Genomic DNA, 278873 nt, shown 5'->3' on the forward strand with positions numbered 1-278873 from the left:
CCCACCTCCCCCCCACACCCTCCTGTGCCCACCTCCCCCCCACACCCTCCTGTGCCCACCTTACCTCTATCCTAACACCCTCCTCTGCCCACCCCACACCCTCCTGTGCCCACCTTACCTCTATCCTAACACCCTCCTCTGCCCACCTCGCCCCACACACCCTCCTGTGCCCACCTCACCTTTATCCTAACACCCCACACACCCTCCTGTGCCCACCTCCCCCTCTAGTACCCACCTCACCCCTATCCTCACCCCCTCCTCTGCCCCCCCCCCCACACCCTCCTCTGCCCACCTCCCCCACGCACACCCTTCTGTGCCCAACTCACCTCCTTACACACACACACCCTCCTGTGCCCACCTCACCCCCCCCTCACACACACCCTCCTGTGCCCACCTTACCCTCTAGTACCCTCCTCACCCCCTCCTCTGCCCACCTCCCCCCACACACCCTCCTCTGCCCACCTCACACCCCTCACACACACCCTCCTGTGCCCACCTCACACTCTTCTGTGCCCACCTTACCCTCTAGTACCCACCTTACCTCTATCCTAACCCCTCCTGTGCCCACCTCCCCACCACACACCCTTCTGTGGCCACCTCACCCCCTTCTCTGCCCGCCCTTACTTACTGTGCCCCCCTCCTGTGTTCACCTCTATTCCCTGTGTCCACCTCACCCCCCATATGCCCTCTAATGCCCACCTTACCCCTATCCTCACCCCCTCCTCTGCCCGCCCCCTTCATATACCCTACTGTACCCACCTCACACCCTCCTGTGCCCTCTCATACACACCATCCTGTGCCCACCTCACCCCCTTCTTACACCCTCCTGTGCCCACCTTACCCCCTCACACACACACACACTCCTGTGCCCTCCTCACCCCCTCCTGTCACTGGGGGGCTCCTGTATTCCTGGCTGCTGCCCCGGTTATGGGCTGGAGGGGGCTAAAGAGGTGAGAACTCATGAACTCTGCTACATCACTGCAACACAGTAACACATGTAACACCGTCAGCACTAACAGGTAACACCGCCAGCAACAGGTAACACCGCCAGCAACAGGTAACACCGCCAGCAACAGGTAACATCACCAGCAACAGGTAATAACGCCAGCAACTGGTAACATCACCAGCAACAGGTAACACCACCAGCAGCAGGTAACAGCACCGACACCAACACATAACACAGCCAGCACTAAAAGGTAACACCGCCAGCAACACGTAACACCACCAGCACTGACACCAACACATAACACCACCAGCAACAGGAAACACCCCCAGCAGCAGGTAACACCACCAGCACCGACACTAACACAACACACCGCCAGCAACAGGAAACACCACCAGCACCAACACATAACACCACCAGCAGCAGGTACCAACACATAACACCACCGGCAGCAGGTAACACCACCAGCACCGACACTAACACAACACCGCCAGCACCAACACAACACACCGCCAGCAACAAGAAACACCACCAGCAGCAGGTAACACCACCAGCACCGACACTAACACATAACACCGCCAACACCAACACATAACACCGCCAGCAACAGGAAATACCACCAGCAGCAGGTAACACCACCCGCACCGACACTAACACGTAACACCGCTAGCAACAGGTAATACCACCAGCAGCAGGTAACACCACCCGCACCGACACTAACACGTAACACCGCTAGCAACAGGTAATACCACCAGCAGCAGGTAACACCACCCGCACCGACACTAACACGTAACACCGCTAGCAACAGGTAACACCACCAGCAGCAGGTAACACCACCCGCACCGACACTAACACGTAACACCGCTAGCAACAGGTAACACCACCAGCAGCAGGTAACACCACCAACACATAACACCACCAGCAGCAGGTAACACCACCAGCACCAACACATAACACCACCAGCAGCAGGTAACACCACCAGCACCAACACATAACACCACCAGCAGCAGGTAACACCACCAGCACCGACACCAACACATAACACCGCCAGCACTAACAGGTAACACCGCCAGCAACACGTAACACCGCCAGCACTAACAGGTAACACCACCAGCAACACGTAACACCACCAGCACTGACACCAAATCATAACACCGCCAGCACCGACACTAACACAACACACCGCCAGCAACAGGAAACACCACCAGCACCAACACCAACACATAACACCACCAGCAGCAGGTAACACCACCAGCAACAGGTAACAGCACCGACACCAACACATAACACCACCAGCAGCAGGTAACACCACCAGCAACAGGTAACAGCACTGACACCAACACATTACACCACCAGCAGCAGGTAACACCACCAGCACTGACACCAACACAACACACCGCCAGCAACAGGAAACACCACCAGCAGCAGGTAACACCACTCGCACCGATACTAACACGTAACACCGCCAGCAACAGGTAACACAACCAGCAGCAGGTAAACACCGCTAGCAACAGGTAACACCACCAGCAGCGACACTAACACGTAACACCGCCAGCAACGGGTAACACCACCAGCAGCAGGTAACACCACCCGCACCGACAATAACACGTAACACCGCCAGCAACAGGTAACACCACCAGCAGTAGGTAACACCGCCAGCAACAGGTAACACCACCTGCACCGACACCAACACATACCACCAGCAGCATGTAACACCACCAGCGCCGACACTAACACATAACACCGCCAGCACCAACACATTACACCGCCAGCAACAGGAAACACCACCAGCAGCAAGTAACACCACCAGCACGATACTAACATGTAACACCGCCAGCAACAGGTAACACCGCCAGCACCCACACTAACACGAAACACCGCCAGCAACAGGTAACACAACCAGCAACAGGTAACACCACCAGCACCGACACTAACACATAACACCGCCAGCAACATGTAACACCGCCAGCAACAGGAAACACCACCAGCAGCAGGTAACACCACCAGCACCGACACTAACACATAACACCGCCAGCAACATGTAACACCACCAGCACGATACTAACATGTAACACCGCCAGCAACATGTAACACCGCCAGCAGCAAGTAACACCACCAGCACGATACTAACATGTAACACCGACAGCAACAGATAACACCACTAGCACCGATACCAACACGTAACACCGCCAGCAACAGGTAACACCACCAGCAGCAGGTAACACCACCAGCACCAACACTAACACGTAACACTGCCAGCAACAGGTAACACCACCCGCACCGACACTAACACATAACACCGCCAACACATAACACCGCCAGCAACAGGAAACACCACCAGCAGCAGCAAACACCACCAGCACCGACACTAACACGTAACACCGCCAGCAGCAGGTAACACCACCAGCAGCAGGTAACACCACCAGCACCAACACTAACACGTAACACCGCCAGCAGCAGGTAACACCACCAGCAGCAAGTAACACCACCAGCACCGCCACTAACACGTAACACCGCCAGCAACAGGTAACACCACCATAACAGGTAACACCACCAGCACCGATACTAACACGTAACACCGCCAGCAACAGGTAACACCGCCAGCACCGACACTTACACGTAACACAGCCAGCAACAGGTAACACCGCCAGCAACAGGTAACACCACTAGCACTGATACTAACACGTACTACCGCCAGCAACAGGTAACACCACCAGCAACAGGTAACACCGCCAGCACCAACACCAACACTAACACGTAACACCGCCAGCAACAGGTAACACAACCAGCAACAGGTAACACCACCAGCACCGATACTAACACGTACCACCGCCAGCAACAGGTAACCCCACCATAACAGGTAACACCACCAGCAACAGGTAACACCACCAGCAACAGGTAACACCGCCAGCACCAACACTAACACGTAACACCGCCAGCAACAGGTAACACAACCAGCAACAGGTAACACCACCAGCACCGATACTAACACGTACCACCGCCAGCAACAGGTAACACCACCAGCAACAGGTATCACCAGCAACAGGTAACACCACCCGCACCGACACTAACACGTACCACCGCCAGCAACAGATAACACCGCCAGCAACAGGTAACACCACCAGCACCGACACTAACACGTAACACCGCCAGCAAAAGGTAACACCACCATAACAGGTAACACCACCAGCAGCAGGTAACACCACCAGCACCGATACTAACACGTAACACCGCCAGCAACAGGTAACACCACCCGCACCGACACTAACACGTAACACCGCCAGCAACAGGTAACACCACCATAACAGGTAACACCACCAGCACCGATACTAACACGTAACACCACCAGCAACAGGTAACACCACCCGCACCGACACTAACACGTAACACCGCCAGCAACAGGTAACACCACCATAACAGGTAACACCGCCAGCAACAGGTAACACCACCAGCACCGATACTAACACGTAACACCGCCAGCAACAGGTAACACCGCCAGCACCAACACTAACACGTAACAGCCAGCAACAGGTAACACCGCCAGCCACAGGTAACACTGCCAGCACTGACACTAACATGTAACACCGCCAGCAAAAGGTAACACCGCCAGCAACAGGTAACACCACCAGCAGCAGGTAACACCACCAGCACCAACACTAACACCGCCAGCACCGACACAAACATATAACACCGCCAGCAACAGGTAACAGCACCAACACTAACACGTAACACTGCCAGCACCGACACTAACACATAACACCACCAGCAACAGGTAAAACCACCAGCAGCAGGTAACACCACCAGCACTGACACTAACACCTCCAGCACCAACACTAACACATAACACCGCCAACAACATGTAACATCGCCAGCAACAGGTAACACCACCAACACTAACACGTAACACCACCAACACCGACACTAACACATAACACCACCAGCAACAGGTAACACCACCAGCAACAGGTAACAGCACCAACACTAACACGTAACACCGCCAGCAACAACAGCACCAACACTAACACGTAACACCGCCAGCAACAGGTAACACAACCAGCAACAGGTAACACCACCAGCACCGACACTAACATGTAACACCGCCAGCAACAGGTAACACCACCATAACAGGTAACACCACCAGCAGCAGGTAACACCACCAGCATCGGTACTAACACGTAACACCGCCAGCAACAGGTAACACCGCCAGCACCGACCCTAACACGTAACACCGCCAGCAACAGGTAACACCGCCAGCACCGACACTAACAAGTAACACAGCCAGCAACAGGTAACACCGCCAGCAACAGGTAACACCACTAGCACCGATACTAACACGTACCACTGCCAGCAACAGGTAACACCACCAGCAACAGGTAACACAGCCAGCACCAACACTAACACGTAACACCGCCAGCAACAGGTAACACAACCAGCAACAGGTAACACAACCAGCAACAGGTAACACCACCACCAGCAACAGGTAACACCACCCGCACCGACACTAACACGTAACACCGCCAGCAACAGGTAACACCACCATAACAGGTAACACCGCCAGCAACAGGTAACACCACCAGCACCGATACTAACACGTAACACCGCCAGCAACAGGTAACACCGCCAGCACCGACACTAACACGTAACAGCCAGCAACAGGTAACACCGCCAGCCACAGGTAACACTGCCAGCACTGACACTAACATGTAACACCGCCAGCAAAAGGTAACACCGCCAGCAACAGGTAACACCACCAGCACCAACACTAACACCGCCAGCACCGACACAAACATATAACACCGCCAGCAACAGGTAACAGCATCAACACTAACACGTAACACTGCCAGCACCGACACTAACACATAACACCACCAGCAACAGGTAACACCACCAGCACCGATACTAACACGTACCACCGCCAGCAACAGGTAACACCACCAGCAACAGGTATCACCAGCAACAGGTAACACCACCCGCACCGACACTAACACGTACCACCGCCAGCAACAGATAACACCGCCAGCAACAGGTAACACCACCAGCACCGACACTAACACGTAACACCGCCAGCAAAAGGTAACACCACCAGCAGCAGGTAACACCACCAGCAGCAGGTAACACCACCAGCACCGATACTAACACGTAACACCGCCAGCAACAGGTAACACCACCCGCACCGACACTAACACGTAACACCGCCAGCAACAGGTAACACCACCATAACAGGTAACACCACCAGCAGCAGGTAACACCACCAGCACCGATACTAACACGTAACACCGCCAGCAACAGGTAACACCACCCGCACCGACACTAACACGTAACACCGCCAGCAACAGGTAACACCACCATAACAGGTAACACCACCAGCACCGATACTAACACATAACACCACCAGCAACAGATAACACCACCCGCACCGACACTAACACGTAACACCGCCAGCAACAGGTAACACCACCATAACAGGTAACACCGCCAGCAACAGGTAACACCACCAGCACCGATACTAACACGTAACACCGCCAGCAACAGGTAACACCGCCAGCACCAACACTAACACGTAACAGCCAGCAACAGGTAACACCGCCAGCCACAGGTAACACTGCCAGCACTGACACTAACATGTAACACCGCCAGCAAAAGGTAACACCGCCAGCAACAGGTAACACCACCACCAGCAGGTAACACCACCAGCACCAACACTAACACCGCCAGCACTGACACAAACATATAACACCGCCAGCAACAGGTAACAGCACCAACACTAACACGTAACACTGCCAGCACCGACACTAACACATAACACCACCAGCAACAGGTAAAACCACCAGCAGCAGGTAACACCACCAGCACTGACACTAACACCTCCAGCACCAACACTAACACATAACACCGCCAACAACATGTAACATCGCCAGCAACAGGTAACACCACCAACACTAACACGTAACACCACCAACACCGACACTAACACATAACACCACCAGCAACAGGTAACACCACCAGCAACAGGTAACAGCACCAACACTAACACGTAACACCGCCAGCAACAACAGCACCAACACTAACACGTAACACCGCCAGCAACAGGTAACACAACCAGCAACAGGTAACACCACCAGCACCGACACTAACATGTAACACCGCCAGCAACAGGTAACACCACCATAACAGGTAACACCACCAGCAGCAGGTAACACCACCAGCATCGGTACTAACACGTAACACCGCCAGCAACAGGTAACACCGCCAGCACCGACCCTAACACGTAACACCGCCAGCAACAGGTAACACCGCCAGCACCGACACTAACAAGTAACACAGCCAGCAACAGGTAACACCGCCAGCAACAGGTAACACCACTAGCACCGATACTAACACGTACCACTGCCAGCAACAGGTAACACCACCAGCAACAGGTAACACAGCCAGCACCAACACTAACACGTAACACCGCCAGCAACAGGTAACACAACCAGCAACAGGTAACACAACCAGCAACAGGTAACACCACCACCAGCAACAGGTAACACCACCCGCACCGACACTAACACGTAACACCGCCAGCAACAGGTAACACCACCATAACAGGTAACACCGCCAGCAACAGGTAACACCACCAGCACCGATACTAACACGTAACACCGCCAGCAACAGGTAACACCGCCAGCACCGACACTAACACGTAACAGCCAGCAACAGGTAACACCGCCAGCCACAGGTAACACTGCCAGCACTGACACTAACATGTAACACCGCCAGCAAAAGGTAACACCGCCAGCAACAGGTAACACCACCAGCACCAACACTAACACCGCCAGCACCGACACAAACATATAACACCGCCAGCAACAGGTAACAGCATCAACACTAACACGTAACACTGCCAGCACCGACACTAACACAACCACCAGCAGCAGGTAACACCACCAGCACTGACACTAACACCTCCAGCACCGACACTAACACATAACACCGCCAACAACATGTAACATCGCCAGCAACAGGTAACACCACCAACACTAACACGTAACACCACCAGCACCGACACTAACACATAACACCACCAGCAACAGGTAACACCACCAGCAACAGGTAAGAGCACCAACACTAACACGTAACACCGCTAGCAACAGGTAACACAACCAGCAACAGGTAACACCACCAGCACCGACACTAACATGTAACACCGCCAGCAACAGGTAACACCACCATAACAGGTAACACCACCAGCAGCAGGTAACACCACCAGCATCGATACTAACACGTAACACCGCCAGCAACAGGTAACACCGCCAGCACCGACACTAACACGTAACACAGCCAGCAACAGGTAACACCGCCAGCAACAGGTAACACCACTAGCACCGATACTAACACGTACCACTGCCAGCAACAGGTAACACCACCAGCAACAGGTAACACCACCCGCACCGACACTAACACGTAACACCGCCAGCAACAGGTAACACCGCCAGCAGCAGGTAACACCACCAGCACCGATACTAACACGTAACACCGCCAGCAACAGGTAACACCACCATAACAGGTAACACCACCAGCAGCAGGTAACACCACCAACACTAACACGTAACACCACCAGCACCGACACTAACACATAACACCGCCAGCAACAGGTAACACCACCAGCAGCAGTTAACACCACCAGCAACAGGTAACACCACGAGCAATAGGTAACACCACCATAACAGGTAACACCACCAGCAGCAGGTAACACCACCAACACTAACACGTAACACCACCAGCACCGACACTAACACATAACACCGCCAGCAACAGGTAACACCACCAGCAGCAGTTAACACCACCATAACAGGTAACACCACCAGCAGCAGGTAACACCACCAGCACCGATACTAACACGTAACACCGCCAGCAACAGGTAACACCGCCAGCACCGACACTTACACGTAACACAGCCAGCAACAGGTAACACCACTAGCACCGAAACTAACACGTACCACCGCCAGCAACAGGTAACTGCACCAGCAACAGGTAACACCGCCAGCACCAACACTAACACGTAACACCGCCAGCAACAGGTAACACAACCAGCAACAGGTAACACCACCAGCACCGATACTAACACGTACCACCGCCAGCAACAGGTAACACCACCAGCAACAGGTATCACCAGCAACAGGTAACACTGCCAGCAACAGGTAACACCACCCGCACCGGGATTAAGTCCTTTGGGGCCTCTCCACCAGCAGGTACACCTACAGGGGTTACGGGGACTGTCTCCAGCATGTACACCTACAGGGGTTACGGGGACTGTCTCCAGCAGGTACACCTACAGGGGTTACGGGGACTGTCTCCAGCAGGTACACCTACAGGGGTTACGGGGACTGTCTCCAGCAGGTACACCTACAGGGGTTACGGGGAGGGTCTCCAGCATGTACACCTACAGGGGTTACGGGGAGGGTCTCCAGCAGGTACACCTACAGGGGTTACGGGGACTGTCTCCAGCATGTACACCTACAGGGGTTACGGGGACTGTCTCCAGCAGGTACACCTACAGGGGTTACGGGGAGGGTCTCCAGCAGGTACACCTACAGGGATTACGGGGACTGTCTCCAGCATGTACACCTACAGGGGTAATGGGGACTGTCTCCAGCAGGTACACCTACAGGGGTTACGGGGACTGTCTCCAGCAGGTACACCTACAGGGGTTACGGGGACTGTCTCCAGCAGGTACACCTACAGGGGTTACGGGGACTGTCTCCAGCATGTACACCTACAGGGGTAATGGGGACTGTCTCCAGCAGGTACACCTACAGGGGTTACGGGGACTGTCTCCAGCAGGTACACCTACAGGGGTTACGGGGACTGTCTCCAGCAGGTACACCTACAGGGGTTATGGGGACTGTCTCCAGCAGGTACACCTACAGGGGTTACGGGGACTGTCTCCAGCAGGTACACCTACAGGGGTAATGGGGACTGTCTCCAGCAGGTACACCTACAGGGGTAATGGGGACTGTCTCCAGCAGGTACACCTACAGGGGTAATGGGGACTGTCTCCAGCATGTACACCTACAGGGGTTACGGGGACTGTCTCCAGCATGTACACCTACAGGGGTTACGGGGACTGTCTCCAGCAGGTACACCTACAGGGGTTATGGGGACTGTCTCCAGCATGTACACCTACAGGGGTAATGGGGACTGTCTCCAGCAGGTACACCTACAGGGGTTACGGTGACTGTCTCCAGCAGGTACACCTACAGGGGTTATGGGGACTGTCTCCAGCAGGTACACCTAAATGGGTTACGGGGACTGTCTCCAGCAGGTACACCTACAGGAGTAATGGGGACTGTCTCCAGCAGGTACACCTACAGGGGTTATGGGGACTGTCTCCAGCAGGTACACCTACAGGGGTTACGGGGACTGTCTCCAGCAGGTACACCTACAGGGGTAATGGGGACTGTCTCCAGCATGTACACCTACAGGGGTTATGGGGACTGTCTCCAGCAGCTTTGCACGTTCTGCAGAATAGCTGGTGGTCAGTCACACTGGATGGAAATGTCTGTAAGCAGCAATTCTCAAGTCTTGTTACAGATTCTTAATGGGATTCAGATGAAGTTCATGACAGTCTCTGAGACCACCACCCAGGGGCCATTACAATAAAACTCCTTCTTAGGGTCCTGTGGGCCCAGTATATGAGGTCACAGACAATACGCCGTGTTTCGCAGGTGTTGCTGTCCTCTATGCACTGCGCACATTGTGGAAACACACAGAGATTATTAGCACACTGCGCCATCTAGTGGCCACTAGTCTTGTCTAGTCTACTTTTCCCTATGTCAACTATAGAGAACGTTCCCTTCATTAGAGATCACGTAACCATAGACCCGTGACCTTGGAACGCAGCATAAAAAAAACAATGATCAGTTTTATGAGGTTCTGTCTTTTGTGAATCCACATTAGATGGGAAAATCCAGATAAGTGAAATACTTGGGGCAAGACCAGATCATGATGGCTAGACTGTGGGGAAACACAGCCGGTCAGATGGATCCAGATCTCTGTGGAGAAACACGGCCGGTCAGATAGATCCAGATCTCTGTGGAGAAACACGGCCGGTCAGATGGATCCAGATCTCTATAGAGAAACATGGCCGGTCAGATGGATCCAGATCTCTGTGGGGAAACACGGCCGGTCAGATGGATCCAGATCTCTGTGGAGAAACACGGCCGGTCAGATAGATCCAGATCTCTGTGGAGAAACACGGCCGGTCAGATGGATCCAGATCTCTATAGAGAAACATGGCCGGTCAGATGGATCCAGATCTCTCTGGAGAAACATGGCCGGTCAGATGGATCCAGATCTCTATAGAGAAACATGGCCAGTCAGATGGATCCATATCTCTATAGAGAAACATGGCCAGTCAGATAGATCCAGATCTCTGTAGCAAAACATGGCCGGTCAGATGGATCCACATTGTCTCCTGCTCCTTCTGCTATCCCACCCCTAGGAGACAAATATTCCATGCCTCTGTCTCACATTGTGTGTGTTTGCTGAGCACAGGCTGATGATGCAGACAGGGGGCAGGGCTTGATGTCACAGGAGGCGGGGCTGGATCCCCAAATCCCCTGAGTGATTCACCATCTCTGACCGTCCAGAAGCAGCTGCTGCACTGATTTCTCTAATTGTGCAGAAGTGTGCAGTGAAATTAGGGCTGTGTTCACACATGTTGGAGTGTCATTGCAGTACTGCAGCGTATTCACAAAAATGATGCAGTAACATAAGTAAATGATGCTAAACGGCAGAGAGGATCAGAGCCTTATTGTTGGGCTCAACTTCAAAGATAAAAGATGCTTCTTCATAATATGTGCATGGAAATGAAAAGAAAAAAAAAATTCAAAGAGTTCTTTACTTTATTCCAATATCAGTGTTACAGGTAGAGAATACAGCGTGCTGTGTGGTGTTACAGGTAGAGAATACAGCGTGCTGTGTGGTGTTACAGGTAGAGAATACAGTGCTGTGTGGTGTTACAGGTAGAGAATACAGCGTTCTGTGTGGTGTTACAGGTAGAGAATACAGCGTGCTGTGTGGTGTTACAGGTAGAGAATACAGCGTGCCGTGTGGTGTTACAGGTAGAGAATACAGCGTGCCGTGTGGTGTTACAGGTAGAGAATACAGCGTGCCGTGTGGTGTTACAGGTAGAGAATACAGCGTGCTGTGTGGTGTTACAGGTAGAGAATACAGCGTGCTGTGTGGTGTTACAGGTAGAGAATACAGTGCTGTGTGGTGTTACAGGTAGAGAATACAGTGTGCCGTGTGGTGTTACAGGTAGAGAATACAGTGTGCTGTGTGGTGTTACAGGTAGAGAATACAGTGTGCTGTGTGGTGTTACAGGTAGAGAATACAGTGTGCCGTGTGGGTGGAACAACAATGAAATTATAAATTACTGCAAATAATTCAGTAACACAATGAAACTGCAATGTGTGAACACAGCCTAGATGATCTGCAACAACTTTGGGCGGGGAATAGGCAGGGAATGGGCAGACTGTGATGAACAGCTGAGGGAAAGCATTGCATTCTGGAATGTGTAGTACTGTGTACAACTGATAAACCAGGAAATGCAGAAACACAAAACAGAACAAAACCCCCCAAAACAAATGGATTTTTGGTAGTTTCAAAAATGGAATAGATAGGTAAGTAATGCTTTATGCTTCTGCAGACGTTTCATCTTTTTAACCTCTACCTGGAGTTCCCCTTTAAAGTATGCACACTTCTTCCCACCAGAGTATGCATATACCTCTCTTCCACCCCTGGACACACAAACACCTTTCTCTCCTCCCACAGCACATATACAGCTTTGGCTCCTCCAAGCATGCCTACACCTTTCCCTCCTCCCCCACCAAGCATGCTTACACCTTTCCCTCCTCCCCCACCAAACATGCCTACACCTTTTCCTCCTCCCCCACCAAGCATGCCTACACCTTTCCCTCCTCCCCCACCAAGCATGCCTACACCTTTCCCTCCTCCCCCACCAAGCATGCACACACCTTTCCCTCCTCCCCCAAGCATGCCTACACCTTTCCCTCCTCCCCCTGAGCATGCACACACCACTCTCTCCTCCCCCTGAGCATGCACACACCACTCTCTCCTCCCCGAGCATGCATATACCGCTCTCCTCCCCCTAAGCATGCACACACCACTCTCTCCTCCCCCTGAGCATGCACACACCACTCTCTCCTCACTGAGCATGTATACACCGCTCTCTCCTCCCCCTAAGCATGCACACACCACTCTCTCCCCCCCAGAGCATGTATACACCGCTCTCTCCTCCGACAGCACATATACACCTTTGTCTCCCCCCCCCAAGCAAGCCTACACCTTTCTATTCTCCCTCAGAGCATGCCTACTGTTCTTTCCGCCCACCGAGCATGCAGACACCTCTTTCTCCTCCCCTCAGCATGCACACAGTTCTCTCCTCCCTCTGAGCATGCACACACTGCTCTCTCCTCCCAGAGCATGCACACTGTTCTCTCCGGGGAGGAGAGTGTGCATACACCGCTCTCTTCTCCCCTGAGCATGCACATTGCTCTCTCCTCCGAGCATGCACTGTTCTCTCCTCCCCGAGCATGTATACACCACTCTCTTCTCCCACTGAACATGCATACACCGCTCTCTCCTCCCCCTGAACATGCATACACTGCGCTCTCCTCCCCCTTAGCATGCATACACCGCTCTCTCCTCCCCCTGAACATGCATACACTGCGCTCTCCTCCCCCTTAGCATGCATACACCGCTCTACCCGCCCTCCCAGCATGCACACACCGCTCTCCTCCCCCGAGCATGCATACACCATTCTCTCTTCCCCGAGCATGCATACACCACTCTATCCTCCCTCCGAGCATGCATACATTGTTTTCTCCTCCCTCTGAGCATGCATACACCGCTCTATCCTCCCTACGAGCATGCATACATTGTTTTCTCCTCACTCTGAGCATGCATACAACGTTCTCTCCTCCCCCTGAGCATGCATACAATGTTCTCTCCTCCCCCCGAAGCATGCATACACCGCTCTATCCTCCCTCCGAGCATGCATACATTGTTTTCTCCTCCCTCTGAGCATGCATACACCGCTCTATCCTCCCTACGAGCATGCATACATTGTTTTCTCCTCACTCTGAGCATGCATACAACGTTCTCTCCTCCCCCTGAGCATGCATACAATGTTCTCTCCTCCCCCCGAAGCATGCATACACCGCTCTATCCTCCCTCCGAGCATGCATACATTGTTTTCTCCTCCCTCTGAGCATGCATACACCTCTCTATCCTCCCTCCGAGCATACATACAACGTTCTCTCCTGCCCCTGAGCATGCATACACCGCTCTATCCTCCCTCAGAGCATACACCATTTTCTCTACACTCCAGAGATAACTTAATTTTAAACCGTGCCCATATAGAAAATAAACTGCAGCAGAAGACGACAATTGTGTAAATGTATTTATTTTTTTGTAACCTGATCTGTGCAAAATGCCTCGCGGGTCGGGCAAGATACGGTGAGCGGCCGGACCGCCGCCACTTTATTGCATGTTGGAGAAACATGAAGCAGCATAAATAACTCATCTCCGACAAAATACATTATAAAGTAAATCTCAGCGGTGATCTGGGCGGACGAGGAGCGACTAAGAGGGCGATCCGAAGGAGAGAACGCCCCCCGTCTTCATGTGCCCTCCTCGCCGGGGGAGGGGAAGGCTACAGGCTGCGGTTAGGAGAACATGATGAGTTAAATAAATAAAACAAGGCAAAGGAATAATAAAAAAACATGATCCGTGCGTTTATGGCGCAATATATAAAGACTCTGTGAACGTTCCGCTAATCACAAGGTAATACTGACGAGGGGAACACGCCGGGCGAGCACAAGAAAAAAGGTAAAAATATAGAATAATTCTGGTTCTTTCCTGTAACAGCAAATAAGGGGCAAGGAGGCGCCGACAAAGCAAAAATCTCCGTAATGTAACAGACAATGGCGGCGACTCTTCAGGCGGCCAATGGCTCGGAAGGCGGCTCCACGGCCAGTAAATCGGACAGCTTGACAATAAGCCGTGCGGTATTCACCTCTCTCATATGAAAGGCTGTGACCAGTCACATAGCATGTACATAAATAGAGATACTCTGTAATAGACCTCCTCCGTGCACAGTACTGATAGATCTCTGGGGTTTGGCTACGTCGTCATTGGGGAGGGGTCAGATGTTGATCCCTTTGATCAGGGAGCTCTCCAGGGTGATGTTGAACTCTTGCAGGGTCTGCAGGACTCGGATTAGCGAGTTGACCAAGGTGTGGTCCTTGATGAGCGCCGTGTCCTCATACATCTGTGCTATGACGGGGCAGTCGGCCAGGAGGGCGATCCAGTGGTGCAAGTGATGATCCCTGCGGAAAACGTCAGAAAAGCATCAGAAAACAGGGCAGAAAAGCTGCAGCCAAATTCCCACTGATCCATTATTATTTCACCACATTACGATCAGCACTAAATAGTATTTAAAGGGGTTCTCCGGTGCTCCTTTAAGGAGACTGTCAGTAGGTTTATGCTGCTCTATCTAAGGGCGATAGAGAAGCTGAACAGAATGATATATCACTTACATTGTTCTGTGCAGCTGATCCAGAGATCTCCTCCTGAATAACATGGACAATAAGTAGTCCTCTCCATTATGTGCATCAGCTCAGTAGTCCTGGATATTCATGAGAAGCAGAAAACTCCACCCACCAGCTGCTGACTGGCAGTTATCTATCCATGCTGTGTATAGGCAGTCACCTGTCAATCAGCAGCTGGAGGGCGGGGGGAGGGGTGTGGCAAGAATCCTATTCTCCTGCATATTAGGAGAACGGCTGAGCAGAATGATTTAAGTAATACACCGATGTTTTCAGCATTTCTGTCACTAGTTTCTGCTGCTCTCTTCTGATATAACCAGGGGTTCCGATCCGGAGTCTGATTTAACCAGGGGGTCCGATCCGGAGTCTGATTTAACCAGGGGGTCCGATCCGGAGTCTGATATAACCAGGGGTTCCGATCCGGAGTCTGATATAACCAGGGGTTCCGATCCGGAGTCTGATATAACCAGGGGGTCCGATCCGGAGTCTGATATAACCAGGGGGTCCGATCCGGAGTCTGATATAACCAGGGGGTCCGATCCGGAGTCTGATATAACCAGGGGGTCCGATCCGGAGTCTGATTTAACCAGGGGGTCCGATCCGGAGTCTGATATAACCAGGGGGTCCGATCCGGAGTCTGATATAACCAGGAGGTCTGATCTGGAGTCTCATGTAACCAGGAGGTCTGATCTGGAGTCTCATATAACCAGGAGGTCTGATCTGGAGTCTCATATAACCAGGAGGTCTGATCTGCAGTCTGATATAACCAGGGGGTCCGATAAGGAGTCTCATATAACCAGGGTGTCTGATCCGGAGTCTCATATAACCAGGGGGTCCGATAGGGAGTCTCATATAACCAGGGGTCCGATAGGGACTCTCATATAACCAGAGGGTCCGATCCGGAGTCTGATATAACCAGGGCGTCTGATTCAGAATCTGATATAACCTGGGGGTCTTATCCGGAGTCTGATATAACCAGGTCGTCTGATCTGGAGTCTCATATAACCAAGGGGTGTGATCTGGAGTCTCGTATAACCAGGGGGTATTATCTGGAGTCTCATAATCAGGGGGTCCGATCCGGAGTCTGATATAACCAGGAGGTCTGATTTGGGGTCTCATATAACCAGGAGGTCTGATCTGGAGTCTGATATAACCTGGGGGTCTGATCTGGAGTCTCATATAACCAGGAGGTCTGATTCGGGGACTCATATAACCAGGGGGTCTCATCTGGAGTCTCATATAACCAGGAGGTCTGATCTGGAGTCTCATATAACCAAGTTGTTTGATCTTGAGTCTGATATAACCAGGAGGTCTGATTCGGGTCTCATATAACCAGGAGGTCTGATCTGCAGTCTATTATAACCAGGGGGTCCGATCTGGAGTCTCATATAACCAGGGGGTATTATCTGGAGTCTCATGTACCCGGGGGTCCGATCTGGATTTCCCCTTTAAGAAGAACCTGTGGTGCTGTATACTGACCGTGCTCCAAGACACACGAACATCTGGAACTTTCCATCTTTGCCAATGTTTCTGGGGGTGCCATTGATGGCGGTGACGAAGCGGCTGAAGGTGCGGACTCTCTTCTGCCAGTCCTCACCCAGCGCCGTGTCGCTCAGGTCCAGCGCGTCATAGTGAGCTTGTGCTTTTTCTACACATGATAAGTGTAAGGTCAAGGGTCAGGGGGAAACATTCAATGAAAATCCCATCAAACCTGTAGGTGTCCTACCAATACAGGAGGGTGGACGGTGAGCGCTCCTTACCTAGAAAGTCCCAGATGAAGACACTTTTGAAGAGTCGCGGGGACCTAAAACCGTGCTGGAAAACCTGCTCGAGAGCCGCGACCAGTCCGCTCTCCCCGCACAGCAGCAGCGTCAGGCTGCCCCTCTGCAACAGAGAAGGTGGCAATGTGGTTACATTGCCGAGGAGGGGATCATGGCACCCCAACAAGTCTCCAATAATCAACCGTGGTGGCACCCAGCCGAGTCACCAAGAATCCACAGTGATGGGACCCTGCCGAGTCACCAGTAATCCAACGTGATGGTATCCCGCCGAGTCACCAATAATCCACCGTGATGGCACCCCGCCGAGTCACCAATACTCCACCGTGATGGCACCCCGCCGAGTCACCAATACTCCACAGTGATGGCACCCCGCCGAGTCACCAATACTCCACAGTGATGGGACCCCGCCGAGTCACCAACAATCCACAGTGATGGGACCCCGCCGAGTCACCAGTAATCCAACGTGATGGTATCCCGCCGAGTCACCAATAATCCACCGTGATGGCACCCCGCCGAGTCACCAATACTCCACAGTGATGGCACCCCGCCGAGTCACCAACAATCCACCTTACCTCTTTCTCCGGCTTGTGGAAATGCTTGACGATACCGTTCACAGCTTCACCGATGGCCTCCTGGATCTGCCCTGTGTTCAGCTCTGGGGAGGGAGGAGAGAGAACCATGACATCATCTATGTGATGAGCAGATATCCATCACCAGCGGGAGGCGCTATAACAATAAGGGGACACTAGGGCCGGGCGGACACTTACTGGGTATACCCATCACCAGCAAGAGGCGCTATAACAATAAGGGGGCACTAGGGCTGGATGGACACTTACTGGGTATACCCATCACCAGCGGGAGGCGCTATAACAATAAGGGGGCACTAGGGCCGGATGGACACTTACTGAGTATACCCATCACCAGCAGGAGGCGCTATAACATTAATGGGCCATCACTTACTGGGTATACCCATCACCAGCAGGAGGCGCTATAACATTAATGGGCCATCACTTACTGGGTATACCCATCACCAGCAGGAGGCGCTATAATAAGGGTGCACTAGGGCAGGAGGCGCCATAATAAGGGGGCACTAGGGCCGGGCGGACACTTACTGGCTCTGCTGTTGGGGGATATGGCCACCAGTCTCCGGATCATGCCCGGGGAGTGCTGCAGCGGAGGCGTCCGGCAGGGTCTCTCCTCGCTGTCTGGTGTGGGGGTCAGGAGGTCGCCAACCAACACCCGCTCCAAACTCCCATCATCCATCCCTTTCCCCAACCAGCGGCCACAAGGGAACCTGGGAGGGAGAAAACGGTAACTACTACGATAAACCGAACCCAGGGTGCCAGGAAAACCTGCCTATGGATAACATACACTGATGTATAGCATTGGGGGAGATGCAGTGTGCACACTGAGCAGGAACCATGCAGGAAGACATATATATACACTACCATTCAAAAGTTTGGGGTCACATTGAAATGTACTTATTTTTGAAGGAGAAGCACTGTACTTTTCAATGAAGATAACTTTAAACTAGTCCTAACTTTAAAGAAATCCACTCTATACATTGCTAATGTGGTAAATGACTATTCTAGCTGCAAATGTCGGGTTTTTGGTGCAATATCTACATAGGTGTATAGAGACCCATTTCCAGCAACTATCACTCCAGTGTTCTAATTGTACAATGTGTTTGCTCATTGGCTCAGAAGGATAATTGATGATTAGAAAACCCTTGTGCAATCATGATCACACATCTGAAAACAGTCTAGCTCGTTACAGAAGCTACAAAACTGACCTTCCTTTGAGCAGATTGTTTCTGGAGCATCACATTTGTGGGGTCAATTAAACGCTCAAAATGGCCAGAAAAAGAGAACTTTCATCTGAAACTCGACAGTCTATTCTTCTTCTTAGAAATGAAGGTGAGAAATGCTAAGAAATTGAAGATTTCCTACAACGGTGTGTACTACTCCCTCCAGAGGACAGCACAAACAGGCTCTAACCAGAGTAGAAAAAGAAGTGGGAGGCTGCGTTGCACAACTAACAAGAAGATAAGCACATTAGAGTCTCTAGTTTGAGAAACAGACGCCTCACAGGTCCCCACCTGGCATCTTCATTACATAGCACCCGCAAAACACCAGTGTCAGCATCTACAGGGAAGAGGCGACTGCGGGATTTTGGGCTTCAGGGCAGAGTGGCAAAGAAAAAGCCATATCTGAGACTGGCCAATAAAAGAAAAAGATTAAGATGGGCAAAAGAACACAGACATTGGACAGAGGAAGACGGGAAAAAAGTGTTGTGGACGATGGATGAATCCAAGTTTGAGGTGTTTGGATGACAAAGAAGAAGGTTTGTGAGACGCAGAAGAAATGAGAAGATGCTGGAAGAATGCCTGACGCCATCTGTTATACATGGTGGAGGTCATGTGATGGTCTGGGGTTGGTGCTGGTAAGGTGGGAGATTTGTACAGGGTAAAAGGGATTGTGAATAAGGAAGGCCATCACTCTGCACCGCCATGCCATACCCAGTGGGCAGCGCTTGGTTGGAGCCAATTTCATCCTACAACAGGACAATGACCCTAAACACCTCCAAATTGTGCAAGATCTATTTCCAGCAGAAGCAGCAGCTGGTATTCTATCATAGGTAATGGAGGGGCCAGCGCAGTCACCAGATCACCACCCCATTGTGGGAGCAGCTGGACCGTATGGTACGCCAGAAGTGCCCATCCAACCAATCCAACTTGTGGGAGCTGCTTCTAGAAGCGTGGGGGGCAATTTCTCCAGCTTACCCCAACAGACTAATAGCTAGAATGCCAAAGGTGGGCAATGCTGGAATTGGTGCACAAGGAGGATTCTGGGACGGAAGCAAAGTGTGATGGAAGAACAATGTTATTTCACATACAAATCATTATTTCTAACCTTGTCAATGTCTTGTCTCTATTTTCTATTCATTTCACAACGTGCGGTGGTGAAGAAGTGTGACTTTTCATGGAAAACACAAAATTGTTTGGGGGACCCCAAACTCTTGAACGGTAGTGTATATATTTACACATCTATATCACATAATACAGTGCACGGAAGTATACTGCAATATAGATTCCCAGCTAACCCCACAGTGACTACAGCTCATGAAGACATGATGTAACAGCAGAATAGTGAGTGCAGCTCTGAAGGATGAGACATGATGTAACAGCAGAATAGTGAGTGCAGCTCTGGAGGATGAGACATGATGTAACAGCAGAATAGTGAGTGCAGCTCTGGAGGATGAGACATGATGTAACAGCAGAATAGTGAGTGCAGCTCTGGAGGATGAGACATGATGTAACAGCAGAATAGTGAGTGCAGCTCTGGAGGATGAGACATGATGTAAGAGCAGAATACTGAGTGCAGCTCTGGAGGATGAGACATGATGTAAGAGCAGAATACTGAGTGCAGCTCTGGAGGATGAGACATGATGTAAGAGCAGAATACTGAGTGCAGCTCTGGAGGATGAGACATGATGTAAGAGCAGAATACTGAGTGCAGCTCTGGAGGATGAGACATGATGTAAGAGCAGAATACTGAGTGCAGCTCTGGAGGATGAGACATGATGTAACACAATAGTGAGCGCAGCTCTGGAGGATGAGACATGATGTAACACAATAGTGAGCGCAGCTCTGGGGGATGAGACATGATGTAAAACAATAGTGAGTGCAGCCAGTAAGGGTTTCTAGCTACATGACAGGCTGCCATGCTGGGGGGGGGGACACATGGGCAGCATGGACACCCCTCTATACTGTGCAGGAGCAGCTGCTGCAGAACACAAGGCGTCAGGTTCTCACTTGTACGTGTGGCCGGTGATCTCGTTCCGCACCATGACGTATTCCACCAGCCACTTGGCGTACAGCCCAGAGTTGTCATGTCCAATCTGCACGGTTGTCAGCTTGCCAAGATTCTGGCACTGAGAGGAAGAGAGAAGGGAGATGAAGTGTGACGTCATACACATCTGTAATATGGCGGGGGAGGGGACGTCATACACATCTGCAATATGGGGGGGGGAGGGGACGTCATACACATCTGCAATATGGGGAGGAGGGGACGTCATACACATCTGTAATATGGGAGAGGTGACGTCATACACATCTGTAATATGGGGGGAGGGGACGTCATGCACATCTGTAATATGGGGGGAGGGGACGTCATGCACATCTGTAATATGGGGGGAGGGGACGTCATGCACATCTGTAATATGGGGGGGGAGGGGACGTCATGCACATCTGTAATATGGGGGGGGAGGGGACGTCATGCACATCTGTAATATGGGGGGGGAGGGGACGTCATGCACATCTGTAATATGGGGGGGGAGGGGACGTCATACACATCTGTAATATGGGGGGGAGGGGACGTCATGCACATCTGTAATATGGGAGGAGGGGACGTCAAGCACATCTGTAATATGGGAGGAGGGGACGTCATGCACATCTGTAATATGGGGGAGAGGAGGGACGTCATGCACATCTGTAATATGGGAGGAGGGGACGTCATGCACATCTGTAATATGGGGGAGAGGAGGGACGTCATACACATCTGTAATATGGGGGGAGGGGACGTCATACACATCTGTAATATGGGGGGAGGGGACGTCATACACATCTGTAATATGGGGGGAGGAGACGTCATACACATCTGTAATATGGGGGGGAGGGGACGTCATACACATCTGTAATATGGGGGGAGGAGGGGACGTCATACACATCTATAATATGGGGGGGAGGTGACGTCATACACATCTATAATATGGGGGGGAGGTGACGTCATACACATTTGTAATATGGTGGAAGGGGACGTCATACACATCTGTGATATGGGGGGGAGGGGACACATTTGTAATATTGGGGGGAGGGGACGTCATACACATCTGTAATATGGGGGGGAGGGGACGTCATACACATCTGTAATATGGGGGGGGGAGGGGACACATCTGTAATATTGGGGGGAGGGGGAGTCATACACATCTGTAATATGGGGGGGAGGGGACGTCATACACATCTGTAATATAGATGTGTAATAACCAGATACCCGGGGGGTCATTCTCTTCGGCATCAAAACCAACGCACCTCATACGTCATCTCTAAGATGTTCCTGGGGACCTGCAGCACGCCTGTCTCACCCATCTCACCCGCAATACAGATCCAGGGATTAGATGTGAACATGGAGCCCCCCAGCTTCTTGCTGGGAACGATGAGAATGTGATATGGGATCACTGAGGAGATACAAGAAGCGGTCATACAGTTACCTTATATCATCTACAGGAAAATCCTGTATTATACTCCAGAGCTACGCTCACTATTCTGCTGGTGGGGTCACTGTGTACATTACTGATCCTGAGTTACATCCTGTATTATATCCCAGAGCTGCACTCACTAGTCTGCTGGTGGGGTCACTGTGTACATTACTGATCCTGAGTTACATCCTGTATTATACCCCAGAACTGCACTCACTAGTCTGCTGGTGGGGTCACTGTGTACATACATTACTGATCCTGAGTTACATCCAGTATTATACCCCAGAGCTGCACTCACTATTCTGCTGGTGGGGTCACTGTGTACATACATTACTGATCCTGAGTTACATCCAGTATTATACCCCAGAACTGCACTCACTATTCTGCTGGTGGGGTCACTGTGTACATACATTACATTACTGATCCTGAGTTACATCCTGTATTATACCCCAGAGCTGCACTCACTGTTCTGTAACCATGATAGGACTTGGATACTCACTTATTGTTGTAAAGGCGTTGGTGAAACAGAAATAATCGACAGCGTTGAAGGAGAGGAGATGGTAGAGGAACTGCTCCTTCTCATCATCAGATCGCAGGAAGGCGTAGCGCTTGTACAATTTTCTAATAAAAAGTTTATTTGTTAAATATCATAAAAAGGGCTGGGATACCTGTGAGCGGTACTCTGTGATACAATACAGAGGAGGTGTTACCTGAGGCATACTAGGCTACGGTATGATGGAGGTATATGATGGAGGCATACTAGGCTACGGTATGATGGAGGTATATGATGGAGGCATACTAGGCTACGGTATGATGGAGGTATATGATGGAGGCATACTAGGCTACGGTATGATGGAGGTATATGATGGAGGCATACTAGGCTACAGTATGATGGTGGCATATTAGGCTACGGTATGATGGAGGTATACTAGGCTACGGTATGATGGAGGCATACTAGGCTACAGTATGATGGAGGTATATTAGGCTAAGGTATGATGGAGGATATGCAGGACTTACTTGGTTAATTCATGATCCAGTAAAAGTTGTTTCAAGTGTCTGGATAAAAGTTTCTTCTCCATGGACAGCCTGACCCAGGCCCGAGCCTTCCCCACATCAGTCTTTATTTCCCCAATATTCTGAATGTGCCTGGGAGCAGAAATCACAGAGCAACACCATGACACAGCAGTCATCCTCCACCACATACATTGCAGCATACCCAAATACTACTGACATATAATTATATATATATATACCCCCAATACTACTGACCCCATGTGTGTGTATACACCCCAATACTGCTGACTTTACATTATATATATAGATATCCCAATACTACTGACCCCATATATATGTACACCCCAATACTACTGACCCCATACACACACACATATAATGTGTATAAAGTGTTGGGGCATAAATATATATGGGGTCAGTAGTATTGGGGTATAGACAAGTAGGGTTTTATATATATATATATATATATATATATATATATATATATATATATATATATATATATATATACACCCCTATCTGTCTACACCCCAATACTACTGACCCCATATTATATATATATATATGTATATGGAGGGTGTATATAGATAGATAGGGTCAGTAGTATTGGGCTATATATTATATATGGGGTCAGTAGTATTGGGGTGTATATAAAATATATATACATACACACACACACACACACATATATATTCAATATATACACCCCAATACTACTGACCCCATATATACACACCCCAATACTACTGACCTGCCTACTTGCTCCCCTGGCCCGTCCGCTCTGCTCTCTGTCCACCCCCCGCTGCCGCAAGCCTGCCAGAAGGTGTGCCGCTCTGCTCCCGAGTCAGTCTCCGGTCCCGTCCGCCCCGCGACATGCCTCCTGCTCCCCCGGCCTGTTCGCTCTGCTCCCCCGTCCTACCAAACGCCGTATGCCTGCCGGGAGGTGTGCCGCTCTACTCCTCTGTCTACCTCCGTATGCCTGCCGGGAGGTGTGCCGCTCTGCTCCCCTGTCCACCTCCCCTGCCGTATGCCTGCCAGGAGGTGTTTTGCTCTGCTCCCCTGTCCGCCTCTGTATGCCTGCCGGGGAGGTGTGCCCCTCTGCTCCTCCTTCCGCATGCCTGCTGGGAGTTCCCGTCCGCTCTTGCATGCCTGCCAGGGAGGTGCGCCGCTCTGATCCCCTGTCCGGCCTGAAGGTGGCGTCACACACAGAATTACAGTGGTAACCCCCTCCAGGCTAATACAACTGCTGCAATGTCGATAGGTAGATAGATAGATGCATGCTCCTGATGAGGTGGCTGTATGACCTCCCTACAAGACCCGGGCATGCTCCTGATGAGGTGGCTGTATGACCTCCCTACAAGACCCGGGCATGCTCCTGATGAGGTGGCTGTATGACCTCCCTACAAGACCCGGGCATGCTCCTGATGAGGGGGCTGTATGACCTCCCTACAAGACCCGGGCATGCTCCTGATGAGGTGTCTGTATGACCTCTCTACAAGGCCCGGGCATGCTCCTGATGAGGGGGCTGTATGACCTCCCTACAAGACCCGGGCATGCTCCTGATGAGGTGCCTGTATGACCTCCCTACAAGGCCCGGGCATGCTCCTGATGAGGGGGCTGTATGACCTCCCTACAAGGCCCGGGCATGCTCCTGATGAGGTGCCTGTATGACCTCCCTACAAGGCCCGGGCATGCTCCCGATGAGGTGTCTGTATGACCTCCCTACAAGGCCCAGGCATGCTCCTGATGAGGGGGCTGTATGACCTCCCTACAAGGCCCGGGCATGCTCCCGATGAGGTGTCTGTATAACCTCCCTACAAGGCCCGGGCATGCTCCTGATGAGGTGTCTGTATGACCTCCCTACAAGGCCCGGGCATGCTCCTGATGAGGTGTATGACCTCCCTACAAGGCCCGGGCATGCCCCTGATGAGGTGTCTGTATGACCTCCCTACAAGGCCCGGGCATGCTCCTGATGAGGTGTCTGTATGACCTCCCTACAAGGCCCGGGCATGCCCCTGATGAGGTGTCTGTATGACCTCCCTACAAGGCCCGGGCATGCTCCTGATGAGGGGGCTGTATGATTCCCTACAAGGCCCGGGCATGCTCCTGATGAGGGGGCTGTATGACCTCCCTACAAGGCCCGGGCATGCTCCCGATGAGGTGTCTGTATAACCTCCCTACAAGGCCCGGGCATGCTCCTGATGAGGCGTCTGTATGACCTCCCTACAAGACACAGGCATGCTCCTGATGAGGTGCCTATATGACCTCCCTACAAGGCCCGGGCATGCTCCCGATGAGGTGTCTGTATAACCTCCCTACAAGGCCCGGGCATGCTCCTGATGAGGTGTCTGTATGACCTCCCTACAAGGCCCGGGCATGCTCGTGATGTGGTGTCTGTATGACCTCCCTGCAAGGCCCGGGCATGCTCCTGATGTGGTGTCTGTATGACCTCACTACAAGGCCCGGGCATGCCCCTGATGAAGTGTATGACCTCCCTACAAGGCCCGGGCATGCTCCTGATGAGGTGTCTGTATGACCCCCCCCCAAAGAGATGCCCCCCCCCATTACTGACCCCCTTCCAGACCGCTCATGCTGAAGGACGTTGCAGGCAGCAGATCGCTCTCCCCAGCGTCTCCAGACTCTGTCCCGTCTGTCACATGTGCTCAGTGTGAACCTGCTCTCATCTGTGAGGAGCACAGGGGGCGCCATTGGTCAATCTGCCAATCCTGGTGTTCTCTGGTCCTGTGTCCTGCACAGTGTTGGATTGTGAGCACAACCTCCATCTGTGGACGTGGGGCCCTCATACCGTCCTCATGGAGTCTGTACAGACACATGCAGATTTGTGGCTGCTGGAGGACATTGTGCAGGGCTCTGGCAGTGCTCCTCCTGGTCCTCCCTGCACAGAGGCGGAGGTAGCGGTCCTGCTGCTGGGTTGTTGCCCTCCTACGGGCTCCTCCACATCTCCTGGTGTACTGGCCTGTCTCCTGGTAGCATCTCCAGTCTCTGGACACTACGGCCTCCTCCACGTCTCCTGTTGTACTGGCCTGTCTCCTGGTAGCCTCCAGCCTCTGGACACTACGGCCTCCTCCATGTCTCCTGGTGTACTGGCCTGTCTCCTGGTAGTGCCTCCAGCCTCTGGACACTACGGCCTCCTCCATGTCTCCTGGTGTACTGGCCTGTCTCCTGGTAGCCTCCAGCCTCTGGATACTACGGCCTCCTCCACGTCTCCTGGTAGCCTCCAGCCTCTGGACACTACGGCCTCCTCCACGTCTCCTGTTGTACTGGCCTGTCTCCGTAGCCTCCAGCCTCTGGACACTACGGCCTCCTCCATGTCTCCTGGTGTACTGGCCTGTCTCCTGGTAGCCTCCAGCCTCTGGACACTATGGCTTCCTCCATGTCTCCTGGTGTACTGGCCTGTCTCCTGGTAGCCTCCAGCCTCTGGACACTACGGCCTCCTCCATGTCTCCTGGTGTACTGGCCTGTCTCCTGGTAGTGCCTCCAGCCTCTGGACACTACGGCCTCCTCCATGTCTCCTGGTGTACTGGCCTGTCTCCTGGTAGCCTCCAGCCTCTGGACACTACGGCCTCCTCCATGTCTCCTGGTGTACTGGCCTGTCTCCTGGTAGCCTCCAGCCTCTGGACACTACGGCTTCCTCCATGTCTCCTGGTGTACTGGCCTGTCTCCTGGTAGCCTCCAGCCACTGGACACTACGGCTTCCTCCATGTCTCCTGGTGTACTGGCCTGTCTCCTGGTAGCCTCCAGCCTCTGGACACTACGGCTTCCTCCATGTCTCCTGGTGTACTGGCCTGTCTCCTGGTAGCCTCCAGCCTCTGGACACTACGGCCTCCTCCATGTCTCCTGGTGTACTGGCCTGTCTCCTGGTAGCCTCCAGCCTCTGGACACTACGGCTTCCTCCATGTCTCCTGGTGTACTGGCCTGTCTCCTGGTAGCCTCCAGCCTCTGGACACTACGGCCTCCTCCATGTCTCCTGGTGTACTGGCCTGTCGCCTGGTAGCCTCCAGCCTCTGGACACTACGGCCTCCTCCATGTCTCCTGGTGTACTGGCCTGTCTCCTGGAAGCGCCTCCACCCTCTGGACACTACGGCCTCCTCCATGTCTCCTGGTGTACTGGCCTGTCTCCTGGTAGCCTCCAGCCTCTGGACACTACAGCCTCCCCCATGTCTCCTGGTGTACTGGCCTGTCTCCTGGTAGCCTCCAGCCTCTGGACACTACGGCCTCCTCCATGTCTCCTGGTGTACTGGCCTGTCTCCTGGTAGTGCCTCCAGCCTATGGACACTACGGCCTCCTCCATGTCTCCTGGTGTACTGGCCTGTCTCCTGGTAGTGCCTCCAGCCTCTGGACACTACGGCCTCCTCCATGTCTCCTGGTGTACTGGCCTGTCTCCTGGTAGCCTCCAGCCTCTGGACACTACGGCCTCCTCCATGTCTCCCCTGGTGTACTGGCCTGTCTCCTGGTAGCCTCCAGCCTCTGGACACTACGCTGACAGATACAGCAAACCTTCTTGCCACAGCTCGCATTGATGTGCCATCCTGGATGAGCTGCACTACCTGAGCCACCTGTGTGGGTTGTAGAGTCCGTCTCATGGTACCACGAGTGTGACAGCACCAGCAACATTCAAAAGTGACCAAAACACCAGCCAGAAAGCCTAGGTAGTGAGAAGTGGTGTGTGCTCCCCACCTGCTGGACCCTCCGTTACTGAGGGGGTCTCGCTGACTGCAGTGACGGTGATTGCCTGTCAGTGCTGCTTCCTGAGTGGTCAGTTTGATGTCACAGAAGGTTCATTTACTTAGAGTTATATTGTATTGTTTATGTGTTCCCTTTATCTTATTAAGCAGTGTATATACCCCTCCCAGCATACACCAATACTAACGCCCTATATATACCCCTCCTGAGATAGCCCAGCTATGACCCCCACACATACACCCCTCACATCGCTGACGGCACCTCAAACCTCATCTGTAAAACTCACAACATGTCTTGGACCAGCGAGATCTTCATTGGAGCCATCACTGGATTAGGATCAGATTTCCTCCTTTCAGTATCTAAGAACAATTCTAGAAGAGAACAGGAGAAAGTTCCATCACCATCCTCATATACCACTATATACCATAGATGACATCCTCCTCATATACCACTATATACCATAGATGACATCCTCCTCATATACCACTATATACCATAGATGACATCCTCCTCATATACCACTATATACCATAGATGACATCCTCCTCCTCATATACCACTATATACCATAGATGACATCCTCCTCATATACCACTATATACCATAGATGACATCCTCCTCATATACCACTATATACCATAGATGACATCCTCCTCCTCATATACCACTATATACCATAGATGACATCCTCCTCATATACCACTATATACCATAGATGACATCCTCCTCATATACCACTATATACCATAGATGACATCCTCCTCATATACCACTATATACCATAGATGACATCCTCCTCCTCATATACCACTATATACCATAGATGACATCCTCCTCCTCATATACCACTATATACCATAGATGACATCCTCCTCATATACTACTATATACCATAGATGACATCCTCCTCATATACCACTATATACCATAGATGACATCCTCCTCCTCATATACTACTATATACCATAGATGACATCCTCCTCATATACCACTATATACCATAGATGACATCCTCCTCCTCATATACCACTATATACCATAGATGACATCCTCCTCATATACCACTATATACCATAGATGACATCCTCCTCATATACTACTATATACCATAGATGACATCCTCCTCATATACTACTATATACCATAGATGACATCCTCCTCATATACCACTATATACCATAGATGACATCCTCCTCCTCATATACTACTATATACCATAGATGACATCCTCCTTATATACTACTATATACCATAGATGACATCCTCCTCCTCATATACCACTATATACCATAGATGACATCCTCCTCATATACTACTATATACCATAGATGACATCCTCCTCATATACCACTATATACCATAGATGACATCCTCCTCATATACCACTATATACCATAGATGACATCCTCCTCATATACCACTATATACCATAGATGGCATCCTCCTCCTCATATACCACTATATACCATAGATGACATCCTCCTCATATACCACTATATACCATAGACGACATCCTCCTCATATACCACTATATACCATAGATGACATCCTCCTCATATACCACTATATACCATAGATAACATCCTCCTCATATACCACTATATACCATAGATGACATCCTCCTCCTCATATACTACTATATACCATAGATGACATCCTCCTTATATACTACTATATACCATAGATGACATCCTCCTCCTCATATACCACTATATACCATAGATGACATCCTCCTCATATACTACTATATACCATAGATGACATCCTCCTCATATACCACTATATACCATAGATGACATCCTCCTCATATACCACTATATACCATAGATGACATCCTCCTCATATACCACTATATACCATAGATGGCATCCTCCTCCTCATATACCACTATATACCATAGATGACATCCTCCTCATATACCACTATATACCATAGACGACATCCTCCTCATATACCACTATATACCATAGATGACATCCTCCTCATATACCACTATATACCATAGATAACATCCTCCTCATATACCACTATATACCATAGATGACATCCTCCTCCTCATATACCACTATATACCATAGATGACATCCTCCTCCTCATATACCACTATATACCATAGATGACATCCTCCTCCTCATATACCACTATATACCATAGATGACATCCTCCTCCTCATATACCACTATATACCATAGATGACATCCTCCTCCTCATATACCACTATATACCATAGATGACATCCTCCTCATATACTACTATATACCATAGATGACATCCTCCTCATATACCACTATATACCATAGATGACATCCTCCTCATATACCACTATATACCATAGATGACATCCTCCTCATATACCACTATATACCATAGACGACATCCTCCTCATATACCACTATATACCATAGATGACATCCTCCTCATATACTACTATATACCATAGATGACATCCTCCTCCTCATATACCACTATATACCATAGATGACATCCTCCTCCTCATATACCACTATATACCATAGATGACATCCTCCTCATATACTACTATATACCATAGATGACATCCTCCTCATATACCACTATATACCATAGATGACATCCTCCTCATATACCACTATATACCATAGATGACATCCTCCTCATATACCACTATATACCATAGACAACATCCTCCTCATATACCACTATATACCATAGATGACATCCTCCTCATATACTACTATATACCATAGATGACATCCTCCTCCTCATATACCACTATATACCATAGATGACATCCTCCTCCTCATATACCACTATATACCATAGATGACATCCTCCTCATATACCACTATATACCATAGATGACATCCTCCTCATATACCACTATATACCATAGATGACATCCTCCTCATATACCACTATATACCATAGACAACATCATCTATTAGTCGGACAGTGTGTGACATGGATGAGTGCAGGAGATGATGAAGAGGGACTGCAGGGGGGACTTGTGGGCAATGAGACCGCTAATAACCTGTGTGGTTGAGGCTCCCTGTGTTCATCCTCCTCCTGTTGTCCTGATAATGCAGCAGATGGGACCACAAGGCCGACTTTCCCTGCAGCAGAAAGTAGATGGGATGAGGCCACCGCCAGACGGAGTGTCACATATCCTGCTCTGAGCGGGACACTACCTGTTTGACTTGGAGGCCGTGGCTCCAGATCCGCTCCAGAAGATCACAGAGGCTGGCGATCAGCGCGTTCTCCTCCACTCCTGTTATACTGACCTCGCCGTGGCCCAGCTCCACCGCCTCCCGGCCCATCTTCTCCACCAGCATCCTCTTAGTCTAGGAGAGAAGGAGATGGGTGGTCATAAACACTATGGGAAGTCCCACAGCCTCCCCCTTACTATTATGGGCCCCCGCACACACTTATAATATACTGGGGGGCACCTTATTACGACACTCCTTCAGCAATCCTTCCACAAACTTGCAGTTGGCCTGAGCGATGACGGAGGGCGACAGGTTGGACAGCTTGGGCTGCCGGATGCCGCTGCCCATATTTCTCGCCTCCTGGATGTATTTCTGCAGGAAAAGAGAAATAGCACAGGGAATGTTACCTGTATTGGGGTCAGAGCTCCACTGTCCTCATACAGAGCTCCAAATCCCCTGCTGTGCTATATACAGCCATATGATCGAGATGAAACGGGCAGTATGGAAGTGTACGCCCCTTAGGGGAGTCAGCATGGGTCTGAGTCCCAGGGTGGGAAGCCCCTTTAAGCTGGATGTCTGTGGGGTCCTCACCTCTCTCTGGTCATTGTCCAGCTGGAGGTGCTCCGTGTGCTGCTTCTGACGGTCTTTCCGTCTCCATTGTGCAGGCGCGTTTCTCTTTGTCCACCTAGAAAAGAGGAAATGAAGATTGTGGAGGAGAATGATGGATCAAGCTTCTCCGGCTCTACCTACTAATTCATCCATCACCATCCACCATGCCCTTCCTCCATCATCCACCACCAATCCTTAATGTTCCTTCTCCACCATCCACTATCTTCTATGCTCTTCCTCCACCAGCCTCCAACAATCCTCCATACTCCTCCTCTACCTACTTATCCATCCATCAACAATCCTCCATACTCCTCCTCCACCATCGACCAACCATGCTCCTCCTCCACATCCACCATGCTCCTCCTCCACACCCACCATGCTCCTCCTCCATCATTCACTACCAATTCTCCATGCTCCTCCTCCAAAATCCACCCACAATTCTCCAAACTCCTCCACCATCCACCATGCTCCTCCTCCATCATCCACCAACAATCCTCCATGCTCCTCCACCATCCACCACCATGCTCCTCCTCCACCACCATCCTCCTCCTCCACCACCACCCTCCTCCTCCACCATCAATCCTCCACTATCGACTAACAATCCTCCAAGCTCCTCCTCTACCTACTTCCACCAAGAATCCTCCATGCTGCACCATCCACCAACAATCCTCCATACTCCTCCTCCACTATCCACCAAGAATCCTCCATGCTTCTCCTCCACCTACTTATCCATCCACCAACAATCCTCCATACTCCTTCTCCACCATCGACCAACCATCCTCCATGCTCCTCCTCCACATCCACCATGCTCCTCCTCCACCATTCACCACCAATTCTCCATGCTCCTCCTCCACCATCCACCAACAATTCTCCAAACTCCTCCACCACCCACCATGCTCCTCTTCTATCATCCACCAACAATCCTCCATGCTCCTCCTCCACCATCCTTCCATGCCCCCCTCCACCATCCAATATCCTCCATGCTCCTCCTCCACCATCCTTCCATGCCCCCCTCCACCATCCAATATCCTCCATGCTCCTCCTCCACCATCCTTCCATGCTCTTCTTCCACCATAAACTATGCTCCGTGCTCCTTCCTCTTCAACCATCCACTATGCTCCGTGCTCCTTCCTCTTCCACCATCCTCTATACTCAGTGCTCCTTCCTCTTCCACTATCCACTATGCTCCGTGCTCCTTCCTCTTCCACCATCCACTATGCTCAGTGCTCCTTCCTCTTCCACTATCCACTATGCTCCGTGCTCCTTCCTCTTCCACCATCCTCTATACTCCGTGCTCCTTCCTCTTCCACCATCCACTATGCTCCGTGCTCCTTCCTCTTCCACCATCCACTATGCTCCGTGCTCCTTCCTCTTCCACCATCCACTATGCTCCGTGCTCCTTCCTCTTCCACCATCCACTATGCTCCGTGCTCCTTCCTCTTCCACCATCCTCTATGCTACGTGCTCCTTCCTCTTCCACCATCCTCTATACTCAGTGCTCCTTCCTCTTCCACTATCCACTATGCTCCGTGCTCCTTCCTCTTCCACCATCCTCTATATTCCGTGCTCCTTCCTCTTCCACCATCCACTATGCTCCGTGCTCCTTCCTCTTCCACCATCCACTATGCTACGTGCTCCTTCCTCTTCCACCATCCACTATACTCAGTGCTCCTTCCTCTTCCACTATCCACTATGCTCCGTGCTCCTTCCTCTTCCACCATCCACTATGCTCAGTGCTCCTTCCTCTTCCACTATCCACTATGCTCCGTGCTCCTTCCTCTTCCACCATCCACTATGCTCCGTGCTCCTTCCTCTTCCACCATCCACTATGCTCAGTGCTCCTTCCTCTTCCACTATCCACTATGCTACGTGCTCCTTCCTCTTCCACCATCCACTATGCTCCGTGCTCCTTCCTCTTCCACCATCCACTATGCTCCGTGCTCCTTCCTCTTCCACCATCCACTATGCTCCGTGCTCCTTCCTCTTCCACCATCCACTATGCTCTGTGCTCCTTCCTCTTCCACCATCCTCTATGCTACGTGCTCCTTCCTCTTCCACCATACTCCGTGCTCCTTCCTCTTCCACCATCCTCTGTGCTCCTTCCTTTTTAACCATCCACGATCCTCCATGTTTCTCCTCCCCCATACACTATCCATCATTTTCCTCCTCCATCTCCATCCTCCTCCTCCATCTCCATCCTCCTCCTTCACATCTTCATCTTTATCCTCCTCCACACCATTTGCTGCCATATCTCCTCACTTGTTGGTGGCCGGTCCTGTGGACAGCACATCAGACTGCAGCTTAGGGAAGAACCCCGGCTCATATTTCCCTTGTCCGATCTTCATATCCAGGAGATGCGGATGGATGGCCGTGTGATCGATCTTAGAGAGTCGCAGCTCTATGGACTTCACTACAAAACAGAAGAGCGGTGAGCGCCCCCTATATGTATTATATGAACATCACTATATGTCACTATCATCACCATCACTATATGTATTATACGATTATCACTAACAACATGGCTGCCACCACACAGCAGCTACACTGTGCATCACACATCATAATGGACACTATAGAGGCATTACATGTCATGATGAAGGCTATAGAGGTATCACACGTCATGATGGACACTATAGAGACATCACACATAATGATGGAGTCCATATAGACATCACACATCATAATGGACACTATATAGACATCACACATCATAATGGACACTATATAGGCATCACACATCATAATGGACACTATATAGGCATCACACATCATAATGGACACTATATAGGCATCACACATCATAGTGGACACCACAGAGGTATCACACATTATAGGGGACACTACAGCGGTATCACACATCATGATGGACACTACAGCGGTATCACACATCATGATGGACACTACAGCGGTATCACACATCATGATGGACACTATAGAGTCATCACACATTCGGTACCCCCTCACCTGTGTCATAGAAGGCGGTGCACTTCTGATACATGGAGGTGCGCAGGGTGGGGGTCCGGACGTTTAACAGTCGCGTCTTGTCAACTCTGGCATCAAACACCCGCAGGACGGGGTCCTTGTCATCATCGTCGTGGCACATGATCTTATTGTCAATGAATGAGGCAAACATCTGCGTCTCTAAGAAACGTGAAAGGAACGGCAGGTACGGCTCAGGCTGATCAGAGAGGAAGGACGCCTGGAGGGAGAGAAGGGGTCATGGGGTCAGCGCTGCTCCGGGGACATACTACACATATAACCTTCCGATAGACTATGGAGATCTCTGCCTGCTGTTAGTGTATGGACAGTTCTGCTCACAGAGCGGAGGGTCAGTCCAGGCAATGCTCTGTGAGCCTGGACTCCGGACTGACAGCAGGCAGAGGTCTCCATAACTGGGAGGGATCCCGACCTTGTCGTAGTTTTGCATCTGCTCGCGGTTGGTGAACCAGGACTCCTTGTCTTGGCTCGGCTGGATGACAAACACCTCGTAGTCGGCGAACATCTGGGTGAAGCGATTGGCGAACACCTCCCGGATGTGGATGTTGAGCCGATGGACACGAAGCTCCTCCTCATCGCACTGGAACTTGGCGTCTTTCGGACTGGTATCCTCCTTAACTTCCACCTGCAGTAAAGAGAGGAGACGGAATAAGACCCCAACTAAATCTACGACCCCCACCGTCCAGCCGTGTCCGCGGCGCCGCCGTCCCCCGGGGTGACTTCACCTTCAGACTGACTCCCGTCCTCTTCACCAGCGCCTGGATCCGGGCCAGGGTGGGGTTATCCATCGGGAGCTCTAAGTAGAGGGGCGGCCCGGCCAGATTGCCGTTGTTCTTGTCGGACACCATGTTGGCAGTCTCAAGGTTCTTCAGCTTGGAGATGCTCTTACTGCAGTGCAGATTCCCCTCGGGGGGGATCCCGAAGGACATTAGGACCTCCGACACCTCCTGGATGAACTCCAGCTTATTGGGGAACTGAGGGAGATCTTCTGGTAACTCAATAAAATGGTTATCAATGTCCACAAAGCAGAGGTTAGCCTGGAGGAAGAGGAGGACACAGAGGAGTCAGGACATCATACAGCACAACATGGCTGCCCCTACAGGATTACCATTATATCCAGCGTCATGTATATGATAAGCAGCAACAGGGAACATTCACTTACTGTACATTTACAAACCACATCAGAGCTTCTATTACTGTTTCAGATAGGAAGAAGCCACTGAGAATACAGCCTATCCATCACTAGAGATCAGTGACATCACTGAGAATACAGCCTATCCATCACTAGAGATCAGCAGTGACATCACTGAGAATACAGCCTATCCATCACTAGAGATCAGCAGTGACATCACTGAGAATACAGCTTATCCATCACTAGAGATCAGCGGTGACATCACTGAGAATACAGCCTATCCATCACTAGAGATCAGCAGTGACATCACTGAGAATACAGCCTATCCATCACTAGAGATCAGCAGTGACATCACTGAGAATACAGCCTATCCATCACTAGAGATCAGCGGTGACATCACTGAGAATACAGCCTATTCATCACTAGAAATCAGTGACATCACTGAGAATACAGCCTATCCATCACTAGAGATCAGCGGTGACATCACTGAGAATACAGCCTATTCATCACTAGAAATCAGTGACATCACTGAGAATACAGCCTATCCATCACTAGAGATCAGCGGTGACATCACTGAGAATACAGCCTATCCATCACTAGAGATCAGCGGTGACATCACTGAGAATACAGCCTATCCATCACTAGAGATCAGTGACATCACTGAGAATACAGCCTATTCATCACTAGAGATCAGTGACATCACTGAGAATACAGCCTATCCATTACTAGAGATCAGCAGTGACATCACTGAGAATACAGCCTATCCATCACTAGAGATCAGCAGTGACATCACTGAGAATACAGCCTATCCATCACTAGAGATCAGCAGTGACCACTGAGAATACAGCCTATCCATCACTAGAGATCAGTGACATCACTGAGAATACAGCCTATCCATCACTAGAGATCAGTGACATCACTGAGAATACAGCCTATCCATCACTAGAGATCAGTGACATCACTGAGAATACAGCCTATCCATCACTAGAGATCAGCGGTGACGTCACATGCTGCCGTTGTCAGGGTACCAATCACAGATGTGTCTGATTCATCACTCGCTCTCGGCTCTGATACTTCTTATATAAAGACGTCTCTGTGCCTGCAGCAGACAAGGAGGCATTGAGAGGGTGAGAACAATCAGGGGATTATAGTTTGGGGCTGCTGGCTGCCCGCTCCACCTCATACCCAGCGTCCATTGAACATTCTGGAACATTTATTTAGATAATAGAACATAACAAACCATTACACTGTAAGAGCAAGGTGGTGATATACTGATGCCAGGCATCCATCCCCTTCATCCATCATCCCCGCCATATAATACTTTCTATACCGTCACATACTGCAATTGACTTCTCACACTTCTGTTATCAGACACGGAGATAACACAGGTGATGATGATGGCTGCCTGATGTCTCTGATCTAATGCTCCAGTGATAGAGCTGACACATCTACCCCCCCCCCCCCCCACCACCCATAGAGTCCTACCTCCTGCGGCAACTCCAGCTTCGACCTGTCATCCAAACCATTGGAGTGTAAACCCATCAAGTATGGCACCGGGGCATCGAGAAAGTGCAAGAGGGAGGCGGGAAGGATGGGGACATAGACGTGCTGCCACTGGAAGGGAAACATCAGGCCGGTGATCGTCTCCGCCACCGTCATCAATCTCTGGTAATCTGGAAAAGAGACCGAAAGTTGTAAATTCATTAAACGAAACACGAAAATGGAAAAAGAACAAAGAAAAAGAACAAAGAAAGAAAACTACTGTAATACTGCCCCCTATATACAGGGATATAACTACTATAATACTGCCCCTATATACAGGGATATAACTACTATAATACTGCTCCTATATACAGGAATATAACTACTATAATACTGCTCCTATATACAGGAATATAACTACTATAATACTGCTCCTATATACAGGGATATAACTACTATAATACTGCCCCCTATATACAGGAATATAACTACTATAATACTGCTCCTATATACAGGAATATAACTACTATAATACTGCTCCTATATACAGGGATATAACTACTATAATACTGCTCCTATATACAGGAATATACTACTATAATACTGCTCCTATATACAGGAATATAACTACTATAATACTGTCCCCTATATACAGGGATATAACTACTATAATACTGCCCCCTATATACAGGAATATAACTACTATAATACTGCCCCCTATATACAAGAATATAACTACTATAATACTGCTCCTATATACAGGAATATACTACTATAATACTGCTCCTATATACAGGAATATACTACTATAATACTGCTCCTATATACAGGAATATAACTACTATAATACTGCTCCTATATACAGGGATATAACTACTATAATACTGCTCCTATATACAGGAATATAACTACTATAATACCGCCCCCTATATACAGGAATATACCTACTATAATACTGCTCCTATATACAGGGATATAACTACTATAATACTGCTCCTATATACAGGAATATAACTACTATAATACTGCTATATACAGGAATATAACTACTATAATACTGCTCCTATATACAGGGATATAACTACTATAATACTGCTCCTATATACAGGAATATAACTACTATGATACTGCTCCTATATACAAGAATATAACTACTATAATACTGCACCTATATACAGGAATATACTACTATAATACTGCTCCTATATACAGGAATATAACTACTATAATACTGCCTCCTATATACAAGAATATAACTACTATAATACTGCTCCTATATACAGGAATATAACTACTATAATACTGCTTCTATATACAGAAATATACTACTATAATACTGCTCCTATATACAGCAATATAACTACTATAACACTGATCCTATATACAGGGATATACTACTATAATACTGCTCCTATATACAGGGATATAACTACTATAATACTGCCCCCTATATACAGGGATATAATTACTATAATACTGCCCCCTAGGTGTGGGGTGCTGGTACTTACGCTGGGAGTAGAGGAGGATCTGGAACTCGAGGAGAGCGCAGGTGAATAGCTGGATGACGTTTTCTACCCCCAGTAACTCAAACACTTCATTGACAGGGAAGTCAAACAGGGGCAGCTCGTTTGTGCTCGGCCGCTGACATATTATGGGCCCATAGACCCCGGAGAACTTCAGGGATCTCCCGGCAGGGGGGAGGGGCACCTCGTAGAGGATGTTATAGATGTAGCTCTCCAGTGGCAGTGGCGGGGGCTGGGGAGAGGTGACCGCCTGGTGCAGCTGCTCTAGAACCTTCTTACAGGCGGTCATGAAGGACATGGGGGCGATCAGGCAGATGCACTTGGAGACGTACAGGGTGTCGCGGGTGATGTCATATGAGTTGAACCTCTGTAGACGGCTGACAGACGTGTCGCTGCCGTCCTCCGGGCAGCCGGTGCAGACGCTGCCGTTGGTAGCAGACAGGTGGATGATGTCATACTCGGCGTTGTGCATGTGGTAAAGGGTCTGCATGGCGCTACAGATCTGCTTGCTGGTGACTTCCTCAAAGAACGTGAGTGCAAAACCGAACGTCCTGGACCCGTCCTCCCGGGTGATGATGAAGGAATGGAACTGGGGGTCCCGGCCGTCACACTGAGTCCGGAACGACAAGCCCTTGGGCATACACAGCTGTGAAGACACCATCACAATGATCACTGAATAGTGAGCACAGCTCTGGAGGATGAGACATGATATAACAGCAGAATAGTGAGTGCAGCTCTGGAGGATGAGACAGGATGTAACAGCAGAATAGTGAGTGCAGCTCTGGAGGATGAGACAGGATGTAACAGCAGAATAGTGAGTGCAGCTCTGGAGGATGAGACAGGATGTAACAGCAGAATAGTGAGTGCAGCTCTGGAGGATGAGACAGGATGTAACAGCAGAATAGTGAGTGCAGCTCTGGAGGATGAGACAGGATGTAACAGCAGAATAGTGAGCGCAGCTCTGGAGGATGAGACATGATGTAACAGCAGAATAGTGAGCGCAGCTCTGGAGGATGGGACATGATGTAACAGCAGAATAGTGAGCGCAGCTCTGGAGGATGAGACATGATGTAACAGCAGAATAGTGAGTGCAGCTCTGGAGGATGAGACATGATGTAACAGCAGAATAGTGAGTGCAGCTCTGGAGGATGAGACATGATGTAAGAGCAGAAAAGTAAGTGCAGCTCTGGAGGATGGGACATGATGTAAGAGTAGAAAAGTGAGTGCAGCTCTGGAGGATGAGACATGATGTAAGAGCAGAAAAGTGAGTGCAGCTCTGGAGGATGAGACATGATGTAAGAGCAGAATAGTGAGTGCAGCTCTTGAGGATGGGACATGATGTAACAGCAGAATAGTGAGCGCAGCTCTGGAGGATGAGACATGATGTAACAGCAGAATAGTGAGTGCAGCTCTGGAGGATGAGACATGATGTAACAGCAGAATAGTGAGTGCAGCTCTGGAGGATGAGACATGATGTAAGAGCAGAAAAGTAAGTGCAGCTCTGGAGGATGGGACATGATGTAAGAGTAGAAAAGTGAGTGCAGCTCTGGAGGATGAGACATGATGTAAGAGCAGAAAAGTGAGTGCAGCTCTGGAGGATGAGACATGATGTAAGAGCAGAATAGTGAGTGCAGCTCTTGAGGATGAGACATGATGTAACAGCAGAATAGTGAGTGCAGCTCTGGAGGTGACTTAAGGACAGTAATACAACCTTCTGACAATGAACTCCACAGCACCCTCCACATACCATGCCCACTGCGTCTTGGTCAAAGGCGTTCCACTCCACATTTTCGGGGTACCGCGCCAGGACCTTGGACTTGAAAGTGCGTCGGAGGGGGGTCTGCTCGAAATTCTCTCCTGGAAGGAAACAACCGAACAAGCAGAAAGTTCAGAGAAGACGCAAAGGTGGAAGGAAGGAAATGGCGACACAAAGAAAGGCAGCAGCACTGCGGAGTACAGACTGCCAGAGGAGTGCAGACAACTGTTAGTTACTAGAAAGCATCAGCAGCACTGCGGAGTACAGACCGCCACCTGCTGGCAGGAGAGAGGAGTGCAGACATCTGTTACTGAGAAGCATCAGCAGCACTGCGGAGTACAGACTGCCACCTGCTGGCAGAGGAGAGGAGTGCAGACATGTTAGTTACTAGGAAGCATCAGCAGCACTGCGGAGTACAGACCGCCACCTGCTGGCAGAGGAGAGGAGTGCAGACATGTTAGTTACTAGGAAGCATCAGCAGCACTGCGGAGTACAGACCGCCACCTGCTGGCAGAGGAGAGGAGTGCAGACATGTTAGTTACTAGGAAGCATCAGCAGCACTGCGGACTACAGACCGCCACCTGCTGGCAGAGGAGAGGAGTGCAGACATGTTAGTTACTAGGAAGCATCAGCAGCGCTGCGGAGTACAGACCGCCACCTGCTGGCAGAGGAGAGGAGTGCAGACATGTTAGTTACTAGGAAGCATCAGCAGCGCTGCGGAGTACAGACCGCCACCTGCTGGCAGAGGAGAGGAGTGCAGACATGTTAGTTACTAGGAAGCATCAGCAGCACTGCGGAGTACAGACCGCCACCTGCTGGCAGAGGAGAGGAGTGCAGACATGTTAGTTACTAGGAAGCATCAGCAGCGCTGCGGAGTACAGACCGCCACCTGCTGGCAGGAGAGAGGAGTGCAGACATGTTAGTTACTAGGAAGCATCAGCAGCGCTGCGGAGTACAGACCGCCACCTGCTGGCAGAGGAGAGGAGTGCAGACATGTTAGTTACTAGGAAGCATCAGCAGCACTGCGGAGTACAGACCACCACCTGCTGGCAGAGGAGAGGAGTGCAGACATGTTAGTTACTAGGAAGCATCAGCAGCACTGCGGAGTACAGACCACCACCTGCTGGCAGAGGAGAGGAGTGCAGACATGTTAGTTACTAGGAAGCATCAGCAGGGCTGCGGAGTACAGACCGCCACCTGCTGGCAGGAGAGAGGAGTGCAGACATGTTAGTTACTAGGAAGCATCAGCAGCGCTGCGGAGTACAGACCGCCACCTGCTGGCAGAGGAGAGGAGTGCAGACATGTTAGTTACTAGGAAGCATCAGCAGCGCTATGGCTCAGAGATCACAGATCTAGATCATGGTCTTGGGGAACGATAATAAGTACCCCAGATCATGTTGATCATTTCCAGCAGTGCAGTAAAGTGTGAGCTGCTGTGAGACAGTGAACATTACAGCTAAGAAGCCCAAACTACAACACACAGGAAGTGACAGAAGATGTAAGATACAGCAGCATGTCAGCAAGAGACAGGAGAGCTCAGTGTCAGCAAGAGACAGGAGAGCTCAGTGTCAGCAAGAGACAGGAGAGCTCAGTGTCAGCAAGAGACAGGAGAGCTCAGTGTCAGCAAGAGACAGGAGAGCTCAATGTCAGCAAGAGACAGGAGAGCTCAATGTCAGCAAGAGACAGGACAGATCAATGTCAGCAAGAGACAGGAGAGCTCAGTGTCAGCAAGAGACAGGAGAGCTCAGTGTCAGCAAGAGACAGGAGAGCTCAGTGTCAGCAAGAGACAGGAGAGCTCAGTGTCAGCAAGAGACAGGAGAGCTCAGTGTCAGCAAGAGACAGGAGAGCTCAGTGTCAGCAAGAGACAGGAGAGCTCAGTGTCAGCAAGAGACAGGAGAGCTCAGTGTCAGCAAGAGACAGGAGAGCTCAGTGTCAGCAAGAGACAGGAGAGCTCAGTGTCAGCAAGAGACAGGAGAGCTCAATGTCAGTAAGAGACAGGAGAGCTCAATGTCAGCAAGAGACAGGAGAGCTCAGTGTCAGCAAGAGACAGGAGAGCTCAATGTCAGCAAGAGACAGGAGAGCTCAGTGTCAGCAAGAGACAGGACAGATCAATGTCAGTAAGAGACAGGAGAGCTCTGGTAGCTGGATCTAGTTAGCAGCAGACAAGACAGGAGGTGACCCCATAGATGTAGCCCAGGAGCTGACGTGAGGATACAGAGGGGGATACAACCAACCTCACTGCTCAGAGATTTGAGATGTTAGACGCCATCTTAGATGTGTGATGTCACTGATTATCAATGTGTGTAGAGAATGTGTGCTGCTGCTGACAGGTCGGGCTGAGCTCCCGCCTGCACTGACACATTGTTACAGAGCTGTGTATAGGATGTGTGCTGCTGCTGCTGACAGGTCGGGCTGAGCTCCCGCCTGCACTGACACATTGTTACAGAGCTGTGTATAGGATGTGTGCTGCTGCTGACAGGTCGGGCTGAGCTCCCGCCTGCACTGACACATTGTTACAGACCAGGCTGCCAGGCGCTAAACACCTTCACTGACAGCAAGCAGAGATCCTGATGTGGTGGAAGCTTGAAGCTCAATATATTAGAAGATTTCACTTTTTGAACAGAGGATTGTAACTGGAAATCACAAATCTAAGATGGCGGTGAAGTGATGGCTGTTGTGGTTGGTGAAGTGGTTGATGTGGTTGGTGAATTGGTTGTAGTGGTGATTGTTTTGGTGGTTGTTGTAGTTGTTGTGGTGGCTGTTGTGGTTACTGTAGTGGTTGTTGTAGTGATTTGGGTATTTTTTGTGGTGGTAGTTATGGTGGTTATTGTTGTGGTAGTAGTTGTGGTGGTGGTTATTGTAGCGGTAGCTTGGTAGTTGTGGTGGTGGTCGTTGTGGTAGTGATTATTGTTGTTGTGGTGGTGGTTGTTGTTGTTATGGTGGTTATTGTTATGGTGACTGTTGTGGTAGTAGTTGTGGTGATGGTGGGTGGTGGTTATTGTTTTTGTGGTGGTAGTTGTGGTGGTTGTGTTGGTGGTCTTTGTTGTTGTGGTAGTGATTATTGTTGTTATGCTGGTGATTATTGTTGTTATGCTGGTGGTTATTGTTGTTGTGGTAGTGATTGTGGTGGTTATTGTTGTTGTGGTAGTTGTGTTGGTGGTTATTGTTGTGGTGGTAGTGATTGTTGTGGTAGTGATTATTCTTATGGTGGTTGTTGTGGTGGTTATTGTTGTTGTGGTAGTGATTGTTGTTGTTATGCTGGTGGTTATTGTTGTGGTAGTGATTGTTGTGGTAGTGGTTATTGTTATGGTGGTTATTGTTATGGTGGTTATTGTGGTAGTGGTTATTGTGGTAGTGGTTATTGTGGTAGTGGTTATTGTGGTAGTGGTTATTGTGGTAGTGGTTATTGTTATGGTGGTTATTGTTATGGTGGTTGTTGTGGTAGTGGTTATTGTTATGGTGGTTGTTGTGGTGGTGGTTATTGTTGTGGTAGTCGTGGTGGTTGTTGTGGTGGTAGTCGTGGTGGTTGTGCTGCTCCCCTAACTGTTCCTCTGATAAACGTCTCACACCCTGAGGCTCCATCTCACTGGGCTGCAGCATCCAATGACTGTCCAGCTCCTGAAGAACTACAGGTCCCAGCCTGACTGGGGGACAGTCACCAGTAACCACAGCCTGGGGGGGGTCACAACTTAGGAGCGTTTTTCGTTAGGGCTGCCACTCCTCCGATTACCTTCCGCTGCAAAGGACTGGAACCGTCCAAGACCATCTCTGTCTCTAGAGGCGCGAATGTACTCACAGAGCGCTAAATGATAAAAATACAGCGTTATCAGCATCATCCTCACCCCCAGCATACAGTACAGTCACCCCTGTCCATCCTGAGCTCCCTGGTGCACCAGTACAATCCCCACTGACACCATGCGCTCGGTGACCTCAGAAAAAAACGTCTGACAAAGTTGAGCAACATGGCCAATCACGTGTACCATACCTGTAAGTAGGGCTGGGCGATATGGCCAAAAAATAAAATCTCAATTTTTTTTAGAAATCTGGACGATTCTCAATTTAAATCTCGATTTTTTCATTTTGCTAAATAAACTAAATTTTTCTCACAGTGTCAGATACTATTTTAATGATGTTTGAGACAACAACTGTATTGCTTCCCAGTGTAACAGTGCTCCCCTGTGACTGAGGGGGACTGACAGGGACTGGGGCAGCTGGGGATGACTGACGGGGACTGGGGATGACTGACGGGGACTGGGGCAGCTGGGGATGACTGACGGGGACTGGGGCAGCTGGGGATGACTGACGGGGACTGGGGATGACTGACGGGGACTGGGGCAGCTGGGGATGACTGACGGGGACTGGGGCAGCTGGGGATGACTGACGGGGACTGGGGCAGCTGGGGATGACTGACGGGGACTGGGGCAGCTGGGGATGACTGACGGGGACTGGGGCAGCTGGGGATGACTGACGGGGACTGGGGCAGCTGGGGATGACTGACGGGGACTGGGGCAGCTGGGGATGACTGACGGGGACTGGGGCAGCTGGGGATGACTGACGGGGACTGGGGCAGCTGGGGATGACTGACGGGGACTGGGGCAGCTGGGGATGACTGACGGGGACTGGGGCAGCTGGGGATGACTGACGGGGACTGGGGCAGCTGGGGATGACTGACGGGGACTGGGGCAGCTGGGGATGACTGACGGGGACTGGGGCAGCTGGGGATGACTGACGGGGACTGGGGCAGCTGGGGATGACTGACGGGGACTGGGGCAGCTGGGGATGACTGACGGGGACTGGGGCAGCTGGGGATGACTGACGGGGACTGGGGCAGCTGGGGATGACTGACGGGGACTGGGGCAGCTGGGGATGACTGACGGGGACTGGGGCAGCTGGGGATGACTGACGGGGACTGGGGCAGCTGGGGATGACTGACGGGGACTGGGGCAGCTGGGGATGACTGACGGGGACTGGGGCAGCTGGGGATGACTGACGGGGACTGGGGATGACTGACAGGGACTGGGGCAGCTGCGGGGACTGGAGATGACTGGGGCAGCTGGGGGGAATGGAGATGACTGGGGCAGCTGGGGATGACTGACGGGGACTGGGGCATCTGGGGATGACTGACGAGGACTGGGGAAGCTGGAGATGACTGGGGGGGACTGGTGCAGCTGGGGGGGACTGGGGAAGCTGGAGATGACTGGGGGGGACTGGGGCAGCTGGGGATGACTGACGGGGACTGGGGCATCTGGGGATGACTGACGAGGACTGGGGAAGCTGGAGATGACTGGGGGGGACTGGTGCAGGTGGGGGGACTGGAGATGACTGGGGGGGACTGGTGCAGCTGGGGGGGACTGGGGAAGCTGGAGATGACTGGGGGGGACTGGGGCAGCTGGGGATGACTGAAGGGGACTGGGGCAGCTGGGGATGACTGAAGGGGACTGGGGATGACTGACAGGGACTGGGGCAGCTGGAGATGACTGACGGGGACTGGGGTATCTGGGGATGACTGACGGGGACTGGGGCATCTGGTGATGACTGACGAGGACTGGGGCAGCTGGGGGGACTGGAGATGACTGGGGAAGCTGGGGATGACTGACGGGGTCTGGGGCAGCTGGGGATGACTGATGGGGACTGGGGCAGCTGGGGGGGACTGGGAAAGCTGGAGATGACTGGGGGGGACTGGTGCAGCTGGGGGTGACTGGAAGGGGACCGAGGGGGGGGCTGGGGGTGACTGGAGCAGGTGTGCACATAGCCCTCCTCCTCTCACCCTGGCACACAGCGCCCCGCTCCCCTGTCAGCCACAGTTAGAGCTCCCCGGTCTAACTGACCGCGCTGTACAGCTCCAGGACCCACAGCGACACTATCACCCTGCAGTCCCTGCTGTCTCCTCCAGAGACCGGGGAGCTCTAACTGTGGCTGACAGGGGAGCGGGACGCTGTGCTGGAGGACGCCCGCGCCGCATAACTCGGACTGACCGCCCCTCGCCTCACTCCAGCTGGCTCGATCCGCCCCTCTCGGCCCCGCAACGCCCCTCTCCGGACTGCCGGCCCGCCCTACACCTCATAGCAGCGCTCGCCAGCCCCATACTGCCCCTCTCCGGACTGTCCGCCCGCCCGCAATGATTTTTTGTGAAAATCGAATTTACGATTTTCACAAAAAATCAAACCGATTCAAACACTCTGGGCGAATTAATCGAATTAATTCGATTAATCGCCCAGCCCTACCTGTAAAGTTTATAACTGTGTACCTGGTGTATTGTCCCCAGGGGCCCCCGTAAGGTATCACTGTGTACCTGGTGTATAGTCTCCAGGGGCCCCCATGAGGTATCACTGTGTACCTGGTGTATTGTCCCGAGGGGCCCCCATGAGGTATCACTGTGTACCTGGTGTATTGTCTCCAGGGGCCCCCATGAGGTATCACTGTGTACCTGGTGTATTGTCTCCAGGGGCCCCCATGAGGTATCACTGTGTACCTGGTGTATTGTCTCCAGGGGCCCCCATGAGGTATCACTGTGTACCTGGTGTATTGTCCCGAGGGGCCCCCATGAGGTATCACTATGTACCTGGTGTATTGTCTCCAGGGGCCCCCATGAGGTATCACTGTGTACCTGGTGTATAGTCTCCAGGGGCCCCCATGAGGTATCACTGTGTACCTGGTGTATTGTCCCGAGGGGCCCCCATGAGGTATCACTATGTACCTGGTGTATTGTCTCCAGGGGCCCCCATGAGGTATCACTATGTACCTGGTGTATTGTCTCCAGGGGCCCCCATGAGGTATCACTGTGTACCTGGTGTATTGTCTCCAGAGGCCCCGGCAAGGTATTACTGTGTACCTAATGTAACGTCTCTGGGGGCCCCTGTGAGGTATTACTGTGTACCTGGTGTAACATCTCCAGGGGCCCCTGTGAGGTATCACTGTGTACCTGGTGTAACGTCTCCAGGGGCCCCCATGAGGTATTACTGTGTACCTGGTGTAACGTCTCCAGGGGCCCCTGTGAGGTATCACTGTGTACCTGGTGTATAGTCTCCAGGGGCCCCGGCAAGGTATTACTGTGTACCTAATGTAACGTCTCTGGGGGCCCCTGTGAGGTATCACTGTGTACCTGGATGAACGTCTCTGGGGGCCCCTGTGAGGTATTACTGTGTACCTGGTGTAACGTCTCTGGGGGCCCCTGTGAGGTATTACTGTATACCTGGTGTAACGTCTCTGGGGGCCCCGGCGAGGTATCAGCGTGTACCTGGTGTACCATATAACATGTAGCGCTCCTGTGACCGGCGCTCTTATGTGTCCCAGCAACCCAGGAGGAGAGAAACATACGGAAATGTGATGTCATCAGCAACTGTGACATCACCACCGCCTGAGGATCTGATGAGAAGACCTGTGTGTACATGGAGGAGGGCAGAGATGGCCGCCATTCAGGGATAGCCTCTCACCGCTATGCTTCCTCATATACACAGGCCCCAGGTCTCACTCACCAATCACAGCTCAGCTCTCATTGCCCTTAGTAACCAATCACAGCTCAGCTCTCATTGCCCTTAGTAACCAATCACAGCTAAGCTTTAATTTTACCAGAACCGGTATGCACCGCCCGACCCCAAGGAAACATTGTATGCACCGCCCGACCCCAGGGAAACATTGTATGCACCGCCCGACCCCAAGGAAACATTGTATGCACCGCCCGACCCCAAGGAAACATTGTATACACCGCCCGACCCCAAGGAAACATTGTATACACCGCCCGACCCCAAGGAAACATTGTATACACCGCCCGACCCCAAGGAAACATTGTATGCACCGCCCGACCCCAGGGAAATATTGTATACACCGCCCGACCCCAGGGAAACATTGTATGCACCGCCCGACCCCAGGGAAACATTGTATACACCGCCCGACCCCAAGGAAACATTGTATGCACCGCCCGACCCCAGGGAAACATTGTATACACCGCCCGACCCCAGGGAAACATTGTATACACCGCCCGAACCCAGGGAAACATTGTATGCACCGCCCGACCCCAAGGAAACATTGTATGCACCGCCCGACCCCAAGGAAACATTGTATGCACCGCCCGACCCCAGGGAAACATTGTATGCACCGCCCGACCCCAAGGAAACATTGTATGCACCGCCCGACCCCAAGGAAACATTGTATGCACCGCCCGACCCCAGGGAAACATTGTATACACCGCCCGACCCCAGGGAAACATTGTATACACCGCCCGACCTCAGGGAAACATTGTATACACTGCCCGACCCCAGGGAAACATTGTATGCACCGCCCGACCCCAGGGAAACATTGTATACACCGCCCGACCCCAGGGAAACATTGTATACACCGCCCGACCCCAGGGAAACATTGTATACACCGCCCGACCCCAAGGAAACATTGTATACACCGCCCGACCTCAGGGAAACATTGTATACACCGCCCGACCCCAAGGAAACATTGTATACACCGCCCGACCTCAGGGAAACATTGTATACACTGCCCGACCCCAGGGGGGCCTCAGAGCATACAGCACCTGGTACACTGTGTATATAGGTATAATATACACACACAGTGTACCCGGTGCTAGGGCGGGTTCAGACTGAGGAATTCGAGGAAAATGTCCGCGGAATTCCGTCAACTGTCCACCCGCACGGGCACACGCTTTTCCGCCGGCTCCATAGACACCATTCTATGGGCCGACGTATTCTGCGATCCGCTGAAAAAAGTGACATGACACTTCTATCAGCGTATAGCGGAATACGCCGGCCCATAGAATGGTGTCTATGGAGCCGGCGGAAAGGTGCCCAGATGTGCGGCCGGACAGCTGACGGAATTCCACGGACATTTTCCGCGAGAATTCCTCAGTCTGAACCCACCCCTAGGTTATATATATATATACACACAGTGGTACCTTGGTTTAAGAGCTCACAGTTTTTCAAAATTGTGACTTGGTTTAAGAGCATTGCTTTGGTATAAGAGCTCCCTGTACTGGGTGGGAGGGGGAGTGGGGGAGGGGTATGGTCTGCACAGCAGGGTCTACAGCACTGTACTCTCACCTTCCAAATCATAGCAGATCCACTTCAGACTGGGGCTTACATCAGGGGACAGGACTGTGGGGGTAATCTCTCCATAGCTGTAACCCCTCTCTCCCCGGACAGAGAGTGCTGCATGTATGTGCCCACATCTGTCCTGCTCATTCCTTCATACTCCCTGCAGTCTCTGCCCTTGTGTTTCCCATCCTCTCCATTACTGTACAGTAACTTATATATCACAGATTCTGCTGTTTCTGAATGTTTCATCTGTTCTCCATGTTATTCACAATAATAATCAGTATATTTGGGGGGTGGAACCAATTGTCTGCAGATCAGTGATTTCTTATAGGAAAATTTGCTTTGGTTTAAGAGTGGATTTGGATTACAAGCGCGGTCCTGGAACCAATTATGCTCGTAATCCAAGGCACCACTGTGTGTGTATATATATATATATATATATATATATATATATATATATATATATACACACACAAACACACATACACAGTGGTATCGTGGTTAAAGAATAGATAGAGGATACAGCACCGGGTACACTGTGTATATAGATGGAGGATACAGCACCGGGTACATTGTGTATATAGATGGAGGATACAGCACCGGGTACACTGTGTATATAGGAGGATACAGCACCGGGTACACTGTGTATATAGATGGAGGATACAGCACCGGGTACACTGTGTATATAGATGGAGGATACAGCACCGGGTACACTGTGTATATAGATGGAGGATACAGCACCGGGTACACTGTGTATATAGATGGAGGATACAGCACCGGGTACACTGTATATATAGGAGGATACAGCACCGGGTACACTGTATATATAGGAGGATACAGCACCGGGTACACTGTATATATTGGAGGATACAGCACCGGGTACACTGTGTATATAGGAGGATACAGCACCGGGTACACTGTGTATATAGGAGGATACAGCACCGGGTACACTGTGTATATAGATGGAGGATACAGCACCGGGTACACTGTGTATATAGATGGAGGATACAGCACCGGGTACACTGTGTATATAGATGGAGGATACAGCACCGGGTACACTGTGTATATAGATGGAGGATACAGCACCGGGTACACTGTGTATATAGATGGAGGATACAGCACCGGGTACACTGTGTATATAGGAGGATACAGCACCGGGTACACTGTGTATATAGATGGAGGATACAGCACCGGGTACACTGTGTATATAGATGGAGGATACAGCACCGGGTACACTGTGTATATAGATGGAGGATACAGCACCGGGTACACTGTGTATATAGATGGAGGATACAGCACCGGGTACACTGTGTATATAGATGGAGGATACAGCACCGGGTACACTGTGTATATAGGAGGATACAGCACCGGGTACACTGTGTATATAGGAGGATACAGCACCGGGTACACTGTGTATATAGGAGGATACAGCACCGGGTACACTGTGTATATAGGAGGATACAGCACCGGGTACACTGTGTATATAGGAGGATACAGCACCGGGTACACTGTGTATATAGGAGGATACAGCACCGGGTACACTGTGTATATAGATGGAGGATACAGCACCGGGTACACTGTGTATATAGGAGGATACAGCACCGGGTACACTGTGTATATAGGAGGATACAGCACCGGGTACACTGTGTATATAGGAGGATACAGCACCGGGTACATTGTGTATATAGGAGGATACAGCACCGGGTACACTGTGTATATAGGAGGATACAGCACCGGGTACACTGTGTATATAGGAGGATACAGCACCGGGTACACTGTGTATATAGATGGAGGATACAGCACCGGGTACACTGTGTATATAGATGGAGGATACAGCACCGGGTACACTGTGTATATAGATGGAGGATACAGCACCGGGTACACTGTGTATATAGGAGGATACAGCACCGGGTACACTGTATATATAGGAGGATACAGCACCGGGTACACTGTATATATAGGAGGATACAGCACCGGGTACACTGTGTATATAGGAGGATACAGCACCGGGTACACTGTGTATATAGATGGAGGATACAGCACCGGGTACACTGTGTATATAGGAGGATACAGCACCGGGTACACTGTATATATAGGAGGATACAGCACCGGGTACACTGTATATATAGGAGGATACAGCACCGGGTACACTGTATATATTGGAGGATACAGCACCGGGTACACTGTGTATATAGGAGGATACAGCACCGGGTACACTGTGTATATAGGAGGATACAGCACCGGGTACACTGTGTATATAGATGGAGGATACAGCACCGGGTACACTGTGTATATAGATGGAGGATACAGCACCGGGTACACTGTGTATATAGATGGAGGATACAGCACCGGGTACACTGTGTATATAGATGGAGGATACAGCACCGGGTACACTGTGTATATAGATGGAGGATACAGCACCGGGTACACTGTGTATATAGATGGAGGATACAGCACCGGGTACACTGTGTATATAGGAGGATACAGCACCGGGTACACTGTGTATATAGGAGGATACAGCACCGGGTACACTGTGTATATAGGAGGATACAGCACCGGGTACACTGTGTATATAGGAGGATACAGCACCGGGTACACTGTGTATATAGATGGAGGATACAGCACCGGGTACACTGTGTATATAGATGGAGGATACAGCACCGGGTACACTGTGTATATAGATGGAGGATACAGCACCGGGTACACTGTGTATATAGATGGAGGATACAGCACCGGGTACACTGTGTATATAGATGGAGGATACAGCACCGGGTACACTGTGTATATAGATGGAGGATACAGCACCGGGTACACTGTGTATATAGATGGAGGATACAGCACCGGGTACACTGTGTATATAGGAGGATACAGCACCGGGTACACTGTGTATATAGGAGGATACAGCACCGGGTACACTGTGTATATAGGAGGATACAGCACCGGGTACACTGTGTATATAGGAGGATACAGCACCGGGTACACTGTGTATATAGGAGGATACAGCACCGGGTACACTGTGTATATAGGAGGATACAGCACCGGGTACACTGTGTATATAGATGGAGGATACAGCACCGGGTACACTGTGTATATAGGAGGATACAGCACCGGGTACACTGTGTATATAGGAGGATACAGCACCGGGTACACTGTGTATATAGGAGGATACAGCACCGGGTACATTGTGTATATAGGAGGATACAGCACCGGGTACACTGTGTATATAGGAGGATACAGCACCGGGTACACTGTGTATATAGGAGGATACAGCACCGGGTACACTGTGTATATAGATGGAGGATACAGCACCGGGTACACTGTGTATATAGATGGAGGATACAGCACCGGGTACACTGTGTATATAGATGGAGGATACAGCACCGGGTACACTGTGTATATAGATGGAGGATACAGCACTGGGTACACTGTGTATATAGGAGGATACAGCACCGGGTACACTGTGTATATAGATGGAGGATACAGCACCGGGTACACTGTGTATATAGGAGGATACAGCACCGGGTACACTGTGTATATAGGAGGATACAGCACCGGGTACACTGTGTATATAGGAGGATACAGCACCGGGTACACTGTATATATAGGAGGATACAGCACCGGGTACACTGTGTATATAGGAGGATACAGCACCGGGTACACTGTGTATATAGATGGAGGATACAGCACCGGGTACACTGTGTATATAGGAGGATACAGCACCGGGTACACTGTGTATATAGGAGGATACAGCAGCGGGTACACTGTGTATATAGGAGGATACAGCAGCGGGTACACTGTGTATATAGGAGGATACAGCACCGGGTACACTGTGTATATAGGAGGATACAGCACCGGGTACACTGTGTATATAGGAGGATACAGCACCGGGTACACTGTGTATATAGGAGGATACAGCACCGGGTACACTGTGTATATAGGAGGATACAGCACCGGGTACATTGTGTATATAGATGGAGGCTGCGGGGAGGAGCGGATACCGTTATGTCCCGTCATTCTCCTCCTCCTCTTCCTCCCCGGCCCCCGGTATTGGGTGTCTCTCCCCGTTGTCTCCCGGTCTCTCCCGGGTTCACCCTCCCCTCCTCCGTCTGTCACTCACCGGAGAGCTCGTCCGGTTCCAGCCCGGTGTCGGTGTCCAGACCGCAAATAACGAAATAGTCGGCAAAGCGTCCGGGGGCCGAGCTGTTCCCCCCTCCCCCACTCATATCTCCGGTCACCGGGGCCCCCGCACCCCGCACTGCATCACGGGATGTCCGGACAGCTGTGCACCGAGTGCGGGGCGGGGCCTACAGCACAGGGGGCGGGGTCAGGGCACGCAGGCGCAGTGCTCTGTCGGGATGATGTCATTGTATTTACTTGTCAAACGGTGACCGGGATTACCCCCTGCTGGAGAAGGGGAGCCCCCGACCCCAGGATGACCCCATCCACGGAAAGGAGAGACCCCTAACCCCAATGTGACCACCAACGTGGACCCCCAACCCCAGTGTGACCCCCAATGTCAACTCCCAACCCCAGTGTGTGCACCCAATGTCAACCCCCAACCCCAATGTGACCCCCAATGTCAACCCCAATGTGACCCCCAATATGTACCCCCAACAATGTGTACCCCCAACCCCAATGTGACCCCCAATATGTACCCCCAACAACAATGTGTACCCCTAACCCCAATGTGACCTCCAACGTGGACCCCCAACTCCAGTGTGACCCCCAATGTGACCCCCAACCCCAATGTGTACACCCAATGTCAACCCCCAACCTCAATGTGACCCCCAATGTCAACCCCCAACCGCAATGTGACCCCCAATATGTACCCCAACCCCAATGTGTACCCCCAACCCCAATGTGACCCCCAATATGTACCCCCAACCCCAATGTGGACACCCAACCCCAATGTGACCAATGTCAACCCCCAACCCCAATGTGACCCCCAATATGTACCCCCAACCCCAATGTGTACCCCCAACAACAATATGTACCCCCAACCCCAATGTGTACCCCCAACCCCGATGTGACCCCCAATGTGTACCCCGAACCCCAATGTGTACCCCCAACCCCGATGTGACCCCCAACCCCAATGTGTACCCCTAACCCCAATGTGGACCCCTAACCCCAATGTGGACCCCCAACCTCAGTTTAATCTCCAATGTGGGCTCCAACCTCCATCCATGTGAATGTGACCTGTTCCCAACCTCAGTGTCTGCTCCTACACGTCTACTAGATATAGTGATAAGGATTCTCACTAAATACAGCAGAGCGTCACCGGAGGACCCCAGAATATACCCGGGGGGGCCCCAGAATATACCCAAAGGACCCCAGAATATACCCCGAGGACCCCAGAATATACCCGGGGGGGCCCCAGAATATACCCCGAGGACCCCAGAATATACCCGGGGGGCCCCAGAATATACCCAAAGGACCCCAGAATATACCCAAAGGACCCCAGAATATACCCGGGGGGCCCCAGAATATACCCCGGGGGGGGCCCCAGAATATACCCCGGGGGGGGGCCCCAGAATATACCCGGGGGGGGCCCCAGAATATACCCGGGGAACCCCAGAATATACCCAGAGGACCCCAGAATATACCCGGGGGGGCCCCAGAATATACCCAGGGAGGACCCCAAATAGTCATAGTTGTGTGGACTTATATACAGTCAGTTGGGTACACAGTGTCACACAGGATCATAGAGTTACCCAGCAGGGCGGAGGTGCCAGGATGTACTACATCCCTCAGCAGGAGGAGCGTTACAGTGTGTCAGAGATTGGGGCCACAGCTGGAGGTTTGTGTCTGCAGGATGAGACTGGCAGGTTAGGCACTGGTCACACATCCAGTACATACAGACCTCCGCTCATCCGCCCCCCCCCACTCATACAGACCTCCGCTCATCCGCCCCCCCCCTCATACAGACCTCCGCTCATCTCTCCCCCCCACTCATACAGACCTCTGCTCATCCCCCCCCCCCTCATACAGAGTGTCGCTCATCCCTCCCTCATACGGACCACCGCTCATCCCCCCCTCATACAGACCTCCGCTCATCCGCCCCCCCCCCTCATACAGACCGCCACTCATCCCTCCCTCATACAGACCGACACTCATCCCCCCCCCTTACGCAGACCGCCGCTCATCCCCCCCTTATACAGAACGCCGCTCATCCCTCCCCTCATACATAGCGCCACTCATCCCCCCCCTAATGCAGACCGCCGCTCATTCCCCCATTTATACAGAACGCCGCTCATCCCCCCCTTACACAGACCGCCGCTCATCCCCCCTCATACAGAACGCCGCTCATCCCCCCTCATACAGACAGCCGCTCATCCCCCCCTCAAACAGACAGCCGCTCATCCCCCCCTCAAACAGACCGCCACTCATCCCCCCACCCCCATACAGACCGCCGCTCATCCCCCCCTCATACAGAGCGCCACTCATCCCCCCTCATACAGACCACCGCTCATCCCCCCCTTATACAGAACGCCGCTCATCCCCCCCCTCATACAGACTGCCGCTCATCCCCCCCCTCATACAGACCGCCGCTAATCCCCCCCCTCATACAGAGTGCCGCTCACCCCCCCCCATACAGATCACCGTTCATCCCCCCCATACGGACTACCGCTCATCCCCCCACATACGGACCGCCGCTCATCCCATTTTACAGACCGCCGCTCATCCACCCCTCATACAGACCACCACTCATCCCCCCCCCCTCATACAGATCACCGTTCATCCCCCCCTTATACAGACCGCCACTCATCCCCCCCTCATACAGAGTGCCGCTCATCCCCCCCCATACAGACCGCCGCTCATCCTCCCACATACGGACAGGTGCTGAGCTCCCCCTCATACAGACCACCGCTCATACCCCCTCATACAGACCGCTGCTCACCCTCCCTTCATACAGAGCGCCACTCATCCCCCACCTCATATAGACCACCGCTCACCCTCCCCTCATACAGACCGCCGCTCATCCCCCCCCCTCATACAGACTAATGGTCATCCGCCCCTCATACAGACCGCCGCTCATCCCCCCCTCATACAGAGCGCCGCTCACCCTCCCCTCATACAGACCGCCGCTCATCCCCCCCTCATACAGAGCGCCGCTCACCCTCCCCTCATACAGACCGCCGCTCCTCCCCCCCCATACAGACTAATGCTCACCCCCCCCTCATACAGACCGCTGCTCACCCTCCCCTCATACAGACCGCTGCTCACCCTCCCCTCATACAGAGCGCCACTCATCCCCCCCCTCATACAGAGCGCCGCTCATCCCCCCCCTCATACAGAGCGCCGCTCATCCCCCCCCTCATACAGACCGCCGCTCAACCCCCCCTCATACAGACTAATGCTCAGCCCCATACAGACTAAGGATATCAGAGGAGGCGCGCTAGCCTCCCATAGACTCCCAGTGTGACACAGAGGCTGGTGACAGGGGCGGATTAACTTTACCATAGGCCCCGGGCTGTTCACCAAGCCTGGGCCCCCCACCCCACTGTAACTATGGCAGCACTAGCCTGGCGTTCATAGTACAGGACAGATAATGTCATGATGTCCTGATTTGTGCAAAATTGCTGCAAAAAACAGTGATTTTTTGCAAATCATGGCGGAAGTGTAGCCAGGAGACAATACACCACTGAAAGTATAAGTCTTTTTGGGTGGTCATGGGCCCCCCAGGAGCTCAGGGCCCCGGGCTGCCGCCCAAAACGCCCCTATTATAATCCACTACTGGCTGGTGAGATTCCTTTAATGCTCATCTCTGCCCCCTCTGGGCGACCACTGCATTGTTCTAGCACTAATACCCTTAGTGACTTTTCTCTCGGCTGGAGCGGAGGAGGCCAATGCTGAGAAGTTACCGGCGGCTGATCCAGAGAAAGGGGAAGAAACAGCCGGAGATGTCCGGGGGAAAGATCCAATCTGTATCCAAAAGCAGCAGATTGTAAGGGAGCACAGGTCCCGGCCTAACACTCGGCCGCTCACTTTCAAGAAGAAATCTAAAAAGAGGAAGCACTCCCCCCGCCCCGGAGCCGTTCTGGCCGCCATCATCCTCGATGACCATTCAGCTGTACAGAACTAATGGCGGCTGCACCAGGTGACAAGATTCATGAGGGAATCAGGTGACGCCTGTCAGCCAATCAGGTGTCAGAATCTGCATACAGGGGGGACTGGGGTGCAAAGGCTGAGAGTCATAGAGCAGGGACTCTCTAGCTGCTGCAGAACTACAACTCCCAGCATGCCCAGACAGCCAACAGCTGGAGAGCTACTGCTTGACTGTACAGGGTAATGACCTGCAGGTGGCAGCAGAGAGGTTTCCTGAGTGATGTCACCGGATAACATGGGGGGAGGGCAGCAGCACTGGAAACGAGAAGAACACAGAGGCTTCTGGGTTTAGCCGATTTATCGATCATTTACACAAAGAAACACGTAAAACAAGACAATAAATGAATGTTGGAGACCCGGCCTGAACACTGATGAATCAAATAGAAAACCTGGCTGAGCCCCGGCGGGACCACAGCCTCACATCCACAGGGAGAGGCAGGTGGTCGGGCAGTGACTGCACATCCACAGGGAGAGGCAGGTGGTCGGGCAGTGACTGCACATCCACAGGGAGAGGCAGGTGGTCGGGCAGTGACTGCACATCCACAGGGAGCTGCAGGCGGTCGGGTAGTGACTGCACATCCACAGGGAGAGGCAGGTGGTCGGGCAGTGACTGCACATCCACAGGGAGCTGCAGGTGGTCGGGCAGTGACTGCACATCCACAGGGAGAGGCAGGTGGTCGGGCAGTGACTGCACATCCACAGGGAGAGGCAGGTGGTCGGGCAGTGACTGCACATCCACAGGGAGCTGCAGGCGGTCGGGCAGTGACTGCACAGCCACAGGGAGCTGCAGGCGGTCGGGCAGTGACTGCACATCCACAGGGAGAGGCAGGCGGTCGGGCAGTGACTGCACATCCACAGGGAGAGGCAGGTGGTCGGGCAGTGACTGCACATCCACAGGGAGAGGCAGGTGGTCGGGCAGTGACTGCACAGCCACAGGGAGCTGCAGGCGGTCGGGCAGTGACTGCACATCCACAGGGAGCTGCAGGTGGTCGGGCAGTGACTGCACATCCACAGGGAGAGGCAGGTGGTCGGGCAGTGACTGCACATCCACAGGGAGAGGCAGGTGGTCGGGCAGTGACTGCACATCCACAGGGAGAGGCAGGTGGTCGGGCAGTGACTGCACATCCACAGGGAGCTGCAGGCGGTCGGGCAGTGACTGCACAGCCACAGGGAGCTGCAGGCGGTCGGGCAGTGACTGCACATCCACAGGGAGAGGCAGGTGGTCGGGCAGTGACTGCACATCCACAGGGAGCTGCAGGCGGTCGGGCAGTGACTGCACATCCACAGGGAGCTGCAGGCGGTCGGGCAGTGACTGCACAGCCACAGGGAGAGGCAGGCGGTCGGGCAGTGACTGCACAGCCACAGGGAGAGGCAGGCGGTCGGGCAGTGACTGCACATCCACAGGGAGAGGCAGGTGGTCGGGCAGTGACTGCACATCCACAGGGAGAGGCAGGCGGTCGGGCAGTGACTGCAAATCCACAGGGAGAGGCAGGCGGTCGGGCAGTGACTGCACAGCCACAGGGAGAGGCAGGCGGTCGGGCAGTGACTGCACAGCCACAGGGAGAGGCAGGCGGTCGGGCAGTGACTGCACATCCACAGGGAGAGGCAGGTGGTCGGGCAGTGACTGCACATCCACAGGGAGAGGCAGGCGGTCGGGCAGTGACTGCAAATCCACAGGGAGAGGCAGGTGGTCGGGCAGTGACTGCACATCCACAGGGAGAGGCAGGCGGTCGGGCAGTGACTGCACATCCACAGGGAGCTGCAGGTGGTCGGGCAGTGACGGCTCGTATAGGTACCACAGTCTTCAAGGGAACTGGGCACCAATCTGCTAGGGGGCGCCACTGTGCTGGAAAAAGAGGGAAGGGAAAGGGGTAATGGCGCCATCTAGAACACCGTATAGCAGAACTACAATTCCCATCATGCCCAGCTAGCCATCACAACACTACAACTACCAGCAGACCCACACAGCTAATTCTTAGTGAGTGCAGACAGCTAGTAAATCATGCTGGGAGTTGCAGTCCCACAGACTGGAGACCACTTCCCCATGGGATATTATTGCTTTAGAAATGACATCATACCCTGTACCATTAGAATGTATTTGGCTGAAGAGCTTACACTCTGAGCGTCGCCCCTGTGCTGCCCAGGGTATCAGTATATCCAGGTGTCCGGGGGGTCATGGAGCAGTACTCCTACTCCGCCATTACTGTAGCAGCCTTCATCTTATGGGGGAGGGGCCTGTTAGGGGGGGGAGGCCAACCGGATGGTTGATCAGATATTAACACTTCGCTCTCTGAAGTTCTCTCCGTCCCCTCCGACACCGGGAGAGGAAAAGTCCAGAATAAAATACAAAGGTCCAGAAGTCCTTCAATCATAAAATTAAATAAGGTTTGGTCTCCCGTCCTGAGATGGCGGCCGGGAAACCGCGAGACAAGTCACTCAAACTTCTTCTTCAGTTTGCTTTGGAAAATGGCCGGAAGGATGGAAAGGACGGCGAGAACCATGAGGACGATGACAGAGTTCCAGGACACCGCCTCCCCCGCCGTGGTCAGCTGATACAGCGTTGTCCCCGCTTTAATGGCGACAAATGAGGGAGGAGCCACTCCTGGAAGACAAAGAGGCGGAGCCTGAGATTACAGGAGTCACATGGCATACACATCACTGATTATACCCCAGAGCTGCGCTCCCTATTCTGCTGAGAGGTGCTGTGCAGTCAGTCCTCCTCTCCTCTGGGGGGGCGCTCTGGCAGTTCTCACCTAGAAAGGTTCCCAGGAAGAAGACTTTGAGGGGGACGTTGATGACGGGGGAGGTGATGTTGATGAACCAGTTTGGCAGGAAGGGCGTGATCCGCAGGAAGATGATGTAATTGATGAGATGATCTCGGTGCCTCTCAACCTGGAGAAATAAGACACAGTCAGTGAGAGAACAAACATCCTCCTCATCCTCCGGAGCAGCGATCACGTTACACATCTGTCTGTGGAGGATTACCTGCAGCCGACACTAGGACGATAACGTTACCCGTAATCTCCTCACTGGGATTAGACTGGGAGCGGACGGCACAGGGAGCGGGGGGCCGGGAGACACTATGGGGGGGGGGGCGGGGGTACGCGGCGGTCCATACCATCTGGTACTTGTAGTTCTTCCCACAGCCAGCGCACAGCCACAGGGTGTCCCCACCAGTACACAGAGCTGGGCAGCACAGGGAACTCTGGACCACCAGGACTAAACCAGGGGGAGGGGCACTCACCTGCTGAGACCACTTCACCGCCTTCTCCGTCAGGTACTTGTAGACCACCGGCCGCCCCACCAGGTAGGACAACAAGTAGCAGAATGAGGCCCCCAGACCGGAGCACTGCAAACAGGGAGGGAAGAGGAAGAGTGAGTGACCACCCTGTACATCACACATACAGCTCTGCTGTGCCGGGGAGTACTCCCATCATCCTCTGTACATCACACATACAGCTCTGCTGTGCCGGGGAGTACTCCCATCATCCTCTGTACATCACACATACAGCTCTGCTGTGCCGGGGAGTACTCCCAGCATCCTCTGTACATCACACATACAGCTCTGCTGTGCCGGGAATACTCCCATCATCCTCTGTACATCACACATACAGCTCTACTGTGCCGGGAATACTCCCATCATCCTCTGTACATCACACATACAGCTCTACTGTGCCGGGGAGTACTCCCATCATCCTCTGTACATCACACATACAGCTCTGCTGTGCCGGGGAGTACTCCCATAATCCTCTGTACATCACACATACAGCTCTGCTGTGCCGGGGAGTACTCCCATCATCCTCTGTACATCACACATACAGCTCTGCTGTGCCGGGAGTATTCCCATCATCCTCTGTACATCACACATACAGCTCTGCTGTGCCGGGGAGTACTCCCATCATCCTCTGTACATCAGACATACAGCTCTGCTGTGCCGGGGAGTACTCCCATCATCCTCTGTACATCACACATACTGCTCTGCTGTGTCGGGGAGTACTCCCATCATCCTCTGTACATCACACATACTGCTGTGCTGTGAGTACTCCCATCATCCTCTGTACATCACACATACAGCTCTGCTGTGCCGGGAGTATTCCCATCATCCTCTGTACATCACACATACTGCTCTGCTGTGCCGGGGAGTACTCCCATCATCCTCTGTACATCACACATACTGCTCTGCTGTGCCGGGGAGTACTCCCATCATCCTCTGTACATCACACATACAGCTCTACTGTGCCGGGAATACTCCCATCATCCTCTGTACATCACACATACAGTTCTGCTGTGCCGGGGAGTACTCCCATCATCCTCTGTACATCACACATACTGCTCTGCTGTGCTGGGAGTACTCCTGTCACCCTCACAGAGGAGAACTGCCCTCTCAGCCCCCTTATACTCACCAGACACACAAGGAAGAGCGCCAAGGGGAAGGGGTAGAGGAACCCGGAGAGGATGCTGAGGAAGATGGAGCCAGGGATGGCGAACGTCTGCAGACTGCCAATCATCATTAAGGAGACAAGTCATGTGACCATATGATGAGCGGGGGGGGGGGGATACTAGGGGTCTCAGTGTGTGCTACACCTCATCATACACTATTCACCCATAATTTCCCAGGAAATCCCTGCAGCCTCCTCCAACAGGACACAGCGCCACATGTGACATAGTGGCAGTACCTGGTATTGCAGCTCTTCTTCACTTCAAAGGGACAAGCTGTAATACCAGGTATGGCCACTCCTGGATGTCTGGCGCTTTGTCTGGCTGCGATCATCTGATGCACGGACCCTCAGCCATGAACATAAAGCTGGTGGGTGGGAGGCGATGTGTGAAGGATACAAGACGTAGGTGGTGAAGTACGCCACCAGCACTTCCACATAGAAGGTGTCCTTGTACTTGGAGAGCACCTGCCCCAGCGCCTTGGCGTCATCCATGTCCCGCGGGATCTTTATCTTCTCTCGCTCATCTCTGCGCAGAGGAAGAAGAAGATTACTGAGAATTCACTGACAAAGGGGGCGGCGGGCGCACCTAGAGTAATGTGCAGGGTATTGTGGGGCATTGGGGGCACTTACTGAGCTGTGGGAGGACGGTGGGGGGCACTTACTGAGCTGTGGGAGGGCGGGGTGGGTGGCACTTACTCACTGAGCTGTAGGAGGGGGGTGGGGGCACTTACTCACTGAGCTGTAGGTGGGGGCACTTACTGAGCTGTAGGGGGGGTTGGGGGCACTTACTCACTGAGCTGTGGGAGGGGGATGGGGGGCACTTACTCGCTGAGCTGTGGGAGGGGGATGGGGGGCACTTACTCGCTGAGCTGTGGGAGGGGGATGGGGGGCACTTACTCGCTGAGCTGTGGGAGGGGGATGGGGGGCACTTACTCGCTGCGCTGGGGGACACTTACTCGCTGAGCTGTGGGAGGGGGATGGGGGGCACTTACTCGCTGCGCTGGGGGACACTTACTCGCTGAGCTGTGGGAGGGGGATGGGGGGCACTTACTCGCTGAGCTGAGGGAAATTCTTGTATACCAGGAACATGATGAAGGCAGCGGAGAAGAATATGGAGACGAGGATGAGGAGCGAGGTCCGGGCTGAGCCGCCCTCTGAGCGCGCCTTCCCTGCAACACAGAAGACAGCGATCAGCTGATCATGCGGAGGACGACTACATAGTCCTGCAGGAAGTGGTGTATTCTCTCCAGTCTTCCAGTGCTTATCAGCTGCTGTATGTCCTGCAGGAAGTGGTGTATTCTCTCCAGTCTTCCAGTGCTTATCAGCTGCTGTATGTCCTGCAGGAAGTGGTGTATTCTCTCCAGTCTGACACAGTGCTCTCTGCTGCCACCTCTGTCCATGTCAGGAACTGTCCAGAGCAGGAGAAGTTTTCTATGGGGATTTGCTGCTGCTCTGGACAGTTCCTGACATGGACAGAGGTGGCAGCAGAGAGCACTGTGTCAGACTGTAGAGCAGTGCTTCTCAAACTGTGAGGCGCCCCCTAGTTGTTGGTGAGGCCCAGCTGGGGAGCCAGTTGTCACAAAAGTAACTATAATCTGCACAGTCCATTTGCTATTGGAAAAAATCTCCATTTTAGTAACATTATTAATTTATTTTGTACTTGCTTTATTAGTATATAGAGCTCGGGAGATGGATGAAAGGCAGTCCTAGCATTACTTTCAGCCTTTAAACCACAACCACAAATTACACCCCCCCCCCCCCCCGCCCGCACACCCATTACACCCTCTTATCGCCACTGACTGTGATGAAACAACAAGTAATAAGGAGATGGAGAGCGGCTTATGTAATCCTGATCCTCTGTGTAACCAGCAGCTGAACCCCAGGAGGCGCTGTGACCTGTCTGTACAGTATACCGGGCACGTGGCTGATCCCAGAGAGTAATAGCCTGGAGTCACTATGGCTGGGCCCTCCTCTCCTGCCCTTTGAGCCGGTGACTACCTGTGATCAGTGAGGGGGTGGAATCAGCCATGGCCGTTCTCTGGGTAATAATTAATTATACTGTGGTGATTGCAGGAATGTGGCTGCCGAGCCGGATCAGCAGGACCAATGCGGGATACAGTGCGACCGCCACAGGGGACAACAGTGCGGGCGACCGCCACAGGGGACGACAGTGCGGGCGACCGCCACAGGGGACGACAGTGCGGGCGACCGCCACAGGGGACGACAGTGCGGGCGACCGCCACAGGGGACGACAGTGCGGGCGACCGCCACAGGGGACGACAGTGCGGGCGACCGCCACAGGGGACGACAGTGCGGGCGACCGCCACAGGGGACGACAGTGCGGGCGAAGCAGCAGATACAGGGATATGGCTTCAATCCTGAGGTTACATCTCCGCACGCAGCTTCTCCGGGTTTCCTCCGGCTTAGGGGTATGGGGGGGGGGGCGTGGTCAGATGCTCTGCGGCCCTAATCATCTCTATGGTGAAGCCTGAACCCATGGATGCAGGAGCAGGACAGTGCAACTCACCACCAGGGGGCAGGACATCCCCCCCCCCAAATCTCACCACCAGGGGGCAGGACATCCCCCCCCCCCCCAAATCTCACCACCAGGTGGCAGGACATCCCCCCCATCTCACCACCAGGGGGCAGGACATCCCCCCCCCCCCATCTCACCACCAGGGGGCAGGACATCCCCCCCCCCCCCTATCTCACCACCAGGGGGCAGGAAATTCCCACCCCACTATCTCACCACCAGGGGGCAGGACATCCCCCCCCCTATCTCACCACCAGGGGGCAGGACATCCCCCCCCCCCCCCATCTCACCACCAGGGGGCAGGACATCCCCCCCCCCATCTCACCACCAGGGGGCAGGACATCCCCCCCCCCCATCTCACCACCAGGGGGCAGGACATCCCCCCCCCATCTCACCACCAGGGGGCAGGACATCCCCACCCCCCTATCTCACCACCAGGGGGCAGGACATCCCCACCCCCCTATCTCACCACCAGGGGGCAGGAAATTCCCACCCCACTATCTCACCACCAGGGGGCAGGACATCCCCCCCCCCATCTCACCACCAGGGGGCAGGACATCCCCCCCCCCCCCATCTCACCACCAGGGGGCAGGACATCCCCCCCCCCCATCTCACCACCAGGGGGCAGGACATCCCCCCCCCCATCTCACCACCAGGGGGCAGGACATCCCCCCCCCATCTCACCACCAGGGGGCAGGACATCCCCCCCCCCCATCTCACCACCAGGGGGCAGGACATCCCCCCCCCCATCTCACCACCAGGGGGCAGGACATCCCCCCCCCCATCTCACCACCAGGGGGCAGGACATCCCCCCCCCCCCATCTCACCACCAGGGGGCAGAACACCCCCCCCCCACCTCACCACCAGGGGGCAGGACATCCCCCCCCCCCCCATCTCACCACCAGGTGGCAGGACATCCCCCCCCCCCCATCTCACCACCAGGGGGCAGGACATCCCCCCCCCATCTCACCACCAGGGGGCAGGACATCCCCCCCCCATCTCACCACCAGGGGGCAGAACACCCCCCCCCCACCTCACCACCAGGGGGCAGGACATCCCCCCCCCCCCCATCTCACCACCAGGTGGCAGGACATCCCCCCCCCCCCATCTCACCACCAGGGGGCAGGACATCCCCCCCCCCCCCCATCTCACCACCAGGGGGCAGGACATCCCCCCCATCTCACCACCAGGGGGCTCCCTGCTATTACTGACAGAAGATACAGGTAATATACAGAGGTGGGGGGAGGGGCTGACCCATGTTCCTCTGTTACTCCTCTAGCTATGACGTCACTGAGGGGCTGATATCACACCGGTAATATTACTCTGTGTGGGGGGTGATTATTGCCCAGCTCTGACGTCACGGCCATGGATTATACATATATATATTATCTCTCACCCTGGATCAGCTTCTCCCGCTCCTCCTCCCGGCCGCTCTCCGATCTCTGCTCCGCCGTGGTGGCGGCTGCTGCGCTCCGAGGCCTGGCCATGACCGCTCCCGGCACCCGGCGAGGACTCCGCGATGTGACAGCCACCACTTCCGCCTGCACCGGGAGCAGCTACCGCGCATGCGCCACGGTCACCATGGTAACACCAAGAAAGCCGGATGTCCGGGTCACGCTTTGTACACGGCCACGCCTCTCTGTCTCAAAGGGCGGGACTCTGTGGTTCTGTTAGCGTGAGTCGCCTTGTCCCGTGTGAAGCGGCACCACAGCGGAGCAAGGGAGAAGTGCAGCGGGCTGAAGCTGCTAACGGGACCACTGGTTAACGACCAATCACCGCACAGTTTACAGCAGATGAAATACATCATCGGCCAATCACCGCACAGCTTACAGGAGATGAAATACCTCATCGACCAATCACCGCACAGCTTACAGGAGATGAAATACCTCATCGACCAATCACCGCACATCTTACAGGAGATGAAATACATCATCGACCAATCACCGCACAGCCTACAGGAGATGAACTACAATTACCGCCCAGCTTTTAGGGATGAAATAAAAGCTGCGCTGTGATTGGTTGATGCTCACACGCCTGTGGCAAGACTCCCATCATGCCCTTGGGGACGCTGAGCCTTCTCTGGGGCCCGCCCCGCTCTCACAGCTGAGGGTTTGTTACAGTTGTAGCAGCAGCACAAACAAATCTTTACTACAATGTATCAGCGCAGGATTAACCCCTGGACACACATGGCGGGAAACATTTGCTGTTTAGTCCTGGGTGGGAGATAGATTGGAAGCATGCTGGGAGTTGTAGTGCTGCACAGGCCGGAGAGTGATAGATTGGAGGCATGCTGGGAGTTGTAGTGCTGCACAGGTCGGAGAGTGATAGATTGGAGGCGTGCTGGGAGTTGTAGTGCTGCACAGGCCGGAGAGTGATAGATTGGAGGTGTGCTGGGAGTTGTAGTGCTGCACAGGCCGGAGATTGTAGCAACACTGTAGTGTCCAGAAACAGAAGGAGCAGGATGAGCATCAGGTCAAGAGACAAGAATCCTGTGTTTTTGTTTTTTCCCCCGGACCCCATAGCCCTGTGACGTGTCCCTTCATCTCTGCGGGGCCCCAGACATGTCCTGTGTGATCTGCGGGGCCCCAGACATGTCCTGTGTGATCTGCGGGGCCCCAGACATGTCCTGTGTGATCTGCGGGGCCCCATACATGTCCTGTGTGATCTGCGGGGCCCCATACATGTCCTGTGTGATCTGCGGGGCCCCATACATGCCCTGTGTGATCTGCGGGGCCCCATACATGCCCTGTGTGATCTGCGGGGCCCCATACATGTCATGTGTTCTTTTCTATCATAGACAGCAGGAAGCTTTGCAGCAGTTTGCCGTACAGCAGCTCTTCTGTGTGGGCTTCAGCAGAATAGTGAGTGCAGCTCTGGAGTACACAGCTAATAATTGCTGAAAGTCTGCAATGTGTGAGGCCATCATTATCGTCACTATCACTCCCATCAGCTGCAGGACTCCTATTCCTCATCAGGCTGTCGGGTTAGGCTGGGAGTTGTAGTTATCCCTGGACAGCGGGTTTCTGGCATCAGAGCGTTAGTAGTACAGGCGGCGACATCACACTACAATTCCAGCTGCACAGCCATATATATATAGAGAGAGAGAGAGAGAGAGAGAGAGAGAGAGCAGAGACTAAATATATCCCAGAGAGAGAGCAGTGCTGATCACCCTCCGTCCCCTCCTCCTCACCCACATCCCTGCTGCACCCCCCCCCCTCACCCGCATCCCTGCTGCACCCCCCCCTCCTCACCCGCATCCCTGCTGCAGCCCCCCCTCCTCACCCACATCCCTGCTGCACCCCCCCCCCTCCTCACCCACATCCCTGCTGCACCCCCCCCCCCCCTCCTCACCCACATCCCTGCTGCACCCACCCTTCTCACCCAGGATTACATTCATGCAGCAGGAGCTGAGGATGAGCAGCCATACCCGTCCTGTCCACATGGGGGCGCACAGGACATTGCCTTGTATAGTGATGTACAGTCATGGCCAAAAGTTATAGAGAATGACACAAATCTTATATTTTCCCATGATCCCCTGCCCTCTGGTTTTTATGTGTTTGTCAGATATTTTTATCACATACAGAAATATAATTGCACCATATTATCAGTAACAGAAGATTATACTGACAGGTAGATGAGTTACTGCAGCAAGTCTATAATATTTGCAGTGTTTCGCCTACTTCTTCAGGACCTCTGCAATTCTCCCCGGCTGCTCTCATACAACTTCTAGACCAAATCCTGACTGATAGCCGTCCATTCCTGCACAATCCATGCTTGCATTTTGTCAGAATTTGTTGGTTTTTGTTTGTCTACCCGTCTCTTGATGACTGACCACAAGTTCTCAATGGGATTAAGATCTGGGGAGTTTCCAGGCCATGGACCTAAAATCTCTATGTTTTATTCCCTGAACCATTTAGTTATCACCTTTTGCTGTAACCGGATGGGTTCATTTCAGAATATTAAAGTGTCTTATTCATGAGATAGGAAGGAATATAGTGTTTTCATGTCTTATTTGTATCTATCTATCTCCTATCTATCTATCTCCTATCTATCTATCTCCTATCTATCTATCTTAGCTGGCTGTGTAAGTGGGATTGGTTTGTATTTAGCTATGTGCATGGGAATAGGTAGATGTATTGTTATGTCAACTGTTCGGCCATAAACCTCCCCAGTAGTGTCAACATTGGAGGACACAGTTGTTGTTATTGTCCAAATGCATGTAGCTGTAATTGTACAACCACATTTTGCTTGGTAAGCATGTACAAGGCCGGGGAAACTTCCATTCATGGTCATCAGTGGTCTACATAGACATTTCTGGAAGCACATCACCCCCCACCCAAACTTGCTATTAAAGCTGGGGGTATGTAGCTTCTAGTCAGCCTCAGCTGGGACCATGAAGGGAAGGTGCCCAGCACCCTGTCATCGAGCGAGATGGGTGTATATTAGTGCATAATATACAATGGGGCTCCCCATTTCATTGTGGAAGGAACAACCATGCATCTGTAACTACAGCTAAGTATTGTTTTCTGTAATAAATCTCTTCTTTTTTCTATAATTCTGTGAGGTTATAGCCTTCTCAGACTATTATCAAAAGCAACCGATTACATTTGCTTTATGGCAAGGTGCTCCATCATGCTGGAAAAGGCATTGTTGGTGGCCAAACTGCTCTTGGACGGTTGGGAGAAGTTGCTCTTGGAGGACGTTCTGGTCCCATTCTTTATGGCTGTGTTTTTAGGCAAGACTGTGAGAGAGCCGATTCCCTTGGCTGAGAGGCAACCCCACACATGAATGGTTTCAGGAAGCCGGTTACAGTCGGCATGAGACAAGACTGGTGGTAGCGCTCACCTCGTCTTCTCCCAATAAGCTGTTTTCCAGATGTCCCAAACAATCGCAAAGGGGATTCATCAGAGACAATGACTTTCCCCCAGTCCTCAGCAGTCCACTCCCTGGACCTTTCCCCCAGTCCTCAGCAGTCCGCTCCCTGGACCTTTCCCCCAGTCCTCAGCAGTCCGCTCCCTGGACCTTTCCCCCAGTCCTCAGCAGTCCGCTCCCTGGACCTTTCCCCCAGTCCTCAGCAGTCCGCTCCCTGGACCTTTCCCCCAGTCCTCAGCAGTCCTCTCCCTGGACCTTTCCCCCAATCCTCAGCAGTCCTCTCCCTGGACCTTTCCCCGGGCCTCAGCAGTCCACTCCCTGGACCTTTCCCCCAGTCCTCAGCAGTCCACTCCCTGGACCTTTCCCCCAGTCCTCAGCAGTCCACTCCCTGGACCTTTCCCCCAGTCCTCAGCAGTCCACTCCCTGGACCTTTCCCCCAGTCCTCAGCAGTCCGCTCCCTGGACCTTTCCCCCAGTCCTCAGCAGTCCACTCCCTGGACCTTTCCCCCAGTCCTCAGCAGTCCACTCCCTGGACCTTTCCCCCAGTCCTCAGCAGTCCACTCCCTGGACCTTTCCCCCAGTCCTCAGCAGTCCACTCCCTGGACCTTTCCCCCAATCCTCAGCAGTCCTCTCCCTGGACCTTTCCCCCAATCCTCAGCAGTCCTCTCCCTGGACCTTTCCCCCAGTCCTCAGCAGTCCACTCCCTGGACCTTTCCCCCAGTCCTCAGCAGTCCTCTCCCTGGACCTTTCCCCCAGTCCTCAGCAGTCCACTCCCTGGACCTTTCCCCCAGTCCTCAGCAGTCCACTCCCTGGACCTTTCCCCCAGTCCTCAGCAGTCCACTCCCTGGACCTTTCCCCCAGTCCTCAGCAGTCCACTCCCTGGACCTTTCCCCCAGTCCTCAGCAGTCCACTCCCTGGACCTTTCCCCCAGTCCTCAGCAGTCCACTCCCTGGACCTTTCCCCCAGTCCTCAGCAGTCCACTCCCTGGACCTTTCCCCCAGTCCTCAGCAGTCCACTCCCTGGACCTTTCCCCCAGTCCTCAGCTGTCCACTCCCTGGACCTTTCCCCCAGTCTCAAGCAGTCCTCTCCCTGGACCTTTCCCCCAGTCCTCAGCAGTCCACTCCCTGGACCTTTCCCCCAGTCCTCAGCAGTCCACTCCCTGGACCTTTCCCCCAGTCCTCAGCAGTCCGCTCCCTGGACCTTTCCCCCAGTCCTCAGCAGTCCTCTCCCTGTACCTTTCCCCCAGTCCTCAGCAGTCCGCTCCCTGGACCTCTTCCCCAGTCCTCAGCAGTCCGCTCCCTGGACCTCTTCCCCAGTCCTCAGCAGTCCACTCCCTGGACCTTTCCCCCAGTCCTCAGCAGTCCGCTCCCTGGACCTTTTGCAGAATATCAGTCTGTCCCTGATGTTTTTCTGGAGAGAAGTGGCTTCTTTGCTGCCCTCCTTGAGACCAGGCCTTGCTCCAAGAGTCTCCGCAGTCTCACAGTGCACAGTGCAGATGCCCTCACACCTGCCTGCTGCCATTCCTGAGCAAGCTCTGCACTGCTGGTAGTCCTATCCCGCAGCTGAAACACGGTCCTGGCGCCCTGGAGCCTTTTTGGCAACAATGGAACCTCTCTTCTTGAAGTTCTTGATTATGCGATAGATTGTTGACTGAGGTGCAATCTTTCTAGCTGCGATACTCTTCCCTGTTCGGCCATTTTTGTGCAGTGCAATGATGACTGCACGTGTTTCTTTAGAGATAACCATGGTTAACAGAAGAGAAACAATGATGCCAAGCACCAGCCTCCTTTTAAAGTGTCCAGTGGTGTCATTCTTACTTAATCATGACAGATTGTTCTCCAGCCCTGTCCTCATCAACACCCACACCTGTGTTACTGGAGCAATCACTGAAAGTATATGCAAATTGCCATTTTAAAAACGAAAGCAGAAGACTTGTAAAAATTAATATTTGTATCATTCTCAAAACTTTTGGCCATGACTGTAGACTCTCACCTCCCAGCTTCTCAGATGGCCAAAGTGGGAAACAAGGAAATTATTACAGACATTTCTATACTTATTGATAAAGGAAGCATCACACATACAGGATCTGCTGCAGGTTGATGCGTTTAGTTACATTGATATCTGTAAATAAATAATAATAATAATAATTAATAATAATAATAATAATAATGATTGCATCAATCTTCAGCAGATCCTGGATGTGTGATGCATCCATAGTCCCAGTCACACATCAGTAACCCTCTATGTATTTAACATTTAAGGGAAAAGAGGGGCGGGGGGGGGGAGAATAGAGGGACGTGTAAGGGGCGGGGACAGAAGGACGTGTAAGGGGGGGAGGAGAAACGTGTAAGGGGGGGACGGAGAGACGTGTAAGGGGGACAGAAGGACGTGTAATGGGGACAGGGACATGTAATGAGGACGGAGGGACGCGTAAGGGGAGGGACGTGTAATGGGGTCAGAGGGAAGTGTAGGGGGGGACAGAGGGACGTGCAATGGGGACAGAAGGATGTGTAAGGGGGGGGACAGAGGGATGTGTAAGGGGGGGACAGAGAGATGTATAAGGGGGGGGGGCAGAGGGATGTGTAAGGGGGGGGACAGAGGGATGTGTAAGGGGGGGACAGAGAGATGTATAAGGGGGGGGGCAGAGGGATGTGTAAGGGGGGGGACAGAGAGAAGTATAAGGGGGGGGCAGAGGGATGTGTAAGGGGGGGGACAGAGGGATGTGTAAGGGGGGGACAGAGAGATGTATAAGGGGGGGGCAGAGGGATGTGTAAGGGGGGGGACAGAGGGATGTGCAGGGGCGGGCTGGGCCGGGGGGCAGGGGGGCATATGCCCCCTGGGCCGGTCTTCCCCCAGTTGTCAGGGCCGCATGGCTGCTGACAGCTGGCTGGAGTCCTCAGTGCCTCCCCTGCTTACAGCCCCGCCCTCTTCTGTCATATTTACCTGTGGCTGTGGATCCGGACTGTGATGGAAGCGGCCGCTGAAGCCCCGCCCCCTCCATGACGTTAAGCCCCGCCTCCTTTATGGCCATTATGCTTTCTATAAGCCTATGAGGCTTATGGTAAAAAGCAAACTGCTGTAGGCAGTATCTTCCTCCGGCCACCAGAGGCCGCTCTCTCCTCCCAGCTGGTTCTCCTGTGTCTGGGCTAGAAGAGCCTGAAGACCGAGAAGATGGTGTCTGCAGGAAGCCAGGTACCTACACAGGAGGACATAGGGCAGGGGTAGGGAACCAACCAAGGCCCTCCAGATGTTGCAAAACTACAACTCCCATCATACCTGGGCAGCCATAGGCTTACCATAGATGATGGGAGTTGTCGTTTTGCAACAGCTGAAGAGCCAAGGTTCCCTATTCCTGACATAGAGGATACATATATACAGGAGGATACATATATACAGGAGACCTACACAGGAGGATACATATATACAGGAGACCTACACAGGAGGATACATATATACAGGAGGAGACATACAGAGGAGTATATAGAGGATACATATATACAAGAGGAGACATACAGAGGAGTATATAGAGGATACATATATACAGGAGGAGACATACAGAGGAGTATATAGAGGATACATATATACAAGAGGAGACATACACAGCAGTACATAGAGGATACATATATACAGGAGGAGACATACAGAGGAGTATATAGAGGATACATATATACAAGAGGAGACATACACAGCAGTACATAGAGGATACATATATACAGGAGGAGACATACAGAGGAGTATATAGAGGATACATATATACAAGAGGAGACATACACAGGAGTATATAGAGGATACATATATACAGGAGGAGACATATATACAAGGGTACATAGAGGATACATATATACAGGAGGAGACATACAGAGGAGTATATAGAGGATACATATATACAGGAGGAGACATACATACAAGGGTACATAGAGGATACATATATACAGGAGGAGACATACACAGCAGTACATAGAGGATACATATATACAGGAGGAGACATACAGAGGAGTATATAGAGGATACATATATACAAGAGGAGACATACACAGCAGTACATAGAGGATACATACAGAGGAGTATATAGAGGATACATATATACAGGAGGAGACATACACAGCAGTACATAGAGGATACATATATACAGGAGGAGACATACAGAGGAGTATATAGAGGATACATATATACAGGAGGAGACATACACAGCAGTACATAGAGGATACATATATACAGGAGGAGACATACAGAGGAGTATATAGAGGATACATATATACAAGAGGAGACATACACAGCGGGTACATAGAGGATACATATATACAGGAGGAGACATACAGAGGAGTATATAGAGGATACATATATACAGGAGGAGACATACAGAGGAGTACATAGAGGAGACATATATACTGGAGGAGACATATATACAAGGGTACATAGAGGATACATATATACAGGAGGAGACGTACAGAGGAGTATATAGAGGAGACATATATACAGGGGTACATAGAGACATAGAGTATACATATATACAGGAGGAGACATACAGAGGAGTTAGGGCTGGGCGATTAATCAAATAAATTTGCCCAGAAGGTTATAATCGATTTCGATTAAAATCATAAATTAAATTTTCACAAAAAATCTCTGCAGGCAGAGCAGCGTAGAGTGACGGGTTGGCGGCTGGGCTGGAGTTGCAGGTCAAGCAGGCGGCGCGGAGGTGAGGTGCATGGCGGGCGGCGGTGCGTGGAGTGTCGCGCCGGAGGTGAGGTGCAGGGCAGTCGGGCAGTCCGCCTAACAGAGCCGCAACTGACCTGCCCCAGCTATACATATCACGTCCAGTTCCCCTCCCGGCCACACGTGCAGGTCCCTGGTCTCTGGAGGAGGCTGCAGGGACTGTAGTGGTGATAGCGTCGCTTCAGGTCCTGGAGCTGAACAGCGGGATCTGCATCCCCGATCCCGCTGTACAGCTCCAGTAATGGCAGTGACGCTATCACCACTACAGTCCCTGCGGCCAGGGCCGTATTTACCACTAGGCACCCGTGGTCCGATGCCTAGGGCAGCACCTTGCAGGGGGGCAGCACCAGGGAGCAGGGGGACAGAAAAAACTAATTCTTTTGTTTTTATTTTTTTAGTTTACCTCCTCCCTTTCAGACTTGCCAGTAAATCTGGTGTCTTTTCCAGGGGGGTGGGGGGTATGGTGGTATTGGTCAGGTCTGGTATCGCCAATAGGTGCGTGAAGATGGGGCGTCTTCAGGTTTAGTGCCTAGGGCAGCAGAAGCTGTTAATACAGCCCTGCCTGCGGCCTCCTCCAGAGACCGGGGACCTGCACGTGTGGCCGGGAGGGGAACCTGTGTGTCGGGGTGAGAGGAGGAGGGATATGTGCACTCCTGCCCCAATCACGCCCAGCTGCCCCAGTTTCCCCCAGTATGCCCCTGTCACCTCTCATTTATACCTTTATTACTACTACACCCCTCATCTTTACCTGTACTACTACTACTACACCCCTCATCTATACCTGTACTACTACAGCCCACATCTATACCTGTACTACTAATTCCCCTCATCTTTACTACTAATACACCCCTCATCTTTACCTGTACTACTACTAATCCCCCTCATCTGTATTACTAATACACCCCATATCTATACCTGTACTACCTCACCCTTCATCTTTACCTCTACTACTACTACTAATTCCCCTCATCTGTATTACTAATACACCCCATATCTATATCTGTACTACTACACCCCTTATCCACTATACCTCCACTACTACACTCTACCTAGATGGAGGCACCATGTGTCCCGCTATCCCCACCCCCACCCCCTCGCTTATCCCGGAAATGCCCCTGCCTGCATGTGTCCCTGCTACATAGAGGATACATATATACAGCAGTACATAGAGGATACATATATACAGGGGGAGGCATATATACAGTAGTACATAGAGGATACATATATATACAAGAGTACATAGAGGAGACATATTTTTTAGGAGTACATAGAGGAGACATATATACAGAAGTACATCGAGTGATATAAACTATTGTAAAAATACAGTAACCCCAGCTCTCCAGCATCTTATACTCAGTATGATAGAGGTCACCCAGCTTTCCTAGCATCTGTCTATGGGACCGTTTTGTGTCATCACTGAGCCGCCCAATAGACTTATACAGGAAAGTGAGTTCTGACCCTTTCACAGGGCACAGTAGGATATTTGGTCACCAATGACTGGAAGGACCGAAGATGTTATAGGTAAGAGGTTAGAGGCCAGAGTGGTCCTTTAAGGATGGGCTGCCAGCCTGCTACTCATGGGCCAGTGCTGTGTACTTGCCCCCCGGGCTAAAATTTGCCAGCCAGCCCCTGGGGATGTGTAAGGGGGGTCAGAGGGACGTGTAAGGGGGATATATAATGGGGTCAGAGGGACGTGTAAGGGGGATATATAATGGGGTCAGAGGGACGTGTAAGGGGGATGTATAATGGGGTCAGAGGGACGTGTAAGGGGGATGTATAATGGGGTCAGAGGGACGTGTAAGGGGGATATAGAATGGGGTCAGAGGGACGTGTAAGGGGGGACAGAGGGCCGAGCAATGGGGACAGAGGGATGTGTAAGGGGGGGGGCAGAGGGATGTGTAAGGGGGGGGGCAGAGGGATGTGTAAGGGGGGGGACAGAGGGATGTGTAAGGGGGGGGGCAGAGGGAAGTGTAAGGGGGACAGAGGGGTGTGGGGTCCCCAGAAGAGGGACACCGGGGAGGTCTCCAGCTATGATGGGAGTTGTAGTTCTACACTGGCTATACACATCCTTATTAGTCTGCAGTTCCCCCATTATAAGATCCGTGCTGGCTGTCAGTGAATGGAAACGAGAGAATCCATACTGCGCACAGCTGAGGCTCTGCTACACAGCTAGCCGCTCTGCATAGGCACAATATAATGTCATAGAGGCCATGCTGGGAGTTGTAGTGACACTGGACATTATCCTTCCTATAGCGGCCCCATGTAGCCTCGGAGACCACTGAGCCCGGCAGGGACTACATCTCCCAGGAGGCAGCGCGGCGCGGGCCGGAAGTGACGTGGGCGGCGCTGAGGGGGGCGGATCCATCCGGGGCCTTGGCGCTCTCCTTCCTTTCGCGCCGGGCGCTGGGCTGTGTGCGGCTCCATGTGCGCAGCTCGTCTGTAGCCCGGGACTGAGAGACGGCAAGCGGCTCCGGCGCCATGGACCCCAGCAACCTGATCGAGGCCCTGCGGGGCACCATGGACCCGGCCCTGCGGGAGGCGGCCGAGAGACAGCTCAACGAGGTGAGACCGGGGCCCCGCGCCCGAACGCCGCCTGGCCCGCCCAGCTGTCACGTGTCTGCTGCCGGGGCCCCTCACCGACCTGTCACGTGTCTGCTGCCGGGGCCCCTCACCGACCTGTCACGTGTCTGCTGCCGGGGCCCCTCACCGACCTGTCACGTGTCTGCTGCTGGGGCCCCTGGCTGACCTGTCACGTGTGGCCCCTGGCTGACCTGTCACGTGTGGCCCCTGGCTGACCTGTCACGTGTGGCCCCTGGCTGACCTGTCACGTGTGGCCCCTGGCTGACCTGTCACGTGTGGCCCCTGGCTGACCTGTCACGTGTGGCCCCTGGCTGACCTGTCACGTGTGGCCCCTGGCTGACCTGTCACGTGTGGCCCCTGGCTGACCTGTCGCGTGTGGCCCCTGGCTGACCTGTCGCGTGTGGCCCCTGGCTGACCTGTCGCGTGTGGCCCCTGGCTGACCTGTCGCGTGTGGCCCCTGGCTGACCTGTCGCGTGTGGCCCCTGGCGGACCTGTCGCGTGTGGCCCCTGGCGGACCTGTCGCGTGTCTCCCCCCGGGGCCCCTGGCGGACCTGTCGCGTGTCTCCCCCCGGGGCCCCTGGCGGACCTGTCGCGTGTCTCCCCCCGGGGCCCCTGGCGGACCTGTCGCGTGTCTCCCCCCGGGGCCCCTGGCGGACCTGTCGCGTGTCTCCCCCCGGGGCCCCTGGCGGACCTGTCGCGTGTCTCCCCCCGGGGCCCCTGGCGGACCTGTCGCGTGTCTCCCCCCGGGGCCCCTGGCGGACCTGTCGCGTGTCTCCCCCCGGGGCCCCTGGCGGACCTGTCGCGTGTCTCCCCCCGGGGCCCCTGGCGGACCTGTCGCGTGTCTCCCCCCGGGGCCCCTGGCGGACCTGTCGCGTGTCTCCCCCCGGGGCCCCTGGCGGACCTGTCGCGTGTCTCCCCCCGGGGCCCCTGGCGGACCTGTCGCGTGTCTCCCCCCGGGGCCCCCGGCGGACCTGTCGCGTGTCTCCCCCCGGGGCCCCTGGCGGACCTGTCGCGTGTCTCCCCCCGGGGCCCCTGGCGGACCTGTCGCGTGTCTCCCCCCCGGGGCCCCTGGCGGACCTGTCGCGTGTCTCCCCCCGGGGCCCCTGGCGGACCTGTCGCGTGTCTCCCCCCGGGGCCCCTGGCGGACCTGTCGCGTGTCTCCCCCCGGGGCCCCTGGCGGACCTGTCGCGTGTCTCCCCCCGGGGCCCCTGGCGGACCTGTCGCGTGTCTCCCCCCGGGGCCCCTGGCGGACCTGTCGCGTGTCTCCCCCCGGGGCCCCTGGCGGACCTGTCGCGTGTCTCCCCCCGGGGCCCCTGGCGGACCTGTCGCGTGTCTCCCCCCGGGGCCCCTGGCGGACCTGTCGCGTGTCTCCCCCCGGGGCCCCTGGCGGACCTGTCGCGTGTCTCCCCCCGGGGCCCCTGGCGGACCTGTCGCGTGTCCTCCCCCCGGGGCCCCTGGCGGACCTGTCGCGTGTCTCCCCCCGGGGCCCCTGGCGGACCTGTCGCGTGTCTCCCCCCGGGGCCCCTGGCGGACCTGTCGCGTGTCTCCCCCCGGGGCCCCTGGCGGACCTGTCGCGTGTCTCCCCCCGGGGCCCCTGGCGGACCTGTCGCGTGTCTCCCCCCGGGGCCCCTGGCGGACCTGTCGCGTGTCTCCCCCCGGGGCCCCTGGCGGACCTGTCGCGTGTCCTCCCCCCGGGGCCCCTGGCGGACCTGTCGCGTGTCTCCCCCCGGGGCCCCTGGCGGACCTGTCGCGTGTCTCCCCCCGGGGCCCCTGGCGGACCTGTCGCGTGTCTCCCCCCGGGGCCCCTGGCGGACCTGTCGCGTGTCTCCCCCCGGGGCCCCTGGCGGACCTGTCGCGTGTCTCCCCCCGGGGCCCCTGGCGGACCTGTCGCGTGTCTCCCCCCGGGGCCCCTGGCGGCAGTGCAGACATTTTCAGGGGTAAAAATAAATAATAATCTTATAAGAAAAGGGAAATGACCTCATGGTGACATCATCAGTAGCTGCATCATGTGACCTGATTGCCATGGTCATGTGACTTATCATATACAATATGCGGAGGCCGAGGGGGTCGCTCCTGTTGTAGGACGCAGATCCCACCGTGTGACGGCCGCCATGACGGACACTGACTGACCGCCCTCATCCCCTAAAACCGCCGTTGTCCCCCGGCTCCTCCTGTAGGGGTTGGGGGTCCCCCGGCTCCTCCTGTAGGGGTTGGGGGTCCCCCGGCTCCTCCTGTAGGGGTTGGGGGTCCCCCGGCTCCTCCTGTAGGGGTTGGGGGTCCCCCGGCTCCTCCTGTAGGGGTTGGGGGTCCCCCGGCTCCTCCTGTAGGGGTTGGGGGTCCCCCGGCTCCTCCTGTAGGGGTTGGGGGTCCCCCGGCTCCTCCTGTAGGGGTTGGGGGTCCCCCGGCTCCTCCTGTAGGGGTTGGGGGTCCCCCGGCTCCTCCTGTAGGGGTTGGGGGTCCCCCGGCTCCTCCTGTAGGGGTTGGGGGTCCCCCGGCTCCTCCTGTAGGGGTTGGGGGTCCCCCGGCTCCTCCTGTAGGGGTTGGGGGTCCCCCGGCTCCTCCTGTAGGGGTTGGGGGTCCCCCGGCTCCTCCTGTAGGGGTTGGGGGTCCCCCGGCCCCCTACTGTAGGGGTTGGGGGTCCCCCGGCTCCTCCTGTAGGGGTTGGGGGTCCCCCGGCTCCTCCTGTAGGGGTTGGGGGTCCCCCGGCTCCTCCTGTAGGGGTTGGGGGTCCCCCGGCTCCTCCTGTAGGGGTTGGGGGTCCCCCGGCTCCTCCTGTAGGGGTTGGGGGTCCCCCGGCTCCTCCTGTAGGGGTTGGGGGTCCCCCGGCTCCTCCTGTAGGGGTTGGGGGTCCCCCGTCCCCTCCTGTAGGGGCTGGGGGTCCCCCGGCTCCTCCTGTAGGGGCTGGGGGTCCCCCGGCTCCTCCTGTAGGGGCTGGGGGTCCCCCGGCTCCTCCTGCAGGGGCTGGGGGTCCCCCGGCTCCTCCTGCAGGTGTTGGGGGTCCCCCGGCTCCTCCTGCAGGTGTTGGGGGTCCCCCGGCTCCTCCTGCAGGTGTTGGGGGTCCCCCGGCTCCTCCTGCAGGTGTTGGGGGTCCCCCGGCTCCTCCTGCAGGTGTTGGGGGTCCCCCGGCTCCTCCTGCAGGTGTTGGGGGTCCCCCGGCTCCTCCTGCAGGTGTTGGGGGTCCCCCGGCCCCTCCTGCAGGTGTTGGGGGTCCCCCGGCCCCTCCTGTAGGTGTTGGGGGTCCTCCGTCCCCCGACTTCTCTTCCTGTGAGTCATTTCCTGCATGTGGTTGTGCCGATGACTCAGTGATGGCTCAGGCTGGTGACTCCGCCCCCTGTCATCCATGTGGCCGCCCCTCCCCCTCCGGTGCCGGCTGTCAGCTGCTCTTACAGCTCCTTCTGTGGGAAGTTGTGAATAAAGTTTGTTGAACACCCAAAGCTTCTGTCCTCCCCAGTGGGGGCCCCGCACAGGAGACCCTTGTTACCCACTATAGGCTCCTCCCCCACCGGGGTCCCAGGGATCTCACTGGGAGGGAAATGTGACCCTAACCGGCTGCGCTCCTGGTGTGCGGCATGCTGGGAGTTGTAGTTTAGCTGGAGGATGCATGCTGGGAGTTGTAGTTAGGGTCAGGGGAGAGCTGGAGGATGAATGCTGGGAGTTGTAGTTGTGCAGGAGATAAAGAGCCTGAGGATGCATGCTGGGAGTTGTAGTTAGGGTCAGGGGAGAGCTGGAGGATGAATGCTGGGAGTTGTAGTTGTGCAGGAGATAAAAAGCTCGAGGATGCATGCTGGGAGTTATAGTTTGGGGTCAGGGGAGAGCTGGAGGATGCATGCTGGGAGTTGTAGTTGGGGGTCAGGGGAGAGCTGGAGGATGCATGCTGGGAGTTGTAGTTGGGGGTCAGGGGAGAGCTGGAGGATGCATGCTGGGAGTTGTAGTTAAGGGTCAGGGGAGAGCTGGAGGATGCATGCTGGGAGTTGTAGTTGGGGGTCAGGGGAGAGCTGGAGGATGCATGCTGGGAGTTGTAGTTGGGAGTCGGGAGAGCTGGAGGATGCATGCTGGGAGTTGTAGTTAAGGGTCAGGGGAGAGCTGGAGGATGCATGCTGGGAGTTGTAGTTGTCCAGGAGAGAAAAAGCTGGAGGATGCATGCTGGGAGTTGTAGTTAAGGGTCAGGGGAGAGCTGGAGGATGCATGCTGGGAGTTGTAGTTAGGGGTCAGGGGAGAGCTGGAGGATGCATGCTGGGAGTTGTAGTTAAGGGTCAGGGGAGAGCTGGAGGATGCATGCTGGGAGTTGTAGTTAGGGGTCAGGGGAGAGCTGGAGGATGCATGCTGGGACTTGTAGTTGGGGGTCAGGGGGGAGCTGGAGGATGCATGCTGGGACTTGTAGTTGGGGGTCAGGGGGGAGCTGGAGGATGCATGCTGGGACTTGTAGTTGGGGGTCAGGGGGGAGCTGGAGGATGCATGCTGGGAGTTGTAGTTGGGGGTCAGGGGGGAGCTGGAGGATGCATGCTGGGAGTTGTAGTTGGGAGTCAGGGGGGAGCTGGAGGATGCATGCTGGGAGTTGTAGTTAAGGGTCAGGGGAGAGCTGGAGGATGCATGCTGGGAGTTGTAGTTAAGGGTCAGGGGAGAGCTGGAGGATGCATGCTGGGAGTTGTAGTTAAGAGTCAGGGGAGAGCTGGAGGATGCATGCTGGGAGTTGTAGTTGGGAGTCAGGGGGGAGCTGGAGGATGCATGCTGGGAGTTGTAGTTGGGAGTCAGGGGGGAGCTGGAGGATGCATGCTGGGAGTTGTAGTTGGGGGTCAGGGGGGAGCTGGAGGATGCATGCTGGGACTTGTAGTTGGGGGTCAGGGGGGAGCTGGAGGATGCATGCTGGGAGTTGTAGTTGGGGGTCAGGGGGGAGCTGGAGGATGCATGCTGGGAGTTGTAGTTGGGAGTCAGGGGGGAGCTGGGTGGTTTCCGTGCGGCCCTCGCTGGCTGATCTGGGGTGAGATAGCGGCGGCTGTGCGGGGATTACTCTCACGTCCGGATGCTGATATAGCAGAGCTGTGTGAGCGGTGAGCCGGCACATTCCCCCGTGTTCAGCACATTCTATATAATCTATAACCTCAGCTCCATTGTATCTCCGGCCCCCGGGGGCCGCGTCAGCCGTCTCCCCTCCCCCACCCCCAGCATGACGTCTGCACAGAGGAATGAAAGTGAAACTCTGCCTCACCTCCAGGGGGGAATGGCTTAAAGGGGGGCCCCTCCAGGGTTAGGGTGGCTTAAAGGGGGGCCCCTCCAGGGTTAGGGTGGCTTAAAGGGGGGCCCCTCCAGGGTTAGGGTGGCTTAAAGGGGGGCCCCTCCAGGGTTAGGGTGGCTTAAAGGGGGGCCCCTCCAGGGTTAGGGTGGCTTAAAGGGGGGCCCCTCCAGGGTTAGGGTGGCTTAAAGGGGGGCCCCTCCAGGGTTAGGGTGGCTTAAAGGGGGGCCCCTCCAGGGTTAGGGTGGCTTAAAGGGGGGCCCCTCCAGGGTTAGGGTGGCTTAAAGGGGGGCCCCTCCAGGGTTAGGGTGGCTTAAAGGGGGGCCCCTCCAGGGTTAGGGTGGCTTAAAGGGGGGCCCCTCCAGGGTTAGGGTGGCTTAAAGGGGGGCCCCTCCAGGGTTAGGGTGGCTTAAAGGGGGGCCCCTCCAGGGTTAGGGTGGCTTAAAGGGGGGCCCCTCCAGGGTTAGGGTGGCTTAAAGGGGGGCCCCTCCAGGGTTAGGGTGGCTTAAAGGGGGGCCCCTCCAGGGTTAGGGTGGCTTAAAGGGGGGCCCCTCCAGGGTTAGGGTGGCTTAAAGGGGGGCCCCTCCAGGGTTAGGGTGGCTTAAAGGGGGGCCCCTCCAGGGTTAGGGTGGCTTAAAGGGGGGCCCCTCCAGGGTTAGGGTGGCTTAAAGGGGGGCCCCTCCAGGGTTAGGGTGGCTTAAAGGGGGGCCCCTCCAGGGTTAGGGTGGCTTAAAGGGGGGCCCCTCCAGGGTTAGGGTGGCTTAAAGGGGGGCCCCACCAGGGTTAGGGTGGCTTAAAGGGGGGCCCCTCCAGGGTTAGGGTGGCTTAAAGGGGGGCCCCCTCCAGGGTTAGTGGCTTAAAGGGGGGCCCCCTCCAGGGTTAGTGGCTTAAAGGGGGGCCCCCTCCAGGGTGACGATGCCTTGTCGGTGCGGCCTGCGCTCTGTCGCGCGGTGTGTCGGTGCGGGCGGACTGCGCTCTGTCGCGCGGTGTGTCGGTGCGGGCGGCCTGCGCTCTGTCGCGCGGTGTGTCGGTGCGGGCGGCCTGCGCTCTGTCGCGCGGTGTGTCGGTGCGGGCGGCCTGCGCTCTGTCTGCGCTCTGTCGCGCGGTGTGTTGGCCGGGTGTATTCATTGTTCTCCTCTTCCCGGCAGGCACATAAGTTGGTGAACTTCGTGTCCACTCTTCTGCAGATCACCATGTCCGAGCAGCTTGATCTCCCCGTACGACAAGCAGGTGAGTGCCCGCCCCGGGTTTATTAGGAGAACCATTACTGCCCCTATATAGGGGGACACCCAGCTTTCCCAGAAGGGATAGTCATGGGACCTGCCATGTAACCTCTGACCCCCTTCCTCCCCTCAGGTGTCATCTACCTGAAGAATATGATCACTCAGTATTGGCCAGACCGTGAGGTGACCCCCGGAGAACCGCCCACTCACACCATCCCTGAGGAAGACCGCCACTGCATCCGGGAGAACATTGTGGAAGCCATCATCCAGTCCCCGGAGCTGATCAGGTGAGACCCCCAGCCTCCCATCATGGGGCAGCGACCGTGTCTTCCAGAATCCTCCTCACCCATCAGCTGTTTGGGGCTCTTTATGCGTAGTGACGGCTTCTCTGTTGCAGGGTCCAGCTCACCACCTGCATCCATCACATCATCAAACACGACTATCCGAACCGCTGGACCGCCGTGGTGGAGAAGATCGGCTTCTATCTGCAGTCCGACAACAGCGCCTGCTGGCTGGGGATCCTGCTCTGCCTCTACCAGCTGGTGAAGAACTACGAGTAAGTCACCCAGATCATATATCCTGTATTATACTCCAGAGCTGCACTCACTATTCTGCTGCTGGTGGGGTCACTGTGTACATACATTACATTACTGATCCTGAGTTACATCCTGTATTATACCCCAGAGCTGCACTCACTATTCTGCTGGTGGGGTCACTGTGTACATATATTACATTACTCATCCTGAGTTACATCCTGTATTATACTCCAGAGCTGCACTCACTATTCTGCTGGTGGGGTCACTGTGTACATATATTACATTACTGATCCTGAGTTACATCCTGTATTATACCCCAGAGCTGCGCTCACTATTCTGCTGGTGGGGTCACTGTGTACATACATTACTGATCCTGAGTTACATCCTGTATTATACTCCAGAGCTGCACTCACTATTCTGCTGGTGGGGTCACTGTGTACATACATTACTGATCCTGAGCTACATCCTGTATTATACCCCAGAGCTGCACTCACTATTCTGCTGGTGGGGTCACTGTGTACATACATTACATTACTGATCCTGAGTTACATCCTGTATTATACTCCAGAGCTGCGCTCACTATTCTGCTGGTGAGGTCACTGTGTACATACATTACTGATCCTGAGTTACATCCTGTATTATACCCCAGAGCTGCACTCACTGTTCTGCTGGTGGGGTCACTGTGTACATACATTACATTACTGATCCTGAGTTACATCCTGTATTATACCCCAGAGCTGCACTCACTATTCTGCTGGTGGGATCACTGTGTGCATACATTACATTACTGATCCTGAGTTACATCCTGTATTATACCCCAGAGCTGCACTCACTATTCTGCTGGTGGGGTCACTGTTGGTGGGTGGTATCTTGTATCCCCCCGATCTGTAGATTTTGGGTTCTGTCCTCAGGTATAAGAAGCCGGAGGAGCGGAGTCCTCTGATCGCCGCTATGCAGCACTTCCTGCCCATGCTGAAGGAGCGTTTCATCCGTCTGCTTCCTGACCCCTCCGAGCAGTCAGTCCTGATCCAGAAACAGATCTTTAAGATTTTCTATGCCCTGGTCCAGGTGAGGGACGTCTCCTAATGATCACCCCGTATCCCACCCTGACTCCTGTATATATTACAGTACACCCCCTCCTGTATCCCACCCTGACTCCTGTATATATTACAGTACACCCCCTCCTGTATCCCACCCTGACTCCTGTATATATTACAGTACTCCCCCCTCCTGTATCCCACCCTGACTCCTGTATATATTACAGTACACCCCCTCCTGTATCCCACCCTGACTCCTGTATATATTACAGTACTCCCCCCTCCTGTATCCCACCCTGACTCCTGTATATATTACAGTACACACCGTATCCCACCCTGACTCCTGTATATATTACAGTACACCCCCCTCCTGTATCCCACCCTGACTCCTGTATATATTACAGTACACCCCGTATCCCACCCTGACTCCTGTATATATTACAGTACACCCCGTATCCCACCCTGACTCCTGTATATATTACAGTACACCCCCTCCTGTATCCCACCCTGACTCCTGTATATATTACAGTACACCCCCCTCCTGTATCCCACCCTGACTCCTGTATATATTACAGTACACCCCCTCCTGTATCCCACCCTGACTCCTGTATATATTACAGTACACCCCCTCCTGTATCCCACCCTGACTCCTGTATATATTACAGTACACCCCCCTCCTGTATCCCACCCTGACTCCTGTATATATTACAGTACACCCCCCTCCTGTATCCCACCCTGAATCCTGTATATATTACAGTACTCCCCCCTCCTGTATCCCACCCTGAGTCCTGTATATATTACAGTACACCCCGTATCCCACCCTGACTCCTGTATATATTACAGTACACCCCGTATCCCACCCTGACTCCTGTATATATTACAGTACACCCCGTATCCCACCCTGACTCCTGTATATATTACAGTACACCCCCTCCTGTATCCCACCCTGACTCCTGTATATATTACAGTACTCCCCCCTCCTGTATCCCACCCTGACTCCTGTATATATTACAGTACACCCTGTATCCCACCCTGACTCCTGTATATATTACAGTAGACCCCGTATCCCACCCTGACTCCTGTATATATTACAGTAGACCCCGTATCCCACCCTGACTCCTGTATATATTACAGTACACCCCGTATCCCACCCTGACTCCTGTATATATTACAGTACACCCTGTATCCCCCCCTGACTCCTGTATATATTACAGTACACCCCCTCCTGTATCCCACCCTGACTCCTGTATATATTACAGTACACCCCCTCCTGTATCCCACCCTGACTCCTGTATATATTACAGTACACCCCCCTCCTGTATCCCACCCTGACTCCTGTATATATTACAGTACACCCTGTATCCCACCCTGACTCCTGTATATATTACAGTACACCCCGTATCCCACCCTGACTCCTGTATATATTACAGTACACCCCGTATCCCACCCTGACTCCTGTATATATTACAGTACACCCCGTATCCCACCCTGACTCCTGTATATATTACAGTACACCCCCTCCTGTATCCCACCCTGACTCCTGTATATATTACAGTACACCCCGTATCCCACCCTGACTCCTGTATATATTACAGTACACCCCGTATCCCACCCTGACTCCTGTATATATTACAGTACTCCCCCCTCCTGTATCCCACCCTGACTCCTGTATATATTACAGTACTCCCCCCTCCTGTATCCCACCCTGACTCCTGTATATATTACAGTACACCCCGTATCCCACCCTGACTCCTGTATATATTACAGTACACCCCGTATCCCACCCTGACTCCTGTATATATTACAGTACACCCCGTATCCCACCCTGACTCCTGTATATATTACAGTACACCCCGTATCCCACCCTGACTCCTGTATATATTACAGTACACCCCTCCTGTATCCCACCCTGACTCCTGTATATATTGCAGTATCCCACCCTGACTCCTGTATATATTGCAGTATCCCACCCTGACTCCTGTATATATTGCAGTATCCCACCCTGACTCCTGTATATATTGCAGTATCCCACCCTGACTCCTGTATATATTGCAGTACACCCCGTATCCCACCCTGACTCCTGTATATATTGCAGTATACGTTACCCCTGGAGTTGATCAATCAGCCCAGTCTGACAGAATGGATAGAGATCCTGAAGACCGTGGTGGATCGGGATGTTCCTGCAGTGAGTATCCAGTGTACTGAAAGAGGGGTTTCCTGTGTAGTTTTACAGGGGCTTGGTCTGCCTCTTGGGGTCTTGCTCCCCTCAATTATGCCTCTGCCTCTTGGGGTCCCGCTCCTCTCAGTTGGGGCACTATATATTGGGGTCTTGCTCCCCTCAGTTAGGGCTCTGCCTCTTGGGGTCCCGCTTCCCTCGGGGCTCTGCCTCTTGGGGTCCCGCTTCCTTCGGGGCTCTGCCTCTTGGGGTCCCGCTTCCCTTGGGGCTCTGCCTCTTGGGGTCCCGCTTCCCTTGGGGCTCTGCCTCTTGGGGTCCCGCTTCCCTTGGGGCTCTGCCTCTTGGGGTCCCCCTTTCTCCGGGGCACTATATATTGGGGTGTTGCTCCCCTCAGTTGGGACACTATATATTGGGGTGTTGCTCCCCTCAGTTGGGACACTATATATTGGGGTGTTGCTCCCCTCAGTTGGGGCGCTGCCTCTTGGGGTCCCGCTCCTCTCAGTTGGGGCACTATATATTGGGGTTTTGCTCCCCTCAGTTGGGGCTCTGCCTCTTGGGGTCCCGCTTCCCTCGGGGCTCTGCCTCTTGGGGTCCCGCTCCTCTCAGTTGGGGCACTATATATTGGGGTGTTGCTCCCCTCAGTTGGGGCGCTGCATATTGGGGTGTTGCTCCCCTCAGTTGGGGCGCTGCCTCTTTGGGTCCCGCTCCCCCTTATGCCCCTTTCTCTGTTACAGGAGACCCTCCAGGTTGATGAGGATGACCGGCCTGAGCTGCCATGGTGGAAGTGTAAGAAGTGGGCGCTGCACATCCTGGCCCGGCTGTTTGAGAGGTAACGTGTCCCCTCGGGGGATCGGCTGCGCGAGGGGCATTATATCCACCACATGTACAGTGATTCCACGCAGTAAATCTTCTTCTGTTCCTTGTGTTCTAGGTACGGGAGTCCGGGGAACGTTTCCAAGGAGTACAATGAGTTTGCTGAAGTGTTTCTAAAGGCCTTCGCTGTTGGGGTTCAGCAGGTTTGTGCAGCGCCCCCCCTTTTATCTGGTGTTCTCCCACATGACTGTTTGGCCTCTTACGCTTGTATTGTGGACAGAGGGAGACACCTAGAGCAGGAATGGGGGTGACCCCTGGCCCCTCAGCTGGTGCAAAACTACAATTCCCATCATGCCTCGAGAACTAAAGCTTTGGCTTTGCATGCATGATGGGAGTTGTAGTTCTGCATCCGATGCAGGTTCTCCATCCCTGAGCTACAAAATGTCCATCCTGGCATCTGGCACCATCTCCATCTTGTATAGAGCGGCGACCTGGCGGCTGCAGGGAGGGGTGCACAGTGTCAGTCTGTGTCTGGTAAAGCCGTTCGGCTGGCGTCCTGCCTGCTGACTGTCTTACTGCCTAATCCTGCAGCCCGATATAATGATGAGATCATAGTACCGGTCTAGTGACGTCTCCAGACGCTCTACCCCACTGGCCGGCCTCCACACCCTCAGACAATACTGTATGATGTGCCTGTGTGTGCACATGTGGCCGTGCTCAGGTCATGTGATGCTCTGGGTTCTCCCTTAGGTTCTGCTGAAGGTTCTCTACCAGTATAAGGAGAAGCAGTATATGGCCCCACGGGTCCTGCAGCAAACGCTCAACTATCTCAACCAGGGGGTGTCCCATGCTGTTACGTGGAAGAACCTAAAGCCCCACATCCAGGTGAGCCGTCATGCTGTGTCCCCCGGATCATCCGCTGCTGTATCCAGGGGGTCTTGTCTCATGTTCTCTCCTGTCTGTGACCTCAGGGCATCATCCAGGACGTCATCTTCCCTCTGATGTGTTACACCGACTCTGATGAGGAGCTGTGGCAGGAAGACCCCTACGAGTACATCCGCATGAAGTTCGGTAAGAGGATTTATTGGGATTGGGAGTGTAGATCGGTCTGGGGTCTCTGCATCCGAACCCCCACAGAGAAACTTGTCACTGTGTATATACGGCCATGACCGTTCTCTGATGTCACTGTGTGTATATATGGCCGTGACTCTTATCACCTCGCTCTTTCTCCTTGTAGATGTGTTTGAAGACTTCATCTCCCCCACGACCGCAGCCCAGACGCTTCTCTTTACATCGTGCAGTAAGAGGAAAGAGGTATGGCTGCTGCCTCCTGTCTGTATATGTACGCTGTTCCTCTGCCGGCGGCTGCCTCCTGTCTGTATATGTACACGGCTGCCTCCTGTCTGTATATGTACATGGCTGCCTCCTGTCTGTATATGTACATGGCTGCCTCCTGTCTGTATATGTACACGGCTGCCTCCTGTCTGTATATGTACACGGCTGCCTCCTGTCTGTATATGTACATGGCTGCCTCCTGTCTGTATATGTACACTGCTGCTTCCTATCTGGATATGTACACGGAAACTGTCTGTATATATACACGGAACCTCTGCCGGCGGCTGACTCCTGTCTGTATATGTACACGACTACATTCTGTCTGTATATGTACACGGATCCTCTGCCGGCGGCTGACTCCTGTCTGTATATGTACACGGAACCTCTGCTGGCGGCTGACTCCTGTCTGTATATGTACACGGAACCTCGGCCGGTGGCTGACTCCTGTCTGTATATGTACACTGCTGCGTCCTGTCTGTATATGTACACGGAACCTCGGCCGGCGGCTGACTCCTGTCTGTATATGTACACTGCTGCGTCCTGTCTGTATATGTACACGGAACCTCTGCTGGCGGCTGACTCCTGTCTGTATATGTACACGGAACCTCTGCTGGCGGCTGACTCCTGTCTGTATATGTACGCTGTTCCTCTGCTGGCAGCTGACTCCTGGCTGTATATGTACACGACTACATCCTGTCTATATGTGTACACGGCAGCTTCCTGTCTGTATGTGTATGTAGCGGTGTCCTATCTGTATATGTATGCGGCTCCTCGGCCAGCGGCTGCCTCCTGTCTGTATATGTTCGCGGCTCCTCCGCCGGCGGCTGCCTCCTGTCTGTATATGTACACGGCTGCCTCCTGTCTGTATATGTACGTAGCTGCCTCCTGTCTGTATATGTACATGGCTGCCTCCTGTCTGTATATGTACACGGCTGCCTCCTGTCTGTATATGTTCGCGGCTCCTCGGCCGGCGGCTGCCTCCTGTCTGTATATGTTCGCGGCTCCTCTGCCGGCGGCTGCCTCCTGTCTGTATATGTACACGGCTGCCTCCTGTCTGTATATGTACGTAGCTGCGTCCTGTCTGTATATGTACATGGCTGCCTCCTGTCTGTATATGTACACGGCTGCCTCCTGTCTGTATATGTATGTAGCTGTGTTCTATCTCTATATGTACACGGCTGCCTCCTGTCTGTATATGTTCGCGGCTCCTCTGCCGTCGGCTGCCTCCTGTCTGTATATGTACGTAGCTGCGTCCTGTCTGTGTATGTACGTAGCTGCGTCCTGTCTGTATATGTACACGGCTGCCTCCTGTCTGTATATGTTCGCGGCTCCTCGGCCGGCGGCTGCCTCCTGTCTGTATATGTATGTAGCTGTGTTCTATCTCTATATGTACACGGCTGCCTCCTGTCTGTATATGTATGTAGCTGTGTCCTATCTCTATATGTACGCTGTTCCTCCGCCGGCGGCTGCCTCCTGTCTGTATATGTATGTAGCTGCGTCCTGTCTGTGTATGTACGTAGCTGCGTCCTGTCTGTATATGTACACGGCTGCCTCCTGTCTGTATATGTACGTAGCTGCGTCCTGTCTGTGTATGTACGTAGCTGCGTCCTGTCTGTATATGTACACGGCTGCCTCCTGTCTGTATATGTTCGCGGCTCCTCGGCCGGCGGCTGCCTCCTGTCTGTATATGTATGTAGCTGTGTTCTATCTCTATATGTACACGGCTGCCTCCTGTCTGTATATGTATGTAGCTGTGTCCTATCTCTATATGTACGCTGTTCCTCCGCCGGCGGCTGCCTCCTGTCTGTATATGTACACGGCTGCCTCCTGTCTGTATATGTACATGGCTGCCTCCTGTCTGTATATGTACACGGCTGCCTCCTGTCTGTATATGTACACGGCTGCCTCCTGTCTGTATATGTACACGGCTGCCTCCTGTCTGTATATGTACGTAGCTGCGTCCTGTCTGTATATGTACGTAGCTGCGTCCTGTCTGTATATGTACGTAGCTGCGTCCTGTCTGTATATGTACATGGCTGCCTCCTGTCTGTATATGTACGTAGCTGCGTCCTGTCTGTATATGTACACGGCTGCCTCCTGTCTGTATATGTACGTAGCTGCGTCCTGTCTGTATATGTACACGGCTGCCTCCTGTCTGTATATGTTCGCGGCTCCTCGGCCGGCGGCTGCCTCCTGTCTGTATATGTATGTAGCTGTGTCCTATCTCTATATGTACGCTGTTCCTCTGCCGGCGGCTGCCTCCTGTCTGTATATGTACACGGCTGCCTCTTTTCTGTATGTATGTAGCTGTGTCCTATCTCTATATGTACGCGGCTAATCGGCCGGCGGCTGAATCTTGTCTATATATGTACGCGGCTCCTCTGCTGGCTGCTCTCCAGGCTTCGCTCCTCATCATTCATCTGCTCGCTGCGTCTCCTGCTGGGAAGTGTCTGCCTTTGGTTGTAGGATCCTTCATCTTCAGGACGGAGCGGAGTCTTTTGAGGTGATGGGGTCCATGTATAATCTGTACACACGGCCCATGTAATGTGCCCTCCTTCTCCCACACTTTGCTCGCTGTCAGTGAAAGGATCCAGGCTGAGCGAGGTCTTAGCGTGTGTTCACACCGCGCTGACGTCTCTCCTGCCCCCATCGCCCCCTGGTAGAGATCCTGTACATGGTGTATGAGACCCGCAGAGCTCTCGTCATGCTCCCAGTTCCAATTTCCTCATGGGTTTTTATTCCCCAGGTTCTGCAGAAGACGATGGGATTCTGTTATCAGATTCTAACCGAGCCGGCGGCCGATCCCCGCAAGAAGGATGGCGCCCTCCATATGATCGGCTCCTTGGCGGAAATCCTTCTTAAGGTATGGAGGACTGTAATCCTAACTACAGCTCTCATCCTACGTCTCTAGGAGAAGCGGATGGGATGATGGCTGTGGTAGTCACAGGTGCCGCAGTGTTCATGGTCTATAGATGACGGCTCAGTACAGCATCCTCTGTCCCATCGACAGTGAATGGAGCTGTGGGGTGCGCTGGTGGGACCCCCAGGAATCTTACACTTACATCTGGGGGACAGTTGCTTAGCAGGAAACTCTATCACAGCGATGGGGAACCTTCGCCCCCCCCCCCCCCCCAAATGTCGCAAAACAACCCATTCCCATCATGCCCGGACAGCCAGAGCCTTCACTGGTGGCCGGAAGGTTCCCCATTCCTACTCTACCATGTGGAGTGAGCGAGGTCAGGACCTCTGACCTGTTACTAGTCACCCCTGGTGGTGGTGGTGGTGATTGGCGTCTCTTGTTTCCGCTCTCCGTATTATTCGTCCTTAAAGGGGTATTCCCCCCCAAAAGCAAAAAAAAAAACGTAATGCCCCCAAACCTAGCTATTCTTACTCACCAAGTCCCCCCGAGTATTTTGAGCCGTCTCCCATCTTTCTAGCTGCTGCCGTTCCTGAGTTACAAGTTTTTCTAAAACATGGTCTATAATCAAGATAGGAAACTACATTTCCCATCATGAAATGCTTCTGCCTGATGATGAAGCAGCAGAGCTGAGATGGTGATGGCGGCGTAGCAGAGCTGAGATGGTGATGGCGTAGCAGAGCTGAGATGGTGATGGCATAGTAGTGAGACTGTGTAGCAGAGCTGAGATGGTGAGATTCTGCAGCAGAGCTGAGATGGTGAGACGGTGTAGCAGAGCTGAGATGGTGAAATGGCATAGCAGAGCTGGGATGGTGAGACGGTGTAGCAGAGCTGAGATGGTGAGACGGTGCAGCAGAGCTGAGATGGTGAGATGGCATAGCAAAGCTGAGATGGTGAGACTGTAGCAGAGCTGAGATGGTGATGGCATGGCAGAGCTGAGATGGTGATGGCATGGCAGGGCTGAGATGGTGATGGCATAGCAGAGCTGAGATGGTGATGGCATAGCAGAGCTGAGATGGTGATGGCATAGTGATGGTGATGGTGATGGCGCCGGTAAGCGCTGCGGGCGAGCGCCCAGCAGCCGCAAGTGACGGGGGACAGTGAGCCGCGGGGCCGCTGGTAAGCGCCGGGCGTTTACCGGCGGCCCCGCAGCTCTCAGCAATTGACGGACGGCCGGGGGTGCTGACGGGAAGCGCCGTGGGCGAGCGGCTCAGGGCCGGGACCGCCGGCTCTCAGCAATTGAATGAAGGATGGACGGAAGGGGGGGGATGCTGCTGGGAAGCGCCACGAGCAATTGATGTACGGGGGGGGGGACAGTGAGCCGCGGGGCCGCCAGTGAGTGCTTACCGGCGGCCCCGTGGCTCTCAGCAATTAAAGGACTTGGGGGGGGGGGGGGGGTGTAACAGTCAGGGGGTGAGCTCTGGGGCTGGGGGGGGGCACACGTTACCGGTGACCGCTGTTAGAGAAGGAGTAAGTGACAGCTGCACTGATTGATCACTGTCTCCCTCTCTTAACAGCAGCCACCGCAGTCCTCCTTCACTTCAGATTGGCTGGGTTAGAAGCGCTAACCCGGCCCATTGAAGAGATGGAGGACACGTGATGCCGTCTCGGAGGGTGGGGGCCAGGAGCAGGGAGCGGTGTCGGGAGTGGACTGAGATCTGATGATTCTATGCAATCCGTGGGGGTGGGGCACCTAGATAACAGCAAAACTGTGCAGAATCCGTAATAACTTTATATTGGAAAGATGGAAAGCTACGGGTGGGCAACGTATTAATGCAAAAATAATTTGGGGGGGAATACCCCTTTATGGTGCGTTCACACCTACAGGATCTGCAGCAGATTTCATTTAAATAACTGAACACAGCATCAAATCTGCTGCAGATCCTGTAGGTGTAAACGCACCCTTAAGCTCCATTACCTGAGCTTATCCTCTATAATCTCCTTACACTATTATATGCAGAGTAATTGCCTCATGTGCGGGGTCTGCTGGGATCTGCAGTGCTCCGATACAACACCCGTTATTTTCAGCTGTACTTGCCAATATATTATATAGGAAGATCAGCATCCCGATCCTGCCCAGCCCCGGACGTTCTCACCTTATTATTGTCTTACAGAAAAAGATCTACAAGGATCAGATGGAGTTCATGCTGCAGAACCACGTGTTCCCGCTCTTCAGCAGCGAGCTGGGCTACATGAGGGCCCGGGTAAGTCGTTCATTATTATGGGGTCCATATAGCGGCCGCGGGGCTGTGTGCACAGCGTCAGTCTGTGTCTGGTAAAGCTGTCTGCCTGCGTCTTGCCGGTTGACCGCTCTGCTCACACAAATCCCGATGGCCGAGATAAAAGTGAGATCATAGTACTGGTCTAGTGACGTCTCCAGACGCTCCCACCGCTGGCCAGCCTCCATACTCTCACACACATCTGTCATTGACTTTGCTGGGGGTAAGTGGTTCTCTGTCACCAGCACAGACGTAATGATTGGTGTCTCCTGTATCTCTGCAGGCCTGCTGGGTGCTTCATTATTTCTGTGAAGTAAAGTTCAAGATTGACCAAAACCTGCAGACGGCCCTGGAGCTGACCAGACGGTGTCTCATCGATGACCGGGAGATGCCAGTGAAGGTGGAAGCCGCCATTGCCCTCCAGGTTCTAATCAGCAATCAGGAGAAAGGTGCGTCTGCAGTGTGGCTGGAGTGCCCTGCTGTGGAGGGGCTAGTGGGCTTGCTCGGCTGTGGATCGTGTAGTGGGCGTGCTCGGCTGTGGATCGTGTAGTGGGCGTGCTCGGCTGTGGATCGTGTAGTGGGCGTGCTCGGCTGTGGATCGTCTAGTGGACGTGGGGGTTCGGTGCTTGTATTACACGTTATTCATGCATTCATTTGGTCCTGTGAGTCTCTAGTGCGGCTGCAGATACATTGCACATGTTAGAGGCCCTAGCAAAAGGGGAGCCAGTCACCGATGTAAGACTTATACAGCTGCCCCCCCCTTCAGTCATCCATCGCCTCATACAGCTGATCTCGCTCTGATCCTTTGCAGCCAAGGAGTACATCGCCCCGTTCATCAGGCCGGTGATGCAGGCCTTGCTGCACATTATCCGGGAGACGGAGAACGACGATCTGACCAATGTGATCCAGAAGATGATCTGCGAGTACAGTGAGGAGGTGACGCCCATCGCCGTGGAGATGACCCAGCACCTGGTAAGGAGTATACATGATTACAGCGGGGTGTGATGGGGGCTGCAGGGCCGTGTGCACAGTGTCAGTCTGTGACTAGTAAAGCTGCCTGCCGGTGTCCTGCTGGTCGGTCGCTGCACTCTCACAAATCCTGTGGCCCAAGATGAATGGGAGATCATAGTACTGGTCCAGTGACCTCCCCACCGCTGGCCAGCCTCCATACTCTCCAACATGGCCGCATACAGGCCGCACTATAGGAGTTCTTACACTGGTTTTGCTTTTTTTTTTTTTATTTCTTTTTTTTAGGCGATGACTTTCAATCAGGTTATACAGACTGGTCCCGATGAGGAGGGCAGCGACGATAAAGCTGTGACCGCCATGGGGATCCTCAACACTATTGACACCCTGTTAAGTGTGGTGGAGGATCATAAAGAGGTGAGTGCCAAAGGACGGGGACAGGGGAGACAGGTTTCTGATAGTGAACGCGCAGGGTTTGGTATTTTAGGGAGGGAGAGAAGTTGGATGCAGTCTGGGAACGAGGCCTATGGCTGCATCCATGTTTTTCAGGACTCTTCTAGTTTTGCATCAACTGGGAGTCAAATTCATCACGTTGGCTCATTGCCATGGTGGGACTGGTATTGCTTGAGGGTGGATCTTTGCTCCTGCAGAACTGCACATTGCATGATGGAAGTTGTAGTATTGCCGCAGGGTAGAGAACAGCTCTTTAGATCAGGGATGGGGAACCTTCGGCTTGCAACACCTGGCGGTCCGAAGCGCTCCTTCTCCCCATCCCTGGCTTATAGTTCTGGAACTTGTTGTTGACAATCCGCATGTTACACCCCCCCCCCCCCCCCTATCCACATCAGGACCATGAGAATAGATATGAGCAGAGTGATGTTTGCTGTTATGTTGGGGGTCCTCTCCTTGGGGCTTGTGAAGTCTATGGCTGGTGATTGGTGTCTTCTGTTTCATCCTTCAGATCACTCAGCAGCTGGAAGGGATCTGCCTCCAAGTCATTGGCACCGTCCTCCAGCAGCACGTACTAGGTGAGCGGCGGAATACCGGGGGTGAGGGGGGGCGGGTCACAGGGGGATATGGCGGTGACTCTTATCATTGTGTCCATAGAGTTCTATGAAGAGATCTTCTCGCTGGCGCACAGTCTCACCTGTCAGCAGGTGTCGGCTCAGATGTGGCAGCTCTTACCCCTGGTGTTCGAGGTCTTTCAGCAGGACGGATTTGATTACTTCACAGGTAAGGTGTCTGTCCTCCTCGGCTCCCCTCTGGGGGGGGGGGGGGATTCGTCCACATGGTGCTGGTTTAGATGCAGGGGTGACGGGGATGCGTCGGTGTAGTGGTGGGGGAAGGGAGAGTCCTTGTGTGCTTATCCCTTTAAGATTGGTTGGGCATAGAGTATGCGTTACTGATGGTGTTTCCTGACTGACAGATATGATGCCTCTGCTGCATAACTACGTCACCGTGGACACAGACACCCTCCTGTCCGACACCAAGTATCTGGAGATGATCTACAGTATGTGCAAAAAGGTAATGCGGGTCCGAGCAACAGGGTGGTCTTATACACAGACACGAGGGTCCGTGGGGGTGAGCAGGATATATATGGCTCTGTTTAGATTCAGTATTGGGTGGAAAGTGCTGCTTAGTTCTTCCTGTCTGAAAAAGCCTGCAGAACGCTTGTAAGGTTAAGGGGTTCTCCAGGATTAGAAAACAGTGCCACCCCCAGACCCAGAGTGAGGACAGGAGAGGCGCTGTACTTATAATGAGATCCATCAGGTCTTGTAGGTGTCCAGCACTCCAGTCTCTTATAATGGGATCCATCGGTTCTTGTTAACTAATAATGGGATCCATCGGTTCTTGTTGGGGCCCAGCACTCCAGTCTCTTATAATGGGATCAATCAGGTCTTGTTAACTAATAATGGGATCCATCGGTTCTTGTTGGGGCCCAGCACTCCAGTCTCTTATAATGGGATCAATCAGGTCTTGTTCCCTTATAATTGGATCCATCGCATCTTGTTGGACTCAGCACTCCAGTCTCTGTTATAGTGGATCCCATGACGGGGATGTCAGTCGTGCAGTGTTGGTGTAAATCCCTGAGGATATCCATGGTCGGGGACTGGGCTTCTTCCCGTTGTATCTCTAGACTTGTTTCCTGCACATTTTTGCCCGGTGTAACATGGCCGTGTTTCTCCTCCCAGGTTCTGACGGGTGTGGCTGGGGAAGACGCCGAATGTCACGCTGCTAAGCTCCTAGAAGTTGTCATCTTGCAATGTAAGGGCCGGGGGATTGACCAGGTGAGGGCCGGTTCCTATGTTCGTCTGCACCATGTACCTCTCTGTACCCCGCAGTCTTCTGTCCGTCTCCCTGTGCCGGGTTTTCAGCTTTCGTCCTTTGTTGCGCAGTGCATCCCGCTATTTGTTGAAGCCGCTCTGGAAAGGCTAACCCGGGAAGTGAAGACGAGCGAGCTAAGAACCATGTGCCTCCAGGTGGCCATAGCCGCTCTGTACTACAGCCCTCCCCTCCTCCTCAACACCCTGGAGAACCTGCGCTTCCCCAACACCGTGGAGCCAGTCACCAACCACTTTATCAAGCAATGGCTGAACGACGTGGACTGCTTTCTAGGGTGAGTGTTGTCAGCCCCTGGGTTGGGGGTCAGCTGTCTTATTAGTCACATGACTGACATGAGTCATTCTCCCTGTGCAGGTTACACGATCGGAAGATCTGCGTCCTGGGACTTTGCGCTCTTATAGAACTTGAACAAAGGCCCCAAGTATTGGCGGAGGTGTCCACCCAGATCCTGCCAGCGTTCATCCTCCTATTCAACGGTCTGAAGAGAGCTTATGCCTGCCATGCAGAGCAAGAAAACGACAGTGACGATGAAGAGGATGGCGAAGAGGAAGATGAAGCTGGTAAGAGGTGCTGTTATGTCATAGGAGAAAGAGGCATTCACACCTCTGGGCCAGATCAGAAGGCAGCGGCTCCACTCCTGGTGGACTTCCATAGGCGGCCATGGACCTGATAGGTCTCTGTACTTAACCCCTATTAGATTTTTTTTTTTTTTAACATTACTTTATAGTCCCCCCAGGGATCAATGCGGTACATATGGTCAATTACTATGGGTTTCTGAAGCTTCTAGTGATCGCTGTGACCATTGTCATATCATCACTGAGGCCCAGCCTAGTAAGGATAACAGATGTGCATTATGAGAAGCCGCTCTGCCACTAAACCCTCGGGGATGGCTATTTAACAGCATTTAAGTCACTCAGCCGGGAGCAGCCCAGTACAGAGAGGACTCGAGTTATGACTCAGGGACTCCATGACGTATTGGAGTAAATTTTCAGGGTTTCTCAGACTTCTGCAACCTCAATGCAAACGTTTGTTTACTGGGATTTTACATAGAGCGATCAGAGGACATAACAGACTCCATTGTGATTCCAGAACTTGGTAGTGATGAAGATGACATCGATGAGGACGGTCAGGAATACCTGGAGATGTTGGCCAAGCAAGCGGGAGAGGATGGGGATGACGAAGACTGGGAGGAAGATGATGCAGAGGAGACGGCACTTGAGGGTTACACGACTCTAATCGACGATGATGATAACCCCATAGATGAATATCAGATATTTAAAGCTATATTTCAGAGTAAGTGACATTACATGGGCTCAGGCTTCCTATACGTTTATATTGATGCACCTAGCACAGGGATGGGGATAACCTGCGCCCCTTCAGCTATTGCTAAACTAAAATTCCCATCATGCCTGGACAGCTGAAGGCTATAAAGACATGGTGGGAATCGTAGTTTTGCACTGGCTGGGGGAACACAGTTTCCCCATCCCCGATTTAGCATCATGTGACGGATTGAATGTTTGTCCTTAGAGCTGCAGGGTCATGACCCGGCCTGGTATCAGACTCTCACACAAGGACTAAATGAAGAACAAGGAAAACAGTTACAGGACATCGCAACGCTGGCGGATCAGAGGCGGGCGGCTCACGGTAAGAGAGCGTCCATCACATTATGGCGCTGGTGATGACAACGCCGCCGCCTCCTTTCTCAGCTGTTCATCGATTCTTCTCTCTCTCCACAGAATCCAAAATGATCGAGAAGCACGGAGGCTACAAGTTCAACGCTCCAGTCGTGCCAAGTTCCTTCAATTTTGGCGGCCCAGCCCCCGGCATGAATTGAGCTTGTCCGCTTCCTTTTCCTGCTAACGTGTGACTGATTGTAGTGAGAAAAGCTTGTGTTCCTCCCGATAGTGGATCCAGAAGCGGTTCTGAACTCTGACATAGGATTCTGGAGAGTGTGAGAGCGGATCATGCGCCTTGGCCCAGGGACAGCAAACACGGGGGGTTTTCTTTATATAGAATTTTTTTTTTGTATTTTTTCCCATTTCTCCTTCTGAACTGAGACCTGAAGCCTCTGGGGGGGTAGATGTCATCGTGGCAGCTTCCCCCCCAATAGGAAGGGTAGAAAATACCTTGGAGGCGCGGGGACTATCCAGGACTTTCCTGTCATGACTCACGAGGGCCAATTTTACTTCACCAGTTTTAGTGTCTTTAGCCTATAACACATTTGTTGCCTCGATCGATGTTCATTCTTTTTATTGTAAAAAAAAGAGAGAAAAAAAACAACAAAAAAATAATCCGGAGGCAAATGAATTGTAGCCTTAGTTAGGCGCCGTCCCCGATGGGATAGACTGAGCGGTCCTGATCTAGAATGTCGGACACTTGTAGCACTACACGACTATTGATGAAATATGGGAATCTACAGCACTTTTTATACATCACCTTCCCGCCTGGTGTAAAAAAAAAAATATTGGCAACCGAATTTTTGTCTTGATTAGACGGGATGTTGGGGAGAGGGTAGTTTTGCGCAGTAGTTGCGCCCTGGATGTAACTTGAATCTGGTCACGTCATACGGGGGATGGGGTCTCATTGCTGCTACATTCGGCGACGCCCTCTGTCCTTTTTTTTTTTTTTTCCTTCCATTTTTTTCTTATAAACCTCTAAGGTGTACGATTCCATTTGGATACAAAGCAGCGCGGTCCCGTGAGCGCGCGGTGTCGGCAGCGCGGAGACGGCCTTTATCTTCTGACGCATGTTATCATTGGACATGAATCTCTACTCTCAAAGAGTTTGAAGTGTGTGGATGAAACATCTGTATATGCAATCTATTAAAAAAAGATATCGAGATGAATTCGGCTAATCCCGGCCTCCGCCTCCTTCTTCTGGTTTACACCGAATCTATCTGGGCTTATACTGCGCCAACAGACTGCTTGGCTTTTTTAGCATCTGGTGCAGCAGGGTTAGCATGGGTTCACACTAAGTAGTTTTTTTTTGTGTGTAAAATAGGAAGTCATCGGGCAGCCATTGGGTTCTCCAGCAGCTGTATACTGTAGATGTATACATTATCCATATGGATGACATTGGGTTCTCCAGCATAAGCGGCTGTATACACATTATATAAATACACACACACACACACATATATGTATTTATATAATGTGTATACAGCCGCTTATGCTGGAGAACCCAGCATCATCCATACGGATAGTGTATATATCCACAGTATACAGCCGCTTATACTAGAGAACCCAGCGTCATCCATACAGATAAGATAGTGTGTGTGTGTGTGTATGTGTGCATGTGCATATATATATAATTATGCGTATGTATATATGCACACACACACACACACACACACACTCTCTCACTATCTTATCTGTATGGATGACGCTGGGTTCTCTAGTATAAGCGGCTGTATACTGTGGATATATACACTATCCGTATGGATAACATTGGGTCCTCTAGTATAAGCAGCTGTATACTGTGTGTGTGTGTATATATATTATATGTGTATATGTGTGTGTGTGTACACACACACACACACACACTATCCGTATGGATGACATTCGGTGCACATGTGGTCTTGTTCTCGTTCTGCCGGCTTGATGATCTGCTCCCCCGTTCAGCTCTGTGATTGGCTGGCAGAAAATAGAGAGTAGGAGGACGGCGCTCCGCTGATCGGTGGTGCATGAGGTGAAGAGATCCAGTGGTGTGGATAGAAGGAAGCCGGCACTCACCAGAGGCATAGGAGCTTATTCATTCCATGCGTTACATCAAGCCTGTGTTGTGGCCAGACTTGGCCTGCATCAGCTTGGAGAACACATACAGAACTTGATGTGACGTGATGCATATTGCACTTCTAGATAAGCTCCTATTCCTCTGGTGAGTGCCGGCTTCCTTCTATACAGAAGTTGGCAGAATGGGCCTAGATGAGTGTTGGACTCTGCTCTGAATCCCGCCTGCCTCACTGTCTCAATGTTATGTATAGGGCGCCTTCGCTCTCCACATTGACATGTCGTCATTACTTTAGTGGAGAGTGCAGGTGCCCTATACAGAACACTGACGGTGAGGAAAGGGGGGGGGGATTCAGAGCGGAGTCCGTGGTGGGGGATTCGGGGGGGGGGGGGGGGGGATTCAGAGCGGAGTCCGGGGTGGGGGATTCGGAGCAGAGTCCGGGGTGGGGGATTTTGCTGGGGTTTTCCTCAGTGTGAGCAGCTGCCAGACCCCTCTGCTCCTCCTCTGTCCCCTCCGCGCTGGGTCACAGCTGATGGTCCTCTGTATCGGGGTATATACTGTGCTACCTTCTTAAACTATTCACTTCTCATCCACCCAGTCTTAGGTTAAAGGGGTAATTCATAAAAATATATATATTTCAAATAAACTGGTTCCAGAGATCTATAACTTCTATTAACAAATCTCCAGTCTTCCAGTACTTATCAGCTGCTGTATGTCCTGCAGGAAGTGGTGTATTCTCTCCAGTCTGACACAGTGCTCTCTGCTGCCACCTCTGTCCATGTCAGGAACTGTCCAGAGCAGCAGCAAATCCCCATAGAAAATCTCTCCTACTCTGGACAGTTCCTGACATGGACAGAGGTGGCAGCAGAGAGCACTGTGTCAGACTGGAGAGAACACACCACTTCCTGCAGGACATACAGCAGCTGATAAGTACTAGAATATTATTTTTTCTTAATAAAGATGAATTGTAAGGTGTATGGGTTTCTCCCAAATTACCAATTTTAAAATCACTTTCCAACTCCTTTATACTTGGAGAAATAATCTGCATTCAGAGCTCTCTACCACAGCGCCCCCTTATTATATGTTCATTATCAGGCAAAGTCATCATTACATAGGACCAAAGTAAAGATGGGTTCTGCTGTGTCCATTATATCCTATGGAGGGGGGGATAAGTGAGAAGAGAAGCAGCTGTACAGTTTGGAGACTGGGCACATAAAACGCTGGATTCACAGGTCAGAGAAGATTTCAGGATGCTGTACAGGGCTGCCTTATCTCCTCTCTGCTCACTCACTCCCCCCCCAGACCATATTGGACACAGAAATCCTGCTTCTTGTGAAGTGAGGGGGGCAGGTAGGAAAACAGATTTTTGAACTCAGCATTGGTGCTGCATCCCACTGCTCCGCTCTCCGGCCGATTGCTGGTCTGTGCAGGGACCTGAACCGCTTTGCACAGAGACTCCATTTCAAAGCCCTCAGCAGTGACAGGTGTGCGAAGTATTTCTTTTTTAAGAAATTTATGTTTAAGGGTAGGTTCACACGTACCGTATCACAGTGGATTTTCTGCCGCAGAGTCGCAGCAGATTTGACTAAATGAATGAACAGAGAATTAAATCCGCAATGTAGAATCTACTGTGATACGGTACGTGAGAAGCTACTGGAAAGACCAAAAAATTCCCATAGAAATTAACATGAAGTTCATGGAGCATAGCCCTAACCGGCCAATCACAGCACATATGCAAATAGCTGAAATGTAGCAGCCAATAGAAACCCGCAGGAGCATTATTATTATGTATATGTCTATATAGGGGAAACGGAACATTACAAAACCCTTACCTGAATAAGGTAGATGGCCGACAGGTACATAAGGAGAGAGGAGCCTGCCCCCGAGGACCTACATAGGGAGAGAGGAGCCTGCCCCCGAGGACCTACATAGGGAGAGAGGAGCCTGCCCCCGAGGACCTACATAGGGAGAGAGGAGCCTGCCCCCGAGGACCTACATAGGGAAAGAGGAGCCTGCCCCCGAGGACCTACATAGGGAGAGAGGAGCCTGCCCCCGAGGACCTACATAGGGAAAGAGGAGCCTGCCCCCGAGGACCTACATAGGGAGAGAGGAGCCTGCCCCCGAGGACCTACATAGGGAGAGAGGAGCCTGCCCCCGAGGACCTACATAGGGAGAGAGGAGCCTGCCCCCGAGGACCTACATAGGGAAAGAGGAGCCTGCCCCCGAGGACCTACATAGGGAAAGAGGAGCCTGCCCCCGAGGACCTACATAGGGAAAGAGGAGCCTGCCCCCGAGGACCTACATAGGGAAAGAGGAGCCTGCCCCCGAGGACCTACATAGGGATAGAGGAGCCTGCCCCCGAGGACCTACATAGGGAGAGAGGAGCCTGCCCCCGAGGACCTACATAGGGAAAGAGGAGCCTGCCCCCAAGGACCTACATAGGGAGAGAGGAGCCTGCCCGCCAGGGCTTACATAGGGAGAGAGGAGCCTGCCCCCGAGGACCTACCTAGGGAGAGAGGAGCCTGCCCCCGAGGACCTACCTAGGGAGAGAGGAGCCTGCCCCCGAGGACCTACCTAGGGAGAGAGGAGCCTGCCCCCGAGGACCTACCTAGGGAGAGAGGAGCCTGCCCCCGAGGACCTACCTAGGGAGAGAGGAGCCTGCCCCCGAGGACCTACCTAGGGAGAGAGGAGCCTGCCTGCCAGGGCTTACATAGGGAGAGAGGAGCCTGCCCCCAGGTATTACATAGAGAGAGAAGCCTGCCCGCCAGGTATTACATAGGGAGAGAGGAGCCTGCCCGCCAGGTATTACATAGGGAGAGAGGAGCCTGCCAGGGCTTACATAGGGAGAGAGGAGCCTGCCCACCAGGGCTTACATAGGGAGAGAGGACCCTGCCCCCAGGTATTACATAGAGAGAGAGGAGCCTGCCCGCCATGTATTACATAGGGAGAGAGGCCTGCCCGCCAGGTATTACATAGAGAGAGAAGCCTGCCCGCCAGGTATTACATAGAGAGAGAAGCCTGCCCGCCAGGTATTACATAGGGAGAGAGGAGCCTGCCCGCCAGGTATTACATAGGGAGAGAGGAGCCTGCCCGCCATGTATTACATAGGGAGAGATGACCTTGCCCGCCAGGTATTACATAGGGAGAGAGGAGCCTGCCCGCCAGGACTTACATAGGGAGAGAGGAGCCTGCCCCCGAGGACTTACATAGGGAGAGAGGAGCCTGCCCGCCAGGTATTACATAGGGAGAGAGGAGCCTGCCCGCCAGGTATTACATAGGGAGAGAGGACCCTGCCCGCCAGGACTTACATAGAGAGAGGACCCTGCCCGCCAGGACTTACATAGGGAGAGAGGAGCCTGCCCGCCAGGGCTTACATAGAGAGAGGACCCTGCCCGCCAGGACTTACATAGAGAGAGGACCCTGCCCGCCAGGACTTACATAGGGAGAGAGGAGCCTGCCCGCCAGGTATTACATAGGGAGAGAGGAGCCTGCCCGCCAGGTATTACATAGGGAGAGAGGACCCTGCCCGCCAGGGATTACATAGGGAGAGAGGACCCTGCCCGCCAGGGATTACCTAGGAAGAGAAGAGCCTGCGCGCCAGGTGTCACATAGGGAGAGAGGAGCCTGCCCACCAGGTATTACATAGGGAGAGAGGAGCCTGCCCGCCAGGTATTACATAGGTAGAGAGGAGCCTGCGCGCCATGTATTACATAGGGAGAGAGGAGCCTGCCCGCCATGTATTACAATTTACAAGACTGTACTGAATACTTTGCCCACCTCCTCCTGTCTCAGTGACAGCCTGCAGCCCCTCAGCACCGACAATCCCACTGTTCTGCGTTTTGGCCTGCCTAGCTCCCCCTGACTGCAGCACAGAGTATTACAGCAGGAGGGAGAGGTCAGATACTAGGAGCAGAGCCCCAGCAGCACAGAGTATTACAGCAGAAGGGAGAGGTCAGATACTAGGAGCAGGGTCCCAGCAGCACAGAGTATTACAGCAGGGGGGTGAGGTCAGATACTAGGAGCAGGGTCCCAGCAGCACAGAGTATTACAGCAAAGGGTGTGAGGTCAGATACTAGGAGCAGGGTCCCAGCAGCACAGAGTATTACAGCAGGGGGTGTGAGGTCACATACTAGGAGCAGGGTCCCAGCAGCACAGAGTATTACAGCAGGAGGGGGGGTGAGGTCAGATACTAGGAGCAGGGTCCCAGCAGCACAGAGTATTACAGCAGGGGGTGTGAGGTCACATACTAGGAGCAGGGTCCCAGCAGCACAGAGTATTACAGCAGGAGGAGGGGTGTGAGGTCACATACTAGGAGCAGGGTCCCAGCAGCACAGAGTATTACAGCAGGAAGTGTGAGGTGATACTAGGAGCAGGGTCCCAGCAGCACAGAGTATTACAGCAGGGGGTGTGAGGTCAGATACTAGGAGCAGGGTCCCAGCAGCACAGAGTATTACAGCAGGAGGGGGGGTGAGGTCAGATACTAGGAGCAGGGTCCCAGCAGCACAGAGTATTACAGCAGGAGGGAGAGGTCAGATACTTGGAGCAGGGTCCCAGCAGCACAGAGTATTACAGCAGGGGGTGTGAGGTCAGATACTAGGAGCAGGGTCCCAGCAGCACAGAGTATTACAGCAGGGGGTGAGAGGTCAGATACTAGGAGCAGGGTCCCAGCAGCACAGAGTATTACAGCAGGAGGGGTGAGAGGTCAGATACTAGGAGCAGGGTCCCAGCAGCACAGAGTATTACAGCAGGAGGAGGGGTGAGAGGTCAGATACTAGGAGCAGGGTCCCAGCAGCACAGAGTATTACAGAAGGAGGTGTGAGGTGATAGTAGGAGCAGGGTCCCAGCAGCACAGAGTATTACAGCAGGGGGTGAGAGGTCAGATACTAGGAGCAGGGTCCCAGCAGCACAGAGTATTACAGCAGGAGGAGGGGTGAGAGGTCAGATACTAGGAGCAGGGTCCCAGCAGCACAGAGTATTACAGCAGGAGGTGTGAGGTGATACTAGGAGCAGGGTCCCAGCAGCACAGAGTATTACAGCAGGAGGTGTGAGGTGATACTAGGAGCAGGGTCCCAGCAGCACAGAGTATTACAGCAGGGGGTGAGAGGTCAGATACTAGGAGCAGGGTCCCAGCAGCACAGAGTATTACAGCAGGAGGTGTGAGGTGATACTAGGAGCAGGGTCCCAGCAGCACAGAGTATTACAGCAGGGGGTGAGAGGTCAGATACTAGGAGCAGGGTCCCAGCAGCACAGAGTATTACAGCAGGAGGTGTGAGGTGATACTAGGAGCAGGGTCCCAGCAGCACAGAGTATTACAGCAGGGGGTGAGAGGTCAGATACTAGGAGCAGGGTCCCAGCAGCACAGAGTATTACAGCAGGAGGTGTGAGGTGATACTAGGAGCAGGGTCCCAGCAGCACAGAGTATTACAGCAGCAGTCTGTGTAGCACAGCAGTATGACCGCCGTGCACGGTACATGAGGCGCGGAGCCGCCGGTCACATGTTCCTAATCCGCCACTGTGTCGGGACGCTCCGCTGGTGTTTTCAGGCTCGGACAGGCCTGTACATCCCTGACATACAGCAGTGAAGGCGGCAGCACGGGGAACCAGGCGGACATGGGCTCCCCGGGGCCCCGCCATCATCACCGGTCGGTGCCACAGCACAAGATGGCGGCCGCTCCCCTCAGCCCCAGAACCAGCACCTTCTCCGGCACTTCTGGGCGGGGCCTCGCTAACCTGACAGCTCCTACACCCAACCAGTATCGCAGACGATGCGACGTCATGTGCTTACAAACCAATGAGCGGCAAGTCCCAGATGTGGGCGGGTTCTCCAGTCTCCTCTCAGGCGCCCTGCGCTCTGTATAACAAAACGAGAGTCGTTCACATGGATCAAATGACCAATCAGAGAGCGGTATCCTGCCGGCAGCATCCCCCTCAGCCAATCAGCAGGCGGCTGGCGAGGCTTAGCCGCGGCCGGGGCTCCTCCTCTCGGCTGTGTTATGCGGCTATCCCGGGTGCGGGGCGGGACCGCGCGGCTGTTTCCTGCCCTGATGCATGGTGGTCGGACGGAGGAATTGTTGGAAAATTGTGTCGGAGGTTGGTATATAACTGTTACCCAGTGTGCCTTGTGCGGCGGTGCCGGGAGCGCAGTGCTGGGCCGGGGGGAGAGCCGCTCCCGTGTGCTCCTCCGCCGCCACTGCTGCTGCCTCTCCCCGCACAGCGGACAGCGCCCCCGCCTGGCCCCCACTGCCGCCCGCCCTCACTGCTCCACAGCCCGGCCTCCGCTCTGCCCGGCGCCCCGGCCGCTCCATCCCCAGGCCTCCCCGCAGGCCGCGGCCCACACAGCCGCCCGACCCCGGCGCCGCACATACCGGAGACCGGGCGGGGAGCACGGAGGGGGCGGCGGAGGAGGAGAACCGGGGAATACAGTGTTATATCACAGTGCGGCGGCTGTACGGCGGTGACGTCACTGAGAAGACACATGACGTCACCGCCGGGACAGCAACACGTGGGACGTATATACATATTATACACACCGTACGTATAGGAGATATATATATATATATATATATATATACACACACAGAGGTGATATATACACATACATATATATATACACACACAGGTAACATATACAGAGGTGATGTATACACATATATATAATATATACAGAGGAGACGTATACACATATATAATATATACAGAGGAGACGTATACACATATATAATATATACAGAGGTGACGTATACACATATATAATATATACAGAGGTGACGTATACACATATATAATATATACAGAGGTGATGTATACACATATATAATATATACAGAGGTGACGTATACACATATATAATATATACAGAGGTGACGTATACACATATATAATATATACAGAGGTGACGTATACACATAATATATACAGAGGGGACGTATACACATATATAATATATACAGAGGTGATGTATACACATATATAATATATACAGAGGGGACGTATACACATATATATACAGAGGTGACGTATACACATAATATATACAGAGGGGATGTATACACATATATAATATATACAGAGGTGATGTATACACACATATAATATATACAGAGGTGATGTATACACACATATAATATATACAGAGGTGACGTATACACATATATACTATATACAGAGGTGATGTATACACATATATATAATATATACAGAGGTGATGTATACACATATATATATATATACAGAGGTGACGTATACACATATACAGAGGGGATGTATACACATATATAATATATACAGAGGTGATGTATACACATATATAATATATACAGAGGTGATGTATACACACATATATAATATATACAGAGGTGATGTATACACACATATAATATATACAGAGGTGATGTATACACACATATAATATATACAGAGGTGACGTATACACATATATACTATATACAGAGGTGATGTATACACATATATATAATATATACAGAGGTGATGTATACACATATATATATATATACAGAGGTGACGTATACACATATACAGAGGGGATGTATACACATATATAATATATACAGAGGTGATGTATACACATATATAATATATACAGAGGTGACACATATATAATATATACAGAGGTGACATATACACATATATACTATATACAGAGGTGATGTATACACATATATATAATATATACAGAGGTGATGTATACACATATATATATATATACAGAGGTGACGTATACACATATACAGAGGGGATGTATACACATATATAATATATACAGAGGTGATGTATACACATATATAATATATACAGAGGTGATGTATACACATATATAATATATACAGAGGAGACATATACACATATATATATACAGAGGAGACGTATACACATATATAATATATACAGAGGTGACATATACACATATATAATATATACAGAGGTGACACACATATATAATACAGAGGTGACATATACACATATATAATATATACAGAGGTGACATATACACATATATAATATATACAGAGGAGACATATACACATATATAATATATACAGAGGTGATGTATACACATATATATACAGAGGTGATGTATACACATATATAATATATACAGAGGAGACATATACACATATATAATATATACAGAGGTGATGTATACACATATATAATATATACAGAGGTGACATATACACATATATATATATATACAGAGGTGACATATACACATATATAATATATACAGATGTGATGTATACACATATAATATATACAGAGGGGACGTATACACATATATACTATATACAGAGGTGACGTATACACATATATAATATATACAGAGGTGACGTATACACATATATAATATATACAGAGGTGACATATACACATATATAATATATACAGAGGTGATGTATACACATATATAATATATACAGAGGTGATGTATACACATATATAATATATACAGAGGAGACGTATACACATATATACTATATACAGAGGTGATGTATACACATATATATAATATATACAGAGGTGATGTATACACATATATAATATATACAGAGGTGACATACACACATATATAATATATACAGAGGTGACACACATATATAATATATACAGAGGTGATGTATACACATATATAATATATACAGAGGTGACATATACACATATATAATATATACAGAGGTGATGTATACACATATATAATATACACAGAGATGACATATACACATATATATACAGAGGTGACGTATACACATATATAATATATACAGAGGTGACGTATACACATATATAATATATACAGAGGTGACGTATACACATATATAATATATACAGAGGTGAGGTATACACATATATAATATATACAGAGGTGATGTATACACATATATAATATATACAGCGGGGACGTATACACATATATAATATATACAGAGGGTAAGTATAGACATATAATATATACAGAGGTGATGTATACACATATATAATATATACAGAGGTGATGTATACACGTATATACTATATACAGAGGTGATGTATACACATATAATATATACAGAGGTGACATACACATATATATACAGAGGTGACGTATACACATATATACAGAGGTGAAGTATACACATATATAATATATACAGAGGGGACACACATATACTATATACAGAGGTGATGTATACACATAATATATACAGAGGTGACATATACACATATTTAATATATACAGAGGTGAGGTATACACATATTTAATATATACAGAGGTGAGGTATACACATATATAATATATACAGAGGGGACGTATACACATATATATATATATATATATATATATATATATATATATACAGAGGTGACATATACACATATATAATATATACAGAGGTGATGTATACACATATTTAATATATACAGAGGTGAGGTATACACATATATAATATATACAGAGGGGACGTATACACATATATATATATATATATATATATATATATATATATACAGAGGTGACATATACACATATATAATATATACAGAGGTGATATATACACACATATACAATATATACAGAGGAGACGTATACACATATATATAATATATACAGAGGTGACATATACACATATATAATATATACAGAGGTAATGTATACACGTATATACTATATACAGAGGTGATGTATACACATATATAATATATACAGAGGGGACATATACATATAATATATACAGAGGTGACGTATACACATATATAATATATACAGAGGTGATGTATACACATATATAATATATACAGAGGTGATGTATACACATATATATAATATATACAGAGGAGACGTATACACATATATATACAGAGGAGACGTATACACATATATAATATATACAGAGGTGACATATACACATATATAATATATACAGAGGTGACACACATATATAATATATACAGAGGTGACATATACACATATATAATATATACAGAGGTGACATATACACATATATAATATATACAGAGGAGACATATACACATATATAATATATACAGAGGTGATGTATACACATATATATACAGAGGTGATGTATACACATATATAATATATACAGAGGAGACATATACACATATATAATATATACAGAGGTGATGTATACACATATATAATATATACAGAGGTGACATATACACATATATATATATATATATATACAGAGGTGACATATACACATATATAATATATACAGATGTGATGTATACACACATATAATATATACAGAGGGGATGTATACACATATATACTATATACAGAGGTGACGTATACACATATATAATATATACAGAGGTGATGTATACACATATATAATATATACAGAGGGGACATATACATATAATATATACAGAGGTGACGTATACACATATATAATATATACAGAGGTGATGTATACACATATATAATATATACAGAGGTGATGTATACACATATATATAATATATACAGAGGTGACACACATATATACTATATACAGAGGTGACACACATATATACTATATACAGAGGTGACACACATATATACTATATACAGAGGTGACACACATATATAATATATACAGAGGTGATGTATACACATATATAATATATACAGAGGTGACGTATACACATATATATACAGAGGGGACGTATACACATATATAATATATACAGAGGTGACATATACACATATATATATATATATATATACAGAGGTGACATATACACATATATAATATATACAGAGGTGATGTATACACATATATATAATATATACAGAGGTGACACACATATATACTATATACAGAGGTGACACACATATATACTATATACAGAGGTGACACACATATATACTATATACAGAGGTGACACACATATATACTATATACAGAGGTGACACACATATATAATATATACAGAGGTGATGTATACACATATAATATATACAGAGGTGATGTATACACATATATAATATATACAGAGGTGACGTATACACATATATAATATATACAGAGTTGATGTATACACATATAGGCTGGGTTCACACTACGTATATTTGAGGCTGTATAGCAACCAAAACCAGGAGTGGATTGAAAACACAGAAAGGCTCTGATCACATAATGGTGTAATTGAGTGGATGGCCGCCATATAACGGTAAATATTTGCTGTTATTTTAAAACAACGGCTGTTATATTGAAATAATGGAAGTTATTTACTGTTATATGGCGGCCATCCACTCAATTACAACATTATGTGATCAGATCCTTTCTGGGTTTTTAGTCCACTCCTGGTTTTGGTTGCTATGAGGACCGAATACTGCCTGAAATATACGTAGTGTGAACATAGCCATATAATATATACAGAGGTGACACACATATATAATATATACAGAGGTAACATTTACACATATATAATATATACAGAGGAGACGTATACACATATATAATATATACAGAGGAGACGTATACACATATATAATATATATAGAGGTGACGTATACACATATATAATATATACAGAGGTGATGTATACACATATATATACAGAGGTGACATATACACATATATAATATATACAGAGGTGACGTATACACCTATATAATATATACAGAGGTGATGTATACACATATATATAATATATACAGAGGTGACGTATACACATATATAATATATACAGAGGTGACGTATACACATATAGAATATATACAGAGGTGACGTATACACATATAGAATATATACAGAGGTGACGTATACACATATAGAATATATACAGAGGTGACGTATACACATATATATAATATATACAGAGGTGATGTATACACGTATAATATATACAGAGGTGATGCATACACATATATAATATATACAAAGGTGATGTATACACATATATAATATATACAGAGGTGACACATATATAATATATACAGATGTGATGTATACACATATATAATATATACAGAGGTGACACACATATAATATATACAGATGTGATGTATACACATATATAATATATACAGAGGTGAAGTATACACATATATAATATATACAGAGGGGACGTATACACACACATATATATATATATATATATATATATACACAGAGGTGAAATATACACATATATAATATATACAGAGGTGACGTATACACATATATAATATATACAGAGGTGACATATACATATATATAATATATACAGAGGTGACATATACACATATATACTATATACAGAGGTGACGTATACACATATACTAAATACAGAGGTGATGCATACACATATATAATATATACAGAGGAGACGTATACACACATATATATACTATATACAGAGGTGACGTATACACATATATAATATATACAGAGGTGATGTATACACATATATAATATATACAGAGGTGATGTATACACATATATAATATATACAGAGGTGATGTATACACATATATAATATATACAGAGGTGATGTATACACATATATAATATATACAGAGGTGACGTATACACATATATAATATATACAGAGGTGATGTATACACATATATACTATATACAGAGGTGATGTATACACATATATAATATATACAGAGGTGACACATATATAATATATACAGAGGTGATGTATACACATATATAATATATACAGAGGTGATGTATACACATATATAATATATACAGAGGTGACACATATATATATATACAGAGGTGATGTATACACATATATAATATATACAGAGGTGATGTATACACATATATAATATATACAGAGGTGATGTATACACATATATATACAGAGGTGATGTATACACATATATAATATATACAGAGGTGACGTATACACATATATAATATATACAGAGGTGACACACATATATAATATATACAGAGGAGACGTATACACATATATAATATATATAGAGGTGACGTATACACATATATAATATATACAGAGGTGATGTATACACATATATATACAGAGGTGACATATACACATATATAATATATACAGAGGAGACGTATACACATATATAATATATACAGAGGTCACATATACACATATATAATATATACAGAGGTCACATATACACACATATAATATATACAGAGGAGACGTATACACATATATAATATATACAGAGGTCACATATACACATATATAATATATACAGAGGTCACATATACATATATATATACACACAGTGGTGCCTTGGATTACGAGCATAATCCGTTCCGGGATGGCGCTTGTAATCCAAATCCACTCTTAAACCAAAGCAAATTTTCCTATAAGAAATCACTGATCTGCAGACAATTGGTTCCACCCCCCAAATATACTGATTATTATTCTGAATAACATGTAGAACAGATGAAACATTCAGAAACAGCAGAATCTGTGATATAAGTGACTGTACAGTAATGGAGGGGATGGGAAACACAAGGGCGGACAGAGACTGCCGGGAGCAGGAGGGAATGAGCAGGGCAGATGTGGGCCCATACATGCAGCGCTCTCTGTCCGGGGAGAGAGGGGTTACAGCTATGGAGAGATTACCCCCACAGTCCTGTCCTCTGATGTAAGCCCCAGGCTGAAGTGGATATGCTATGATTTGGAAGGTGAGGGAGACTTCCTGGGTCAGCGTACAGGGCTGTAGACCCCGCTATGCAGGCCATGCCCCTCCCCCACTCCCCCTCCCACCCAGTACAGGGAGCTCTTACACCAAAGCAATGCTCTTACACCAAGTCACAATTTTGAAAAACTGTGATCTCTTAAACCAAGGTACCACTGTATATGTATGTATATATATATATATATATATATATATATATATATATATATATATATGTGTATATATATATATATATATATATATATATATATATATATATATATATATATATATATACAGAGGCGATGTATACATGTATGTATATGGGTGTGTATTTTATGCAGACATAAGGTTTATAAATGTCCCCCTATGTATACTATTGTCCCGGTGTATACAGTGATATATAGTGTAGTACCCTGTACTCTGTATGATGGTGTATACAGTGATATATAGTGTAGTACCCTGTACTCTGTATGATGGTGTATACAGTGATATATAGTGTAGTACCCTGTACTCTGTATGATAGTCCTGGTGTATACAGTGATATATAGTGTAGTACCCTGTACTCTGTATGATGGTCCTGGTGTATACAGTGATATATAGTGTAGTACCCTGTACTCTGTATGATGGTGTATACAGTGATATATAGTGTAGTACCCTGTACTCTGTATGATGGTGTATACAGTGATATATAGTGTAGTACCCTGTACTCTGTATGATAGTCCTGGTGTATACAGTGATATATAGTGTAGTACCCTGTACTCTGTATGATGGTCCTGGTGTATACAGTGATATATAGTGTAGTACCCTGTACTCTGTATGATGGTCCTGGTGTATACAGTGATATATAGTGTAGTACCCTGTACTCTGTATGATGGTGTATACAGTGATATATAGTGTAGTACCCTGTACTCTGTATGATGGTGTATACAGTGATATATAGTGTAGTACCCTGTACTCTGTATGATGGTGTATACAGTGATATATAGTGTAGTACCCTGTACTCTGTATGATGGTGTATACAGTGATATATAGTGTAGTACCCTGTACTCTGTATGATAGTCCTGGTGTATACAGTGATATATAGTGTAGTACCCTGTACTCTGTATGATGGTCCTGGTGTATACAGTGATATATAGTGTAGTACCCTGTACTCTGTATGATGGTGTATACAGTGATATATAGTGTAGTACCCTGTACTCTGTATGATGGTGTATACAGTGATATATAGTGTAGTACCCTGTACTCTGTATGATGGTGTATACAGTGATATATAGTGTAGTACCCTGTACTCTGTATGATAGTCCTGGTGTATACAGTGATATATAGTGTAGTACCCTGTACTCTGTATGATGGTCCTGGTGTATACAGTGATATATAGTGTAGTACCCTGTACTCTGTATGATGGTGTATACAGTGATATATAGTGTAGTACCCTGTACTCTGTATGATGGTGTATACAGTGATATATAGTGTAGTACCCTGTACTCTGTATGATAGTCCTGGTGTATACAGTGATATATAGTGTAGTACCCTGTACTCTGTATGATGGTGTATACAGTGATATATAGTGTAGTACCCTGTACTCTGTATGATAGTCCCAGTGTATACAGGATGTGACATCACCATAGCATATGATATAGATGACAGAGGGCTGATATAAAGCTTTCTATAGCCGCCATGCCTGGACAAACCTCCCCTCATAGTATCACACAGTGACCCAGTGCTGCCCCCCAGTGCCTGCCATCAGTAGTAGGGCCCACCAGTCACCAGAACAGGGGTCCCTGTATTTCTGGGACAGAGCACCACAAATAGATGGAGTTTACACCATGGTGGTCTATGGCCGTGTGAGATCTAGGAAAGGCCAGGTGGGGTGTGAGTAAAGCCCCCTATACACCGCTCATTATCGGTAAGGAGTTCTGCGGCATTGAACGTCCTCGCTATCGGCCGCACATCTCCCTGTATAAACAGTGCGACTATAGCAATGTATGTAAATGGCTGCAGTGCAGGGGACGTTGTGCGGCACGGCCCAGCGATTGGCGCCTCCTTCTTCCGGCTCTGCAGATGAGCGCAGATTCGGGATGTCACAATACCAGAATTTTGAGTTCAATACCAATACCAGCTTTCTTATTTCGATACTAATTCGATACTAAATAAAGCTTGAAAAAAAAATATGTAAAAATACAAATATAATATAATTTTTTTGAAAAAAGGGAACAGGGATTATTAGAACCTTTTATTACGATTTTTTTTTTTTTTTAATTTAAACTTTTTTTTTACATTTTTTTATTCCCCTCTACCCCGCAGCATACCTCCTTGTGCACTACAACCCTCAGCATACCTCCTTGTGCACTACAACCCTCAGCATACCTCCTTGTGCACTACAACCCTCAGCATACCTCCTTGTGCACTACAACCCTCAGCATACCTCCTTGTGCACTACAACCCTCAGCATACCTCCTTGTGCACTACAACCCTCAGCATACCTCCTTGTGCACTACAACCCTCAGCATACCTCCTTGTGTACTACAACCCTCAGCATACCTCCTTGTGTACTACAACCCTCAGCATACCTCCTTGTGCACTACAACCCTCAGCATACCTCCTTGTGCACTACAAATCTCCAGCATACCTCCTTGTGTACAACTCCCCACAAGAAGGTGTGCTGGGAGTTGTAGTGCACAAGAAGGTATGCTGGGAGTTGTAGTGCACAAGAAGGTATGCTGGGAGTTGTAGTGCACAAGAAGGTATGCTGGGAGTTGTAGTGCACAAAAAGGTGTGCTGCTGGGAGTTGTAGTGGATTACCAGCCTCCTGACACAACAACTCCCCACAAGAAGGTATGCTGGGAGTTTCTGTGCCACTGTACCGGAGGGCCCAAAGGAAAGAGGGGGGTGGGCAGGATTGTGGACACCGGAGGGTGCAATGGACCGAATTGCATCGGCAGGTCCTAGTGGTGGTGTGGCACGGGGGACCTGGCTGCAGCAGTGGGTCCTGAGTGGGGGGGGGGAATAGTTAAATGACTGCCGTCCGCGAGGTCGCGGGCCGCAGTCATTAGCAGTGGGGGCCGCTCCAAATGAAGCAGACTCCTGCTGCATATGGAGCGGCTCAGGAGGGGTTAAATGCCGCCGTCAGGTGTGACAGCGGCATATACCCTGTAAAATAGCCTATTTAAATTTGGCGCCGCTGGGAGCGGAGAGCGCGCGGGCGGAGGAGGGGACTTTTCTGCCTGAAATATCGATAGTAGTATCGATATTTCGGTGCATCGTGCATCACTAGGGCAGATCTCACTGATCACTGCCACTCGTTTGCCTCCATAGACGGCTGGAGATCTGGCCATGTAGTAGGAGCCTTAGAATGCTGCTACCAGGCATGCTGGGAATTGTAGTTCTGTAGGGCCTGACACCTGTGCATTGAATAAATCACCAGATTGTTCCTATTTCTCTGCAGGTAAAACCATGCTGCTCGCCCAGATCAACCGCGACTCCCAGGGGATGACGGAGTTTGCGGGCGGAGGTGGCGATGGCGGCCATGTCACCCTGTGCCTGACTGAGGCGGTGACTGGTGACGGTAAGGCTCCGTCCTTGCATAGGTGAGGTGTGTAATAAGGGTGGTCCGTGTTATAATCCTGGCGTCTGTCCTTACAGATGGGGAGAGCATGGACACCATGGAGGGGGTGAGTCTACAGGCCGTGACCCTGGCGGACGGCACCACCGCCTACATACAGCACAACGCAAAAGGTAAGAGTGAGCGGCCCTGTGTGCCCCCACACCCCGCTGCGTGCCCCGACATGGCCCCCCTGCTGTGTGCCCCGACATCGCCCCCTGCTGTGTATTTCGACACCCCGCTGCGTGCCCCGACATTGCACCCCTGCTGCGTGCCCCGACATTGCACCCCTGCTGCGTGCCCCGACATTGCACCCCCGCTGCGTGCCCCGACATTGAACCCCCGCTGCGTGCCCCGACATTGCACCCCCGCTGCGTGCCCCGACATTGCACCCCCGCTGCGTGCCCCGACATTGCACCCCCGCTGCGTGCCCCGACATTGCACCCCTGCTGCGTGCCCCGACATCGCACCCCTGCTGCGTGCCCCGACATTGCACCCCTGCTGCGTGCCCCGACACCGCACCCCGCTGTGTGCCCCCCCACTGTGTGCCCCGACACCACACCCCGCTGTCATTGATAGCGCCAATCTCTTCTCTACAGATGGGAAACTTATGGAGGGGCAGGTGATCCAGCTAGAGGATGGCTCCGCCGCCTATGTCCAGCATGTCCCGAAGAGTGGTGAGTCCACGAACCCCGCCGTGCCTCGTAGGGTCGCCCCCACCCCTTTCTGCTGTGCCTTGTAGGGTCCACCCCCCCCCCTATTGTGCCTCGTAGGATCCCCCCCACCCCCACCCTATTGTGCCTTGTAGGGTCCCCCCCCCCACCCCATTCTGCTGTGCCTTGTAGGGTCCACCCACCCCCCTATTGTGCCGCGTAGAGTCCCCCCCACCCCCACCCTATTGTGCAGCGTAGAGTCCCCCCCCCACCCTATTGTGCCGCGTAGGGTCCCCCCCCACCCCATTCTGCTGTGCCTTGTAGAGGCAACCACCTCGCCCCTCAGAGTCCACCCCCTGCTATACTTCTCAGGGTCCGCCCCCTCTGTCGTGCCTTATAGAGTCCAGGGCGGACTGCTGCTCCACTGCTGTGCCTCGTAGGGTTTCTGGTACAAAGCAGCCATGCTTTTCTAAACCTAGATAGCCCCTTTAAGTGTCCTGGACAGCCCCTGTTCATACTGCGCAGACTTATGAGCCTTGCAGTAGTTGCCATGGGTGTAATGATGGGACTGTCTGTCTCCTGTAGACTCCCTACGTCTGGAGGATGGACAGGCCGTGCAGCTGGAGGACGGGACCACCGCCTACATCCACCACTCCACCAAAGGTAGTTGATGGTTTGGGTCCTTACATACGTGTGGTGTTAACCCTTTGCATGATGTTAACCCTTTCTCTCCCTCAGATTCCTATGACCAGAGCTCGGTGCAGGCGGTGCAGCTGGAGGACGGCACCACCGCGTACATCCACCACACCGTGCAGGTCCCGCAGCCGGACACCATCCTGGCTATTCAGGCGGACGGGACGGTGGCCGGGCTGCACACGGGGGAGGCCACCATTGACCCGGACACCATCAGCGCTCTGGAGCAGTATGCCGCCAAGGTACAAACATTGTAAAGTATCTCACTATCCGCCAGACACTGATGTCCCTGGAGTGATGGCCGCCATCTCACTTTACTTCAGGTTTCTATTGAAGGAGCCGAAAGTGTGAGCAGCAGCGCCCTGATCAGCGAGGCCGAGCAGGAGAAGAAGATGCAGGTGGGCGCTGTGTACCAGAGGGTGGGCGCTGTGTACCGGAGGGTGGGGGCTGTGTACCGGAGGGTGGGGGCTGTGCACCGGAGGGTGGGGGCTGTGCACCGGAGGGTGGGGGCTGTGCACCTGAGGGTGGGGGGTGTGCACCTGAGGGTGGGGGCTGTGCACCTGAGGGTGGTGGCTGTGCACCGGAGGGTGGGCGCTGTGCATTGGAGGGTGGGCGCTGTGCACCGAAGGGTGGGCGCTGTGTACCGAAGGGTGGGCGCTGTGCACCGGAGGGTGGTGGCTGTGCACCGGAGGGTGGGGGCTGTGCACCGGAGGGTGGTGGCTGTGCACCGGAGGGTGGTGGCTGTGCACCGGAGGGTGGGGGCTGTGCACCGGAGGGTGGTGGCTGTGCACCGGAGGGTGGGCGCTGTGCATTGGAGGGTGGGCGCTGTGCACCGGAGGGTGGGCGCTGTGTACCGAAGGGTGGGCGCTGTGCACCGGAGGGTGGTGGCTGTGCACCGGAGGGTGGTGGCTGTGCACCGGAGGGTGGTGGCTGTGCACCGGAGGGTGGTGGCTGTGCACCGGAGGGTGGGCGCTGTGCATTGGAGGGTGGGCGCTGTGCACCGAAGGGTGGGCGCTGTGCACCGAAGGGTGGGGGCTGTGCACCGGAGGGTGGGGGCTGTGCACCGGAGGGTGGGGGCTGTGCACCTGAGGGTGGGGGCTGTGCACCTGAGGGTGGGCGCTGTGCACCGGAGGGTGGGCGCTGTGCACCGGAGGGTGGGGGCTGTGTACACCCATGATGCTGCCGCTTCCCCTATGATGCTGCTGCCGCCCCGCTCCCCCTGTGAAGCTGCTGCTGACGCCCCGCTCTTCCTGTGACGCTGTCCGCTCCCGGTTCACCCCTTGTGATGCTGCTACTGACGCCCTGCTGGCCCCCTGTGATGCCGCTGCCCTGCTGGCCCCCTGTGATGCCGCTGCCCTGCTGGCCCCCTGTGATGCCGCTGACCCGCTGGCCCCCTTTGATGCCGCTGACCCACTGACCCCTTGTGATGCTGCTACTGATGCCCCGCTCCCCCTGTGATGCCGCTGCCCCGCACCCCCTGTGATGCCGCTGCCCCGCTCCTCCTGTGATGCCGCTGCCCTGCTCCCCCTGTGATGCCGCTGCCCCGCTGACCCCTGTGATGCCGCTGCCCCGCTGACCCCTGTGATGCCGCTGCCCCGCTGACCCCTGTGATGCCGCTGCCCCGCTGACCCCTGTGATGCCGCTGCCCCGCTGACCCCTGTGATGCCGCTGCCCCGCTGACCCCTGTGATGCCGCTGCCCCGCTGACCCCTGTGATGCCGCTGCCCCGCTGACCCCTGTGATGCCGCTGCCCCGCTCCCCCTGTGATGCCGCTGCCCCGCTCCCCCTGTGATGCCGCTGCCCCGCTGACCCCTGTGATGCCGCTGCCCCGCTGACCCCTGTGATGCCGCTGCCCCGCTCCCCTGTGATGCCGCTGCCCCGCTCCCCCTGTGATGCCGCTGCCCCGCTGACCCCTGTGATGCTGCTGCTGACGCCCCGCTCCCCCTGTGGCGCTGTCCGCTCCCGGTGACCATACTGTTGTCTTGTTCTCCTTCGTTCTGTGAGTACTGACCATCTTTCTCTCGTCATTTACAGATAGTGTTACAGGGGCACGGCCCCCGAGTGACAGCGAAAGCCCCTCAGACCAATGAGAAGGCGTTCCGCTGCGACTACGAGGGGTGCGGCAAGCTCTATACTACAGCCCATCACCTCAAGGTAATAGAGGGAAACCCATATCAGCAAAGGCAATCTGCTGCTCTCTGGTATCAGCCATCTCAGGCAGGAGAATAGTGTCCTCAGATGGGATCATAGTACAGATTATCAGACACCACCAGCAAGGACGTGGTGTACAGTCCAGACGGCCCGGCCCTCAACTTCTAACTTAACCTACTTTATTTTAACGGTACCTCTGCTGTAGCATCTGACTGATATCAGCCGCTCCTCTTATAACGCTCCAGTACTGATATAACCTCCTATTACATCATATGTGACTGATATCAGCCGCTCCTCTTATAATGCTCCAGTACTGATATAACCTCCTATTACATCATATGTGACTGATATCAGCCGCTCCTCTTATAACGCTCCAGTACTGATATAACCTCTTATTACATCATATGTGACTGATATCAGCCGCTCCTCTTATAACGCTCCAGTACTGATATAACCTCCTATTACATCATATGTGACTGATATCAGCCGCTCCTCTTATAACGCTCCAGTACTGATATAACCTCTTATTACATCATATGTGACTGATATCAGCCGCTCCTCTTATAACGCTCCAGTACTGATATAACATCATATGTGACTGATATCAGCCACTCCTCTTATAACGCTCCACTACTGATATAACCTCCTATTACACCATATGTGACTGATATCAGCCGCTCCTCTTATAACGCTCCAGCACTGATGAGGTGACTGACACTCTAATACTTGCTTCCTGCGGTTGGCACTGTTGCAGACAGGGGGCGCTGTTGGGTAATAAGCTTATTGGTGTTGCGTAGGTTCTGCACTGACTCTCTGACCAGGATGTGGATATCACAGCTTCTATATATTGACTACTTAAAGGATCTTTCCATCTACTGAGACATTTCTTCCCAGTCTCTGACCACCAGCACGGCCACCATTACAGCCGTTGTCTCCCTGCTGTTTGTGGATATCGATCTGGTGACGGACCCTCTGTGTCTTTCAGGTTCATGAGCGCTCGCACACCGGGGACCGGCCGTACCAATGTGAACATGGCGGATGTGGGAAGGCGTTTGCTACAGGTCTGCTCTTCTGTGATCGTGTTCTGTGGGATAGGGTGAAAGTGCAGAGTGACCTCTAACCCCTTAAAGGAACATTTACAAAGGAACCAGCCGCATTGTGAATGCAGCTCTGGATGGATGAGCAGGAGAGCAGCTCTGCCCTGGGTGTGACATCTCATTGCTTCCTGCAGGTTATGGGTTAAAGAGCCACGTGAGGACGCACACCGGGGAGAAGCCGTACCGCTGCACCGAGGAGAACTGCACCAAGTCCTTCAAGACGTCGGGAGACTTACAGAAGCACATCCGCACCCACACAGGTAGGGCGCACACATACAGACCACCACTAGGGGGAGCCGCTGTCACACGGATGGTGCTCAATGAGGAGTCTATGTACAATGTATCAGCCTGGAGCTCACAGAGCATTGTCTACACTGGATACAGCTGAGAGCAGGACTAGCTATGTACAATGTATCAGTCTGGAGCTCACAGAGCATTGTCTACACTGGATACAGCTGAGAGCAGGACTAGCTATGTACAGTGTATCAGTCTGGAGCTCACAGAGCATTGTCTACACTGGATACAGCTGAGAGCAGGACTAGCTATGTATAGTGTATCAGTCTGGAGCTCACAGAGCATTGTCTACACTGGGTACAGCTGAGAGCAGGACTAGCTATGTACAATGTATCAGTCTGGAGCTCACAGAGCATTGTCTACACTGGATACAGCTGAGAGCAGGACTAGCTGTGTACAATGTATCAGTCTGGAGCTCACAGAGCATTGTCTACACTGGATACAGCTGAGAGCAGGACTAGCTATGTACAATGTATCAGTCTGGAGCTCACAGAGCATTGTCTACACTGGATACAGCTGAGAGCAGGACTAGCTATGTACAATGTATCAGTCTGGAGCTCACAGAGCATTGTCTACACTGGATACAGCTGAGAGCAGGACTAGCTATGTATAGTGTATCAGTCTGGAGCTCACAGAGCATTGTCTACACTGGGTACAGCTGAGAGCAGGACTAGCTATGTACAATGTATCAGTCTGGAGCTCACAGAGCATTGTCTACACTGGATACAGCTGAGAGCAGGACTAGCTGTGTACAATGTATCAGTCTGGAGCTCACAGAGCATTGTCTACACTGGATACAGCTGAGAGCAGGACTAGCTATGTACAATGTATCAGTCTGGAGCTCACAGAGCATTGTCTACACTGGATACAGCTGAGAGCAGGACTAGCTATGTACAATGTATCAGTCTGGAGCTCACAGAGCATTGTCTACACTGGATACAGCTGAGAGCAGGACTAGCTATGTATAGTGTATCAGTCTGGAGCTCACAGAGCATTGTCTACACTGGGTACAGCTGAGAGCAGGACTAGCTATGTACAATGTATCAGTCTGGAGCTCACAGAGCATTGTCTACACTGGATACAGCTGAGAGCAGGACTAGCTGTGTACAATGTATCAGTCTGGAGCTCACAGAGCATTGCCTGGTATCACAGTTGAGTGGAGGTGCAGGGTTAATCCCGTGCCCTGTGGCTGTGTCTCCCCGTTGGGTCGGTCCATGACCGCTGCTATTCTTTCCTCTTCTGTCATTTCTGCCGTTATGTTATTTAAATATCCTGGGCCTCCCGCCTCCCGCATGAGGGGAGTGGCCGGTCTCCACGGCAACCTGTGGTTACATAATATTCCCTCACAGCCGGCGGTGGTTTGGCAGGGAGCGAGGCATGTGTGTGCGCACCGCGGGGCGGGGAGCGGAGGGAAGAACATTGTGTCCCGGAGCAGAACATCGCGTCCTCATCCACAGCACAAACAAGGGTCGGAGCGGAGGATGGGGGGGCACGTGGTGGCGGTGGTGGCACATAACCCCTCACATCCTGCAGAAAACCCCTCACATCCTGCAGAAAACACCAAAAAGCAATTAAAAAAAAAGCTGCAAAATTTAAAAATACACAATGTGACCCCAGCCTGAGGATAGCAATAGAGATAACAATAGAGAGCTCCAGCTATTCATATCATACATGGCCTCCAGGGCGGCTGGTTCTCCTTCCCTGATACAGAGACAGCGCCACCCCTGTGCTCAGTCTGTGCCTGGTATTGCAGCTGTTTCATCCACTCACATCCTGAGGAAAGAGGAGGGGGGGGGGGGGGGGGGTAGCGCTGTTTCTGGAAGAAAGGAGCTGTGTTCTCCAATTCATTCCTGTTTAACCCTTTAGCTAAATGGGCTGAACAGTCACACAATGGTATTGGTGTGATCCACACTGCCCCTGACCAGCAGGTGGCGGCAGCGATTCTTGGCCCTGCTTCCTGTGCTGCTACCATAGTCGCTGTGTAACTCTAGACCTACGGCTCTCCGGTGATAGAAGAAGATGTCTCCGAGCTCCTCTCCTACTCTGATCGTACTACCTGCCCTAGTGACCCTAATATACTCACCCTCTCCTGCCGTCACCACTCACTAATATACTCACCCTCTCCTGCCGTCACCACTCACCTCACTAATATACTCACCCTCTCCTGCCGTCACCACTCACCTCACTAATATACTCACCCTCTCCTGCCGTCACCACTCACCTCACTAATATACTCACCCTCTCCTGCTGTCACCACTCACCTCACTAATATACTCACCCTCTCCTGCTGTCACCACTCACCTCACTAATATACTCACCCTCTCCTGCCATCACCACTCACCTCACTAATATACTCACCCTCTCCTGCCGTCACCACTCACCTCACTAATATACTCACCCTCTCCTGCCGTCACCACTCACCTCACTAATATACTCACCCTCTCCTGCCATCACCACTCACCTCACTAATATACTCACCCTCTCCTGCCATCACCACTCACCTCACTAATATACTCACCCTCTCCTGCCGTCACCACTCACCTCACTAATATACTCACCCTCTCCTGCTGTCACCACTCACTAATATACTCACCCTCTCCTGCCATCACCACTCACCTCACTAATATACTCACCCTCTCCTGCCATCACCACTCACCTCACTAATATACTCACCCTCTCCTGCTGTCACCACTCACCTCACTAATATACTCACCCTCTCCTGCCATCACCACTCACCTCACTAATATACTCACCCTCTCCTGCTGTCACCACTCACCTCACTAATATACTCACCCTCTCCTGCCGTCACCACTCACCTCACTAATATACTCACCCTCTCTTGCCGTCACCACTCACCTCACTAATATACTCACCCTCTCCTGCTGTCACCACTCACTAATATACTCACCCTCTCCTGCCGTCACCACTCACCTCACTAATATACTCACCCTCTCCTGCCGTCACCACTCACCTCACTAATATACTCACCCTCTCCTGCTGTCACCACTCACTAATATACTCACCCTCTCCTGCTGTCACCACTCACCTCACTAATATACTCACCCTCTCCTGCCATCACCACTCACTAATATACTCACCCTCTCCTGCTGTCACCACTCACCTCACTATTATACTCTCCCTCTCCTGCTGTCACTACTCACCTCACTAATATACTCACCCTCTCCTGCTGTCACCACTCACCTCACTATTATACTCACCCTCTCCTGCTGTCACCACTCACCTCACTAATATACTCACCCTCTCCTGCTGTCACCACTCACCTCACTAATATACTCACCCTCTCCTGCTGTCACCACTCACCTCACTAATATACTCACCCTCTCCTGCTGTCACCACTCACTAATATACTCACCCTCTCCTGCTGTTACCACTCACCTCACTAATATACTCACCCTCTCCTGCTGTCACCACTCACTAATATACTCACCCTCTCCTGCCGTCACCACTCACCTCACTAATATACTCACCCTCTCCTGCTGTCACCACTCACCTCACTAATATACTCACCCTCTCCTGCCATCACCACTCACCTCACTATTATACTCACCCTCTCCTGCTGTCACCACTCACTAATATACTCTCCCTCTCCTGCCGTCACCACTCACCTCACTAATATACTCACCCTCTCCTGCTGTCACCACTCACCTCACTAATATACTCACCCTCTCCTGCCATCACCACTCCCACTCACTAATATACTCACCCTCTCCTGCTGTCACCACTCACCTCACTATTATACTCTCCCTCTCCTGCTGTCACCACTCACCTCACTAATATACTCACCCTCTCCTGCTGTCACCACTCACCTCACTAATATACTCACCCTCTCCTGCCATCACCACTCACCTCACTAATATACTCACCCTCTCCTGCTGTCACCACTCACCTCACTAATATACTCACCCTCTCCTGCTGTCACCACTCACCTCACTAATATACTCACCCTCTCCTGCTGTCACCACTCACTAATATACTCACCCTCTCCTGCTGTCACCACTCACCTCACTAATATACTCACCCTCTCCTGCCATCACCACTCACCTCACTAATATACTCACCCTCTCCTGCCGTCACCACTCACCTCACTAATATACTCACCCTCTCCTGCTGTTACCACTCACCTCACTAATATACTCACCCTCTCCTGCTGTCACCACTCACTAATATACTCGCCCTCTCCTGCCGTCACCACTCACCTCACTAATATACTCACCCTCTCCTGCTGTCACCACTCACTAATATACTCACCCTCTCCTGCTGTTACCACTCACCTCACTAATATACTCACCCTCTCCTGCTGTTACCACTCACCTCACTAATATACTCACCCTCTCCTGCTGTCACCACTCACCTCACTAATATACTCACCCTCTCCTGCTGTCACCACTCACCTCACTAATATACTCACCCTCTCCTGCTGTCACCACTCACCTCACTAATATACTCACCCTCTCCTGCTGTCACCACTCACCTCACTATTATACTCACCCTCTCCTGCTGTCACCACTCCCCTCACTATTATACTCACCCTCTCCTGCTGTCACCACTCACTAATATACTCACCCTCTCCTGCTGTCACCACTCACCTCACTAATTTACTCACCCTCTCCTGCTGTCACCACTCACCTCACTATTATACTCACCCTCCCCTGCCATCACCACTCACCTCACTAATATACTCACCCTCTCCTGCCATCACCACTCACCTCACTAATATACTCACCCTCTCCTGCTGTCACCACTCACTTTACTATTATACTCACCCTCTCCTGCTGTCACCACTCACCTCACTAATATACTCACCCTCTCCTGCTGTCACCACTCACCTCACTAATATACTCACCCTCTCCTGCCATCACCACTCACCTCACTAATATACTCACCCTCTCCTGCCATCACCACTCACTAATATACTCACCCTCTCCTGCTGTCACCACTCACCTCACTATTATACTCTCCCTCTCCTGCTGTCACCACTCACCTCACTAATATACTCACTCTCTCCTGCTGTCACCACTCACCTCACTATTATACTCTCCCTCTCCTGCTGTCACCACTCACTAATATACTCACCCTCTCCTGCTGTCACCACTCACCTCACTAATATACTCACCCTCTCCTGCTGTCACCACTCACCTCACTATTATACTCTCCCTCTCCTGCTGTCACCACTCACCTCACTAATATACTCACCCTCTCCTGCTGTCACCACTCACCTCACTAATATACTCACCCTCTCCTGCCATCACCACTCACTAATATACTCACCCTCTCCTGCTGTTACCACTCACCTCACTAATATACTCACCCTCTCCTGCTGTCACCACTCACCTCACTAATATACTCACCCTCTCCTGCCATCACCACTCACTAATATACTCACCCTCTCCTGCTGTCACCACTCACTAATATACTCACCCTCTCCTGCTGTCACCACTCACCTCACTAATATACTCACCCTCTCCTGCTGTCACCACTCACCTCACTAATATACTCACCCTCTCCTGCTGTCACCACTCACCTCACTAATATACTCACCCTCTCCTGCTGTTACCACTCACCTCACTAATATACTCACCCTCTCCTGCTGTCACCACTCACCTCACTAATATACTCACCCTCTCCTGCTGTCACCACTCACCTCACTAATATACTCACCCTCTCCTGCTGTTACCACTCACCTCACTAATATACTCACCCTCTCCTGCTGTCACCACTCACCTCATTATTATTTTGTCACTGGTTGATCTGCATAAGAGCCCAGGCTGCATGTGTTGGTGTGTTGTATGTGTCAGCAGAGTGTGTGACCAGCAGGGGGCAGTGCTGTGATGATCCTGTCAGCAGGACGGTAGTCAGTGTAGTCTTGTAATGAAGAATTTGTCATTTTTTTAATTATTCTCGATCTTCACCTGCAGGAGAGCGGCCGTTCAAGTGTCCCTTCGAGGGCTGTGGAAGGTCGTTCACCACGTCCAACATCCGGAAAGTTCACATCCGCACTCACACCGGGGAGCGGCCTTATTACTGTTCAGAGTCCGGCTGCGGCAGAGCGTTCGCCAGCGCCACCAATTATAAGAACCACGTACGGATACACACAGGTACCACCGCTTGCTGGTTGTGTCACCTGTGCTGGAGACTGAGAGCCATAGGGCTGTGTGCACACCAGCTGACATATACCGTGTGTAATGCATCAATATAGTCAGCCAGTGACCACACAGTCATGGTCCTCAGTATCGTAATCACTGACGGTGCCGATACTGTAATCCCAATGAGCGGTCAGTAGTACACCATGGTATATGTCAGCCACAATACACCCCGAGCATAGGGGGAACATGTGACGTCCACATACTCTGAGCTACCACCAGGGCCAAAGACCTGACCCTCCTCATATCACTGCTGTACTGTAATAAGATGATATTAGCCTCTCCTCTTATATCACTGCTGTACTGTAATAAGATGATATCAGCCTCTCCTCTTATATCACTGCTGTACTGTAATAAGATATCAGCCTCTCCTCTTATATCACTGCTGTACTGTAATAAGATATCAGCCTCTCCTCTTATATCACTGCTGTACTGTAATAAGATGATATCAGCCTCTCCTCTTATATCACTGCTGTACTGTAATAAGATGATATCAGCCTCTCCTCTTATATCACTGCTGTACTTTAATAAGATATCAGCCTCTCCTCTTATATCACTGCTGTACTGTAATAAGATATCAGCCTCTCCTCTTATATCACTGCTGTACTGTAATAAGGTATCAGCCTCTCCTCTTATATCACTGCTGTACTGTAATAAGATATCAGCCTCTCCTCTTATATCACTGCTGTACTGTAATAAGATATCAGCCTCTCCTCTTATATCACTGCTGTACTGTAATAAGATGATATCAGCCTCTCCTCTTATATCACTGCTGTACTGTAATAAGGGATCAGCTTCTCCTCTTATATCACTGCTGTACTGTAATAAGGTATCAGCTTCTCCTCTTATATCACTGCTGTACTGTAATAAGATGGTATCAGCCTCTCCTCTTATATCACTGCTGTACTGTAATAAGATGATATCAGCCTCTCCTCTTATATCACTGCTGTACTGTAATAAGATATCAGCCTCTCCTCTTATATCACTGCTGTACTGTAATAAGATATCAGCCTCTCCTCTTATATCACTGCTGTACTGTAATAAGATGATATCAGCCTCTCCTCTTATATCACTGCTGTACTGTAATAAGATATCAGCCTCTCCTCTTATATCACTGCTGTACTGTAATAAGATGATATCAGCCTCTCCTCTTATATCACTGCTGTACTGTAATAAGATGATAGTAGCCTCTCCTCTTATATCACTGCTGTACTGTAATAAGATATCAGCCTCTCCTCTTATATCACTGCTGTACTGTAATAAGATATCAGCCTCTCCTCTTATATCACTGCTGTACGGTAATAAGATATAAGCCTCTCCTCTTATATCACTGCTGTACTGTAATAAGATATCAGCCTCTCCTCTTATATCACTGCTGTACTGTAATAAGATTATATCAGCCCCTCCTCTTATATCACTGCTGTACTGTAATAAGATATCGGCCTCTCCTCTTATATCATTGCTGTACTGTAATAAGGTATCAGCCTCTCCTTATATCACTGCTGTACTGTAATAAGATGATATCAGCCTCTCCTCTTATATCACTGCTGTACTGTAATAAGATGATATCAGCCTCTCCTCTTATATCACTGCTGTACTGTAATAAGATGATATCAGCCTCTCCTCTTATATCACTGCTGTACTGTAATAAGATGATATCAGCCTCTCCTCTTATATCACTGCTGTACTGTAATAAGATATCAGCCTCTCCTCTTATATCACTGCTGTACTGTAATAAGATATCAGCCTCTCCTCTTATATCACTGCTGTACTGTAATAAGATATCAGCCTCTCCTCTTATATCACTGCTGTACTGTAATAAGGTATCAGCTTCTCCTCTTATATTACTGCTGTACTGTAATAAGATATCAGCCTCTCCTCTTATATCACTGCTGTACGGTAATAAGATGATATCAGCCTCTCCTCTTATATCACGGACTGTACTGTAATAAGGTGATATCAGCCTCTCCTCTTATATCACTGCTGTACTGTAATAAGATGATATCAGCCTCTCCTCTTATATCACTGCTGTACTGTAATAAGATGATATCAGCCTCTCCTCTTATATCACTGCTGTACTGTAATAAGATGATATCAGCCTCTCCTCTTATATCACTGCTGTACTGTAATAAGATGATATCAGCCTCTCCTCTTATATCACTGCTGTACTGTAATAAGATGATATCAGCCTCTCCTCTTATATCACTGCTGTACTGTAATAAGATGATATCAGCCTCTCCTCTTATATCACTGCTGTACTGTAATAAGATATCAGCCTCTCCTCTTATATCACTGCTGTACTGTAATAAGGTATCAGCCTCTCCTCTTATATCACTGCTGTACTGTAATAAGATGATAGTAGCCTCTCCTCTTATATCACTGCTGTACTGTAATATGATATCAGCCTCTCCTCTTATATCACTGCTGTACTGTAATAAGATATCAGCCTCTCCTCTTATATCACTGCTGTACTGTAATAAGATGATATCAGCCTCTCCTCTTATATCACTGCTGTACTGTAATAAGATATCAGCCTCTCCTCTTATATCACTGCTGTACTGTAATAAGATATCAGCCTCTCCTCTTATATCACTGCTGTACTGTAATAAGATGATATCAGCCTCTCCTCTTATATCACTGCTGTACTTTAATAAGATATCAGCCTCTCCTCTTATATCACTGCTGTACTGTAATAAGATATCAGCCTCTCCTCTTATATCACTGCTGTACTGTAATAAGATGATATCAGCCTCTCCTCTATAACACCTGTTTCTGTCTCTGGTCAGGAGAGAAGCCATACGTGTGTACGGTCCCGGGATGCGATAAGCGATTCACAGAATATTCCAGCCTGTATAAACATCACGTGGTTCACACTCACTCCAAGCCGTACAACTGTAACCACTGCGGGAAGACGTACAAGCAGATCTCCACGCTCGCCATGCACAAGAGGACGGCGCACAACGACACCGAGCCCATCGAGGAGGACCAGGAGGGCTTCTACGTCCCGCAGCCGCGTGAGTCCCCGCCTGCTGCCCTGGCCAGAGATTATAAATATATATCAGTGCAGGAGAGCTCACAGAGCATTGCTTAGATACAGATACTGAGGAGACATCAGGTTAAAGGGATTGTTCACCCAAAAATTTTTTTTCTTTCAAATCAACCAGTGCCAGAGATTTGTAATTTACTTCTATTATAAAATCTCCAGTCTTCCAGTACTTATCAGCTGCTGTATGTCCTGCAGAAAGTGGTGTATTCTCTCCAATCTTCCGGTACTTATCAGCTGCTGTATGTCCTGCAGGAAGTGCTGTATTCTCTCCAGTCTTTTAGTACTTATCAACTGCTGAGTGTCCTGCAGGAAGTGGTGTATTCTCTCCAGTCTGACACAGTGCTCTCTGCTGCCACCACTGTCCATGTCAGGAATTGTCCAGAACAGGAGCGGTTTTCTATGGGGATTTGACATGGACTGAGGTGGCAGCAGAGAGCACTGTGTCAGACTGGAAAGAATACACCACTTCCTGCAGGACATACAGCAGCTTATAAGTACTGGAAGACTGGAGATTTTATAATAGAAGTAAATTACAAACCTCTGGCACCAGTTGATTAGAAAGAAAAAATAAAATCTGGTGATCAATCCCTTAAAGGTTTCCTTCTGTAGTTCCAGTTCATTGGCAGCAAGCAGAGGATAGTGGGCACATAGGCTGTATAAGGTGATGGAGCGTTAATGACAGCTCTATGACTGACGGCGCCGCCCCTCCTGGCACTGGGCGCTGCTGCCGGTGACCTCTCCCCCCAGCTGTGATACCTGGATCACCGTTTATTAGTGCAGACCTGCCCGGACACCTGGTGAGCCGCAGAGGTTTGGGCCGGTGCCAGATAGAAGCCGGGCACGGAGTCAGGGTGGGCGGCGGCCCCTCACAACCACTGATCTGGAACAGCTGCCCACAATCCAGCATTCTGCCCACTCCCATTGTCTGCGGTAACGGCTGCCATAGCCAAATCTAACCGCGCCAATCCAACAACTGGCAGCGTGATAAGGTAACAGTGTGGGGACGTTAGATGGTCGGGGGGGGGGGCGCATGTGTCAGTGGTGCAGACTGCAGGCCGGTGACTCTGCACTGCAGCATTATAACTGTTACATCCGCAGGTGGCGCTGTACAGTGGTGGAGCCGCCGCCACCGACCCTTATCACTCCGCCAGTGAATGATTGATGGTGACCTCACTGTGTACACACAGCTCCATTGTGTCCCTGCCAGAAGAGCCGCCGCCGCCGCACTGTCAGCCGTTATAGCAGAGAGCGAGTGCAGCAGGGTTTATTATACACCGGGGGTCAATGATTAACCCTACGCTGGTCTCCTCCTCTGTGATTGTGAAGAGAAGTCTCCAGACTGTTATATATCAACCTGAACTCACACACAGAAAAGGGGGTGCTGGAGTATAATACAGTGACCTTACCAGCAGAATAGTGAGCGCAGCTCTGAAGTATAATACAGGATGTAACTCAGGATCAGTAATGTATGTACACAGTGACCCCAACAGCAGAATAGCGAGTGCAGCTCTGGAGTATAATACAGGATGTAACTCAGGATCAGTAATGTATGTACACAGTGATCCCACCAGCAGAATAGAGAGTGCAGCTCTGGAGTATAATACAGGAGGTAACTCAAGATCAGTAATGTATGTACATAGTGACCCCACCAGCAGAATAGTGAGTGCAGCTCTGGAGTATAATACAGGATGTAACTCAGGATCAGTAATGTAATGTATGTACACAGTGACCCCACCAGCAGAATAGTGAGTGCAGCTCTGGAGTATAATACAGGATGTAACTCAGGATCAGTAATGTATGTACACAGTGACCCCACCAGCAGAATAGTGAGTGCAGCTCTGGGTACGGGACTGTTGAGGTTAATGATGTGTTGTTGGTTCCTTGTAGCTGAAGACGTCCTGAAGGGCTCTCAGATCACATACGTCACTGGAGTAGAAGGGGAGGACGGTATTCCGGCAGCGGTCACGCAGTCCGGGCAGCAGTTGGCTCTTATTTCGCAGGACGGCACCCAACACGTAAGTGGGAAGAGATAAAGGGATGATGAGGATTTAGTCGACGACTGACGAGAATCTTTTCCACCAACTGGCTGTAATTATAATGGCCGCCGTTGTTTTGCGTCCTGTAACACTAGGAGAGGTCTCTCTCACCGCTGCGTTTCCCCCATCACAGGTGGCTATAGTGGCGCAGGACCTGTCAGCGTTCCACGCGGCCGCCGCAGAGATGGGGCAACAGCAGCACAGTCACCATCTGGTCACCACAGAGACACGGCCGGTCACGCTGCTGGCCACATCCAACGGGACGCAGATCGCAGTGACGGTAAGGGGGCGTGGTCTACCCGATGGGAGGGGCTTGTATCATGTGTTTTATATGACTCGTATGACTTTGTATCCTCTCAGCTTGGCGAGCAGCAATCCTTGGAAGAAGCGATCAGGATAGCCTCCCGGATACAGCAGGGGGAATCTCCCGGGATGGATGAGTAACTCCTCCCAGCCGCCATCTTGTACTGTATTACTTCTCCACCGTTATAGACTCCACGATTGGGGATCTGGACAGGATGTAGGCACCTTCTATATATCAGGACGTTATGTGAACATTTCCCGGGGTCAGTGATGATAATCCGGATACATTTCAGTACTGCGCCCCCATCGGAGGAGGTGACGTCATCTCTGCCGCAGCGCTCCGGCCACCCTGTACTATTTGTAAATAGAGATTGTTAATGGCAAAATTGTTAATACTATTTTATCTTTGGCGCAAATTAAGTACAAGAATCCCCCCTCCCATCCCCCAGTATTAAAGGGACCGCACAGAGCCTGCGTATATTACCGTTATAGGAAATATGAATTAGTCGCCGACTGGAAGAGGCGTCCAGCAGGTCATTGTATGGCAGGAGTCCCGATCTCTGATAGAAGAAGGGGTTCACGTTTCGCCAACGTTTGGTGAATTGATATTTCCAGGTTAATACTTCTTTGATAGATCTGAGGTTGTTGCAGAACTACATCTCCCAGGATGTCCGGATAGGCTGAAGATTACTGATCTGCATGTCTACGGTCTGCTTACAATTTCCATTCAAAAAGGAGGTTAATCAGCGTCCGTTCACTATGACATCATAGTAATCTCCCTTGATGATGTCATAAAACGGAAATGTAACAACTGCATCATTATCCAGTGTACCGCCCCTTTAAGAGACAACAATACAGGTCAGTTCTTCCATTTATATTCTCTGGATTGGAGAATGAGACAAAGGATCCTCTTATTGGTAACAATGTATCATTGTGACATAATGCAGCGACCTGCACGGGCCCCGCTCCGCAGGGGCCCCAGAATGTATGAAATAACACAGCCTAAAACAATAAAGCCTTTGCTTCTGCAGTTTGGGATGGTTTCTTTATGTACATAGATATATATCTATTTTTCTTTTGTCCACAACATTTGGTCACGATGATGGGTGGGGCGGAGGGGAGGCGCTTCCCCTTTATTTATAAGCACTGATTTTATTTGTACAACGATGCAATAAACCTTTTGCTTTTTTTAGACTCTTCATCCCATGGTCGTGTTTTGTGTGACGGATGGGGAATAAATGGTTAATGGAAAGGGCCGGTGTCCGGTCTGGTGTATGTACAGCTGCAATACTCTGTTGGGTTCAGGAGTGAGGAGCGGCCTCCATGGATCCCACAGATGATCGGCCAGGCTGATCTGGGGATTTGGAGGACCAGTCACCATCTTGATCTCTTCCTGAACAATGTCTGCAGTGTGGCCCCCCCCGAGGCATTATCCTGCCATTAGGGGGTCCTGCTGCCATGAAGGGGGGGGGGGGGACGGGCTTGCTGTGTACAATGGGTAGGTGGGTGGTTGGTGTCACAGTAACTTTCACATGATGCCAGGACATAAGGTCTCCATCAGAACATTGCCCATCACATTGGCTTCGCCATCTTGTCGTCTTCCCATAATGCATTTTGGTGCCGTCAGCTGTCTGTGTAATGGCTATCCGGACCTTCTACCGGGAAGAAAAAACCAAGATGGGCAGCGACGGGTGCTTCGGTCAAGAAAACCAACCAAGCAAGGCAACCTTCCACAGACAGCTGTTTTGGGGTATTTGCCCCTCATCAGTGAGGAGCAGGATTCTGGCTAGTGGGAGCGAAGCCAAGTAAGTGCATGCAAAAGAATGATGGTGGACCTCAGGGAGATCAACCAATACACTGCGGAGACACCATCACATGTTTCTCAACATCAGTGAATGCAGGAACATTGCCCCCTGGGAAATCAAATATGCAAAAATACTGCCGGTGGTTTCCTTGACTGGAGACCTTCCTTGGCTTAGTTTTTCCTTCCCGGTAGAAGATCTGGCTTTAGCTCCTGGAGCTGGCAGCCTCCAGTGTTGGGCTCTTTCTTTAGGTCCTGGAGCTAGAAGCCTCTAGTGTTTGGTTCTTCTTTAGGTCCTGGAGCTGGTAGCCTCTAGTGTCGGGCTCTTCTTACAGGTCCTGGAGCTGGTAACCTCTAGTGTCCGGTTATTCCGGTAGGTCCTGGAGCCGGTAGACTCTAGTGTTGGGCCCTTCCTTCAGATTCTGGAGCTGGTAGCCTCTAGTGTCTGGTTCTTCCTTTGGGTCCTGGAGCTGGTAACCTCTAGTGTTGGGTTCTTCCTTTAGGTCCCGGAGCTGGTAGCTTCTAGCGTTGGGCCCTTCCTTCAGATTCTGGAGCTGGTAGCCTCTAGTGTCAGGTTCTTCCTTTAGGTCCTGGAGCTGGTAGCCTCTAGTGTTGGGTTCTTTTTTTAGGTCCTGGTAGCTTCTAGTATTGGGTTCTTTCTTTAGGTCCTGGTAGCCTCTAGTGTTAGGTTCTTCTTGTAGCTCCTGGAGCTGGTAGCCTCTAGTGTCGGACTCTTTCTTCAGGTCCAGGAGCTGGTAGCCTCTGGTGTCGGCTCTGCCTGTAGGTCCAGGAGCTTGGTAGCCTCTGGTGTCGGCTCTGCCTGTAGGTCCAGGAGCTTGGTAGCCCCTAATGTCGGGCTCTGCCTGTAGGTCCAGGAGCTGGTAGCCTCTAGTGTCGGCTCTGCCTGTAGGTCCTGGAGCTGGTAGCCTCTAGTGTCGGCTCTTCCTTTAGGTCCTGGAGCTGGTAGCCTCTAGTGTTGGGTTCTTCCTTTAGGTCCTGGAGCTGGTAGCCTCTAGTGTCTGCTCTTCCTTTAGGTCCTGGAGCTGGTAGCCTCTAGTGTTGGGCCCTTCCTTCAGATTCTGGAGCTAGTAGCCTCTAGTGTCGGGTTCTTACTTTAGGTCCTGGAGCTGGTAGCCTCTAGTTGTTGGGTTCTTTCTTTAGGTCCTGGTAGCCTCTAGTGTTGGGTTCTTTCTTTAGGTCCTGGTAGCCTCTAGTGTTGGGTTCTTTCTTTAGGTCCTGGTAGCCTCTAGTGTTGGGTTCTTTCTTTAGGTCCTGGTAGTCTATAGTGTTGGGTTCTGTCTTTAGGTCCTTGTAGCCTCTAGTGTTGCGTTCTTCCTGTAGGTCCAGGAGCTGGTAGCCTCTAGTGTTGGGCTTTTTCTTCAGGTCCAGGAGCTGGTAGCCTCTAGTGTCAGGCTCTACCTGTAGGTCCAGGAGCTGGTAGCCTTTAGTGTCGGGCTCTAACTGTAGGTCCAGGAGCTGGTAGCCTCTAGTGTCGGGCTCTTCCTATAGGTCCTGGAGCTGGAAGCCTCTAGTGTCTCGCTCATCCCTGAGCCGGTAGCCTCTAGTGTCGGGCTCTAGCTGTAGATCCAGGAGCTGGTAGCCTCTGGTGTCGGCTCTGCCTGTAGGTCCAGGAGCTGGTACCCTCTAGTGTCAGGCTCTTCCTGTAGGTCCAGGAGCTTGTAGCCTCTAGTGTCTGCTCTTCCTTCATGTCCTGGAGCTGGTAGTCTCTAGGGTCTGGCTCATCCTGGAGCCGGTAGCCACTAGTGTCGGGCTCTCCGGCCTCCCACCACCCCTGTGGTCCCCTATTTGGCACAGTGACCACCTGTTTGTCTGATGAGAGGCTCAGACTATAATAGTGGGGCTCTGTCCTGGGAGCACATATTTCCCGCAGCAGCTGTGTGACTCCTCCCGTACGGTAATTGCTGCGGCCGTCTTGTATACCAGATGTGTCCGCCTCATGTGAAGCCCCTGACCTTCACTCTGACCTGTAGTTACAGAACACCTGTGCCCAGGTAAACTTTCCCTTCATGGGGATGTCTGGAGAGGTGACCTGCGGCACGGAGAATAGAACTCTACTAAACATGCAGACGTGTGGTAATCCCCCTGCAGCCGCCAGTCCTCCATGATGATGCAAGAGTTATAGGACAGTGTGGTCACATGACTACAGGATATGACGTCACAGGCTGTGGTGACGGCAGAATTATTATACATCCGTAGTAGATATGGGGAATCTTCAGCTGTTCAGCATGATGGGAGTTGTAGTCATGCGGCAGCTTCCCCACTTTATCCCATTTCCACGCATTGTGTTTAACTGCACTTTGTTTGTTATTAACTAAAAAGCAGCGTAAAAAAAACAACCAATAAAAGCCGATGAGCTGTAAAACAAATAAAAGAGACGTCACAATAAAGAGAAGGTTTATAAGGGGGGGTGAGCAAACAACGGTCAGGGCCGTCTGCACTCGTATAGTCACTGACTATAGGATCCACATTCCTGGAGGATTACACAGTGCTGAGCCCAGCAGGGCAAAGGTCACATGACCAGAAATACTACTGCCCCTCCTACCCCAGGGGTCAGAGAGGAAGAGCAGAGCCGAGTGTGTAACCTCACCCTGTACAGTATATACCCTGCCCCTGTATAATACACCCTGTACAGTATATACCCTGCCCCTGTATAATACACCCTGCCCCCTGTAAATTACACCCTGTACAGTATATACCCTGCCCCTGTATAATACACCCTGTACGGTATATACCCTGCCCCTGTATAATACACCCTGTACAGTATATACCCTGCCCCTGTATAATACACCCTGTACGGTATATACCCTGCCCCTGTATATTACACCCTGTACGGTATATACCCTGCCCCTGTATATTACACCCTGTACAGTATATACCCTGCCCCTGTATAATACACCCTGTACAGTATATACCCTGCCCCCTGTATAATACACTCTGTACGGTATATACCCTGTATAATACACCCTGTACGGTATATACCCTGCCCCTGTATAATTCACCCTGTACAGTATATACCCTGCCCCCTTTGTAATACACCCTGTACAGTATATACCCTGCCCCTGTATAATACACCCTGTACAGTATATACCCTGTATAATACACCCTGTACAGTATATACCCTGCCCCTGTATAATTCACCCTGTACAGTATATACCCTGCCCCCTGTATAATACACCCTGTACAGTATATACCCTGCCCCTGTATAATACACCCTGTACAGTATATACCCTGTATAATACACCCTGTACAGTATATACCCTGCCCCTGTATAATTCACCCTGTACAGTATATACCCTGCCCCCTGTATAATACACCCTGTACAGTATATACCCTGCCCCCTGTATAATACACCCTGTACGGTATATACCCTGCCCCTGTATAATACACCCTGTACAGTATATACCCTGTATAATACACCCTGTACGGTATATACCCTGCCCCTGTATAATACACCCTGTACAGTATATACCCTGCCCCTGTATAATACACTCTGTACGGTATATACCCTGCCCCTGTATAATACACCCTGTACAGTATATACCCTGTATAATACACCCTGTACGGTATATACCCTGCCCCTGTATAATACACCCTGTACAGTATATACCCTGCCCCCTTTTTTCCTGTTGGAGTGCCCCTTTAACTATGAAAGGAAGCTACTTAAACACAGACAGTTGTATCTGTTTGTGTCTTTCATTGAGGAAACCTCCACAGTGCAGGGAGAAAGGTAAGAGACGCCCTGCAGACGAGTGGAGGAGTCCAGCTCTGGGACCCCACAGTCACCAGGGGAAGATATATCCGGGCACTGCCCTGGGTTATCCTGGTGTCCTCCACCACTCCCCCCATCATTATACCACCATGGGGGTTATCATTCCCGGCCTGTGAGTGACACACACATCTGTCCCCATGGGCTGCAGTCGTGGTGACTATACATGGTATGAGGAGTCCCGGCTATTTGCACACCTCATTGTCCTGCGGCCTTTGGCGAGTAAACAAGAAGTGAAGGCTGAGAGTATTTACAGAGGCGGTCAGTGGGGGTCAGCTGCTTCAGACTCCTCACAGATGACCCCCATAACCTCTCAGGGGCCACAGAAAGTTGTGCAATTGGCAAATCAAGGACACTGAAAGGTCATGGAGACAGGAAGGTGCAGGGGTGTCCATTATAAGGACTGGTGTTCAGGCCTGATACTTGGGGGAGGACGCGGCCCATTTCACCCCGGGGGGGGGGGGGGGGGGGGGGGGGGGGAGGGGGGGGGGTTATATATATTATCTGTTATATGTAGACAGTCAGTGCTGTGTTTGTCAGTGAACCGGTCCCCGCCGGACTCTTCTCCTTCTAATCATTTACTGTGAAATCTTCAGGAGTCAATAGAGATCGACCTTGTCCTGAGCAAATATTACAAGCCCCCCTCAAGACATCCCCCAGCAACAGCGGACCCCCCGGCCAGGGAGCAAGAGTGCAGACGGGCATAGTCCTGGGGCCCGGGCCTGACCCACCAAGGGCCCCCAACACTGCACAAGGTCTGACAGCAGAGACACACTGATGGGCTTTACCATTAAAGGCCCTACTCCACGGAACGATTATCGGCCGATATCCCGGGGAATAGAGGGCGGCAGCTGACATCCTTCATGCCGGCTGATCATTGCGTCGCTTGTTTTTCAAACATGTTGAAAAAAAAAGACTGGTACCGCAGCGACCTCCTGCCGTCACCCCGTGGAACAAGAGCAGCGGCAGCAGACGGCTGCTATCCTCTACAGGCTGCCCGGACATTCTAGCTATCACCCGGGCACCATACATGTCCTGTGTGATCTGCGGGGCTCCATACATGTCCTGTGTGATCTGCGGGGCCCCATACATGCCCTGTGTGATCTGCGGGGCCCCATACATGCCCTGTGTGATCTGCGGGGCCCCATACATGCCCTGTGTGATCTGCGGGGCCCCATACATGCCCTGTGTGATCTGCGGGGCCCCATACATGTCCTGTGTGATCTGCGGGGCCCCATACATGCCCTGTGTGATCTGCGGGGCCCCATACATGTCCTGTGTGATCTGCGGGGCCCCATACATGTCCTGTGTGATCTGCGGGGCCCCATACATGTCCTGTGTGATCTGCGGGGCCCCATACATGTCCTGTGTGATCTGCGGGGCCCCATACATGTCCTGTGTGATCTGCGGGGCCCTATACGTGTCCCTTCATCTCTGCGGGGCCCCATACATATCCTGTGTGATCTGCGGGGCCCCATACATGTCCTGTGTGATCTGCGGGGGCCCCATACATGTCCTATGTTCTTTTCTATCATAGTCAGCAGGAAGTTTTGCAGCAGTTTGCTCTACAGCAGCCTTTCTGTGGGATCGGAGCAGCAGGCTAATGTTCCTGCTTCCGACATAAATTAAAAAATCTTCTATGTTGTCTCTAAAGTAACAAATTGCTGTTGTTGGACCCTTTATGTCTTCTTAAACTGCTGTTGTTGGATCTTCTATATCTCCTATGGCATGGGTCTCCAGACTGCGGCCCTCCAGCTGGTGCAAAACCAAAATTCCCATCATGCCCCGACAGCTAAAGCTTTGGACTTGGCTGTCCAGGCGTGATGGGAAATGTAGCATTGCAACAGCTGGAGGGCCGCAGTTTGGAGACCCATGTCCTATGGTTTTGTGTCTCCATGGTAACAGACTGCTGTTGTTGGATCTTCTATGCGTTTCCCAACCGGGGTGCCAGGAGAACCCACCAGGGGTGCCGCGGGATCCCAGTGGGAAATGTGCGCTGTCACTTTAAGCATCCCGAGAAGCTGCGGCCGCGCAGCTTCTCGGGATGCACAGATCACTTTGATGTTCCGCCCGCACAGTGAGCATAATGTAGGAGCAATGTTTGTTTTTTTAGGGGCAGAGCAAGGGGCATTATTAGTTAATGGGGGGCACCTCTGGGGGCATTATTAGTATATGGGGAGCCACCTCTGGGGGCATTATTAGTATATGGGGGCCATCGCTGGGGGCATTATTAGTATATGGGGGCCACCTCTGGGGGCATTATTAGTATATGGGGGCCACCTCTGGGGCATTATTAGTATATGGGGGCCACCTCTGGGGGCATTATTAGTATATGGGGGCCACCTCTGGGGCATTATTAGTTCATGGGGGGCACCTCTGGGGGCATTATTAGTTCATGGGGGGCACCTCTGGGGGCATTATTAGCTCATGGGGGCACCTCTGGGGGCATTATTAGTATATGGGGGCACCTCTGGGGGCATTATTAGTATATGGGGGCACAGCAGGGGGCATTATTAGTATATGGGGGCACCTCTGGGGGCATTATTAGTATATGGGGGCCACCTCTGGGGGCATTATTAGTTCATGGGGCCACCTCTGGGGGCATTATTAGTTCATGGGGCCACCTCTGGGGGCATTATTAGTTCATGGGGCACCTCTGGGGGCATTATTAGTTCATGGGGGCACCTCTGGGGGCATTATTAGTATATGGGGGCACAGCAGGGGGCATTATTAGTATATGGGGGCACAGCAGGGGGCATTATTAGTTCATGGGGGGCATTATTAGTATATGGGGGCACAGCAGGGGGCATTATTAGTTCATGGGGGCCACCACTGGGGGCATTATTAGCTCATGGGGGAACCTCTGGGGGCATTATTAGTATATGGGGGCACCTCTGGGGGCATTATTAGCTCATGGGGCAACCTCTGGGGTCATTATTAGCTCATTGGGGCACCTCTGGGGGCATTATTAGTTCATGGGGGCACCTCTGGGGGCATTATTAGCTCATGGGGGCACCTCTGGGGGCATTATTAGCTCATGGGGGCACCTCTGGGGGCATTATTAGTTCATGGGGGCACCTCTGGGGGCATTATTAGCTCATTGGGGCACCTCTGGGGGCTTTATTAGTATATGGGGGCAGCTCTGGGGGCACTATTAGTATATGGGGGCACCTCTGGGGGCATTATTAGTTCATGGGAGCACCTCTGGGGGCACCTCTGTGGGCATTATTAGCTCATGGGGGCATTATTAGTTCATGGGGGCACCTCTGGGGGCATTATAAGCTCATGGGGGGCACCTCTGGGAGCATTATTAGTATATGGGGGCACCTCTGGGGGCATTATTAGTATATGGGGGGCACCATTATCACATGGGGGCACCTCTGGGGGCATTATTAGTTCATGGGAGCACCTCTGGGGGCACAGCAGATAATCCTACATACAGGGGGCACAGCAGGGGACCCTACATACAGGGGGCATCCCACACAGGGCAGTTACTTTGGGAGCCTACAGGAGGGAGAAAGGAAAGGAAGTTGCTAGAAATGTGCGGAGCCTAAATTGTTTGTCTCGCAGGTTCTGAGGGGATGAAACGTATCTGGAAGAAATCATCATGGAGGACTGGGCCGGATGAAGAGGAAAAGGGAAAGTGACGCCTCAGATCCAAGAATACATCACCGGTGAGTCACTGTATGACAGTTTTCCTATTTTGTAGAACATTATTTAGTAGGGGTGCCCCGAGGTAATTTTTTTTCCCAAGGGGTGCCCCGAGGTGGAAAAGGTTGGGAAGCACTGCTGTAGAGGAAGGACACAAGCCAGAACGCTCTCTACAACGGTCTCTACCAGGTCCCCAGTCTCAGTGTGCAGTCTACCACTCCTCCTCCTCAAGTAACTCCACTCAACACTATGAAGTGTTAAAGCGACTCTGTACCCAAAATCTGACCCCCCAAACCACTTGTACATTCGGATAGCTGCTATTAATCCAAGATCTGTCCTGGGGGTCCGTTCGGCAGGTGATGCAGTTGTCCTAGAAAACAACTCTTAAACTGGCAGCCCTGTGCCCAATGTCCGTGGCGTAGATTGTGTATGCATTAGGCTGGCACACCTTCTCTATCCCTCCTCACCATTAGGAATGCTCCAGGCAGATTGCCTCCTATTCATCAGCTGTGTCAGCCCGGCACATCAGCTGGATTGTTAAGGCACCTGTGTAATGTTCAGACAAGAGAAAATGTTTCAGTGGCATTCCTAATGATGAAGAGGGTGGGAAAAAGGGACAGTGCAAAGTTTTATATATATATACACATATACATATAGTGTAAAGATATTCTAAGCCACACCCATTGGGCTGCAATTTTAAAAGTTGTTTCTTTAGGACAATAACTGCATCACCTGCCGCATGGACCCCAGGACAGATTTTGGATTAAAAGCAGCTATCCGAAGGTACAAGCGGTTTGGGGGGACAGATTGTGGGTACAGAGTCGCTTTAAGCTTTTCACTAGAAAGGACGAGAGGACTAGGACAGGTCCCTCAACACTGGTAGGGCAATAGGTGGTGCGAAGACCAAAATAGTCAAAGCACAGGCACAAGTATTCTCTCTCTTCTCAAGTATTCTTCTATTTCTACCTCAAACATCCCAGCAAAGCACAGTACTACTTGGGTTGGGACTCTGACAACCTCCTACTCTCTACTCTTCTGATTCTTCTATATACCTCTCAGCACGCGTGTACGACTCTCTATACTCTCACTACAGATCTGGACCCTGAACTATCAAGTGCCTTATTAAGTATTATATCAAGGCAAAGCTGTATGATCTGCTGCACATAAGTATTCTTGGAGTCAAACAGATTTTATTTACGATAGAGACACTTTGTGATTCCTCGTCAAGCACTGACACAGTACACACACACTCCTTGGGTCATTTCCCCTTTTTGTGGGTGGCAGTGCCAATAGTCTGGGTGCGTCACTACACCACTCCGGACCACCGTGACAACAGCTCAAGGGACCCTGCAACAAGCCGGCAGGTCACTGCCCACAGGGGAACAAGGTATAACCGGCCCTTTAAAATAAAAGCAGGTGTGCCGCCATACCCATGTGCCCAACCGGCACTGGCGTCACAACATAACATCACTGGGCCCGGCTATATCCCGGCCAACCACCACAGAACTGGCGTCACGCTTTACCGTCGGCTGTCCCTCACACCGAGGGTCACCACAATGTGACAACTACATGTATAGCCAGCACCTGCAACCAGCGGCGACTACAGCTGTAGCAGCCCCATCCATGTAGCTGCCCTATATATGTAGCTACCCCATAGCTGATACGCGGCTGCAGTTATGTGACTGGTCATACTGTGGCCCTCTCTGCAGGATGGTGAGAGCCGCCCATCATCACTGCAGCCCCGGGGCCTATAGGGCGGCCATAACCAGAGACACTGTCCTGATGGAGGGTGAGGCACACTGTACAGGACGTGGATGTGACCCGGACGTGTGGTCTCCTCTACCTGACATTGAGCATATGTGTAGTGTATTGGCTGTACTGTGTATTGTATATGATGTGTATTGTACATTGTGTACGGTGTTTATTGTGTGTGTATAGTGTCCTGGGGGCGGCCATTGTCCTCTTATCTGTATTGGTGAGTATTGTGCTTTGTCCCCCTCCCCCTCTCGTCTGGTTTCTCTCTTATCAGCCGCCAGCAGCAGGGAACATGTCACACACAGCCAGGAACTGATCACAGACCTTACATACAACCCGCTGTATCTAAGCTCTGCCCAGGCTCATGTGGGGGCTGGTGGTGTCACATCACACACATGCCCACCCTTCACCGGCACCTACACACATTATAAATACCAAGCTTAGATACACCAACTCAATAGACAGGATCTCACTTGGTAAGCTTAGATACACCAATGCAGCAGACAGTATCACACATGATCAGTTTAGATACATCAACTGAACAGAAAGTGTCACACATGAAAGCATTAGATACAATAACCTAGTAGACTGTATCACATATGATAAGATTAGATACATCAGCTTCACAGGCCCTACCACATATGATAAGCTTTGAAACAGTGGCTCATTGGTATCACCCATGATCAGATTAGATACAACAACTCAGCAGACTGTATCCAACAGGACAGGATTGGATACAATGGCTCATTTGCATGGTTTCTGTGTCACTTCTGGGCATCCGTCCCTTTGTGTTGGTGTTTGTGATGCAGATGGAGGAGAAGGAGCTGCAGGACTCTACAGAACCGGTCTGTCCGGTCTGACGGTCTGCGGCCACAGGTGAGGAGGATTATGGGACAAGGCAGAGGAACGTCCTGGAATAAAAGTGAAATCGAAGCCCGAGGGGAAGAAAATCCATCCCGGTATATTGGTGTCTGATAAAGAACATTATTATGGATTGTGGGGCCCGGGGCAGTGGCGAACCCTGCGCAAGAATGTGCTGCCTGCATCCAGAGGCCTGGAATAACGTGTATACCGCCATCTAATAACGTGTATTACCGCCATATAACAACATGTATACCGCTATGTACACTACCACCTAATAACGTGTATTACCGCCACATAACATGTATTACCGCCATATAATAATGTGTATACCACCATATACACTACCACATAATGGGGGAGATTTATCAAAGGGTGTAAAATTTAGACTGGTGCAAACTACCCACAGCAACCAATCACAGCTCAGCTTTAGGCAGTGCTGAAAGGAAAGCTGAGCTGTGATTGGTTGCTGTTGGCAGTTTGCACCAGTCTAAATTTTACACCCTTTGATAAATCTCCCCCAATGTGTATACTGCCATATAATGTGTACTGCCATATACACTACCACATAATGTGTATAGCGCCATATTATAACGTGTATTACCGCCATATTATAACGTGCATTACCACCATATAATAACGTGTATACCGCCATATACACTACCACATGTGTTTACCGCCATCTAATAACATGTCCACTCTGTGTCTCTCCCATCCTGATAGGAGTTGTAGTTGTGCACAGGTTGTACCCTGCACCTTCGGCCATGATGCTTTTGCTGGTGGTCATGGAGCAGAACGTCTTCCGGTCCCAGGAGCAGGACAGGGAAAGGTCACAATGGAGGCCAATTCCAGGAAATGTGTGAATGAGCCGGATGGGGGCGGCTACCTCACAGTCACATTCTCAGGCGTCTTCATCATCACCTCACACCAATGACATTACCAAAGAATATAGAGCGACCTCATCACTACAGGACACCATATACCGCCATACATCCCAGTGATAGAGTTATCCAGGACACCATATACCGCCATACATCTCAGTGATAGAGTTATCGTGTAATGTGTACTGTAACCACAACCTGCACAACTACAAGTCCCATCAAGGTGGCCAGGCATGATGGAAACTGTATACCAATAAAAAAACAACTGAACCTCTAACATATTACAACATATAGATTTTATTGTTAAAATTACAATACAATGACAAAATAATAAATAAATAAATACACAATGAACCATGGCTGACAAAATGTTAAAAACGACAAACATACAGTGAGGGGGCTGCTGCAGATGGACACAAGTAAATAAATAAATAAATAAATAGAGGGTAGACTAAAGTGCTAGATGCAGTACAAGGAGAGCTATGAATAGATGATTTTGTAGTAAACAAGCCAAAAAAGTGCTATAAAAAAAAGGCTACGCCAAAACGTGCGTTGGGGTGGGGGCCGCCGGTGGACACTTTGACTTCCATCATTTATGGTATGACACTCTAGTAGTTTTACACCAGCTTAGATCTATGAATTTTTTATAGCACTTTTTTGGCTTGTTTACTACAAAATCATCTATTCATAGCTCTCCTTGTACTGCATCTAGCACTTTAGTCTACCCTCTATTTATTTATTTATTTATTTACTTGTGTCCATCTGCAGCAGCCCCCTCACTGTATGTTTGTCGTTTTTAACATTTTGTCAGCCATGGATCATTGTGTATTTATTTATTATTTTGTCATTGTATTGTAATTTTAACAATAAAATCTATATGTTGTAATATGTTAGAGGTTCAGTTGTTTTTTTTATTGGTATTTAGCTTGCTACTAGAACCCGAAGTTCGTAACCTTATACTCATCCCCCATACATTAGAGCAGTACTGGTAGTGTCTTGTATGGTGCAGTTCTACAGACTTTATATATGTGTTAATGATGGTAACTGTAGTTGTGCAGTTTGAGAGGTGTAAGTTGTGCACACCATCATATACCAATACCACGTGTACTGTATCCGCCCAGTAATACCACGTGTACTGTATCCGCCCAGTAATACCACGTGTACTGTATCCGCCCAGTAATACCACGTGTACTGTATCCGCCCAGTAATACCACGTGTACTGTATCCGCCCAGTAATACCACGTGTACTGTATCCGCACAGTAATACCACGTGTACTGTATCCGCACAGTAATACCATGTGTACTGTATCCGCACAGTAATGTGTACTGTATCCGCACAGTAATACCATGTGTATTGTATCCGCACAGTAATACCATGTGTACTGTATCCGCACAGTAATACCATGTGTACTGTATCCGCACAGTAATACCATGTGTATCCGCACAGTAGTACCACGTGTATTGTATCCGCACAGTAATACCATGTGTATTGTATCCGCACAGTAATATGTGTATTGTATCCGCACAGTAATGTGTATTGTATCCGCACAGTAATACCATGTGTACTGTATCCGCACAGTAATACCACGTGTATTGTATCCGCACAGTAATACCATGTGTATTGTATCCGCACAGTAATACCATGTGTATTGTATCCGCACAGTAATACCATGTGTACTGTATCCGCACAGTAATACCACGTGTATTGTATCCGCACAGTAATACCATGTGTATTGTATCCGCACAGTAATACCATGTGTATTGTATCCGCACAGTAATACCATGTGTATTGTATCCGCACGCAGTAATACCATGTGTATCCGCACAGTAATACCATGTGTATTGTATCCGCACACAGTAATACCATGTGTATTGTATCCGCACACAGTAATACCATGTGTATTGTATCCGCACACAGTAATACCATGTGTACTGTATCTGCACAGTAATACCACGTGTATTGTATCCGCACAGTAATACCATGTGTATTGTATCCGCACAGTAATACCATGTGTATTGTATCCGCACACAGTAATACCATGTGTATTGTATCCGCACACAGTAATACCATGTGTACCGTATCCGCACAGTAATACCATGTGTATTGTATCCGCACAGTAATACCATGTGTATTGTATCCGCACAGTAATACCATGTGTATTGTATCCGCACAGTAATACCATGTGTATTGTATCCGCACAGTAATACCATGTGTATTGTATCCGCACAGTAATACCATGTGTATTGTATCCGCACACAGTAATACCATGTGTATTGTATCCGCACACAGTAATACCATGTGTATCCGCACAGTAATACCATGTGTATTGTATCCGCACAGTAATACCATGTGTATTGTATCCGCACACAGTAATACCATGTGTACTGTTAAGGGCCCCCCCCCCATATTATTTGGGGGGGGGGGGACACGGAATTCCGCCCCCCCCTTTTTTGGGGCATAGTTTACATTATAGGGCGTACTTGGTTTGTTCCGTTTTCTGTGCTTGTCCCCCCCCCCCTTTTTTTCTCCCCTCACAGGTGGTCCGGTCCAGTTCTGGAATATTCTACCAAACAGCTGTTGCTATCAGCTGATTGGACAAACAGTCGAGCGGGAAAAAAGTCTGAATGAGGACCAGCTGTGATTGGCGGTTGGGAAAAGTGCAGGAGATTTTGGTTTGAATTTAAGCAGCGCCGCAGCTATGAGAGCTCAGTCGGCGCGGATCCCTGAAAGAAGATTATCCCACCCTCCCGCCCCATTATTAAATGATTTTAAGAACTGTTGCGGACTTTGTAGTGGGGTATAATCGCCCAGTCGATTCTGGGCTGGATAGGTTATGTTGTAAGGACTATGAGGTTTTATTGCTTAAATTATCTATATCATAAAAATGAAAGTCTGTCTGTCTGTCTGTCTGTCCTCTATAGACTTCCAAACACCTGAACCGTTTGACCCCAAATTTGGCCCACATATACATTGGGTGCCCGGGAAGGTCCCGTCCCCGCTAGATGTACAGGAGGGGAGGGGGAGGGGAAAGAGAGGCGCCCCATAGAGATGAATGGGAAAATCTCCTCACTGCACACACAGGTGATATAATTAGCTGCAGCAGACACGGCAGTTGGAGCCTTAGCAACCAATAGGATTACTGCTTTCATTTTCACAGGGAGCAATGGTTGCTAGGGAAGCTGCCTCACAACATCCACAGTAATAACTGGTAGACCCCCTACTCCATCTATACAGTACAGGTATACAGGGCCCCCTACTCCATCCATACAGGACACGTATATACAGGACCCCCTACTCCATCTATACAGTACATGTATACAGGACCCCCTACTCCATCTATACAGTACATGTATACAGGACCCCCTACTCCATCTATACAGTACATGTATACAGGGCCTCCTACTCCATCTATACAGTACATGTATACAGGACCCCCTACTCCATCTATACAGTACATGTATATACAGGACCCCCTACTACATCTATACAGTACATGTATACAGGGCCCCCTACTCCATCTATACAGTACATGTATACAGGGCCCCCTACTCCATCTATACAGTACATGTATATACAGGACCCCCTACTCCATCTATACAGTACATGTATACAGGGCCCCCTACTCCATCTATACAGTACATGTATACAGGACCCCATACTCCATCTATACAGTACATGTATATACAGGGCCCCCTACTCCATCTATACAGTACATGTATATACAGGGCCCCCTACTCCATCTATACAGTACATGTATATACAGGGCCCCCTACTCCATCTATACAGTACATGTATATACAGGGCCCCCTACTCCATCTCTACAGTACATGTATATACAGGGCCCCCTACTCCATCTCTACAGTACATGTATATACAGGGCCCCCTACTCCATCTCTACAGTACATGTATATACAGGGCCCCCTACTCCATCTCTACAGTACATGTATATACAGGGCCCCCTACTCCATCTATACAGTACATGTATATACAGGACCCCCTACTCCATCTATACAGTACATGTATATACAGGGCCCCCTACTCCATCTATACAGTACATGTATATACAGGACCCCCTACTCCATCTATACAGTACATGTATACAGGGCCCCCTACTCCATCTATACAGTACATGTATATACAGGACCCCCTACTCCATCTATACAGTACATGTATATACAGGACCCCCTACTCCATCTATACAGTACATGTATATACAGGGCCCCCTACTCCATCTATACAGTACATGTATATACAGGACCCCCTACTCCATCTATACAGTACAAGTATATACAGGACCCCCTACTCCATCTATACAGTACATGTATATACAGGACCCCCTACTCCATCTATACAGTACATGTATACAGGACCCCCTACTCCATCTATACAGTGCATGTATACAGGACCCCTACTCCATCTATACAGGACCCCCCTACTCCATCTATACAGTACATGTATATACAGGGCACTACAGGTATACCAAACTGTGACTGGGTAACACTGCCACACCAGACCTGACCAATACCGCCACACTGTGACTGGATAACACTGCCATACTAGACCTGACCAATACCGCCACACTGTGACTGGATAACACTGCAATACCAGACCTGACCAATACTGCCACACTGTGACTGGATAACACTGCAATACCAGACCTGACCAATACCGCCATACCGTGACTGGATAACACCGCCACACCAGACCTGACCAATACCGCCATACTGTAACTGGATAACACTGTTATACCACACCTGACCAATACCGCCATACTGTGACTGGATAACACTGCCATACTATGACTGGATAACACTGCCAGACCTGACCAATACTGCAATACTGTGACTGGATGACACTGCCATACCACACCTGACCAATACCGCCATACTGTGACTGCATAACACCACTATACCAGACATGACCAATACCGCCACACTGTGACTGGATAACACCACTATACCAGACATGACCAATACCGCCATACTGTGACTGGATAACACCACTATACCAGACATGACCAATACCGCCACACTGTGACTGGAGAACACCGACACACCAGACCTGACCAATACCGCCATATTGTGACTGGATAACACCGCCATACCAGACATGACCAATACCGACACACTGTGACTGAATAACACCGCCATACCAGACCTGACCAATACTGCCACACTGTAACTGGATAACGCCGCCATATCCCCCTCGAAAAGATGGTGCTACCCTAAGCACCAGACCATGGGTGCCTAATGGTAAATACGACACTACAGGTATACAGGACCCCAAAACTATACACTACAGGTGCACGGGACCTCCACCAACTATATACTACAGGTATATAGGACCCCAAACTATACACTACAGGTATACAGGACCTACACCAACTCTATACTACCTGTATACAGCACCTTCACCAACTCTATACTACAGGTATACAGGACCCCAAAGCTATATACTACAGGTATACAGGAACTCCACCAACTATATACAACAGGTATATAGGACACCAAACTATACACTACAGGTATATAGGACCTTCACCAACTCTATACTACAGTTATACAGGACCCTCAAACTATGCACTACAGGTATACAGGAACCCCGAACTATATAATACAGGTATACAAGACCTCCACCAATTGTACACTACAGGTATCCAGGACCCTCAAACTATAAAGTACAGGTATACAAGACCTCCACCACCTATACATTACAGGTATACAGCACCAACTATATACTACAGGTATACAGGACCCCTGAACTATACAGTACAGGTATACAGGACCTTCACCAACTGTACACTGCAGGTATACAAGACCTCCCTCAACTATACACTACAGGTATACAGCCCCCCCCCAACTACACACTACAGGTATACAGGACCCCCCCCAACTACACACTACAGGTATACAGGACCCCCCCAACTATACACTATAGGTATACAGCCCGCCCCCCCAACTATGCACTACAGATATGCGAGACCCCTAGAATCTATACATTGTGGGTATACAGAACCCCTCCAACTATGCACTACAGGTATACACTAATTCCACTGATTAACTCAGATGAAACAATACCTTTAGCTTGGCCTCCTGGGCACCTTAGAACAAATCTAATTAACACACTGACACTTTATACCCGGGCAGCGCCGGGTACATTTTCTAGTTATTCATATTATTAAATGTTTGTAAACCCTTATGAAGTTCCGCGGCCATAAAAATTTCAAACGGTAAAGGTTGTTGTGTCTTCTTTTTAGGCTAAGTTTTGGGGGGGGGGTTGCACTTCTGTGTATCTGTACAGTAATACCACGTGTACTGTATCCGCACAGTAATACCATGTGTGCTGTATCCGCACAGTAATACCATGTGTATTGTAATGAAGCACTGATGACCTGTATACAGCACCTGCAGAGCAGTAATCGCAGCTGTATGGGTGACATCACGACTGCATGGGTGACATCACAGTGGTATCAGCAGATACTGCCGCCACTTCCTGATGATTGTTTCCTGTAAGTGTTTATTAGGTCACAATGCTGCTGTGTGTTATAGAGAGGAGGAGGCAGGAACCTCAGTCACCTGGAAGGAGATGGATAGTAATTTGGTCCTTTAATCCCAGTAATGACGGTCCGGGGGGGTTAATGTCGTCTTTAATCAGACAAAAGACTCTCATTATCCCTTAAGTCTCCCAGTGGTGGTCTCAGCAGACAATGAGGAGGGAGTGAAACTGACTGAGGAGCCGCTCATCTCCCCATTGGGGGGGCAGCCGGGTTTCTGCTGTGACTCAGCGACGTTATTATATTTGCGGATTACACCATAATCTCATCACAATCCATCTGACATCAGATATTATCCACAACTCTCCTATGTTATCTTATCAGTGATATAGGAAGCACGCCTGGTCATGTGACAACATCATGGCCGATGCACGGGAGGAGGGGGACAGTCAGTGATGCACGGGAGGAGGGGGGAGGACAGTCTGATGCACAAGAGGAGGAGGGAGGAGAGTCAGTGATGCAGGGGAGGAGGGGGAGAGTCAGCGATGCAGGGGAGGAGGAGGAGAGTCAGCGATGCAGGGGAGGAGGAGGAGGAGAGTCAGCGATGCAGGGGAGGAGGAGGAGAGTCAGCGATGCAGGGGAGGAGGAGGAGGAGAGTCAGCGATGCAGGGGAGGAGGAGGAGGAGAGTCAGCGATGCAGGGGAGGAGGAGGAGGAGAGTCAGCGATGCAGGGGAGGAGGAGGAGGAGAGTCAGCGATGCAGGGGAGGAGGAGGAGGTGAGTCAGCGATGCAGGGGAGGAGGAGGTGAGTCAGCGATGCAGGGGAGGAGGAGGAGGAGGTGAGTCAGCGATGCAGGGGAGGAGGAGGAGGAGAGTCAGCGATGCAGGGGAGGAGGAGGAGGAGAGTCAGCGATGCAGGGGAGGAGGAGGAGAGTCAGTGATGCTTGGGAGGAGGAGGAGAGTCAGTGATGCTTGGGAGGAGGAGAGTCAGTGATGCACGGGAGGACAGTCAGTGATGCATGGGAGGAGGAGGGGGACAGTCAGTGATATACGGGAGGAGGGGGAGGACAGTCAGTGATGCACGAGAGGAGGAGGGGGAGAGTCAGTGATGCACGGGAGGAGGAGGAGGAGGACAGTCAGTGATGCATGGGAGGAGGAGGACAGTCAGTGATGCATGGGAGGAGGACAGTCAGTGATGCATGGGAGGAGGAGAAGGACAGTCAGTGATGCCTGGGAGGAGGAGGAGCACAGTCAGTGATGCCTGGGAGGAGGAGGAGCACAGTCAGTGATGCCTGGGAGGAGGAGGAGGACAGTCAGTGATGCACGGGAGGAGGATGTTCAGTGTTGAAATACACAAATATACCTCTGTATATTGTGCTTTTATGCAGCAATGTTGAGTCTATGGGTTTCAGTAAAGTGTGAGGAGGGCTTATTCAGCTGCACGCCTGCACTACAAATTCCATCATGCCTGGCCAGCCTGTGACCCCCTGCTCTGTACCTCACCGCCGCTCCAGCAGGAAGTAGTAGTAAGATATAAATAGGCTTCATCCTCAGACAGGTGACTCAGCTGCGAGTGCCCCCGGGCTGACAAGTGTTACTATGGCCGGCCGCAGAGCATTGCACAATACTATACCATAATATTATCATGACGGCAGATGGGATGAAGCTTCCTCAGAGGTTTCATATGAGAACGATACCAGAAGGCGACATGAGAATCCTAATACAGGATGGGGGAGAGGGTCCTCACCGGAGATTACAGGATGGGGGAGGGGGTCCTCACAGGAGATTACAGGATGGAGGAGGGGGTCCTCACCGGAGATTACAGGATAGGGGAGGGGGTCCTCACCGGAGATTACAGGATGGGGGTCCTCACCGGAGATTACAGGATGGGGGAGGGGGGTCCTCACCGGAGATTACAGGATGGGGGAGGGGGTCCTCACCGGAGATTACAGGATGGGGGAGGGGGGTCCTCACCGGAGATTACAGGATGGGGGAGGGGGTCCTCACCGGAGATTACAGGATGGGGGAGGGGGTCCTCACCGGAGATTACATGATGGGGGAGGGGGTCCTCAACTGATCTGTATTAACCACAAAGTAATGAAATGTAACCACAAAGCATAAACAAGCAATCTAATGTCACACTATAACCCCCATCATGCAGCTGTTACACTATAACCCCCATCATGCTGCTGTCACACTATAACCCCCATCATGCTGGTCACACTATATCTCCCCCATCATGCTGCTGTCACACTATAACCCCCATCATGCTGCTGTTACACTATAACCACCATCATGCTGCTGTCACACTATAACCCCCATCATGCTGCTGTCACACTATAACCCCCATCATGCTGGTCACACTATATCTCCCCCATCATGCTGCTGTCACACTATAACCCCCATCATGCTGCTGTTACACTATAACCATCATGTTGCTGTTACACTATAACCCCCATCATGCTGCTGTCACACTATAACCCCCATCATGCTGGTCACACTATAACCCCCATCATGCTGGTCACACTATAACCCCCATCATGCTGCTGTCACACTATAACTCCCATCATGCTGGTCACACTATAACCCCCATCATGCTGCTGTCACACTATAACTCCCATCATGCTGGTCACACTATAACCCCCATCATGCTGGTCACACTATAACCCCCATCATGCTGCTGTTACACTATAACCCCCATCATGCTGCTGTCACTATAACTCCCATCATGCTGCTGTCACACTATATCTCCCCCATCATGCTGGTCACACTATATCTCCCCCATCATGCTGGTCACACTATATCTCCCCCATCATGCTGCTGTTACACTATAACCCCCATCATGTCCTGCTCAGTCATTCTAATAAATTAAAGGTCACTATTACTGACACCCCCAATTTTTAGAGAATGATGTGTTAGCCCCCTGTGGCGGATAGAGCTGGATGATACCATCATGTGTGTTGCGGGGTCTCCTGTCCTGTCCTGCAGGGGTGGAGGGGCTGCGTCTGGACAGGTTCCCTGATGACATAATCTCCTTAAGTGGCTCTGTGATGTCATCTGATGGTCGGTCAGCTGATGAGGTTTAGAGGAGATGCCCCAGGGTGAGCGCCCCCTGATGGTTCATTCATTATAACAGAATGGAGCGTTATCAGTGTCACCTGGCTGTGTCAGACATTATATTAGAGGAGCTGTATACTGGGGTGACCGCAGCTAATCATGGGGGAGGTGTACACCCCAAAATAATGGAAACCGGGCGACACATATAGGGGGCGGAGTCATCTGCTGCTAACTGGGGGCTAAAACCCACATGTATATACTGAGGTAACTAGTGTACCCCCCCACACATGTATATACTGAGGTAACTAGTGTACCCCCCCCCACACATGTATATACTGAGGTAACTAGTGTACCCCCACATGTATATACTGAGGTAACTAGTGTAACCCCCCCCACACATGTATATACTGAGGTAACTAGTGTAACCCCCCACACATGTATATACTGAGGTAACTAGTGTAACCCCCCCACACATGTATATACTGAGGTAACTAGTGTAACCCCCCACACATGTATATACTGAGGTAACTAGTGTAACCCCCCCACACATGTATATACTGAGGTAACTAGTGTACCCCCCCCCATGTATATAGTGAGGTAACTAGTGTACCCCCCCACACATGTATATACTGAGGTAACTAGTGTACCCCCCCACACATGTATATACTGAGGTAACTAGTGTATCCCCCCCCACATGTATATACTGAGGTAACTAGTGTATCCCCCCCCCCACATGTATATACTGAGGTAACTAGTGTATCCCCCCCCACATGTATATACTGAGGTAACTAGTGTATCCCCCCCCCACATGTATATACTGAGGTAACTAGTGTATCCCCCCCCCCACATGTATATACTGAGGTAACTAGTGTATCCCCCCCCCACATGTATATACTGAGGTAACTAGTGTATCCCCCCCCCCACATGTATATACTGAGGTAACTAGTGTATCCCCCCCCCACATGTATATACTGAGGTAACTAGTGTGTATCCCCACATGTATATACTGAGGTAACTAGTGTACCCCCCACACATGTATATACTGACGTAACTAGTGTGTATCCCCACATGTATATACTAAGGTAACTAGTGTACCCCCCCCACATGTATATACTGAGGTAACTAGTGTGTATCCCCACATGTATATACTAAGGTAACTAGTGTACCCCCCCCACATGTATATACTGAGGTAACTAGTGTACCCCCCCCCCCCCACATGTATATACTGAGGTAACTAGTGTGTATCCCCCCCCACACATGTTTATACTGAGGTAACTAGTGTACCCCCCACATGTATATACTGAGGTAACTAGTGTACCCCCCCCCACATGTATATACTGAGGTAACTAGTGTACCCCCCACATGTATATACTGAGGTAACTAGTGTACCCCCCACATGTATATACTGAGGTAACTAGTGTAACCCCCCCCCACACACACATGTATATACTGAGGTAACTAGTGTACCCCCACATGTATATACTGAGGTAACTAGTGTATCCCCCCATGTATATACTGAGGTAACTAGTGTACCCCCCCACATGTATATACTGAGGTAACTAGTGTACCCCCACATGTATATACTGAGGTAACTAGTGTACCCCCACATGTATATACTGAGGTAACTAGTGTACCCCCCCACATGTATATACTGAGGTAACTAGTGTACCCCCCCCACATGTATATACTGAGGTAACTAGTGTACCCCCCCACATGTATATACTGAGGTAACTAGTGTATCCCCCCCCCCACATGTATATACTGAGGTAACTAGTGTATCCCCCCCCACATGTATATACTGAGGTAACTAGTGTACCCCCCACATGTATATACTGAGGTAACTAGTGTACCCCCCCCACGTATATACTGAGGTAACTAGTGTACCCCCCCACATGTATATACTGAGGTAACTAGTGTACCCCCCACATGTATATACTGAGGTAACTAGTGTGCCCCCCACATGTATATACTGACGTAACTAGTGTAGCCCCCCCATGTATATACTGAGGTAACTAGTGTACCCCCCCCACATGTATATACTGATGTAACTAGTGTACCCCCCACATGTATATACTGAGGTAACTAGTGTACCCCCCCACATGTATATACTGAGGTAACTAGTGTACCCCCCCATGTATATACTGAGGTAACTAGTGTATTCCCCCCCACATGTATATACTGAGGTAACTAGTGTACCCCCCACATGTATATACTGAGGTAACTAGTGTAACCCCCACATGTATATACTGAGGTAACTAGTGTGCCCCCCACATGTATATACTGAGGTAACTAGTGTACCCCCCACACATGTATATACTGAGGTAACTAGTGTGCCCCCCCCACACATGTATATACTGAGGTAACTAGTGTAACCCCCACATGTATATACTGAGGTAACTAGTGTAACCCCCACATGTATATACTGAGGTAACTAGTGTACCCCCCCCACATGTATATACTGAGGTAACTAGTGTAACCCCCACATGTATATACTGAGGTAACTAGTGTAACCCCCACATGTATATACTGAGGTAACTAGTGTACCCCCCCACACATGTATATACTGAGGTAACTAGTGTACCCCCCCCATATATATACTGAGGTAACTAGTGTACCCCCCCCACATGTATATACTGAGGTAACTAGTGTACCCCCACATGTATATACTGATGTAACTAGTGTACCCCCCCCCCACATGTATATACTGAGGTAACTAGTGTGTATCCCCACATGTATATACTGAGGTAACTAGTGTATCCCCCCCCCACATGTATATACTGAGGTAACTAGTGTATCCCCCCCCCACATGTATATACTGAGGTAACTACGAGGCTGAAGTTGGTTTCTTATTCGGCCAGTTTCTTATTCGGGGCTGAAGTTGGTTTCTTATTCGGCAGTTTCTTATTCAGAGGATTTTTCTTTTTCCTGTTTTAGCTATTATTCTTACAGAAAATGAATAATATTCATACCCTACCGTAAGTGAGGGGCCCTGAGAGGACTGGTGATAAAAATGGCAAAAAAGACCCCACCGTTGGCATAAAAATGGGCATGAAAGTAAAACCACAAAATTATTATTTAAAAATAAAATTGACTTTGGGCCACTGATCTCACACTGATAATACACAGAGAGGGATGCCCTGCATCATACCCAAGAGATTCCAGCCTGGCCCAAAGTGGTTCTGGGTATAAAAACTGGCATCAAAGTGGGCACATAGCCATATTTCATGATTTGAATAAGTAACAGCTATTTTCAAAGGGTTCAGTGAGTTTGGGCCACTGATCTCACACTACGTTCACACAGATAGGCATGCCCCGCATTACATCCAAGAGAGTCCAGCCTGGCCCAAAGTGGTTCTGGGTATAAAAACTGGCATCAAAGTTGGCAGATTGGCATTTTTCCCAATTTGAATAAGTAACAGGTATTTTCAAAGGGTTAAATGAGTTTGGGCCACTGATCTCACACTGATAATACACAGAGAGGAATGCCCCGCATCACATCCAACAGAGTCCAGCCTGGCCCAAAGTGGTTCTGGGTATAAAAACTGGCATCAAAGTGGGCACATAGCCATTTTTCATGATTTGAATAAGTAACAGCTATTTTCAAAGGGTTAAATGAGTTTGGGCCACTGATCTCACATTGATATTACACAGAGAGGGATGCCCTGCATCACATCTAAGAGAGTCCAGCCTGGCCCAAAGTGGTTCTGGGTATAAAAACTGGCATCAAAGTGGGCAGATTGGCATTTTTTCCTAATTTGAATAAGTAACAGCTGTTTTCAAAGGGTTACATGAGTTCGGGCCACTGATCTCACACTGATAATACACAGAGAGGGATGCCCCGCATCATACCCAAGAGAGTCCAGCCTGGCCCAAAGTGGTTCTGGGTATAAAAACTGGCATCAAAGTGGGCACAGAGCCATTTTTCATGATTTGAATAAGTAACAGCTATTTTCAAAGGGTTAAATGAGTTTGGGCCACTGATCTCACACTGATAATACACAGAGAGGGATGCCCGGCATCACATCCAAGAGACTCCAGCCTGGCCCAAAGTGGTTCTGGGTATAAAAACTGGCATCAAAGTGGGCAGATTGGCATTTTTTCCTAATTTGAATAAGTAACAGCTGTTTTCAAAGGGTTAAATGAGTTTGGGCCACGGATCTCACATTGATATTGCACAGAGAGGGATGCCCCGCATCACATCCAAGAGAGTCCAGCCTGGCCCAAAGTGGTTCTGGGTATAAAAACTGGCATCAAAGTGGGCAGATTGGCATTTTTTCCTAATTTGAATAAGTAACAGCTGTTTTCAAAGGGTTAAATGAGTTTGGGCCACTGATCTCACACTAGGTACACACAGATAGGCATGCCCCGCATTACATCCAAGAGAGTCCAGCCTGGCCCAAAGTGGTTCTGGGTATAAAAACTGGCATCAAAGTGGGCACATAGCCATTTTTCATGATTTGAATAAGTAACAGCTATTTTCAAAGGGTTAAATGAGTTTGGGCCACTGATCTCACATTGATATTACACAGAGAGGGGTTCCCCCGCATCACATCCAAGAGAGTCCAGCCTGGCCCAAAGTGGTTCTGGGTATAAAAACTGGCATCAAAGTGGGCACATAGTCATTTTTCATGATTTGAATAAGTAACAGCTGTTTTCAAAGGGTTAAATGAGTTTGGGCCACTGATCTCACACTGATAATACACAGAGAGGGATGCCCCGCATCATACCCAAGAGAGTCCAGCCTGGCCCAAAGTGGTTCTGGGTATAAAAACTGGCATCAAAGTGGGCACAGAGCCATTTTTCATGATTTGAATAAGTAACAGCTATTTTCAAAGGGTTAAATGAGTTTGGGCCACTGATCTCACACTACGTACACACAGATAGGCATGCCCCGCATTACATCCAAGAGAGTCCAGCCTGGCCCAAAGTGGTTCTGGGTATAAAAACTGGCATCAAAGTTGGCAGATTGGAATTTTTTCCTGATTTGAATAAGTAACAGCTGTTTTCAAAGGGTTAAATGAGTTTGGGCCACTGATCTCACACTGATAATACACAGAGAGGGATGCCCCGCATCACATCCAAGAGAGTCCAGCCTGGCCCAAAGTGGTTCTGGGTATAAAAACTGGCATCAAAGTGGGCAGATGGGCATTTTTGTCCTATTTTGAATAAGTAACAGGTGTTTTCAAAGGGTTAAATGAGTTTGGGCCACTGATCTCACACTGATAATACACATAGAGGGATCCCCCGCATCACATCCAAGAGAGTCCAGCCTGGCCCAAAGTGGTTCTGGGTATAAAAACTGGCATCAAAGTGGGCAGATTGGCATTTTTTCCTAATTTGAATAAGTAACAGCTGTTTTCAAAGGGTTAAATGAGTTTGGGCCACTGATCTCACACTGATAATACACAGAGAGGGATGCCCCGCATCACATCCAACAGAGTCCAGCCTGGCCCAAAGTGGTTCTGGGTATAAAAACTGGCATCAAAGTGGGCACATAGGCATTTTTCATGATTTGAATAAGTAACAGCTGTTTTCAAAGGGTTAAATGAGTTTGGGCCACTGATCTCACACTGATAATACACAGAGAGGGATCCCCCGCATCACATCCAAGAGAGTCCAGCCTGGCCCAAAGTGGTTCTGGGTATAAAAACTGGCATCAAAGTGGGCAGATGGGCATTTTTGTCCTATTTTGAATAAGTAACAGGTGTTTTCAAAGGGTTAAATGAGTTTGGGCCACTGATCTCACACTGATAATACACAGAGAGGGATGCCCCACATCACATCCAAGAGAGTCCAGCCTGGCCCAAAGTGGTTCTGGGTATAAAAACTGGCATCAAAGTGGGCAGATTGGCATTTTTGTCCTATTTTGAATAAGTAACAGGTGTTTTCAAAGGGTTAAATGAGTTTGGGCCACTGATCTCACACTAGGTACACACAGATAGGCATGCCCCGCATCACATCCAAGAGAGTCCAGCCTGGCCCAAAGTGGTTCTGGGTATAAAAACTGGCATCAAAGTGGGCAGATTGGCATTTTTGTCCTATTTTGAATAAGTAACAGGTGTTTTCAAAGGGTTAAATGAGTTTGGGCCACTGATCTCACATTGATAATACACAGATAGGCATGCCCCGCATCACATCCAACAGAGTCCAGCCTGGCCCAAACTGGTTCTGGGTATAAAAACTGGCATCAAAGTTGGCAGATTTGAATTTTTTCCTGATTTGAATAAGTAACAGGTATTTTCAAAGGGTTAAATGAGTTTGGGCCACTGAGCTCACACTGATAATACACAGAGAGGGATGCCCCGCATCACACTGATAATACACAGAGAGGGATGCCCCGCATCACACTGATAATACACAGAGAGGGATGCCCTGTGGGTCCTTACCAGACTTTGGAGCAAATGCCAAACTTTACTGAAACGGTAATGAGGATTAAGGTAAAACACACCTTTATCCATGGTGTTTTTGGTGCAATAGGGAGCTATCAGCAGTTTAGATTAATCTAACTGGCTGACAGTTCCCCTTTAATAATGGTCATTATTTGCCCTTATTTCTACTTTGTTTAAACATAGCCTAAAGGGTTATCCTGGAAAAATTGAAAAAAAAAAAGAACGAAAATTAACCCTTAACTAAAGAACTTATATATTCCTTGTTGGCTTTACTCGGAGATTGCTGGTCCAGTCACATGATGCAACCTTTCTTACAGTGATGTCCTACTTCCTTTCATCTTCTTGGGTATGGTGACGTCAGCACTTGGGGGCAAAGCCATCTCTCGTACCCAGAATGGCCTTCCTACACGTGCGCAGTGCGATCATTAGTATTGCAGCATGCATCTGCTAATCCCACTGGGTACAGGGACATCAATGCTCCCGTAATCAGGTTCTGCTGGCTACAAGGGCGGTCTTACTGGCTACAAAGGGGTCCTATATGGCTACAAGGGGACCCTGACATTGCAGGCAACACATAGGACAAATATATTTCAATGGCCCTGTTCACACATCTGTACAAGTGTTCAGGTCCACGTCCCGCGCTACAAAAAAATAAAGGATAGATTATAGTGCGGACTTGCATTTGCGGCACGAATCATTGTCTTCTACATAGTGCTCCGTAAACTGCGTAGCACTGTTACTGCACATTCATAGTGTGGTCCACCATTACAGGTCCGTATTCACTGGCTGAACTATGGATGTGTGAATGAGGCCTAACATAGCCTAAAGCAGACCTGTCAGCAGAAAACATTGCTGCAGGTATTGTTATTATAGAAATGTATTCAGGGTTAGCCGAGAAATGTTTAATAAGACGAGATGGGACAGCTAATTCTGGGATCCTGTTATGCTGACAAATGCCTCCTGAGTACTTTAGCCCTGTTTGCTTAAAGGGGTAGTGCGGCGCTAAACATTTATTCACAAAATACCCAGAACCACTTTGATGCCAGTTTTTATACCCAGAACCACTTTGGGCCAGGCTGGACTCTCTTGGATCTGATGCGGGGCAAACCTCTCTGTGCAATATCAATGTGAGATCCGTGGCCCAAACTCATTTAACCCTTTGAAAACAGCTGTTACTTATTCAAATTAGGAAAAAATGCCAATCTGCCCACTTTGATGCCAGTTTTTATACCCAGAACCACTTTGGGCCAGGCTGGACTCTCTTGGATGTGATGAGGGGGATCCCTCTCTGTGTAATATCAATGTGAGATCAGTGGCCCAAACTCATTTAACCCTTTGAAAATAGCTGTTACTTATTCAAATCATGAAAAATGGCTCTGTGCCCACTTTGATGCCAGTTTTTATACCCAGAACCACTTTGGGCCAGGCTGGAGTCTCTTGGATGTGATGCGGAGCATCCCTCTCTGTGTATTATCAGTGTGAGATCAGTGGCCCAAACTCATTTAACCCTTTGAAAACAGCTGTTACTTATTCAAATTAGGAAAAAATGCCAATCTGCCCACTTTGATGCCAGCTTTTATACCCAGAACCACTTTGGGCCAGGCTGGACTCTCTTGGATGTGATGCGGGGCATCCCTCTCTGTGTATGATCAGTGTGAGATCAGTGGCCCAAACTCATTTAACCCTTTGAAAACACCTGTTACTTATTCAAAATAGGACAAAAATGCCCATCTGCCCACTTTGATGCCAGTTTTTATACCCAGAACCACTTTGGGCCAGGCTGGACTCTCTTGGATCTGATGCGGGGCATCCCTCTCTGTGTATTATCAGTGTGAGATCAGTGGCCCAAACTCATTTAACCCTTTGAAAACACCTGTTACTTATTCAAAATAGGACAAAAATGCCCATCTGCCCACTTTGATGCCAGTTTTTATACCCAGAACCACTTTGGGCCAGGCTGGACTCTCTTGGGTATGATGCAGGGCATCCCTCTCTGTGTATTATCAGTGTGAGATCAGTGGCCCAAACTCATTTAACCCTTTGAAAACAGCTGTTACTTATTCAAATCAGGAAAAAATTCCAATCTGCCAACTTTGATGCCAGTTTTTATACCCAGAACCACTTTGGGCCAGGCTGGACTCTCTTGGATGTGATGCGGGGCATCCCTCTCTGTGTAATATCAGTGTGAGATCAGTGGCCCAAACTCATTTAACCCTTTGAAAACAGCTGTTACTTATTCAAATCATGAAAAATGGCTATGTGCCCACTTTGATGCCAGTTTTTATACCCAGAACCACTTTGGGCCAGGCTGGACTCTGTTGGATGTGATGCGGGGGATCCCTCTCTGTGTATTATCAGTGTGAGATCAGTGGCCCAAACTCATTTAACCCTTTGAAAACAGCTGTTACTTATTCAAATTAGGAAAAAATGCCAATCTGCCCACTTTGATGCCAGTTTTTATACCCAGAACCACTTTGGGCCAGGCTGGACTCTCTTGCATGTGATGTGGGGCATCCATCTCTGTGTATTATCAGTGTGAGATCAGTGGCCCAAACTCATTTAACCCTTTGAAAACAGCTGTTACTTATTCAAAATAGGACAAAAATGCCCATCTGCCCACTTTGATGCCAGTTTTTATACCCAGAACCACTTTGGGCCAGGCTGGACTCTCTTGGATCTGATGCGGGGCATGCCTCTCTGTGTGTACGTAGTGTAAGATCAGTGGCCCAAACTCATTTAACCCTTTGAAAACAGCTGTTACTTATTCAAATCATGAAAAATGCCTATGTGCCCACTTTGATGCCAGTTTTTATACCCAGAACCACTTTGGGCCAGGCTGGACTCTCTTGGATGTGATGCGGGGCATCCCTCTCTGTGTATTATCAGTGTGAGATCAGTGGCCCAAACTCATTTAACCCTTTGAAAACAGCTGTTACTTATTCAAATCATGAAAAATGCCTATGTGCCCACTTTGATGCCAGTTTTTATACCCAGAACCACTTTGGGCCAGGCTGGACTCTCTTGGATGTAATGCGGGGCATGCCTATCTGTGTGTACGTAGTGTGAGATCAGTGGCCCAAACTCATTTAACCCTTTGAAAACAGCTGTTACTTATTCAAATTAGGAAAAAATGCCAATCTGCCCACTTTGATGCCAGTTTTTATACCCAGAACCACTTTGGGCCAGGCTGGACTCTCTTGGATGTGATGCGGGGGAACCCCTCTCTGTGTAATATCAATGTGAGATCAGTGGCCCAAACTCATTTAACCCTTTGAAAATAGCTGTTACTTATTCAAATCATGAAAAATGGCTATGTGCCCACTTTGATGCCAGTTTTTATACCCAGAACCACTTTGGGCCAGGCTGGACTCTCTTGGTTGTGATGCGGGGCATCCCTCTCTGTGTAATATCAGTGTGAGATCAGTGGCCCAAACTCATTTAACCCTTTGAAAACAGCTGTTACTTATTCAAATTAGGAAAAAATGCCAATCTGCCCACTTTGATGCCAGTTTTTATACCCAGAACCACTTTGGGCCAGGCTGGACTCTCTTGGATGTGATGCGGGGCATGCCTATCTGTGTGTACGTAGTGTGAGATCAGTGGCCCAAACTCATTTAACCCTTTGAAAATAGCTGTTACTTATTCAAATCATGAAAAATGGCTATGTGCCCACTTTGATGCCAGTTTTTATACCCAGAACCACTTTGGGCCAGGCTGGACTCTCTTGGATGTAATGCGGGGCATACCTATCTGTGTGTACCTAGTGTGAGATCAGTGGCCCAAACTCATTTAACCCTTTGAAAATAGCTGTTACTTATTCAAATCATGAAAAATGGCTCTGTGCCCACTTTGATGCCAGTTTTTATACCCAGAACCACTTTGGGCCAGGCTGGACTCTCTTGGGTATGATGCGGGGCATCCCTCTCTGTGTATTATCAGTGTGAGATCAGTGGCCCAAACTCATTTAACCCTTTGAAAACAGCTGTTACTTATTCAAATCATGAAAAATGGCTATGTGCCCACTTTGATGCCAGTTTTTATACCCAGAACCACTTTGGGCCAGGCTGGACTCTCTTGGGTATGATGCAGGGCATCCCTCTCTGTGTATTATCAGTGTGAGATCAGTGGCCCAAACGCATTTAACCCTTTGAAAATAGCTGTTACTTATTCAAATCATGAAAAATGGCTATGTGCCCACTTTGATGCCAGTTTTTACACCCAGAACCACTTTGGGCCAGGCTGGACTCTCTTGGATGTGATGCGGGGCATGCCTATCTGTGTGTATGTAGTGTGAGATCAGTGGCCCAAACTCATTTAACCCTTTGAAAACAGCTGTTACTTATTCAAATTAGGAAAAAATGCCAATCTGCCCACTTTGATGCCACTTTTTATACCCAGAACCACTTTGGGCCAGGCTGGACTCTCTTGGATGTGATGCTGGGCATCCCTCTCTGTGTAATATCAATGTGAGATCAGTGGCCCAAACTCATTTAACCCTTTGAAAATAGCTGTTACTTATTCAAATCATGAAAAATGGCTATGTGCCCACTTTGATGCCAGTTTTTATACCCAGAACCACTTTGGGCCAGGCTGGAGTCTGTTGGATGTGATGCGGGGCATCCCTCTCTGTGTATTATCAGTGTGAGATCAGTGGCCCAAACTCATTTAACCCTTTGAAAATACCTGTTACTTATTCAAATTGGGAAAAATGCCAATCTGCCCACTTTGATGCCAGTTTTTATACCCAGAACCACTTTGGGCCAGGCTGGACTCTCTTGGATGTGATGCGGGGCATGCCTATCTGTGTGTACGTAGTGTGAGATCAGTGGCCCAAACTCACTGAACCCTTTGAAAATAGCTGTTACTTATTCAAATCATGAAATATGGCTATGTGCCCACTTTGATGCCAGTTTTTATACCCAGAACCACTTTGGGCCAGGCTGGACTCTCTTGGATCTGATGCGGGGCATCCCTCTCTGTGCAATATCAATGTGAGATCCGTGGCCCAAACTCATTTAACCCTTTGAAAACAGCTGTTACTTATTCAAATTAGGAAAAAATGCCAATCTGCCCACTTTGATGCCAGTTTTTATACCCAGAACCACTTTGGGCCAGGCTGGACTCTCTTGGGTATGATGCGGGGCATCCCTCTCTGTGTATTATCAGTGTGAGATCAGTGGCCCAAACTCATTTAACCCTTTGAAAATAGCTGTTACTTATTCAAATCATGAAAAATGGCTATGTGCCCACTTTGATGCCAGTTTTTATACCCAGAACCACTTTGGGCCAGGCTGGACTCTCTTGGTTGTGATGCAGGGCATCCCTCTCTGTGTATGATCAGTGTGAGATCAGTGGCCGAAACTCATTTAACCCTTTGAAAACAGCTGTTACTTATTCAAATTAGGAAAAAATGCCAATCTGCCCACTTTGATGCCAGTTTTTATACCCAGAACCACTTTGGGCCAGGCTGGACTCTCTTGGGTATGATGCGGGGGATCCCTCTCTGTGTATTATCAGTGTGAGATCCGTGGCCCAAACTCATTTAACCCTTTGAAAACAGCTGTTACTTATTCAAATTAGGAAAAAATGCCAATTTGCCCACTTTGATGCCAGTTTTTATACCCAGAACCACTTTGGGCCAGGCTGGACTCTCTTGGGTATGATGCAGGGCATCCCTCTCTGTGTATTATCAGTGTGAGATCAGTGGCCCAAAGTCAATTTTATTTTTAAATAATAATTTTGTGGTTTTACTTTCATGCCCATTTTTATGCCAACCGTGGGGTCTTTTTTGCCATTTTTATCACCAGTCCTCTCAGGGCCCCTCACTTACGGTAGGTTATGAATTTTATTCATTTTCTGTAAGAATAATAGCTAAAACAGGAAAAAGAAAAATCCTCTGAATAAGAAACTGCCGAATAAGAAACCAACTTCAGCCCCGAATAAGAAACTGGCCGAATAAGAAACCAACTTCAGCCTCGTGAGGTAACTAGTGTACCCCCCCCCACATGTATATACTGATGTAACTAGTGTACCCCCCACCCACATGTATATACTGATGTAACTAGTGTACCCCCCACATGTATATACTGAGGTAACTAGTGTACCCCCCACATGTATATACTGAGGTAACTAGTGTACCCCCCACACATGTATATACTGAGGTAACTAGTGTACCCCCCCACATGTATATACTGAGGTAACTAGTGTACCCCCACATGTATATACTGACGTAACTAGTGTACTTGTGAGGTAAATGTTTCCACCTATGTTGATAGGATAACACGGTGGTCGCCGTCGTCCTCTGCGCTGTAGCCCTCTGGTCACCGAGGGGCGGAGGCTGTCACGGATTCGTCATCGCTACGTGTCGGTGGGGGAGGGGAACCCGTGTGTTTATCATCAATGTCACGTGACTCCTGCGGCTAACCTGACTTCGCGCCAAATCCTGCTGGCCGCGCACGCGGCTCTCACTCGGTCGCAGCCGGAGACATTTTGAAAGCGCTCGCAAGCGGCGATTGGCCAGCTCAGACCCCGCCTCGTGACGTCAGATGTGTGCGCTCTTGCATTGGGCGTTCCCGGCTCCGCCTCATGACGTCAGGCGCATGCGCGCTCCCTTTGGCCCGCCCCCCTCCTCCACCCCCTGTGACTAACGGTCGCGTCAGGCTGACGGGACGGAGAATCGCAGCGCTGAGTAAGCCGCGGATCACACCTGCAGGTTACCGTGCGGATATCGCCCGGACACGCCCGCCCGCCTGCCCCGCTCCCTGGATCATGGTGAGCGCCCCCGGGCGGCTCCTGCTGACACCGCGCCCGAGGACGGAGAGCTGGTGAGCCGCGGGCTCGTGAGGTGACAGCGACCATGAGTTACCCGGACATCCGACAGAAGCTCGTGTTCTCCGGCAGCGACTGCGACGAGGAGGACGGCAACAGCACCGGCGAGGACTCGGCCTTCCAGGAGTCTGACTCCCCCGGCGGCCAGCCGCCCCAACCGAGCCCCGGGAGCCCCGGAGGGAGAGACGGCCGGCCCTGGGAGGAGGAGGAGGAGGAGGAAGGGCTCGGCTCATCGCCTGTCAAATCCCCGGGAGATTACTTCATGTGCGGCTCCCCCTCACCGGAGCCCCGGAGAATGCAGCACCGGGGGGGATCGAGCTCACCGGAGCCCCGGAGACTGCAGCACCGGGGGGGATCGAGCTCACCGGAGCCCCGGAGACTGCAGCACCGGGGGGGATCGAGCTCACCGGAGCCCCGGAGGATGGAGCACCGGGGGGGATCGAGCTCACCGGAGCCCCGGAGACTGCAGCACCGGGGGGGATCGAGCTCACCGGAGCCCCGGAGACTGCAGCACCGGGGGGGATCGAGCTCACCGGAGCCCCGGAGACTGCAGCACCGGGGGGGATCGAGCTCACCGCTGCCCGAGCCCCCCGGCACCCCGCCCCACAAGACCTTCCGCAAGCTGAGACTGTTCGACACCCCACACACCCCCAAGGTAAGGACACCCGAGTATATGACTGACACCCGAGTATATGACTGACACCCGGAATATACACCCTGATGTATCACTAACACCCTAGTATATAACTGACACCCGGAATATACACCCGAATATCACTGACACCCGGAATATACACCCGAATATCACTGACACCCTTGTATATGACTGACAACCAGAATATACACCTGAATATGATTGACACCTTGAATTTGACTGACACCCGGAATATACACCCAGATATCACTGACAATCTAGTATATGACTGACAACCAGAATATACAGCTTGATGACTGACACCCGGAATATACACCATGATGTATCACTGACACCCTAGTATATCACTGACACCGGGAATATACACCCTGTTGTATCACTGACACCGGGAATATACACCCTGTTGTATCACTGACACCCAGAATATACACCCTGTTGTATCACTGACACCCGGAATATACACCCTGATGTATCACTGACACCCAGAATATACACCCTGTTGTATCACTGACACCCAGAATATACACCCTGTTGTATCACTGACACCCGGAATATACACCCTGATGTGTGACTGACACCCGGAATATACACCCTGTTGTATCACTGACACACGGAATATACACCGAATATGACTGACACCCTAGTATATGACTGACACCTGGAATATACACCCTGTTGTATCACTGACATTCTAGTATATCACTGACACCGGGAATATACACCCAAATATCACTGACACCCTAGTATATGACTGACACCCGGAATATACACCCTGTTGTATCACTGACATTCTAGTATATCACTGACACCGGGAATATACACCCAAATATCACTGACACCCTAGTATATGACTGACACCCAGAATATACACCCTGATGTGTGATTGACGCCCAGAATATACACCCTGATGTATCACTGACACCCAGAATATACACCCTGTTGTATCACTGACACCCAGAATATACACCCTGTTGTATCACTGACACCCGGAATATACACCCTGATGTGTGACTGACACCCGGAATATACACCCTGTTGTATCACTGACACACGGAATATACACCGAATATGACTGACACCCTAGTATATGACTGACACCTGGAATATACACCCTGTTGTATCACTGACATTCTAGTATATCACTGACACCGGGAATATACACCCAAATATCACTGACACCCTAGTATATGACTGACACCCGGAATATACACCCTGTTGTATCACTGACATTCTAGTATATCACTGACACCGGGAATATACACCCAAATATCACTGACACCCTAGTATATGACTGACACCCAGAATATACACCCTGATGTGTGATTGACGCCCAGAATATACACCCTGATGTATCACTGACACCCTAGTATATGACTGACACCCGGAATATACTCCCGAATATGACTGACACCCGGAATATACACCCTGATGTATCACATCCTAGTATATCACTGACACCCAGAATATACACCCGAACATAAATGACACCCGGAATATACACCATGATGTATCACTGACACCCTAGTATATCACTGACACCCGGAATATACACCCCGATGTATTACTGACACCCAGAATATACACCCAGATGTATCACTGACACCCAGAATATACACCCAGATGTATCACTGACAGCAGGAATATACACTCTGTTGTATCACTGACAGCAGGAATATACACCCTGTTGTATCACTGACAGCAGGAATATACACCCTGTTGTATCACTGACAGCAGGAATATACACTCTGTTGTATCACTGACACCGGGAATATACACCCTGATGTGCGACTGACACGCGGAATATACACCCTGATGTGTGACTGAAATGCGGAATATACACCCTGATGTGTAACGGACACCCCAATTATACACCCTGTTGTATCACTGACACCTCAAATATACACTCTGTTGTATTACTGACAGTCCAAATATACACTCTGTTGTTTCACTGACAGTCCAAATATACACCCTGTTGTTTCACTGACACCCCAAATATACACCCTGTTGTTTCACTGACACCCCAAATATACACCCTGTTGTTTCACTGACACCCCAAATATACACCCTGTTGTTTCACTGACACCCCAAATATACACCCTGACGTATCACTGACACCCCAAATATACACCCTGACGTATCACTGACACCCCAAATATACACCCTGACGTATCACTGACACCCCAAATATACACCCTGACGTATCACTGACACCCCAAATATACACCCTGACGTATCACTGACACCCCAAATATACACCACGATGTGTGACTGGCACCCGGAATATACACCTTTATGTATATCACCTAGATACATCTTTTACCCCGCACACCCCTAGGACTTGTAGATATATCACCCCTAGATATATGAGACAAGGTAAGGACACCTGGATATTACACACCTACTATCACTGACACGCCAAACGTAAGGACCCCAGGAATATACACCTCAATATCACTCACCCACACACCCCAAAGTTAAGTTTCCCCCCCATATATCACAGACACCCAAATAATATACAGTTGCTTGTGTCACTGACACCCCCCCCCCCCCCCCTGTATATTGTGTGGGGCTCTGGACCCTGTATATTGCGTTGGATCCAGCAGGGTTGTGATAGTAATGTCCTCTGTTGTGTTGCTGTGGATGGTGGACACTGTGATGTGATGTTGTGTTATGGGGGGGGGGTGTTTGCGGAGGTCAGTGCGGTTATTGGGGGGGTTTGCAGAGGTCAGTGCGGTTATTGGGGGGGGTGTTTGCGGAGGTCGGTGCGGTTATTGGGGGGGTTTGCAGAGGTCAGTGCGGTTATTGGGGGGGTGTTTGCGGAGGTCGGTGCGGTTATTGGGGGGGTTTGCAGAGGTCTGTGCAGTAGAGGTCACTGTACACACAGCTGGTCATTGGGGGGTTTAAATCAAAATATAGATATAATATAAATATAGACAGGTGTGAGATAAAAATAACCCCCCTCTGTGTGTATAGAGCTGTATACTGCCCTGTGTGTGTGTGTGTGTGTGTGTATATATAATATATATTGCCCCCTGTGTATGTGTGTGTGTATATATATAATATATATACTGCCCCGGCCCTGTGTATGTATGTATATAGAGCTGTATACTGCCCCCTGTGTGTATTTTTATATAGGGCTGTATACTGCCACCTTTAGATCTGTATACAGCTGTGTGTATATATACATGTAGTGTCGGGGCGTCTCCTCCTGTGTTTCCGCCTTTGGTGAATGCCTCCAGTGATCTTCCCCTCCCCCTCCTCCTCCTCCTGTGCTGGAATGTGATGTGTGGTGGGGGAGGGGAGCTGTATATACACTCTGCAGTGTGTGTGTGTGTGTACACAAAATCTTCTTCTAGATGATGATGATGATAATAATGGTGACCCCGCGTGGTCTGGGCCCCAGCAGGGGGCAGTCTTCCATATGATGATGATAATATTAATAGTAATAATAATAATGGTGACCCTGCGTGGTATGGGCCCCAGCAGGGGGCAGTCTACCATATGATGATATGATGATGATGATAATAATAATGGTGACCCCGCGTGGTCTGGGCCCCAGCAGGGGGCAGTCTTCCATATGATGATGATGATGATGATGATGATGATGATGATGATAATAATGGTCACCCTGTTTGGTCTGGGCCCCAGCAGGGGGCAGTCTTCCTGATGATGATAATGGTGACCCTGTGTTGTCTTCTTCTCTCGGCAGAGTTTACTGTCCCGAGCCCGGGGTCTGGGCTCCAGCGCCCTGAGGAACAGAGGGGGCGCTCTCTTCAAAGATGTAGGGGGGTCCGAGAAGAGAGACTCCATTTACAGAGCCCCCCAAGTGAACATCAACCCCTTCACCCCTGTGTCCCTGGACCTGCAAAACTCCAGCGATGGCTGCCGGCGGAGGAAGAGGGCGCACTGCAATGAGTGAGGGGACTCTCTATGGCTCTGGGTGGTGGGCTAGGGGCTCTGTGGTGGGTGGTCTGTGGATTGGGTTTGAGGGCTCTTTGGGGGGGCCCTCTACGGTTGGCGTGTGGTTCTCTATGGTCAGTGAAGGGGGGGGGGGGGCCTGTCTAAAGTCGTCGTGCTGTGTGGAGGGCTGTCTGTTGTTGGCGGGTGGTTCTCTATGGTCATTGGTGTGGGGTGTTGTCTGTGTGTGGTGGGCTGTCTATACTTGGTTTACTGTGTGAGGAGCTTTCTATGGTTGGCGGGTGGTTCCCTATGGTTGGTGGTCTGTGTGTTGGGGGAGGGGCTGTCTCTGGTCTGTGTGTTGGGGGAGGGGTTGTCTGTGTGTTGGGAGAGGGGCTGTCGGTCTGTGTGTTGAGGGAGGAGCTGTCGGTGGTCTGTGTTGGGGGAGGGGCTTCTCTGGTTTGGGGATGGGCTGTCTCTGGTGGTGTGTGTTGGGGGAGGGGCTGTCTCTGGTCGGTGGTCTGTGTGTTGGGGGGGCTGTCTCTGGTCAGTGGTCTGTGTGTTGGGGGAGGGGCTTCTCTGGTCTGTGTTGGGGAGGGGCTTCTCTGGTCGGTGGTCTTTCTTTTGGGGGAGGGGCTTCTCTGGTCGGTGGTCTTTCTTTTGGGGGAGGGGCTTCTCTGGTCGGTGGTGTTTCTTTTGGGGGAGGGGCTTCTCTGGTCGGTGGTCTGTGTGTTGGGGGAGGGGCTTCTCTGGTCGGTGGTCTGTGTGTGTTGGGGGAGGGGCTTCTCTGGTCGGTGGTCTGTGTGTGTTGGGGGAGGGGCTGTCTCTGGTCGGTGGTCTCTTTGTTGGGGGGCTGTCTGGTCAGTGGTCTGTGTTTTGGGGGTGGGGCTGTCAGTGGTCTGTGTGCTGGGGGAGGGGCTTCTCTGGTGGGTGGTCTTCTGTTGGGGGAGGGGCTTTTCTGGTGGGTGGTCTGTTGGGGGAGGGGCTTCTCTGGTGGGTGGTCTTTCTGTTGGGGGAGGGGCTTCTCTGGTGGGTGGTCTGTCTTCTATAACGCTGTTCTTTCTCCCCAGCTCCTGCGGTGAGGACATGGAGGGCAGTGACTGTGAGCTGCAGGAGGACAGCATCAGACCCGCTAAGGTAATGCTCCCCCCGCTTCCCGCCGTTCCTCCGGTTACAGGTTATGGAGAGAGAGACATTTAGTCACAGTCTTGTTCCTCCCACAGAGAATCACCATCACGGAGAGTAACATGAAGTCCCGATACGCCATAGAGTTCCATGAGCTGGAGAAGATCGGATCCGGAGAGTTCGGAGCCGTGTACAAATGCGTCAAGAGGCTGGACGGCTGCATCTACGCCATCAAACGCTCCAAGAAGCCCCTGGCCGGCTCTCTGGATGAGTAAGTGTCGCCGGCGGTAGTCATGTGATCGCCGGGGGTCATGTGACTGCGCTGACCACATTCCTGTCTTCTGTTGGACTCCTTAGAAGATCTAAATATTTTATTTAAAGAACGTTCAAAGTAAAAGTGCAACAGAGACACCGAATGTGCGTGACCGCTACAAGTGTGTAAGAGACTGCAGATGTGACCGCTGCAAGCGTGTAAGAGACTGCAGATGTGACCGCTGCAAGTGTGTAAGAGACTGCAGATGTGACCGCTGCAAGTGTGTAAGAGCCTGCAGATGTGACCGCTGCAAGCGTGTAAGAGACTGTGCACCTGACTGCTGCAGGTGTGGAAGAGACTGTGGACGTGACCTTGACTGAATGTGAGGATGGGTGAGACGGCTGTAACGTGGTCAGCGCTCTCATCTGACGTCCGTCCGGGTTTCTTTCTCACAGGCAGATTGCGCTGCGGGAAGTGTACGCTCACGCCGTCCTGGGGCAGCACCCTCACGTGGTGCGCTATTACTCCGCCTGGGCCGAGGACGATCACATGCTGATCCAGAACGAGTATTGTAACGGTGAGTAACAACAAGTGCTGTTGACGGATCCTGTTCACTTCTTCTTGTCCCCCAGCCTGCAGCTTTCCAGAACTACAACAGTGTGAGATTTATCGGCTGGGGGAGTGTGACCCTCTGTTATGATGCCCACCGGGGGCTTAGCGCATCACCATCCTCATTACTACTTATCTATCACCAGGTGGAAGTTTAGCCGACGCCATTAGCGAAAACTACCGCACCATGCACTACTTCAGCGAGTCGGAAGTGAAGGACCTGCTGCTCCAGGTGGCCCGAGGGCTGAAGTACATTCACTCCATGTCTCTGGTGCACATGGACATAAAGCCAAGTACGTCCTCTACCCCACCGGGTGTAGGTGTGTGCCCTCTCTGACCCCACCTGACACCCTGAGTCACCTCTCTTCATGTCACCCACAGGCAACATCTTCATATCCCGGACAGAGGTTCCCGGCACGACGCTAGATGAGGCGGACGATGAGGATGGCGGCCCCCGAAGAGTGACCTATAAGATAGGTGAGGGTACTGTCTGTGCAACTCCCATCATGTCTGAACATCCGAAGCTCTGGCTGTCCGGGCATGATGGAGGGGCCACAGGTTCTAGGTGGTGGAAGCCATAGACCTGTCCGTGTTTTGTTTCTGGCTTCTTACCGGTGTATTTATGTACAGGTGACCTTGGCCATGTGACCCGGGTGTCCAGTCCGCAGGTAGAAGAAGGGGATAGTCGATTTTTGGCCAATGAAGTGTTACAAGAGGTGAGTTTTTAAGGCTATTATCTGCCAGTATGTACATACTAGAGGCGCTCTGTGCCCGTTGGCATCATACTTTGTATACTGGCACATTGGCTGCTGATCTGCTTCTATTAACCTCAGGTCTTGAGCCGCCCTGTTGTGCCAGAATCTGATCATGACGTGACTTTTGTTTTATCTTGTTACCAGGATTACTCTCAGTTGCCAAAAGCCGACATCTTTGCCCTGGCCTTGACGGTCTGGTGTGCTGCGGGGGCTGAACCGCTCCCGGCTAACGGGGACCAGTGGCATGAAATCAGGCAGGGCAGGCTGCCCACCGTGCCCCAGGTGCTGTCCCAGGAGTTTGTGGATCTGATAAAGGTCAGTGGCTGCAGTGAGCGTCCGGTGTATACACAGTGTGTACAGTATCGGCTACATATACATGGAGGGGCCAGTTATGGGCATGTGTAGGGGGCCCCAGCATATGTAATGACCTGTATGTGGTAACATGTCCACGTTCTTTATTTTATCACTGACTCCTCCTTATCTCGGTCCTCCAGCTCATGGTTTCTCCAGATCCAGAGAAGAGGCCGTCCGCCGTGGCCCTTGTCAGACACTCGGTTCTCCTGTCTGCGTCACGGAAGAGTGCTGACCAGCTGAGGATAGAACTGAACGCCGAAAAGTTTAAGAACGCACTTCTACAGAAGTAAGGCTCCTTACCCCTCCCTCTATGTGTATTAAGCTCCTTATCCTTCCCTCTATGTGTATTAGGCTCCTTACCCTCCCCTCTATGTACCCTGGAGAGTATTAGGCTCCTTACCCCTCCCTCTATGTGTATTCGGCTCCTTACCCCTCCCTATATGTGTATTAGGCTCCTTACCCCCCCCCCCTCTATATACCCTGGAGAGTATTAGGCTCCTTACCCCTCCCTCTATGTACCCCGGAGAGTATTAGGCTCCTTACCCCTCCCTCTATGTGTATTAGGCTCCTTACCCCTCCCTATATGTGTATTAGGCTCCTTACCCCCCCTCTATGTACCCTGGAGAGTATTAGGCTCCTTACCCCTCCCTCTATGTACCCCGGAGAGTATTAGGCTCCTTACCCCTCCCTCTATGTGTATTAGGCTCCTTACCCTTCCCTCTATGTACCCCAGAGAGCATTAGGCTCCTTATCCTTCCCTTTATGTATACTAGGCTCCTTACCCTCCCCTCTATGTACCCCAGAGAGCATTAGGCTCCTTATCCTTCCCTTTATGTACCCTGGAGAGTATTAGGCTCCTTACCCTCCCTCTATGTACCCCGGAGAGTATTAGGCTCCTTATCCTTCCCTTTATGTACCCTGGAGAGTATTAGGCTCCTTACCCTCCCTCTATGTACCCCGGAGAGTATTAGGCTCCTTACCCTCCCCTCTATGTACCCCGGAGAGTATTAGGCTCCTTACCCTCCCCTCTATGTACCCCGGAGAGTATTAGGCTCCTTACCCTCCCCTCTATGTACCCCGGAGAGTATTAGGCTCCTTACCCTTCTCTCTATGTACCCCAGAGAGCATTAGGCTCCTTACCCTTCCCTCTATGTGTATTAGGCTCCTTACCCCTCCCTCTATGTACCCCGGAGAGTATTAGGCTCCTTACCCTCCCTCTATGTACCCCGGAGAGTATTAGGCTCCTTAACCCTCCCTCTATGTGTATTAGGCTCCTTACCCTTCCCTCTATGTACCCCGGAGAGTATTAGGCTCCTTACCCTCCCCTCTATGTACCCCGGAGAGCATTAGGCTCCTTACCCTCCCCTCTATGTACCCCGGAGAGTATTAGGCTCCTTACCCTTCTCTCTATGTACCCCAGAGAGCATTAGGCTCCTTACCCTTCCCTCTATGTGTATTAGGCTCCTTACCCCTCCCTCTATGTACCCCGGAGAGTATTAGGCTCCTTACCCTCCCCTCTATGTACCCCGGAGAGTATTAGGCTCCTTACCCTCCCTCTATGTACCCCGGAGAGTATTAGGCTCCTTACCCCTCCCTCTATGTGTATTAGGCTCCTTACCCTTCCCTCTATGTACCCCGGAGAGTATTAGGCTCCTTACCCTTTCCTCTATGTACCCCGGAGAGTATTAGGCTCCTTACCCTTTCCTCTATGTACCCCAGAGAGCATTAGGCTCCTTACCCCTCCCTCTATGTACCCCGGAGTGTATTAGGCTCCTTACCCTCCCCTCTATGTACCCCGGAGAGTATTAGGCTCCTTACCCTCCCTCTATGTACCCCGGAGAGTATTAGGCTCCTTACCCTCCCCTCTATGTACCCCGGAGAGTATTAGGCTCCTTACCCTCCCTCTATGTACCCCGGAGAGTATTAGGCTCCTTACCCTCCCCTCTATGTACCCCGGAGAGTATTAGGCTCCTTACCCTCCCCTCTATGTACCCCGGAGAGTATTAGGCTCCTTACCCTCCCTCTATGTACCCCGGAGAGTATTAGGCTCCTTACCCCCCCCTCTATGTACCCCAGAGAGCATTAGGCTCCTTACCCTCCCCTCTATGTACCCCGGAGAGTATTAGGCTCCTTACCCTCCCCTCTATGTACCCCAGAGAGCATTAGGCTCCTTACCCTCCCCTCTATGTACCCCGGAGAGTATTAGGCTCCTTACCCTTCCCTCTATGTGTATTAGGCTCCTTACCCTCCCCTCTATGTACCCCGGAGAGTATTAGGCTCCTTACCCTCCCCTCCTCCCAGGTGTCGGCAGCCCCTTAGATGCTGTAATTCTCCATCCTCCCGTGGTCCACTCAGTATAGTTTTCAGGACTATATATTTTTCCCTCCATTTTCCAGGGAACTGAAGAAAGCCCAGATAGCGAAAGCTGCAGCGGAGGAGCGAGCGTTATTCCCTGACAGGATGACCACGCGCTCCACATCGCAAAACAGGACCACCCGCCTCATAGGAAAGAAGATGAACCGCTCTGTCAGCCTGACTATATATTGATGTATATAAGACTGGTAACTGAGTACTAGTCAGTGCCGATCTGGGACGTTCCTGCCCGTTTTAAAGACGTCAGTGGAAACCATGGTCCGGTCGATGGCTCTCCTGGACCTTCTAGACGTGTGTAGTAGGATGACTTCGGCCAGGGGGGCAGCAGCCGCCATTTCCGCCATCCTGTCCGTCTCGGCCCCCGCCTGAGGACGTGTTGCCACACGTGTGGCACTCTGGGCATGACCTGGTAACGTGGCCTTTCCCGGCCGTCCTGCGGGATCCAGGTGCAGAGCCGGCGGCGGTGCGGAGGGTCCAGCCTGCTCCATATAATGTGATGCTTCCTGATATTACTGTAGTCGTTTACCGTTCAGCGGATCGTACTAATACGGTATTGTCTCCCTCCCCCTCTTGTACATGTGTATTATAAGCCGTTGACTATGTAGACGGACGCCCCGGCCCCTGCGGCCGGCGCTCTTGTACCCGGGTACATTTTTATTGTTGTATATTCGACTTTTGAGCACTTTCTCAGCACCGGGTGAATCCTCGGAGAACGCCTTGTATTTACCGTGTGCCATTTGCTGCTATATTAGTTCTTGGTTTTTTTTGTATGTTGCTGTACAAATTGTAGCATTAAACAATCATTGTTGGTAATGACCCCCAGTGATAGTGACAGGCGGCCGCCCCCCCCATCCCCAGTACAGAAGACAATGGCGGCTGCGGAGGCGTGAGCGTCACCTTCTCCCGGATCTCCCCTGCACCTTGTTGGTACCATTGTTTGTACACTCGTGTCCTGTGTTGTACAGTAACAATACTATAAGCTCCAGCTCCTCCGATGGGTCTGTCCGAATGGGGTGCAATAGTCTGCAGCTGTATGAGATTGGTAAGAGGCAGAAGACTGCTGATGGATGATCAGATTGTGTAGAGTCCAGAGCGCTGTACCATCTCTGATCAGTGCGAGAATCGCCCGTCCTGTCTGTATTATAGAATGAAATCTACTGTGATCACATCCTGGACGACTAGAAGCTTCTATGGATATTATTACTGCAGTGACCCTGAGTGCTTCATCTGTGGGGGACCTCGCCTCTTGTCCGACACCTCCCCTCCCCCTTCAGATCTCATGTCTGCGTTCAGTTTGATGGACGATTATGCCACCTACAATCCTGTACATCTAGATGATTCTCTGTAAATAATAAAGTTTCTTCCTGTGCCTTCCTCCTCCATTACTGTCCAAAGTCTTGTTTATTATATTGTTGGTTCATGTTTCTGAAGAGGGCATACTCCAGAGCTGCACTCACTATTCAGCTGGTGGGGTCACTGTGTACATACATTACTGATCCTGAGTTACATCATGTATTATACTCCAGAGCTGCACTCACTATTCTGCTGGTGGGGTCACTGTGTACATACATTACATTACTCATCCTGTATTATACTCCAGAGCTGCACTCACTATTCTGCTGGTGGGGTCACTGTGTACATACATTACATTACTGATCCTGAGTTACATCCTGTATAATACTCCAGAGCTGCACTCACTATTCTGCTGGTGGGGTCACTGTGTACATACATTACTGATCCTGAGTTACATCCTGTACTATACTCCAGAGCTGCACTCACTATTCTGCTGGTGGGGTCACTGTGTACGTACATTACTGATCCTGAGTTACATCCTGTATTATACCCCAGAGCTGCACTCACTATTCTGCTGGTGGGGTCACTGTGTATATACATTACTGATCCTGAGTTACATCCTGTATTATACTCCAGAGCTGCACTCACTATTCTGCTGGTGGGGTCACTGTGTACATACATTACATTACTGATCCTGAGTTACATCCTGTATTATACTCCAGAGCTGCACTCACTATTCTGCTGGTGGGGTCACTGTGTACATACATTACATTACTGATCCTGAGTTACATCCTGTATTATACCCCAGAGCTGCACTCACTATTCTGCTGGTGGGGTCACTGTGTATATACATTACTGATCCTGAGTTACATCCTGTATTATACTCCAGAGCTGCACTCACTATTCTGCTGGTGGGGTCACTGTGTACATACATTACATTACTGATCCTGAGTTACATCCTGTATTATACTCCAGAGCTGCACTCACTATTCTGCTGGTGGGGTCACTGTGTACATACATTACATTACTGATCCTGAGTTACATCCTGTATTATACTCCAGAGCTGCACTCACTATTCTGCTGGTGGGGTCACTGTGTACATACATTACTGATCCTGAGTTACATCCTGTATTATACTCCAGAGCTGCACTCTCTCACCCATCTCGCGCCATCTAACATGTTAGCCACAATAAATGGCTGTTCTCTGTCCCCCATGTCCGCTGCCTTGGGGTCACCTATAATTCTGTACTGTCACATTCAGGCCCTGACCCCTTCCTGCCGCTTTCACCTCAATAACATTTCCTGAGTCCGCTCTTTTCTCACCCCTGACTCCTCCTCATCTCCTGCCTGGACTACTGCACCATCCTCCTCTCTGGCCTTCCATCTAAGATCCCTCCCTGGCTGTTAATAAGGTATATGGGTAGCTAGATAGGCAATGGGGTACTTCGGCTGAACTGCACTTTGCTCCACTGCAGAAAAACCTCTTTGTACTGGAACATCCTACATTAGTCACCCCGGACATAGGTGAAGGTTTATCTTCTTGCTGGTAGTTACCCTACCGTAGGCTTATAGCGCTGCATACTGGACCTGGAACAACTCAGAAGGATAACAGGATCATACACAGACCCTGGCAGCGGGACCAGGCCGCTAGGCCAGGCCCTGGAGTAAGCTTCAGCAGGAGCAAGCTTTGTTACACACTCTGACAGAACTGACTAGAACTCTCAGCTAGGGAGCGTCATAGCAGTGGATGGGACTAATCTCCCATTGCTGGGGAACTTTCTGGAACAGACTACACCTCTGTGTGTGCTAGGTGGACGTGTGTGGTATCCAGCTCAGGGACTGGATACCAGCGTGCCAACCAAACATAGAACTAGTGCAAACCCTTCACCCGTGCAATAAATAAGAAAAGTGAGACACCTAGTGGTAGAAAAGTGCAAACCCTCAATCCAGAGCATAGAAATACACATATACTGCTCAAAGAACTAACGGGGACACTCACACAACACAACGTAACTCCATGTTAGGGTGCGCTCACACCTACAGAATCCGCAGCAGATTTCATGCTGTGTATAGTTATTTAGTCAAATCTGCTGCATGTCCTGTACATGTGAACGTACCCAAAGTCAGACATCAGACTGTCCACTCAGAAAGCATCACCACTGTCACCTGCAGTCAGCGAGACCGCCTGCAGGTGGGGACCACTTCTCACTACCTAGGCTTTCTGGCTGGTGTTTTGGTCACTTTTGAATGTTGCTGGTGCTGTCACACTCGTGGTACCATGAGACGGACTCTACAACCCACACAGGTGGCTCAGGTAGTGCAGCTCATCCAGGGTGGCACATCAATGCGAGCTGTGGCAAGAAGGTTTGCTGTGTCTGTCAGCGTAGTGTCCAGAGGCTGGAGGCTACCAGGAGACAGGCCAGTACACCAGGAGACGTGGAGGAGGCCGTAGTGTCCAGAGGCTGGAGCCTTCCAGGAGACAGGCCAGTACACAGGAGACATGGAGGAGGCCGTAGTGTCCAGAGGCTGGAGGCTACCAGGAGACGTGGAGGAGGCCGTAGTGTCCAGAGGCTGGAGGCTACCAGGAGACATGGAGGAGGCCGTAGTGTCCAGAGGCTGGAGGCTACAAGGAGACAGGCCAGTACACAGGAGACATGGAGGAGGCCGTAGTGTCCAGAGGCTGGAGGCTACCAGGAGACAGGCCAGTACAACAGGAGACGTGGAGGAGGCCGTAGTGTCCAGAGGCTGGAGGCTACCAGGAGACATGGAGGAGGCCATAGTGTCCAGAGGCTGGAGGCTACCAGGAGACGTGGAGGAGGCCATAGTGTCCAGAGGCTGGAGGCTACCAGGAGACGTGGAGGAGGCCATAGTGTCCAGAGGCTGGAGGCTACCAGATGACATGGAGGAGGCCGTAGTGTCCACAGGCTGGAGGCTACCAGATGACATGGAGGAGGCCGTAGTGTCCAGAGGCTGGAGGCTACCAGGAGACGTGGAGGAGGCCGTAGTGTCCAGAGGCTGGAGGCTACCAGGAGACGTGGAGGAGGCCGTAGTGTCCAGAGGCTGGAGGCTACCAGGAGACGTGGAGGAGGCCGTAGTGTCCAGAGGCTGGAGGCTACCAGGAGACGTGGAGGAGGCCGTAGTGTCCAGAGGCTGGAGGCTACCAGGAGACGTGGAGGAGGCCGTAGTGTCCAGAGGCTGGAGGCTACCAGGAGACGTGGAGGAGGCCGTAGTGTCCAGAGGCTGGAGGCTACCAGATGACATGGAGGAGGCCGTAGTGTCCAGAGGCTGGAGAGGCTACCAGGAGACTGTACAAGGAGGACCAGGAGGAGCACTGCCAGAGCCCTGCACAAAGACCTCCAGCAGCCACAAATCTGCATGTGTCTGCACAAATGGTTAGAGACAGACTCCATGAGGACGGTATGAGGCCCGACGTCCACAGATGGGGGGGATGTGCTCACAGCCCAACACCGTGCAGGACGCAGACACCCCCTGTGCTCCTCACGGATTAGAGCAGGTTCACACTTAGCACGTGACAGACAGGACAGAGTCTGGAGACGCCGTGGAAAGAGACCTGCTGCCTGCAACGTCCTTCAGCATGAGCAGTCTGGCAGGGGGTCAGTAATGGGGGGGGGGGGGGGGGGGACAGCTGCCAGAGGTAGCCTGAGTGCCATTAGGTACTGAGACCCTCAGAGCCCTAGTGAGACCATATGCTGGTGCGGTTGGGGTTCCTCCTAATGCAGGACAATGCTAGACCTCATGTGTCAGCAGTTCCTGCAAGATGGAGGCAGTGATGGTCATACATACACCTCATCAGGAGCATGCCCGGGCCTTGTAGGGAGGTCATACATACACCTCATCAGGAGCATGCCCGGGCCTTGTAGGGAGGTCATACAGACACCTCATCAGGAGCATGCCCGGGCCTTGTAGGGAGGTCATACATACACCTCATCAGAAGCATGCCCGGGCCTTGTAGGGAGGTCATACACCTCATCAGGAGCATGCCCGGGCCTTGTAGGGAGGTCATACACCTCATCAGGAGCATGCCCGGGCCTTGTAGGGAGGTCATACAGACACCTCATCAGGGGCATGCCCGGGCCTTGTAGGGAATCATACAGACACCTCATAAGGAGCATGTCCGGGCCTTGTAGGGAGGTCATACACCTCATCAGGGGCATGCCCGGGCCTTGTAGGGAGGTCACACAGACACCTCATCAGGAGCATGCCCGGGCCTTGTAGGGACGTCATACAGACACCTCATCAGGAGCATGCCTGGGCCTTGTAGGGAGGTCATACAGACACCTCATCAGGGGCATGCCCGGGCCTTGTAGGGAGGTCATACAGACACCTCATCAGGAGCATGCCCGGGCCTTGTAGGGAGGTCATACACCTCATCAGGGGCATGCCCGGGCCTTGTAGGGAGGTCACACAGACACCTCATCAGGAGCATGCCCGGGCCTTGTAGGGAGGTCACACAGACACCTCATCAGGAGCATGCCCGGGCCTTGTAGGGAGGTCATACACCCCATCAGGAGCATGCCCGGGCCTTGTAGGGACGTCATACAGACACCTCATCAGGAGCATGCCTGGGCCTTGTAGGGAGGTCATACAGACACCTCATCAGGGGCATGCCCGGGCCTTGTAGGGAGGTCATACAGACACCTCATCAGGAGCATGCCCGGGCCTTGTAGAGAGGTCATACAGACACCTCATCAGGAGCATGCCCGGGCCTTGTAGAGAGGTCATACAGACACCTCATCAGGAGCATGCCCGGGCCTTGTAGGGAGGTCATACAGACACCTCATCAGGAGCATGCCCGGGCCTTGTAGGGAGGTCATACAGACACCTCATCAGAAGCATGCCCGGGCCTTGTAGGGAGGTCACACAGACACCTCATCAGGAGCATGCCCGGGCCTTGTAGGGAGGTCATACAGACACCTCATCAGGAGCATGCCCGGGCCTTGTAGGGAGGTTATACAGACACCTCATCAGGAGCATGCCCGGGCCTTGTAGGGAGGTCACACAGACACCTCATCAGGAGCATGCCCGGGCCTTGTAGGGAGGTCATACAGACACCTCATCAGGAGCATGCCCGGGCCTTGTAGGGAGGTCATACACCTCATCAGGAGCATGCCCGGGCCTTGTAGGGAGGTTATACAGACACCTCATCAGGAGCATGCCCGGGCCTTGTAGGGAGGTCATACAGACACCTCATCAGGAGCATGCCCGGGCCTTGTAGGGAGGTCATACAGACACCTCATCAGGAGCATGCCCGGGCCTTGTAGGGAGGTCATACAGGCATGTGGAGGCCACACACATACATATATAGACATTACAGCACAGTTGGATGAGCCACCATTGGGTAATACATGTATATATATGTCTGTGTATAACGGTAATATAATGCTATGGAGCAGGTTACACGGTGCAGGTCGGTGTCTCCAGCAGAGGGCGCTGCTCTCACACAGTCAGGGCTCAGTCACTATATTCACTCTATAGGAATCAGATTGAGAAAAGTTACTGAGATTTACCCTAAAAAGTCTCCCGATACAGTGTATCTAAGCCAAGCATATGTGATACTGTCTGATGAGCTGTGTAGCTAATCTTGCTAATATGTGTGATAGCTGCTACATGTAATCCGATTATATGTGATACTCTCTGCTCAGGTAATGTATCTAATCCAATCATGTGGGATACTGTCTGCTCAGGTAATGTATCTAATCCAATCATGTGGCTGTGCCTGTGGCTCTGTGGCGCCCCCTGTAGTTCTGTTCCCCGGGCTGTGGCGCCCCCTGTAGCTGTGTCCCCAGGCTGTGGCGCCCCCTGTAGCTGTGTCCCCGGGCTGTGGCGCCCCCTGTAGCTCTGTCCCCGGGCTGTGGCGCCCCCTGTAGCTCTGTCCCCCGGCCTGTGGCGCCCCCTGTAGCTCTGTCCCCCTGGCTGTGGCGCCCCCTGTAGCTGTGTCCCCGGGCTGTGGCGCCCCCTGTAGCTGTGTCCCCCGGGCTGTGGCGCCCCCTGTAGCTCTGTCCCCCTGGCTGTGGCGCCCCCTGTAGCTGTGTCCCTGGGCTGTGGCGCCCCCTGTAGCTCTGTCCCCGGGCTGTGGCGCCCCCTGTAGCTGTGTCCCCAGGCTGTGGCGCCCCTTGTAGCTCTGTCCCCGGGCTGTGGCGCCCCCTGTAGCTCTGTCCCCTGGCTGTGGCGCCCCCTGTAGCTCTGTCTTCGGGCTGTGGCGCCCCCTGTAGCTGTGTCCCCGGGCTGTGGCGCCCCCTATAGTTCTGTCCCCTGGCTGTGGCGCCCCCTGTAGCTCTGTCCCTTGGCTGTGACGCCCCCTGTAGCTCTGTCCCCGGGCTGTGGCGCCCCCTGTAGCTGTGTCCCCTGGCTGTGGCGCCCCCTGTAGCTCTGTGGCGCCCCCTGTAGCTCTGTCCCCGGGCTGTGGCGCCCCCTGTAGCTGTGTCCCCGGGCTGTGGCGCCCCCTGTAGCTGTGTCCCCTGGCTGTGGCGCCCCCTGTAGCTCTGTGGCGCCCCCTGTAGCTCTGTCCCCGGGCTGTGGCGCCCCCTATAGTTCTGTCCCCGGGCTGTGGCTCTGTGACGCCCCCTGTAGCTGTGTCCCCGGCCTGTGGTGCCCCCTGTAGCTCTGTCCCCCAGGCTGTGACGCCCCCTGTAGCTGTGTCCCCAGGCTGTGACGCCCCCTGTAGCTGTGTCCCCAGGCTGTGACGCCCCCTGTAGCTCTGTCCCTGGGCTGTGGCACCCCCTGTAGCTGTGTCCCCGGGCTGTGGCGCCCCCTGTAGCTGTGTCCCCGGGCTGTGGCGCCCCCTATAGTTCTGTCCCCTGGCTGTGGCGCCCCCTGTAGCTCTGTCCCCGGGCTGTGGCTCTGTGGCGCCCCCTGTAGCTCTGTCCCCGGGCTGTGGCGCCCCCTGCAGTTGGCTGTGGGAGTTGCTGCAGTCTCTGGTCTGTGAGTTTCTCTCTTGGTTTCTGCAGGTGTTCAGCGGCTTTCACTTCCCTCTCTGTCACCAAATCAGGATGTCGGGCAGCGGGGGTGGGGGGCTCCGGGGTCTGTCCTCCTCCCCTGTGATCCCCCAGAGACTGCACCCCCCCTCCCCCCCAACAAGAAGTCTGAGAATTACTGGAAGCCAAGACCCCGAGGTATGAGGAAGGAGCCCCCCGAGTCCAGGCCTGCTGCTGTTACATCTATAGGGATCTGATCACTGACTCTGGATCAGCTGCATTGTCTGCTGGGGTCCCTGGTGTCTGAATCCAACTCCACTGCTGCTCTGCCCATCCACCATCCACTGTGATTTATACTACAGCTCCGCTCTACTACTACTGTGGGGTGTAAGAGGCTCTGCAGCAGCTGAGGTGTAGGATGATGAGGTTCTGCAGCAGCTGAGGTGTAGGATGAGGTTCTGCAGCAGCTGAGGTGTAGGATGATGAGGTTCTGCAGCAGCTGAGGTGTATAATGAGGTTCTGCAGCAGCTGATGTGTAGGATGAGGTTCTGCAGCAGCTGAGGTGTAGTATGATGAGGTTCTGCAGCAGTTGAGGTGTATGATGAGGTTCTGCAGCAGCTGAGGTGTATGAGGTTCTGCAGCAGCTGAGGTGTAGTATAATGAGGTTCTGCAGCAGCTGAGGTGTAGTATGAGGTTCTGCAGCAGCTGAGGTGTAGTATAATGAGGTTCTGCAGCAGCTGAGGTGTAGTATGAGGTTCTGCAGCAGCTGAGGTGTAGGATGAGGTTCTGCAGCAGCTGAGGTGTAGTATGATGAGGTTCTGCAGCAGCTGGGGTGTAGTATGATGAGGTTCTGCAGCAGCTGAGGTGTAGTATGAGGTTCTGCAGCAGCTGAGGTGTAGTATGATGAGGTTCTGCAGCAGCTGAGATGTATTATGATTAGGTTCTGCAGCAGCTGAGGTGTAGTATGATGAGGTTCTGCAGCAGCTGAGGTGTAGTATGAGGTTCTGCAGCAGCTGAGGTGTAGTATGAGGTTCTGCAGCAGCTGAGGCGTAGTATGATTAGGTTCTGCAGCAGCTAAGGTGTAGGATGATGTTCTGCAGCAGCTGAGGTGTAGGATGAGGTTCTGCAGCAGCTGAGGTGTATGATGAGGTTCTGCAGCAGCTGAGGTGTATGAGGTTCTGCAGCAGCTAAGGTGTAGTATGATGAGGTTCTGCAGCAGCTGAGGTGTAGTTTGATGAGGTTCTGCAGCAGCTGAGGTGTAGTATGAGGTTCTGCAGCAGCTGAGCCGTAGTATGAAGAGGTTCTGCAGCAGCTGAGGTGTATGAGGTTCTGCAGCAGCTGAGGAGTATGATGAGGTTCTGCAGCAGCTGAGGTGTATATGAGGTTCTGCAGCAGCTGAGGTGTATGATGATGAGGTTCTGCAGCAGCTGAGGTGTAGGATGATGAGGTTCTGCAGCAGCTGAGATGTAGTATGATGAGGTTCTGCAGCAGCTGAGGTGTATGATGATGAGGTTCTGCAGCAGCTGAGGTGTAGGATGATGAGGTTCTGCAGCAGCTGAGGTGTATGATGATGAGGTTCTGCAGCAGCTGAGATGTAGTATGAGGTTCTGCAGCAGCTGAGGTGTAGGATGATGAGGTTCTGCAGCAGCTGAGGTGTATGAGGTTCTGCAGCAGCTGAGGTGTAGTATGAGGTTCTGCAGCAGCTGAGGTGTATGATTATGAGGTTCTGCAGCAGCTGAGGTGTATGATGAGGTTCTGCAGCAGCTGAGGCGTATGATGATGAGGTTCTGCAGCAGCTGAGGTGTAGTATGATGAGGTTCTGCAGCAGCTGAGGCGTAGTATGAGGTCCTGCAGCAGCTGAGGTGTAGTATGATTAGGTTCTGCAGCAGCTGAGGTGTATTATGATGAGGTTCTGCAGCAGCTGAGGTGTAGTATGATGAGGTTCTGCAGCAGCTGAGGTGTAGTATGAGGTTCTGCAGCAGCTGAGGTGTAGTATGAGGTTCTGCAGCAGCTGAGGCGTAGTATGATGAGGTTCTGCAGCAGCTGAGGTGTAGTATGATGAGGTTCTGCAGCAGCTGAGGTGTAGTATGATTAGGTTCTGCAGCAGCTGAGGTGTAGTATGATTAGGTTCTGCAGCAGCTGAGGTGTATTATGATGAGGTTCTGCAGCAGCTGAGGTGTAGTATGATGAGGTTCTGCAGCAGCTGAGGCGTAGTATGATGAGGTTCTTCAGCAGCTGAGATGTATTATGATTAGGTTCTGCAGCAGCTGAGGTGTAGTATGATGAGGTTCTGCAGCAGCTGAGGTGTAGTATGAGGTTCTGCAGCAGCTGAGGTGTAGTATGAGGTTCTGCAGCAGCTGAGGCGTAGTATGATTAGGTTCTGCAGCAGCTAAGGTGTAGGATGATGTTCTGCAGCAGCTGAGGTGTAGGATGAGGTTCTGCAGCAGCTGAGGTGTATGATGAGGTTCTGCAGCAGCTGAGGTGTATGAGGTTCTGCAGCAGCTAAGGTGTAGTATGATGAGGTTCTGCAGCAGCTGAGGTGTAGTTTGATGAGGTTCTGCAGCAGCTGAGGTGTAGTATGAGGTTCTGCAGCAGCTGAGCCGTAGTATGAAGAGGTTCTGCAGCAGCTGAGGTGTATGAGGTTCTGCAGCAGCTGAGGAGTATGATGAGGTTCTGCAGCAGCTGAGGTGTATATGAGGTTCTGCAGCAGCTGAGGTGTATGATGATGAGGTTCTGCAGCAGCTGAGGTGTAGGATGATGAGGTTCTGCAGCAGCTGAGATGTAGTATGATGAGGTTCTGCAGCAGCTGAGGTGTATGATGATGAGGTTCTGCAGCAGCTGAGGTGTAGGATGATGAGGTTCTGCAGCAGCTGAGGTGTATGATGATGAGGTTCTGCAGCAGCTGAGATGTAGTATGAGGTTCTGCAGCAGCTGAGGTGTAGGATGATGAGGTTCTGCAGCAGCTGAGGTGTATGAGGTTCTGCAGCAGCTGAGGTGTAGTATGAGGTTCTGCAGCAGCTGAGGTGTATGATTATGAGGTTCTGCAGCAGCTGAGGTGTATGATGAGGTTCTGCAGCAGCTGAGGCGTATGATGATGAGGTTCTGCAGCAGCTGAGGTGTAGTATGAGGTCCTGCAGCAGCTGAGGTGTAGTATGATGAGGTTCTGCAGCAGCTGAGGTGTAGTATGAGGTTCTGCAGCAGCTGAGGTGTAGTATGAGGTTCTGCAGCAGCTGAGGCGTAGTATGATGAGGTTCTGCAGCAGCTGAGGTGTAGTATGATGAGGTTCTGCAGCAGCTGAGGTGTAGTATGATTAGGTTCTGCAGCAGCTGAGGTGTATTATGATGAGGTTCTGCAGCAGCTGAGGTGTAGTATGATGAGGTTCTGCAGCAGCTGAGGCGTAGTATGATGAGGTTCTGCAGCAGCTGAGATGTATTATGATTAGGTTCTGCAGCAGCTGAGGTGTAGTATGATGAGGTTCTGCAGCAGCTGAGGTGTAGTATGAGGTTCTGCAGCAGCTGAGGTGTAGTATGAGGTTCTGCAGCAGCTGAGGCGTAGTATGATGAGGTTCTGCAGCAGCTGAGGCGTATGATGATTAGGTTCTGCAGCAGCTGAGGTGTAGTATGAGGTTCTGCAGCAGCTAAGGTGTAGTATGATGAGGTTCTGCAGCAGCTGAGGTGTAGTATGATGAGGTTCTGCAGCAGCTGAGGTGTATATGAGGTTCTGCAGCAGCTGAGGTGTAGTATGAGGTTCTGCAGCAGCTGAGGTGTATATGAGGGTCTGCAGCAGCTGGGGTGTAGTATGATGAGGTTCTGCAGCAGCTGAGGTGTATATGAGGTTCTGCAGCAGCTGAGGTGTATATGAGGTTCTGCAGCAGCTGAGGTGTATATGAGGCAGCACGGAGGCCTGGTCCCAGGAGCTTACACTCTAGCTGGGTTACAGGCTCATTAGGCTCCTGGTATGGGGAAGTGGCGGCGTCTGGGATTGGTCGCTCCTGGGTCACATGACGGGGAGGAGCCGAGCTGACGGCTGATGAAGCTTCGGGCTCCACACGGTCCTGGATGAAGAAGAAGCAGGAACTTTCTCTGTGTTTCTCGTGATTTTCCTGAGGAGACACAATGGCCTTAAAGGAGGATTTACTGAAGCCCATCTGGCACGCCTTCACCGCCCTGGACGTGGACAAGTGCGGCAAAGTCTCCAAGTCCCAGCTCAAGGTGAGAGGGCAGCGAGGGGTTAACCGGGACCTCACCTGCTGGAAGGCGGCCCCTGTCACTACTACTCACACCACCACTAACCCACAGTATACAGTGTATATATCCACCTGCTGTGTAACTACTACTCCCACCAGCACTACATGTAACTGATATATATCTCATAACCCACAGTATATATATATCCACCTGCTGTGTAACTACTACTCCCACCAGCACTACATGTATATATAATCCCATTTATATATACACTATATACACCTGCTGTGTAACTACTACTCCCACCATCACTACATGTATATATACACTATATACACCTGCTGTGTAACTACTACTCCCACCATCACTACATGTATATATATAATCCCATGTATATATACACCTGCTGTGTAACTACTACTCCCACCATCACTACATGTATATATATAATCCCATGTATATATACACCTGCTGTGTAACTACTACTCCCACCATCACTACATGTATATATATAATCCCATGTATACATACGCTATATACACCTGCTGTGTAACTACTACTCCCACCATCACTACATGTATATATATATAATCCCATGTATACATACGCTATATACACCTGCTGTGTAACTACTACTCCCACCATCACTACATGTGTATATATATAATCCCATGTATATATACACTATATACACCTGCTGTGTAACTACTACTCCCACCAGCATTACCCTGTATATATAATAACCCACTACATATATAAATCTGTCTTATCTATTTACCTGTGCTCTACCACTACTACTCCCAGCATCACTATATATACATATATCCACCAGATGTGTAACTACTACTCCCAGCATCACTATATATATATATATATATATATATATATATATATATTTCACTGTATATACCACAACTCCCATCCTTCTCCCCACTATACATAGTGATAGTAATCATTGCCATCCCAGCTGATGGATCTGGACCAGAACTACAACTCCCATCACCCTAACCTAAACACATCCTCCTCCTCGCCTCTCTGCAGCCCCCCCTCCCAATTGTCCATTTCCCTATGAATCGCTCCCTGTCTGCTCTGACACCTAATTATAATGTACAGATTCCGGGGCGTACTGTCACTTTAAGGAAGGGGAAGAGATTGTTTTGTGTGATTGTGAGCCTGAGATTGTGAGTTAGATACACCCCAAAACCATAGAGACCCCGGACATCTGGACACCCCTATAAAAGATCGGATACATTGATCACATAATGTATAACAGATCGGATACATCAACAACATAATGGATTATGGATCGGATACATTGATGATATAATGTATAAGGGATCGGATACATTGATGATATAATGTATAAGGGATCGGATACATTGATGATATAATGTATAAGGGATCGGATACATTGATGATATAATGTATAAGGGATCGGATACATTGATGATATAATGTATAAGGGATTGGATACATAGGTGGATACATCAGTGACATCTTTCCTATATCCTGGTCGGTCTCCGCTGGCTGCCAGTTGACTGCTGGGACTTGTAGTTCAGCCTCAGATACTTCTCTCTTCCTCCTGTAATCCCGGAGATCCAGGAAGTGAACGGCGAGAAAATAACAATCAGGAAAGTCATAAACCGTGAGGGCAAACTCCAGGAGGGTATATATGTATATATATATATGGGGGTATAGAGTGGGTGTATATATATATATATATATATATATATATATATATATATATAGCAGTGTATACGTATAGGGGGTATACATATAGGGCAGTGTGTGTGTGTGTGTTTTATATGTATATGTATGTGTATATATATATATGGAAGTGTATCATATCAGGCAGTGTATATATATATAGGGGGTATACATATAGGGCAGTGTATATATACAGTATATGTAGAGGGTATACATATAGGGCAGTATATATATAGAGGGCAGTGTATACATATAGGGGGTATACATATAGGGCAGTATATATATATATATATATATATATATATATATATGGCAGTGTATACATATAGGGCAGTATATATATGTAGGGCAGTGTATACATATAGGGCAGTATATATATATATATATATATATAGGGCAGTGTATACATATAGGGCAGTATATATGTATATATAGGGCAGTATATATATAGAGGGCAGTATATATATATATATATATATATGTATATATATAGGGCAGTGTATACATATAGGGCAGTATATATATATATATATAGGGCAGTGTATACATATAGGGCAGTATATATATATATATAGGGCAGTGTATACATATAGGGCAGTATATATATATATATATCGGGCAGTGTATATATATAGGGGGTATACATATCGGGCAGTATATATATATATATATCGGGCAGTGTATATATATAGGGGGTATACATATCGGGCAATGTATGTATATATATATATATATATATATATATATCGGGCAGTGTATACATATAGGGCAGTATATATATATATTGGGCAGTGTATATATATATATATAGGGGGTATACATATAGGGCAGTGTATATATTTAGGGGGTATACATATCAGGCAGTTTATATATATATATATCGGGCAGTGTATATATATAGGGGGTATACATATCGGGCAGTGTATATATATCGGGCAGTGTATATATATAGGGGGTATACATATCAGGCAGTGTATATATATGGCAGTGTTCCCCCATCCTGCTCCCTGCACCCCGTCAGTCAGATGGGTGGTCATGTGATCAGTATGGTGGACGTTCCCTGGAGTGTGTGCCGGACGTGGTCAGTGACTTCCAGTATTTGCGCGGTGATGAGGAGGAATCTTCGCGGCTCCTCCATGCATCTGCGGAGGAAGTTGTGAAATGTCAGAATAATTAAAGGGGCCGCGCACCGCTCATCTCTAGTCTGGTACTGACACTGCGCTTCCCCTTTAAGAAGGAAAAAAAATCTCCAATACAAATAACTCCCAGAATTTTCTGCTATCCCATCCTATCTGTGTGCGGGAAAGCTGGGTGGTGTAGTCATAGAGCGCCATGTGGCGTGCAGGGGTGGTGATCAGTGATGTGGGGTGATCAGTGATGTGGGGTGCAGGGGTGGTGATCAGTGATGTGGGGTGCAGGGGTGGTGATCAGTGATGTGGGGTGCAGGGGTGGTGATCAGTGATGTGGGGTGCAGGGGTGGTGGTGATCAGTGATGTGGGGTGCAGGGGTGGTGGTGATCAGTGATGTGGGGTGCAGGGGTGGTGGTGATCAGTGATGTGGGGTGCAGGGGTGGTGGTGATCAGTGATGTGGGGTGCAGGGGTGGTGATCAGTGATGTGGGGTGCAGGGGTGGTGATCAGTGATGGGGGGTGCAGGGGTGGTGATCAGTGATGTGGGGTGCAGGGGTGGTGATCAGTGATGTGGGGTGCAGGGGTGGTGGTGATCAGTGATGTGGGGTGCAGGGGTGGTGGTGATCAGTGATGTGGGGTGCAGGGGTGGTGGTGATCAGTGATGTGGGGTGCAGGGGTGGTGGTGATCAGTGATGTGGGGTGCAGGGGTGGTGATCAGTGATGTGGGGTGCAGGGGTGGTGATCAGTGATGGGGGTGCAGGGGTGGTGGTGATCAGTGATGTGGGGTGCAGGGGTGGTGATCAGTGATGTGGGGTGCAGGGGTGGTGGTGATCAGTGATGTGGGGTGCAGGGGTGGTGGTGATCAGTGATGTGGGGTGCAGGGGTGGTGGTGATCAGTGATGTGGGGTGCAGGGGTGGTGATCAGTGATGTGGGGTGCAGGGGTGGTGGTGATCAGTGATGTGGGGTGCAGGGGTGGTGGTGATCAGTGATGTGGGGTGCAGGGGTGGTGATCAGTGATGTGGGGTGCAGGGGTGGTGGTGATCAGTGATGTGGGGTGCAGGGGTGGTGGTGATCAGTGATGTGGGGTGCAGGGGTGGTGATCAGTGATGTGGGGTGCAGGGGTGGTGATCAGTGATGGGGGGTGCAGGGGTGGTGATCAGTGATGTGGGGTGCAGGGGTGGTGGTGATCAGTGATGTGGGGTGCAGGGGTGGTGGTGATCAGTGATGTGGGGTGCAGGGGTGGTGGTGATCAGTGATGTGGGGTGCAGGGGTGGTGGTGATCAGTGATGTGGGGTGCAGGGGTGGTGGTGATCAGTGATGTGGGGTGCAGGGGTGGTGATCAGTGATGTGGGGTGCAGGGGTGGTGATCAGTGATGGGGGTGCAGGGGTGGTGGTGATCAGTGATGTGGGGTGCAGGGGTGGTGATCAGTGATGTGGGGTGCAGGGGTGGTGATCAGTGATGTGGGGTGCAGGGGTGGTGGTGATCAGTGATGTGGGGTGCAGGGGTGGTGGTGATCAGTGATGTGGGGTGCAGGGGTGGTGATCAGTGATGTGGGGTGCAGGGGTGGTGGTGATCAGTGATGTGGGGTGCAGGGGTGGTGGTGATCAGTGATGTGGGGTGCAGGGGTGGTGGTGATCAGTGATGTGGGGTGCAGGGGTGGTGATCAGTGATGTGGGGTGCAGGGGTGGTGGTGATCAGTGATGTGGGGTGCAGGGGTGGTGGTGATCAGTGATGTGGGGTGCAGGGGTGGTGATCAGTGATGTGGGGTGCAGGGGTGGTGATCAGTGATGGGGGTGCAGGGGTGGTGGTGATCAGTGATGTGGGGTGCAGGGGTGGTGGTGATCAGTGATGTGGGGTGCAGGGGTGGTGGTGATCAGTGATGTGGGGTGCAGGGGTGGTGATCAGTGAGTGATCAGTACAGAATGTACCCTGAATGTTTGCACTGAACCACACAACAATGGCCGACGCTCCTCCAGCCCCGCCCCCGCACATCTATAGTTCCTACATTGCAGCAATCTGTCCTTATATGGTCGCAGACTCCTCCCCCTAGTGTGTGTGGCCCCTCGTGGGCGGGTCTTACATAGTAATAACCTCTCTGAATGCAGCAATTGCCCCCAGGTGATTTGCTGCTCTTATTGCCCCTTAGACAGAGCAGGAGACCAGATTACTGGAGGACACAACCGCCAACGACCCCCTGCAACGTCCCTGGGAAATAATGGCGCCTACTGCTCCACTGATACCTAATCTCCCCCCTTTATTAGTGACAATGGATCGGCCAGGAAGGCCATGCATTATAAATAGCCGTCCGTCACCGCCACGTCCAGACGGCTTTCATGTCAGTGACAGAGCGGAGCCCTGGGGGGGGGGGGTACAAACTTCTACAGTATTATTGTGCTGTACCGTACCAGGAGTCCCTGAGATCGGACTGTACAGACTCGGACACCTCAGCCGCCATGTTGTTGTTTCTGTTACTGCCCCTTTAAGATTTTCAGATTCACAAGTTGTTTCCTTGCAGATCGTCTTATATTTCCTATATGGAAGCAGTGACTACATGGCGGTGGTATATATGGAAGCAGTGACTACATGGCGGCGGTATGTTTCCTATATGGAAGCAGTGACTACATGGCGGTGTTATATTTCCTATATGGAAGCAGTGACTACATGGCGGTGTTATATTTCCTATATGGGAGCAGTGACTACATGGCGGTGTTATATTTCCTATATGGAAGCAGTGACTACATGGCGGTGGTATATTTCCTATATGGGAGCAGTGACTACATGGCGGTGGTATATTTCCTATATGGAAGCAGTGACTACATGGCGGTGGTATATTTCCTTTATGGAAGCAGTGACTACATGGCGGTGGTATATGGGCATGAAACTGTATTGTTGTACAGGCACCATGAGGCTTACATGGGTGACTGGGCTGTATACACTATATGTCAGTATTATACAGGCACTGTATGGCAGCATTACATGGTCACGGTACAGTATTATTATATTGTTATATTCTGTATCGTATTGTTACTAAGATTATATATGGCACTATTATTAATAGTATTGCACTGTTACACAGGTACTATATGTCAGTATTATACAGGTACTATATGGCAGCATTACCTGGGCACAGAACAGTATTATTATATTGTAATATACTGTATAGCAGGGGTACTCAACAACTTTTAGTGAAGGTCCACTTACCGGGGTCTATTGTCAGGTGAAGGGCCGAGCTGAACATCAGTAGGAAACGTGTTTTGTTACTTTGTCACAAACGTTCAACTATTTATATACAGAATTGCTGCTTATTAGCGGGAAAACTGGCATTTTTTTCTCTCTCACCAGGCCTTTGATATTAGGTACAAAGGGGGTGACTGCCCTGGTAGTATATAGCCCCCCTGTTGCTCCCCCAGTAGTGTATAGCCCCCCCTGTGCGCTCTCCCTCAGTAGTATATAGCCCCCCCTGTTGCTCCCCCAGTAGTGTATAGCCCCCCTGTGCGCTCTCCCCCAGTAGTATATAGCCCCCCTGTGCGCTCTCCCCCTGTAGTATATAGCCCCCTGTGAGCTCCCCCCAGTAGTATATAGCCTCCCGGTGCGCTCTCCCCCTGTAGTATATAGCCCCCTGTGAGCTCCCACCAGTAGTATATATCCTCCCGGTGCGCTCTCCCCCTGTAGAATATAGCCCCCTGTGAGCTCCCCCCAGTAGTATATAGCCCCCTCAGTAGTATATAGCCCCCTGTGAGGTCCCCCCTGTAGTATATAGCCCCTGTGAGGTCCCCCCTGTAGTATATAGCCCCCTGTGCGCTCCCCCCAGTAGTATATAGCCCCCTCAGTAGTATATAGCCCCCTGTGAGGTCCCCCCTGTAGTATATAGTCCACCTGTGCGCTCCCCCCAGTAGTATATAGCCCCCTCAGTAGTATATAGCCCCCTGTGAGGTCCCCCCTGTAGTATATAGCCCCCTGTGCGCTCCCCCCAGTAGTATATAGCCCCCTCAGTAGTATATAGCCCCCTGTGAGGTCCCCCCTGTAGTATATAGTCCACCTGTGCGCTCCCCCCAGTAGTATATAGCCCCCTCAGTAGTATATAGCCCCCTGTGAGGTCCCCCTGTAGTATATAGCCCCCTGTGCGCTCCCCCCAGTAGTATATAGACCCCTCAGTAGTATATAGCCCCCTGTGAGGTCCCCCCTGTAGTATATAGCCCCCTGTGCGCTCCCCCCAGTAGTATATAGCCCCCTCAGTAGTATATAGCCCCCTGTGAGGTCCCCCTGTAGTATATAGCCCCCTGTGCGCTCCCCCCAGTAGTATATAGCCCCCTCAGTAGTATATAGCCCCCTGTGAGGTCCCCCTTGTAGTATATAACCCCCTGTGCGCTCCCCCCAGTAGTATATAGCCCCCTCAGTAGTATATAGCCCCCTGTGAGGTCCCCCCTGTAGTATATAGCCCCCTGTGCGCTCCCCCCAGTAGTATATAGCCCCCTCAGTAGTATATAGCCCCCTGTGAGGTCCCCCCTGTAGTATATAGTCCACCTGTGCGCTCTCCCCTTGTAGATGCCCCCCAGACAGAAAAAAAAAATAACAAAAACAACTCACCTAGCACCTCGTTCCCCGCTGCGGCTGTCTTCGTCTCTTCCCGTCGGTCCGGCCCCCGGCTGATACGCGCTCTGTAGGGACGTCCCGGGGATTCCCCAGCAGAGCGCGCATCAGTGACCTCAGCGTACGCCGCCGGCCTGCACTTCCCGGAAGGACAGGCCGGCAGCGTACACTGAGGTCTGTGGTGCGCGCTCTGCTGGGGAATCCCCGGGACATCCCTACAGAGCGCGTATCAGCCGGGGGCTGGACCGACACTGCCCCCAGCCCCACAGGCGTACTGACATCTAAGGATAGTACGCCTATGGGGCGGGAGGCAGTGCGGTGGGGAGCGGGACGGACCGGATCCGGGGCGGTTAGGAGGTCTGACCAGGGGTCCGGACAGCTGGCCTCCGCGGTCCGGGTTCGGACCGCGGTCCGCCAGTTGAGGACCCCTGCTGTATAGCATTGTTACTTGGATGATATATGCCACTATTTTTTTCATAGAATAGCACTGGTATGCAAGCTCTATATGTCAGTATTATAGGGCACTGTGTGGTTATATTATGTGCTCACTGTATGACAGTATTACCTGGGCACAGTACAGTATTATTATATTGTTATATACTGTATAGCATTGTTACTTGGATGATATATGGCGCTATTATTTATAGTATAACACTGTTATACTGGTACTATATGTTGGTATTATAGGGCACTGTATGACAGTATTACCTGGGCACAGTACAGTATTATATTGTTATATACTGTATAGCATTGTTACTTGGATGATATATGGCGCTAAATTTATAGCACTGCACTGTTATACAATTGAAAACAATAAAAAAACTGAAGATAAACTGTAGAAAACACTGACTGAGATGGGACCCTGAGCGCAGCACCGACTGAGCCGAGGATCCTGACTATGAACCAGCAGAGATCTGCGGTATATAGTGTATAACCAGGCGATACAATAAGAATAAAACATTAGTAGTAGAGATGAGCGCACAACAGTATCCGCCAAAGACAAAGGCCAAAATATACAACACATAGAGGTGTACAGGACAGCCGACCACAGGAAGCTGCCACACTCTGCTCATGGTCAGCGCTGCCCGTGCCGCCAAACCGGACTAACCGCATATTTCATGTGTATCCAATACCTGTAGGGGGTGAAGAACAATGATGTAATACAGAAACACGTTATATACTACCAGCACTGCACTGCAGTATATACACAATAGGGGGCAGTATTATAGTAATTATATCCCTGTATATAGGGGGCAGTATTATAGTAGTTATATCCCTGTATATAGGAGCAGTATTATAGTAGTATATTCTTGTATATAGGAGCAGTATTATAGTAGTTATATCCCTGTATATAGGAGCAGTATTATAGTAGTTATATCCCTGTATATAGGAGCAGTATTATAGTAGTATATCCCTGTATATAGGGGCAGTATTATAGTAGTATATTCCTGTATATAGGGGCAGTATTATAGTAGTTATATTCCTGTGTATAGGAGCAGTATTATAGTAGTTATATTCCTGTATATAGGAGCAGTATTATAGTAGTTATATTCCTGTATATAGGAGCAGTATTATAGTAGTTATATTCCTGTATATAGGAGCAGTATTATAGTAGTATATTCCTGTATATAGGAGCAGTATTATAGTAGTATATTCCCTGTATATAGGAGCAGTATTATAGTAGTAATATTCCTGTATATAGGAGCAGTATTATAGTAGTTATATCCCTGTATATAGGGGGAGTATTATAGTAGTATATTTCTGTATATAGGAGCAGTATTATAGTAGTTATATTCCTGTATATAGGGGGCAGTATTATAGTAGTTATATCCCTGTATATAGGAGCAGTATTATAGTAGTTATATTCCTGTATATAGGAGCAGTATTATAGTAGTTATATTCCTGTATATAGGAGCAGTATTATAGTAGTTATATCCCTGTATACAGGAGCAGTATTATAGTAGTTATATTCCTGTATATAGGGGCAGTATTATAGTAGTTATATTCCTGTATATAGGCGCAGTATTATAGTAGTTATATTCCTGTATATAGGAGCAGTATTATAGTAGTTATATCCCTGTATATAGGAGCAGTATTATAGTAGTTATATTCCTGTATATAGGGGCAGTATTATAGTAGTTATATTCCTGTATATAGGAGCAGTATTATAGTAGTTATATTCCTGTATATAGGAGCAGTATTATAGTAGTTATATTCCTGTATATAGGAGCAGTATTATAGTAGTTATATTCCTTAATATAGGAGCAGTATTATAGTAGTTATATTCCTGTATATAGGAGCAGTATTATAGTAGTTATATTCCTGTATATAGGAGCAGTATTATAGTAGTATATTCCTGTATATAGGAACAGTAGTATAGTAGTATATCTCTGTATATAGGGGGCAGTATTATAGTAGTTATATCCCTGTATATAGGAGCAGTATTATAGTAGTTATATCCCTGTATATAGGAGCAGTATTATAGTAGTTATATCCCTGTATATAGGAGCAGTATTATAGTAGTTATATTCCTGTATATAGGAGCAGTATTATAGTAGTTATATTCCTGTATATAGGAACAGTATTATAGTAGTTATATCCCTGTATATAGGGGCAGTATTATAGTAGTATTTTCCCATATATAGGAGCAGCATTCTAGTAGTATATTCCTGTATATAGGGGCAGTATTATAGTAGTTATATTTCTGTATATAGGGGGCAGTATTATAGTATTACAGGTTAAAGTTAATAGATTCTGGTCTATGATTCCGGGATTATTGTCGTCTAGATCCCTGAGGGTTTTGCTGTGAATGACGCCTGTAGTATAATAGTCAGTATGGGCAGGTGAGTGTCTGTGCCGTACACTCTCTCTTATTACTGTGTGTAGCCTCCCGCCCTGGGGCAGCTGGATCTGTAACAATGGCGGCAGGATATGTGACATGTAGCCGGGCTGTTACATTACATGAATCCTTATCATGTAGCTTCCGCTTATTATCAGATCTGGTACGTGGCTGCGGCTTCTTCTCTATAGCGGATGATGAGGAGGATCTGGTGGGTTAGTCGGGAGCTCGTATCCAGGACGTGGCGGACGTCTCATAGGGAGAAGCTGCATGTCTGAGGGTCCGGGGTCCATGTGACCGTGGGAAATCCCATCCACCACTGCAGAAGTTTTTCTGTATGTTTGTTTTTTTCTGTTGCAGTTTTTAAAATATTTAATAAATAGTAACATCTGCAGCGAAATGCACCAAGTGTCAGGGTCCCAGCAGCACAGAGGATGTCAGGAGAGGAGCAGGGTCACAGCAGCACAGAGGATGTCAGGAGAGGAGCAGGGTCACAGCAGCACAGAGGATGTCAGGAGAGGAGGGTGCTGATCTTATAGGCGAGGTCCCAGCAGCACAGAGGATGTAAGGAGAGGAGCAGGGTCACAGCAGCACAGAGGATGTCAGGAGAGGAGCAGGGTCACAGCAGCACAGAGGATGTCAGGAGAGGAGGGGGCTGATCTTATAGGAGAGGTCCCAGCAGCACAGAGGATGTCAGGAGAGGAGGGGGCTGATCTTATAGGAGAGGTCCCAGCAGCACAGAGGATGTCAGAAGAGGAGGGGGCTGATCTTATAGGGGAGGACACAGCAGCACAGAGGATGTCAGGAGAGGAAGGGGCTGATCTTATAGGGGAGGACACAGCAGCACAGAGGATGTCAGGAGAGGAGGGGGCTGATCTTATAGGGAGGTCACAGCAGCACAGAGGATGTCAGGAGAGGAGGGGGCTGATATTACAGGAGAGGTCACAGCAGCACAGAGGATGTCAGGAGAGGAGGGTGCTGATCCTATTAGAGGCTGAGGATTACATAGTGTCAGGAGCAGAGTTCCCCCAGCAGCACAGAGTATTTAAGCAGGGATCCTATTACAGTGGCCCGGGGGTTTCCCATACCCCTCCTCTCTGCAGGACAGGCGCTGATTGTTCTCGCTGTATTTGCTTTGTTTGTGTTACTGGACGACGTCCAACATTACAGCGACTGTAGATTGTGAGACATAGAAACGCGTCTGCAGCTCTGTGACCGCCGCGAGCTCCGACACTTGGTAGGAAATGTGCAGTGATGAAGTCTGTGACATTACCTCATTCCTTATTATATTATTACAGGAAATCTCCACCTTCCACCCACTGACATCATGTGTCCCAGCCTCCAGAGCTGCACTCACTATTCTGCTGTTACATCATGTGTCCCAGCCTCCAGAGCTGCGCTCACTATTCTGCTGTTACATCATGTCTCATCCTCCAGAGCTGCGCTCACTATTCTGCTGTTACATCATGTCTCATCCTCCAGAGCTGCACTCACTATTCTGCTGTTACTTCCTGTCTCATCCTCCAAAGCTGTGCTCACTATTCTAGTGTTACATCGTGTCCCATCCTCCAGAGCTGTACTCACTTTTCTGCTGTTACATCATGTCTCATCCTCCAGAGCTGCACTCACTATTCTGCTGTTACATCATGTCTCATCCTCCAGAGCCGCACTCACTTTTCTGCTGTTACATCATGTCTCATCCTCCAGAGCTGCACTCACTATTCTGCTGTTACATCTGGTGTCATCCTCCAGAGCTGCACTCACTATTCTGCTGTTACATCATGTCTCATCCTCCAGAGCTGCGCTCACTATTCTGCTGTTACATCATGTCTCATCCTCCAGAGCTGCGCTCACTATTCTGCTGTTACATCATGTCTCATCCTCCAGAGCTGCACTCACTATTCTGCTGTTACATCTGGTGTCATCCTCCAGAGCTGCACTTACTATTCTGCTGTAACATCATGTCTCATCCTCCAGAGCTGCACTCACTATTCTGCTGTTACATCATGTCTCATCCTCCAGAGCTGCACTCACTATTCTGCTGTTACATCATGTCTCATCCTCCAGAGCTCTTGCAGTATCTCTTATTGTGCATTGCAGTACACCTGCATCTCTTAGGTGATAAGATGTGTAACTACAACTCCCAGCATGCCCTGAGAGGCGTCATCTCTGTTATATGGTATACCTGTCAGTGCTGCTTCACAGTATGGAGCCTGTCTTCCCCCCTGGGACTGGGATACAAGAAGGCGGTGTGCTCGGGGTTAAATCTCCGCTGATATTTTTACCTTTCTTCGTCATCCTATTCTTCTTTGTCCTTTGGCTGAGACGGGCGAGGTGGGAGCCGCTTCCTCCTTAGCCACAAATGGGCGACGTCGCCCACCCGGCCCTGTGACCCACATTACTGGAAGGAAAGATCATCATCTCTACATCCTGGAGCCGAGAGACTACAAGCTATTACTCTCTGGTATCAGCCATGTCAGGCTGGGGAGGGGGAAGGTGACTGTAGGACAGGTATATATGTGGTGTCCCACTAGGGGTGTTACTGTTGTTCACACCCTTTGCAAAAGTCTGTACTTTTTATGGTCTTATTGCAGCCAAAGTAGTATCTAGAGATGACCACTAGATGTCGCTATATTTTGTATTGATGTGTGGAAGCTGCACACCAGGAGTGTCTCAAAGGGTTTTTGAGTTTGTGTGTACCAGAATTGGTGGACCAGTAGGATTTCTCCTTTCTTCTGTCCTATCACCTCTTCTCTCTCTGCTCTTGTGTTGCACTCTTTCCACCCAACCACAGCGCGCCTTACACGCTGGATAGGAAGTTAGTTCCTTGGATGAAGGAGGAGTCTTAGTCAGGATTCTGGGGAGGAAGGACGCAGACCAGATTACTCTACTCTCCAAAGTGGTCCTACCTGGGCCATGGCCCTCTGCCAGGTCCCTCCGTAAGGAAGAGGAGTAGTCTTAGTCAGTATCCCCGCATGGGTAGGATGCAGGACGGTGCTCTCTTACAAACTTCTCTCTCAGTGCCTATATCCTGCATGATGCAGTGTTAAACCCCTCAGGAGACGATTAGCCAACAGAACATCTCAACTGAAAGAAACAACAGTGCAGGAAAGTATCCACTAAAGAGCCAAAGAGCTAGGAACTGATCCGGGTGGAACAAAGTTACTCTAAAAGTCTATGAACTCCATCGCGCAGTGTGAGTGTGTAACGCTGTGTGTGTGGATCCTCTGTACCGTCACTAGCGATGGCATAAACCACACCAGGGAGCGGAGTCTTAAGGGGCCGCTGGTCTTCACCAGAGCCCGCCGCAAGGCGGAACGGGCTTGCTGCGGCAGGCGACCCCCAGGTCGCTACCCCTGGCTTGGTTTGCTAGTGACGGCGGGCGAGATGTGGCAGGAGCAGTAAGCAGGTGATAGTGCTGGCAGTGGTCAATGGGCGTAACCGCAGGTGACAGAGGCAGTGCACAGGAACAATGGACTAAGCAGCGGGCAGGAACTAGGGACAAGGACAGCGGACAGGAACAGCAGGGAGCTGGGACAAACGCTATGGGAAGTATGTAGAGGCTCTAACACGAGGAACAGGGCATGCTGGGATTTATAGGGAGTGTTAGTGTGTACACACCAATTAGGGGCGGACTGGCCCTTTAAACCTGAGACAGCCAGCGCGCGCGCGCGCCCTAGGAGGTGGGGACGCTCGCGCCGGCCAGGACAGACGGAGACAGGAGCGGGGCGAGGTAAGGCGCCCCCCAGGGCCGAGCTAGTAGCAGTGCCGGGTCCCTGCACAGAGGGAGGTTGTGGCGGCGGCTCGGAGCACGGGCCGCCGCCGCAGCCGTGACAGTACCCCCCCCCTTTGGCCTCCCCCTCTTTCTTGCCTGCAGGAACCTGCAGGATGTTAGTCTCGGGTTCCCAGGACCTCTCCTCAGGACCAAACCCTCTCCAGTCCACCGGAAAGAAACGTCTTCCTCTGACAGCCTTCATAGCCAGGAGATCCTTCACAACATAGACGTCGTCTGAGATGGCTTGTGGAGGAGTGATGGCAGACTTACTGGAAAAACGGTTGAAGACCACTGGTTTTAAGAGGGAGACGTGGAAAGAATTCGGGATCCGCATAGTAGGGGGCAGGCGAAGTTTGTAGGTGACCGGGTTGATACGTTCCTGCACCGCAAAGGAATCGGGGCCCCAGCTTGTAGCTGGGAATCTTGAATCGGATATATTTGGCTGAAAGCCAAACCTTGTCACCAGGGGAGAATTTAGTGGCAGGTCTTCTCTTCTTATCCGCCTAGACCTTCATGTGGACAGTAAAGACTGTCTAGTCTGACCCCAGATTGATTGAAGGTCTGACACCAGTTCTTCGACGGCAGGAACCTCGGAGGATGAAGAGAGAGGCAGAGGAGGACGAGGTTGACGACCATAGACAACATAGAAGGGTGATTTGCCTGTGGAATTCGAGTCCAGATGGTTGTAAGAAAATTCTGCCCATGAAAGCAGACTGGACCAGTTGTCCTGGCGTGCAGAGACGAAGTGTCGCAAATAGTTGCCTAGAATCTGATTGACCCTCTCCACTTGCCCGTTGGTCTGGGGGTGATAGGCCGATGAGAAGTCCAGCTTCACTTGGAGTTGTGAACAGAGAGCGCGGCAGAATTTGGAGACGAATTGAGAGCCTCTGTCAGACACGATGTGAAGGGGAAGGCCGTGTAAGCGGAAGATATGCTGGAAGAACAGCTGGGCCAGACGAGGAGCGGATGGTAGTCCCGGGAGGACTTGTTTTTGGCACAGCTGGTACCGGAAGCCACAAAGTCCTTGACATCTTGGAGTAGGCTGGGCCACCAGTAGTGGCGGGAGATCAGTTGCCCGGTCTTTTGGACTCCAGGGTGCCCGGCCACCAACTTCAGAATCCCTCTTCGAAGTGCTGGGCGAACATAGGTCTTTCCGGGGGGTACTCTCTGAAGAGCCGAGGTGGCGACTGGCATTAGACGATTGGGAGGTATGATGTGGCGAGGAGAGTCCTCTTGCCCCATGACATCAGATGCTCTGGAGAGAGCATCGGCTCTCACGTTCTTCTCAGCCGGACGAAAATGGATGACGCAGTTGAAACTTGAAAAGAAAAGCGACCACCTGGCCTGCCGGGGATTGAGGCGTTGGGCCGATTGGAGCTAAAGAAGGTTCTTGTGGTCTGTGTAGATGTTAACCGGATGCCTAGCTCCTAGCTCAAAAGTTCTCTGTCTCCAATAGTGTAGTTCCTCTCAGCAGGGGAGAAAGTCTTTGAGAAGAACCCACAAGTTCTGGTCTTGCCAGACGCGTCCTTTAGTGAAAGGACGGCTCCAGCGCCCACTGAAGATGCATCAACCTCAAGTGAAAAGGGTTTGGTGGCATCCGGGCGGACTAGAGCAGGTGCAGAAGCGAAGGCAGACTTTAAGCTAGTGAAGGCTTGCTCAGCCTCGGGCGGCCAATGCCTGGGGTCCGCCTTTTTCTTAGTGAGAGCCACAATGGGTGCGACCAGGGTAGAGAAATGTGGAATGAACTGCCGGTAGTAGTTGACAAATCCTAGGAGGCGCTGGATAGCTCTGAGACCCACAGGGCGTGGCCACTGAAGAATGGCCGAGAGCTTAGCTGGATCCATCTGTAGACCCCGGTCGGAGACGATGTACCCAAGGAAAGGAAGGCTGCGCTAATGGAAGATGCACTTCTCCAGCTTGGCGTACAGATGGTTGGCCCGTAGTCGTCGTAGAACCTGACGTACTTGTGTCACGTGGGTCTGCAGGTCAGGGGAGAAGACCAGAATGTCGTCTAGATAGACGATGACGTAGAGAAGGTCACGGAATATGTCGTTGACGAATTCCTGGAAGACCGCCGGGGCATTGCATAGGCCGAATGGCATGACCAGATATTCGTAGTGCCCATCCCTGGTGTTGAAGGCAGTCTTCCATTCGTCACCTTCACGAATTCGGATCAAATTATACGCTCCCCTGAGATCATGCTTGGTGAAGACCCGGGCTCCACGGAGACGGTCGAATAGTTCAGGGATGAGCGGAAGAGGATATCGGTTCTTGACAGTCACCTTATGTAGGCCCCAGTAATCAATGCATGGGCGGAGAGAACTGTCCTTCTTCTGCACAAAGAAGAAACCTGCGGGACGAGGATTTGCGGATGAAACCCTTCAGTAAGTTCTCCCGGATGTAGGAGGACATGGCCTCAGTCTCGGGTACGGAAAGAGGGTACACCCAAACGCGTGGAGGAGAAGTCCCAGGAAGGAGGTCTATACATCCGGTGAGGGGGTAGAGAGTCCGCCTCTTTGGCAGAGAAGACGTCAGCCAAGTCTTGGTATTCCGCCGGCAGGCCGGATAGAGGCTTGACGGAGTCAAGTGACGTCATGGAGCACTTGGGCTGAGGGGACTTCAGACACCGGTTAGAACAGTCCAGACCCCAACTGAGAATCTCCCCGATTCTCCAGTCTAGCTTAGGGGCATGTAATTGCAGCCAAGGGAGACCCAGCAAGATGTCGGAAGAGGAATGGCGCAAGACGTAGAAGGAGATCTTCTCCTGATGTAAAGCGCCCACCTGGAGGACTAGAGGTGCAGTCTGGTAGTGCACTACATCGGTAAGAGTCTCGCCCGTGACCGAGGAGATAGTCAGGAATCGTGCTAGTCGGGTCACGGGTAGCCGCCATCTTTGGACCAACGTAGCTGCAATGAAACTGCTTGCAGACCCAGAGTCAATAAAGGCAGTAGTCTGGTGAGTTTGTCCTGAGGGCGTCTGGACGGAAACTGGCATAGACAACCTTGGAGAGGTGGCATTCACACCTACGGAGGCCTCTCCCACCGGACCTAGGTGCGAGCGTTTCCTGGACGCTGAGGACGTTGGGGACATCTCTGCCGGAAGTGATCAGAGCCACCGCAGTAGAGGCAGAGATTCAGCTCCAGACGATGAGCTCTCTCATCAGACGTCAGGCGAGCTCGTTCCACCTGCATGGGAACCTCCGGAGTCGGCTGGGGCACTGGAGCGACAGGATTCTGGAAAATCGGTGCCAGCCGGTGATGGCGACGGGGCAGGCCTAGTCGCCGTTCTTGCCGGATCTCCTCCTCTCTCTCGGAAAACCGGATGTCGACCCTGGTAGCCAGTAGAATGAGATCGTGCAAGGAGGTAGGGAGGTCTCGGGCGGAGAGCAAGTCTTTCACCCGACTAGACAGGCCCTTCTTGAAGGTGGCTACTAGAGCGGCCTCTTTCCAGTCTAGTTCTGCTGCCAGGGTGCGGAATTGGATGGCATAGTCGCCAACGGAGGAACTCCCTTGTGAGAGGTTGAGGAGAGCAGTCTCAGCTGAAGATGCACGGGCAGGTTCCTCAAAGACGGAGCGAAACTCGGCCAGGAAGGTTCGGAGATTGGCAGCAACAGGGTCATCTCAGTCCCACAGCGGTGTGGCCCAAGCCAGAGCTCTACCCTCCAAGAGGCTGATGATGAAAGCCACTTTAGAGCGCTCGGTGGAGAACTGACTACTTAAGAGTTCAATATGCATGGTGCATTGAGTCAGGAATCCTCTGCACAACTTGGGGTCTCCACCGTATTTACTTGGGAGAGCCAGTCGAAGTTTCAAAGAGGATACTGGAGGTGGTGTGCGCTGAGCTGCAGTATGCTGCTGTAAGGCGGCAGTCAGTTGCTGGATCTGCTGTGACTGTTGCTGGATCTGCTGAGCCTGTTGGGCGACCACTCTGGCTACGTCACGGATATCAGTCACCTCGCCGGGATCCACGGTTGGAGCCTACTGTAACGCCTGGAGTCGTGGATCCTCTGTACCGTCACTAGCGATGGCATAATCCGCACCAGGGAGCGGAGTCTAAGGGGCCGCTGGTTTTCACCAGAGCCCGCCGCAAGGCGGGATGGGTTTACTGCGGCAGGCGACCCCCAGGTCGCTACCCCTGGCTTGGTTTGCTAGTGACGGCGGGCAAGGTGTAGCAGGAGCAGTAGGCAGGTGATAGTGCTGGCAGTGGTCAATAGGCGTAACCGCAGGTGACAGAGGCAGTGCTCAGGAACATCGGACTAAGCAGCGGGCAGGAACTAGGGACAAGGACAGCGGACAGGAACAACAGGGAGCTGGTCCAAACGCTATAGGAAGCATGTAGAGGTTCCAACACGAGGAACAGGGCATGCTGGGATTTATAGGGAGTGTTAGTGTGTACACACCAATTAGGGGCGGACTGGCCCTTTAAATTTGAGACAGCCGGCGCGCGCGCCCTAGGAAACGGGGACGCGCGCGCCGGCCAGGACAGACGGAGACAGGAGCGGGGCGAGGTAAGGCGCCCCCCAGGGCCGAGCCAGAGGCAGCGCCAGGTCCCTGCACATGAACACCGGCGGCTGCCTGGGACAGAGGGAAGTTGCGGTGGCGGCCCGGAGCACGGGACGCCGCCGCAGCCATGACAGAGTGTCAGCCAGGGTACCCTCAGCACTCTGCTCATCCCAGGTAACAGGGTCTGGGGCCTGTGTCACCTATTAGTACGGTTCAGCCAACTCTAGTGGGCATAAGGTGGTGTGAAGACTCTAGAGAGGTCAATACATGGGCACAGGTTGTCTCATTCTTTTTCTTCTATATACTCAACCTCCTGGCAGAGCACATTACTACTTGGGTTGAGACTCTCACCGCACTCTCCTCTCTACTACCTCAGTACAACCTTATCCACTTTACTACATCCTACTCAGCACTTATCTCACAGATCTGGTGGTTCTATGTCTCAGTATTTATTGGAACTCGATCAAGTATATATCCGAGCTCATCTGTATTACCTGTTGCACATTTGCCGATAGTAAATCAAGTCACCGTTATCCACAGAGTCTGTAACTATTATTCACCACCTGCACAGCAGATACACCGCAACCTTGGGACATCTCCCCTGTCTGTGGGTGGGGGGTCCTACTATCGGGGAGGGTCATTATACCGCTATGACCCCCTGTCACAATCCCAAGGGACCCGGCAGCAACCCGACAGGACACCGACCACAAGGGAGGAGGGTACAGCCGACCTTACACCTTCGAAGCAGACGTGCCATCACACCTGTGTGCCCACCTGGCACTGGCGTCACGTGACAACATAATAAGGTCCAGCTGTATCTCGGCCACCCACCATAGAAGTGGCGTCACACTACAACATCTAGCAAGTGACCGTCCGTCCCACCTCTGTAACACCATCCGGAGGTCACACCACATATACAATTTACTACTCTCTGATATCCTGTATCCTGAGCGGAGACTCCCTGCACTATATCCTGTATCCTGAGCGGAGACTCCCAGCACTATATCCTGTATCCTGAGCGGAGACTCCCAGCACTATATCCTGTATCCTGAGCGGAGACTCCCTGCACTATATCCTGTATCCTGAGCGGAGACTCCCTGCACTATATCCTGTATCCTGAGCGGAGACTCCCTGCACTATATCCTGTATCCTGAGCGGAGACTCCCTGCACTATATCCTGTATCCTGAGCGGAGACTCCCTGCACTATATCCTGTATCCTGAGCGTAGACTCCCTGCACTATATCCTGTATCCTGAGCGGAGACTCCCTGCACTATATCCTGTATCCTGAGCGGAGACTCCCTGCACTATATCCTGTATCCTGAGCGTAGACTCCCTGCACTATATCCTGTATCCTGAGCGGAGACTCCCTGCACTATATCCTGTATCCTGAGCGGAGACTCCCTGCACTATATCCTCCATCCTGAGCGGAGACTCCCTGCACTATATCCTGTATCCTGAGCGGAGACTCCCTGCACTATATCCTGTATCCTGAGCGGAGACTCCCTGCACTATATCCTCCATCCTGAGCGGAGACTCCCTGCACTATATCCTGTATCCTGAGCGGAGACTCCCTGCACTATATCCTCCATCCTGAGCGGAGACTCCCTGCACTATATCCTGTATCCTGAGCGTAGACTCCCAGCACTATATCCTCCATCCTGAGCGGAGACTCCCTGCACTATATCCTGTATCCTGAGCGGAGACTCCCAGCACTATATCCTCCATCCTGAGCGGAGACTCCCTGCACTATATCCTCCATCCTGAGCGGAGACTCCCTGCACTATATCCTGTATCCTGAGCGGAGACTCCCTGCACTATATCCTGTATCCTGAGCGGAGACTCCCAGCACTATATCCTGTATCCTGAGCGGAGACTCCCTGCACTATATCCTGTATCCTGAGCGGAGACTCCCTGCACTATATCCTGTATCCTGAGCGGAGACTCCCTGCACTATATCCTGTATCCTGAGCGGAGACTCCCAGCACTATATCCTGTATCCTGAGCGGAGACTCCCAGCACTATATCCTGTATCCTGAGCGGAGACTCCCTGCACTATATCCTGTATCCTGAGCGGAGACTCCCTGCACTATATCCTGTATCCTGAGCGGAGACTCCCTGCACTATATCCTGTATCCTGAGCGGAGACTCCCTGCACTATATCCTGTATCCTGAGCGGAGACTCCCAGCACTATATCCTCCATCCTGAGCGGAGACTCCCTGCACTATATCCTGTATCCTGAGCGGAGACTCCCAGCACTATATCCTCCATCCTGAGCGGAGACTCCCAGCACTATATCCTGTATCCTGAGCGGAGACTCCCTGCACTATATCCTGTATTCCGCCATCTTGGACTCTTGTAGCTCGGTCGCTGTTTCGTCTCCTCTGAAGATAAAAGTGAAAAGTTTACACCGTCTGTAATAATTGTGCAACAACAGAAACCGTGCGAAACCCCGAGGAAAAGGGGAAGAAGAGACGGGAAATCTGCAGAGTCCACACAATCCTGATTACACAACGTCTCCTGCTGTAACCGTAATATTGTCCTGTGTATGTATACCCCACCTATCACCGACCCTGTATACCCCATCTATCCCCGACCCTGAATACCCCACCTATCCCCGACCCTGTATACCCCACCTATCCCCGACCCTGTATACCCCACCTATCCCCGACCCTGTATACCCCACCTATCCCCGACCCTGTATACCCCACCTATCCCCGACCCTGTATTCCCCACCTATCACCATCCCTGTAAACCCCACCAGCAGAATAGTGAGTGCAGCTCTGGAGTATAATACAGGATGTAACTTAGGATCAGTACAGGATCAGTAATGTTATGTATGTACACAGTGACCCCACCAGCAGAATAGTGAGTGCAGCTCTGGAGTATAATATATGATGTACAGTATCTCAGGATCAGTAATGTGATAGTGATTACAGCTCTGGAGCACAAGCTGCTGGTTTCCGGTGCTGCAGCCTCCTCTGACCTCTCATCTCCTCCTCAGGTTCTCTCTCACAATCTCTGCACGGTGTTGAACGTCCCGCACGATCCAGTGGCTCTGGAGGAACATTTCCGGGATGATGATGAGGGTCCGGTGTCCAACCAGGGATACATGCCGTACCTGAACAGGTTCATCCTGGATAAGGTGAGCTCCACCCTCCACCATATCCCTCAGTGGAGAGCCCCTTTAAGCTTCAGCTCCCGGTGATTCACAGCAGTCTCTTCTCCTCAGTGCTGTGTAATATGAGCTTTATCCATCTCATAGAGCGAAGAGGGACATCAGCAAAGAATGAGGGACATCAGCAAAGAATGAGGGAGATCAGCGGACAATGAGGGAGATCAGCGACCAATGAGGGATCAGGGAACAGTAAGGGAGATCAGCGAACAGTAAGGGAGATCAGCGGACAGTGAGGGAGGTCAGCAACCAATGTGTCAGCTCGTAACAATGTATCAGCCTGTCACGCTGTATCATCCTGTCACGCTGTATCGTCCTGTCACACTTTTATCGTCCTGTCACGCTGTATCAGCCTGTCACGCTGTATCAGCCTGTCACACTGTATCGTCCTGTCACGCTGTATCGGCCTGTCACACTGTATCGTCGTATCACACTGTATCGTCCTGTCACAGTGTATCGTCCTGTCACGCTGTATCTTCCTGTCACGCTGTATCTTCCTGTCACGCTGTATCGGCCTGTCACGCTGTATCGTCCTGTCACGCTGTATCGTCCTGTCACGCTGTATCGTCCTGTCACACTGTATCGTCGTATCACACTGTATCGTCCTGTCACTGTATCGTCCTGTCGCGCTGTATCGTCCTGTCACGCTGTATCGTCCTGTCACGCTGTATCATCCTGTCACGCTTTATCGGCCTGTCACACTGTATCGTCCTGTCGCGCTGTATCTTCCTGTCACGCTGTATCTTCCTGTCACGCTGTATCTTCCTGTCACGCTGTATCGCCCTGTCACGCTGTATCGTCCTGTCACCCTGTATCGTCCTGTCACACTGTATCGTTCTGTCACACTGTATCGTCCTGTCACACTGTATCGTCGTATCACACTGTATCGTCCTGTCACGCTATATCGTCCTGTCACACTGTATCGTCCTGTCACGCTGTATCGTCCTGTCACACTGTATCGCCGGGGGGTGTTCAGGGGGGGGGGGGATAGTCTGCCTCTTCCTCCTCGCTCTGTTCTGAGGCTTCTTTTCAGGTGAATCTTAATAGGAGTATAACATAAGATGTTCCTGTCACATGTGGCGTCTCCCTGAGGTAGCAGAGCCGGCCCGGCGTCATCCGCTCTGCTGCTCCGCACTAGGAGGAAGGGAGAGCCGGCGGCTGATATAGAGTCTGTGATCTCTGGATACACAGGAGGAGAGTGAGGAGGGTGCAGAGGGCCCGGGGTGGGGGGGCTGGGGGGCAGGAGGGGTATGCGCCCACCCCTGGATGTACCCACACACACTCCTTTATATAGTACAGTGTATAGTGCAGGAGTAATGTGAGGAACCACAGAGCCCAGCAGGTAACCAGGGAAAACTGAAAAATCTTCTTAAAGGTGCAGTACACGATAAGAGTCTGTATTACAGCACAGTAGATGATGGCGGTGCTGACTGACAGCCCTCTGATGATACTCTGGAATATACGTCACAGCTTCCCTCTGGTAGTATATAGAGGGGCTTGTCTTTAGGGGCAGGGGCCTACTCGAGGGAAGGGGGGCTTATTCAGACCCTTGGGCTCTCATTTAGAGGGGGCTCTGCCCCCCCTGTGTGAGTGGTGATGAGCAGCACCTGCATCTACAGGGACGAGCGTCCGCCTATTGCTGTCTGTGGGCACCGAGTGACACAGGATCAGGAACGCAGGCCCCACCTCTGGGTAAGCTAACCGTCAGGGTGACCCCTTAGGAATCCTAGCACTGGCAGCAGAGTTCTTAGCTTAGATTGAGCTGTTCTGACTGCTGACGGGTGTAGAGGACTCCACTCCGTTCAATTTACCTGCAGCGTCACTGGAATTTACCTGCAGCGGAAACAAAGTATTACACAACGCAATGGTAGAGTTCAGGGGTCACCGATGGGCACAGACCTGGGGTTTAGCAAGACCCCCGCCTGCTGCCTGGACAGCTCAGAGGTTCCCACATCATAAAGGATGAATGTCGTCTCCTTCATTGACTCGGAAATAAGGAAACCGATTGTAGATGATGAGTCACATGACCGATCGGAAAATCCGATTACTGAGAACAATGGAGGCGACTGAGCGGAAAGGAGAAGAAGTAGTGTACACACAGTGACCCCACCAGCAGAATAGTGAGTGCAGCTCTGGAGTATAATACAGGATGTAACTCAGGATCAGTAATGTATGTACACAGTGACCCCACCAGCAGAATAGTGAGTGCAGCTCTGGGGTATAATACAGGATGTAACTCAGGATCAGTAATGTATGTACTCAGTGACCCCACCAGCAGAATAGTGAGTGCAGCTCTGGGGTATAATACAGGATGTAACTCAGGATCAGTAATGTATGTACTCAGTGACCCCACCAGCAGAATAGGGAGTGCAGCTCCGGAGTATAATACAGGATGTAACTCAGGATCAGTAATGTATGTACACAGTGACCCCACCAGCAGAATAGTGAGTGCAGCTCCGGGGTATAATACAGGATGTAACTCAGGATCAGTAATGTAATGTATATACACAGTGACCCCACCAGCAGAATAGTGAGTGCAGCTCCGGGGTATAATACAGGATGTAACTCAGGATCAGTAATGTAATGTATATACACAGTGACCCCACCAGCAGAATAGCGAGTGCAGCTCTGGGGTATAATACAGGATGTAACTCAGGATCAGTAATGTATGTACACAGTGACCCCCACCAGCAGAATAGTGAGTGCAGCTCTGGAGTATAATACAGGATGTAACTCAGGATCAGTAAATGTATGTACACAGTGACCCCACCAGCAGAATAATGAGTGCAGCTCTGGGGTATAATACAGGATGTAACTCAGGATCAGTAATGTAATGTATGTACACAGTGACCCCACCAGCAGAATAGTGAGTGCAGCTCTGGGGTATAATACAGGATGTAACTCAGGATCAGTAATGTAATGTATGTACACAGTGACCCCACCAGCAGAATAATGAGTGCAGCTCTGGGGTATAATACAGGATGTAACTCAGGATCAGTAATGTAATGTATGTACTCAGTGACCCCACCAGCAGAATAGTGAGTGCAGCTCTGGGGTATAATACAGGATGTAACTCAGGATCAGTAATGTATGTACTCAGTGACCCCACCAGCAGAATAGGGAGTGCAGCTCCGGAGTATAATACAGGATGTAACTCAGGATCAGTAATGTATGTACACAGTGACCCCACCAGCAGAATAGTGAGTGCAGCTCCGGGGTATAATACAGGATGTAACTCAGGATCAGTAATGTAATGTATATACACAGTGACCCCACCAGCAGAATAGTGAGTGCAGCTCCGGGGTATAATACAGGATGTAACTCAGGATCAGTAATGTAATGTATATACACAGTGACCCCACCAGCAGAATAGCGAGTGCAGCTCTGGGGTATAATACAGGATGTAACTCAGGATCAGTAATGTATGTACACAGTGACCCCCACCAGCAGAATAGTGAGTGCAGCTCTGGAGTATAATACAGGATGTAACTCAGGATCAGTAAATGTATGTACACAGTGACCCCACCAGCAGAATAATGAGTGCAGCTCTGGGGTATAATACAGGATGTAACTCAGGATCAGTAATGTAATGTATGTACACAGTGACCCCACCAGCAGAATAGTGAGTGCAGCTCTGGAGGGTGTGGTTACTGGGTGTGTCTGCGTTTGCTGCTGAGTTCCACACTTCCAGACTTCCAGGAGGAGAGAGGCTGATTTACCACCTGCTTCCCCAGGAAGGTGGCAGCTTCCTGGGAGAGTCTTCAGCATGGATCCCCTGACCTCCACCTCCCGGTCAAGGCCGGCGGGGGGTGTAGAGTGTAAGCTACCGGCCAGCGCTCCGGCTGGAGGGGTAAGAAGATCTAGTAGGGTTCGCAGCAATGTGGACCCAGCCCTTCCAGCGACGGATGGAAGCCGCAAGGTTTCTGATGTTGATACAAAGCCTGCAAGCAAGGTGAGCGGAAGACGGGGTGCAGGTGCAGCTGCACGGAGGGGCTCCCAGGAGAGTCAGGTGGTGGAGCAGTGGGGTCTCAGGGGGCCCAAAGAGTCTGCAGCCACCTATGGCTCCAGAATAGCTGCAAAGCTTGCTGAGTATGAGCAGCTGGGAAAGAGACTGAAGGGGTTAAGAGACGACCTGAGTTTTGCTAAACACAGAGCCAGCTCAGCCCCAAAGAAACAGAAGCCTGGACTCACAGCAAAGGTGAAGTCTCTGCAGCAGGAGATCACAGATGGGGAGCTGCAGAGGATGGTTATCCTGGAGGGCAGCGATGTCTTCAGAGAGAAGCTCCTCAATGAAGACAGGTTTGCCAGGATGAAATCCCCAAAGAGGGAGGAGGAGGATGGGGGTGATTGTTCTGCGGATGGTGAGAGCAGTAGTGAGGAAGAGGAAGGTGAAGATATGGAAGCTGGAGAGACCCCTGTGACAGCGAGTCTGGAGGACTTGGCTACAAAATCTTCCAGCGCACAAGGGGTGGATGAGTCCCAGCTGAGTCTACCTGCAGGACAAGTGGCCTTACCGACATCTTCAGGAGAAGGCTCTACAGAGGATGATGATGATGGTGATGATGACGATTCTGGAGGAGCTCTGCTTGCACAAATAAAACAGATTGAATCCCCAGTGCACATGGAGAACTTCAGCTTTGGAGATGACCTGGGGAAGGAGGAGTTAATTAAAAAGAAGAAAAAAAGCAAGAAAAAGAGGAAGAAGCCAGCAGAGCAGGTGAACCTCGTGTATGTTCCCTTTGTGCAGTCTGGGGCGGCTGGAAAGTCGTCTCAGGGTGCAGATACTGGTAATCTGACTGTCCCCACTTCTGCTACTGTGGAGCGGGGCCAGAAAGCCAGTAAGAGTACAACCAAGATGGCGGAGAGTGCCGACCTCGCTGGTCAGGGTAGTGAGGTCGGTAATGGTGTAGGAGCGGCCAGGGGGCCGGACAGTTTGGTGGCTGAGGTGACGTGTGCAGGGCGCTCCTCTGCAGGTAAAGGGAGGAGTGTCCCAGTGCCAGCGGCTGGCACATTGCCCGGGCGGTCGGGCATCAAAACCAAGCTTGTGCGTGATCCTTTGAGTGGACCTGGAGCTGCAGGGCGCTCCTCTGCAGGCAAAGGGAGGAGTGTCCAGGCTTCGAGAGAAGGCATAAGTGCCAGCGATAAGACGGAGGTGGGCAGCGGTCGCTGTGCTGCAGGTCACTCCTCTGCAGGCAAGGGGAGGAGTGTCATTAAGTTGCCAGGAGGTGTTAGTGGTCCGATGAGTGTGTCTGCTGTAACGGGGCACTCCTATATAGGCGCAGGGGTCGTCTGTGCCCCCGGAAATGCAGAAACATCTCTGGTGGATCTTACTGCTGGGGAAGGAGCCAGCAATAAAGAGACTGTCACTAAGTCAGGTGCCTGTCTGGTGCCGCAGGTACACACCAATGGACATGACATTAATGAAGCCATGCTTCAGGCGGTGCAGGAGATTGAGGCAGAGGTGCTGGCTGAGGCTGAGGGCCGGACAGGTGGCAATGCTGCATCTCCCCAAGTTAAGGGGAAGACAGTTGCCCAGTCAAATGTGCCCGGGGATGCCAAGGATGCCACTGCTAATGCCAGATCTGCTATATCTCATGGTAATGTAATAAAGCCAGCCAGACTACAGGTAGGCCAGTCCAGCCCAGCTAGGCAGGGTATATTTGATGCTGATATTATTGTTTCTTCTGTGGTTGCTGGGGGGAGTGGGGATGGTCCGGCTGCCCCCCCAGTGGTGGCTGCTCCAGTAAGGAGCTATGCCAATGTCACTGCTGGGGGAACTAGGGGATCCTCATCTCCTAATCCAGGAGAAGGTAACTTGCAACGGCGCCTCCTGGAGGCGTTAAGGAGAGGAGACAGAACGCTCCAAGTAGAGGGCCGGGAGGTCGACCTGTCCTTCTACGTAGAAAGACATGGGCTTGGGGCATTCCGAGAGCATAATGGGGAAGTGGTCTGGTCCCTTCCGACATCCGGGCAGGAGGTTGGCCGTAGGAACGTGGCCCGTCTGGTATGGAGAGGCAGTGATGCGTGCCCATCCAGGGCAAAGGTGGTGGAGCTTCTCTTCCAGATGAGTTTCAGGGCGAATGACATCTTTGCCCTGATCCACCCCTATGGTACCTCTGAATTCGACATCAGCTTTGTGAAACCAGAGGGACTTGAGCTCTTCTGGTCCAATCACGAGCTGGTGAAGGATGAGCCTGTGTGGCGGGATTTCGCTGTAAAGGCGGTATCCCGTCAGAGTTCCGTCAAGAAAGTGACCGTTTTGACGCGCAACGAGTCGCTTTCTTGCTATGACATCATGACCTGGCTAGGCAGGTATGGGGAGGTGACGGACATCCCCAAAAAAAATCTGGATGAGCATGGTATTTGGTCCGGAGCCTGGACATTTTCCGTTCGCCTCCGTCGTTCAGGTAACACTGTCGCACACATACCATCTGCTGCCTTCCTCGGACGCGATAGGATCCAAGTCTTTTATCAGGGGCAGCCGAAGCTGTGTCACAGGTGTGGGGATCCCACCCACTTTAGTGCAAACTGCACTAAGCTGATTTGTGCATTGTGCGGTGCGGAGGGTCATCTGGCTGCCGCCTGTGGCCGGATTCGCTGTCACCTGTGTGGTGACCTTGGTCACCCATTTAGCAGGTGTCCACGCTCATTCTCCAATGCTGCGGCCGCCCAAGATGGGGAGAGCCTTGTTGTTGCCTCACCTGGGGAAGGGACCAGCAGAGGAGAAGGGGCACTAGTGCCAGTGAAGAAGGTAAAAAACAAGACCCCCTCTAAGCTAAGGCGAGAGGAGAAGCGCAGAAGGAGCAGGGACCTGGGAAGTTCCCTGGTGGCAGGAGTAACCAGTGGTCCTGCTCCAGATGCCGTCTTAGAGGGAACAGCTGAGGCTCTAGAGGATATTGAGTTAGATGAAGAGATAAGGAGACTTCGTAAAGAGGAGGCAAAGAGAGCCATTTCCTCCAGTTCCTCCCAATATGAAAGTTTGGATGAGGACGGTGGGAAAGGGCAAAATGAAAAACGTAAGTGCGACAGTAGGAGGCAAAGCCAGAGGGGGCCTAGGGCATCTTCTTCTTTGTCCTCCGGTGTTGCGGGCCAAGTGCCAAAGGAAAGCCTGACTGACCCCCCTCTGATCGTTCTGTCCAATAGGTACCAGGCCCTCGGCAAATCCGAGGTTGAGGGACTGATTTTGGAGACGGTGAGGTCTCCAGGAGGTGCCGAGCCTGTTCCTTCTGAGGCAGTTTCCTTGGGAGGTCAGGTGGCCCCTGGGTCAGGAGATGAGGATCTGGGTATGGATATGTCTGCATCTTTAAAGCGGGTTAAAGAGAAGGCATCTTCTGATGGGGAAGGTGGTAAAAAGAAGGGTAGGAAATAAAGAGACAAGGCTGTCCAACTCGATCACCCATGATGGCGGCACTCACCCCATTGACTGTGGCATCCATTAACTGTGCCAGCATTAAGTCGGATACGGCTAGATTTGCAGCCTTTGATTTTCTCGGTCGTATTAACGCCGACATTTTGTTTTTGCAGGAGACCAGGTTGACAGACCAAGCCTTGCTAGTAAAAGCCAAGCGAGAGTGGAGGCATGGACCTTCACACTGGTCTCTTGCGGCTGAGCCGTATAGTGGGGTGGCGGTCCTTTTTACCGCTCCTGTAGAATGCAGACGGGTTATCGAGTTGGAAATGGGGAGGTGCCTGATCTTGGATGTCCTCATGAAGGGGCAAGAGCTCAGGCTCATTAACATCTATGCCCCACAAACTAAGTGGGACCGTAAAAGCCTTTTTATGAGGATTAAGCCCTTTCTTTTTACGAGTCGGCAGGTGATCTTTGGTGGAGACTTCAATACTATCACGAGGTCTCAGGACAGGAGAGGCGCCAAAGACAAGCTGGCTTATGATAGCATGGCCCTGATTAGTATAGTTAGGGAAGCTCGCCTAGAGGATGCCCACATCCGGACACCCTCGGGCCACGCGGGTTTCACCTATCATCGAGGTAGCTGCAGGTCTAGATTAGACAGGTTTTATTTAAAGGAGGAAGCCGTCTCTTCCGCAGTGTCCGTGGTTGAGGTGGAGTTCTCCGACCACTGTCTAATTTTGTTTTCCCTGAATGTTTCAGAGACCCCCCGGATGGGTAGAGGCTACTGGAGGCTGAATTCGTCCCTCCTGGAAGAAGCAGAGGTAAGACAATCCTTTGAGGATTTTCTTCAGAGTCAGGTACCTCTACTGGGCCTATGTAGTAGTAAGTCAGAGTGGTGGGAGATATTCAAGAAGCGGGTTGCGAGGTTCTTCCGCCAGCTCTCAAGCCTCAGATCCCTGAATAGGTATCGTGTGTATCAGGGCCTGAGGAGGAAACTCGAGCATCTCGTCTCGACTGGAGGTAGTAGAGAGGAGATCTCCAGAGTGAAAGCCTTGCTCATGAGGTGTCAGTATGATAGGCACGCATCTTTAGTTTTTGAGAGGGATTTCGGGAGGTACCGCTCGCCCGACCCCTACAGAAACTGTAAGATGTCAGTGAGTAGTAAGATCGTGACTGGACTGGTTGATAGTACGGGATCTCTGAACCGGTCCAGATCAGGGATCCTGGAGGTCGTCAGATCCTTTTACTCACACCTCTTGGGGAGGAAGGATCTAGATCGGGATGTGATGTCGGGTTTCCTGGCTGAAACCATTCCTGAGCCAGGGGTAGACCCCTCTCTTGATGTTTTGGCAGAAGAGATCAGGGAAGAGGAAGTTAGACTGGCGATTGAAGGGCTTGCCCTCAAGAAGTCGCCAGGTCCAGATGGCTTAACATCTGAGTGGTATAAGACCTTCAGGGACCTCTTGGTTCCCCTCTTGACCGAGGTCTTCAATGAGTGTCTCTCCTCGGGCACTCTGCCGAGGTCAATGAGGAGGTCAGCCCTGATTCTTCTGTCAAAGGGTAAAGATTCGAGCCGTATTGAGAATTGGAGGCCCATAGCTCTTCTCAATGCGGACAGGAAGATTCTGGCCAAGATACTGTTTAATCGGCTGGTGAAGTTTGCACCCCGGCTCCTTTCGGGGGCTCAGCACTGCTCTGTTCCAGGCCGAAGCACCTTAAGTGCTGTCCTTAGTGTCAGGGAGGCAGTGGAGCGGAGTAGTGCGGGTCTTTGGAAGGGGTACTTGCTGTCCCTGGATCAGGCCAAAGCATTTGATCGGGTGAACCACGAGTACCTCTGGTCCGTCCTTCGGAGATATGGCCTACCAGATACTTTTGTCAATTGGCTTAAGATCTTGTATGCAGGGGCAGAGAGTTTCCCGCTGGTGAACGGTTGGTCTGGCCGCTCTTTTGAGGTTGGGTCTGGGGTTCGCCAGGGCTGTCCTTTGAGCCCACTGTTGTATGTGTTCGCGATTGACCCTTTCCTTAGGAGGGTTGGTTGTGGACCATTGGCAGGGGTCGGGATGAGCCTGGAGGAACCAGAAGCCACCCTGAGAGTGGTAGCGTACGCTGATGATGTCACTGTTTTTGTATCCTCGAGAGGGGAGGCAGATATGGTGATGTCTGAAGTGGAGCGCTACTCGGAGGCGTCCGGGTCCAAGATCAACCAGGATAAGTGTGAGAGTCTCTGGCTGGGAGGGGGAGATCCCAGGTTTGATCTCCCGGGCACCCTTCCAGAGCCCCAAGAGTCAGCAAAAGTATTGGGCATCACATTTGGCCAGGGTGATTACCCCACTGAAAACTGGGATGGTAGGCTCCAGGATGCCACACGGAGGGTGGACCAGTGGAAGGGTTGGTCTTTGACCCTCAGGGAAAGGGTACACCTGATCAAATCGTACCTGCTCCCTTTGTTCATCTACCTGGGCAGTGTATGTATCTTGCCAGAGGCTTCCTATACTAGGATCTACAGCCTGTTCTTCCAGCTGTTATGGGGGAATAGGCTGAACCTGGTCAAGAGAGAGGTTACGTACCGCACAAGGAGACTTGGGGGTTTGTCTATGGTGAACCCTGTGGTGTTCTTAGTGAACACCTTCTTGAAAGCTAACATCGCAAACCTCTGGAAAGAGAGGGCTCCTCAGTGGGTACTCTCCTGCAGGGAATGGTTTCGGCCTTTCTTCCAGGAATGGGAGACAGGAGGGCGAGTGAAGGACCTTCGTACACCACATGGGTATCTCCCGGCTTACGCTACCCCGACTCTGAAGATGATACGTCGGTGGGGTCTGGGAATGTGGGAGATCAGGACTCAGTCAAGGAAATTCCTTGACCAAAGGGTTCTGTTGACCCATTTCCAGAAGCCCCTGGCGCTCAGGGATTGCCCAGGTCGGGATCTGAGGGTTGGGTTAAATCTTTTGAATTCAAAGAGGATCCCCCAGAAGTTTTGGGACTTGGCCTGGCGCTGCTTCCAGGGGAAGCTATATGTGAGGGACAATTTGAAGTGCAGGAGCTCCGATGATCGGGGGTGTCCCCGAGAGGAGTGTGGGAATACGCTAGAGAGTATGGATCATTTCCTGCTTCATTGTCCCTTCAATATAGGGGTTTACACCAGGGTGGGCGCCTCCATAGGTTGGAGTCAGTTAGTCAGTCTCGCCTATCCGGAGTGGGCTTATGGGGCATTCAGGAACCTGGGTGGCCGAGATCGCTGCACGTTATTCTTAGTCAGCATAGTAGTTAGGTACCACACGTGGAACGCACGGTGTCTAGTATCTACACAGCGTAGAGTCCTCTCCGAGGTGGAGGTCTGTAGGAACATCACTGGTGACCTTGGGAAGATCAGGTCTTTGGAGTATGGCAGGCTGGGTACCAGTAGGGCTTCTCTCCTGTGGAGAGAGTTGTCTAGTGTGTGTGTGTGTGTGGTGGTGGTGGGGGGTTAGGTGGGAGTTATGTATACGGGGATGGGAGGTTTGGTTGGTGAATTGTGCTGGGGTGTGTGTGAGTAGGGGGGTGCTGTGTGTGTGTTGAAGAGAAAAAAAAAAAAAAAAAAAAAAAAGCTTTGTGTAGTTTTGTTTTCTTATTTTGTTCAGTTATGTCCAAGCAGGGACTGTATTAAGTTAGAGTCAAGCATGGCTCAAACATGTTATAGCTTTTTGGCCTTTGGTCTAAAGTGTCTTTACTATATTATTTCTGTGTGCTGTGAGGTGTGAGTGTGGGGTAGATAGTAGCGGTGGTGGGGGTGGTAATAGTTGTAAGTTTGGGGGATTTTGGTAGTATCTTATAATGAAGCTGGACTGGCCAGTGAGGCAGGTGTGAGGGATGATTTCCTTTCCGTAAAGATATTGTTTAAGAATTTATTAATTTGTTGTTTTTGTTATAAGCAGAAAAGCTTTGTATTTGTTTTTGTTCTGGCTGATGGAGCCGCGTTTATGTTTATGTAGTTATACTTGTTATGTTTTATATTTTTCTAATAAAAAGAATTACAGGATGTAACTCAGGATCAGTAAATGTATGTACACAGTGACCCCACCAGCAGAATAGTGAGCGCAGCTCTGGAGTATAATACAGGATGTAACTCAGGATCAGTAATGTAATGTATGTACACAGTGACCCCACCAGCAGAATAATGAGTGCAGCTCTGGGGTATAATACAGGATTTAACTCAGGATCAGTATTGTAATGTATGTACACAGTGACCCCACCAGCAGAATAGTGAGTGCAGCTCTGGGGTATAATACAGGATGTAACTCAGGAGCAGTAATGTATGTACACAGTGACCCCACCAGCAGAATAATGAGTGCAGCTCTGGGGTATAATACAGGATTTAACTCAGGATCAGTATTGTAATGTATGTACACAGTGACCCCACCAGCAGAATAGTGAGTGCAGCTCTGGAGTATAATACAGGATGTAACTCAGGATCAGTAATGTATGTACACAGTGACCCCACCAGCAGAATAATGAGTGCAGCTCTGGAGTATAATACAGGATGTAACTCAGGATCAGTAAATGTATGTACACAGTGACCTCACCAGCAGAATAGTGAGTGCAGCTCTGGTGTATAATACAGGATGTAACTCAGCAATGTAATGTATGTACACAGTGACCCCACCAGCAGAATAGTGACTGCAGCTCTGGGGCATAATACAGGATGTAACTCAGCAATGTAATGTATGTACACAGTGACCCCACCAGCAGAATAGTGACTGCAGCTCTAAGTGTTATACAATGTGCAGTGTTGGGGTCTCGCATTTCTTGCGTTTCCCCCCCATCTTCCGGATACATCTCCGCTGTGGTCGCTGTTGCTGTCGGCATCCGGATTACCATGACAAAGGTGCGGAGACGCTGTCACCCCCTCTTCTTTTATGGGGGGGGGGGGGGGGGGCTCGTTCGGGATTTTGCAGAAAGTTCTCGCTTTTCTCAGATGCAAATGAATTATTGATCTTGCAGAGAAGGAAACAAGGCGAGTGAACAGGGGGCTCATTGTGGTCCGGGGGGCTGGCCCTGCGCCCAGATGGACAACTCCATCTTATAACATGGAGGGCCGGGGCCCCCACAGTCCGCCCGACACTTAACCCTTCCCAGACCTTCTCAGCTGTGGCGCGGATGGGGAAACCTGAAGCATTTATATATGTAACCTCAGCGGATGGCGCTGGATTATAAGAAGGTGGTGGCGGCTTGTGTAACAGGGGATGAGGGAACAGAAGATGAAGGAAGTGAAGAAGCGGTTGCCATGCGGAGTGTCCTGTGATATAGTGGGGGCTCAGCTGCTTCTAAGGGGTCCAGGTGTTAATTAGAGATACTAGCTGTAACCCACATGGAATGGATCATAATAAATCTGTACACAGTGAGCTCCCTCTAGTGGTGGCCACAGGCAGACAGAAAATTATCATGTAACTGTATACTGCTTATACATTGGAATAAATAATACATCTGTATGCAAAGAGATCCCCCTAGTGGTGTCCACAGGCACAGTTATCATGTAACTGTATACTGATTATACATTGGGGTAAATAATAAATCTATATACAGAGAGCTCCCCCTAGTGGTGGCCACAGACAGACAGTTGTCATGTAACTGTATACTGATTATACATTGACCTGAATAATACATCTGTATACAGTGAGCTCCCCCTAGTGGTGGCCACAGGCAGACAGTTATCATGTAGCTGTATACTGATTATACATTGACCTGAATAATACATCTGTATACAGTGAGCTCCCCCTAGTGGTGGCCACAGGCAGACAGTTATCATGTAGCTGTATACTGATTATACATTGGGGTAAGTAATAAATCTGTATACAGAGAGCTCCCCCTAGTGGTGGGCAAAGGCAGAGTTATCATGTAGCTGTATACTGATTATACATTGGAATAAATAACACATCTGTATACAGAGAGCTCCCCCTAGTGGTGACCACAGGCAGACAGAAGGTTACCATGTCTATGCAGGGCTGCTGAAGCTCAGTAAACCAAATGTTACTTATACAGTTCTATACAGATAAATTATATAAATCGCTACCCGCTAGGATGGAGCTTGCCGTCCTGTTAGAGGGTCCGCCACTGTGTTACAATCGCCCCATAGCATCTATCATAGTCATGTTTGTGGTTCGGGTGTTCTTGGTCAGTCGGAGGGACTTTGTATTAGCTCTCATATTCTGTGATATATATATATATATATATACGCTATACAGATGTCATACTTCGAGTCACTTGACTTTTTCAGGTGCAGGGACACTTTGACAAGGTGGAGTTCTATCGGATGTGCTGGACCCTGTGCGCCAAGAAGCACCTGGTGAAGGATCCGCTCTGCATCAGCGAGGACAGCGCCTTCAAGGTGTGGACCATATTTAACTTCCTGGCCGACGACAAGTACCCGCTCACCATCGTCCCCGAGGAGGTAAGAGCCTAATGACACCATAATAGATAATATACCGCCATCTTAGAATACATAGAAATAAAATATTCTGGACTGGTAACAGACCAACCCGCGCCAGAAGGTGGAGCCGCGAGGCAGAAAAATCCTGGCTCTGGCAGTAAGTAGCCGCTATGAGTGCGCACTAGTCAGCCGCAGCTGGTAACACAGAGACAAGGTTACGTTTTTCTTCTATATTGTATGTAGTAGTGTCAGGAGCGACAGTAGAGTCGTCCCTACCTGGGGCGGTGACCCGGACGTTCTCAATGTTTGCTTCTCGCTCCCTGTTTTCTCTCTTTACGGTTTGTTTGTGTTTTTCTGTAAATATTTTAGTAAATCAGTGACTCTATTTTATGGAATCGGTTTACGGATCTGCCCGGACCTGACAGGCGCACAGCGGCGGCAGCGGCAGCAGCGCGGTTATACAAATCATATAACAGATACATCTCACATGGTATATTCACCAGTTGTATCACATCATTACAGCGAGTGTGAGGAGTGTGACTGTACTCCAGGAGTGTGGCTGTACCCTAGGAGTGTGACTGTACATCCGGGAGTGTGACTGTACATCAGGGAGTGTTACTTTACCCCAGGAGTGTGACTGTACATCAGGGAGTGTGACTGTACCGCACGAGTGTGGCTGTACCCCGGGAGTGTGACTGTACCTTCGGGAGTGTGACTGTATCCCAGGAGTGTGACTGTATCCCAGGAGGTTGACTTATCTTAGGAGTGTGACTGTACATCAGGGAGTGTGACTGAACATCAGGGAGTGTGACTGTACATCAGAGAGTGTGACTGTACATCAGAGAGTGTGACTGTACCCCGGGAGTGTGACTGTACCCCGGGAGTGTGACTGTACATCAGGGAGTGTGACTGTATCCCGGGAGTGTGACTGTACATCACGGATTGGGACTGTACCCTGGGAGTGTGACTGTACATCATGGAGTGTGGCTGTACCCCGGGAGTGTGACTGTACCTTCGGGAGTGTGACTGTATCCCAGGAGTGTGACTGTATCCCAGGAGGTTGACTTATCTTAGGAGTGTGACTGTACATCAGGGAGTGTGACTGTACATCAGAGAGTGTGACTGTACCCCGGGAGTGTGACTGTACATCAGGGAGTGTGACTGTACCCTGGGAGTGTGACTGTACCCTGGGAGTGTGACTGTACATCACAGATTGGGACTGTACCCTGGGAGTGTGACTGTACATCAGGGAGTGTTACTTTACCCCAGGAGTGTGACTGTACATCAGGGAGTGTGACTGTACCCTGGGAGTGTGACTGTACATCAGGGAGTGTGGCTGTACCCTGGGAGTGTGACTGTACATCAGGGAGTGTTACTTTACCCCAGGAGTGTGACTGTACCGCACGAGTGTGGCTGTACCCCGGGAGTGTGACTGTACATCAGGGAGTGTTACTTTACCCTGGGAGTGTGACTGTACATCAGGGAGTGTGGCTGTACCCTGGGAGTGTGACTGTACATCAGGGAGTGTTACTTTACCCTGGGAGTGTGACTGTACATCAGGGAGTGTGGCTGTACCCCGGGAGTGTGACTGTACATCAGGGAGTGTTACTTTACCCTGGGAGTGTGACTGTACATCAGGGAGTGTGGCTGTACCCCGGGAGTGTGACTGTACATCAGGGAGTGTTACTTTACCCTGGGAGTGTGACTGTACATCAGGGAGTGTGGCTGTACCCTGGGAGTGTGACTGTACATCAGGGAGTGTTACTTTACCCTGGGAGTGTGACTGTACATCAGGGAGTGTGGCTGTACCCTGGGAGTGTGACTGTACATCAGGGAGTGTGACTGTACATCAGGGAGTGTGGCTGTACCCCGGGAGTGTGACTACATCAGGGAGTGTGACTGTACATCAGGGAGTGTGGCTGTACCCTGGGAGTGTGACTGTACATCAGGGAGTGTGGCTGTACCCTGGGAGTGTGACTGTACATCAGGGAGTGTGACTGTACCCTGGGAGTGTGGCTGTACATCAGGGAGTGTGACTGTACCCTGGGAGTGTGGCTGTACATCAGGGAGTGTGACTGTACCCTGGGAGTGTGGCTGTACCCCGGGAGTGTGACTGTACATCAGGGAGTGTGACTGTACATCAGGGAGTGTGGCTGTACCCCGGGAGTGTGACTACATCAGGGAGTGTGACTGTACATCAGGGAGTGTGACTGTACCCTGGGAGTGTGGCTGTACATCAGGGAGTGTGGCTGTACCCTGGGAGTGTGACTGTACATCAGGGAGTGTGACTGTACCCTGGGAGTGTGGCTGTACCCCGGGAGTGTGACTGTACATCAGGGAGTGTTACTTTACCCTGGGAGTGTGACTGTACATCAGGGAGTGTGGCTGTACCCTGGGAGTGTGACTGTACATCAGGGAGTGTTACTTTACCCTGGGAGTGTGACTGTACATCAGGGAGTGTGGCTGTACCCTGGGAGTGTGACTGTACATCAGGGAGTGTGACTGTACATCAGGGAGTGTGGCTGTACCCTGGGAGTGTGACTGTACATCAGGGAGTGTGACTGTACATCAGGGAGTGTGGCTGTACCCCGGGAGTGTGACTACATCAGGGAGTGTGACTGTACATCAGGGAGTGTGGCTGTACCCTGGGAGTGTGACTGTACATCAGGGAGTGTGGCTGTACCCTGGGAGTGTGACTGTACATCAGGGAGTGTGGCTGTACCCTGGGAGTGTGACTGTACCCTGGGAGTGTGACTGTACATCAGGGAGTGTGACTGTACCCCAGGTGTGTGACTGTACCCCGGGAGTGTGACTGTACCCTGGGAGTGGGACTGTACATCAGGGAGTGTGGCTGTACCCTGGGAGTGTGACTGTACCCCGGGAGTGTGACTGTACCCTGGGAGTGTGACTGTACATCAGGGAGTGTGGCTGTACCCTGGGAGTGTGACTGTACCCTGGGAGTGTGACTGTACATCAGGGAGTGTGGCTGTACCCTGGGAGTGTGACTGTACATCAGGGAGTGTGGCTGTACCCTGGGAGTGTGACTGTACATCAGGGAGTGTGACTGTACCCTGGGAGTGTGACTGTACATCAGGGAGTGTGACTGTACATCAGGGAGTGTGGCTGTACCCTGGGAGTGTGACTGTACCCCAGGTGTGTGACTGTACCCTGGGAGTGTGACTGTACCCTGGGAGTGTGACTACATCAGGGAGTGTGGCTGTACCCTGGGAGTGTGACTGTACCCTGGGAGTGTGACTGTACCCTTGGAGTGTGACTGTACATCAGGAAGTGTGACTGTACCCCAGGAGTGTGACTGTACATCAGGGAGTGTGACTGTACATCAGGGAGTGTGACTGTACCCTGGGAGTGTGACTGTACCCTGGGAGTGTGACTGTACATCAGGGAGTGTGGCTGTACCCTGGGAGTGTGACTGTACATCATGTAGTGTGACTGTATCCCAGGAGGGACACTGTACATCAGGGAGTGGAGTTGGAGACCCTCCCGGACTATCGGTACTGCCACCCACAGAAAGGGGAGATGACCCAAAGATGGAGTAGTGGCTGTGTAGGTGCCGTAACAATAATCACTGAGTCCTGTTATCATAAATAAATCTTCTTAACTTCAGGAATACTTAGTACAGTAGCAGATAATAGACTTCTGACTAGACACAATCTGTGTTAAGAGCTTTTGGAGCAGAAGAGCTGAGCTGACTTGGTTGTGTGCTGAGAAGTACAGTGAGTTCTGAACAGTCTAGATGAGTTGGTGCTGAGAATCCCAACCCAGGTTAGAAATGTGCTCTGCCGGAACTTTGGAAGAAGAAGAAGAAGTAGAATACTGAAGAATACTTGAATAGAAGACTATTTGTGCCCGTGTTTCGACCTTTGCCACTTGTTGCCCTACAGTGTCGGGTGACCCATCCTCCTAGGGTGACACAAGCCCCAGACCTTGTTACCTTCGTTGAGCAAGGTGGACAAAGTACCTGGTTACACTCGCGTTGTGAGATAGTGTACGTAAGCTTGTAGCAACTTTGCTCTATCCGGATCAGTTCCTCTTGTTTCAGGATACCGTCCTGCACTGTTAGAGATGTTCACGGCGTGGGTTGGGGTAATCTCTAATTTAACACTTAACACTGCATAATAAAAACAAGTGTTACTTTGAATAAGAAAGGAGTCTTTGTGTATCCCATACGTCTATCCACCACCACACTCTAGACTAGACTACACCGGACAGGTGGGTGGACCTGGCAGAGCCAGGGCCCAGCTGAACTATAGCAGGGACCGTCTTGTTGTGCATCCTCGCTCTACCAAAACTTGGATAAGACTCTCTAGGTGTGGGTGTGTACTTCCTCTCTCCATGTTACTACTTCCTACAGGATGTGTAATACCTCCTGTGATTGGTGTAGAAGAAAGTGCAGAGAAAAGAAAGGAGAATAGTGATAGGTGGAGAAAAGAAAAGAGTTCTTATTGGTGCGCAGATTACAAACAAACAATAACCCCTTGCTCAATACAGCTGTGCAATATACAAGTGCATAGACAAATAGCGACATCTAGTGGTAAAACTTAGGTATAACTTCATTACCACTTCACTTGAAGTACAGATTTTTGCTGGGTGTATAGACTTGTAACACCCATGGTGGGACATCACATGTACATCCGGCAGTGTGACTGTACATCAGGACTGTGACTGTACCCTGGGAGTGTGACTGTACATCAGGAATGTGACTGTACCCTGGGAGTGTGACTGTACATCAGGACTGTGACTGTACCCTGGGAGTGTGACTGTACATCAGGAATGTGACTGTACCCCAGGTGTGTTATATTTCCGGTGGGCCCCCAGCTTTGGAGCCTGCACTATAACTGACTGACATGTCTTTTTTCACTGGTTTTTCATTGGTGGGCCCCCAGGATCATTTCCTCTGGTGGGCCTCAGATACCCCAGTCCAACACTGCACCCAGGCCCCTCTCTTTGCTTACAAGTCAAAGCGAGGATTTCAGGAATCCTCATAGGAAACCTCTCCTGCTCTGGACAGTTCCTGACATGGACAGAGGTGGCAGCACTGGAGAGAATACACCACTTCCTACAGGACATACAGCAGCTGATAAGTACTGGAAGATTTTTTTTATATAGAAGTAAGTTACAAATCTCTGCCACTTTCTGGCACCAGTTGATTTAAAGGAAAAAAAATAGGGGAGCACCCCGCTTGATGGGGGTTGCATGGGGATGTTGACGGTGGGGCATGATGGGAGTTGTAGTTGTAGGTAACCACAGGTTGGTGAACCCTGGGAGTATGAAGACCATTTCCTGGCTTCCTTACATCCTGACAATGATGGTGGTCTTCCTGCCCCCCGTGGACTGTAGGACTGATGACTTTTTACAAAAATACAAATTTATTAACTAAAACCCCCTCCTCCCCTGTATCAGGGCGGCCCACCAGCTACATGGGATTCATGATGGACTCTCTATCTCCAGGAAAGTAAGAAAACCTCCTAAGGGCCATAAAGTTTCTGTTGGGACCTGAAGCGACGTCCATCTGATGAGTAATGAAGGTGTCCGGCCTCATGTCCCTGCCAATCTGTTAGAATTGTCATGTTCCTCAGGGGTGGGTACAGAGGAGCCTTAGCCCCGCCCCCGAGGTGCTCCGCTCTGTGACACTAGTGTAATACCTGTAGTATATACATTACAGAGGGTTAAATGTCCTCTGATCTCCATTGCCTATACTTGCTGAGAAGCGTCAGACAGGAAACCAGAATTCTTATCACAGCTGAGATCCTGCTCTTCCTGTTCACCATGAAAGCACAGCACAGCCTTACTGGTATACAGATACATAGCACTGGTACAAATATATGGTGCTGGTACACAGATATATGGTGCTAGTATTCAGATATATGGCACCCGGTGTGTATATAGATAAATAGATAGCTGGTATATAAATATATATATATATATATATATATATATATATATATATATGTGTGTGTGTATATATATATATATATATATATATATTTACAGAGAGAGAGAGAGAGCTGATATATATATATATATATATATATATATATATATATATATATATATATATATATATATGGAGCTGGTATACAGAAATATGGAGCTGGTATATATATATGGAGCTAGTGTTCAGATATATGGCACTGGTGTACATATATATATATATATATATATATATATATATATACAGGGAATCAAACACAAGTTCCACAGCACTCAATAAAAAACTTTGCCCGATGCCGTGGTTCACACCCCAATCCACAGGTGTCTATATAAACATCCAAAAAGTAACTGCAGCACACAGGACTTAGTGAAAAAAGTTCAATCTGTATTGGTGATTATTCCATACAAAACACACGGTAAATGGAAAGCGACGTTTCGACGTCTCAATGACGCCTTTCTAAGCCATTCACTGGCTTGAGAAAGGCGTCATTGAGACGTCGAAACGTCGCTTTCCATTTACCGTGTGTTTTGTATGGAATAAGAGGGTGGGTACAGAGGAGCCTTAGCCCCGCCCCCGAGGTGCTCAGCTCTGTGACACTAGTGTAATACCTGCAGTATATACATTACAGAGGGTAAATGTCATCCTGCCTGAAAAATGGGGGGTTCATAAACTGGACCCCACAGCTGTAAACCACGTCACCCTATTGTCTCACCCCTTTAAGTGAGGGAAAGCCGGGTGACCGCCCCTTTGCTTGTCGTCCTTCTTTCCTCAGAACAGATCTAACTAGGAAATAGATGAGAAGCATAAGAGCGATGAGGGAATATTCTGCACATAGAGGAGCGACCACCAATACTTCATCATAACCAGGATGTAAATCAGTCTGATGTCATAGTTAAAGGAACAGTACAGGAAATACTGATACCCTGTGTTATGCATCATGTAGGGCCTGAGGGGGCAGAGCCTGATACAGAGATACACAGACCAATCTAACTCAGGATCAGTACAGGATCAGCAATGTATGTACGCAGTGACCTCACCAGCAGAATAGTGAGTGCAGCTCTGGAGTATAATACAGGATGTAACTCAGGATCAGTAATGTAATGTATGTACACAGTGACCCCACCAGCAGAATAGTGAGCGCAGCTCTGGAGTATAATACAGGATGTAACTCAGGATCAGTAATGTATGTACACAGTGACCCCACCAGCAGAATAGTGAGCGCAGCTCTGGAGTATAATACAGGATGTAACTCAGGATCAGTAATGTATGTACACAGTGACCCCACCAGCAGAATAGTGAGCGCAGCTCTGGAGTATAATACAGGATGTAACTCAGGATCAGTAATATAATGTATGTACACAGTGACCCCACCAGCAGAATAGTGAGCGCTGCTCTGGAGTATAATACAGGATGTAACTCAGGATCAGTAATGTAATGTATGTACACAGTGACCCCACCAGCAGAATAGTGAGCACAGCTCTGGAGTATAATACAGGATGTAACTCAGGATCAGTAATGTAATGTATGTACACAGTGACCCCACCAGCAGAATAGTGAGCGCTGCTCTGGAGTATAATACAGGATGTGTATAATGACTGATGGACGTCTCTCTTTGCAGATTGAGTATCTCCTGAGGAAGCTGACGGAGGCGATGGGCAGCGGGTGGCAGCAGGCCCTGTTTGAGGACTATAAGATCAGTCTACATGACAAGCAGAAGGGGTTATCGGTGTGGGAGCTGATCGAGCTGATCGGGAGCGGTCAGTTTAGTACGGGCACCGACTCCACCACGGTCTCCATGGCCATCAATGAGGTGTTCGATGAGCTGGTGCTGGACGTCCTGAAGCAGGTGACACTCTATGTAAATCTGTGGCCCCCAGGGAGCGGGCTCAGCCTTAAAGGGGAACTCTGGCTCTCCCAGGGGAGCGGGCTCAGCCTTAAAGGGGAACTCTGGCTCTCCCCGGGGAGTGAAGAACTTCTCTGTGCGTCACATAAAATCCCCAGTCCTTTCACTGTCTGTAACTTAGTGACATATTCTGGTTATTGGTCACGTCCGTCCCGGGTGAGATGTCGTACATGAGGCGTAGGATGAAATGGCGCCATTATTGTCAGGGTCGGATGATCTTCCATCATTGTGGTGACCACCCAGCTTTCCCGGGCCCCTGAGCGGCAGATGTATTCTCATATATTATCATTGCCCATCTAAGCACTGATTCCCCAGTCCAGCTGAGGTGCAGATCTGCCGTTCAGGACTTCAGGAGAGCTGGGTGGGGGTCAGCTGGAGGTGCCTGATAGACAGAGGGCTCTGCAGGCCCCGAGTACAAGGGAAGCGGAGCAGGAAGGCTGCTGGGAATGGGAACGGTCAGGACACGGGGTCCGGCTATCAAGCATCTCAGCTGGTGGCCCCATAGGGAAGTGATAAACCCCCAGAGCTGGGGCCCAGTCTGCAGCCACAGCACACACCATGGCGACTGTATGCCTCTGGTGACATCTGCTGGTGACATAAACAAACTACAAGGTGATGAACACATTATAATGTGGCTCACAACAGGACTCTAGTGACATCTGCTGGTGACATGAACACATTACAACGGGACTCATAATGGGATTCTAGTGACATCTACTGGTGACATAAACAAACTACAAGGTGATGAACACATTATAACGTGGCTCACAACAGGACTCTACTGACATCTGCTGGTGAGATGAACACATTACAATGGGACTCACAACAGGACTCTAGTGACATCTGCTGGTGAGATGAACACATTACAACATGACTCATAATGGGATTCTAGTGACATCTACTGGTGACATAAACAAACTACAAGGTGATGAACACATTATAACGTGGCTCACAACAGGACTCTAGTGACATCTGCTGGTGACTTGAACACATTACAACGGGACTCTAGTGACATCTGCTGGTGAGATGAACACATTACAATGGGACTAATAATGGGGTTGTGGTAGTTTAGAATATAGAATACATTTAGAGATTTTGTTTAATTTTTTTATTTTTTCATAACTTTTTTTTTTACAGTTTTGTAAAATTGTGAAATCAATGTCTCTGCATGTAATAATAATCCTGATCCTATAAGCCCCCTGACGTCTCATCCCGTGCCCCGCAGGGTTATCTATGGAAGAAAGGTCATAAGCGGAAGAACTGGACGGAGCGCTGGTTCGTCCTGAAGCCCAACGTCATGTCCTATTATGTCAGCGAGGACCTGAAGGACAAGAAGGGGGAGATCATCCTGGATGGGAACTGCTTTGTGGAGGTGACTGATGAGATTGTATTCCCATAGTTCCCTGCTCTATCTTTGTGATATATAGAAGGAATAGAATACTAGACTGACACAGTAAGCTGCCATGCAGAGTATATGGGGGGCCGGGGGGCCGCTCTGACCACATTGTGGTTGTTTTTCAGTCGTTGCCGGACAGAGACGGGAGGAAATGTCTGTTCCTTGTGAAATGTGTCGATAAAAGCTACGAGATCAGCGCGTCGGACAAGAAGAAGAGGCAGGAATGGATCCAAGGTGACAGGAGGCGTCCAGATCCGTCCTCCTCTTCTATACAACACAAGGGGCTCCGTATCCTGCGGCTTATAGTGGGGACATACACTGGTCCAGAGCTCACAGAGCATTGTCTACACTGGGTACAGCTGAGAGCAGGACTAGCTATGTACAATGTATCAGTCTGGAGCTCACAGAGCATTGTCTACACTGGATACAGAGCAGGACTAGCTATGTACAATGTATCAGTCTGGAGCTCACAGAGCATTGTCTACACTGGATACAGAGCAGGACTAGCTATGTACAATGTATCAGTCTGGAGCTCACAGAGCATTGTCTACACTGGATACAGCTGAGAGCAGGACTAGTTATGTACAATGAATTAGGCTGTAGAGCTCACAGAGCATTGTCTACACTGGATACAGCTGAGAGCAGGACTAGCTATGTACAATGTATCAGGCTCTAGAGCTCACAGAGCATTGTCTACACTGGATACAGCTGAGAGCAGGACTAGCTATGTACAATGTATCAGTCTGGAGCTCACAGAGCATTGTCTACACTGGATACAGCTGAGAGCAGGACTAGCTATGTACAATGTATCAGTCTGGAGCTCACAGAGCATTGTCTACACTGGATACAGCTGAGAGCAGGACTAGTTGTGGACAATGTATCAGTCTGGAGCTCACAGAGCATTGTCTACACTGGATACAGCTGAGAGCAGGACTAGCTATGTATAATGTATCAGTCTGGAGCTCACAGAGCATTGTCTACACTGGATACAGCTGAGAGCAGGACTAGTTGTGGACAATGTATCAGTCTGGAGCTCACAGAGCATTGTCTACACTGGATACAGCTGAGAGCAGGACTAGCTATGTACAATGCATCAGTCTGGAGCTCACAGAGCATTGTCTACACTGGATACAGCTGAGAGCAGGACTAGCTATGTACCATGTATCAGTCTGGAGCTCACAGAGCATTGTCTACACTGGGTACAATCACTTTTCTGTACAGATGTTCAGGATGTAACGTGATTCTTCTCATTCTGACAGTAAGATGGAAGCTGACGCCATATGTAACGTTTCCTGCAGATATTCAGACGGTTGTGAACCTGAAGAAGATGGGGGTCTCCTCCCCGCACAGAGACGCCCGGCAGAAGAGGAAAGCGCTGCGGCAGAAGCTCCAGGCCGAGCAGGAGGAGCTGGAGAGGAAGATGAGGGAACTGCAGATGGCCAACGAGATGAAGCAGCAGGAACTGGAGCAAGTGCGCATGGTGAGAGGAGCCACGTACCTGCACTGCTCTCTGCTGCCCCCTGCTGGAGGTCACCGCCCTGTAATACAGGGTACAGCTCTCTGCTGCCCCCTGCTGGAGGTCACCGCCCTGTAATACAGGGTACAGCTCTCTGCTGCCCCCTGCTGGAGGTCACCGCCCTGTAATACAGGGTACAGCTCTCTGCTGCCCCCTGCTGGAGGTCACCGCCCTGTAATACAGGGTACAGCTCTCTGCTGCCCCCTGCTGGTGGTCACCGCCCTTTAATACAGGGTACAGCTCTCTGCTGCCCCCTGCTGGAGGTCACCGCCCTGTAATACAGGGTACAGCTCTCTGCTGCCCCCTGCTGGAGGTCACCGCCCTGTAATACAGAGTACAGCTCTCTGCTGCGCCCTGCTGGAGGTCACCGCCCTGTAATACAGAGTACAGCTCTCTGCTGCGCCCTGCTGGAGGTCACCGCCCTGTAATACAGAGTACAGCTCTCTGCTGCCCCCTGCTGGAGGTCACCGCCCTGTAATACAGAGTACAGCTCTCTGCTGCCCCCTGCTGGAGGTCACCGCCCTGTAATACAGAGTACAGCTCTCTGCTGCCCCCTGCTGGAGGTCACCGCCCTGTAATACAGAGTACAGCTCTCTGCTGCCCCCTGCTGGAGGTCACCGCCCTGTAATACAGGGTACAGCTCTCTGCTGCCCCCTGCTGGAGGTCACCGCCCTGTAATACAGGGTACAGCTCTCTGCTGCCCCCTGCTGGAGGTCACCGCCCTGTAATACAGGGTACAGCTCTCTGCTGCCCCCTGCTGGAGGTCACCGCCCTGTAATACAGGGTACAGCTCCCTGCTGCCCCCTGCTGGAGGTCACCGCCCTGTAATACAGAGTCCAGCCCTCTGCTGCCCCCTGCTGGAGGTCACCGCCCTGTAATACAGAGTACAGCTCTCTGCTGCCCCCTGCTGGAGGTCACCGCCCTGTAATACAGAGTACAGCTCTCTGCTGCCCCCTGCTGGAGGTCACCGCCCTGTAATACAGGGTACAGCTCTCTGCTGCCCCCTGCTGGAGGTCACCGCCCTATAATACAGAGTACAGCTCTCTGCTGCCCCCTGCTGGAGGTCACCGCCCTGTAATACAGGGTACAGCTCTCTGCTGCCCCCTGCTGGAGGTCACCGCCCTATAATACAGAGTACTGCTCTCTGCTGCCCCCTGCTGGAGGTCACCGCCCTGTAATACAGGGTACAGCTCTCTGCTGCCCCCTGCTGGAGGTCACCGCCCTGTAATACAGGGTACAGCTCTCTGCTGCCCCCTACTGGAGGTCACCGCCTTGTAATACAGGGTACAGCTCTCAGAGAGCAAAGTCTTTGCATGGCCTATAGGCCTCACGTCTTGGCAACTTCCTCAGGGAGACACATCACCCCTTTAACTGTCTCCAGGCGTCTGTTTTATAGGATTACTGCCCCTTTAAGAAGTAAAAAGTAAAGGAAGTTTTAATGTTTTTTTGCAGCAACTGAAGGAGGCGGCCGACCGGGCGGCGGAGGAGGAGCAGAAGCGCCATGACACCCACATGGAGCTCCAGGACCGATTCAGAGAGGAGCTGGAGCGCGAACAGATGGTGAGGAGGTGGCGGCACATTGTATCCAGCCGATCCCCATAGACGTCATAGACTGGAGGAACGCTTAAAGGGCCGCTCCAGAAATGCATTGTCACTGTATTACTGAACATCCTGTAACACAGCTTTTCCGCTGTCATTGCATCCAGACATTCCACCCCCCCTCATCCATATCTGAAGCCTGACCATTCCCTGATCACAGCTGAGGGTCCGTCACATTGTGTCACCGGCAGCAGCACAGACATCGCTCTGAATTTCACTGCGATACAATGTAACGACCTCTTCAACTGTGTACAGGAGACTGTACTGGCCCTTTAAATTTTCCAGTAAGAAAAACTAGATGTACGTGACCTATAGGGTGTGAGACCTTACAGGCCAGAACTGAGGCTGGCACTACAGGATCAGTATGGGATCAGTATAGAATCAATTAAGAAGCAGTATAGGATCATAAAGCATCAGTATAGGACCAGTAATCTATATGGGATCTGTATAGAATCAGTATAGGATCTATATGGGATCAGTATAGGATCACTATGGGATCAGTATGGAATCTGTATAGGATCAGTATGGAATCTGTGTGGGATCAGTATAGGATGAGTAAAGGATCAATAAAAGATCTATATGGGATCTGTATAGGTTCAGTATAGGATCAGTGAAGGATCTGTATGGGATCAGTAAAGGATCAGTATAGGATCAGTGTGAGATCTGTATAGGATCAGTATGGGATGAGTATAGAATCAGTAAAGAAGCAATGTAGGATCAGGGAAGGATCTGTGTGGAATCTGTATAGCATCAGTGTAGGATCAGTGAAGGATCTTTATAGGATCAGTGAAGGATCTGTGTGGGATCTGTATAGGATCAGGGAAGGATTTGTGTGGAATCTGTATAGCATCAGTGTAGGATCAGTGAAGGATCTGTATGGGATCTGTATAGGATCAGTGAAGGATCTGTATAGGATCAGTGAAGGATCTGTATAGGATCAGTGAAGGATTTGTGTGGAATCTGTATAGCGTCAGTATAGGATAAGTGAAGGATCTGTATAGGATCAGTAAAGGATCTGTATAGGATCAGTATCAGATCAGTTACCTATCACCTGATCCTCATTCTTCATATTCTGTAGATCCGACAACAGATGGAAGAGAAAGTGGCGCAGAAATCCTCCGAATTGGAGCAATACCTGAACCGTGTGCGGGAGCTGGAGGAGATGTATCACCGCCTGCAGGAGGCGCTGGACGACGAGAAACAAGCGCGGCTCGAGGAGGAGAACGCCCGACTGCTCCAGACCAGGTGAGAGAGCCGACCCTGAGGAGGACGGGAGCAGATTGTGTCCTCTCTGTATCCGGGATTACAAAAAAAAACACAGCTACTTACTTCCAAAAACATCGCCACCCCTGTCCTCAGGTTGTGTGCGGTATTACAACTCCGCTCCATTCGCTTTAATGTAACTGAGCTGTAATACTGAACACAACCTGCGGCTGTCAGGGCATGCTGGGAACTGTAGTTTTGCAAAACCTACAGAGCTACGGTGGGGGGTGGGAGACCGCTTTAATATGACGCCTATGACCTTTGGATATCGGGGTCTTTTCTAGACTTCTGGAAGAGGAAGCCACAAAGAGGGCGATGCTGGAACAGCTGCACAAGGAGCAGGAGATGACCATCAAGATGACGGAGGCCGAGAATAAGGAACTGGTGACCATCCAGGAGAGGAAGGAGAAAGCCCTGCAGGAGGCCATGCAGCAGCTGGAGCAGCTGGAGAATGAGCGGATCGCAGCTCTGGAGCAATATGAAGTAATTCTCTTTAAGGTTGACCCTAATAATATCCATACCTGTAACTGGTATTCCCGTACGTGTAGAGCTCAATGCCAGCACGATGCCAGAAAGCTCCTTATTACCCTTATCTGTTCCTGCCGATTATCTGGGCCTCCCGGTCACGTCTTCCTAACACAAGACTCCATGTCTCTTCTTTCCTTCCAGCAAGTTAAAAGTAACCTTGAAATGGCGACCAGTAAGACAAGAAGCTGGAAGGACAAGGTGGCGCAGCACGAGGGGTTAATCCGGTTAATACAGCCAGGTGAGTGGATACGGAGGCTGGACACACAAGGAACCTTCAGAGGATGATGTCTTGGAGGTTTTTGTAGCCAAAGTTGTCTTGGCAGAGAATGGGTGGTGGTGATGGTGGTGATGGTGGTGGTGGTGGTAGTGGTGGTGGTGATGGTGATGGTGGTGGTGATGGTGGTGGTGGTGATGGTGGTGATGGTGGTAGTGGTGGTGGTGGTAGTGGTGGTGGTGGTGATGGTGGTGGTAGTAGTGGTGATGGTGGTAGTGGTGGTAGTAGTGGTGGTGGTGGTGATGGTGGTAGTGGTGGTGGTGGTGATGGTGGTGGTAGTAGTGGTGATGGTGGTGGTGGTGGTAGTAGTGGTGGTAGTAGTGGTGGTGGTGGTGATGGTGGTGGTAGTAGTAGTGGTGGTGGTGGTGATGGTGGTGGTGGTAGTAGTGGTGATGGTGATGGTGGTGGTGGTGGTGGTGGTGGTGGTAGTGGTTGTGCTGGTGGTGTAGATGGGTTGTACTCCTCTTTGGGCAGGATCTGAGGGTCTGGTGTGTTCTTCTCTATGGTCTCTCTTTACCTTCCTCCCTTCTAGTCCAGCATTATAAGCACTAGCTCCTTGGTGGCTTCAGATCCTCACCAGAACTTTAGACTTATGATGTTCTCAGCTTCTTCTCTCGCTAAATCCTTAATGTCCTTTTTCAGGATCTAAGAACCCCGGACTGATCACAAACTGGGGCCCGGCGTCCTTCACTCAAGGGGAACTCCAAGAACGAGAGAAGAACTGGCAAGAGAAGAAGAATGTCACCAGTGTGGAGTAGAAGCAGAAGGACCACCAGGGGCAAGGATAGGACAGCAAGGGGCTAGGACGTAGAGACCCCGCAGCTCCAGGAGGATGTTGTGCCTTTAGAATTATAGATCGGTAGCTGACATCATCTGCCCATCCGGGTCTTCTGTGCAACCAGACTGTCTGCCTCATCTGTCCCACCAGAGTCTCTGCCCATCCATGTCATTAGTCCTACTGGATCATCTGTCCAACCAGACTATCTGCCCATCCATGTCATCAGTCCTACTTGATCATCTGTCCCACCAAACTATCTTCCAATCAATGACATCTGTCTGTCTTACCGGATAATCTGGTCAACCAGGCTATCAGTCCCACTGGTTCAGGGTCTTCTGGGAATCCCGACTGTCTGGCCAACTGCATCATCTATCCCATGGGATCATCTGTCCAACCAGATTACCAGCCCATTCATATAATCTGTCCCATGGGATCATCTGTCCAACCAAACTGCCCATCCTGGTCTGTGCAACCAGATCATCTGCCCCACTGGATCATCTGGCCGATCATACTATCTGCACAACCACATAATCTGCCCCACTGGATCACCTGTCCATCAGCTCCATCTGCCCAGTGACATCACCTGCTCAGCTCCATCTATCTGGAAGAGTTAGCAGCAACATAGAGCTCCACCTGGAGCCGTATGAGCCTCCGACCAAGCCTGTTCAGTCCTTATTCTGGATCCTGTAAGACTTTGTCGAGGACCGGGCAGGACGACGTCAGTACTTACCTTTCCTGACTCTAGCTCAGACCTTCCTGTTTCTCTTTCTCTTTTATTTTTTTTTTTCTTAATTTTGAGTGAAATATAAATTGATCCAAAAAAAATCAAATTGTCAAAAATCTCCGGTGATGATAGGAATTAATTATGGAATCAGATGTGTTGTAGTCTCCTCCATAAAGCGTCATTTATATACAGGACTCGGAGGGTTCCTTCTTTTGTGTTTTTTGTGTTAGGAACTGGAGTTGGCCTCAGCCTAGGGTGGTGCTGTGCATATGTGTGTGTGTGTGTGTGTGTGTGTGTGTGTGGGGGGCCTCGTGTGTGTGTGTGTGTGTGTGTGTGGGGGGGCCTCGTTTGTGTGTGTGTGTGTGGTGGGGCCTCGTGTGTGTGTGTGTGTGTGGGGGGGCCTCGTGTGTGTGTGTGTGTGTGGGGGGCTCGGTGTGTGGGTGTGTGTGTGTGGAAGGGCTCGGTGTGTGTGTGTGTGTGGGGGGGCCTTGTGTGGGGGGGGGCTCGGTGTGTGTGTGTGTGTGTGTGTGTGGAAGGGCTCGGTGTGTGTGTGTGTGTGTGGGGGCTCGGTGTGTGTGTGTGGGGGGGCTCGGTGTGTGTGTGTGGGGGCTCGTGTGTGTGTGTGTGTGTGTGTGGGGGGGCTCGGTGTGTGTGGGGGCTCGGTGTGTGTGTGTGTGTGTGTGGTGCCCGGTGTGTGTGGGGGGGCTCGGTGTGTGTGTGTGTGTGTGGGGGGCTCGGTGTGTGTGTGTGTGTGTGTGTGGGGGGGCTCGGTGTGTGTGTGTGTGTGTGGTGCCCGTTGTGTGTGCGTGTGTGTGGGGGGGCTCGGTGTGTGTGTGTGTGTGTGTGTGTGGGGGCTCGGTGTGTGTGTGTGTGTGGGGGCTCGGTGTGTGTGTGTGTGTGTGTGTGTGTGGGGGGGGGGGCTCGGTGTGTGTGTGTGTGGGGGCTCGGTGTGTGTGTGTGTGTGTGTGTGGTGCCTGGTGTGTGCGTGTGTGTGGGGGGGGCTCGGTGTGTGTGTGTGTGGGGGGGGGCTCGGTGTGTGTGTGTGTGTGTGTGGGGGGGGCTCGGTGTGTGTGTGTGTGTGTGTGTGTGGTGCCCGGTGTGTGTGGGGGGGCTCGGTGTGTGTGTGTGTGTGTGGGGGGGGCTCGGTGTGTGTGTGTGGTGCCCGGTGTGTGTGCGTGTGTGTGGGGGGGCTCGGTGTGTGTGTGTGTGTGAGGGCTCGGTGTGTGTGTGTGTGTGTGTGTGTGGGGGGGCTCGGTGTGTGTGTGGGGGGGCTCGGTGTGTGTGTGTGGGGGCTCGGTGTGTGTGTGTGGGGGGGGGCTCGGTGTGTGTGTGTGTGGGGGCTCGGTGTGTGTGTGTGTGTGTGGGGGGCTCGGTGTGTGTGGGGGGCTCGTCTGTGTGTGTGTGTGGGGGGCTCGGTGTGTGTGTGGGGGGCTCGGTGTATGTGTGTGTGTGTGTGGGGGGGGGGCTCGGTGTGTGTGTGTGTGTGGGGGGCTCGGTGTGTGTGTGGGGGGCTCGGTGTGTGTGTGTGTGTGGGGGGCTCGGTGTGTGTGTGTGTGTGGGGGGGGCTCGTGTGTGTGTGTGTGTGTGTGTGGGGCTCGGTGTGTGTGTGGGGGGCTCGTGTGTGTGTGTGTAGGGGGGCTCGGTGTGTGTGGGGCTCATTTGTGTGTGTGTGTGGGGGGGGGCTCGGTGTGTGTGTGTGTGTGTGTGTGTGTGGAAGGGCTCGGTGTGTGTGTGTGTGGGGGCTCGGTGTGTGTGTGTGGGGGGGCTCGGTGTGTGTGTGTGGGGGCTCGTGTGTGTGTGTGTGTGTGTGTGTGGGGGGGGGCTCGGTGTGTGTGGGGGCTCGGTGTGTGTGTGTGTGTGTGTGTGGTGCCCGGTGTGTGTGTGGGGGCTCGGTGTGTGTGTGTGTGTGGGGGGGGGGCTCGGTGTGTGTGTGTGTGTGTGTGTGTGTGGGGGGGGCTCGGTGTGTGTGTGTGTGTGTGGTGCCCGTTGTGTGTGCGTGTGTGTGGGGGGGGCTCGGTGTGTGTGTGTGTGTGTGTGTGTGTGGGGGCTCGGTGTGTGTGTGTGTGTGTGGGGGGGGCTCGGTGTGTGTGTGTGGGGGCTCGGTGTGTGTGTGTGTGTGTGTGTGTGTGTGTGGGGGGGGGGGCTCGGTGTGTGTGTGTGTGGGGGCTCGGTGTGTGTGTGTGTGTGTGTGTGGTGCCTGGTGTGTGCGTGTGTGTGGGGGGGGCTCGGTGTGTGTGTGTGTGTGGGGGGGCTCGGTGTGTGTGTGTGTGTGGGGGGGGGGGGGCTCGGTGTGTGTGTGTGTGTGTGTGTGTGGTGCCCGGTGTGTGTGGGGGGGCTCGGTGTGTGTGTGTGTGTGTGGGGGGGGGCTCGGTGTGTGTGTGTGGTGCCCGGTGTGTGTGCGTGTGTGTGGGGGGGCTCGGTGTGTGTGTGTGTGTGAGGGCTCGGGGTGTGTGTGTGTGTGTGTGTGTGGGGGGGCTCGGTGTGTGTGTGGGGGGGCTCGGTGTGTGTGTGGGGGGGCTCGGTGTGTGTGTGTGTGGGGGGGCTCGGTGTGTGTGTGTGGGGGGGGGCTCGGTGTGTGTGTGTGTGTGGGGGCTCGGTGTGTGTGTGGGGGGCTCGGTGTGTGTGGGGGGCTCGTCTGTGTGTGTGTGTGGGGGGCTCGGTGTGTGTGGGGGGCTCGTCTGTGTGTGTGTGTGGGGGGCTCGGTGTGTGTGTGGGGGGCTCGGTGTATGTGTGTGTGTGTGTGTGGGGGGGGCTCGGTGTATGTGTGTGTGTGTGTGTGTGGGGGGCTCGGTGTGTGTGTGGGGGGCTCGGTGTGTGTGTGTGTGTGGGGGGCTCGGTGTGTGTGTGTGTGTGTGGGGGGCTCGGTGTGTGTGTGTGTGGGGGGGGGGGCTCGTGTGTGTGTGTGTGTGTGTGTGGGGCTCGGTGTGTGTGTGGGGGGCTCGTGTGTGTGTGTGTAGGGGGGCTCGGTGTGTGTGGGGCTCATTTGTGTGTGTGTGTGGGGGGGGCTCGGTGTGTGTGTGTGTGTGTGTGTGTGGGGGCTCGGTGTGTGTGTGTGTGTGTGTGGGGGGGGGGGGGCTCGGTGTGTGTTGGGGGCTTGTGTGTGTGTGTGTGTGGTGACCTGTGTGTGTGTGTGTGTGTGTGTGTGCTCATTGGCCCTGCACAGACAGAAATAACTACACCACAGATCCACAGAGAGCTGCATAGGAATCTGCTCTATGGAGAAGGAGGAGGAGTCCAGGGGATAGGCCCCGCCTCTGAAATATTCCTCATGTCCTAATACAACTGAGCCCTACAGCAGCATTCCCCATATAGGACTGATTCCACCCCCGGCCACCAGGGTCCATGTCTTATAGACAATCCCCATATAGGACTGATTCCACCCCCGGCCACCAGGGTCCATGTCTTATAGACAATCCCCATATAGGACTGATTCCACCCCCAGCCACCAGGGTCCATGTCTTATAGACAATCCCCATCTGGGACTGATTCCACCCCCGGCCACCAGGGTCCATGTCCTATAGACAATCCCCATATAGGACTGATTCCACCCCCAGCCACCAGGGTCCATGTCCTATAGACAATCCCCATCTGGGACTGATTCCACCCCCGGCCACCAGGGTCCATGTCCTATAGACAATCCCTATCTGGGACTGATTCCACCCCATGGCCACCAGGATCCATGCCCTATAGACAATCCCCATCTGGGACTGATTCCACCCCCGGCCACCAGGTCCCATGTCTATAGACAATCTCCATATCGGACTGATTCCACCCCCGGCCACCAGGGCCCATGTCCTATAGACAATCCCTATCAGTAGTTCCCAGTATCCCTATGTATATAATGTACTGCTCGTCTTCATTTGGTCGCTGATGGGTTAATGTGACTGCGTCTTGTTCCTTTGTCTCCGGTGAGTGAATCCGATCAGGTAACCGGTAATTACGTGAGACCTCTCGGGGTTGTGGAGAATAATGATAGCGGCTGATGTGATCATAACAGAGCACAAAGATCCAGAGAGAACGGGAACGTATCGGAAAATATCAGCTCGGCCGAAACCTAAATGTTCTATAGAAGATGAAACGTTGTATCTAATGTACAAGACACCGAGTATAGAGACCTGACCCGATACATCCTCATCCTCACTGAGATATTATACAGCTCCAGAGACAGCGCCCCCTATCTGCCATGTATAACACTGGGGTCCTATGTGCCAGTCCTGCAGGGCCGGGGGGAGACCCACTAAGGGAGGTGAAGAGGAAGATGGAATATAACAGGTTTCCATCATGTATTTCCTTTCCCTTCTTCCTCCTGTAACATATATAAAGGTTTCCATCATGTCCTCCCTTTCCCTTCTTCCTCCTGTAACATATATAAAGGTTTTCATACTGTCCTCCCTTTCCCTTCTTCCTCCTGTAACATATATAAAGGTTTCCATACTGTCCCCCTTTCCCTTCTTCCTCCTGTAACATATATAAAGGTTTCCATCATGTCCTCATTTCCCTTCTTCCTCCAGTAACATATACAAAGGTTTCCATCATGTCCCCCTTTCCCTTCTTCCTCCTGTAACATATATAAAGGTTTCCATCATGTCCTCCCTTTCCCTTTTTCCTCCTGTAACATATATAAAGGTTTCCATCATGTCCCTCCTTTCCCTTCTTCCTCCTGTAACATATATAAAGGTTTCAGTCATGTCCTCCCTTTCCCTTCTTCCTCCTGTAACATATATAAAGGTTTCCATCATGTCCCCCTTTCCCTTCTTCCTCCTGTAACATATATAAAGGTTTCCATCATGTCCTCATTTCCCTTCTTCCTCCAGTAACATATACAAAGGTTTCCATCATGTCCCCTCTTTCCCTTCTTCCTCCTGTAACATATATAAAGCTTTCCATCATGTCCTCCCTTTCCCTTCTTCCTCCTGTAACATATATAAAGGTTTCCATCATGTCCTCCCTTTCCCTTCTTCCTCCTGTAACATGTATAAAGGTTTCCATCATGTCCTCCCTTTCCCTTCTTCCTCCTATAACATATACAAAGGTTTCCATCATGTCCCCTCTTTCCCTTCTTCCTCCTGTAACATATATAAAGGTTTTCATACTGTCCTCCCTTTCCCTTCTTCCTCCTGTAACATATATAAAGGTTTCCATCAGAGGGGGTCCCTTGGGCACTTATCATGGTGGTCGGGAATGGAGTTGTGACCTACCCGGACACCTATCGGCCACCCACAGACAGGGGAGATGACCCAAGGAATGTGCAGTTACTGTGTAGGTGTTTGAGTCCTGTTACCATAAATAAACTCTTCTTTACTTCAGGAATGCTTAGTATAATAGTAGACAATAGACTTCTGACTTGATATAATTTGGACTTGACTGACAAGATTTGTGCTAAGAGCTTGAGAGGTAGTACAGCCGTGCTGGCTTATTTGTGTGCTGAGAAGTAAAGTAAGTTGGAGAATTGGAGAAGAGGATATCACAAGAGTCCCAACCCAAGTAGTAATGTGCTCTGCCGGAACTTTTAGAGATAGGAGAAGTAGAATACTTGAGAATAGAGAGAATACTTGTATCCATGTTTTGACTTCTGTCTTTGCACCACCTATTGTCCTACAGTGTCGGGCTACCCATCCTCCTAGGGTGACACAAGCCCCAGACGTTGTTACCTGAGTTGAGCAGAGTGGTCAGAATTTTCTGGTTGCACCCGCGCTGTGAAATAGAGTACGTAGGCTTCTAGCAACTTTGTTTTATCTGGATCAGTTCCTCTTGCTTCAGAATACTGTCCTGCACCTTTAGATATGTTCAAAGCGTGGGCTGGGATGATCCCTGACTTTGTCCTCTCTGTGAGCATTTAGCACTGCATAGTGTGTATGTGGTGATGCCCCGCTGTGAGGCACAACCGGTCACTTGCCAGGTGGTGAAATAAGATGCCACTCTCGTGGTGGATGGTCGAGGCACAAGTCAGCCAGGTGTTATGTTGTTGTGATGCCAGTGCCGATTGGGCACACATGTATGCTGGCACACCTGTTTTTATTTTGAGTGAGCTGGCTATACCTTTTCCCCTGTGGACAGTAACCTGCCGGACTGTTTGGGGTTACCTTGGGCAATTATCACGGTGGTCCAGAGTGAAGTAGTGACCCTCCCGGACTATTGGCACTACCACCCACAGAAAGGGGAGATAACCTAAGGATAGTGTGATTACTGTGTCGGTGGTTGGTGAAGAACCACAGAGTCCCGTTAAGATAAATATACTCTTGTTTACTGTGAAGATACTTGATACAGAGAACATATAATACATTTTCACCTTGATAGGTTGCTTTATACTTTAGAGTCCAGATCTGTACTGAGAGTCGAAAGGTGACACAGCCGTGCTGGCTGGGTTGTGTGCTGAGAGATAGAAGAGGTTCAGAAGAGTAGAGAGGAGGATGTCGAGAGAGTCCCAACCCAAGTAGTACTGTGCTCTGCTGGAACTTCAGAGGTAGAATAAGTAGAATACTTGAAAGTAGAGAGAATACTTGTGCCCGTGTTTTGACTTCTTGGTCTTTACACCACCTATTGCCCACCAGTGTCGCGTGACCCATCCTAGAGGGTGACACAAGCCCAATACCTTGTTACCTGGGATGAGCAGAGTGGTCAGAGTTCTCTGATTGCACCCGCGCTGTGAGATAGAGTGCTTAGGCTTCTAGCAACTTTGCTCTATCCGGATCAGTTCCTTTACTTCTTGTGGATACTGTCCTGCACTGTGTTATGATGTCCACACCGTGGGTTAGGATGATCCCTCACTTGTCCTCTCTAGTAGTAGCTTAACACTGCTTAGTGTGTGATAGGGTTGCTCAGCACTCTTTAGTGGGTCGGCTACTCAGGCTCTGGGGTCAAACCATGGTGGACCTACACCAAGGCCGCACAGGCTGCAAAGGTCGGGGCCCACACCAATGCTAACGAAAACAAAAGGCCATAGATGAGGCCGACTCCGATATGGCTGCTGGTGTGGAGATGGCCATATTATATGTGACTTGTGACTGAACCTGTGGCTGGACCAGCTCCGGAACAGCGGATGGTATGCCCGTCATACCAGAATGGGTTGACCCGGCAGCGTCAGGTATATCTGGGGGATGATACGCGCCTGGACCCTCACCAGATATGGCCACCAGGAGTAGCTCTTGCAATTACTCCAGGACTTACGACTTATCCCCGAAAAGCCACTGGGGAAGGGACTGTGGTTCTGGGGTCCTGGGTGCCGGAGCAATGTCATCCTTATCACTGCTGTCACTGGCACTGGTGCTGGTCTCTGACTCTGGGCCCATGCGCCAGGGCCACGTGGTCACGAGAGGACGAGGGGGGCAACCGCGTATGCTCGTCGATCTTCATCCCGGGAGAGTTGGCAGTGTCACCAGGTCACCTTCGGCCGCATCAGACTGCTCCAATGCCCACCAGTACAGGATGGCCACGCTGGAAATGCGAACAGGAGTGTGCCTCACCATCAGGGGTCCTCCCAGAAACAATGCTGTAGACTTGCGTTCCACCAGGGGGCGGCGTTGAGACTTTGGAGCGATTTTGCTGAAGTCTTTCAGCGCTTTGGTGCAGTTTTCCTGTGTTTGTGCTGGCGGGCTTTTTAAAAGTGGTGGCGTAGTTAGAAAATACAAGTTACAGTCCCGAAACAATAAAGAGGGCTCCCCCACCTTTATATCCACAATCAGGACAATTATCTTTGGGGCACTTATCTTCTGGGCAATAATAGTCTTGGTGGTTAACGGTTTGTTATCCGCGTTGGCAGTGAAAAGTACACAGTTCCTGATGATTCCTAGGCAATATGACATACACCGTACACAGTTCTTAATAATGTAGTATAATGTAGTTATAAAGGCAACAACGAAGTTTGAATCCTGTTCGTGACGCCAATTCTGTGGTGTGTGCTCGATTGTGCTAGATAGTGCTGTGTGACGCCACTTCTGTGTTGGTTGGTCGGAGTATAACTCAGCCAGATGTCAGGTTGTCGTGACACACCTGTTTTTAGTTTAGAGTGGCTGGCTATACCCGTTCCCTTGTGGTCGGTGACCAGCCGGGCTGTGAGGGGGTCCCTTGGGCACTTATCACGGTGGTCCAGAGTGCAGCTGTGACCCACCCGGACTATCGGTACCGCCACCCACAGACAGGGGAGATGACCCAAGGAAGGTGCAGTTACTGTGTAGGTGTTTGAGTCCTGTTACCATAAATAAAGTCTTTATTACTTCAGGAATGCTTAGTATAATAGTAGACAATAGACTTCTGACTTGACAATATGCTTTGGACTTGACTGACAAGACTTGTGCTGAGAGCTTGAGAGGTAGTATAGCCGTGCTGGCTTGGTTGCGTGCTGAGAAGTAGAGTAAGTTCAGAGAAGTGGAGAGGAGGATGTCCTAAGTAGTAATGTGCTCTGCCAGAACTTTTAGAAATAGGAGAAGTAGAATACTTGAGAATAGAGAGGATACTTGTGCCCGTGTTTTGACTTTGACTTCTGTCTTTGCACCACCTATTGCCCTACAGTGTCAGGCGACCCGTCCTGTCTAGGTCTCGCATGTACATGTGCTCTGCTCAACGTCTAGACCACAGCTCACTTGCACCTCCTCTTCCCATGTGACTTCCTTCCTACAGCATGTGTAAACTGTGCTGTGAGTGGGTAAGGAGTGCGTGTAGGTTAGAAGAAGAAAGAACTCTCATTGGTGTACAGTCATGGCCAAAAGTTTTGAGAATGATACAAATATTAATTTTTACAAAGTTTACTGCTTCCGTTTTTAAAATGGCAATTTGCATATACTCCAGAATGTTATACAGAGTGATCAGCTTAACAGCAATTACTTGCAAGGTCAATATTGGCCTAGAAAATGAACTTTATCCCCCCCAAACACATTTCAACATCATTGCAGCCCTGCCTTATAGGGAGCAGCTAACACAGTGTCAGTGATTGCTCCAGTAACACAGGTGTGGGTGTTGCTGAGGACAGGGCTGGAGAACAATCTGTCATGATTAAGTAAGAATGACACTACTGGACACTTTAAAAGGAGGCTGGTGCTTGGCATCATTGTTTCTCTTCTGTTAACCATGTTTATCTGTACAGAAACATGTGCAGTCATCATTGCACTGCACAAAAATGGCCGAACAGGGAAGAGTATCGCAGCTAGAAAGATTGCAGCTCAGTCACCAATCGATTGCATCATCAAGAACTTCAAGGAGAGAGGTTCCATTGTTGCCAAAAAGGCTCCAGGGCGCCCAAGAAGGACCAGCAAGCGCCAGGACCGTCTCTTAAAAGTGTGGTCAGCTGCGGGATGGGGCTACCAGCAGTGCAGAGCTTGCTCAGGAATGGCAGCAGGCAGGTGTGAGGGCATCTGCACTGTGCACTGTGAGACTGCGGAGACTCTTGGAGCAAGGCCTGGTCTCAAGGAGGGCAGCAAAGAAGCCGCTTCTCTCCAGAAAAACATCAGGGACAGACTGATATTCTGCAAAAGGTCCAGGGAGTGGACTGCTGAGGACTGGGGGAAAGGTCCAGGGAGTGGACTGCTGAGGACTGGGGGAAAGGTCCAGGGAGTGGACTGCTGAGGACTGGGGGAAAGGTCCAGGGAGTGGACTGCTGAGGACTGGGGGAAAGGTCCAGGGAGTGGACTGCTGAGGACTGGGGGAAAGGTCCAAGGAGAGGACTGCTGAGGACTGGGGGAAAGTCATTGTCTCTGAATCCCCTTTCCGATTGTTTGGGACATCTGGAAAACAGCTTATTCGGAGAAGACGAGGTGAGCGCTACCACCAGTCTTATCTCATGCCAACTATAACCGGCATCCTGAAACCATTCATGTGTGGGGTTGCTTCTCAGCCAAGGGAATTGGCTCTCACAGTCTTGCCTAAAAACACAGCTATGAATAAAGAATGGGACCAGAATGTCCTCCAAGAGCAACTTCTCCCAACCGTCCAAGAGCAATGATGGAGCACCTTGCCATAAAGCAAAGGTGATAACTAAATGGCTCAGGGAACATTAAATAGAGGATTTGGGTCCATGGCCTGGAAACTCCCCAGATCTTAATCCCATTGAGAACTTGTGGTCAATCAGTAAGAGACGGGTGGACAAACAAAAACCAACAAATTCTGACAAAACGCAAGCATGGATTGTGCAAGAATGGACGGCTATCGGTCAGGATTTGGTCCAGAAGTTGTATGAGAGCAGCCGGGGAGAATTGCAGAGGTCCTGAAGGAGAAGGCGAAACACTGCAAATATTATAGACTTGCTGCGGTAACTCATTCTAACTGTCAGTATAAGCTTCTGTTACTCATAATATGGTGCAATTATATTTCTGTATGTGATAAAAACATCTGACAAACACACATAAAAACCAGAGGGCAGAGGATCATGGGAAAATATAAGATTTGTCTCATTCTCAACATTTTTGGCCATGACTGTATACAAAGTCTCTGTTCACAAGTTACGTTTGGCTTGAGATTAGGTCTGTCAAGAATTGTTGAGATACTGTGGTGGACTATCAAGTGTTGTTATATCAGCTCAGCTGGTGATGTTAGTGTAGTGACGCCAGCGCTAGTCCAGCACACAGGTGTGATGTTGGTACCTGCTTTGTGTTATGACTGGCCGGTTTATTCCCCAATGGTCGGTGACCTGCCGGGCTGTAATGGTCCCTTGGGCTCTTGTCACTACAGTCCTGAGTCGCAATAGAATCATCCAGACTATCATTACCACCACCCACAGAAAGGGGAAAAAATGACCCAAGGTGTGCGGCTAGTGTGTATGGGTGATGGTGCGGATAAAGTATTACAGAGTCCCAGTGGTATAAAAAATATAACAGCTTTACTATAAAGTCTTTCAGCAATACAATACACCAGAAGAATAGATAAATCTCCACATAGACTCTAGTGCTGGAACTTGCTTGTGCTTCAGGAGGTGCTTGGAGAAGTAGAGTAGAAGAGAGATAGTTGTAGTAGTGCTTGGAGAGTTGAGTAGCATAGAGGAGAAGAGTTGGTCGAAGGAGCCCTGACCCAGAGTAGCAATGTACTCTGCCGGAACCTTGAAGAAATATACTGTATAGTGAATACTTTACTTTCACCCGTGTATAGACTTTGGTCTGACCACCTTCTGCCCTACAGTGTCACATTACCTGTCCTAATAAGGTGATACAAGCCCCAGCTGTGGTTATCTGGGCGTAGCTAAGCTTCCGGGCCTTCCAAGTTACCTGCGTTGTAAGATAGGATACGTAGACCTCCTTTTGGTAGCTTTGTCCTATCCAGGCTAGTTCCTCTTGTGTTTCAGGATACTGCCCTGCACATTTTAGACTTGTTCTCGGTATGGGTTAGGGTGTTCCTGGACTCTTCTCCCTTAAAGTGCGTAGTACTTCATAGTAGATATAGTAGAAGTAGTAGTAAAAGAACTGATTGTCTCTAGCTGCATCTGTACACACTCATGTCTTACACTAGACTCTTTTTTTATGTCCCGAGCAAGGGTCCTGGCATAAGCCAGGCCCTGGCTTGACTACAGCAGGGACATTTTCTCTGTGTGTCTTTCTCCCACGAGAATCTGACTAGAAGTGAGACACTTCCTCCACCAACTTCTCCTACACAGGCCAAAAGAGAACTTCCCTGTGATTGGTGGGGATAAGTGTGTGCAAAAGAAAAAAGAAAAGAGATTAGTTAGAAGTAGAGAGCACCTCTTATTGGTCACTAATAACACCTGGTACATAAAACTATTAACCCATGACCTTCCTCAGCTGTCCAATACATAGGAATACACATACATATAAAAGACACTGACATCTAGTGACGAAACCTGAAGGTAGGAGCTTTTTGAGGAGTGCACAGGAGAGATATAAACACCTGTGGTGGGACACCCCAATACTACAATGGCAGATATACTGAGGACTTAAATAGTCTCTGAGTTAGGTGACTTGAGCAGACTTTAGTGGTGACAGGGCGGACTACCTAGAGGGACAATGTCCAATATGTACTCTGCTGTAAGGGGGTCTTGACAACCTTGGATGCAGTTGTGATCATGACTTTAGAAGAGGTAGGGATCGCAGTTAATAATGGTCTGAGTAACCAGTCTTTACATTTAGAGATGAATTCGGTTGCTGAGCCGATCCCCGCCACAATAGGGTAACCCAGGGTCGGCTCAGCGAGAAGACAGAGTGGCACAATGGTGTATAGGGGTATGGACAGAATTTATCACCTGATAATCTGTACGCATGTGTGTAGACCGAAACGTACGCTTCTACTGTATGTTCATCATTTGTTTGTGAATGTTCGGTGAACAAGAACCGATCGCGATCATTTTTTTTTTTTTTATGTTCGCTCAACCCTAGTTACAAAGGTGCAAGTGTTGACCCCAGACCTTTTCATGATTTTAATGGGGGATTGTCATTTGTTTTTTATTGGATAGTATAAATAAAGATTGAACCGTGTTCTACCGTACTTCTACCGTATGTCTCTGCAAGTAAAACCGTTAAACAATTTTATTTTCAACTATATATTTTAATGTCTAAATTTTGATACGTGACAAATATATGTATTCCTTCGTGTAGAGAGAAGCGACATGAACCGCCCGAACTTGAGTTGGACTTAAATTTTAGAGTTGAATTCAGATTCGGGCTGAATTATTTGCAGCTTCAGAGTGGGGAACAATGGCAAAATAGATGTGGCTGTGTTAGGGATAACAAAAAAAAATCCCATGGGCACCGCATCGTCCCCTCCTCCTCTCCTGAAACCATGATGCACTTTCTATATCTGATGAAGAGGGCTTCCGGTCACCGCCAGTGACCTACAGCTCTTTAACCTGTCATATACCTGCCTTCCTTAAATTTGGTGGGTTCTCCATTTTTTGTGGTTTTGCAATTTGAGCCATAGCAACATGCTCCCGCCTAGTGTGAATGGTGTTGTAGGAGAGCTGCCTGACTTCTCCTTAATGTTTGATATAACTTACACCATGTTATACTTAAGCAGTAGGAAAGGGAAACTACAGACAATGTCCTTTTCTGTATTAAGCCCCACAAATGTGGTAAATTGGTGTATAAATTTTACCTATAGCAACAAAACTAACTGAACTCTCCATGACCACCGTGTGCTTATTGTGCTAACTCAGGATCAATGATGTAACATCGTGTTTTTAGTTCCTAGAAGATGTTTGAAATGGACACTGACTTTACAGCACCCACACACTAGGATACTAATAGGTTAACTTCACCCACAGCACCCACACACTAGGATACTAATAGGTTAACTTCACCCACAGCACCCACACACTAGCTGAAATGCACGCTGCTGGCCTCACAGCCCCAACAGACTGGTTTGAATGCACACTGTCTTCACAACACCCACGGCCTGGATTCAATGGACACTGACAACTTCTTCCACACACAGGGATAATTTGACCCACAGCACCCACAGACACCCACCCACAATGGACTCTCCTATCCTCTCTCTATCTCTCTCTATTCTCTCCCTGTTTTGCCTGAAATGCCTGCTGCAATTCCTCTATATTGATAGGATATAGATAGATAATAGATAGATAGGAGATAGATAGATAGATAGATAGATAGGAGATAGATAGATAGGAGACAGATAGGAGATAGATAGATAGATAGATAGATAGATAGATAGATAGATAGATAGATAGATAGATAGATAGATAGATAAGCTTGTATTTTGGAGCAGCACTACTTGCAGTCTCGAGGTGGGTGCCAGCGGGTGGCCGCGACCACGGCTTCCAATTAGCTATATGCAGAAATTCCCACAGCACTCCAATGTGGCAAATCAAACGTGATTTATTGCATGGTGGAAAACAGCACACAAAGTCAAGGCAACGTTTCAACGACCGCTGTCGTCTTTTTCAAGCGTGACTATACATCAACAACAGATCCTTTTATACAGGTGTACAAATCAGTGCTCAACAGTGATTAGTGCAAAAGTGCACGTGATTAGGGTTTGGCCAGCAAACAAAGAAATACATGACAATACTACAAGTGAATACAAAAAATACAAAAAATACAAAATTACAATTATTTATGTACAGGTGCTCCAGTGTAGTGCTAGCCGCTTGAATTGGGCGGCAAAGTATCGTAAAATTCATATAAAATACATCTCAGTAATAGAGGCAAAGTCCATTGTTGCGGCTCCGGTTCACCACCAATGAAGGAAGGACGTAAACAAGGCAGTTTGCGCATGTCAGCGCTCCGTGAACAAACAATTACACCCATCATGCTCAGATCAGTGATAGGGATGTTGGTTGTAGTAGTGGTACAAATAGCAAAGTACACAATAGCGGCATCACCCCGGGCATTCATATTCTCCGGTACCGCCGCTATTGCAGTGTTGGTTGGTTAATCCCATCTAAAACGCACATATACAATGTGAATAGTCGCCACAGGACGTGAGGAGGAAGCGGTACTGGATGATTCGGTCCGGGGTGATGCAATACTCCTAACAACGTCCCAAGTACCGGTATGATTGCTTGGCATTGTAACTATGGCGACTATTCACATTGTATATGTGCGTTTTAGATGGGATTAACCAACCAACACTGCAATAGCGGCGGTACCGGAGAATATGAATGCCCGGGGTGATGCCGCTATTGTGTACTTTGCTATTTGTACCACTACTACAACCAACATCCCTATCACTGATCTGAGCATGATGGGTGTAATTGTTTGTTCACGGAGCGCTGACATGCGCAAACTGCCTTGTTTACGTCCTTCCTTCATTGGTGGTGAACCGGAGCCGCAACAATGGACTTTGCCTCTATTACTGAGATGTATTTTATATGAATTTTACGATACTTTGCCGCCCAATTCAAGCGGCTAGCACTACACTGGAGAACCTGTACATAAATAATTGTAATTTTGTATTTTTTGTATTTTTTGTATTCACTTGTAGTATTGTCATGTATTTCTTTGTTTGCTGGCCAAACCCTAATCACGTGCACTTTTGCACTAATCACTGTTGAGCACTGATTTGTACACCTGTATAAAAGGATCTGTTGTTGATGTATAGTCACGCTTGAAAAAGACGACAGCGGTCGTTGAAACGTTGCCTTGACTTTGTGTGCTGTTTTCCACCATGCAATAAATCACGTTTGATTTGCCACATTGGAGTGCTGTGGGAATTTCTGCATATAGCTAATTGGAAGCCGTGGTCGCGGCCACCCGCTGGCACCCACCTCGAGACTGCAAGTAGTGCTGCTCCAAAATACAAGCTTTTCTACATTGGACTGGTGAGCTGGCACACGTTTTTTTCACATGATGGAAGTTTTTTCAGATTCCACTTTAAACACTGATTCAAATACAGCATATAGACCGATTTTTACGCTGGGTGATGCGGTAAAGATCATAGGGGATATAGAGGAGGACACAACCTATTTGGACACACCATCAGTCTTGGACTTACAGAGAAATTTTGAATATTTAACTAAAAAAAGACTAAATCTGCAACTGCACATTGGCGCACTTGGTAAATATCACACCAACCAGCGCATTCCGCGGGGAATGCGAGCACGTCTTAAACCCAACATGCCTCTTGAAGATGCCGAATCTAGACTAACATATGAACTCTTATCTAATAAATATGCTCTTGACCTTATCCTACTACAGATCAAAAGTATGCAGAAGCAGCTGAGAACCATACAAGAGAAAATTCACACTACAGAGCAATCACTAAAGGACTGTTTACCCAGTGATGAGTGTGAACGATTCCTCAACAGACAAACAGCATTTTTGGATAAACACAAGAAAGAATTGCAGGAACTTAAAAAGCACAAATGGTTCCGGGACATGCAGGACTACGCGGAGGGAAAAATCTACACATGGAATACGGGAGAAGACGGTGGATACAATCAAAAGACAAAAACGAGGAAGAAGGATATCGTTAAACCTATACACACAGCAGGACAAGACATCGGTAATGAAGTTTTTTTAGGGTCAACAACTACCCCTGCAAAAAAACCCGACGAGGAGGTAGGAGGAGACATCGAACACGCAAAAAAGACACGGAAGGGGAGTCGATCAACCGCACCCAGGACCGCCAACAAACAACGAGACAAGTGAGTGTGGTGAACATTTCTGATATCAATCTCACTGTATCACAAACAAAAACTTTGAGTAAAGGACTGAGCTTTTGTCCGAGCCAGCCAGTTGACTGGTTTGGACTTGATTTGGACATCACACAATTTACACGTAAATTATCTTTAAAAACTTGGTTTAAATGCAATGACACTATGACAACTGATAATATGTCTACGGTTAAAACACTTAGCATAAAAAAATTGAATTTACGCACTGTGAGTGATTTTTCTCCACCTGATACTCCAGCCAGCATTGTAACCTTTTGTGATCTAGTAAAAAGAGATGTTAAATTATTGCAAAATAGTAATGACACAGGAGATGTTTTATACCCTAACATGACAAAATCAGACATGAATGCCATCAAATCCCTTGTTCATGACCCCAATATCGTCATCAAACCGGCCGACAAGGGCGGGGCGATTGTGGTCATGAACAGGGATTGCTACATAAGAGAAGCACAACGTCAACTACAGGACACAGCTGTGTACACTGAGTTAATGGGTGACCCTAAGTTTAAAATAGCAGCTTCCATAGAAGTGGTGTTACAGGAAGCCCTAGCACAGGACATTATAAATGAAAAGACTTATGAATTTTTGACTGTATCACATCCTAAAATGCCTATGCTGTATCTATTGCCGAAAATACACAAAAGCATGGAGAACCCGCCGGGGAGACCTATCGTCTCCGGCAGGGATTCCATACTGAGTCACATTTCCATTTACTTGGATCGGATCTTGCGACCCTTGGTGGAAAAATCAAGATCCTATCTAAGAGACTCCACACAATTCCTCAATTATATCAAGGAACTCCATGTACCTAATGGGGCAACACTAGTCACATATGATGTAGTGAGTTTATATACATCTATTAGAATAGACATGGGTCTGAAAATCATTAAAGAAACCCTTACAAACAGTGAGTTTACGGCAAAGGAACAAGACTTCATTTTAAGGTTGCTTGAATTGAGTCTCACTAACAACTATTTTTACTTTAATGGTAAAGTGTATTTACAGAAACGTGGCGTTGCGATGGGGGCCAATGTAGCCCCCACGTTCGCCAATCTGGTTATGGCATCTCTGGAAGATGAGAAAATCTATGTAGCCCACCAGTTCCAGCATGTGCTGGCCTGGTGGCGCTACATAGACGACATATTTGTCATCTGGACGGGTGACAGTGAAGGACTTGATGAGTTTACCCTGGCTCTTAATGATATTGATGAAACAATTAAGTTCACATGCCACAAGGATGTAAAGACTATTAATTTTTTGGACGTACAGGTGACATTAGACAATAACAAACTCACATCTAATCTATTTGTTAAACCCACTGACTGCAATACCGTTCTACAGTTTAATAGTTGCCATCCAGGGAGTATGATCCGTTCGCTCCCAAGAAGTCAGATGATTAGAGCTAGAAGGATTGTTGACAATCCAGATGACCTTGATAAAGCACTAAATCTGATGGAGATACAATTTAGAGAAAAGGGCTATCCAGGACGACTTTTACAAGACTGTAAAAATAGTGTGAGAGCGATGGACCGTGACAGTTTATTGAAAAGTAGAAATAAAGACATCACTCCTACACGCATGCCGTTTGTATCTACCTATACCCACTTCTCCCCAAAAATAGGACAAATAATAAACAAACATTGGTCCATCATCAAACGTAGCTTTCCAGAGATCCCGGAATTCCAGATTCCCCCCTTATTGTCATACAGACGTGGGGTCAACCTACGAGACAAACTAGTGACGACTGACATCACACGTAAAAAAATGGATACACAAACTTACCTGGGGGCACGAAACATGGGATGCTTCCCATGTTTGGGATGCATGACATGTAAAAATATGGTGAAAGGTTCCAACTTTATTCACCCTGTGACACAAAAAAAGTATAAAATTAAACATTACCTATCCTGCAAATCTGACTATGTTATCTATATTTTATGGTGCCCATGTAATAAGATTTACGTAGGAGAAACTACGGGTGAGTTTAGGGTAAGATTTACCCAACACAGGTATAGCATCAGAAAGCAGAGGATGGACTTACCTGTATCTAAACACTGCGTAGAGATGGGTCACCGGGAGACCGAGTTGAAGTGCATGGTGGTTGATAGAGTTCTGGTACCTATGAGAGGAGGCAACAGACAATTAGCATTACATAGACGTGAGTTGGAGTGGATCTTTAAAACTAATGCCTTGAGTCCGGCTGGACTGAATGTAGAATATAAAACCTCACGCCATATGATGGGTTAGGTTGTTCTTCTGTGTCCCCTGGGTCCTATGCCTCACCGCCCGGTCTGTAAAAAATTGTTTACATCAGATCTTTTTCTATATACTTACCGGTTTTTGTTTTACAGATCATAGTACTAATTCTTTACTGGATCGCGGCGGACAGGCTCACCACCTCCTGAAGTTGGGACAAATCAAGGCAGTAAAAATGATTTCCTTCAACCCGGATGCTCCTAATTTTTTGGATTAAGTAGAGGTACTTTTTACACATTTTGGTTCTCCCTATACCCAATGTTAGCACTTATGACCCAAGATTATGAGCCGACAATGGCCGCTGGACGCTGGGACTTGCATGGCCGGTTAATAAGCCTATAGTCCGGCTGTATGTGCTTTTCCCATACTTGTCCCAAGTATCAGCAAGGTTATTTTGTGCTTGACCGTAGTCACCATTCACATACAGCGGTTTTTTCATCTGTTGCATTCTACTAGCATTCTATGGGAATGGGCCTGGAGGGGCCACAGGACGTGAGGAGGAAGCGGTACTGGATGATTCGGTCCGGGGTGATGCAATACTCCTAACAACGTCCCAAGTACCGGTATGATTGCTTGGCATTGTAACTATGGCGACTATTCACATTGTATATGTGCGTTTTAGATGGGATTAACCAACCAACACTGCAATAGCGGCGGTACCGGAGAATATGAATGCCCGGGGTGATGCCGCTATTGTGTACTTTGCTATTTGTACCACTACTACAACCAACATCCCTATCACTGATCTGAGCATGATGGGTGTAATTGTTTGTTCACGGAGCGCTGACATGCGCAAACTGCCTTGTTTACGTCCTTCCTTCATTGGTGGTGAACCGGAGCCGCAACAATGGACTTTGCCTCTATTACTGAGATGTATTTTATATGAATTTTACGATACTTTGCCGCCCAATTCAAGCGGCTAGCACTACACTGGAGCACCTGTACATAAATAATTGTAATTTTGTATTTTTTGTATTTTTTGTATTCACTTGTAGTATTGTCATGTATTTCTTTGTTTGCTGGCCAAACCCTAATCACGTGCACTTTTGCACTAATCACTGTTGAGCACTGATTTGTACACCTGTATAAAAGGATCTGTTGTTGATGTATAGTCACGCTTGAAAAAGACGACAGCGGTCGTTGAAACGTTGCCTTGACTTTGTGTGCTGTTTTCCACCATGCAATAAATCACGTTTGATTTGCCACATTGGAGTGCTGTGGGAATTTCTGCATATAGATAGATAGATAGATAGATAGGAGATAGATAGATAGATAGATAGGAGATAGATAGATAGATAGATAGATAGGAGATAGATAGATAGATAGATAGATAGATAGGAGATAGATAGATAGATAGATAGATAGATAGATAGATAGATAGATAGATAGATAGATAGGAGATAGATAGATAGATAGATAGATAGATAGATAGATAGGAGATAGATAGATAGATAGATAGGAGATAGATAGATAGATAGATAGATAGATAGATAGATAGATAGGAGATAGATAGATAGATAGATAGATAGGAGATAGATAGATAGGAGATAGATAGATAGGAGATAGATGATAGGAGATAAATGGATGGATAGATAGATAGATAGGAGATAGATAGATAGATAGATAGATAGGAGATAGATAGATCGATAGATAGATAGATAGATAGATAGATAGATGATAGATAGATAGATAGATAGGGAGATAGATAGATAGATAGGAGATAGATAGGAGATAGATAGATAGGAGATAGATAGATAGATAGATAGATAGATAGATAGATAGATAGATAGATAGATAATAACATTCATAAAAGTTCCGGCCATGTAGTTTGTGTTGGCCGTTGCTTTTAGCTCTCTGTGAATCCTGATAACTTTCTCTCCCATCTGTCTCTATTCTCTGGTGACTACACAGTTTATTCTGTCTTCCTTCTTCCCGGCTTCTCTATTTCTTCTTCCTCAGTCTCTAGCTGTGTAATTATATGGGAGGAGGATGATGTCACCTTAATGACATCGTACAGGTGAGAACTTCACTCAACCCTTCATTACTTTCTACTATGAGGCTGAGAATCCCAGCGGAGACGGCAGCTGCCGAGAGAAGAGAAACTCATTCACCATAGAAAGCTCCCGCTCCGCTTCTTAACTCTATGGGCGCTGGATATTATGGTGTAATCCATGATGAATTGTTATTTACTGTATTCACAGTTATTGCAGCTGATCCTATTAGCTGCTGCTTTACCATTACTATGTGGATGTTACATGGAGGAATTATTGTCTTTGTATAACTAACATTATAACCCCAGCCCCAGGTCCATCACATAGCAGCTTCTCCACCTTCCTGTCATAGACATCACATAACCTCCCATGTAACTGATAAGATAGGGAAACCTCTTAGGCTTTTAGTATTTTGGTCAGTCTCTGGTCAATATTAGCCACAACCAATAGTAGGTGCTATATGTACTTCCGACAGCTTGTGGACTAGTGAGGAACAGCCTAAATGGCCAAGGGGGCAGGGCATAATGTGGTGTCCCACCAAATGTGTTTCTTTCTTTCCTATGCACCTGTCCAAAAGATTTTTTTTTCTCTCAGGTTAACTGGTGAATGAGGTATTTTAAAGTTTCCCCACTAGGTGTCAGTATTGTCTATGTATTTCTATGCACAGCTGTAGTCAATGGGTTTACTGTTTTGTGCTGACCTATTACAGGTGCTCTTTTCTTCTATCCCATCCTCTTTCTCCATTCCCCTGCACACACTTATCCCCACCACTCATAGGCAGGCATACACAAGGCCCCTGTAGGAGGAGTTTTACTGGTGACGAAGTACAGTCAGTCTTACCCAGATTCAAAGAGAGAAAGGATACAAAAGCAACCAGTTCCTGCAGAAGCTACGCCAGGGCCTGGCTGATGCCAGGACCCCTGTCAGGGACAGCAGTTCAGTTCAGTTGAGTCTAGTTAGGAGTGGGAACAGATGCAGTTATAGACCAACGCTTCTTTTACTACAACCACTATATCTATTATGCAGTGCTAAGCACACAACAGGGAGAATAGTCATTAAGGAACACCCTGACCCATGCCAGGAACATGTCTAAACAGAGCAGGGCAGTATTCTGAACAAGATAGAAACTAGCCTCAGTAGGACAAAGCAACCGGGATATATAAAGGTAAAGGCAGTACAGGTAACAGGGAAGACTTGGACACCCAGATAACCATGGCTGGGGCTTGTACTACCCTATTGGGATGGGTTCTACGCTACCAGAGGGCAGAAGGTGGTCAGACAGTGTCTATACGTGAGCACGAGTATCACTTCACTCAAGATATATCTACTAAAGGTTCTCTTAACGTACACAGCTACACTGGATTAGGGCTCCTCTGGCAAACTCACTCTACAAGCACCGCTACCACTACATCTTCTACTTATGTCAAACACCTCCTTTAGGCACCAAGGTCAAGCACTCAAGTGTGTTCAGATTTATTTACTTGTAAAACTGTGTACTTTAATCTGCAAAGTTCTACAGTAAAGCTGTAATATTTTTATACTATTGGGACTCTGTCATCCTCTGTCTGTACCTGCACCTGTACACACACATCCGCACACCTTGGGTTAATTTTCCCCCTTCTGTGGGTGGCGGTACCTACAGTCCGGGTGGGTCAGTTACCACTCAGTACTGCTGTGACAAGAGCCCAAGGGACCTGCAACAACTTGGCAGGTTAGCAACCATTTGGGGGACACAGCCAACCATACTAAAATGCAGGAACCAACACCACACCTGTGGGCTGGACTAGCACTGCCCTCACAACACTAACATCACTGGCTGAGCTGATACAAACACCAGTACTAACACCCCAATAACATCATCTGCCAAATGGGCCAGGGGTAGACCTGCTGCCAGTAGCACAAGCTCAGGTGTTGGTGGTGTGGTGATGAGGAGAAAAACAGACATGGCCACATGTGGTGGAGATGCCATTGGTTGCGGTGGCTGTGTCTTATTTTCTCATGTCTGGCAATTTTTCTTGAACTCCCCAGAGGTTAAAAACAAGCAAGCTGCCCCATTTGTAAGATGGAGGTAAGCAACGTCAAGGGAACAAATGTAGGCCCCGCAGTCTTACAGAAGATCATGCAGCGTCTCCATAAGGCCAAGTAGGAAGCTGTAAAAAACCAACCATGACACCCTGTTGCTTCTGCCCCTGGTGTTGGTCCTGCTGCTTCTGCTCCTGGTGTTGGTCCTGCTGCTTCTGCCCCTGGTGTTGGTCCTGCTGCTTCTGCCCCTGGTGTTGGTCCTGCTGCTTCTGCCCCTGGTGTTGGTCCTGCTGCTTCTGCTCCTGGTGTTGGTCCTGCTGTTTCTGGCGTTGGTCCTGCTGCTTCTGCCCCTTGTGTTGGTCCTGCAGCTTCTGCTCCTGGCGTTGGTCCTGCTGCTTCTGCTCCTGGTGTTGGTCCTGCTACTTTTGCTCCTGGGGTTGGTCCTGCTGCTTCTGCTCCCGGCGTTGGTCCTGCTGCTTCTGCTCCCGGCGTTGGTCCTGCTGTTTCTGGCGTTGGTCCTGCTGCTTCTGCCCCTTGTGTTGGTCCTGCAGCTTCTGCTTCTGGCGTTGGTCCTCCTACTTTTGCTCCTGGGGTTGGTCCTGCTGCTTCTGTTCCTGGCATTGGTCCTGCTGCTTCTGCTCCCGGCGTTGGTCCTGCTGCTTCTGCTCCCGGCGTTGGTCCTGCTGCTTCTGCTCCTGGCATTGGTCCTGCTGCTTCTTCTCCTGGTGTTGGTTCTGCTGCTCTTGCTCCTAATGTTATTTCTGCTGCTTCTGCTCCTGGTGTTGGTCCTGCTGCTTCTGTTCCTGGTGTTGGTCCTGCTGCTTCTGTTCCTGATGTTGGTCCTGCTGCTTCTGCCCCTGGTGTTGGTCCTGCTGCTTCTGCTCTTGGTGTTGGTCCTGCAGCTTCTGCCCCTGGTGTTGGTCCTGCAGCTTCTGCTCCTGGCGTTGGTCCTGCTGCTTCTGCTCCTGGTGTTGGTCCTGCTACTTTTGCTCCTGGGGTTGGTCCTGCTGCTTCTGCTCCTGGCGTTGGTCCTGCTGCTTCTGCTCCCGGCGTTGGTCCTGCTGTTTCTGGCGTTGGTCCTGCTGCTTCTGCCCCTTGTGTTGGTCCTGCAGCTTCTGCTTCTGGCGTTGGTCCTCCTACTTTTGCTCCTGGGGTTGGTCCTGCTGCTTCTGTTCCTGGCGTTGGTCCTGCTGCTTCTGCTCCCGGCGTTGGTCCTGCTGCTTCTGCTCCCGGCGTTGGTCCTGCTGCTTCTGCTCCTGGCATTGGTCCTGCTGCTTCTTCTCCTGGTGTTGGTTCTGCTGCTCTTGCTCCTAATGTTATTTCTGCTGCTTCTGCTCCTGGTGTTGGTCCTGCTGCTTCTGTTCCTGGTGTTGGTCCTGCTGCTTCTGTTCCTGATGTTGGTCCTGCTGCTTCTGCCCCTGGTGTTGGTCCTGCTGCTTCTGCTCTTGGTGTTGGTCCTGCAGCTTCTGCCCCTGGTGTTGGTCCTGCAGCTTCTGCTCCTGGCGTTGGTCCTGCTGCTTCTGCTCCTGGTGTTGGTCCTGCTACTTTTGCTCCTGGGGTTGGTCCTGCTGCTTCTGCTCCTGGCGTTGGTCCTGCTGCTTCTGCTCCCGGCGTTGGTCCTGCTGTTTCTGGCGTTGGTCCTGCTGCTTCTGCCCCTTGTGTTGGTCCTGCAGCTTCTGCTTCTGGCGTTGGTCCTCCTACTTTTGCTCCTGGGGTTGGTCCTGCTGCTTCTGTTCCTGGCGTTGGTCCTGCTGCTTCTGCTCCCGGCGTTGGTCCTGCTGCTTCTGCTCCCGGCGTTGGTCCTGCTGCTTCTGCTCCTGGCATTGGTCCTGCTGCTTCTTCTCCTGGTGTTGGTTCTGCTGCTCTTGCTCCTAATGTTATTTCTGCTGCTTCTGCTCCTGGTGTTGGTCCTGCTGCTTCTGTTCCTGGTGTTGGTCCTGCTGCTTCTGCCCTTGGTGTTGGTCCTGCTGCTTCTGCTCTTGGTGTTGGTCCTGCTGCTTCTGCCCCTGGTGTTGGTCCTGCTGCTTCTGCTCCTGGTGTTGGTCCTGCTGTTTCTGGCGTTGGTCCTGCTGCTTCTACTCCTGGTGTTGGTCCTGTTGCTTCTGTTCCTGGTGTTGGTCCTGCTGCTTCTGCTCCTGGCGTTGGTCCTACTGCTTCTGCTCCTGGTGTTGGTCCTGCTGCTTCTGCTCCCGGCGTTGGTCCTGTTGCTTATGCTCCTGGCGTTGGTCCTGCTGCTTTTGCTCCTGGCATTGGTCCTACTGCTTCTTCTCCTGGTGTTGGTCCTGCTGCTTCTGTTCCTGGTGTTGGTCCTGCTGCTTCTGTTCCTGGCGTTGGTCCTGCTGCTTCTGCTCCCGGCGTTGGTCTTGCTGCTTCTGCTCCTGGCGTTGGTCCTGCGGCTTCTGCTCCCGGTGTTGGTCCTGCTGCTTCTGCTCCTGGTGTTGGTCCTGCTGCTTCTGCTCCTGGTGTTGGTCCTGTTGCTTCTGTTCCTGGTGTTGGTCCTGCTGCTTCTGCTCCTGGCGTTGGTCCTACTGCTTCTGCTCCTGGCGTTGGTCCTGCTGCTTCTGCTCCTGGTGTTGGTCCTGCTGCTTCTGCTCCTGGCGTTGGTCCTGCTGCTTCTGCTCCTGGCATTGGTCCTACTGCTTCTGCTCCTTGTGTCGGTCTTGTTGCTTCTGCTCCCAGCATTGGTCCTGTTGCTTCTGCTCCCGGTGTTGGTCCTGTTGCTTCTGCTCCTGGTGTTGGTCCTCCGGCTTCTGCTCCTGGTGTTGGTCCTGTTGCTTCTGCTCCTGGCGTTGGTCCTGCTGCTTCTGCTCCTGGCGTTGGTCCTGTTGCTTCTGCTCCTGGTGTTGGTCCTGCTACTTCTGCTCTTGGTGTTGGTCCTGCTGCTTCTGCTCCTGGCGTTGGTCCTGTTGCTTCTGCTCCTGGCGTTGGTCCTGCTGCTTCTGCTCCCAGCGTTGGTCCTGCTGCTTCTGCTCCTGGTGTTGGTCCTGCTGCTTCTGCTCCTGGCGTTGGTCCTGCTGCTTCTGCTTCTGGTGTTGGTCCTGCTGTTTCTGCTCCTGGTGTTGGTCCTGCTGCTTCTGCTCCTGGCGTTGGTCCTGTTGCTTCTGCTCCTGGTGTTGGTCCTGCTGCTTCTGCTCCTAGCGCTGGTCCTGTTGCTTCTGCTCCTGATGGTGGTCCTGCTGCTTCTGCTCCTGGCGTTGATCCTGCTGCATCTGCTCCCGGCGTTGGTCCTGCTGCTTCTGCTTCTGGCGTTGGTCCTGCGGCTTCTGCTCCTGGCGTTGGTCCTGCTGCTTCTGCTCCTGGTGTTGGTCCTGTTGCTTCTGTTCCTGGTGTTGGTCCTGCTGCTTCTGCTCCTGGCGTTGGTCCTGCTGCTTCTGCTCCTGGTGTTGGTTCTGCTGCTTCTGCTCCTGGTGTTGGTCTTGCTGCTTCTGCTCCTGGTGTTGGTCCTGCTGCTTCTGCTCCTGGTGTTGGTCTTGCTGCTTCTGCTCCTGGTGTTGGTCCTGCTGCTTCTGCTCCTGGTGTTGGTCCTGCTGCTTCTGCTCCTGGTGTTGGTCTTGCTGCTTCTGCTCCTGGTGTTGGTCCTGCTGCTTCTGCTCCTGGCTTTAGTCCTGCTGCTTCTGCTTCTGGCATTGGTCCTGCTGCTTCTTGTGTCGGTCCTGTTGCTTCTGCTACCAGCATTGGTCCTACTGCTTCTGTTCCTCATGTCGGTCCTGTTGCTTCTGCACCCAGCGTTGGTCCTGCTGCTTCTGCTCCTGGTGTTGGTCCTGCTGCTTCTGCTCCTGGTGTTGATCCTGCTGCTTCTGCTCCTGGTGTTGGTCCTGCTGCTTCTGCTCCTGATGTTGGTCCTGCTGCTTCTGCTCCTGATGTTGGTCCTGTTGCTTCTGCTCCCAGGGTTGGTCCTGCTGCTTCTGCTCCTGATGTTGGTCCTGTTGCTTCTGGTCCCAGGGTTGGTCCTGCTGCTTCTGCTCCTGGTGTTGGTCCTGTTGCTTCTGCTCCTGGTGTTGGTCCTCCTGCTTCTGCTCCTGGTGTTGGTCCTGCTGCTTCTGCTCCTGGAGGTGGTCTTGCTGCTTCTGCTCTTGGTGTTGGTCCTGCTGCTTCTGCTCCTGGCATTGGTCCTCCTGCTTCTGCTCCTGGTGTTGGTCCTGCTGCTTCTGCTCCTGGTTTTGGTCCTCCTGCTTCTGCTCCTGGCGTTGTTCCTGTTGATTCTGTTCCTGATGTTGATCCTGCTGCTTCTGCTCCTGGCGTTGATCCTGCTGCTTCTGCTCCTGGCGTTGGTCCTGTTGCTTCTGCTCCTGGTGTTGGTCCTGTTGCTTCTGTTCCTGGTGTTGGTCCTGCTGCTTCTGCTCTTGGTGTTGGTCCTGCGGCTTCTGCTCCCTGTGTTGGTCCTGCTGCTTCTGCTCCTCGTGTTGGTCCTGCTGCTTCTGCTCCTGGTGTTGATCCTGCTGCTTCTGCTCCTGGTGTTGATCCTGCTGCTTCTGCTCCTCGTGTTGGTCCTGTTGCTTCTGCTCCTGATGTTGATCCTGCTGCTTCTGCTCCTGGTGTTGATCCTGCTGCTTCTGCTCCTGGCGTTGGTCCTGTTGCTTCTGCTCCTGGCGTTGGTCCTGTTGCTTCTGTTCCTAGTGTTGGTCCTGTTGCTTCTGCTCCCGGCGTTGTTCCTGCTGCTTCTGCTCCTGGTGTTGATCCTGCTGCTTCTGCTCCTGGTGTTGATCCTGCTGCTTCTGCTCCTCGTGTTGGTCCTGTTGCTTCTGCTCCTGGCGTTGGTCCTGTTGCTTCTGCTCCTGATGTTGGTCCTGTTGCTTCTGCTCCTGGCGTTGGTCCTGTTGCTTCTGCTCCTGATGTTGGTCCTGCTGCTTCTGCTCCTGGTGTTGATCCTGCTGCTTCTGCTCCTGGCGTTGGTCCTACTGCTGCTACTGAATAAAGTCAACCAGGCCTCATAGACTGTCAGTGCATTGTTAGTGCTGTTGTCAAGTTCTCCTGCTTCTCCTCCTCCTTTGTCCTCGCAGTCATCTATAACAGCAAGTATATGCACTTTTTAATGCATTTAATATGCAGCTTACCTAAAGTCTGGTCTATTTGTTGGTTGTTTGATAACTGCTCTATTACCTAGTGGAGTCCTGCGCCTTTAAAGAACCTATGGCAAGTTACCCGCTGTGGCCAATTGGCATTTTTTTTTCCGAAAAAAGCGATGCAGGCTGTCATGCCAGTGAGATACGGTGAGCCCTAACTGAGCTCGGGCCTCTTTCCTGCCTACTTGATGTACTATCCATGGCGGTAGACCCCAATTGGGTGCAGCCATCATTGAAGAATAGTTAGCAGCCCGTGCCAGAAACATCCAGGAACGCATGGTCAAGGGTCAAAACTAGAGATGAGCAAAATATTTAAAAATTTGTTTTTGCAGGTTTGCCAAATTTTTTGGCATAAAGTTTGGGTTTGTCTGTACTGAACCATAAATGAACTGCACTAAAACAGTTAAACGATTGCTATAATAGGAGGACAATAAGATCTTTTTTGCCGTGAAAATTGCATAAAAAATTAAGCAAAAACGCAGGCGGTAGTGTGACTTTGCAGGGAGGTTAGTCCCTTGCATCCGCCCTTTCACTGCACTGCGACACCTGCAGCCATCATGTTTACAAGCTCATTATGAACCTTTCAAAAACCTTTTTGCAAAGTTCGGAATGAATCTTGGTTTGCTCTTTGCTCATCTCTACTCAAAATCAACGAACACTATAGTACAAAATCTCGGCCAATAGATAGAAGCGTATTAACAAGCCGAGGTCACAATCACAGACAAGAGTGTAATACTGAATGGTGAAAAAAGTCGGAGAAAGGAAATGGTCTGATACACAGATAAAGCAGGTAAGGGCAAGCCAGAAATGATCACTGGTGTCTGTTTAAATCTCCTTCCAAGATTTTTGCAGGCGCACCAGGTAGCACAATCACTCCAGCCTTCCTGCAGAGAATGGCTAACTGGCCCCATCATCACTGGGGCCGGCAAAACTGCCCCCCCCCCCCCCGGCTAACAGCAGACAGGTCTTCCACCACCGCCACCACCGCCTGTGCCATTCCTCTTCGCGTTTGGACAGCAGATGCATATCCTCCGTCTCCACTGAAATATTGTCCCTGCTAGGGTGTGCTGTACCGCCTTCCTCTTTCCATTGTCATGCAGTGTTGCATCTTTTGGACACCAAAAACCACAGAAGAATGGGGAAAGAAATATGGCAATGGTTTTCCCCACAGGATCTCCCCCTTGGTGTGCCCTTGCATGGTCTACATCTTCAATCTCATCAGGCCAAGATGACATCGCAACTCAGGGGAAATCTATTTGTGGTGGGGGTCCTGGAGCCTTTGACGTAGCAAAATGGAGGCACGGGGATAGATAAGTAGTATTTGTGCAATGCCCTGGCCCCTGGGGGCCACTTCCGCAGTGCTGGTGTTATGAGCGGGCAATGACCGGGGCAGCTGCAGGGGTTATACTTGTCACGGTATAGGCCTGAGGGCGGCACAGCTGTAGGGCCGGTCTGTGGAATCTGCGGGTGATGATGGGCATGCGATTCTTCGCTGCACCTAGTCAGGGCACCAGTTAGTGGACACCAATGCCAGGGTTCAGTAACAGCGGTTTTATTATAGATGAGGTAACTAGTAGCAACAGTTCTGTCCGGATGCAACCGGGTATATAACAGGTTTTGACAAATAAGCAGGAGTGGTGCTGCATAGGCTGTGAGAATACGTGCCGGATGATGGGAGTAGGAGTAGGAGAGAAATAGCGTTGCTGGGTGGATTAGCTTGAGAGTAATACTTGCTGTGAATCCTTGTAGCGATGAGGAGAGATAACGGAATGACACCCAGATGAGAGAGAAGAATCCGGTCACTTGAGCAGGCAGATACAGCCGAAGACTTGAATACAGCAGAGCACTCGATCCACAACTCCTCTGAGGCAGGAGAGGGACGACACACACAACCTCCTTGCTCAGCAGCAAGGGGAAGACTAACTTGTTAGGAGGAAGTGGGAGGTCACATGGTTGCTCCTGGCCAGAGCTAGTCAGCCATTGGAGGAACCATGGTTACAGGTCACGTGATCAACAGCCTTGCATACCACTGTACAATGCAATAATACACAGGAATACATGAGAATACACATGAGAATGCACATTACTAGAGAATACTAGGGGAAAACCAGCAGCAGTTGCAGTGCAAACACTTACCAGAACAGGCATTGACACAGCAAGAGACATGGTCATAATAGGAGTAGTAGTCTGCATGTTCTGGGACACTGCATACCTCCCTAGCAAATTTGAGCCGACCTCGGCGAATCTAGAAGGCAGCAAACATGAATAGACTGGACAATCAAACAACAGGAATGAATGATGAGAGTGAGTGTGATGAGGTGTGTGTTTCCCACGCCCAAGGCACAGGTGAGAAGAGAGAGAGAATGAGAAACCCTAGTGGCAGGACTTCACCTAGGGGTGCCTAACGTACTCTGGCGACCAGGTAGCTAGTGCGTGAACCATCTGACGTGTAAGCCAGGACAACTTAACTGCTGGCGGGTGACCCTCCATATTCCAGCCAGTTAGACAGTAGGTTTTCTGTTAAATGTGTTACCCTACTGGAGGAGAACGTGAAGACCTGTGTACTATCTTGGCGTGTTTGTGAAATGTCTTGGATACCTGAAAGAGAATGGAACAAAATAATAAAAGCAAGCATACATCTGGGCGCCCATGCATACGGGTCAATCATACAACACAATTACTCAATAGGCCAAACACACGAAAGGGTATCCAAGGTGCAATATGTATGGACAAGTGTGAATGTTAAGTAAGACTATGTGTGATAACTACTGTGTTGGGACAAGACAGAGGTGAGCAAATACTGGAAACAAAAGGAAAGGAAACACAAAAGACAACAAATACTGCGAGGTCTTGAGGAGAACTGGCTCACATGAATCTGAATGAAAATCTGAGAAAAATCTGAATGAAAATCTGAGGAAAATCTGAATAAGAACTGGCTCAACTAAATCTTTCCAGCTATAGATACGATAATAATACACAATAATGAGACTGGATGAGAAAATACACTCCTACATAAACTGGACTTTCTCTGGGGTATATATATATACTGACTTCTCTTACTCAGAGGAGGAGCTATCTGACTTAGACACTGGAAAATATACTGTTTTACAAAAGAGGCGCTCTACTCTGAGGCAATCTATGTAACCTTGTGCTTACTCAGAGGAGGAAATACAAAGACTTCGATAACACTGGAATGCAATAGTACAATAAGTGCAATAATGGAATAAGTGCAATAATACCCTGTGTGGAACACACAATCACAGGAAAGTGCATTAGGAAGGAATGGGTTAAGTGTCTCTGTTAGGTAGAGTCTCTTTTTAGGCACTTAGAACATCGTCCATGTAAAAGGCTCTGGGACAGGCACTAGAGAACAGTTTGGTTATGGTGAGTGTCCATCAGCTCATGGCTGGTTAGTACAGGGAACTTGGTCAGGAGGACCAGGCACGAACCTTGAACGTTGCAGGAACTGGAACAAAACAGTTAGACAACAAAACAGTTTAAGGTCTCTGTAGCGGATACTTAGCAGAAATGTCCTGAAGGACCCTGAGTAGGCTTCTTCTTTTTCTTCTTCCACAGATAGCGATAGTGTAAAGGGCCTGAAGCAGAAGCATCACTGGATGCCGTAGTGACTACAATGCTGGGCGTCACCATGGTGATAGGAGAGATGATGGGGGCCACATGATAGGTGACAGTCGTGGTAGAAGAGGCAGCCTTAGCCACAGCAGTGGGAGCAGTAGAGGGGGCTGCCGTAGTAGACGGGCCCGCTGTAGTGGAAGCTGCAGGAGTAGAGCTAGGCATAGCGGTGGCAGCTGTAGTGGCAGGCGACAGGGCAGCGAGGGCCTGCTGAATGTCCTCGATCAGCTGCATAATCTTAGGCCTAGGCCCGAGCATCCATTGCAGCAGGGGCGGCGAATCACGCCCTGGAGGTTGCCACAGACCCAGTGGTATGAAGGCCTTAGCAGAGTTCTCCCCTTTAGGGCCAGGGACTGAGGACAACAGAGTCGGTCCACTTACAATATGTTCGCTGTCCGGTGATGAGGACCCTCCGGTACAAGAAGCGAGGTCAGCGGTGCTGGAGTGACCGGGTCCCGGAGAAATGCTGGTCTCAGGTATGGGCCCCTCATTCTGATCAGCAGAGGCCGGGATGAAGGCCCGGCGAAGACTTACGTTGTCCGACGGGGCAGCGGCCCAGCTGGTGTCGCTGTAGGATGGGAGCGGTGCTAGCAGGCAGGCAGGATTGCTCTCCGGCAGCTCCGGCATCACTGGTGCTGCGGCTGCAGGCAAACGTTTCTCGGGGGCCGCCATCTTGCCACGCTCTGGCTGGAACTTGTAGCAGGAAGGGGAGGAGCGCCAGGCTGGAGGATCAGGTTCCAGAATCTGCCCAGCAACAGTGACGTCATCCGGCCCAGCCAGCCAATCAGGAGCAGCCAATGGAAAGTCTATGGCGCCGGACGATTCCCGCGCTTTGGCAGCATGGCTGTTAACCCCCTCCTCTCCGGGGTATGGCGCAGCCAGAAATTGGAGAAGACAGCGGCCATCTTGGGTACTGTTTAGGGCCCGAAACACTTTAATCACCCCCATAGTAATCGGCAAAGTCTCTGGGGGGGTAACAGCACAGTTTTGGGGCACTTAAAGTTTGTACAACACAGTCTTTTATCCTGTTCGTGACGCCAAAAATGCGATGCCCTGGCCCCTGGGGGCCACTTCCGCAGTGCTGGTGTTATGAGCGGGCAATGACCGGGGCAGCTGCAGGGGTTATACTTGTCACGGTATAAGCCTGAGGGCAGCACAGCTGTAGGGACGGTCTGTGGAATCTGCGGGTGATGATGGGCATGCGATTCTTCGCTGCACTTAGTCAGGGCACCAGTTAGTGGACACCAATGCCACAGGGTTCAGTAACAGCGGTTTTATTATAGATGAGGTAACTAGTAGCAACAGTTCTGTCCGGATGCAACCGGGTATATAGCAGGCTTTGACAAATAAGCAGGAGTGGTGCTGCATAGGCTGTGAGAATACGTGCCGGATGATGGGAGTAGGAGTATGAGAGAAATAGCGTTGCTGGGTGGATTAGCTTGAGAATAATACTTGCTGTGAATCCTTGTAGCGATGAGGAGAGATAACGGAATGACACCCAGATGAGAGAGAAGAAACTCCGGACACTTGAGCAGGCAGATACAGCCGAAGACTTGAATACAGCAGCAGACTCAGTCACTCTTCTGAGGGAGAGGACAGAACAACACAACCTCCTTGCTTGGAAGCAGGGGGAAGACTAACTTGTTAGGAGGAAGTGGGAGGTCACATGGTTGCTCCTGGCCAGAGCTAGTCGGCCATTGGAGGAACCATGGTTACAGGTCACGTGATCAACAGCCTTGCATACCACTGTACAATGCAATAATACACAGGAATATATGAGAATACACATGAGAATGCACATTACTAGAGAATACTAGGGGAAAACCAGCAGCAGTTGCAGTGCAAACACTTACCAGAACAGGCATTGACACAGCAAGAGAAATGGCCATAATAGGAGTAGTAGTCTGCATGTTCTGGGACACTGCATTTGTTTATAATGTCCCCCCTCTACATCCCACTAACCTCCCCATATACCCCACACCACTCCCAGAATCTCAGAACTCTGATCTCTGCAGTGCAGTGCTTCTGGGTTTGTAGACAATAAGTCATAGGCCAGCTTAGCCAATCCGTGGCCACAGTGGTGTGCCGCCATATTGCTTACAGACTTGGAAGTGGTGTGCTGCAGAAACCATAGCTCTGGGATTCCGGAGACAGTGGGAGAACAAAGGAGGTAAGTGAGGTTTGTTTTGACAACCCTTTTAGGTTTAGCACTTTGTCTGTTCTCATCCTTGTACCTCATCATTAAAGGACAACCAGATACATTATTACGCTTATTTGTGAAGGCCCCTCATCACTGTTCGAGCCTAAAGTGGTTTGATGGGACTAGTGGAGCCATTCAAGCCCCTGTGACCACTAAGAACTTTACTACTAAGGGCTACTGTTCCATCATCCCAGTAATAGCCACCAGTTACTCAGTCAGGGTGGGTTCACACTACAGAATCCTGGCAGATAACCCACTGTGGGTTCTGTTATTCGTCTCCGCTCGTGGCAGTGTGCATCTCCACCCATTCTCCACTCCGTTCTATGGCCAGGTGGATTCTGTCATCTGCCGAAAGAATTGACACCTGGATTCCGTAGTGTGAACCCACCCTCACGGTACCTTTTACCCCTGGACTGTCTCATTTTTTCCTATGAACATTTATAGGGTAAATGGGGAGAGTCTGGGGCACGCATAGTCCCAGCAAGTACAAATCAGTGAGATAATCTGACCACAAATAGTTACTGAGATCACATGGCCCACAGGACTATCCAGATGCTGAGCTCCTCCATTGGTGGTGATGATGGGGAAGCAGATACTGAGAAGAACCAGAATTTTAGATAGAAAATATCACTAAGTCGCAGCAAGTGTTAATGAAATCTGTCGACTATTTTATTTTCTACTTTGCATTTTTAAGTGAAGAAGATATTTTCCTCCCTGATGCTATGAGACCGGAGTGTAATATTAGGACACCATGTATGATAGTGAGCAGAGCTGTGTATATAAGGGGGAGGATTGGCTCAGGCTGCAGTGACACAAAGATGCTGCACAACTTACTG

General features: G+C 50.6%; 7 protein-coding genes and 3 non-coding genes across 11 annotated transcripts; 7 read left to right on the top strand and 3 right to left on the bottom strand.

The window, feature by feature from the left end:
- Positions 1-14401: 14401 nt before the first annotated feature.
- DENND5A (DENN domain containing 5A) lies at positions 14402-54357 on the bottom strand. Its single transcript, XM_069965024.1, has 23 exons — positions 54156-54357; positions 44731-44802; positions 40992-41101; positions 39230-39890; positions 37725-37912; positions 35833-36144; positions 35520-35732; positions 35075-35309; positions 34370-34520; positions 32093-32186; positions 31742-31873; positions 31484-31636; positions 31327-31408; positions 28603-28687; positions 23616-23744; positions 23098-23219; positions 22432-22577; positions 21157-21275; positions 18455-18636; positions 17915-17997; positions 17322-17445; positions 17041-17209; positions 14402-15342 (listed from the first exon to the last, which is right to left on the bottom strand). The coding sequence occupies exons 1-23, from the start codon at positions 54259-54261 to the stop codon at positions 15159-15161; spliced, it is 3852 nt and encodes a 1283-aa protein (XP_069821125.1). The 5' UTR covers positions 54262-54357; the 3' UTR covers positions 14402-15158.
- Positions 54358-58424: 4067 nt separating this feature from the next.
- Positions 58425-66852, bottom strand: TMEM41B (transmembrane protein 41B). The gene is made up of 7 exons (XM_069965025.1): positions 66513-66852; positions 63635-63752; positions 62981-63109; positions 62548-62641; positions 61389-61493; positions 60898-61036; positions 58425-60746 (listed from the first exon to the last, which is right to left on the bottom strand). Exons 1-7 carry the CDS (start codon positions 66601-66603, stop codon positions 60577-60579), a joined length of 846 nt encoding a protein of 281 aa, XP_069821126.1. The 5' UTR covers positions 66604-66852; the 3' UTR covers positions 58425-60576.
- Positions 66853-77058: 10206 nt separating this feature from the next.
- Positions 77059-100920, top strand: IPO7 (importin 7). Of its 2 annotated transcripts, none has more exons than XM_069965026.1 (25): positions 77059-77262; positions 83659-83740; positions 83867-84020; positions 84131-84289; positions 85181-85337; positions 87402-87491; positions 88217-88311; positions 88414-88498; positions 89046-89180; positions 89267-89366; positions 89533-89609; positions 92377-92493; positions 94662-94751; positions 95050-95215; positions 95578-95738; positions 96021-96149; positions 96694-96760; positions 96840-96965; positions 97159-97256; positions 97925-98020; positions 98129-98349; positions 98430-98635; positions 99126-99368; positions 99603-99719; positions 99812-100920. In XM_069965026.1, the coding sequence occupies exons 1-25, from the start codon at positions 77179-77181 to the stop codon at positions 99907-99909; spliced, it is 3153 nt and encodes a 1050-aa protein (XP_069821127.1). In that variant the 5' UTR covers positions 77059-77178; the 3' UTR covers positions 99910-100920. The 2 variants fall into 2 exon arrangements, with proteins under 2 accessions (XP_069821127.1, XP_069821129.1); XM_069965028.1 differs by having other exon boundaries at positions 77060-77262; positions 99165-99368.
- LOC138790427 (small nucleolar RNA SNORA23) lies at positions 88796-88975 on the top strand. The gene has a single exon (XR_011363083.1). It is a non-coding gene; the product is annotated as a small nucleolar RNA SNORA23 (small nucleolar RNA).
- On the top strand, positions 94789-94968 carry LOC138790425 (small nucleolar RNA SNORA23). The gene has a single exon (XR_011363081.1). It is a non-coding gene; the product is annotated as a small nucleolar RNA SNORA23 (small nucleolar RNA).
- On the top strand, positions 95780-95949 carry LOC138790426 (small nucleolar RNA SNORA23). Its single transcript, XR_011363082.1, has one exon. It is a non-coding gene; the product is annotated as a small nucleolar RNA SNORA23 (small nucleolar RNA).
- Positions 100921-107789: 6869 nt separating the features above from the next.
- ZNF143 (zinc finger protein 143) lies at positions 107790-136640 on the top strand. The gene is made up of 15 exons (XM_069968033.1): positions 107790-107894; positions 118868-118987; positions 119065-119157; positions 119623-119700; positions 120262-120339; positions 120415-120611; positions 120693-120767; positions 122403-122522; positions 123505-123580; positions 123751-123876; positions 129847-130026; positions 132858-133085; positions 135005-135132; positions 135287-135433; positions 135514-136640. Exons 1-15 carry the CDS (start codon positions 107798-107800, stop codon positions 135595-135597), a joined length of 1827 nt encoding a protein of 608 aa, XP_069824134.1. The 5' UTR covers positions 107790-107797; the 3' UTR covers positions 135598-136640.
- Positions 136641-170748: 34108 nt separating this feature from the next.
- WEE1 (WEE1 G2 checkpoint kinase) lies at positions 170749-182362 on the top strand. Its single transcript, XM_069965029.1, has 11 exons — positions 170749-171614; positions 175324-175529; positions 176582-176648; positions 176735-176907; positions 177345-177466; positions 177645-177791; positions 177880-177975; positions 178129-178214; positions 178398-178568; positions 178748-178893; positions 181004-182362. Exons 1-11 carry the CDS (start codon positions 170988-170990, stop codon positions 181152-181154), a joined length of 1992 nt encoding a protein of 663 aa, XP_069821130.1. The 5' UTR covers positions 170749-170987; the 3' UTR covers positions 181155-182362.
- A 10863-nt stretch (positions 182363-193225) lies between these two features.
- On the top strand, positions 193226-244997 carry SWAP70 (switching B cell complex subunit SWAP70). Its single transcript, XM_069965030.1, has 12 exons — positions 193226-193419; positions 214945-215085; positions 228717-228890; positions 236441-236668; positions 237951-238097; positions 238247-238355; positions 239420-239601; positions 241090-241197; positions 242315-242481; positions 242784-242982; positions 243169-243265; positions 243944-244997. The coding sequence occupies exons 1-12, from the start codon at positions 193324-193326 to the stop codon at positions 244057-244059; spliced, it is 1764 nt and encodes a 587-aa protein (XP_069821131.1). The 5' UTR covers positions 193226-193323; the 3' UTR covers positions 244060-244997.
- A 25824-nt stretch (positions 244998-270821) lies between these two features.
- On the bottom strand, positions 270822-273439 carry ZNF853 (zinc finger protein 853). The gene is made up of 2 exons (XM_069967768.1): positions 273278-273439; positions 270822-271748 (listed from the first exon to the last, which is right to left on the bottom strand). Exons 1-2 carry the CDS (start codon positions 273437-273439, stop codon positions 270822-270824), a joined length of 1089 nt encoding a protein of 362 aa, XP_069823869.1.
- Positions 273440-278873: the final 5434 nt, after the last annotated feature.

This window comes from Dendropsophus ebraccatus, chromosome 4 (genome assembly GCF_027789765.1).
Source record: "Dendropsophus ebraccatus isolate aDenEbr1 chromosome 4, aDenEbr1.pat, whole genome shotgun sequence".
Taxonomy (NCBI): Eukaryota; Metazoa; Chordata; class Amphibia; order Anura; family Hylidae; genus Dendropsophus; species Dendropsophus ebraccatus.

Coding starts and splice junctions, on each gene's coding strand:
- DENND5A (XM_069965024.1), bottom strand. CDS start 54,261: ATGAGTGGGGGAGGGGGGAACAGCTCGGCCCCCGGACGCTTTGCCGAC. Junction 34,521..35,074: donor CACCGCCTTCTATGACACAG/GTGAGGGGGTAC, acceptor TCTGTTTTGTAG/TGAAGTCCATAGAGCTGCGA. Junction 22,578..23,097: donor CAACGCCTTTACAACAATAA/GTGAGTATCCAA, acceptor GTATCTCCTCAG/TGATCCCATATCACATTCTC.
- SWAP70 (XM_069965030.1), top strand. CDS start 193,324: ATGGCCTTAAAGGAGGATTTACTGAAGCCCATCTGGCACGCCTTCACC. Junction 238,356..239,419: donor GAGGCAGGAATGGATCCAAG/GTGACAGGAGGC, acceptor CGTTTCCTGCAG/ATATTCAGACGGTTGTGAAC. Junction 243,266..243,943: donor AATCCGGTTAATACAGCCAG/GTGAGTGGATAC, acceptor GTCCTTTTTCAG/GATCTAAGAACCCCGGACTG.
- WEE1 (XM_069965029.1), top strand. CDS start 170,988: ATGAGTTACCCGGACATCCGACAGAAGCTCGTGTTCTCCGGCAGCGAC. Junction 171,615..175,323: donor ACACCCCACACACCCCCAAG/GTAAGGACACCC, acceptor TTCTCTCGGCAG/AGTTTACTGTCCCGAGCCCG. Junction 176,908..177,344: donor CTGGCCGGCTCTCTGGATGA/GTAAGTGTCGCC, acceptor TCTTTCTCACAG/GCAGATTGCGCTGCGGGAAG.
- ZNF853 (XM_069967768.1), bottom strand. CDS start 273,439: ATGTCATCTTGGCCTGATGAGATTGAAGATGTAGACCATGCAAGGGCA. Junction 271,749..273,277: donor ACAATGGAAAGAGGAAGGCG/GTACAGCACACC, acceptor CACTAGGAACAG/AAGCAACAGGACCAACGCCA.
- IPO7 (XM_069965026.1), top strand. CDS start 77,179: ATGGACCCCAGCAACCTGATCGAGGCCCTGCGGGGCACCATGGACCCG. Junction 84,290..85,180: donor CAGCTGGTGAAGAACTACGA/GTAAGTCACCCA, acceptor TTCTGTCCTCAG/GTATAAGAAGCCGGAGGAGC. Junction 98,350..98,429: donor GACGTGGACTGCTTTCTAGG/GTGAGTGTTGTC, acceptor CTCCCTGTGCAG/GTTACACGATCGGAAGATCT.
- TMEM41B (XM_069965025.1), bottom strand. CDS start 66,603: ATGGCCAGGCCTCGGAGCGCAGCAGCCGCCACCACGGCGGAGCAGAGA. Junction 61,037..61,388: donor CGGTGAAGTGGTCTCAGCAG/GTGAGTGCCCCT, acceptor TTATTTCTCCAG/GTTGAGAGGCACCGAGATCA. Junction 60,747..60,897: donor CTTCCTGGGAACCTTTCTAG/GTGAGAACTGCC, acceptor TTTGTCTTCCAG/GAGTGGCTCCTCCCTCATTT.
- ZNF143 (XM_069968033.1), top strand. CDS start 107,798: ATGCGGCTATCCCGGGTGCGGGGCGGGACCGCGCGGCTGTTTCCTGCC. Junction 107,895..118,867: donor GTTGGAAAATTGTGTCGGAG/GTTGGTATATAA, acceptor ATTTCTCTGCAG/GTAAAACCATGCTGCTCGCC. Junction 119,158..119,622: donor CATACAGCACAACGCAAAAG/GTAAGAGTGAGC, acceptor TCTTCTCTACAG/ATGGGAAACTTATGGAGGGG.